This window comes from Pleurodeles waltl, chromosome 3_1 (assembly GCF_031143425.1).
Source record: "Pleurodeles waltl isolate 20211129_DDA chromosome 3_1, aPleWal1.hap1.20221129, whole genome shotgun sequence".
Taxonomy (NCBI): domain Eukaryota; kingdom Metazoa; phylum Chordata; class Amphibia; order Caudata; family Salamandridae; genus Pleurodeles; species Pleurodeles waltl.
Genome location: NC_090440.1, coordinates 660,638,917 through 660,927,274, shown reverse-complemented (window position 1 = coordinate 660,927,274; position 288,358 = coordinate 660,638,917). Strand labels below are relative to the sequence as shown.

General features: G+C 44.9%; 1 protein-coding gene across 2 annotated transcripts; it reads left to right on the top strand.

The window, feature by feature from the left end:
• The first annotated feature begins 47,353 nt into the window (after nt 1–47,353).
• TH (tyrosine hydroxylase) lies at nt 47,354–273,245 on the top strand. Of its 2 annotated transcripts, XM_069223184.1 has the most exons (13): nt 47,356–47,515; nt 143,132–143,347; nt 174,420–174,603; nt 176,839–176,927; nt 177,011–177,078; nt 178,759–178,809; nt 180,617–180,762; nt 204,105–204,240; nt 221,679–221,748; nt 240,136–240,192; nt 241,269–241,364; nt 259,292–259,425; nt 272,494–273,245. In XM_069223184.1, the coding sequence occupies exons 1-13, from the start codon at nt 47,426–47,428 to the stop codon at nt 272,651–272,653; spliced, it is 1,497 nt and encodes a 498-aa protein (XP_069079285.1). In that variant the 5' UTR covers nt 47,356–47,425; the 3' UTR covers nt 272,654–273,245. The 2 variants fall into 2 exon arrangements, with proteins under 2 accessions (XP_069079286.1, XP_069079285.1); XM_069223185.1 differs by lacking the exon at nt 241,269–241,364 and having other exon boundaries at nt 47,354–47,515; nt 272,494–272,781.
• The last annotated feature ends 15,113 nt before the right edge of the window (nt 273,246–288,358 follow it).

Below are 288,358 nucleotides of genomic sequence, written 5' to 3'. Positions count from 1 at the left end.
TTGGTTAGGTAGGCTCTTAAGGGTGACGTTGACGGTGACAAATGCTGACGAGCTATTTGCTGAACTCTGCTATTAATGATGGTATTCTTTAGGTGTATGGAGGTGCATTTACGCAATGTTTTCTTCAAGTCATGATATGATGTTTTTCCATTAACGAATTAATAATTGAGTTGATTGAGTAAAGATTTTTTAACAGATGATCTATAATTGTAATCAATAGGAAAATAAAAATTGTTTAACTCTTTACTGAGTTGTGGTTATTCATGAGAAGATGTTCATTATTGGTAGTATGTGTTGATATATGTTGTCCTCGATAGTCACTGCATGACTAGGATACTCCATGCAATCCAAAAGGTTCTCCGACCTATGCGCGTCCCCTTGCAAGTTTACTTACGAAGGGCCCGGCGCGCTTGCAGTTTTTGGTAGCAGCTTGATTGTTAGTTTCCTTGGAGAACTAGTTATGTAGTGATTATTGGTTATGGTGGTAGGTTAAGTTAGGGTTAGATGTTCATATTATTATTATTTTTTTGAGGTTTGAATTTTGTTTTTCTGAAATGGCAATTGTAGCAAAGATGATGTCCCCTTGAGCCCAGAAATGACTTTCCCAGATCCTGGATCCCACTAGTAAAGATGGCTATGTTCTCAGCGTTCTTGTGATAATATGAGAGTGGTAAGTTGTGCTTGCACATGCTTGAGCAAATCGCAGGTGAATTGTGATGTACGTGAGGTAAAGTACGGAGTTTGCATACTCCAATTGAGGTTAGTAGGAGTGTGCGTACTTGCAGTATGAGAGTAGGGAAGCTGTCGAACTTCACATGTGTGTGGCGCTTTGTGCTAAAAAATTATCCACGTGGTTGTTGATGATGTAATGACCCTGCGTGGTCTAAGACTCCGGAGTATATTGACAAGTGTAGGAAACACTTGGTTATATGTTGTAGGTTTAGTAGGTTGATTGGGCGTGGTCAACAAGTCAGGTGTTTAAGTTAATTGAGTAACAGGAAATTTTGACTGAGATTTGGTGAGTCCTATGTGCACCAGGACAGACCCATTGATCAGTTGAGAGTGAAATTCGCAGTTGAATTTTGCTTGCAAATGTGGGAGACTGAGAAAGAGGAATAGCTATATGAGCGAAATGGCCATTGGTGAAAATCCGGAAGATCTCTGAAGCGATTATGTCCCTTCCTGTAGTAAACCAACAGGTTTGTTTTAGTTATTGGTATTTGGTTAAAGTACTTGCAATAATTTGCATTAGTTGTGTGAGTTGAAGTTTAGGAGGACAAGCCGCAAGACTTTGTCAGCAGCAGTGTGTGAGTGTGACGTCAGAGTGTGCCACGCTGGAATAGGTTGGTTGGTAAGAGGAGTCGCAAGCGGATTGGCAGCCATCCGTAAGAGGCAATTGGTTGAGTGAGCGGGTGAAGGGAATCTTGGGAGTAAAAGTAATTTCCTTATTGAATCGAAATAAATACAATAGACAAAATAAAGTTTTTCAAGGCGTTTAGAAGTGCTATGAAGGGTGATTCTTACATTAAGGCGTCAGTGGGGGAGCCAACCCCACCAGAAAATTATCCGGCTTATATTGTGATCGAGGAGTGAGGTGTTGCACCATGTCTTTGTTTAAAACAGTGGTGTAATTTTACAAAGAAGTCAAGAGCTTTAGCGTTCCCAGAGCATGGGATATTTAATTTGAGAATTTTGGACGAATTACGAATGCCACTATACGAGACAAAGCCATTACCGAAACCAGCACAATTTGAGGCTTTAGCAGTTTGGGAGCTAGTGACAATAAGAGAAGAAATTTAAGAGGAAAATAAAGAGAGTGGAGAAATCCTTAGCAGAAGCTAGGTGGGATTTGGAACAGAAAAGGTGGAGAAGAGAGACGCTACAGGGAATTAAATTGTTCCCTGCAATCACAAAGGAAGATGAGTCAGAGAAAGAAGATACTGCTAAAGGGAGTGAGAGTGCAGGGACGAAGAAAAAGAAAAAGCCTTATGTAGAGTACGAGGACTAGGATGTTGAGGACCATATTACACAGTTGTTGAGAGTCTGACCTCCACCCTATGGAACTCATCCAGGGGGTTCAAGTACTAGTGCTGCTACAACTGCTCCAGCACAAGCATTGGGACCAGAGGGACCAGTGCAGACAGATAGTGGACAGTTACTAGGGGTAGTACAGAGTACACCTAATGTAGGGACTACTACTGTGGTCCAAGCGCAGATGCATCCACCATCGATAGAGAGAATTTATCCAGATGTGCCAGTCCTTGAGATGATTTTGAACTTAGTGGTGCCATCGGAGCAAGTGTTTCCGAGGCCAATGCTAGTTCAGGCAGAGCCGGCTCCAATGTTATTGCCTCCGGCACAGCCACAGGGTTTGCCGAAGTTTACACCGATAACAGGAACACAGTCAGACGTTACACCTGTAATGAACGAGGTGATGGGGATAACTTTTCCACAAGGTGCGAGGGTCAGGGCAGCTCCAGATGCAATATTGTTACCGATAACTGTTGGTCCAGCGGTACCTTTATTTGCACAAAAGAAAGCGAGTGCAGGAGATCAGAGTGAAATGTCACAGATACTCGTGAGGAGGGGAGTGAGTGTGCAGATGATGTCGTCTGTGGGTCAGACCTTTAATGGATCTAGACCATTAATGGATCTTGTCCACTTGTAACACTTCCAGATACAATAAATGGCCGCAATGCGAGTGAAGGTCTGAAACTTTTGAAACCGCAAATTCCAGGTGCAGCGATGCAACAGATAGCAGTGCCGAATGCAAGTAACATCTCATTAAAGGGATTGTCAGCTCAGCAGTTGAGCGAATGGTTGGACAGTCTAAATACACCTCAAAATACATCCAAGGGTGAAGAGCAGATAAATCGTGTGAGTTTAGCTACAGAAGCAACAGAGCTAGTTGAGGGAACAATGGGAGTGAACAGGTTAGAATCCTACACAGAAGAAGAGCTGAGGTATTTTTGTCCCAGAATTACAAGGGAAGTGAGTAAATACATCAGAAATTGGCAGAGCTCGCAGAAAAGCATGACATTAAGATCGAGAAAACAAAGCATTTGAAACAAAGTTACAGGTTAGATTTTGAGGCAAAGGATTTTGAGCATATGAGATCGGCAGGAATGAAGGCTCACTTAAAAGAATTGTTGCTGAGTGCTCAGATCTGGGGAGCATTGGAAAAGTGGGAAGGTAGATGGGCAAAGAAGAAGGATGAGCGAAAACGAGATTCACAAGAGGGGTCTGAAGATGTTCAGAAGAAAGGGAATCAGTGAAGATGCTTCCGATGAGAGACATTCCAGGAGGGCAGTTTGTTTGTGTCCTAGGGCACAGAAGTGATATATTGTCATTCACAAATAATTACCCAAAACTGAGAGAGAAACCGGTTGAGTGGTATCAGCAGACAGACAGATTTATGAAACTCTCTAATTGTCTGTGGGAAGACTTAAATACATTATTGGAGATAGTGGTTCCAGCTGATTTGTGGGTCGAATGTAAGAGAGCAGTGGATTGTCCGACAAGTGAACCAGAAAGGGATAGAGTAACGGGTGCACCCTCACCTGAGGTGATGAAACATTACTATAAGGTGATTGAGTTCCTGAAGGCAAGAATTTCTCCCAAAAATATTGATTGGCAGAGAATTGACAGAGCAGTTCAGGAGACTAAAGAGTCGATACATACCTACTATGAGAGATTGCTGAAAGCATTTAAAGACTACAGTGGTAAGAAAGCAATTGAGCAAAAAGACATGTTGCATTTTGTGTTCAGGTTTGTCGAAGGGTTGAGAGCAGAAGTAGGACAGTTGATTAAGAGTCATTTGATTTGCTGGCAGGCAAAGCCGATTGATGAGGTGTTGCAGTATGCGATGTACTGTAGTGATGAGATTGAATTGAAGCAGAAAAACCTGCATGAAAAAGCAATGGTGATGTAAATAAAGGCTGCTCAGACAGGAGTGCAAGGAGCTTTGGTACCACTGATGCCGCCACAGCAGAGAACGATTATGTTCCAGCCTCAGACGCGAGGTAGAAGTCGTGGAATGGACATGATATATGGTCCAGATTTGGGTACTGTGGTAGTTCAGAATGACATGCAGGGGATGAAAAAGATGTTACTGTGTCATTTGTGCGGAAACGTGGGACACTGGAAGCGGGAGTGTCCGTTGGTGGCGCAAGATGGTGTTGTTCAGCAAGGTGGTGATGTCAGTACATTTCAAACTGTGAAAATCCTAAGAATCAAAGGATTTATTCCCAATGTTCAGAACCGAGTGCAGAATTTCCAACCAATGCAGCAGGTGCAAGTGCCGCGTGCACAACTAACGCAGTTGCAACCAATACAGCAGCAGGTTCCCAAGGTACCTGGCCTCAAATACAGATACCTCAAGCCCCGATGGAACACCAACAGATGATGCTTACTCAGCAGGCCACAGGTCAGAGACAAGACAGAAGTAATGACACAGTACACCAATTCCCATTTTATAGTGAGGATGAAATAAAAAAAGAATGGATGAGTGACAGTTCGGATGAAGGACAGTGTATGCTTGCAGCGTCCTTTGAAGTAGATCAGAGAGAACCTTTTGTGAAGGGAAAGGTGATGGGATACAAGGTCTCATTTTTGGTGGACACAGGAGCTACACGCTCTACAGTAAGAAGTGTGGAAGTCCCGAATTTACCTCTTTCAGGCAGGACAGTTCAAGTTGTGGGAGTAGAGAACAGACAGTTGACAAATCCAATCACAGATCCAGTGCAGGTTGAGATTGGTAATTACCAGGGACGGCATAGGTTTGTAGTATGTGACTTGAGTCCAGTATCCCTACTGGGAAGAGACTTAGGCCCTCATTACAACATTGGCGGGAAATCCCGCTTATCGCCGTGCAGAAGACGCCAACACACCGCTGCGGCGGTGGAATTCCGCTACAGCTATTACGACCCACAGGCTGGAATCCGCCAAAATCCAGACACCCACACAAGTCCGCGACACCAAAGGTCAGTGATAAACTGGCGATAACAAAACCAACACCGTCACGCTAACAGGAATACGCCCACACTATCATGACCCACGAATCCACGCAGTGGTCTTTCAACCGCGGTATTCCATTGGCGGTACAGACGCCACGCTCAAAATACACACACAAATACAAAACACAACCACATTGGACAATTCAAAATACACACTCCTGATACACATACACACACCACTCCCACACACTCAATACAATACAAAACACAGACCCACATCCCCCACAAACCCCTATGACAAAAATTGAGAAAGAAGCACAGAGAGAGACACCACCATCAACAATACTAGCATCCACAGGTACACAACACCATCACTCACACAACATCCACGCACCTCAGACAACACACAAACACATCCCCTCATACACCACCCCACACATCACCCACACCACACCATGGCACTGCAAAGACACCCCAGGTTCTCTGAGGAGGAGCTCAGGGTCATGGAGGAGGAAATCGTCCGGGTAGAGCCACAGCTATTCGGATCACAGGTGCAGCACACGTCCATAGCTAGGAAGATGGAGCTGTGGTGCAGAATCGTAAACAGGGTCAACGCAGTGGGACAGCCTCCAAAAACACAGGATGACATCAGGAAGAGGTGGAACGACCTACGGGGGAAGGTGCGCTCCGTGGTCTCAAGACACCAGATTGCAGTTCAGAGGACTGGTGGTGGACCCCCACCTCCTCCCCCACAACTAACAACATGGGAGGAACAGGTCTTTGCTATACTGCATCCTGAGGGCCTCACAGGAGTAGCAGGAGGAATGGACTCTGGTAAGTCAAATCTTAACTATTACATCCCCCACCCTATCTGCATGCTATCACATACCCCACCCTCACCCTCACCCTCACCCCCATCACTCCAACACCTCACATATGCCCCACTTTCACAACCCACACATCCTAATACCAAGCCCTGCATGCAACAACAAAGCATGGACACCCATCACCAAAGCATGTCCACTACAGATACCCACACAGATCCCCAAACCAACTATTACACAAGGTCCTCGACAAGAATGCAAGCACTGGAGTACAGGGTCACCCACCCATTGCACACGATGGCACACACAGATGTAACAATCATGCCTTACACCCCTGCAGGACCCCTCCCCAATGTCACCGGACAGGAGGTTCCAGACATGTCCACTCCCCCCACAGAAGAGGCCCATAGTGATGACAGCAGCTCTGTCCAACTGGATCAAGATGACCAGCCCCGGCCTATCTGGGACCTCAGAACAGTTGGTTCCCCTGACACTGGCACATGCCACCACAGAGCCTCCCCCCTCAGGAAACACCAGTGCAGCACCCACCCAGCTGGCCCATACCTCTGTCTCCAGGACACATCAAGCAGCAGTGTGTCCACCACTACAGGGAACACAGGCAAACCCACCAACCCGAGACAATCAGGGACCTGGGGGCAGTGGCAGTGGGCACACGGTTCAGGGGACAGAGGAACAGGAAAACAGGGGAACTGGGAGGACTGCTGTGTGACAGGGGGAGGACAGGCCCAGGGAACCCACTCTCCACGAGGCCCTCTCCAACATCATGGGAGCGCACCATCATTCCCAGGAGACGATGGCAACGGTACTGGCCAACTTTCAGGAGACCCAGCGGCTGCAGGAGGAACAGTATTTTGGGATCAGGGAGGAACTGAAGTCCATCAACACCACCCTAGTCACCATTTTAGGGGTGCTGAAGGACCTTGTGAACACCAGGAGGGACACTGTGGCACAACAAGGGGCCCCTGACACTAGCCTGGAAGATGAACAGCCCACCACCTCCGCCGGCGCTAGTGGACAGGAGACACCGCCACAGAACCACGACACCAGCACCCCACCCCCTGCAGATGGAGAACCACCCCGCAAACGGTCCCTGAGATCCAGGACAAAGACAGAGAGCAATGCCAAGACCCCCGCCAGGAAATGAGACCACCCTGAATGTAATCCTTCTGTCTCACTTCGTCACCCTGTCCATCCATCAACTGCCCTAGCGCCACGTCCTATGCCCCTTTGGACAATGCACCTGTGATAGACTGGACTCTGCCATGGAAAATCCTCCACCATCACCCCTGGCCATTTTACAACCCCCTCCACTAATTTGCACTGAAATAAACACCTTTGAATCACAAAACAATCTGGAGTCAGTCTGTGCTTTCACAAATGTGTATTTGCAATGACTAAGGAAAATAGCAATGTCGATTGTATTGTCAACATACCTATGTCACATAGCTCTAGTCCATGAGGTAATATAGCAGAGGTCACATAGTGGGACCCACATCTGTGAAATGGAAAGGCAAAGTGACAAGTCAGGGTCCATACACTGGGTGAAAGTGACAGACAAATGATAGGTCTAACAATTGTATGAGATGTGTGAGCCAGTGACATCTTCTTACCTGTGTCTCACTGGAAGTATTGCTGGATAACGTTGTTTCTTTTGTCGATCTCCTCTTCTTCTGCCTCCTCTTCTTTACTGTCCACAGGCTCCACAGCTGCCATAAGACCTCCTTCTGGACCATCCTCCTGCAGAAAAGACACCTGTCATCGCAAAGCCAGGTTGTGCAGCATACAGCAGGCCTCGATGATCTGGCACACCTTCTTTGGTGAGTAGAAGAGAGAACCACCTGTCATAAGGAGGCACCGGAACCTGGCCTTCAGGAGGCCGAAGGCCCTTTCGATCACTCTCCTAGTTCGCCCATGTGCCTCATTGTAGCGTTCCTCTGCCCTTGTCCTGGGATTTCTCACTGGGGTCAGTAGCCATGACAGGTTGGGGTAGCCAGAGTCACCTGCAAATGTCAAGGGACAACAGTTAGACACACACTAACCCTTAGGGACAACCCCAGACCCAGACAACTATTCACACGGTATAGGGTTGTTGTCCTCACCTATTAGCCACACACTCTGGAGTTGCACCATCACATAAGGGATGCTGCTATTCCTCAAAATGCAAGCGTCATGCACTGAGCCTGGAAACTTGGCATTCACATGGGAGATGTACTGGTCGGCCAAACACACCATCTGCACATTCATTGAATGGTAGCTCTTCTGGTTCTGTACACCTGTTCACTCCTGCGGGGGATACCAATGCCACATGTGTCCCATCAATGGCACCTATGATGTTGGGGATATGTCCCAGGGCATAGAATTCCCCTTTCACGGTGGGCAAATCCTCCACCTGAGGGAAAACGATGTAGCTGCACATGTGTTTCAGCAGGGCAGACAACACTCTGGACAACACGTTTGAGAGCATAGGCTGGGACATCCCTGATGCAATGGCCACTGTAGTTTGAAAAGACCCACTTGCCAGGAAATGGAGTACTGACAGGACCTGCACTAGAGGGGGGATTCCTGTGGGGTGGCGGATAGCTGACATCAGGTCTGGCTCCAACTGGGCACACAGTTCATGGATTGTTGCATGATCAAGTCTGTAGGTGACTATTACGTGCCTCTCTTCCATTGTCGACAGGTCCACCAGCGGTCTGTACACCGGAGGATGGCGCCATCTCCTCACCTGCCCCAGCGGACGTGCCCTGTGGACGAGAGCAGCGAGTAGAGAGTCAGCCAACGCTGAGGTATTAAAAAAATTATTATTGCACACATTTTTCAATCCGCAATGTGCCTGTCACTGTGTGTATGCAAGGCCTAGATAGTTGTGACGCATTTAAAATTAATGCCATGTGGCCCCCTGAAATGGCGGCTGCCTGACCCGTAAGGTGGGACAAGGGAATATGAGGTAACTGCGCTGGCGTTGTACACCGTCGCAGTAGGCGGTCGAAGACCGCGACGCAATCCTGCATTGGTTAACATTGGACCCTATGGGTCCCAGGAGCCAATGACGATGTAAGCCGGCGGTGACGGTACGCACCGCCGCGGACGTGACTGCCGTTTTCTGTCTGTTCACTCACTTGATACCTGACCTTCAACAGGAGAGGACCTACACTGCAAGTGCTGCTGTGACCTCAGTCTGGAAGCGACTATGGCTCATGTGTCTTGGGAAAGGGCCCCTGCCTTTGTAGTGTAGCCATTTTTATGTAGCCTTTGTGCGTTTGCTTCAGGCGTTAGGCCTTTGTGCACTTTGCCCTGGATGCATTTTATTCCTTTGCTCGCAGCATCGGGCCTCTGTGCACTTTGCTCTAGATGCATTTTATTCAGCTTTGTACTGTTATTTTTTCAATAGCCAGTTCTATGGTCTTGTTTTATTTTTTATATCACACTGTTTAGCCTACTTCAGCACTGGAGTTCTCAATCTCGCTCACTCTGTGCTTCAGTCAAGGATACGGTCTGGTACATTGCCGATAGACGTGGTAGGAGTTTAGTCTTTGGGATGTAGACAATACACATTCTCGCGTAGGGACGTTTTGTTACCACATCGACATGTTAGTTATAAAAACACTTCCTTGTCCTAATACACGTAGAGGGAGATTCCGACCAGGGAACCACAACTAGACACTGACTGCCCTGTTGCAGATGCTGATCCAGATCACAGGCCTTTGCTCAGGTATGAGGGTTGATGTCTTCCCAGGGAATCTGAAAGGCAAGCTTAGAGCTTAACATGCTGTGCTCGAAATAGAACTTAATTAGAGGGAACGTAATCCATTAACACTATGATAGCGTTATTTCTATGTTTCACTCAGATCGTGACTATTTCAATCCTACTGTGTTGTATGGTTCTGGTTATTGCGGCTCACGCCTTATTATCTAAAATGCAGTTGTTTTATTAAATCAATCTATAAAACTTAAACTGCCTTTGTCATTTGTATATGAGATCATACCATAAATGAGAGAGCTGGCTGGGATCTGAGCGACCACGACTTCCCTGAGAAGTTCTAAAGATGTCATGTGCTCGGCTGCCCAATCATCCCTTCCTCTTGGGAGAGATGAGGCACTGTTAGTTAGCCAGAGCAAAACCGGATTGAAGGTGACAGGGGTCCTTCTTAGTGGGTCAGACTTAGTCCCCCACACCAGGAACGACTCTGCTACCTAGAAATCCAGTAGTCTCATTTAGGATAATGAGAGCCAACGCAACACCTTCACTTGGGAGGAGTTAGAGAAGTTAGTGGATGGGGTCCTCCCCCAGTACACGCTACTCTACGGTCCTCCAGACAAACAGGTGAGTACACTGTGAGAACGCTGTATGGGCAATGCCTGTTTGGAGTGGTGTGGATGCAAGATACAGGGGGAGGACTGAGGCCCGAATGAGGGATGGTGAGTGTATGTGCGTCAGGGCAAGCGTGGGAACGTGGGTCAATGACTGTGACGGTCCGGACGGTTAAAGATTTTCCTTTTCCCCTGTACTATTCCTCTAGGTCAGCGCCCACCAGAAGAAGGATATTTGGTGTGCCATCGCCAAGGACGTCCGGACCCTAGGGGTCCACCACAGACGGAGCACCCACTGCTGTAAAAGATGGGAGGACATTCGCCGCTGGAGCAAGAAGACGGCGGAGGCCCAGCTGGGGATGGCCTCCCAACGTGGGAGGGGTGCCCTTCGCACCATGACCCCCCTGATGTTCCGGATCCTGGCGGTGGCCTATCCGGAGTTGGATGGGCGCTTGAGGGCATCACAGCAGCTACAAGGGGGTGTGTACAGTCACATCCATATGACTCTGCGTGCATTATGAGGTGTCTGGGTGGGGGAGGTGGTCTGTAGGTTCCCCTAGGCCAGGGCGAGTTTTGTAGGCAAGGTCCCTTCGTGAGGCAGGCTATGTGGCACTCCAACCCCACCAGTGGTAAGAGCCAACTACACCTAGTCAGGCTCCTGTGTATGCAGCAATCGGGCATAGGCCTTGTACCCCATTACCCTGTGATTAATTAGGGAACTCTAAGTGCATGCTCTAAGGGCTGCTCTAAGGGCTGCTGTGTCTGTAGTGTCCGCCAACGGTAGTGGTATTGCATGCACTGAGCATGTCTTTCTTCTTTCTTTCCCCCCGTTTTTGTGGTCTCCCTGTTCTTGTGTGCATTAGCATCATCAGGGGGAGGAGCAGTGGCACCGTAGCAGGAGGGAGCTGCATCCCACATGGCCCTGGAGGGCGAGACAACAGAGTCTGAAGCCACCAGTGGGACGGAGGGCGAGGGGAGCTCCACGGCAGGGACAGGAGGTGAAATCAGTGACAGCGACTCTTCATCTGATGGGAGCTCCCTTGCGGTGGCGGGCCCCTCTGTGCCCCCGCATCAACAGGTACAGCTGCCACCCCCTACCAGCACCGCCCTCCCAGCAGCCCCTCAGCGTGTGTCCCGTGCCCGCTCACCCAGGAGGGTGGGCATCTCCTTCGCCCCAGGCACCTCAGGCCCTGCCCCAGTCAGCCCTGCTGCCCTCAGTGAGGAGGCTATTGACCTCCTGAGATCCCTCACTGTTGGGCAATCTACTATTCTGAATGCCATACAGGGTGTAGAGAGGCAGTTGCAACAAGCAAATGCATACCTGGAGGGCATTCATTCTGGGCAGGCAGCCCAACAGAGAGCATTTCAGGCTCTGGCCTCAGCACTGATGGCAGCCATTGTCCCTGTGTCCAGCCTCCCCCCTCCAACTTCCTCCACCCAGACCCAATCCCCTGTACCTCAGCCTATCCCAAGCACACCATCAGACCAGCATGCACACACCTCAACACACAAGGGTGGCTCTAGCAATCATTAGCACCACACATCCCACAGGCACTCACACAAGCATCATACCCATGCACACATACCAACATCCACTGCCTCCACTGTGTCCCCCTCCTCCACGTCTCCCTCCTCCCTCCCTGTCTTGTCTCCACTCACACCTGCATGCACTACATCTTCAGCCACTACCTCCATCCCCAGCATGCCCATCACCACACACCGCTCACGTGCACTCACCACCCCCACTACCATTCACACATCCCCTGTGTCCTCTACCAGTGTGTCTGTGAGCCCTCCTCCCAAACTACACAAACGCAGCCACACACCCACCCAACAGCCATCCACCTCACAACAGCCTCCAGCCCATGCACCTTCACCAAAAATGCACCAAACGTACACCTCCTACAACCACTACCTCTTCCTCCACTCCCAAACCCCCTCCATCTACCCGTCCCAGTGTGTCTAAAAATCTTTTCCTGTGTAATATTGACCTCTTCCCTACATCTCCCCCCCGTCTGTCCCCTATGGCCCGCCTTTCCAGGTCCCAATCCAGCGCCTCAGCCACCACATCACCGGGTACAGTGGTGCCAGCAACTGTGGGCTTTTGGAGTGCGCCAAGCAACAGGGCTGCCAGTGTTCCACGGAGCGAGGGCAAGGACATTCCACCACCTCCAAAAGCTAAAATGTTGCCCACATCCCGGAGGGAGAAGGCGAAAACACCTGCCACCAAGGGCTCAGGACAAGACCACCACCAGCACCGCCAACTGCACCGCCACCTGCACCGCCACCAGTACCTCAGTCACTGAGGACACCACCAGCACTGCAGTCACCGAGCCCGCCACCAGCACCGTAGTCACTGAGCCCGCCACCAGCACCGCAGTCACTGAACCCACGCCAGCACCGCCGCCACAAAGACCGCCGCCAGAACCGCCGCCACAGAGCCTGCCGCCAGCACCGCTGCCACAGAGCCCGCCGCCAGCGCCGATGCCACAGAGCCCGCTGCCAGCACCGATGCCACAGAGCCCGCCGCCAGCAACGATGCCACAGAGACCGCCGCAAGCACCAATGCCACTGACACCGCCGCCAGCACCGCCAGAGGCCCCGTGACATCCTGAGCCAGTGGCACCACCGCAGACATGGCTGCCATCCCCAGTGGTCAGTTGTACGAGGCTGGTGGTCAGTTCCAGGAGCCTGGGCAGCTTACATGTTGCACCACCGTCAGTGGAGTATCACATCCACTACCTCAGTCCTTGGCAGGATTAAGCACTCTGGGCACAAAGCCCCCTCCAGAACCAGTGGAGACTGTTATCCACTTGAGAGACTGTGGCTTTGCACTCCCCGGGATACAGCAGTGCGCAACCCACCCACTTGAGAGACTTGAGAGACTGTGGCTTTGCACTCCCCAGGATAGAGCAGTGGGCAACCCACCCACTTGAGAGACTTGAGAGATTGTGGTTTTGCACTCCCCAGGATAGAGCAGTGGGTAACCCACCCACTTGAGAGACTTGAGAGACTGTGGCTTTGCACTCCCCAGGATAGAGCAGTGGGTAACCCACCCACTTGAGAGACTTGAGAGACTGTGGCTTTGCACTCCCCAGGATACAGCAGTGGGCATGGTGCCCCCTTGTAGAGCTGGTGTTGTGCACTCATCCGGCTGAGGTGCCCCCCTTTCCCTTCCCCCTGAGGTGCCTGTTTCATTTCGATCTGATGCCCCTGCAGTGTTCTCTCCATTTGGATTCTGGTATCGAGTGTGGGCCTCGCCCATGCATTTTGGGCCCAGTGGTCCACGGACTATGAATGGTGCACTATCCGGACTTGTGTAGTTGGTGTACATAATTGTTTATACTGTATTTCAAGTTTTGACTAATGGCTTTTTATTTATTACAATCGTTCAACTCATTTCCTTTTGACTTGCATTCTTCCAGGGAGGTTCGGGGGATGTAAATGTAATGTTGCTGCATTGTATTTGTGTGTATGTTGTTGTGGGTGAGGGTGGGGGTGGGGGTGCTGTGTGTTGCGTGTGTGTGTCACTCTCTTTTCCCTCCCCCCTCCCCTGTATTGTAGGTGCAGTACTCACCGGGGTCATCGCCACCGTCGTTCGTTCTCCTGGTAGAGGAGCAGGAAAACCATCGCAGGGAGTATTTGGAGTTCTGGCTCCATGGCGTCCTGGTTCCTCGTGGAATGTGTAGAGGTGAGTGTTTTCCCTTCCAAGTCCTGTTTCTGCCGTGTGTTTATTTGCGTTGGTTCCGCCCTGGAAAAGTTGGCGGATTGGCCTCTCATAATAGTGTGGGTGGTACATTGTCTTCTGCCTGTCTGTTGGCGGTGACCGCCGCAGTGTTTGTTTGTACTGCCATGGCTGTCGGAGTGTTAAAGTGGCTGTCTATGTTGGCAGTTTCCGCCATGGTCGTGATTCAATTTATTTTACCGCCGGCCTGTTGGTGGTTTTACCTCGGCTTTAACACCAACCGCCAGGGTTGTAATGAGGGCCTTACTGTGTAAGACAAAATGTTCCATTAATTGTTCTGACACTGGAACAGAAGTACAAACTAATATGGATGATGAAGAAGAACAGGTGGCTGAGACATGATCAACAATGCTAGTGAGGAATACCCATTGATTGAGTTTTTCCCAATGTTGACTTTGAGTGAATTGCATGCGGATTTACAGGGAACAGTGAAGGAAGATGTCTGGGACCTGACAGGTAAAGAAGTGGGTTTGATCAAAGGAGTAGAACCAATTAAGATCTCTTTGAAGCCAAATGCAGTATTTCCACAACTTCCACAGTATAACATGGCACAGGATGTTCTGATGAAGGTGGCGCAAATAATTGGAGATTTTCTAAAACAAGGGGCTTTGAAGAAAGTGTTGAGCAGTCCATGTAATTCACTGATAATGGGTTTAAAGAAGCCATGTGAGAAAGTGCGCATTGTGCAGTACCTGCGAAAAGTGAACTATCTGGTGGTCACGTGTTTGTCCAGTGGTGCCAAATCCAGCAGTGATACTGTTTCAGATTCCTTGCGATGCAGAGTGGTTCACAGTGGTTGACTTGTCACAAGCTTTCTTTTCTGTGCCTCTTCATGAGGATAGTCAGTTTCTTTTTAGTTTCAAATTCCTAGACAGAGTCTACAGCTGGTGCAGGCTTCCACAAGGGTATATGGAGTCACCAGCGCTGTTTAATCAGATCTTGAAAAAGAATCTGGAGTTGTTGGAATTACCATAACAATCAACTCTAGTGCAATACATTGATGATTTGCTGATTGCATCCAGGACAAGGGACAAGTGTAAGTACGACTTGATTGCCCTGTTGAATCATTTGGGAAATGTTGGACATAAGGTGTCACCTGTAAAGCTGCAGTATTGTCAGAAATCAGTGAAATACCTGGGACATCAGATCGAGAAAGGATCAAGTAGAATCTCCAGAGAGAGATTTACCATGATATTGCAGAGAAGTCCTCCGACTTCACAGAGGGATGTCAGAATGTTTCTGGGAATGGTAGGATATTGTAGACAAAAAGTTAAAAATTTTGCTGAAATTGCAAAACCCCTACAGCAGTGAACTCAAAGGAAGTTACAGATCCCATTACCCTAGATGAAGATCAGATGAAAGTGTTCACTGAATTGAGAGAGAGTTTGTGCAGAGCTCTAGTGTTAGAAATGCCTGATTACACAAAGCCATTCACATTGTTGTTTATTCATAAACGTGATGCTTGTTCTTTGTCTGTTTTGACATAGGTTCATGGAGGTGCTTATCGCCCATAGCATATTTTCAGCTACCTTAGACCCAGTTGCAGCAGCTTTACCAGGTTGTCTGTGTGCAGTAGCCGCAGTTGGTCAAAGTCTTTCGCAATGTGAGGGGGTAGTCATGGGATACCCTTTGATTATAATGGTACCACACAATTTTACTGAAAAGGACAAAGACGCAATACTTGACTGATGCAAGACTGACAAGGTATGAGACAAGCATATTGGGTGCTGCGAATGTACATTATAAAGATGTACAGTACTGGATACAGCGACATTGCTTCCAAGTGATACTGTTGAAATTGAATGAGAAGAAGAAATTGAGCATGATTGTCTTGAGGTAACTGAGCTGTGTACAAAACCAAGACCAGATATTAGAGACACACGTTTGGAAGAAAATGACCAAATTGTCTTTGTTGATGGTTCATGTCTCAGAGATGGAACAGGGACATTGCGAGCAGGATATGCAGTATGCACATTTACAGGCACATTAGAAGCTTCCTGGCTCCAATGTGTATATTCTGCACAAGTAGCAGAATTGGTAGCTCTTACTATGCCATGTTTCTGCAAGACTAAGAGTCACAATCTATACAGACAGTCAATATGGATTTGGAATTGTTCATGATTTTGGTCAGTTGTGGTCGCAAAGAGGTTTCCTGACTTCTACTGGAACACCAGTGAGAAATGGTGACAAAATAAAAGAGTTGTTGTATGCAATACAGTTACCTGAAGAAATTGCAGTGGTAAAATGCAGTGCACATCAAAAGATGCAGGATTATATCTCATTGAGAAATAGATATGCGGATCAAGTCGCAAGGCTTTGCACATTGAACTGTATATCATTTAAAGACAAGTGGGAATTGATGCCTGAGGAAGAAAATATTTAAACAAGTTTTGCATTAAAAGTGATCGATACTTTGGAAGAGTTGAAAACATTGCGGGAAAATGCAGATAAGGAGGAGAAACGACTTTGAGTAAAACTAAAGGCCTGATGAAATTTGGATTTCTGAGGAGGGTTAGATGGGTTTGCCCAGTAGTTTATTGTCTCAGATGGCCCGCTGATATCATGGGCAAGCACATATTTGAAGGGATGCCATGGTTAGATTGTTCAAAATTGATTGGTTCAATCCTAAATTCAGGCAAGCAGCAGAGGCAGTATGTCATCGATGTGTAATTTGTCAGCAACTAAACGTGGGAAATGGGACAGTGGTGAATTTGAGCCACATTGGAAGAGCAGGAGGTCAATTCAGCAGAATGCAATTGGATTTCATTGAGATGCCTGCATGTGGCGGTCTGAAGTACGTGTTGGTCACTGTGTGTGTCTTTAGTCATTGGTTTGAAGCATACCCCACATGAAGAAATGACAGTCTCACAGCAGCAAAGCTGTTGCTTAGAGAGTTAATACCACGTTTCGGATTTCCGCTCTCTTTAGAATCAGATAGGGGAACTCACTTCAATAACCAGGTGATTAAACACTTGTGTGCAGCACTAAACATTGAGCAGAAGTTTCATTGTAGCTATCGCTGTGAAGCATCAGGACTAGTGGAACAAATGAATGGTACATTGAAATCAAGAATTGCCAAGATGTGTGCCGCTATTAATTTGAAATGGCCAGACGCATTACCTTTGGTGTTGATGTCAATGCGGAACGTACCTGACAGTGTTGTGTAGCCATTTTAATTATAGCTCCATGCACGTTAGTTTAATACACTAGGCTGCTGTGCACCTTGACCTAGATATATTTTATTCAGCTTTGCATTGTTATTTTTACAATAACCAGTTTTACGGTCTTGTTTTAATTTCTTCTATCTAACTGTTTTGTTTAGTTCAGCACTGTGTTCTCAAACAATGCATTCTTGATCACTCTGTGCTTCAGTCAAGGCTACAGTCTGGTACATTGCCGGTAAACGTGGTAGAAGTTTAGTCTCCAACATTTGTAGAAAATACACATCCTTACGTAGGGACATTTTCTTAGAACATCAGCTGTGTTAATTATAAAAACATTTTCTAGTCCCATTACACGTCATGAGGGAGATTCCAGCCAGGGAACCACAACTGTATGCTGAATGCTTCGCTGCAGATGCTGACGCAGATTACAGGCCTTTGCTCAGGTATGAGGGTTGATGTCCTCCCAGGGGAACCTGAAAGGCAGGATGAGAGCTTAACATGCTGTGCTCAAAATATGATTTAGATAGGAAATAGTCTATCGATTCTAGTGGCAATATGATAGCATTATTCTTATGCTTCACTCTCATAGTCACCATTTTAATATTGTTGTGTCGTTCTGGTTCGTGCAGCTCACGCTTTGCTATCCAAAATGCAGTCATTTTATTAAACTAGTCTTTAAAACTTATACTGCTTTTATTGTCATTTATATATGAGACCGAATTGTGAGTGAAAGAACCGGATGTGACCTGAGTGACCACGACTTCCCTGAGAAGTACGATATGTCATGCGCTCGGCTGCCCAATCATCTCTACCTTTTGGGAAAGATGAGGCACTGCTAGTTAGCCGGAGCAAAGCCCGGATTTGGAGCGACAAGTGTCACCCGCCGTGGGTCAGACTCAGTCCCCCACACTGTGGATGATCTTACTGCTCAAAATCCAGTAGTCTCATTAGAATAATGAGAGCCTACGTGATATGGCCCTGCCAACGTTTGGTCAGGCTCTAATTTTCGGGTCCTCCGGAGTATCTCTGTCTCGTTATATATAACGACACCTCAGTGCCATATGCGGAGAGGTCCATGGTACTGAGGATTTCCACCACAGCTGTGTAGGTAATCCTATTACAGCTGGCGGTTGTTCAAGCTTGAACTTTAAAAATAAACCCCATTTTGGCTTGCCTTCTCTGAACTCATAGAATTACTATCATGGCGAATCCCCAAAATGTACAAAGAGCTGTTAACATGAGACAACCTCTCACAGCACACTTATTAGCAAATGGCCCAACGGCCCAGGGAGGTCCAGTCATGTTTGTGGTGGATGCCCATGTAGCTTATAGAACAGAATTTTTTTACTCTTGGGTCACATTTCCAGCAGTTGATGGGAACACAAATACATTTCACACATATACAGTTGCGAACGCGCATGGACAATACAGAGCGTACGCATATTTAGAGATACTTCTATCTTATCAAGAACATAATAATTGGCATGATGGCACCCTACCCCATACAATATTACCAGTTAGGTTAGGTCCACTAAGTAATGACGGTCCTACCTGGGCTTTATTGGCCACTTATATACCACATCCTGCGGTTGGGAATTTAGCAGTAGCTGAGGTTCGTCGCTTATACATTGATTTAATAGCAATATACAGACGATTAGTACAATTCGTGATGCAAACATTAAATACAAACCCAGCACGTGCTGCTCCAGCACACCCACATGCAGTAACATCAGGCATAAATCCTGCGACTGTACATTTGATTATGGGTAAAGTATCCGCCAAACGAGAGGAAACTCCGTTTTGGTTAGCACAAAAAATCAATACGCTGGAGGCAGTATTCCCCATACGGGACTTCAGGATAAACATAGAATATTAACAATGTGCTTGCCCTTTAGGAAAACTGTAATACATGGCATTTACCGCGCTCTATACAACCGCACACGGTACACCAACACTTGCCAACATACCGGAAGTGCTGAAACAAATTCAAGATGAATATGGGGCTGCCCCAGCCCTAAATTTGGGGATACAACTGATGGGCAACTTTGCCACAGCATCCTCAATCATTTTAAATAACTTTAAAGGGGAAGCCATTGCACTTGCAGTGCACATGCGGCTCCATGACGTTCCGCAACAAGATCAAGAATGAGAGCTGCCTAAAATAATAGCGGAAACATATTCAAGTATCGGTCGAGATAGCCTAGTGGCCAGACCACAAAAACCTCAATTCCAGGGTAAATCAAATAAAGATATCTCCAAACAGCAACCTGAGGGTAATAGAAAACGCTGGGATGGAAAGCAACAAACGCCTAAAAAAGAAAGGGGAGAATCTCCACGCACGGAGACCCCACAGAATAGGTATAATCTCAGAAATAGAGATAATATCAAAACGCCTGATAGATATCAATATACTGATACACGCCAATCTCGCTCCTTTCAGGACTCATTGGAAAAGAGAAATGAGAGAGGTGGGCGATCAGAGCGAAGAACAGAGTACATGAAACCGAGACAGGAATCACAACGCTCTTCGGAGGTTTCTGTTAAAAAGGAAGAGAAACCTGTCCAACAAAAACAACAATTTGAAAAGAAAAAGGTGGCAGCAGTCGCAGTTTGACATGCCACACAGGAAGAGGGTCCTCTTGAAGAACAAGAACTGGGCTCTAGCATTGCTAGACAGCGCAGCAGAGGTCACAATAGTTCGCCAGAATCTTCTAGAGCATCTGGAGGTGAAAGCAACTGATGACTTTATACAAGTAGAAACAGCAGACATGCGTGTCTCCAAGCCTGATAGGGTGTACAAAGTAACGCTGCAATTAGGAGGAGACATTGAATGCACAATAAATGCAATCTTTTGGGATCGCATAGTAAAAGTGTATGCTGTCTTGTTGGCCGAACAAGATTGGCCGTCTGACTTTGTCCGTACCTGCCCATATGGAGAAGATGTCATTAAGCCTTCCTTCTCGTCCCTTGTTCCAGAGAAACTCACTAAATCCTATTCCATTGAATGGGCTCTAGCACAAGCACCTACATTATACAGAAATCATGTAAGGTGGGATAAAGACTCCCCCTACCATGTAATTCCCATTAAAATTGAACCTCAGCCACAACCGCAGTATCCTATAAAACATTAAGCAAGAGCACCAGTGAGAGAAATACTCATGCAATTAGAGTACCAGGGTGTAATTGAACCCTGTGTCTTGCCGATGAATAACCCTTTATTTCCTGTAGCTAAACCGGACCACTCATACAGAATAGTCTTAGACTACTGACATTTAAACAGTCATACACGCACATATGCTATACAAAATTCACATAGCACTGCACTAATGAGCAACATAGTGCGTAAAATATATAAAACAAGATTGGACATTTCAAATGTTTTTTTTCTGTCAGAATATAGCACCTGAAAGCAGGGACTTAACAAGCTTTAGCGCATTAGGCTCTCAGAAAATTCTGTCGTTTACCTCAGGGGTATAAGAACAGCCCAGAACTGTTTGCGGCTCGTGTTACTGCCATTTTACACAAGATTGACCCTGAAGCATTGTCCTATGTAGATGATATATATCTCACGGGTGATGAGTTACTTCAAAATTTAAGACGGGTAGCCCGCATTGTTGTAGGGTTTGCCGAATTTGGCTACAAATTTAACTTTAAAAAAACAAAAATTGCCTTCCTTAGCGTCTTTTTTCTAGGATATGAGCTGTCAAGTGAAGGGAAGAGCTTAGCGCCACAATTTTTAGAAAAATGCGCACAGTTACAACCACTGAATACGATTAAAAAACTCCAATCATTATTGGGTTTCTTAAATTTCGGCAGAACCTACATTCCCGATTATGCCACGCGCATAAAACCTTTATATGACTTAATATGTCCAGATTTTTCAAGTACATTCTGGACAACTGAACATACACACATACTTAGAGGATTGCAGACAGACATGCTTGCAGCACAACATTTACACACAAGGGACAACAAAACACATTTGGTCATCAGGGTAATAGCTGGGGCCATCGGTTTCACCTATGTGACAGTTAATGAGGGTGAGACAGTCCCAATAGCATACAAATCACATTTGTATTCAGCAGCTGAACAACGCTTTGCTCCCACAGAGAAAATTCCCATTGCTGTGCAGATGTCTGTTAATAAAGAAAGACCTCTTGCCCAGGGAAAACGCATTATTGTCGTTTCTCCAATCCTAGCCCTAGAGGCTGGTTACAAAGGCTAGCGTTCCGAACGCAAAAGCACTACATCCACGTTGGATACAATGGGCTACGTCTTTAACAGCCACTGATGTAGACTACATTTTTGACCCAAAGTTACAAACTCAGGAATTCCTGCAATATGAAGTAGAATATCCAGTTCCAGCAAATACCTTGCCTATTGATCAGTATCATAGAGCCATGTACACCGATGGCTCTGCATAAGATGCAATTGGAACTAAACATCAATATTCTGCTGCTTGTGCAGTCTTAAGTGGCTATATGGAAGGGGATACATTCTGTCCTCTACATACATTTACACAGACCCTAGGGAATTGTACAGCACAATTGGCTAAGCTAAAAGCTCTGCTGATGGCACTAGAACATACGGATCCGGCACAGCCTACGCTGATTGTTTGTGATTCATATTATTGTGTCCAGTCCTTTAATGAATACTTGCAATATTGGCGTCAGAATGGGTTCAGAGACTCCAAAGGCAGCACCATTAAACACAGACTACTGTGGGGGAAGGTAGCAGATTTGAAAGAGACGCTACCGAAGGTCCATGTTGTGCATACACTTGGACACCAGCACGTTGGAACACACGTTGCTAGAAATACATTGGCTGAGGAAGCCGCAAAGTCGGCAGTGGCAGTAGCCACTGTAGCTGCAGTGACTCGCTCGAGTTCCAAACCAGACGCAGACATTTGGGCTGCCATAAAAGCTACGGCTGATGGTATGCCCCATCCTAAAGGAATCCCTAACAAATATCAATACTATATGGGAAGTATGCTGAACGCAGAAGTTAAGATACCAGGCGTACGGGATGTCCCTAACAAAGATATAAGACCACAATTGATCAAAGCAGTGCATGAGGGGGTGGCATTTGCACATGCTGGTGTGGCGGCTACAATTTCAACCTTACAGGCCCGTTATTTATGGCCCAGTCTCTATAAAGAGACTAAGCAGTATGTCCTTTGTTGTGACATCTGTCAACAAATTAAAGTTTCCATGGCCAAGCGCCCGCCGCAGACACCCCTCTTAATTTCTAACAAACCGTTACAGTGTGTGTACTTGGACCACTGCGGTCCACTAACACCTGACAGTGCATACAAATACATATTAGTCGCTGTTGATTCATGCTCCAGATTTGTATGGGTGTGGCCACAACGCTCGGCTGACGCTCGGACTGTTATTAAAGATTTGCGAGTCTTTATCGGTACATATGCAGTTGCGGCGTTCCATTCAGACCAGGGCCCTGCTTTCACCTCCAGGGCATTCAGGGACACCATGGCTTTGTTGGGGGCCCAACTGCAGTACTCATCTCCATTTCATCCCGAGGGAAATAGTGTAGTGGAGCAATTAAACTGTGATTTAAAGCAATCCTTAAAAGCCAGAGTCTTAGGTACGGGTCGTAGTTGGCTTACTCACCTGTATGGAGTCTAGAGAGCACTAAATAACCTGCCTAGAAGGTCCCTGGGGGGGTCGTACTTCATATGAGTGCCTGTTCGGAACTCAAATGTTTGTTCTGGATATTGATGGTCCTGGCGTGGAGGCAGCAGAAACACCTTTTGACTTAAATGAACGTGTCACTGTTTTACAGGAATTACAACAGTTCAGTGATGATAATTCTTCCAAAAGTGCTGCCTCCACAGGAATTAAAGATGTGCCAGTGACATCTACCAGCTTGATTCCCAGAGTTGGGGGTCTTGTACGTGAAAAAGTCGCAGTGAAAAAGGAATTTGGCCCTTCTTATCGAGCACCAGTCCCTGTACTAGGGATACACGGTACCAGAACTGTTATTCTGCTACTGTTGGCAGGTGCCAAAGAAAATCGTTTTGTTTCAGTTGACAATGTCAAATTACACCATGTGGCTGATCCTGCACAGCCGACCAAGAGGAACATCCAGTAGTTCCCGAATCCCTCTCACTACTGGCGAAGAAGTTCTACCACAAGTTGTTTATACCAACACTGATACCTTTCCGAGCTTGGGGAGGGTGGATGATGATCTTGCATTAGTTCCACTAACATCGAAACATTTCGAAACATTTGACCAAGTCAACTTGACTACAAGCCAAACGGATGGTGCTGTCTATAGTGTGCCACCATAGGAAACACCAACTCCACCATTGACAACGGCTACGCCATTTGCACGAACTGCCTCTGGTTATTTTGCCGACTTCAACGACGGTTTATCAGACTCATTCGCCTCTTCGACAGCTGATCTGTCAAGTGCACGTAAGCTAACACACTGGCTTAAAGAAACATACTTCATTTTTCCATGGAACTATGTATGGCTTTCTTTGACTGCTCTAGCCTTTCTACTTTGGATTGGTTTTGTTATTACCTTTTTCTTATTAATATATGGTCATTTTCTTCCCGAAAGATCAGCGGTTGAACAGGTGGAGGAGGTTTTGAAACCACATTTTTCATCAAATAAGGTCAGAAGACACTTCTCTTTTGTGAACATTTCTGCAGTGCCAATTCCTGATGGGATTGTTTGGGACAAAGTAATGTTTGATATATATGGTCCCACGGAAATTATTCAAATACCGTATGCGTTAAAATTATCAATGAGTGATATAGTCATACCAAGCATTGTATCTGATGATTGGGATGTGAAAACAGTTGATTTTATGAAGGCAGAATTGCAATATTATACTGTCTTTGAAAACAAAGATGTTTGCCAATTCAAAGAAAATTATGGTGATATGTTTTGCTATAGTTATTATGGACACCACTTCATACATAGAGCGAGTAGTCCTAAAACGATATTTAATTACACACAATGGGAACATTGTCCAACTCCACCGCAAGGGAGTTCTAAAACTTATACTGAAAAGTTTGCGTATTTTTCTGGGCATAATCAAAAGAATGCTGAGTCATAATATTTTAAAGTAACTCCTACTAAGGATATACATATGTAATTGACCAATACGAAATTTATATATTCAGAATCTTTTGTTTCCCTGTTATCAATAGAAGGTTATGAATATTGGTCCAAATTTATTGATCTGAAAAGTATTTGGGGAACGAAAAATTGGCAGATCAAGGGAAAGGAAACATTGTTTAGAGCAATTCTCATCCCTGTTCAAATGATCTTTTTAAATGAAATAGTGCAACAAACAAGTTGTTTAGGCTTAGCAACAATCAGAGAATTAAACATGCCCAGTGTACCTGCCCCTGCAAAATTTGATAACTGACAAAAGTACACGAATGCAACTAAAGGTGAGCTCAATGAGTGGGTCCAGAATGGCACGTTTAATGCTTCACTGACACGCCCAGGCGGGCGGTTACTGTGGCCCATAGATACCAAAGGGTGTCATCAACATTTTATTAACTCCTAGGGGGGTTTTAGGATGAGTAGGCCAGACCCTCGCTATATATCACCAGAACATGCAGATATAATTACAACATATAGTGTAGGAAAATTGTGCCAACAGTGGCTTGGATCATCCTCACTAAACGCAGTTAAAGCACACCTCAATTTCTTGTCTAACACTACTGACTTACAAGATTTCTTGTCAGGCCCCAGAATACCACATAGGAAGCGTTTCTTATATGCAGTATACAAAGAAATATAGAAACTTTCCCAACAAGATGCTGCAGCCCGGTTAAGGCAAAGAGATCAGGAAAATTTGAAAAAGGCATTAGCTGTTGTAGATAATGGGATCAACACCTTGTCCGACCGAATATACCAATAAACAACATTGTATCTTCTGCTATAGACATTATATGATCTGATATATTTTCTTTATACCATGGGCAGAGTCAGACCAGGTCCATTATGCAGTTGGGATGGATGCTTCAAACATTGAAGGTGGGTCGCGTTCCGTGGCATCACGTCAGTGCCAGGGAAATATTTTTCTCCTTTAATCTAACGTGGCAACAACAACTAATGGCTAAGAAAGAAGCGACTTATATCATGCTTAAGATTGAGAAAATAGAAAGATTGCCTTTCACCGTGGCCGAAATACCTTCGGCAGAGTGGTTAATACAGAGGGTTATTAATCTGCCTATTTCAACATTACAGTTCACCTCCTGTTTAAATCACATTCCAGTAGGCAGATATGAAAAGCTGGGAGATGGGTATATCCATGAGGTGTAGGAGCTTCCCTTCTCGTACAAATGCTTCAATGGCATGAAAAAGGTCTTTCTTAGCGGCAGTGAATGCAAGACTTCTGACAGCCATTCAATGATTTGCAAAAAGCTGCCTTGCACGGGGCGTGTAACGCCTCGGCTGCAAATTTGGCCTGTTATCTTAAGGGAGTTCCAGTCCCCTTGATTAGACCTACGTTCCAGGTGCTTTCAAACTGTAGCTACGTCCTTCTCAATAGTGAAGACTGTTGTGCCATGCGGGCCAGAATAGTTTACGTTATTTCGATCTCTAAGGTCGTTACATGCTGCGGGAACGTATTGTGTCCCCCCACTAAACTGAAGGAGGTAGCCAATATCTGGCCTCGCATTGCTACTTCAAACGTGACAAGTTAAGTAGACTCAAGGCTTTATTATTTTAGAAGCATGTGGCCCTTACATCTGCACGCGAGACCTACGCACTTCATGTGGCAAGGTCATCAGCAGAAATATAGTCCCTGTTAAATACAAACTTTCCAAGACACTTTGGTGAACTCGTGGGATGAATATTTAGCGCTTCCAGCGAGACTGGATTAGCATATTTTTTCAAAGCTGTCGGTTCTGGTTTTGTTCACACCTTCTCCTCCATATTCGGTTTGATACCTTCAGCTATCCACTCAATTTTCGGTAGTATTTTTGGGGGATTTCCGATAACTTTGGCTTTATTAGCCGGTATCCTGCTGTTGCTGTTGTTTATGCGCTATGGCTGTCCCGCCGCAACAAGGACAAATGACGGCGCTCCCATCAGTGTCGTGAATGTATGATGCAGAATTTCGGAGCAACACTCCTAGAACATTTGGAGTGTGACTGGTCTTTGTCATTCAGACCGGTTTTGTATTGTGTGCAGCCCGTGTTCCGGTGCCTTTGGTGCTCTTTTGAACATGCACTAGAAGTTTGTCTTTCACAGCAGCGCCCCCCAGCAATAGGTGCTGATCAGTTGATGCTCTCGTTGAGGGTTCATTACTAGACATGCGCACTGAGGCTGCGTTTGCTACATGAAGCTACTTATGAGCTCCCCTTCCTGGAGGAAGTTGCCATCAACTCATCAATAGGCACTGCACAGGATGCCGCCTTGGTTGATACTGGGGCTATGGAACACACCTGCTTCTTGGTCGTTTTTGGCGTGGACTTTCCGGATTTGTCATCTTCAGAAGTGGAAGATCTCTTGCTTTCCATGACTCGTGCTTGATTCGGAACCATTCTAAATTGAAATTTTTCAATGAATTCGGTTCTAAGCCGCATGCTCATTTTTTCAATTGCCAAGTAGTATACTTGTGTGTCCTTTTCACATGTCAAAATTGAGTAGGGTTTTAGATATATCTTAGGTTGAGATATTTTAGTTTTGGCTTGAACCACTTTCTACTGACAAGGGGAGGGTGTTGTGTAGCCATTTTAATTATAGCTCCATGCACGTCAGTTTAATACACTAGGCCGCTGTGCACCTTGACCTAGATATATTTTATTCAGCTTTGCATTGTTATTTTTTCACAATAACCAGTTTTACGGTCTTGTTTTAATTTCTTCTATCTAACTGTTTTGCATAGTTCAGCACTGTGTTCTCAAACAACGCATTCTTGATCACTCTGTGCTTCAGTCAAGGCTACAGTCTGGTACATTGCTGGTAAACGTGGTAGAAGTTTAGTCTCCAACATTTGTAGAATCCTTACGTCGGGACATTTTCTTAGACCATCTGCTGTGTTCATTATAAAAACACTTTCTAGTCCCACTACACGTCAAGGGGGAGATTCCAGCCAGGGAACCACAACTGTATGCTGAATGCTTCGTTGCAGATGCTGACGCAGATTACAGGCCTTTGATCAGGTATGAGGGTTGATGTCCTTCCAGTGAAACCTGAAAGGCAGGATTAGAGCTTAACATGCCGTGCTCAAAATATGATTTAGATAGGAAATAGTCCATTGATTCTAGTGGCAGTATGATAGCATTACTCTTATGCTTCAATCTCATAGTCACCATTTTAATATTGTTGTTTTGTGTTGTTCTGGTTAATGCAGCTCACGCTTTGCTATCCAAAATGCAGTCATTTTATTAAACCAGTCTTTAAAACGTATACTGCTTTTATTATCATTTATATATGAGACCGAATTGTGAGTGAGAGAACCGGATGTGACATGAGTGACCACGACTTCCCTGAGAAGTACGATATGTCATGCACTCGGCTGCCCAATCATCTCTACCTTTAAGGAGAGATGAGGCACTGCTAGTTAGCCAGAGCAAAGCCCGGATTTGGAGCGACAAGTGTCACCCGCCGTGGGTCAGACTCAGTCCCCCACACTGTGGACGATCTTACTGCTCAAAATCCAGTAGTCTCATTAGAATAATGAGAGCCTACGCGACAACAGGAAGACAGGGCTGTCACCCCATGAGATCCTCATGGGCAGAGCAATGAGATTGCCAGCAGTTCCAGCCAATGCACTTGTCAATATTACAGATGATATAGTGTTGGACTACTGCAAAGGTCTGGCTGATGTGGTTTGCTCTTTCTCTCAGCAGGTGCAGGCCACTACCCTGCCACCCATCCATGACCCAGGTCACAATCTGAGAGCTGGTGAGCTGGTGAGTGGGTGAGTGGGTCGTCATTAAGAAACATGTTCGCAAGACCTGCTTGGAACCGCGTTGGAAAGGTCCCTACCAGATGGTGCTAACAACTACGACAGCTGTAAAGTGTGCAGGACTGCTGAGTTGGATACATGCAAGTCATACAAGGAGAGGAGTGAGTCCACAAGAGCATTGAAGAAGTGTTGTTGAGAGCACCAACAACAGCGAAACAACAGCGAAACAAGTAGCTACACATGAACCAGAACAAGAGCAAGCTGAGCCTGAGATTGAATCTGAGCTTGTGGAAGATGGGTCTATCCCCCCTGTGAGAGACCACAGTGAGGAATTACAGGTGTGCAAGAGCCCATCTCGCCGGAGAAAGCAGGAGAACCAAGCACAGCAGAGGTTCTCCCAGAAACAGACATTGCTGAAAAGCAAACAAAGCGAGTGCCAGATCAAGAGGGTGAAAAGTTGAGACGGATCAAAGTCAAAGGGCCATATGTATGAAAACATTTTCCCATAGACATAGAATGGGTAAAAACCTTTGATACATCTGGCCCAAAGTGATTTGACTCCTCCTGAACTCATTGCAAGTCCATCAAGAGAAAACACTGTAGAGAAAGAAAAGGAAAAGAGTCCAATCCTGAGGAGAATACTGACAGAAGGAATGAGAAAAAGAGATAATTGGCCTGAATCGCAAATTGGTAAGAAGAAGGAATTGGTCATAAATGAAATAATAGAAGAAGAAGTGGATACTACAAGAAAGGAAGAATTAAGTGAAGGAGAAATAGGTGGTGAACGTAGGTTGAAAAGAAAAAGGATAGCAAGTTGAAGATATGCAGGTCCTGAGTGGGCATATGCAGCTACAAATGAACGGCAACACAAGTTTATGTACTTTTGTTTTGATCCCGAAGTTCTGAGTCAGTACTTTGATGTAACCTGAAGGTGATCAAGAGACTGAGTTGTTGAGCTGATCGAAAGAAAACATAAAAAAAAGAGACTGTTGAAATAAAACCGTAAAAGACATTGATAACCTGATATGATCATTGAAAACGAGATGTGACAAGCTGCTAATCGATTTTGAAAAAGAAAAAAAAGGGTTCCTGGATGTGAAACTGAACTGTGAGAAAAATAAATATTTTTTTCTTCAATTTTGATTTTTCTGTTGCACTTTAACTAAGAGTCGCTTCTACTTTCTGATTCTTTACAGATCATGGCTGAGTTAAATAACCAAGTTAGGAATGCTAGGTATTGTAGGTATTTGAGTGTTGGAGTGGCATTTATGTGTGGAATAATGTTTATAATAATGATTGTGGGAATGTCTATTCATGATATGAAAAAATCAGATAAGAGACTTAGGCCCTCATTACGACCCTGGCGGTATAGAACCGCCAGGGCCGCGGCACGCGGGAGCACCGCCGACAAGCCGGCGGTGCTCCAATGGGCATTCCGACCGCGGCGGTAAAGCCGCGGTCGGAACGGCAACACTGGCGGTCTCCCGCCAGTGTACCGCCGCCCATTGGAATCCTCCAAGGCGAGGGGATTCCGACCCCCCCTACCGCCATCCAGTTCCCGGCGGTTCTCCCGCCGGGAACCGGATGGCGGTAGGGGGGGTCGCGGGGCCCCTGGGGGCCCCTGCAGTGCCCATGCCAATGGCATGGGCACTGCAGGGGCCCCCGTAAGAGGGCCCCGCTAGTATTTCACTGTCTGCATAGCAGACAGTGAAATACGCGACGGGTGCCGTAGCACCCGTCGCACCTTCCCACTCCGCCGGCTCGATTACGAACCGGCTTCATGGTGGGAAGGTCGTTTTCCCCTGGGCTGGCGGGCGGCCTTTCGGCGGCCGCCCGTCAGCCCAGGGGAAAAGTCAAAATACCCGCCGCGGTCTTGCGACCGCGGTACGGTATTTTGACGGCGGGACTTTGGCGGGCGGCCTCCGCCGCCCGCCAAGGTCCGAATGAGGGCCTTAGGGCCAGATGTAGGTAGTTAAAAATTAGCGACTCGCAAATTGCGATTATTTGCGACTCGCAATTTCCGACTCGCTAACTGCAATGCAGGTAGAAAGTGCGAGGACAATTTGCGACTCGCACACGGAGTCACACCGCAGATAGTGAGTCCGCTGTTTGCGAGGTCGCTTTTTGCGATCGCGCAAAAAACGGACTCGCTATTTGCGAGTGGGTGTTGCAAATAGCGACTGGGCTGAAAATTGAATGCAGGTGCTGCAGAACACTCTGGAAAACACTTCAGAACACTCTGGAAAACACTTCCTGGCACATGATGATGACATCACAGCCAGGAAGTTTACAAATACACCTGGGAGAAGGGAGGACCACACCCATTTCAACTTCAGCACAGCAAACAAACAGAGCTCCTGCAACCATGGCTGAAAATCCAAGGAAGAGGAAACTTAAGTTTGCTGAAAAGGAGTTGGAGGTGCTGACTGATGAGTGCTGTCAGCACCATGACGAGCTGTTTGGCAGGTCAGCCCTCACCGTGCCAGAGACAGAGAAGAGAAGACTCTGGCAGGAGATCCAGGAAAAAGTCAACTCCCTGGGGGTCAGCCACCGGAGTGTGGAAGAATTGAAGAAAAGGTGGTATGACCTTCGCTCCCGGACCAAGGAGAGGGTGGCAGAGCGGCTCCGGGAGATGAGAGGCACAGGAGGGGGACCATCGACGGTGCCACCACCCACACCCCTGGAGGAAAGGGTAGAAGAGACCCTAGAGCCTGAAGCTGTAAGCGGGATGGGAGATCTGGACACCTGTGAGCCAGGACCATCAACCGGTGAGTACCATGTGACATGCATGTACCCTCATCAATGCCATACCCCCACCCACCTTGTACACAGGAGCATGCACCACCAAGATAGCTCCATTTCAGAGTAGCAAACACCAGACTGATGCATTATGGGCAATGTAGACAAGTAGACAGTTCATAGGCAATAGTTTATTAGGAAGTTGATAACAGATAGTAGACACTGACAGTGTGTTCCCTATGTCCCACAGGTCTCCCACAAGACACCCCCACCAGCCCAAGCAGCCAGGGGCCACTGGTCAGCCAGCACACACAGGAGAGAACAGGACCAGCCACCACTGCTACCTGCACCACCGACACCATGTCCCCTCAGGAAACACCTGTTGCAGTAGTGGTGTGTGAGCCTGCACCAGGTACGAGCCAGAGTGCCATGGGAGACAACACAGGGCTTCCACCGCTTCGCAGGCGACGTGAAACATCAACAGCAGAGCTGCAGGCAGAGTCAGGGCATGCCTCCACATCACCAACCGAAGCCGCACTCCTACGGGGTCAGTGCCTGCAAAACCAAGAATTAAGGAGGATTATTGGGGCATTGTGGCGCTTTGAACGCAATCATGCCAACAGTATGCAGCAGGTACAATCGGAGTTGCAGGTGATGAATACCAACACAGGTGACATTGCACTCTCTATGTGCCAACTAGTGGCAGGACTGCTAACGCAGACTGACAGTGCACGGCGCAGGGACCGCCTGCTGCTGCAATGCCTGGACAGGATGTCCTCCTCTATAGTAAGGCTGGCTGTGAACACAACAGGGCTGTCTAGGCACACAGTCAGCCTCCAGGTGGACATGGGCCACTTTGCTGGTGACGTGGCACGGGGACTGGGCCGTCTCAGCCATGCAATAGACCTCATGGAGGCACAGCAGGTGGCCAGGGGCACAGGCGACACGCCACAGGACAGTGAGGAGGGCTCCACTGTCAGCAGTGTCTCTGCCGGTGACACCAGGGTGCTTTGAGTGGAAGCACAAGGCAGAGCACTGCTGACCCCCCTAGTACCAGCCAGGCTGGCCGAACCCGCCGTAGGGTGTGAGCTCCACACTGTCCTTGGGGTTGGGGAACATGACGTCATGTGTCTCATGCCAGGTGGACTATTGAAGCCCCTGAACTGTTCCTATTGTACATAGTTTTGTTATTTGCACTTATTAAATCACTTGTTCTTTCCACTTAACACATGGACTCTTTGTTTGTTACATTGGTGAGTATGGTAAAAGTTGGCACGTACCTTCCAAAGTATTGGTTTGCAATGTGTTCCCGTCTCAGTCTGCCTTGATTTGCGATGCTCCTATCCCCATGATGGTGATGTGGTTGCTCTTGCTCTTCATCCTCCGAATCAGGGTCTTCAGGGGTGAGAGGTAGCCCACGTCTGGTGGCAATGTTGTGCAGTATAGGGCATGCAACAACTATTTTAAAAGCTGTTATTGGGGTATACAGGAGGGCACCTCCACTTCGGTGGGGGCATCTGAACCTTGCTTTCAGCAGTCCAAAGGTACCTTCAATTATGTTCCTGGTCCTCTTATGTGCACTGTTGTATCGCCTCTCTGTCTCATTGCTGGGTGTTAAGTACGGAGTTAGTATCCATGGACGTAGTGCATATGCACTGTCACCTGTTTGGCACAAAAAAGTACAATGTTAGCTGGGCATGGATGGTTTGCACATTGACCTGTGTGCATGTCTTCAAGGTGTATTCAGCTCTACCTAGGAGGTATCTGTCTCCAAACTCCCCACGTTCCAGGTGTTGGTGTATCCCACTGTACCTAAAAATGGAGGAGTCATGAGTACTGCCTGGAAATTTGGCAACCATGTCAGTGATTACATAATGGGCGTCACATACCACCTGTATGTTGAGTGAGTGGGTACACTTCCTATTGTGGAACAGATATTCCAGGTTTGCAGGAGGGCATATTTGTATATGTGTCCCATCTACACACCCTATGACATGGGGGAAGTTGGCAATCCTGTAAAATTCCAACTTGGTGCTGTTGATTTCTGCCTCATTCCTGGGTAGGTATATGTATCGGGACATGTGTGTGAGTAAGGCGTCTAGGAATGCCCTAAAGAACCGTGATAGTGCACTATGGGATACCCCACCTGCCACAGCAATGACCCCCTGATAGCTACCAGAGGCCAAGAGGTGCAGTGAGCATAGCACTTGCACATGCGTAGGGATGGCACAGCCGCGCACAGTCTGGCGTTCTAGCTGTGGTTTGACTAATTCTATTAAATCTAGTATAGCTGCGCTGCTAAGTCTATATTTATCACATATTTCCTCCTCAGTTTGCTGGAAGAGTGTCTGCCTTGTTCTGTATATCTTCTCCTGTCTCTGGCTCCTCCTCCTCCTCTGCTGGGCGGCGTGGGCTCTCCTCCTCACTGCTATCAGGTATATCTCCGCCATCTTGAGTAACCCAGATGCCTTCTGGGTCCCCTTTTATACTTTGGTAATGGTTACCACCTGCTCTGAGTTAGTGGTAAATTGGAAGTGCAAAATGGGCTTTTTGCGACTAGTCGCAATTTGCGAGTTGCTATTGCATATGGTTTGCGACTCGCAAATTGCGACTTGCTATTTGCGGGTCGCAAAATGGGGTCGCAACTTTTGCGAGTCGGTAACGGCTTGCGTCGCATTTTGCGAGTCAGAAATGGGATTATTGCATCCCATTTCCGATTTTGCGGGGTCGCAAATTGCGAATCGGGCCATTTGCGACTCGCTAACGTTTGCTACATCTGGCCCTTACTCACTAACTTAACTAATTCAAGTAAGGATTTGAAAGAATTGAAGGAACCAGGGGTCTGGGAAAGTGTTGGAAAAGGATTAGCTTCAGTGGGTAATTGGTTTAGTCAGATTTGGAATGGAGTATTATTAAAAATGGTACAGGGGATATTAATTGTGATTGCTTGTATATTAGGATTATGGGGCATATGCAAATTATGGCAAAGAATAAAACTAAGGGGATCTAAAAATAATCAGAGGAGGGAAGAACAACCTAGGGGAAGACTCTATAGGGAAAATTTAAGAAGAAGACAAAATACAATAGAAACTGAACTATAAAAGTGCTGGTAAAGAAGGTATGATGACATATTTAGTCATCAGAGAAGGGACTGTTGATGCAGATATGCAAATTAGAAAATTATAAATGATGTTTATGTGCTTGAATAATGAAAAATTTGTAGAGAAATTAATCATAGAGAAAATAGAGTGCACGTTTGAAAATGTGCCCTCGGGCATGACAGCCAAGTGTACGAGATTGTACTAATATAACTGAAACTGTATGAAATAATGAAAATATATGAGAAAATGTAGTAATATATCATACCGAAATGTATAACCTATGTTTTACTTCAATTTGTAGTGTTAACTTAGCTGAATTTTGAGGCCTAGTTTTCCAGGGCCTCGCACACAGAGAGCAGAAATAATAACTGCGTTTGCAAGAAGTTGGATGTATGACCCGTCCTTGATCCATCCGATGTTAAAGTTGCTTAGCTAGAATTTTCTTCAATGTACCGGCGGACAGGAGATGATGAAGACAATTTGATACAATTATGTGTAGAGTAGGCTAAATGTACTTTCCCAGGACGTGAACAATGGAGGCACTGACTAGCCAGGACCCCAGTGCTCATACGTTTGTGGCCTATATGTGTTCCCTGTGTGGTGCCTACCTGTATCATTGAGGCTCTGCTAACCAGAACCTCAGTGTTTATGCTCTCTCTGCTTTTAAAATTATCACTGCAGGCTAGTGACTAATTTTACCAATTCTCATTGGCACACTGGAACACCCTTATAATTCCCTTATATACTGTACGTAGGAACTGGGGTTCCAGGAGATCCCAATGGGCTGCAGCATTTCTTTTGCCACCCATAGGGAGCTCAGACAATTCTTACACAGGACTGCTTCTGCAGCCTGAGTGAAATAACGTCCACGTTATTTCACAGTCATTTTACACTGCACTTAAGTAACTTATAAGTCACCTATATGTCTAACCCTCACTTGGTGAAGGCTAGGTGCAAAGTTACTTAGTGTGTGGGCACCCTGGCACTAGCCAAGGTACCCCCACATTGTTCAGGGCAAATTCCCTGGACTTTGTGAGTGTGGGTACACCATTACACACGTGCACTACATATAGGTCAATACCTATATGTAGCGTCACCATGGTAACTCCGAACATGGCCATGTAACATGTCTAGTATCATGAAATTGTCACCCCAATACCATTCTGGTATTGGGGGGACAATTCCATGCATCCTCGGGTCTCCAGCACAGAGCCTGGGTACTGCCAAACTAAATTTCCGGGGTCTCCACTGCAGCTACTGCTGCTGCCAACCCCTCAGACAGGTTTCTGCCCCCCCTGGGGCCTGGGCAGACTGGTCCCAGGAAGGCACAACAAAAGATTTCCTCTGAGAAAGGGTGTTACACCCTCTCCCCTTGGAAATAGGGGTGAAGGGCCTGGGAGGGGTAGCCTCTCCTGGCCTCTGGAAATGCTTTGAAGGGCACAGATGGTGCCCTATCTGCATAAGCCAGTCTACACCGGTTCAGGGATCCCCCAGTCCTGCTCTGGCGCGAAACTGGACAAAGGAAAGGAGAGTGACCACTCCCCTGACCAGCACCGGGACCAGGGGAGGTGCCCAGAGCTCCTCCAGTGTGTCCCAGACCTCTGCCATCTTGGATGCAGAGGTGTGAGGGCACAATGGACAGCTCTGAGTGGCCAGTGCCAGCAGGTGACATCAGAGACCCCTCCTGATAGGTTCTTACCTTTCTCTGTAGCTAATCCTCCTCTATGGGCTATTTAGGGTCTCTCCTGTGGGTATCTCACCAGATAACGAATGCAAGAGCTCACCAGAGTTCCTCTAAACTTCCCTCTTTGACTTCTGCCAAGGATCGTCCGTTGACTGCTCCAGGACGCCTGCATAACCGCAACAAAGTAGCAAGAAGACTACCAGCAACATTGTAGCACCTCATCCTGCTGGCTTTCTTGACTGTTTCCTGGTGGTACATGCTCTGAGGGCTGTGTGCCTTCACCCTGCACTGGAATCCAAGAAGAAATCTCCCGTGGGTAGACGGAATCTTCCCCTTGCCAACGCAGGCACCAAACTTCTGCATCACCAGTCCTCTGGGTCCCCTCTCATCCTGACGAGCGTGGTCCCTGGAACACAGGAGCTGGGTCCAAGAGTCTTCGACAGTCCAGTGGCACTTCTGTCCAAATTTGGTGGAGGTAAGTCCTTGCCTCCCCACGCCGGACAGTAAATCTGTGTAGTGCATGAACTGCCTGTTCAGGTACTTCTGCGGGTGCTGCCTGCTTCTGCATGGGCTCTCTGTGTTGCTGAGCGTCCCCTCTGTCTCCTCCTCCAAGGAGTGACCTCTTGGTCCTTCCTGGGCCCCGGCAGCACCCAAAATCCTCAGCCATGACTCTTGCAGCTAGCAAGGCTTGTTTGTGGCCTTTTTGCGGGGAAACAACTCTGCATCTTCCATCACACCGTGGGACATCTTCTGACCAGAGGAGAAGTTCCTGGCAACTTCTGTTGTTGCAGAATCTTTGGCTTCTTCCACCCAGAAGCAGCCCTTTTGCACCTTCATCTGGGGTTTAGTGGGCTCCTGCCCCCCCGGACACTTACGTGACTCTTGGACTTGGTCCCCTTCCTTTACAGGTCTTCAGGTCCAGGAATCCATCTCAAGTGTTGTGCAGTCAGTTGTTGTCCTTGCAGAATCCCCTATCTCGACTTTACTGTCTTTCTGGGGTAGTAGGGAAACCTTACTCCTACTTTTCAGGGTCTTGAGGTGGGTATCTTGGACACCCTTAGTGTTTTCTTACACTCCCAGCGACCCTCTACACACTACACTAGGCCTGGGGTCCATTCGTGGTTCGCATTCCACTTTGGAGTATATGGTTTGTGTTGCCCCTAGGCCTATTTCTCCCTATTGCATTCTATTGTGATTATACATTGTTTGCACTACTTTTCTAACTATTACTTACCTGATTTTGGTTTGTGTGCATATATTTTGCGTGTATATTACTTACTTCCTAGGGGAGTATATCCTCTGAGTTACTTTTGGCATATTGTCACTAAAATAAAGTACCTTTATTTTTGGTAACTCTGAGTATTGTGTTTTCTTATGATATAGTGCTATATGATATAAGTGGTATAGTAGGAACTTTGCATGTCTTCTAGTTCAGCCTAAGCTGCTCTGCTATAGCTACCTCTATTAGCCTAAGCTGCTAGAACACCTCTACTCTACTAATAAGGGGTAACTGGACCTGGCATGAGGTGTAAGTACCATAAGGTACCCACTATAAGCCAGGCCAGCCTCCTACAGTCCCCTTGTAAGTTTACTTACTAAGGACCAGGCGCGCTTGCAGGTACATCGATAAACAGTGCTGGGAGAGGCTAGGGTGCCCTCAATGGTGGAGTGTAGGATGGGTGGTTAACCCAAGTGTCATTTTAGTAGGAGAACTTTGAAGTCTTTTTGAAGGTGTTGTGACATATTATCAGACGCAGGCTCGAAAGCAAGAGGTTCTAAATTCTTGTGCACTTCAGGAGAAGGATTGCAACATATAAAGATCCCTCTTGAAGGTGGGGGGGTTCAAAGAGAAGACACTGAATGCTTCTGAACTCCCAATTAGCACCTGAAATTTTTAGTTTCTTGGTTAGGTATCAGGGTGAAAAGGAGTGAAATCTTTTCTGCCTGATGCAGGCAGTTTTAAATTGGACTCTCACCTCTTTGGGAAGCCACTGAAGGGAGAGTAGAAGAGAGGTGATGTGATAACATTTCTTGTGTCCTGCTATGAAGCGAGCTGCCACAAGTAAGACTACAGTGAGAGGTCCAAAGTTAATTTTAGGGATGTCTGATAGGAGAGCTATTCTGTAGTTGAATCTGGAGAAGACAAGCACATGGACAATTGATTTTAGTTCCTGTTCTGGGATGATGTACTGAATCACCAAAGCATCCTTAGCTGGAATTGAGCACTTGTGGCTATGGATGATATAAGGCTCACGAGGTCGAGGTGTCTGTCAAGGGTGAATCCCAGAGATCTGGCATTCTAAATGATGAAAAGATGACCTTCCAGGTCAGGAAGAAGTGACATCCAGTCTTGAATCGATTGGTTGGGTTTCTCTGGAGAGATAAGTAAGAATTCTGTTTTTATTGGCTTGTCGTTAAGGTGGTTGTTGGTCATCTAACTTTGAATTCTTTCAGAGTGTTAGATAATAGGGTGAAGTTGACCGAGGAATGAGAATTTCAGGTATGTTTGAGTGTCATCAGCATACAGATGGAAAAGTATTCCAGAGCTCCTGAGGATTGTACTTTGGGGTTCCATATAGAGGTTGAAGAAGGGTGGAGAAAGAATAACCCTTGTGGGACCCCTTGCTGTAGGCTAACTGTCTTTGAAATTATGTCTTGAGTATTACTTCTTGAGAGAAGTTCGTAAGGTATGAAGTAAACCCGTCTAGGACTACACCTTCAAGACCCATTCGCTGTTTAATGAAGGCTGATGATTGACTGTGTTGAATGCAGAGAAAGGTTCAGGAGCACAAGAAGACAGGAGTTACCACAGTTCAGGATACGGAGGGCATTGTCCACGACCTGTAGAATTACAGATTCAGTGCTGTGGCCATGACTGAATCCAGATTGAAGATCAAGGAGATTGTTTGCCTGGAAGACAATTAGGCGGCTAAGCAGATGTTAAAACACCTTGCCTAGAAGTGGCAGGGTGGAAACTGGACGGTAGTTGCTAATGTCATTGGGATCTATGATTGCATTTTTAGGATAGGAATAATTTGCCCCATTTTTCGATGATTTGGGAATGTGCCTTGCTCAAGGGAGGAGTTGATAAGGTAGACCATATGGGGAGTAACTGTTTGTCTAGGGGTTTGATGAGGGAGCTTGTAATGGCATCACAAATGTTGTTTGAAGGTTTAACTTCGGATAACATTAGTAGTAGATGCCACTCTGGCACTGTGCAAAAAGAGGACTAGGACTGCAGTGTCCTGCAGGGTAAATTCTCCTCGAATACAAGGTTAAGGTTGACAGGAAGGGAGATGTTTGGGTCTTTGATGTTTTTGTGGAAGGACTCCACAAAGCTGTTGCAGAGGGCCTTTGATTGCATAGGTGGGGGATGTAGGAGGGTTTTTTGGCTTGTTCACTTACTTCAAATAGTTGCTTCTGTCTGTTCCCCAAGAGAGATCTAATATGTGCATCCTTGGCTTTAAAGATGTGATTTTTATAGTTTTTCCTTTCAGAATGCAGCTTTATTAGGTTGAATGGCATGGGAGCTAGTCTCCATTCTTTTTTCAGCTTTCTGATACACATCCTTTCTTCATATAAGGCTTTAGAGAACCAAAGGCGAGGAGGCTTGGGTCTGCTGTGTTTGCTCAAGGCTGGTGCCAATTCTTCGATCAGGGAATTTCATGCAAGAGCTGAATTTCTCTGTGGACTTGTTTATGTCGAGTTGAGGAACTATTGATGTGAGGTTCACGATGGCTAGCTTAGCCATGGCTTAAGTGTTGATGTTGCTGGTGTCTCTGAACCAGTTTTTGTCTTTCTTTGGTTGACTAAGAGTCACTTGACCAAGAGCCAAGTTGACTTCATGATTGTGAAAGACACTGTGAAGGTAATCTGTAGATGGTCAGACCAAACTACTGGGATGGGGTAACTGGCCACTAGGAGTGGAGATCTGGAGATGATCAGGTTCAGGATGGCGCTCTTAGAGGGTGTGGGTTTAGGGCAATGTTGGTGGAGGTCACTGTCAACGAGAAATGTGACAAATGTGTCCAGAAAAGTATTTCCTTCCGAGCCCCAGTGAAGAAAATGTTGTCAGAGGTGATTAATTGGTTTGTGAAGTATTTTTGCATTCTTAAATGAAGGTGTTGGTTTGTCTGGGAGGGTGATACATTGCATTTGTCCTGAGTTTATTGGCGGTATGAGAGGAGATTTCCAGTGATAAACATTTGAAGGATTGAAAGTGGGATATGGGGGGTACCCTGCAGTTGAGAGAGTTTCTATAAATGATAACAAGGTGCCCACCATGTTTGTTTTCCCAGTCACATCTGAAAACGGAGTAAAGGGGGAGTAGAAGGAGGGACAGTACGTTGTTTTAAGCCAAATTTCGGTGAGGACCGTGATGTCGATGTGGTGGCCCCAGATTGCGTCTGAAATCTCAAGGCAGCGTATGACTGTGGATCTGCAATTGTGTAGCATGCAGATGTGAATCGGGGGCATTTCTGTTTGGGTTGATTGGGATGCAGAGTGGGAATTTAGATCAGGTTGAGGGCTGGCATGCTTTTTTGGCTGAACGACTGATAGGAGACAAATGGAATGTGGTTTGTGATGATGGTGGGAATAAGTAGGCCAGTTTGTGATTGGCAGGTGAACTAAGCAACTGTGGAATGGTGTTTTTGAGCTATCTGCAAGGTTGTAAATATCATTGGCATCAAGTGGAGAGCATTTTAGTTTTGGGTCAGAGGGAGCAATTGTCTCTGGGATACTCTTAGACAATGGGCTAAAGTTCTGCACAGGGTGTTGTGTGAGGCAATTGTGCAATGTGAATGAGTTTCTGAAGTGGGAGATCACATGAGTAAGGTTGTTAATTTTCCTCGAGAGGAGTGAGGTGGCGGACAGGTGATCCATGCAGGGGGTCCAAGGCTGAGTAGGGAAAGTTAGAGGATTGTGCTGTTCTTTTGTGACATGCTTCAGGGTGTGTTTTTGATTTTGGGAAGACATGTTGGTGCGGTGATGTGAGCAGAGCAGGAAGGATTAGGAGATACTTTTTCAGAAGGTGGGAGCTTAAATAATAGGAGGGGCTGTGGGGTGGCAAGTTCAAGGGCTGGGAGGTTGTCAGAGAGCGAGTGATGGAAGGGGTGTGTTAGGAGGCAGGAGAAAGGGGGTAGGTGATAGAGTTGAGGGAAGGGTTTTGTCAACATGTGAAGAATAGGTAGGTGGACAGTGATAAGGTGAGGGGTTTAAAAGTGGGGGGTCATTGTCTGGGAAAGGTGAATGTGTTTGGTAAGGGAAAGTGTGCAACAGGAAGGTTGGAGGCAGAAAGAAGGCAGTGGGGAGTATAGGAGGTGTTGTAACAAGTTAAGGGTATGATAAGGGGTGGAATAGATCGGGATGAGAAGCCTTGGATGTTGGGTGTAGTTGAAGGGGGTGAAGACGGGTGTGAAGGGAACATTCCAGTTGGGGATAAGAAGCCTTGGCTGTTGGGGGGTGCAAAGGGGGAGATGCGTGTGGGGGGAAAAATCCAGATGGGGAGAGATGTTGGATGAAAGAGGTGGGTCTATGAATGGGAATGATATTGTCAAGCAAGGACAAGATCTTGTTGTTTGCTGTTTTGATTGGAACATGGTTTTCCCGTTATTGAAGATGAATACTGTGAAAGAACGGCAGTCAAAGGCGGCGGAGAGGTCCAGCAGTATGAGTGCAACGGTCTCGCCCTTATCGACTCTGGTTCTGATGTCAGTGCATGTGATGAGGGCGGTTTCCGAGCTGTAGTTCTTGCGGAAGCCAGATTGGGAGGGGTCGAGTGTGTGGTTTTCCTCGAGGAAGTGGGATAGCCGGGAGTTCACTGGTTTCTCCATCACCTTGGCGGGGAAAGGGAGGAGAGATATGGGGCGGTAGTTGGAGAGGTCGTCTGGGTCAGCTTTGGGATTTTTTAGGAGAGCGGTGACTTCCACGTGCTTCCAGGGGTCTGGGAAGGTGGCGTTTTTTAATGAGCTGTTGATTATGGCTCAAAGTTTGTGGGCGATGGTTGGGCTGGCTTTGTTGTATATCCGATGGGGTCAGGGGTCGGAGGGAGAGCCAGAGTGCATGGAGTTCATTGTTTTTTCCATTTCTTAATCAGTGGTGGGGGCCCAGGTGGTGAGTAGGCTGGGGAGGGTGTGGTGGGTCTGTGTTGGGCTGGTAGGGGCTGTGTGTGGTGGGTGTGTGTGGTATGAAGCTGTTGTGTATGTCCTGGATTTTGCGGTGGAAGTGGTTTGAGAGAGAGTTGCAGAGGGTTTGTGTGTGCGTGGGGTCTAGGTTGCTGGCTTTGGGTTTGGAGAGCTCTTTGATGATGGTAAAGAGTTCTTTGCTGTTTTGGGAATTGTTGTCAATGCCTTCCTTGTAGTGTGCTCTTTTGGTGGCGCGTATGAGTTGGTGGTGGTTGCGCGTGAAGGTTTTGAGGGCGGAGAAGTTTGTGATGGAGGGTTCTTGTCGCCAGGTTTTCTCCACTTTGCGGCATTTGCGTTTGGACTCTTGGAGTTCAGCAGTGAACCATGGGGCATTCTTGATGTTGCAGGTGGTAATGTTTTTTTCTGAGGGGGACGAGAGAGTCTGCGCAGGTAATGATCCATTTGTTGATGTTATGGGCGGCAGTGTTGGGGTCGTTGGTGTTGGGGGGGTTCTGTGCCAGTTGGGAGTTCAGGTGTTCTGTGGGGATTTTGTCCCACATGCGGTAGGGGGTGGTGGGTTGGTAGTGGTGTGTGGGGGGTTTGGTGTAGGAGAAGTGGACGCAGTAGTGGTCTGTCCAGTGGAGTTCGGTGGTGTGGGTGTAGGTTATGTGTTGGCTCGAGGTGAAAATTGCATCAAGTGTATGTCCAGCCGAGTGGGTGGGCGCTGTGACCAGTTGTTTGAGTCCGAGGCTGGTGAGGTTGTCTAGGAGGGAGGAGGAGTTGTGGTTGTGGGGGTTCTCTAGGTGAAATTTGAAATCGCCAAGGAGGATGTAGTCTGTGGAGATGAGGGTGTGAGGGCTGATGGTGTCAGCGATGGTGTCACAGAAGGGGGGGGCGTGGTCCATGGGGTCTGTATACGAGTGTGCCTCTGAGGGTGGTGTTGTTGTTGATGTGGATTAGGAAGTGCATGTGTTCTGTGTTGTTGAGGGTGTCGAGGGTGTTGGTGGTGTTAACGCGTCCCTTTATGACTAATTTACTCACTCTGGGACCCGTTTTAGGCCAATGAATCTTTTGACCCTGATTGAAGACACCTTAGGGCGAGATAACTAATCAGCATGTCAATCAATATGTCAATAACGTCATCAATATTTACCATAATAAGACAATTCAGATTAGTTAAAGACATTAATAAAACTCAGAAACCACCAGGACCTTGCAGTCATGAATAACCACACCAGTTTAGTACTATTATATGAAGTTTATTCCCTATTGATTACAATTCTACTAGTAAGTTTATTAGTCTCAAAACCAAGAAACACATTAGCTTAGTCACAATATGGCAACTCTGATAAGATTTCATCAAGGCAAGAATCACGAATATTAGAATATAGCACGACGTCAACATAGGTTATCCTTAGCAGAGAATCATTATCACGTTATTCAACAAAGCACAAATTCAGTCATTTGTCTATTTGCGTCGGTTTAGTGAACCCCTCATCTATCCTCGAATTAGCATTGGCATGTTGGGCTTCATGCAAAACAATTTAGCAACACCAATTTAGAAAAAGCATCTAACTAGGGTCTCTGTCAAAAGAAGCAGTTGGTACCTAGAAAGGAAAAGCAAACAGACAATTACAGTTTCATTGTCATATAGTTACCCTCCGTATTGGGTCAGTATACAGGTTCGGTCTTCGTCTTCAGGACATCAGTTGATTCGCCATCAGCCAGGAATTCAGCAAGTCGGGTAAAGGGGCACTTCCCTCATAAGGAGGTAAAGTGTAAACGGGCAATATAAGGGCAAGGATGGTTTGAAGAACCAAACAGTAAAGTCTCTATGCAGAGTAACAAAGTGCATGGGTCATAGCAAAATTCGCAACAGCATCTCCCCCTCCTCTATCTCCTAGTCTCCTAATCTGATTTACTTCCTTGTGCCAAGGGTTTTTATCCCTTTTCTGTTGTACAATCCCCTCAGTTGTAATTGGTTGGGGCCAGCACCCCACTATCTCCCTCCAATAGGGTTTCAATGACTTCATTAAAGTTGTCACCCCATTACAGTTCTCACGTAGTGTATTGGTCCTTATGATTGACGTCTTCAGCGGGTAGAATATCCGGTATGATTTCATACTCTCGTGGTCCTTTTTGCATCTTCAGTCGGTGGTTCCATTGTCTGTACCGGTTCAGGCGACCTTGTACCTGCGAGTAGTCTACACTGTTCCATTCAGCAAGAATGTTTCACTAAGCAAGTCAAATTTCATGAGAACGGATCTACTACAGTTACATTCATCTTCTAGCTTTGGAAAAAATACGAGTTCATGTCCTTCAGCAAGTCAGCACACTGTACGTTAGAAAAACACATTTAATATGAAACCAGGCAGCTAGGCCTCGACTTATGCTAACTAAGGCCTAATGATTTATTAGCAGAACTTTAACATATAGGCCCTCATTCTGACCTTGGCGGGCGGCGGAGGCCGCCCGCCAAAGTCCCGCCGTCAGGTTACCGTTCCGCGGTCGAAAGACCGCGGCGGTAATTCTGACTTTCCCGCTGGGCTGGCGGGCGGTCGCCTTCAGGCCGCCCGCCAGCCCAGCGGGAAAGAGGCTTCCACGATGAAGCCGGCTCGGAATCGAGCCGGCGGAGTGGAAGCTGTGCGACGGGTGCAGTTGCACCCGTCGCGTATTTCACTGTCTGCGCAGCAGACAGTGAAATACATTTAGGGGCCCTCTTACGGGGGCCCCTGCAATGCCCATGCCAGTGGCATGGGCACTGCAGGGGCCCCCAGGGGCCCCGCGACCCCCCCTACCGCCATCCGGTTCCCGGCGGTCGGACCGCCGGGATCTGGATGGCGGTAGGGGGGGTCGGAATCCCCTCGGCGGCGCAGCAAGCTGCGCCGCCTTGGAGGATTCAATGGGGCGGCGGTACACTGGCGGGAGACCGCCAGTGGTGCCGGTCCGACCGCGGCTTTACCGCCGCGGTCGGAATCCCCATTGGAGCACCGCCGGCCTGTCGGCGGTGCTCCTGCGGTCCTCCGCCCTGGCGGTCTTTGACCGCCAGGGTCAGAATGACCGCCATACTCTTTTATTGTAATGCAAAATCATACTTCAACATAACATTTCATCATTATTAATAAGTTTCATTAGTCATTGTATATATTGATGGCCATTCCCCGTGGGCACATTTCAAGCGTACGTTTAGCAAAAATATATTAATACATTTTCTAGGCGGCATTATTTTACATTAGTTCATAAACATTACATGTTGATTTCTAAGTGGATAAGCTACACTCTCTCAGTGGTGACCTTGATGGTGTCTTTGTGCAGGATGGCGATGCCACCTCCTGGTTTGTTAAGGCGGTCTTTTCGTTGGAGTTTGTAGCCCTCAGGGGTGGCCGTATCTATGTCGAGCTCAGATGAGAGTTTTGTCCAGGTTTCCATGAGGAAGACAATGTCAAGTGAATGTGATGTGATGAGGTCCCAGAGTTCTATGGCATGTTTGTGTAGGAAGCGGGTGTTTAGTAGCAGGCAGTTGAGGCGGTTGCGGCGGTGTGGTTGTTGTGTGACGTTGGTGAGGGTGCTTGTGGTGTTGGCGTGGGGTGTGTTCAGGTTGTGTTTTTCTTTGGTGGGTGCGGGGGGCTGTGCGGGAGGTTGTTACGTGGAGGTTGTTGTACTTGGTGTTGGGGGCGCTGGGGTCGGTGTGGGGCGTGTGGGTGTCGGGGTGTGAGAGGTTGAGCAGGAGAATAGGCAGGTGCGGCAGGTGAAGGGGCCCTGTGTGTGTGTGGTTAATATTTTTCTTTGAGTATTTAGAGACATTTGAAGGGTGTGTGATCATAAAAGCATTGATGCCCGATTTGAAAAGGGATCCAAAGGTGATGAGGTGACGTAGTTTTGTCGCCATGGTTAGGAGGAGTATGTCGTGGTTGGGACACAGAAAGGAAAGATTCAGGACCCATACTTGTGGAATGGACTCCAGCTGCGTTGCCCAAGTAAGACTGACCCACAGCCAAGTAAAATGTGTTTGCACAGTACCCTGCATAATTCTGCCACTCCTCATTTATCATCATTCTCAGTCTCTCTCAATCACTCTCTTCCTCTTTCTTGCTTTCATTCCTCACTTCGTCCTTTCTTATTTTATGCCTTTCTTTCTATCTCTCATTCTTTGTTGCTGCATCTCTCCTTATCTTTCTATTCTATTTCTGCTCTCTCACTTTCAGATTCTCTCACCCCTTTGCTTTCTTTAATTGTCATCATATTTTTATATTTCTTTACCTTTATTTTTTATAATCATATTTTCGCTTGTTTAATACATTACAATGTAATACAATAATGCTATACTCGCATTATTTTTCTATTGCTTTTGTTCATATTTTCATCTCATTTCATTTGTATCTCGTTCCTACATTTTCTGATGTGTTTCTTTATTTTCTTTCTTACTTAATTATTTATTGTCTCTTTTAATTTCTGCCTCTACATTTTTCTTACTTTCTTTTTTGCTCTTTCTTTAATCCATTTTGTTCTCCTTTCTGCTTCACTCTCTTTCACTATTGCAGTTTCTTATTTTTCTTTCATTGCTTAATCCCGTCGTTTACATTCTCTTTCTGTCACATATTCTTTCTTTGTTCCTTTTTTCTTTGATTCCCTCATTCTTACATATTTTTCATTGTGAACCTCAGTTGCATGCCTTTCTTGCATTTTTGATTACTCCTACTTTCTTCAATGTCTTTCTTTGCCTCTTTCTTATTATTTGCGCTGTGCTTCTTTTCACATTCTGTATTCATGTATTTCTTTATTTTCCTCTCTTTTGCTTTCTCTGTACATCTCTCTTTCGTTCTGTCTTTCATTCATTCTCTCTGAGCTCCTTTTATTCCCTCTATAGCGTTGATTATTTCTCTCATGTCGCTTCACACGTTCTCTAGCTCGCATCTAATTTGTCTTTTTTCCTTTAAATACCTTTCTCAGATTTTGGTTCGTAAGTATTTCTTATTTCGTTCTTCCGTTTATCCACTCCTTTCTTTCTTTGTTTCATTCTTTTGTTGGTTGGGGTCTTTCTTTCTTTCTTTCTTTCTTTCTTTCTTTCTTTCTTTCTTTCTTTCTGTCTCTCGCTCTTTGTTGGTTGGTTTCTTAAAACAGTGATATTTGATTGCCATTCCTTTATGTCTCCTCTGCTTTCTTCGTGCTCTGTTCTCTATAGCTTTTTGCGTTCTTTCCTACACTCCTTTTTCTTCTCTCGTTCTTTCTACTCCTTTCACAGTTTTTCTTCCCTTATGTTTATATCTTTCAAGTCATTTACATCTGTTTCTTTCTAGTTTTCGTGTTTCCTTCCGTCGCCTTTTAACCTTCTGCTGCCTTGTGTCCTGCAGTTTTCGCCTTAGGACTGTCCATGTTTATGCTTTCTGTCAACCTCTCTCTACTGGCCTCTTCGCCTCGACCGTGCAGTACTGGTTCACTTTTTCAGGCAATAATTCCCTCTTTCCTTCTAGGTATTGTCATCCTCCTAGCGTCTACCCCCTCCCTCCACCATCAATGTCAGAAGCCAGGAATTTAACACCCTTAGTGCAAATGGCAGAAACAAGCCTGCTAGTGATACAGCAACAGATAACCAGACCGCCTGTTGCAGGTGGTCTCTGAAAGGCTTTTTGGGAGGATGAGAAGTGGCAAGGGGCGGTTTGCTGAGGTGGGGTGTCGGCAATGATTGCAGCAATTAGATTTAATCGGACAGAAGTGCATTATTCCCCTCCCCTCGGGCTGCAGGGAGGGCTGGTGGAGGGGCTGAAAGTGGCTTTGACGTCAGGCAGGTTCTATAAAAGGCCAGCAGCCGAGGCTCCCTGGCAGCACAGGCTGTGCACACAGAGAGTGCCCACGATGGCCACCCCGAACCAAACGGGGTCCACCCCCAAGAGCTTCCGCAGGGCTGTGTCAGAGCTGGACTCCAGGCAGGCAGAAGCCATGATGGTAAGGTCTGCGCCCGGGGAGGAACACTTTCTCCAACTGGCAAAGAATAACCTATTTTTTTAATATAGTGCTTAGCGCCTTAGATGTGGGACTCCGTAACACTTTAAAAAGCCAGCTCATATTATTGACTTCAAAATGAAGGCGTAGAACAAAATAATCTCGTGCTGTATTCAAATCTTTGCGGCTGGGCACTAACCCACTGAGCTATATTACAAGCGCTCTAGCATGCAGTGTGAGGCAGTATAGGCACAACAAGCGTCTTAATTCTCTGTTTGCTATTGTTTTGATACAGTGAGCCAGCCCCGGGGTAGCTAGCATTTTCACGGACACTATTAGGCGAAAATCTGCTTGGAATGTAATTTATGCTCGAAATAGGGAGAGGGGAGGTGTGTGCCGAGAGAGCATGTTTAATGAAAGAAAAGACTCCTCTTGGGAGGAACAGGATGATGCTGAGGATGGAAGTTCGTGGGGCACGCCTAAGGTATGGAGAGACATGGGAATCTTCTTTGGAGGGATATAATTTATGGAATACATCACGCCAGTGCCTTGCACAGCATCGGCAGGCTTGCGGCACGTGCGTGGAGTACGTTGGCTCTCAGCATGCAGTATACACCTGTTCACACGACACAGGCTTCGCTGGCCAGGGCGTGGGGTTTACAAAGTATGTATACAGGTCGACAAGTCAGCTTGTCTTAAGGGGAACACAGATGCCTTTTATTCAATCATTATACGTGAGATTAGAGCTAACCGGGCGTTAATCAGTCACAGCATTTCTATTAAAATTGCTTTACCACTGAACACCTTTTTATGTTAACATTTTAGAAAATCTGAACGTCTTTGGCTCCTTTGAAAATTTCTATGTTCCTGTTTTTCTTCAGTTTTCATCTCTCACTGTTATCCGTACAGTTCTTTGGGGTTCTTTCCCCGCCTCTTCTTGTAAATGAATGGGCAGATTCACCATTCATCAGACACTTATCTTGCTTCTTCTAGCGCCAAGAAACGGCTATATAAATGATAGGGTTTACTCATAGGCCTCAATTACTGAATCTTGTTCAGGAGGAGGGGCACGACGGGCAGTGGAGACAGGTCCAGGACTCCAGTGAGGATGCTGGGGGATGTTCTCATAGGAGAAGGGTGTAACATAAGGCACCACTCCCACAAAGGGGGGGGGGGGGGTCTTGGCACTGTGGGGAAGTGGGTTTATAATAGAATGTTCTTGAAACAATACTTCCAGAAGGGGGCAGGTCTGGGCTTTGGGGAGTTGTTTTATCAGATAAATGCTACTGTAACACGAGTTCCTTCTCCGGGCTTGCAGTCCCTGTGAACACCCACCTCTGTGCCCATCTTGGATGGACTCAGGCTTCAGCAAACGGGTAGCATTCAGTACACAGGCAGAAGGGTTGACCAAATCCACAAAATCATCTGCTTCTGCTCAACCACCACAGTTCCTCCCTGAAAAGTTCTGTTGCGGCTTCCTTTCCCTTTACAATGTCGTAAACCTGATCTCCTGAGCCTTTCCTATTGCTGGAACACATACTTCAGTGACCCATCCTTAAATTTTGCCACATCCACAATGGTTATTTTTTTGCCTCATTCTTTATTACAACACTGATTGAACCAATTGTTCTCCTGTTATGTTCTGTGTAATTACTTGTTCTATATAGTGTTTCCTGGCACAGTTTTTTTCTATTCCTAGGCACTTCCAGACATTGCACATAACAGGTATTCTTGTAACCCTATTGTCAAACGGTGATTAATTTACCAGTTTCACAAATAAAAATTGGACTTACTGGGATTTGAACGTGTAACTTACAGATCACACCAGATGTCATTAGTGAGCAGTAACTTGCTAAACCATCTTTCCGGTTTAGCTCCAACATACTACTCAAATATCAACATAGCTCAAAGACACCAAGAATCTCCTGCATGATCTTCAAAACCTTTGGACATTGATGTCATCCAAGTGAACTCTCTAACATGGAGAGAACCTCCCACCTCAACATGACAACACTTCCAAGCCTATAAAATACAGCAGTTTACCTTATTCACAGATCTACATGCCCGGGCATTACTAAACATTCAAGACCTGTCCACACCTCCGTGGCACTATAAAAAGATATGTATGACTGCAGAAGAGAAACCCACAGACTGGAACACCATTGGCAAAGAAACCCTAATTGTAAAAAGTATATTCATCACAAAGGTCAGTATTTAAAGTACCATGATTTTTAAAGCTTTTCATCAAGGCATCAAATTCCCATCCCCCTTCCTACCCTGAGTTGAAAAATCAACTCTATTAACAAATGCCATACGTACAAAATGGGTGGAATCGGGCAATACCTCATCCTCAAATGCACCCACATCATAACTTGTTTTACACAACATCTCCACACCAAAAAGGAAACACTGGCAAACCGTAGAATTCTCTCTCAGGTGTCATTTACAAAGGCAACTTCCTACTCAATAGTATAATAAATTCACGTCTATGAAAAAGCAATAACAAATTTACCTTCATAGTCAAAATCCCTCACTCTGTATAAACTTCACCTCACCAAATTTAGGAATTATATCTCCGTGATATATTTCTCATTCATCTACAAAATAATAGAGCAGCTGTTCCTATTCAAGTACAAGCCTGCATACATCAACATATCCTGCTTCAGGCTTACTAATGTGGCTTTAGATCACCGAGTATCAGCAAACCCATAAAGTGGATGATGCTGAACCGAGGATGCAGGATCCTGCTAGAATTCCCAGAGATGTTCAACACAGCCAACCACAATGCTGCTCTCATTAACATCATTCACACTGCCAAGTCTTTGACTGGTTACTGACCGGCCGCTCCAACCGATTCCAGTTTGTCAAATAATATCCTCATAATCACCCCTCTACCTCAGCCAAAGAGTAGCACAAAACCCCCAACTTCTTCAACCTCTTTATTGACCCTAGGATTCCTGCTTGGCCACATATGTGCCTAAAATCCATCAAATGACACTGATGACACTCAGTGCTGCCTCAAAATGTAACCAATAGAACACGCCTTTCTGGCGTATGAGCTGGATGTCAGTATTGTTCCTCAAACTTAACCTGAAGAAACATAATTTATGTTCCTTTCTAAAAACAAACAAAATACCAAAGCTGAAGAGCATATCACTAGTCACTTTCTTATCCTCCCTGCCTGATCAAAAAATTACTAGAGTTCCACCTCCACTCTCAATATCCCGTGATTCTGGGCACATCACTTAATCTCCTCTTCCTCAAAAAAACAAATCTAGATTTTTCCTTGTGTAATGCAACTGGTGCTCTTGCTTCGGTGTGAGTTTCTATACAAAACTGCTAACAACCTTCCTGCTAACCTCGGCTTAGCATCCACCTTCCTGTGCTCAGGAAAGTTCTAACAACTCTCTTTCACCGACATCTTCTCACCTAATTCAGTGCTCATAAAAAAATATGAAATGCCCAATTGTCTGTAACCATATTTGTGTTGCCTCTGTACAAGAGTGCTCATTAATCTATTTCAACCTGTCCCAAACGATTTTATGTAATGCAACCCAATTCTCTGTGCTGTACAGAGCTCCACATCTTCACCTAAACTCCCCCCTACTCAACAGATACCTAAAATAAGTAAACAGACTAGGAAGGGAACACACAAGTGCGATGCAAGGCGATGCTTGTCTTTCTTCACATCAGGAATTCATTTACAGAGGGGCACTCAGGGGTGAAAGACAGATGCTATTAAGGGATTAATGTTCTTATATCAGGAATTGCTTCTACAAGGTGGGGCTTCTGGAGCTCGGAAGTGATGCTGTTACCAGAAGAAAGCTCGAATCAGATTACTTGGCAGAAATGTAGTGTAAGGGCAGGGAATTTGTCAGAACTTGTTTATGCTGAGACATGGTTCACAGCAGCACAATGTAAGAATCTTAGGCGCTTGGAGTTTTCTCCTGCGTCCATCTCAGCATAGCTGACAGCGTGACATTTGATTAATGCAAGAAAAATATTACAAATGCAGGCTTCTGGCTGTTCCAAATGTCCCTTTCTAATAATTACATTTTCATCAAGCTTCAAGCGCCTGTGAGATGGTAATGTGTTGCTGCTTTTGTCGCAGGATAGAGAAGCTGTTCCCATTATCTTCATGTTTCTGCACACTGCTTCTTCAACAACCAATGGCAGTTAGTATGAGAACTTCGGAGAGGGCTTATTTACACACGCAATGCTGATGTTTATATGTGTACGTATGCATGAATACGTATACTAGCGAACAAGTACATCAGGGGCCTATGGTGGAGACATAAAAGCTGCAAACCCCTACAATTGGCCAGTTAAGGGTCTCACCACCACCTCCACCCCAACTCACCCCAAGCGCAAGCTTTGTTCCTTTAGAGCTTGACCATTGGCGTGGTATTGCTTTACTGGTAATGACAATAATGGTAATTGGGTAAAGCTCTCCAGCTGTATTTGCAGGTGCAGAGATCAAAAAATTAATATTGGAATATCCGTACCCAAAACCTTTCCCTCTAAACCTTGCCTTCTCTAGCATTTAAAACAAGGAAATGAAGGTGCCAGATGTACGACCATTCCTCTTGCGGCTCGCAAATAGTGAGTTTTTTTGACTCGCCATTTGTGAGTCACAAAAGGAAATGTACTTATGTGTCACAGTCACATTTAGTGATTCACAATGGGGCCACAATTGACCTGCCTCATCAATATTCATGATGCAAGCCGCAATTTGCAACCCTTTGGGAATGGGCAATAAGAGAGGGAGGGTGGCCTGCTGGGACAGCAGACCACCATGTCTGTGTTTGCTTTTAAATAAAGCAACTTTTCTTTTTAAATGCAGTCCGATTTCCTTAAAAGAAAATTTGATGCGTTTCGAAAACAAAAATGAAACATGTCTGTTTGATTTTTTAAGGGTAGGCAGTGGTCCTTGGGACCACTCCCTGCTCTTAAAAAAACATTTTTGCCACCATTCACAAAGGGGAAGGGGGTCTCTGGGGAACCCATCCTGTTTGCGACTGACTTACCACCTACTTGAACTAGGGTGTAAACTGCAATTGTTTTGTGACTGCGTTCCGGTTGCAAAAAATCGTACATCCCCCTGCGTCTCTCCATTAGGAAAGGGTGCCCTTGGCATGCTCCTTCCTATTAGCGTCTAGCAAAATTGGTTTGTTCATGCCGGTGACCATTTTAGTGGTCCCCAACAGTCCAAATCTCCCTATGTGACCATTAGAAACAGTTGTACATCTGGCCCAAGGTGCATAATTTGTTGCATATCTGGGCAATAAAACGAGTCACAAGTTCTTAATGGTTCAACAATGCTTTTCCCACGGTGTAAAACTATAATTACAGTGGCACAAGCATTGCCCTTGTGAAATATAACAGAGGAAGTGCCCCTGTAGTTAAGATTGGCACAGCATTCCATAACAAAAATATGGTGTTAGTATCCTTATTAACTGAGCCCTACCTTGACCAATTTTCACCAATCTTTGGAAAACTTAGTTATAATTGCAGGCTATAAATTTATAAGGAGTTCACAAAGTGAGTTTTCTTTTTAACATTATATTTTGTCAGTAAAAATAAGAAAATATATTTTACAGACATGTCATATTAGGTGCCAATGTAAACTTGGTGTATTCACATTGCGCCATTTTGGGCAAGGATGGGTCTGACAAAGGCCGTTTTTGGACACGGTGAAAGAAAAAATGGGGGAGGGAGGGCAAAAGATGTTCACCTCTGCATGTCAAGTGATGGGGCATAATATACCCTGGACATTGGGTAAAGCAGGGCAACAAATGCAATCCCCACTGATAGCCATGGTGTAGTACTAACATAGACCCCCCACAATCACCTTTGGGTGTGGCCGGGGACCCAATTGCACAGACACCCCTGGCCAAGGCAAGGGGCAAACAAACACTTCCTCCTCTGCTAGCGCTTGGTGTGGGGGGCACCATTAGAAGAGCTCTAATGTCTCAGTGCATTACTAAGCATTATTGACGTCACATTTTAGTGACCATTAACAATGCCTCATTCTGTGCAGTTGAGAGTATGTAGTAGCGCTCTGCCATGCAAACCTCAAGGGGTGGAATTTATGTCTCTCTGCTTCATTCAACCTGGGCACAAATCCATGCGCCTCCATATTTACTCAGTTAGTTAATACTCATATTAAAGGTCCATTAATAAATATTATCTCCTTGGCCCATTAATGCTCAGTAATGCATATGGACTATAAGACTCATTCCTGTCTGAGGACATTTATCCTCTTTAATGCAGGGGTGCAGCCGTGCTACTCGCTTGTGTTTTCATTGAAAAAATTAAGGATACGGGGATGTTATTGGGTGTCCATATTTGCTGCAATATTAACCTGTAAAGACCTGAATTTCAAGAGTTATATTATTATTTTAACTTCATTCATCTCTCAGAATAAATATTTTCAGGGTCACACATTGCACACATACAAAACCAGATAACATAATAATGCCACTGTCTTTCTGGCAATCATCCTTGCGACAAGGCGTTCCACAAAGCTCAGTACTGCACCCAATCCTTTCTAAGAGTAAACCTATATCCTGAACCTATCCAACAAGAACCTGCCCTTCTGTGCAGATGATACACACCTATAACCGAAAATCCCCTCTCCAAAAGACTTAGTAAATCTATCAGTAACCTTGAATAAGATCCATGCTTGGACTGCAAACTTCACCAAAAACTCAACCCCACAAAAACTGAATTTGTCTTCATCTCACCCCGACTACAACATCCCAATAACGAGTGATGTAAAGATGTCTCAATAACGAGTGACGTAAAGATGTCTCACATGTGGGCACTTCTCTTAACACTGTGGACTTACTGAAATTGCTAGTATTCTACCTGGACAAACACCTGAACGTGCAAGCATAGCTTTTCAGATACCTCCCAGATCAAGACTTTCAGCAAATCACACAGGCGCTTGTTCTCTCGATGCCTGATTACCCTAGTTAACTTAGGTAGAAATTAAGAAACCTTGTTGGCATCCATCAAAGCGTCACTGCATGCTGCAGCCAGACTGGAAATATGACCACATTTCCCCCATACTACTCTGAGTGAACTGGCTTCCTGCCTAAGCAAGATCCTGTTTCAAACTGGCATGTATTACACACAGGACAGTGCATAAGAGCACTCCAGCAACCTTGCCAGGAAACTACACACCTCTGAAGGTCAAAGACAGCTAGGAATGTGGAAAGCATCCTTCTTAGAATTCTGAAGATGAAGAAGGCTAATACAGCCAAGCAATCTTTCTCGGGAATGCCCCGGACTATAGAACTACATTCCCTCAGAGATATGTACAATTACTCCCTTTGAGTTAAACAAAAAAAAAACTAAAAACGCTCATGATGAGTGCCACCTAAGACTACGAAGAATCCAATCACCCCATCTGTGTAAGTTGTCTGCCACTGATCTACGCAATCTCTAAGGCTCTGCTAACCCATCCCCACTCTCTGCCCCTTGAGACTTCTATATATTTGCAGGCAGGTCACCTGCATGTGTTTAAAGGCGAAACTGGATGCTAACCTATAACCTTATTTTGAATGTAATTATGTGTATGTGAACTTTTATTCAAACTTTTGTTGTTCACTTAAAATATGATGCCCAGATGTGTACGACAATCTTCATTTTTGTTGACTCTAACACGCGTTTTAACTCCTCTTGCACAACTTCTTCCATGTGTAAAGTGCTCTGATGCCCTAGGGTCTTATTCGTGCTCCAGAAACCTTAAGAACAATAAAATAAATACACTAATTCATTAATCAGTATACATAAATTGAAAGGCACTTTTACGTGGGAATTTACTTGGACACAATACCAAAAGTACAATCATCAAATAGGTCTTCATGAGCCAAACAACAACCTACAAATAACTTTCATGCAAAACTAATATATATCAACAAACTGAAACATTAGCACAAATACAGTTTCAAATCAGGCCTCACTCCATCAGCTCCGTGAGAGAGTTACACAAGGTCTTTCGCTCATCATCATACTCCGAGGCAGATTTACTCATTTTTCACACAACGCAGGGCAGCAAGCAAAGTTGCTGCAGTGCGTATAGGGAGACAGCAGAAAGGCATCATTTCAACTAAGATATGGCGCATTTCTGCTCTCTCCTAGCTCAGGCGCACCACCAGCCCTCATTTTGTGGAGGCCTGCACTTATTATTCTTCTTCATACTTTGATCCAGAGCAAGAGAGACAAAGGCACATAAGGGGGCAAGAAGGAGGATGAGAAAGGTGGATAAAAGTGAGAAAGGAAGGATGAAAAAGAACCTGTGAGAGCGGGATAAAAAGACATGGAGCTTCTGGTGCGGGCATAAAGAGGCATCAGGTGCAAAGAAGACTATGCAGCCTTGATATTCGGCACACCGACATTCAATAGCAAACTTTGGGCCTTGGCACTTATTCTTCAACAATTTAAGCGCTGTCCACACCCCTCCCGAAATCTACTCAGATCATGTCCAGAGAGGTAATTTAGAATAGCATCTGGCAGAAAGCACCTGACTCCCATCCACCAAACTTCTGGCTTCCGCGCACCTTTTAGAGGTCTGCAATGTGGCAGGTTTCTCCCAGCAAATATCTCTCTCTATCACTCACTCACCCTCTCCCTTTCTTTCCTTTCTCTGTTTTATGCTTCCTTTCTCTCCCACCACCTTAGTTCTCTCTCGCCTTCCTCCTTCTCCCCCTCTTGCTCTCTTTCGCCTCTCTTCCCCTCTCTAGCTGTCTTCGCCTCACCCACTCAAAGTCTCAGTCTGATCTGCTCTGTAAAATTATCTCATCACTATCAAATACTTTGTGACATTGTAGGGGATCCCATAATTGGGAAATTGTTTTAATGAATAGGCTCCCCAAACATGCTTTGTCTGCTGAAATCATGCTTTGTTTTACCAGGCCCTCTTTCCTGAGTACATATTAGCTCTGCACAAAATCACGAATTCCAGACACAATCTGAAGCCCTCCAATGTACAAAAACAAAGGAATATGTTTACTTCTGGGGCAGTAAATGTCTCTGGGCCAGGTGGCAGAAGCAGATCTGTCAAAAGCTGCCTGTCACAAGACACTTTAAATGTCACATAAATCTATGCGGAAGCTCAGAGTGTAAAATGCTACTTATTACTAAAGGTGTTTTCCTCTGCAGAGTCATAGTAACATGCTATTTGTGACGCTGTAATCAGTGATTCCTAAGATTAGGAGGCTGTTCCTTGGCAATAATATGACATTTGAACAACTGACCTCTGCTCTATAATAATACAATAATATTGTACGTTTACATTTATTAGTACAATTACATACTTTATTGGGAACCATTGATTTTCACTGGGATAGCACACACACAACTGATTGATTATCACATAAACGCACAAACATATATTTTAATATATATGTGTGTGTGTGTACATCAGAGCAGCTCAAGCAAAGTATGCAAAATATGCTGTGGCTAGGCACCAATTGAACCATCACAACAGCTGCTGGAAAATATTAACACACTACGGTGTCAACATGGTAACTGCAAATTACAGAGGTGGAGACAGAACAAAGAAACTGAAGCAATTGGAATCACAAAATATTATTAAACTTAAAACAGTCAACAAGGTTGAACAATGATGAGGAATTACATGTACATCTTTAAATTTGGTTAACTATCTGAAATCAACACACAAACTGATTGAAGAATCTACTTATCCAACATGGTAATGAACTAATGAGGATTACAGATCACTGGTGTGTATCCATGATCATTATATTATCAAATCATAATCTCTATAATTATTGGTTTCTGCTCATCAAAACGATGTAAAACATTGACGTTTAAGGAGTGGCCACTGAGGCCTTGATTGTTCATCCAAACTGAAGTCTAAACATAAGGGGACTGCAATGCTAATCTCTTTGTCTCTGAAACTGTTTACAAAGAAACATTAGCTTGTGATTCAATGTTAGTAGCTAATAGTCTATGTAGCTTGACAGTGTTTTAAAACAAAGTGTATATTGCATCAAAATAAATCAAAAACTTCTTGAACTACATTACACTTAATGCTGCATTAGAGGCAACATGGAAGCAAGCAGCTGGCCCCATTTAATGTTTTTAATTTAGCTCTGGGGAGCTGGTGGTCCATGGGTTCAAATAGTCCCAGGAAGGGGCTTCATAATTTAAAGAACGCCCTGAGGAGGTGGTGGTCCTAAGAGACCAATGGAGGGGGGTCCACCCAGCCCACCTCCAATATTTTCATAAAGCCAGAGGAAGAGGTGGTCCCTACGGCTCAAAAGAGCCATTAGAGTGGGGCCCTGGGTACCCCCCTCATTTTATAATTGTCGCTAATGCCCCTGGGATTTGGCTCACCTGGGGGGCTATATTGAACAAGCACAGGAGGCTGTGCTTGTATTTTTAAAAATATTTTCATTGGTTTTGCAGATCTACTGCAAACTTCGTCAAAATATTTTTTAGAAATGCTTTTTTGCCCTGTTGAGTTCCCTTGTGGACCCAGCACCTGGGCTAAGGGGTCAGAGTATTCCTACCCTGGCCCTTTTTCATTTAGTCTTGGAGCCCATGCATAGTGCGGGGTTGGCTGCTTAATGGGGTCATGGCCGAAGGGCTTGGCCTGTGGTCAACCCCCGACACTCATGGCAGAAGGCCATGCCTTGCGCAGGTTTGGGTGCTGATAGCAGATAAGTCACTGTGGCCAACCCCACTGTGCTCAGTCAAAGGCAATGTGTGCATGGATTTGGGTCATTATAGGTGGTGGTTGGCTGCAGGGTCTGGCTACAGGCCAGGCCCTTCAGCCAATCCCTGCCATGCTTGGTGCAGGGTTGGGTGCTTATAGGTGGTAGACTACAGGGGCTGGCTGCAGGCCAGGAGGCCAACCCTCTGCCTGGCAGGCACGGCCAAAGGTTGTACGTGGTTTGGCATTGGGTGCTTATAGGGGTAGGCTGCAGGGCTTGGCCACCGGCCAGGCCCGGCGTCCAACCCCGCCACACAGGGCTGAAGTTATGGCACAAGTTATAGGCTGAAACGCGTTGGTGTGGATGCCATAATTCTATTTATGTATCAAACTATATTTTGCAGTGCCATGGAGTCCGGACTCTTCTTCATGTTAAGAAGGTTGCGGTTGGATACATAAGGGTTACCGGAACCCATACCGGACTGCCCAACCATATTATGACTTGCTGTGGAATATATATATATATATATATATATATATATATATATATATATATATATATATATATATATACATACATATACATATGTATGTATATATATATACATATATATATATATATATATATATATATATATATATATATACATACATATATCTATATATATTTATACACACACACACGCACTAGTAAACATACATGGGCCCATTTCATACTACAGTGCAAAGGTTATATTTGAGTTTATTACATCGCTACAGAACAACTGACCTGAGAAAAACAGTTTGTAATGCCTCACATATTACGTGTATCAATTACTTTACTTTTCACAGGGAAACCAGTCCCCTGATGTTATCATGTAATAATCCCACACAAAACCCCTTGCACCCTCGTACCATTTAAATACTTTTAGGTACAACAAGTATACCTGAAAAAACATACAATGGCTTAAAACATATAAGAAATGGGAAATATTTCACAGTTCCCCATCAGATATGGGCTTAATCATCGCAAAGACAGCTCCCAAACCACTCTGCAAAGCTTTACCATTGTCAAAGCTACTACGATTATGCTGCAATATTATCAAAATTATGTTAAGGTTTGATAAATTGAGCAGCAAAAAAGATAATTACACTGCACCTAATTCCACAGTATTATGTTCATCTATTTGAGCTGGAAACATTTTTGTGAAATCTGCAAAGTATACAATTTCTATTGCAAATTATGTGGTAAATGTTGTAAGAGGAAACTGTGGTAAAGGCAGTAGCCAAAAAAATCACATACATCAACTGGCTGTTACCTTGTCCATTGATGTTTACATTTACTCAGGAAAGGCAAACCTAAGGCAAACCCTTTTAATTCCAATCAGTGCCCATTGTCAGTTGCACTTTGAGAAAAACTGCTTTTTCAAACTAACTCAAAATAAATAAGTAATATAAAAATACATAATGGGTAACATGTGTAATGAAAAGCAGATGTGTTCTGGAGTATCTACTTATACAAATTTGCAGAATTGTATGATCAAGTGTCTGCCTTGAACTCTGAGTATTGTAGGCTGCTGTAGTCCATAGTTCCTCCACAGTTCCTCTCCCATCACATAACCCTTTTGTTACAACCAAAGTCTAAGCAGTGGAAGTGGGGTTCTCACTGCTCAGTTGCTGCACCACAATCCACTCACATGTCAGCAGGCTGATGGCAGGGCTGTCAGGAGCGAATACAGCTGGACCATTTTGTCCAAACTTCACCTTTAAGAGGAGTATCACAATGTTGCTACATGCAGCCTTTCTCCACACAACAAGCAGAAAAGAACCTTTGCCATGATTAGGCAGCTCTACTAAGCCAATAATTTGTCATCAATGAAGCGATAGAAGCCCACCTCTGTTTTTATTGCTTTTTTTCTCTTCATTATCTTAGTTCCATCCACTAAACCATTGGGCCATATTCATTCTAGAGTCTTATGGCACTCACAAGCCTACAGAGTAAATTGGAAGAGTTGCATTAAGAGACTATTACAGACACAAATCAATAACATAACACAAAGAAGAGGAGACTGTATCTATACTCGAAGCTCCAGCTGTTTCTTCCCTACCATAAGTGTATGTACCCTATTCCCAAGCCCACAAACGCATTCTCAAACATGTATCTTGATGTCCCTCACCACGATACTCATGCACTAACCCAGTAGGCACCTCTGTCTACAAAATCTTCACCCAAAATAACTCTATAGGGCATGATAGAGTGCCAGACATAAAATAGAGATTAAGAGAGAAAGCAGAGAGGAAGTAGAGACAAATTTAGCATTGGTAAGACTGGCTTCATGGATATAGAGCCTGATTTAGATCTTGGCAGACGGGTTACTCTGTCACAAACATGACGGTTACTCTGTCCGTCATATTCCAGGTTCCATAGGATATAATGGAATTGTAATACAGCAGACGGGACATCCATCACATTTGTGACAGAGTAACCCCGTCCGCCAATATAGAAATCAGTCCTCTTTTTATGAAGAGGCATTGGGCCAGATGTTGTACCAATTGTTTGAAACATGGAGAAAATTGATCCCTCTAAATATTGACAAAATAACGCCAGGAAACAGCAATAAAGACAACACCCTCCACATATTTGGGAAACATTGAATAAAAGTGAAGCAGCATTAATGTGGGTGTATTATGTAGAGTTTCAAACTTTAGAGAGATTAAATGTGAGATAACATGTTAATATAGTTAACACAGAGAAAAAAAACATATGCGTTAAACTGTTCTGCTGAGAACCACAAGGGGCACAATGTGTATATTGGTGGTAGTTTACCATTTATTCATGCAAATCAGTGTATAATACATTAGGAAATTCGTCTTATGATTTTGAATTCATCAATTCTTTAATGGTGCTTTGAATGCCACAAAACTAAAAAAAAAAACATTTGACCGGGATTTAAAAAATTTCCTGGCTCTCAAATAAGTCACATTTTCTAGCCCTGCTTTAGACTTGGCCTGTGTATTCATTCTCTACCTGGACCAAGAAGAAACATAGAGGTTGATGTTTACAAAGACCACAAGCCCACTGCTTCGTGTGAGGTTGTAGACCTTACTGAGGTCCTCACTGCAAGTGGTCCAAAGCACCTTTGCAGTGTTCTAAGAAGTGATAACCACTTCATGACATTCCAGCTTGTCCTTTATCCCCATGGCCTGAAATATTCAGCTGCGCAACTTTCAGACCTTGTAATTCCGGACCCAGGGACACAAACTAGACCCATGTATGGTGCTGAGCGGACTTTCACTTGCTGCACACCTGGACCCTACCATCTCTGTTCTCGTGAAAGTGGGAAAGCTGCAAATGCACCCACATTTCTCCACTCATCTGTTCTGACCTCTCCCTATGCTCTGCTATCCACACCAAGTGCCTCAAAAAAATCCTGCGCACCCATTCACCATCTGCTCCAAGTAGGTTGTAAATTGATGCAGATTTGGTCATGGTTATTAGACCCTGAATGTGAAGAAGACACAGAAGTTGACATGGTATTCACAGGAGGAAAAAACTCGTAATCCCTCAATTTAGGTGCTGGGTACTGGCCAAATCACCCCTGTTATTGCAGTCCGTTAATCTGGGGAAAGTGAAACGCGGCCCTCAGCCTTCATCTCTGTTTTAGCTACTGGTGCAATGGAGCTGCCTGCAAAAAATAATGTGATGAAGAGCAAACTATGGTTCTTTAGCCAGAGGGGCAGGCTGGGGTAGTTTACTGACTTTGGGATGAAATGAAATATAGATTTATATAGCACAGCTCATCACCCGCGAGGGTCTCAAGGCGCTGTACATGGGCACGGGGAGATTAAGGGATTTGTCCAGAATCACAGGACGTTGCACCAATACCGAGAATCTAACCCGGATCTCCAGCTCCCGAGGCGGTCGCTCTGACTCTACATGGTCCAGGGGAGAGAATCAGGGCTACAATCCCTTCACTAAGTAGCCAACATCTATAAAATGTTGTATTCAGCAGAACACAAACATAAAAGCATACACATATCAGACTTTAAAACTGTAGAAGTGCACTAAGCAAATGTTGATATAGTACACATTTCACAATAAAAAAGGACCTGCCTAGGTGCATGGTCAAACGCAAGGCGGAGTAAGGTGCAGCCCTGCGCTGCTCTGGAATGCCATCCTGGAATCACCTGGAATCCTGGATGATAGAGGGACAATTAGGCATGCTCCACGCCTAGTCAGTGGAAGGCAGGAGGGGAGAGAGTGACGCAGACCCAAGGAGGACCGAGTAGCTGCAGCAGTAGAAAGGACAGTGGCACAGTCTCTCATCTGCAGATCTGAACAAGATGGTGGCGGTCTCAGGGGCGATAACCTGAGGGTCCTCAATTAAGGGAAGGCTCGTCTGCGATGCTGAACCACTTTGCTATTGGTGAATGAGGCCCACAGATATGACTAGTGGATGTGCTCTACCTTGCGATGGTGGGAGCTGGAGGCACAGTGGGTCTGGAGACCCCCATGAAATGTCATGGCTGCACTGAAGGAGAGCCATGCATAATGATACGCTCTCCTTGACTCTATGGGCCAGATGTATCATGCATTTTTAAGATTGCAAGTGGCACAATCGGGCCATTTGTGATAGCAAAAATGCATTTTGGTATGTATGCATTCCAACTTACGATTCAGTAACTTGTTACCGAATCGCAAATTGGAATTGCGATTACATACCGATTCGGTATTATGAAGGGGTGTGTCTAGGGCATCCCTTCCTAATATCGAATTGCAGCAGTGTGTACAAATGTTTTGTGACCGAAATGCGGTCGCAAAACATTTGCATTTTACCACCTAGTTCAAGTAGGTGGTAATCCATTTACAAATGGGAAGGAGTCCCCAAAGGACCTTCCCTTTTCTGAATGCACGTGAAAACATTTTTTACGAGTCGGCAGTGGTCCCAAGGACCTTAAAAAATAGAAACAAAACTTTTCTTTTTTCTTTTTTAAACGCATCCCGTTTTCCTTTAAGGAAAATGGGCTGCATAAAAAAATTTAAAAAGCTTTATTTAAAAGCTATCACAGACATGGTGGCCTGCTGAGCCCCGCAGGCCACTGTCCCAGTGATTATAGACATTCACAATGGGTCGCAAATATTAATGAGGTAGGTCGATTTGCGAGCCATTGGTAATCGCTAAATGAAACTCCTGGAGTTTCATACATTCAAATAGCGATTACGTAATTGTGACTCCCAGATCATCTCAATTATGTAATCGCTATTTGGAAAAATTATACATCTGGCCCTGAGTGAGCTACAAATATAGCAAGAAGAAGAGCATTCCCACTCAGAAGCAGTTGGGCCCCGGCTGACCCCGTAGAGGGAAGACTGATAGCCTTGTGTGGGAAGAGGCGACATGACCCCGGGTCATTAACACGGACATCACTCTGGGCCTCCTGCAGACTTGAACATTGTGATAAAAATGAAAGGTTCCGATTATCGGCAAGCGTTGCCTACACCCCACCATGGGGGCACACAGCTAACATATGGGACATGAGATGTGGTGTCAATAGCTCTGGATGTAAGCCTTTGGGGGGCTGTTCCCGTTTTATTCCCGTTTTAACCCCCTAATGGAGAACTAGCTCTGGTACACTGTGTGGCACCTTGGGTTTGGGGGCCCTTTGGGACAAACTTCACCAATGGATAGCCTAACAGCACATTCTTGTTTGATGTGAAACGTCTGGGTACAGCTGCTGAGTGTCCTGTGGTGTGACTATTCCCCACAATGGTGGGTTGAATTGCGGTCTTCCTCCCTGCCTACTGGTGGTGGTCGAGCCCCGTGTGGCTTCTGAAAGTGATCTGATCTTTTGGCATTAGAGATTTGCTTGACTGTGGCTATACTTCACAGCTGCACTGTTTTCTGCAAAGGTGGTAAGATCCAAAGGAGGGAAGAGGCAGTCTGTGGAGAAACACATGGACTCAAGGATGGACGAGGGATCAGAAACTGAAGGGCATGGTAAAATCCATAGAGACTACTGTGAGGGGCATACTGAAAATTTAGGGCCAGATGTAGGAAACTCCCAAATTGCGACTTGCAATTTGCGAGTCCCTGCGACTCGCAAATTGCAAGTCGCAATTTGGGATGCAGAAAGGTGTCTCAGACACCTTCTGCGAGTCGCTATGGGGTCGCAAAGACCCACCTCATTAATAATAATGAGGTGGGTCGCAATTTAGCGACCCCATAGCGACTCAGGGCACTCACGGGGATGGAGGCCTGCTGGGAACAGCAGACCTCCATGTCCGTGACTGCTTTTAAATAAAGCAGTTTTTTTTTCCAAAGTACAACCCGTTTTCCTTAAAGGAAAACGAGCTGTACTTTGAAAAATAAACCGAAACCTTTTGTTTCGGTATTTTTCAGGGCAGGTAGTGGTCCATCACTATTTTTGCGATTCCTTAAAAGTGCACAGTAAGGGCCAGATGTAGGTAAGTTACAAATTGCGACTTGCAATTTGCGAGTCATAGCGACTCGCAAATTGCAACTCGCAATCCGAGATGCAGAAAGGTGTCTCAGACACCTTCTGCGACTCGCTATGGGGTCGCAAAGACCCACCTCATGAATATTCATGAGGTGGGCCGCAGTTTGAGACCCCATAGCGAGTCTAGGCACTCACAGGGATGGTGGCCTGCTGGAGACCGCAGACCACCATGTCCGTGACTGCTTTTTTAATAAAGCAGGTTTTTTTTTTCTCTTTGCAGCCCGTTTTCCTTAAAGGAAAACGAGCTGCAAAAAGAAAAAATTCCGAAACCATTTGGTTTCGTTTTTTTCAGAGCAGGCAGTGGTCCATAGGACCACTGCCTGCTCTGAAAAAATATTTTTGTGGGCATTCACGAAGGGATCCCATAGGGACCCCTTCCCTTTTGCGAATGAGTTACCATCCACTTCAAGTGGATGGTAACTGCGAGTTGGTTTGCGACCGCTTTTGCGGTCACAAAGCAACTCTACATCGCGATGCGGTCGCAAATAGGAAGGGAACACCCCTTCCTATTTGCGAGTCGGAATCACATTTTGCGAGTCGGTACCGACTCGCAAAATGTGATTCTGCATCGCGTTCAGCCTTTTGCGCCTCGCAAACGGCATTTTACGCCGTTTGCGAGGCGCAAAAGGCTTCCTACATCTGACCCTAAATGCCTTTCATACATCTTGAAAGGCATTTTTGCATTCGCAAACGGCCGAATTTTGCGATTCGCACCGTTTGTGAATGCAAAATTGCTGGATACATCTGGCCCTAAAAGTAGACAATGCTCCTCAAGTTACATAAGGTAAATTAAGTCTGGTTACTGGTACTCATTAACAAGTCATCTTTGGGATGCTCCCGCTCTGGGTGGCAGGAGTATCCAGTTTATTGTTCATTTTACTGTTTGTTCTGCTCACTGTATCCACTGGCCGTGATCTCAAAACGTCAAAACGAAAGATGATTGCGAGAAACGGAACAAGGCTTGAGAAATGTAAATTATTTTGCTGTGTGTTGAAGTATGTACATAAAAATTAAAACTAATGAAATGCAAATTTATGTAAACTAACAAAAAAAAAGAGCCCTTTCTTTATTCTGCAATTTGCAGCTATGTTACAACTTCCTCGCCATGACGGTAGTAGTGGTCGTGTTCCGTTTTCACCTGGTATTTCTTTCCTACAGGAAACTGTTCAACATGGTAGCTTGTCACAACTAATCAATCAGTTTGTCTACTGTGATTCAATCACAGACCCATATAAACATAATTAAAATATTCATACACAAATCACAATGCAATTTATTAACGCATCAGAAGGACAAGTCTGTTAAACTATCAATAAACATGTCCATTACACGTTATTAAAAAGTAATTAATCATAACAGAAATTAACAAAGTAACATTCAATCTAAAATCAAAACCAAGAGCAACTGGTATTTAAATAAACAGATACAAAAAGATAACTATCACAGTAGTCAGCGTTCTTCCTTACTTTAACTGTTGCAATTAGTCCATTGGCTCTTAGCACTCCTCGGGTTGAAGGGCGGGTGGGTAGTGTCAGAAAGAAGTTGAACAGAAATGCTGTCTTGAAGGTGATATCTCTGTATGATGATATCCCTAGGCTGTGGAATAGTGCAGTTCCTAATGTGACAGCAGAACACCGGTGTCCTCAACTGAGGGGAAACGTAATAAAACCATACAGTTTAATATTTTGCAAACTGTGAAGAATCGATTGGATTGTGACAGACCTCTTTAGCCTTATTTTTTTTAAACGTCACTAGTGTAGATAATTTCTTTACAACTAACATCATGTTGAATCATATCCGTAGTAAAGTTCGCTGGGATCACCTTAATGGTGATACATGGCATGCGTAGGTAATTTGTTTCCTGCTGGCCAGGTGTAGTAAGGTGTTGTTAACAATGTTGTGTCACCTGTAAGTAGAAGTGGGAGTGTCATTAGTGGTTTGAGTCTCATATAGAGGTGCAGTAGTGTGCATGTGTGTGTATGCTCATTCTTGTAGAGAATCTACACCATTGGCGGCCGCCGCAAAGGTCAAGTGGGGGCAGAGGGGACAACGGGGGAAACAATGGAAAAAAATAAAACAAATAAAACGTACCTTTTCCGCCATTCCCGCCAACTCCTGCTGCCTCGTTCGTCACTCCTCTTCTTCTAGTGGCCCAGCATTTTCTGAAACCTAAATGCGCATGTGTGTTTGGCTGGTCTGAGACGGCCGGCCAAACACACATGTAAACTTAGGCGTACTCTCTCCTCCCCGCCCCACCTCCCATGACCCAGCCCCACCCCTCCCGACCCTGCTCACTGAGCCAGCAGATGAAAATAAAACAATAGTCAACTATTGTTTTATTTTTCTTCTCCTGGCTCTTTGCCATGGGGAGTGACACTCCTCCGCCATTGCCATTGCACCCCTGATCTACACCATGCCACAGATCAAGGAATTGTGGAGTGTACAGTGAAGTGAATTTTACCATTGCATACTAAGATATTGAGGCTGCTGTATTGCTTTTAGTGGAAGTATGCAAAGAGAGGCCTGTGGGATGTCATGACAGCTGTGTGGGTACTATGGATGGTGCCTGTGGTAACCCACTGATGATGTAGAAAGGCCTCTCTACTTGTCATAATTGCTTTCGTGGTCATTGGCACATTATCTTGCGGTCCTGGAGAAGCCAATGGTTACTCAGCAGTTATTGCAGGTGATCCATGCCTCTGATAATACTGTACTCCAAGTAGAAAACTATGGGCCACATGTACAAAGAATTTAAGAGTTCTAAAACCCTTGGATCCAGTAAGTCAGAGGATTTGTGAAGGCTAAACCCCTTTTTCAAATAAGCTAAGCCCATTTAATGACTTGGAAAAGATTTTCCGAATCATTAAATGGGTTTAGAAAACCACACTGAATTGGTATTTGAAAGGGGTGTGTTAAGGGCCTTGGGCATTTATGGTATGTATTAATGTTTTGTGACCGAAATCAAATTGCGAAACATTAATATTTTACCAGCACAGCAAAAGATGTGGTAACCTATTCACAAGCAGGAAGGGGTCCCTATAGGACCATTTCCCCTTTGTGAATGTTTACAACAACATTTTTTGTAGTAGGAAGGGCTCCTTTTTTGATCAATCAATTTTATTGTTTTCTTGGCAACAAACAAGCAGTACAGTCTGTCTTATGTGCAACATAGCATCAACCAGTGCACAGTCCATCTGCAACTCCCAGTGTAATAGCTCATCACCTCACACTCCCCACACTATAAAATGACCACCACCTGCCCCAAATGTTGGAGTGAGGCAGTGGTCCATGTTTAAGAGTAGGCAGTGGTCATATTCTAAGAGACAGCAGAGTCTGTAAACTTAGGTACGGTATGATTCAAAACATAATAGCTAATATGATCAATATTTAGTCAGTGCTATAACTTCTGAGAAGAATATGTATTTAATTTTGTTGAATTGTACAGTGCTGGCTTGAGACAAGAATCTATCTTGTTATAAACAAGTAAGTACACAAAACAGTTAAACTGATCTTCATGCAAAAACATCAGAAGGCTCGAGAAAGTGCTAGGGCCAAGATATGACCACAAACGGTTTATGCGTTTAATTTGACACAAGTCTATATTATCTGATGGGCTGTGCTTTGGCTGGCTCTAGCAACTTTGAGAGTTGTTGGGCTACATGTATGTTTGGACAGTAGGAGGGCAGAGGTGACAGACTAAAAGTGACAATATAGATAGTGTAATGTGGTATGTCTGGCTCTTCGTCTTTGAAGGTCTCTTGGTCTGGGATGAAGGCAGTTTACTGATTTTTCAACAAAATTCTGTCCCAAATGCCTAGCACAAAACTCGTCTACTACCACAAATGCAGTTGGGTTGCAACCATAGTTCTGGTGACAACTGAGCAAAAGTCCCAAAGCTCATCTTCTGTATATCTGATTACTAGGCACAACCAGGGTCACGGCCTTTCACAGTTGAAACCCTAGTTGTAGATACTTATTGGGTTCTCAAAGATGTTTAAACTTTTTAAGACTTCTTGCTGGAGACAACTTGATGGCCATCCCTCCCTACATACCCTGAGGACAGATGCGCTCTGTCAACAATTTCTGATATTGGAGGAACCCACAGTTGTATGATACTCAGTGGGCCTAAAGGTTTCAACAGTTCCTGCTGCAAATTGGACTTTAGAGGGAGGAGCCATCTGTGATTGTAAAGGGGTTTATGCTGTGAGAGTTAGAACAATAATTCCTCACATTGGGGCATGAAGGTGCATGAACACCTGTGCCCCCCACCCCCTCAGGATCGGATGGAACAAGTTCAAGCCTCTAAGAATGTACTGGGGATATACTCATCCAGTTACTGTTGTGCCTGCAGCTCCTCAACCCAGATGATGTAGGTCCATTATCTGTATTTCTATTCCCTGGGGCATCCTACATGCAGATTCTCCAGATGGTGGAGTTGAACCTTGTGCATGTATTCTTTTAATCAAGGAAGCTCTTCTTCTGTCGGTGGTGCCCGTCTCCTCTCCTACATGCAGAAAACCCCTAATGCTCTAGAACTGCGACCACTCTGTAGGAACAGCGGCAACCAGCAGAGGTTCTGTTCCTGGCTAGATACTTGCTATGCACTCAAGAAGAGAGTACACTGGAAGTTGTAAAGATGTCCATGATATTGTCTTTTAAGGCCACCTTCCTCTAGTGGCCAAAGCAGGAAGCTGCTTTATTCATGATTATAACCACATGAGTGAATGTTCGTGGTAAATAATGCAAACATTAAATAGGAAATCCAGCAAATGCTGGAGCTAAAGTCATCTGATGTCCACCCTTAAAATGTTGGCTCAAAGTGTTAATTAAAAGAGCAAGGTAGAATCTATTTGGAATGTCCCTGGTTTAGATTGCAACAAGATGGGGATGAGTATAGCTCCCACAGACAGTGGAAATGTATTACCTGCACTCCCGTGACTGAAGGGAGGAGACTCAGACACTGGAGTAAAGGGGATGGAAACAGGGCTACCTTTAGAAAGTCCACAAAGGTTTTGTTAGCACGGGACTGCTGATTAGTTTTTCCTTAGCGCTGCTGTTTGATGAGGGTTGGAGGAAGGGATGAGAATGCACTTTCTGTTGTTCAAGGCAAGGAAGTCCATAGGTAAGGGCTGTCCTTTTTTCAGTCTCTAATTACAGCTTCAAGGAGTTAGTCAAACTCAACACAGTCTGACTTTTGTATTTTAGTGTTTTAAATTGGTCCACTATATCGGTTTTCAGATCGCATTTAAATCCAAGAGAGAGAGGGAAGGAGAGAGAAGGAGAAGTAGAAGTGAGAGAGGTAGCGAACATAAACAAGCATTGTCAAAGCAAATAGGTCTTGCCTATGTAAGCTATTGGCTTTGCCTATCTCTTTTAGCCATGTTTTAGAGCAGTGAAGCTGCTGTGCGGTATGGCTAAAACCTCGAAAAAAGTTCTTTGACGCAGCCAGCACAAGGTGAATCAGAGCGCTTCTTTACTCTTATGGGGATGGGAGTGGGCAACACATAAACATTAGGGAGGGCAGTCGGTAACAGGCACCAAAGACAACGGGGTGGGTCAGAGGTAGTGTGCAATGGATGATAAAAAACGTGGTATGACGCATCCAGTGCTGGCTGCGTCATAGTACTTTTTTTCTTACGGCAAGTGGGTGGTAATACACAATGAGAGGGTGAGGGGCAGGAGGGAAAAAACAACACAGACAAGGGTAGGGGTGGGAGGGGAAGAAGCAACATGGACACAGGAGAGGGAGGGGAAGAAGTAACATGGACAAGGGGGCAGTGGGGGGAAGAAGCAACATAGAAAACTCGAGGGAGAGGAGTGGGAGTTAAGAAGCAACACAAACAGGGGTTGGGAGCTGGGAGAAGCAACATGAACAAGGACAAAAGGGGAAGAAGAAATAAAAATAGTACCTCAATCACAGTGCGGCAATTGAAGGACATTTATCAAGAGGAAGCAATCAGTAAATGGTCCATGCTCCACGTGAAATAACAGAAAGTCAAGTCATCATGCACTGACCAATAAGGAGGCAGCAAAGAAGAGCGACAACAAAGCCAACAAATGGTAAGCAATAGATAGGTTCCAAACCCCTTGCTTCATTATCTCTCACAAGCGACAGTGCATGCGTGTTGTCTTAGGCAAGACCTAAAAACAGTGGGTAAGACAAGTGAAGGGGACAGGTCAGAATTATAATGGGCAGGCCAGAGGAGGGTGAAAAGGGAAACTTTGGAGACTTTCTCTCGATTTATCAAGAAGAGTGGAAATAAGCTTGCGTCGAATGAGAGAACAGAACAGGGAAGGCTTGGTGGGTACTTGAGAAGGGGACAAAGCAAAGCCAGGGACTGTGGGGGTAGGGAAAATGGGAACAAATAAAGACTAAAGGAAGATTAGAGTGATGTCCATAACCCTGGAGAGAAAAGACAACGGGGAAAGGAGTCAACTGGAAGCAAGCTGGAGAGCACAATGAAGGAGGCACAGCTATCCCTTTCTGCTGCCTCTATCTTCATAATCAAAACATTCACACGGGAGTGGCCCTGCCACTAGGGCAGAGGAGCTTCACCCCCCGCAAAAGCTGTGAAGGTGAAAAATAAAACAGTAATAAAATTAATGTATTACCATTTTATTTTCCCCTTTCGCTCATCAGCATAGACTTACAGAAGAGGCACTTATAACATAAATAAAAGGAATTTTTTAGTGCCAGTATTATGCATGTTAATTAAATTGCTTACTTTTAACAAACTGCTAACTACCCATGCTTTGGAAAACATAACAAGGCATCTCCCACTTTTTTCAATCGACCCTCTATAAAATCCAGAACAATTTCCCCAAATCTGCTGGGACAGCTAGTGAAAAACCAGGGCTGTCCTGGCAAATCCAGAATGCCTGGTCACCCTAAGCTGACTGGCAGCAGGTGACTGATGCTCACACCACCTGTTTACACTGCACGTGTCATGTTGGCCGGCTGTCTTGCGACGGCCAGCCTGACATGCACAGAGTAAACCTCTCCACACAGCTGTCTAAGACAGTTAGGTGGTGAGGAGGCACAGGCCCCCAGTGCCTGCAGGAGCATTGGGGCAGATCTCTCCAGCTAATCCTGGTACTGTTCTCATGCTGTTGAACATTATTAGCAGCATGAGAGCAGGGTCTAGATTGGTGTGGAGAATTCAATTGCTGTAGTCAGAGCTCTGAAAGACTCAAGCATGAGGACCAAAGGAGGCGACCCAGCCGAGGTAAGTACATTTTTATTTTCCCACTAAAAAGAATGTATGTGACCCTACAAAAGCTGTGGTATGAATAAAGCCACTGATCTGAGTGGTTAACTTTGAATAATCAACTATACGCGTGTGCCAAGGACACACAAAGGCACCAACTTAAGGGAAAAAAGCAGAATGGGATGCATGTGCAATAATCCTATCAGAACGAGTATTGCAGCATGATAGAGATGCAAAGATGTACAGTTTACGATTATACTTCGCTCAGCCTCTGTTATAGTTATCGCCAGCGAAATAAATAATTCAAGAAACATCAGTCAGGCTAAACGTGTTCTGCATGAAGCTTATGATGGGCGTTGCTGCTGTTCACTTCTCTTCAGAGTACTGAAACAGCCTCAGGTTCATAAAATTGGTGCTTATAGTTGCAGACGATGAATGTTAGGACTAATCCCTTAGTTATGTTTAGGGTGTTCATTTTGATTAGAATTGTCCTTTAGCAGCAGGGCTGTCATTTTGCCAGCAGGTGGCAATGAAGAGTTTTGTTTCACTTATTAGCAGATAAAGCCTGTGAGCGCAGCACCCCGCACTCAGAGAGAAATATTATTCTTATTGGAGTGGCATCAAGAGAGCAAACCTTGGACACTTCGAGTCGGGGCGGACAATGCAGCCCTACTGACAGCTGACCCGCAGGGGCGGGGCGGGGAGATGTCGCCTGACCCACTTTAGAGGGGGAGATGGGCTTTGATTGATGACAGGGTGTTTTCGTGTCCTTTGGTCGGTCAGCTGTCTTCCGGTTCCAAAATAGACACTCTCTACATTTATCAAACCGCTCCTTGCTGTATATGCAGCTAGATGAAAGTCAGACGGGGGCTAGAGCACTTCTATTTATGTAAATACTAAGGTATCTCGGTGGGATAAAGGGCCTGCTGCAGTGCTGGTGTCAGCTTCGAATTCCAGCTTTCAGTTGCCTTACTTTTTCGGACAGTCTGCCTTTCAGCTTGGATAGGACAATATCTCCACGCAGGTAGAAGGGTCACTGGTAGGCACCCCTCTAATCTTACAGATCTATGCCTGACCTGTCTCCGACGCCTGAATAAAAGTTGTTATTCGACTTCCCAAGCACACAGAAGTGACTCCATAACTGCTAAAATCTCAACATTAGACCCTCTTTTACACTGCACACAGATCTTTGCAGTCCGTTCACACAACCCCAACGTATCTCACACAATACCCAGAGCTGAGACCTCTCAAGCTCGCCTCGCCTACAACCGCACACCTGTGAGCCACTCCGCACCGTCGGCTACCAGTGCACGTCCTCTCTTCTACGAGATGTGGCAGCAGCTGCCTTCTTCATTCGATTAAAAAATCTGTGCTTGTTGAGTAAAACCACTGTCCCCCAAGGGGGGAACTGTTATTTGCTGGTGATCTGTTTGCCTGAGCATGTCAGTCCACTCTGTAAATAAATGCCACTTTAACCCGCGGCCTGACATTTAAAGAGCCCAGCTGCAGTTCATGAAGATAAACGGGGCCGCACAGGGAAGAGTGCAAAAGCCATACCCGCGGCAGGCACGTCTTTATTTGTATTTTTATTTTTTTATTTAGCATATTTTATTTACCAACTCTACACAATGCAAATACTGCATTCTCAAGTGCAGTAGTTGTGCAGCTTAGGTTGTCGGCAGAGAAGATACTGTATGAAGAAGGATAGCCACTGCTGACCATTTTAGAGCATAAAAGACACAATACTACCATGTAAAATGATACTGGTCCCCCATCATGTCGTACAGCCTCATACACCAACAAAAAACATACAGTCACCTTCCACTTACACCCTGGGCCGTCGTACTCCTTTTATGCGGGATGGAGCAGTGCTTAATTTGTAAAATAAAAAGCTCCAGGGCTCTTCTCAGGAGGCCACTACAGCTTGAATCACCTAGTAATGCCAGAGCCAGCGCCGCCAATAACAGTATCAACACAACTACCAACCATCATTAATAATTTTCAATGTATATTGAATTTTTAAACACTGATGATGTGCTCATCTTAAAATTTGACAGAGAGCACCACCACGTGGTGGACTGTCATTACGGCTGTGTTAAGAATTAAGTTCAGGTGCAGATCACTGGAAACCACAAGCTCAAATTAAGCACTGGCATGGACAGACGTGCATACATTATTGACAACTAAAATCAAAAGCAGAGAAAGAACAGGGATGTCCCGTCTTGTAATATTCCGAGAATCAAAGCTTGCTGCACCAGCAATGACAAAAAAGAGTACACCCGAAGAAAAACTTAGTTGCTCGGTTGTGCTTGGAATGAGAGTTTGGGGGACTTTCTTTCGTAGCAGAAATCGCAGTTAGACAACTCCCACTAACTCGTTGTGAGGCAAAATGCATCAAGACAGCAGGTCCAATTCACTGATATATTTTGACTGTAAACATTTGTCTCTGGCAGGGAATGGATTCCCTGTCAAATATCCAAAAAAGGTAACTTGGTAGGTGTAAATCCGTTTACTACCATGTAGTTTTACACTACGACCGTGAAACACCGCATACTCTGGAGGACATGCGTAGCATACAAAGCAATATATTGAAAAACTCCCAGTTACACATACCTGAAAAAAAAAGAAACTCCATAATGAAATTCGAAAACTGGTAAAGCTAAAAAACTGTGGAACTGTCATTCTTCGGAACAGCAGGCAGGAGCTGGAATCATATTGCTGTAGAACTGAGGAAGGCCTCTTCATACCTCACGTTTGAGAGATGAATGAAAAAAACTCCTATCTCAGTACTAGTCAAGATGTGTTTGTCACCCGAACCCCGCCCAGACAGTTCCGTACAGCCCATACTCACAGCTGCACTCATATTACTATAAGAGTAGGAGATCTAGTACACAATTGGTAAACATGTCCTTATCTCTCTCAACCCATTATGCCGTTGTTTTATTTATATACATAGATGCTTAATGCTGCTTCTGTCTACATGACCTTTTACACACACTTCCTGTTCCTGTGATATACAGTGTCTGTAACCCTGTCTTCCTAGTGTACTTCACAACGTACCCTTGTTGTTTCCTCTATTTTACAATGACAAGCCCTGGTGTCACAGATGTGGTCCACGCTCCAAAAAGCCTCAAATAAATACATAAAGAAAAAAGAAAAACCTGCACAACAGGTGGGAAGTGGGTGTATCAAAGCACATTTGGTCTCAAGTTTGCAAACCCCCAGAAACACCATCAAACTTTGTGGCGGTGTCAGGGAGGAGGTGGATACATTTCCTTAATGTAGATTTACGCATTGGGGAAATAGCAACTTATAAACAAAAATATCACATGGAATTGCTAGTGAAACATCTGAAAACCTTTGACTGGTTCAGTTTTACGGGAGTGCTATTGCCAGTGTTTGTGAATTTAAAACGCTGCTTTTACTGGTGCATATTCATACGGTACATGCGGGTATACAGCGCCCATCCACTATTTTCACAGGGTGGACGCCATCCACCCTGCAAGAAGTGGGCCCTACTGGAATATGCTGAACTTGTCCAAGTGTCATTTTCAGGCACCGGGACACAATCAACAGTGCCTGCACTTTGTCTGCTTTTGTTTTCCAGCAGCAACTGTGCAGGCGGCGAGGGGGTTTCATGTTTCAGACTCCAACTGAGTCCATAAGAAAGACTGCATGTAAGGGGCCATCAGGCCTCCTTTTGTTCCACTTATTGTTTTGGGAACTAGCTGAGCCTCACACCTAGATGCAAATGCACGGGAAGGGAAACAAAGGCACGCAGCTTGTTGCTATCACTTCACAAATACTTAAAAGAGGCATGTTTTTTTATGTTGTTCAATCCCTGTCTGTAAGAGATTTGCATGCACAGTAAGAATGTCAGATTTGTTGGTCTGTTCCAGTATTTGCACAAATACAAATTTAAATACCACTATTTTGTGTTATTTCTCCTACAGCGCTACTCATCCTACTGCAAGGTGTGAAAGCGTTTTACATCACACATGTACATTATACATTGGCAGTAAATCCTATAAATGTGTAAACATATCTACAAAATGTGTTATATAAGACAGTGAGGGCTACACAATGTAGGAGTTACACCCTCTTAATAGCTTGATATATTAGAAAGATTACCATTTATGAACTGTGAGTAACAAAAGGATCTCTGTGTTAAAATCAATAACTCACTTACCTAGCGACATATAATAAAAATCTGTCATTTTCACTTAGATGATGTGCTTTGAAGCAGGCACCTTAACCCTCTATGTTACTTTGATTCAAAACTGGGACTAGAGCAAAAACAGGTTTCTACAGCAAATACATTATCACCCCCCAATTTTTGTTACCATTATCATTATTCCCTGAGATGTACTGGGCACACGAAGATCTTTGCAGCGGGTGCCTTAACCCCATAAAATATTTTAAAATGCAGACTTTGCAACCAATTAAGCAGAACAGATTTGCTGTCACATTTCTCCTTGTTGCCATTTTTTTTGTGGCAGGGTTTAAAAAAATAAATGTATAAATTGAGGGATAGATTTTGTGTCGGGTTGCACCACTTTTTAGCACAACCCTGACTCAAATCTTATTTCTTATATTTTGTAATACACTCACATTTTCTCATGATAGATCTGCTGAACATGTTTGAGGAAAAGTCTTAATATTTGATATAATTTCATGTGATGTTACTTCTTCTGAGGTCATGGGTTGTGATGCCACTTCCTGATGTAGGCCCTACATTTAAAAGAAAGGTTTCTCCGCCACTCAATGCTGAAAGCCTCTTCCAAATAAAACACATCCACATTCTAAATAAGAAGTCATAATGCATGCAATCACTCATCCCCCCGTTTTAAGTAGCACATCTGAAATTCCCAGGAGACCACGTAGGAGGTCAACTATTCAACTTGCAACAAGTTTAACCCAATGTTCAGATGTTGTGATGGACTGCACCAGATACAATAAAACTCAGTCATCCACAAAAGATGAAAGCCCAGTCAGAGACATGGGGGGCAGGTTCTGTTGGGCCAAGGGGCTTGAGTTCCAGCCATAACATGTCTTAGGGCTCCTGCCACTGCCATATATACAAAAAAACATTGGATTTACACTTTGCTTTTTGTGGCCTGACCTGCTGGCAAAACTCAGTGAGGAACAAAATAACTCCAAACACAGATCTACTTGTTTTCTCAGAGAAACATAGCTCTGCCCTTCAATGTGAAGTGACCTTTCGGTGCGTTTTTAGTCCATTATAGTTCATAAATAGATCATTCATCATCCAGTTTGAATGATTCGTGCAACACTTTGTCATGAAATTTACCAGATTTGCTTTTCAGACTCCTCTGCTTTCTATAAAGTTACATACATTGGTTATGAACAAGCTACCTTCAAAGAAGGCTGGGAGAACCCATTATGTAGATAGATGAGGCAAGGAAGCTCTTAGCCTAATTATTAACAAAAACGCACATTAAGACCTCGATGTAAAAAGTAAATGCTCACTTGACAAGGTAGCACTTATTATGTAAAATAAAATTATACTCCTGTTGAGTGAACATTTGTTCCCAAAAGACATTACTACGCTGCAAAACAGCACATCCTGATAGCAAGCACTACCCTTAAATAATATAAAACTATACTTTTTTAGGGAAATATTGTTAATCTGCCATTTTGGAATTACACATGTTGAAATATTTTCATTACGAAGACAAAAAAAAATGGCAATTAAAAAATAAGTTATTCAGCCTTTGTAGTTATCTTTCTGTGACTTTCCTAAGCAGTGCATTGAATGGCGAAGGCCATGATTAGTGTTAGTGATCCTTTTGATGGGTAAGAGTAGCGTTATGGGACTGACTTGCGATACAGCAGAACTGAAAGACCAAGGTTTGAATCCCAGCTCATTGAAATGTGTGATCCTGGTCAAGACCCCAATTACAAGTTGCACAGTACTGGAGGAGTGAAAAGTCCAAACCAGTGATTACCGGTAGTGTACTGTAATACCCCACCAGAACTGGGCCGTTAAGAGTTAGACCTCTCAGAATGGAGAATAACTGTGTGGGTGTGGTATTACCCTACAGAATCCCACATTGTATATACCCTGTTATACGGGATTTTACGTTCCCTTTTCTGCCTTTTTAAAAGCAGGTGGTGAATGGAATCAGGGCCTCTCTGTGGAGGGAAGGGGTTTGGGAGGATTGGGGAGGGAAGCTAGCCTCGCATGGGGTTCATCGCGTGCCCTCCCCTTTCTGTGGCAAACACTCAGGCAGTGCGGGGCAGGGGCCAGGCTGCTGTTGCAGCTAAAACCTTAAATGATTTTCCAGAACCTTAAATGATTCTGGCCAGAATTTCCAACCAGGAAAATCAGATCCGGTGTTCCGGGTTTTGGGAATAAACAGGTGCAGAAACACAGGGACACAGGTACAGTCCTGATCAAGGGCAGTGGAGACTCGTAATGAGGACCTTAATGTTCACCTGTCTCAGGATGCTTTCCAATGTGGGCTTTTCAAAGAATGCAATTGCTATTTTGTTATTTTTTGGCTAAAAAAGAAATGCTGGAGAGAGGGTGAGATGGAAAAGCAGGAGAGATAAACGAAAGCAGTGAGAGAGGAGTAGAACAGAAGAGGAGGGGAGAGAGCAGTGGGTGGTACAAGGGAGAGGAACGAGGGTTTGATGAAGCAAGCAGTGGAATGATTCAGTAACCTTGAGGATGAGAGAATCGAGTAGATGGTATTTTGAAAGCAGAGACAGAAGAGCAGGAAACAGCTGGAGTGCGAGATGTGGGAGCAAGGGAAAGTGAGGATGCTGATGCTTGAAAAGGGAAAGAAGTAAGGATATTAAAGGGAATGGGAGTCAAATCCTCAAACATGGGTGTATAAAAAGGGAGAGTGAAAGATAGCAGCAACAAACAGCAACAATGAAAAGGGATTAAACCAAAACAAAAGCCACAGGGGAGCTGAAGAGGAAGCCACAGCAACGGCTGTATGAGGAATCATGAGAGAGAGGGGAGGAGAGATGAAAGTGACCCACGATTGCTGTCTAAGAAAACAAGCATTTGCAATGCAATAGGTCTTACATTTGTGTGATGTAGAGCTATTGGCGTTGTAAATGACAATGTCTTTTACCTATGTGTTTTGGTTTGCAGTGTAGTGGATGTATGCCAGGTGCCACAGCAACCCTCCCAGGCCTGTCCCTGCAGGAGAGAGGACACAACAAGGCCTCCATCTTGGGATTGTTTTTGCCTCATTCCTACAGACTGGCTGTGATATTATACACAGGAGTCCAGAAGGTGATGGGGAAGCACTCTGCACCTGTGACAGTGACTGTGGAGGTTATTTGAGGTGGGACCTCTTCAAACAGGAAGCAGTGTTATTTGAGTGCTGTTTTAGACACTGCTTCCTGACATGGTATCTGCAAGGTCACAGTAGCTGTGAGGGGACTGCCAAAGCCATGACATCAGTGCATTCTGAGAGGAGGAAGTGATGGGGTTTGCTCCACGTTTGTGCCCTATGACACGCTGCTCTCTCACTTTGGCACCTTTGTGTTGGCTTTTTTGCGCTACAGGGTTAGGAAAATGGCTGCCTCTACTAACTGAACTCTATTTGAAGAGGCCCAACTTACATCCAAAGGCTAGATGTTTTTAAATATCAAGCTCGAGGTCGTGAATTGGCTGGGTCTGAAGTCAGGATTCAGTTTCCACCATTTTGGAGACAACACCTTTTGTCATTTTCTTGCCTAGAACTAATCTATGCGCTTAGTTGGTGACCCTCCGAAGGTTAAGAGCACGTGCTATCCCACCCACTGCAGAGGTCTTTACAGAACAAGAGTGCCACAGATTACAATCCTGACATAGCTTTTTCAACTTTTCATCTCTGCAAGGTTGATGCAAATGAATTATAGCGATTTTGTTAAGAATGGAACTTGCTTTGCAGAGCTATGAAACGGCAGAACCGGTATTACCAATCGCTATATAAAAAAAGAGTTATTCTCAGACTGCCCCAACACTCACTAGACAAAGAACCCTAAGAACCTTATGGGAGAGGATGTGGCCTGAGAACCAGAGCTACTGACTTTGGAGCTGGTGAACACTGTTCCAGTCTCGGAGCCGGCTCAACATCCTGTGATTCTGGTCAAATCCCTTTATCTCCCCTTGCTACCAAAAATGAATGTGTCCTTGTGTAATGTAACTGGTGCTCCTGTAAAGAACTGTAATACCATTGTATCGAGTTCGTGCTAACTGAACCCTATTTGAAGAGACCCAATTTACATTCAATGGACAGATGCTTTCTGCTATCAAGCTTGAGGCTGTGAAGTGATTGGGTCTGGAGTCACAACTCCTTTTCCACCATTTTGGAGACAATACCTTTCGCCATCTTCTTGCCTAGAACTAGCCTATGTGCTTAGCTGGTGAGCTTCTGGAGGTTATCAAGAACAGGTGCTATCGCCTAGTGTTAAGCTCTACTCAAGTCTGTTGGTTAATGCACCCACTGCAGAGGTCTTGACAGAATGAGAATGTCACAGATTACAATCCTGACATAGCTTTGTCCCCTCTTCATCTCTGCCAAGGCCAATGCAAATGAATTATAGCGATTTTGTTAAGAATGGCACCTGCTTTGCAGCGCTATGAAATGGCAGGACTTGTATTACCAAGTGCCATATTAAAAAAAGAGTTATTCCCAGACTGCCCCAACATGCCCCAGACAAAGAACTAGGGGAGAGAATGTGGCCTAAGGGCCAGAGCTGTCGACTGTGGAGCTGAGGAACTGTGGCACCGGCTCAACATCCTAGGATTCTGGGAAAATCACTTAATCTTCCCTTGCTACCAAAAATGAATGTGTTCTTGTGTACTGTAACAGCTGCGTTTACTGCCTGTAAAGAAATGCATCACTTTCAATGCACTTTGCTTCACCGTAAGGACTTTCATAAATTGGGCCCTGTCTATACTAGAAAAAAAATAATTCAGCATCAGCCTTTATAACTCCTTTGCTCTGTTGCAAAGCAAAGCGCTATATAAACACAATTACAAGTACAGTCTAGTCACAGCATAAAACTAAGCTTTCGAGACAAGATGGAAGGTATTTCCCTTATCTTTCAGCCAAATTTTGGAACTCCTGTCCTCTGAAGGTTAGAGAAAACCATAACCGCAGCCTTTTCAGGAAAAAAAAACATAAAATGTGGCCTTTTCTATGTCAATAATCTTTCTTTGCCTTTTTCCCTCTTTGATCGGAAGCTGCATTAAGTGGTAGGATGCCTTCCGGGTAATTGCTGTGCTGTTGAAGTTCTATTTTATTCATTAATTGGGTGGGGCTGATGTGTGTTGGGATGTTGTGTGAGGTCAGGGCACAAGTCGTAAAAAAAAGACGTGGTGGACTAACCAAGTTAGGCAGTATACAAGTGACATCACAGTGTGATACACACGTGGAATTACAGGAAGTAGCATCGCAACCCATGAACTCACAGGAAGTGACATCACAAGATGTGACATCAGGTCTTAAGGCCTCACACATGTTTAGCAGATCTATCATGAGTACATTTGAGTGTATTACAATATTTAAAAAATTAGATTTGTGTCAGAGTTGTGACAAAAAGTGATGCAACCCAAAGTAAAATAGGAGCCTCAAATTATACATTTGTATTTTAAAACCCTGCCACAAAGAAATTGGCAAGGAGAGGAAACCTAGCGGTAAATCTGTTCTGCTTAGTTGGTTGTAAAGTCCGCGTTTTAAAATATGTTATGGGATTAAGGCAGCTGCTGCAGGGTTCGTTGTGCCAACTACATTTCAGGGAATAATAATAATGGTAAAACAACTCTAAAGATTAACATATTTACTGGAGAGATCTGTGTTTTGTCTGGTCCCAGATTTGAATCAAAGTAGCATAGAGGGGCAATATGTCTCCTGCAAAGAACATTATGTAACACACAGATGACATATTGTTATTTTATGTAAGTGGGTTACTGCCAACACAAAGATCCTTTTGTTACTTGCAGTTCATAAATTTTTATCTTTCTACTGCAGCACAGTTAGCTATGCAGGACATGTGGCTCCTACACCTTGTAACCTTGTAACCCTCTTATATAATACATCCTACACACTGATTTGCACACATAAGATTTATTGTCAATGTATAAATGTGTATGTGTGATGTAAAGTGCTCAGACACCCTGCATTGGGATGAGTAACGCTACAGCGCTATAAAACAATTAAACAAATATTGCTATTTAAATTGTTGTTTGGGGTAAAACTGTGACAAACCCACACGTCTGACATTCTCACAGTGCAGGAATACCTTTTAAATACAGGGACTGAACAAATTCAAACGCTGATGTGAACCTTTGTTTCCCCTCCATTGCATTTCGGAGGGGGGCTCCTGATGGCTCCTTGCCAGGATGCTTAGAGGCCTGATGGCCTTTAACTTTGGCCTTTGTTATGGGCACAGATGTAATCTGATAACCGCCCGGACAAACCACAGTAAAAGATATGTGCATATTTACCCGAGGACTAAGAGACTGAGAGATTTCTTTTTTCAGTCAGTTAATGTCGAGAAGGCTGATAATGAGAACTGGATGCTACTTTTGATTCGGTAAAAAAGTATATGGTAAGGGTTATTTCACGTATTTTAGATTTTTACACAAATATTTATTTGGATCCCAAGAAGATCAGCTTTATTTAAGCACAATATTCCCTCTCAAAGATTATTCTACCAGGGTCATTACACTCACAAAAATATAGTATTCATAAAGAGCAATGAGAGGCATGGGGACAGTTATATAAGCAACATTCATGGGCACGGAAGGACGAGGACAAACAGAGCGGAGGCTAGGCTTTCTAGGAGGCGAAAACTGAAATATGTGTGAGTGATTTATACCTAAAATCTGCATCACCGCTCCTGAGCCGGTAGGGAGAAATGCTTTTAGCGTGCAGGAAGTCAAGCATCATATTTTATTTCTAGATTTAGTTATTGTTTTATTTATCTATTTATGTATTTATTCACTAATTATTGGTGTTTTATAAAGTGAGCTGGACCCTCAGGGCATACGTTATACACCAGTTTAACAGAACAGACAAAGCTTCGCATGCATAGGTAAGATTGGTACTTCCATAAAATCTTATTTTCATATGTGCGCTAACAGTTCAGTTTGTCTGGACATTATACAGGGGTAAAGAGTTCTGGGTGGACATCTGTACCACCACAGTCCGGAGGTCTATCTTGTGGGGAAGTTCTCAAGGTACGAGCCAGGGGTCCTCTGAGGCAGCTGCTGCTGAGGTTGCTCATGGGACGGGGTGGTCTGTTGAGAGGTGAGGTAGGAGTGACTGAAGACCAGGGGTCAAATGAATGTGCACAGTAGGTGGTGTGGGGAAGGGAGCTGAGGCAGTACTTTGTGGCAACCAGTGATTAACCTGGCCATCAGGCCTCAACGCATGTAAATGTCCACAGTGAAGCCTACTCTTCTGGTGCCTGGAAGAGGGGAGGGCCTGTGAGGAGTAATTTGTATCTTGAGTTGGCAGAAGAGTTGGTGTCAAGGTTGAGCGTGTTAGTAGAGAGAAGCATGTTTTATTAACAATGCTTGGATTCACTTCTAATTGCATCCTTGGCACAGAAATACAGCAAGGCACACATTACAACAGTGAACTGTACTCTGCCCTCGGTCTAAACTAAGGGCCATATTTACAAGGAGCTTGCCCCGCCACTGAGGCACTTTTTTGATGCAGCGGCGGCTCAATCATTGCTCCACAGTGCCTCATATTTCCAAACTGATGCATTAAGCCCAATGCCTCAGTTTGTAAAGGCCTGCATCACATTATACTTGTGCCAGTTATAATGTATGCAAGATAGGCATTTCAACGTTAAAAGCCACGCATAACTGACACATTGAGATTTACAACTTTTCACTCCCTCACTCTATGACTTGACTGTGCCAAATTCCTTACACCCCCTCAAACCAGGCGTAAGGATAGACACAGGGCTTTTAACATGGGACTCGGCTCTGTGTTCTGACACATAACAGGACTTGCATCAGTTTTATGATGCAACTCCAGCAATGCGTCACTTTCGTGCCAACCAATGCATCAGATTTCTAATGCATCCATGTAAACGTGCGGCATGGAGTTCTGTGTTGTAAATAAGGCGCATCCATGGAGTCATTAGGGCATTAATGGCAGGTGCAAGAAATCTGATACATCAATGCTGATGCGTCAGGTGTTTGTAAATATGCCCCTGAGTTTGATAAATTCTGATACTTCCAGAAGGGCTGTGCCTGTGTCTTGGTCTAAAACCTGAATGGAAGGAATGGAGGAGGCCATGATGTCCAAGTAATTTGACAATTGTTTGTTAATCAGCTTTTCTAGCATCGTCAAAACAGCAGGAAAAAGAGATAAAGGCCTACAGTTTGACAAAATTGTGGGAGGTGAGAAAGGTTTTTCAATAGAGAGAACACGTGAGTATGCCTCCATACATTAGGCATGTATGATTTAATCATGATCCATGATTAAATAACGCATTTAAAATAGGATTTATGGCCTGTACAGCCATCACCAAGAATCAGGGCATGCAAGGGTCGGAAGGGCAATCAGACTTGCAGGTAAGAATAGTTTGTTTTGACTTCTCCAAAGTAATGTTTTGAAACTGGGATGAGGTACTTCCAGAGGCAGAGCTAGACTGTAATGGAGGCTCTCAGTACTTAGGACCACTGACACAGTCAATGAACTCTTGGTGATTTTTTTCAAAATGTTCTAGAAACGAAACTCTCATAATTCTAGTGATGGAAAAATATCTGCTTTGGAGGTCTGTGGGGAAAGAAAAGACTTAGGTCCTCACTACAAGTCTGACGGTCCTTGGACCACCAGACTCGCAGTGGCAGTCTTACCGCCGCCGGGCCGGTGGTAAAGACTGTCATAATACCCCTTCAGCTGAAGCCAAACCGCTGAAATGCCGCCCCTACCGCCACTAAAATGCTAGTGGTAATGCACCCGGCAACAGGAATCTACATTCCTGTCACCGGCAGACACCCTCCACACACCTACATTCATGCACCCCCACTCATCCACGCATTTGCTTGCATACACCACCACACCTTTGCACCCAAAGATGCACTCAGATACACCATTCACTTGCACACACACACTCAGACACACCCATTCACTTGCACACACGCACTCAGACACATACACTTGCATGCAAGTACTCAAACAGCTCAAACATGCACTCGCATGCGCACACTCAAACAGACACATGCACTTGCATGCACGCACTCAAACTGACACCCCCTCTGCATTCACACAAACATACATGCACTCATACACATACAACACACCCCTTCCCTCCTCGGCATACACACACCCACACACCCACAAACGCACACACAGACACCCCTTCCCCCGCATTCATACACACTCAGACACCACACACATTCACACAACCCCCCCACCCCTCCATCCCTCACCCCTTTTGAATGATCAACTTACCTGCTTCAGCGAGGTGGCCGTTCAGCACCGTACTGCCTTGCAGGAAAAAGCTGCACTGTATTATGAATTATAATACGGCATGGCTGTGCCGGCGGTGGAAACCGCCTCTATTACAACGTCGGCCAGGCTGACGGTGTCGGATTTCTGCCTGAAATTGGGCAGAAATCAGCACAATGTTGTAATATGGTGGTCTTCGGACGCCCGCAGCTTCTGCGGTCTTGCGAAAAGACCGCCAAAGTCAGAATGAGCAATTTAATGATTTCAAAACATTTGAGAAGGGAATTATTAGTTTTTTAATTTTTAAATTCATTTGTGACATGCCTTTAAAGATGCTTTATATACCTTTTTATCAAGAGGGGCATAGTCCCTTCTCTATCTTCTTTCAAGACTTTTGCATTTCTGTGTTTCTTTTGAAAGCACCAGTGAGACGAAGGGGGCCGAGCAGGATTGCCCCTGGCGATAGTGCAGTTTTCAGAACAACCAGCTAGTCGATGGCAGAAATGAGCTACTGATTCCTAGATAAATGCCTTCGGCCATAGAGACCTCAACGAGGGAGCGGTAGATTCCAATATCTGAGTGAGTTCTTGCTCCTTAATCTTGTTCCAGGGTCGGAGCGATTTGGCCTGTGCCTTTGAACTTACAGGTCTTCTAACTAACAAAAGTGAACGGAACAAAAGAATGATCCGGCTGTTCAAGTGGTCACGGTAACCTGACTACTAAATACTGCAGATTAGGAAATAAAGCTAAAAGTGTGTTCCTCCATGTGACTGGATAAGGTAATTAATTGTGATGAATTTATGGCTGACAGTGTGTCTAATAAACAACACAAAAGGATGATGGACGGAGTACTGAAACTTTTCACCACTCCCCCGTCACAGATCTGCGTTTAATTCATCGTTCTTTTGCTCACCATGCCACCCCAGTTTCCACCCAGCCATATGCAAATCAGTACGTTTCAATTACCAACAAGGTATGACAATGGAAGCAAGAAGTGAAACCTGTACGTGCCAACGCTTTCAGATCAACATGACACTTACTATCATTCCCAAGCTCTCTCAATTCTGAGAAGATTAAGACATCCCAGACGACAGCTGTAGGGCCAAAGCAGCAGCATGGCTGGTGCTGGATGTGGGCAAGGCATGGATGTGCACTGATGGCCTTCCTGTATATAGATATTGTATATAGGTATGAGGCGTTTATGTACCTCCTCCTATACATATATATGGATATATATATATATATATATACACACACACACAAATATATATATATATATATATATATATATATATATATGCATATATATATATATGTATATATATATATGTATGTATATATATATATGTATGTATATATACACACACAAACTCCTCACTGGCCCCTCCTTGCCCGCAACACAGTGGCACACCGTCAACTCCTCCATAAATCCAAATAGAGCAGCATTATGGGTTGCCATAGTTTTTATTTGTTTCAAGGTGCTGCAAAATTAAAACATGTACTCGGCCGACACATTTTGGCAATATGCCTTCAACTGGGCCTGATAGGTATTGGTGACAGACTTCTCTATATCACATAGCCCCTATTCAATTTCCAGTGACCCAACCACCAGACAGCTACATCTAAAGGTCCTTTAATTCAAAGTGGCCTATCTTGTCCTCCATTTTTTCTCATTTATATTGTTGGAAAATGGGTTATTGGTAGGGCAGGTAGGTACCTACACCTAGCAACAAGCCACAAACCTCCACATAAGTACAGTTAGGTCTCAATAAATTAATCCCAGCTCTACCCTTGGTAGCTTGGCATCGAGCGTCAAGGCTTAACTTAGGAGACAAAGTGTAAAGCATTCAAATATCACAAAACAGTAATTAAATAAAACACAGGAAACAGTTTAAAAATCCAAAACCAATTTATAAAAATAGCTTATATTTTTATCTTTAAAATGACACCAAAACGATTAAAATCGTTTCAGGGGAACCGGAGATATGAATTTTTAAAGTATTATTATTTTCTAGCGCTTAGAAACAAAAAGCGCCAATCGGGTCATCTGGTTGCACCAGGACCGGGGCAAAGTCAAACTTTCAGGCCGACCGCGATGGAGCCCTGCTCGGCTACAAGTCTCGGGAGGCCTCGGTTAAAAAGTTACCTTCTGACTTAGTCTTTATTTTGAAGTTTTTCTTCACCGGGACGAACCTGCCAGTTGAATCCGACCTCCTGGAGCCCTTGTCCGGATACGCGAAGTCGGTTTCCTCGGTGGTGATTTTTACCTTCGGACTTAGTCGTTTTTTCGAGATGAAAATCCTTCGACCGGGGTAAACCTGGATCTTGATCCGACGTCCGTGGAGCCCTTCTCGGATACGATGGCTGGAAGGTCCCGGTCAACTTTTTACGTTCGGACTTAGTCTCTTTTTTGGATGTTTTTCTTTACCGGGACGAACCACGAAGTCAGGCCGGGTCGCGGTTGAGGCAAGCCGGCTAGAATTACTGCGTCGGGTCGGTCACTTTATGGAGCTTTTTTTCAAAAATTCTCCAATCTTTTCCAAACTTCTGGGGCTTCACCCAGATGTTCTTTTAAGGTTCTTTTGGGGTCCACAGCTCACCCCAAGGGTCCAGAAGTTCTGTGATGGTCCTTGGGGGGTGCGGACTTCAACTCCCAGAATGCACCTGGCGCAAACTCCTTTTTGGCCACTGGACAGTGGTCAGCTGGTCGCTTTCTTCAGGAGTTGGTGCAGGGGACTCTGGTTTAGCAATTTTTCACCTGTAGCAAACAGGGAGTCCCTCCTTGAACCAGTGGAAGCCAGGCAAAGTCCTTCTTGTGGTGAAGCCCAAGTGTGCAGCTGGTGCAGTCTTTCTGAGTGCAGGGTCCAGGTGCAGGCCAGGGGTCTAGCAGGGCAGTCCTTCTTCTTCTTTAGTTCCTTTCTTGTTGAATTCTGGAGGGGATCTGAGGTGTGGGTGCAGGTCTGCCAGTTTTATCCTTGCTCCTGGGTGAAAAGCAGGGGGGCCCTGGTTCTCCAATCAGGGACAGGGTCGTCCCCCTGTGATGACCACTTCCTGGGAAGTGTGGCAAAAATCCATCCCAGAAGGCAACAGTCTCTAAAAATCCAACATGGATGAATCTGATTTTTGGAGGTTACATCTGGCTGAGCCCACCCACTGGTGTGGCTAAAAATCATAAACACACCCCTCTCCTGCCCTCTCCTAATCTAATCAAGGGGGCACCTAGCTGTCTGGGGTTGCAGGATGTGGGGGTGTTGCTGGGTGCTGCAAATGTCCTTCTCTGCCTTTGAAGACCAGTTTGGCAGCCCTCCCCCTTCCTGCCTCACCATCTGCTGAGGGGAGATTCTCTCCCCCAAGCACATTCCTTTGTGTGAAGCCAGGCCACTTCACACCTCATTAAAGTAGCCTGGCAGAAGCTGCTGCAGGCTGGCCAATCAGAGCACAGCAGCAAAAACAATGCAGAGCTGAAATTGGCAACTTTTTAGGTAAAGTCTAAACTTTTTACCTGAACTGGTTATATTAAATCCAACAACTGGAAGTTGTGGGATTTATTATAACAATCAATTTGATACCAAATTCTTGGTATGTAACATTTAAGGAGACTTTAAAATTTAAAATAAAGTCTGCCCATTCTAGCCTATGAAGGCCATTTACTTCAATGAGGGAAAAACGAATTTGGCTGTTTTTACCTCACCAGGGCTTATAAATCTATTTTTATAAAGTCCCTGCTTATAGTTACATGGCACCCAGCCCTAGGGGCACATAGGGCACACCTTAGGGGTGACTTATATGTAAAAATAAGGTAGTTTAAGACTTTGGAAGTACCTTTAATTCCAAAGTCGAATTTGCATATAACTTTAATTTAAAAGCAGCCAGCAAGGCAGGCTTGCTTTTAAAATGACACTGGGCACCTCAGCAATGCACCTAGGTGTGCACCACCTATGCTGTGGTCCCTAAACCTACATGCCCTACCATATACTAGGGACTTATAGGTAGGTTAACTTAGCCAATTATAATTAGCCTAATTTGCATATCCATTTTACACAGAGCACAGGCCCTGGGACTGGTTAGCAGTACCCAGGGCACCATCAGAGTCAGGAAAACACCAGCATAAAGTGGAAAATGGGGGCAAAAAGTTATGGGGCCTCTGCAATCAGCCCCAGTTTCTCACACAACCCCCCCCCAGCCCACACGCCCAGGAGACTCAGCCCAACCTTGGGAGAGTCTTCCTGGCTTGTTAGGCGAGGAAGACAGTGAAGAAAACTGGCTGTCCCTTTGCAGGGCCTACTCTGCCTTATATCCTCCTGTCAGGGTCACTCCCTCTGGGTAGTGAAGCCATCCCAACAGTAAAAGGACCCAACTCAAACTGAAACTTCCCTCTAGGGGGTCTTCCTCCTCTCTCTCTGCCAACTTGGGTAGTGAGGTGCCCACCTCCCCTACTCCAAACTTTGCTAGGGCAACACCTAGCTTACCCAAAGAGGTCACCCAACACTTGAGCAACCCCACCATGACCAACAGGGTCAGGGGGCCTACTTTGCTATTGGCCTTGGGGTCTGCCTCCCAGGCCAAGTACAGTGCTGCCTGGAAGGCTAGCACCCAGCAGAGGCTACTGACAGCTGTCAGTACCCAGAACCACACCCTAAGCTCTCCACTGACAGGTGGCTGAGCTGCTTTAGGGGCATCTTTGGGGTCCTGGCACCCCTCTTGCTGTCTAGAGTGGGGGGCTACCACCTCCTGTGGCAGACACCCTCCTTCCACTCTCCCTTCTGTCAGTGCAGGGGCAACACCTTGCATCTGGACAGCTGCCTGACTACTCAGGACTTCCTTAGGGTCAGGTGAGGCCTCACCAGTGCCAACTCGGGGCTCCCCCCCTACTGGGGCAGAAGGCCTTTGGCTCCCTGGAACTCTCTTTAAGAGTGGCCTACCCTTCCTTTTCTTCTTTCCTTTTCTTGGGGACCCCTGTCTCCTAACTGTAGGGACTGACTCCCCAGGACTTTGGGTTGGGGGGGCGCCCTGGGCGACCACCCCATCTGTGACCAGACTCACCTCTGGGAGGTCATTGCCCAGGATACAATCTAGGGGAAGGTCAGCACTGACTACCACCCTAATCCAGTCAAGGATACCCTCCCTCTCTAGGGGCACTATGGCTACAGGTTTGGAGGTGACCTCCCCTGTGGCTATCCTGACTTTCTTTGTCTTTCCTGGGACATATATGTCTGGGGTCACTAACGGGTCACTCACTATAGTGTGACTGGCACAGGTGTCTCTCAGGCCAGTGGTAGGGATCCCATTCACTTGAATGTGGTGGAAGTGCCTACTCCCACCCTCAGGGATCACCAGCTTACCATCTGGTCCTGTCTCCCAGCACAATGCTAGGAGGACTTCATCATCTGAGGAATCCTCCTCTATGGCTACACTGGACAGCCCAGTGCTAACCACCTTCTTTGGACAGGCTGCATCTCCTCTGAAGTGACCTGTCTGCTGACAGTCAAAGCAAGCCCTACTGTCCAAGAGCTTTTTTAACCCTGGGTCTCCCTGTCTCTGATTGTCAGAGTGGGAGTGGGATTTACTCTCCTCCTTCTTAGGGTTCTGGGGTACAGAGGGAGTCTCTGTGGTGGGCTTACCACCTCCCTCCTTAGGTTTTTGGGGACCTATCCCCCCCTTCTTGGAGTCTCCCCCCTGGGACTTGACAACCACCCTGGTTCTCAACCACTCATCAGCTGCCTCCCCTAGCTCTCTAGGGTGGGTCAGCTTAGAGTCCACTAGATGCTGGCGTAACCTTTCTTGGATACAATTGGTCAAGATGTGCTCTCTCATGATCAGATTGTATAATCCCTCATAAGTATTTACTTTGTTGCCAATAATCCAGCCCTCTAGTGCCTTTAGTGAGGTGTCTACAAAGTCAACCCAAGACTGGGTACTGACCTTCTGGGTGTCCCTGAACTTCATTCTATATCGCTCTGGGGTCAGACCAAACTTCTTGGCTAAGCACCTCTTCATACTAGGGTATGAATCTGCCTCCTCCCCCCTTAAGGTCAGAAGCCTATCCCTCCCTGAGTTGGGGACCAACTCCCACAAAAGGGAACCCCAGTATTGGGGCCTAACCCTTCTCATTTGGAGTGCCCTCTCAAAGGCCCCTAGCCACTTATCTATGTCATCCCCCTCTACATAAGCAGGAACTACCCCCTTGGGTAATCTGGGGCAAACTCCCCCACCCATGGACACCTCAGCTTCTTTATCGCTGCTTCCATCTCTTTTTTCTTTGTATGCCCACTTTTTCTTTTCTAGGGCCAGCTTCTCTGCTTCCAAAGCTATGTATGCTAGCTGGGCCTCCAGCTCTCTTTCTCTGATGGATGGGTTCTCTCCTCCTGAAAGGACCCCCTTCCCACCACTAGCTTTGGATCTGCCCCTAGTGACTGTGTTTATTGAGGACCGTTCTTCCTCTTCCTCACTTAGGTTCGGATGCCTTCCCTCCCCTGAGTGGTTAGAGTTAGCATCTTCCCCTTTTTCTTCCTCCTCTGGAGCTTCCTCTGTCTCTACCTCTTGGGCCTCAGCCCATGCTGTCAGGGATTTAATCAGGATTTCCTTCCTGAGATTAGTGGTTGCAGGCAACCCTCTTTCAATACACAACCCCCTAAGCTGGACTACTGTCAGTGTAGGTAGGCTAGCCAGATCAAGCTCCATGGTTCCCTAGTTTTGTGTCAACAAAAACTTTTTGCAAAAATTGGAAACAAGAATTTAGAAAAATTACAAAAATTCAATAATTGAAATTAATCCAAATTAAAAATTAAAAACAATTTTTGCACTAGGACAATTTAAAGGATTTTTAATTTGTTTTACCTAAAACTGTAACGTGATATTGAACACAAGTACAGGATCCCGTCGCTGCTTCCAATTATGTTGGAAAATGGGTTATTGGTAGGGCAGGTAGGTACCTACACCTAGCAACAAGCCACAAACCTCCACATAAGTACAGTTAGGTCTCAATAAATTAATCCCAGCTCTACCCTTGGTAGCTTGGCATCGAGCGTCAAGGCTTAACTTAGGAGACAAAGTGTAAAGCATTCAAATATCACAAAACAGTAATTAAATAAAACACAGGAAACAGTTTAAAAATCCAAAACCAATTTATAAAAATAGCTTATATTTTTATCTTTAAAATGACACAAAAACGATTAAAATCGGTTCAGGGGAACCGGAGATATGAATTTTTAAAGTATTATTATTTTCTAGCGCTTAGAAACAAAAAGCGCCAATCGGGTTATCTGGTTGCACCAGGACCGGGGCAAAGTCAAACTTTCAGGCCGACCGCGATGGAGCCCTGCTCGGCTACAAGTCGCGGGAGGCCTCGGTTAAAAAGTTACCTTCTGACTTAGTCTTTATTTTGAAGTTTTTCTTCACCGGGACGAACCTGCCAGTTGAATCCGACCTCCTGGAGCCCTTGTCCGGATACGCGAAGTCGGTTTCCTCGGTGGTGATTTTTACCTTCGGACTTAGTCGTTTTTTCGAGATGAAAATCCTTCGACCGGGGTAAACCTGGATCTTGATCCGACGTCCGTGGAGCCCTTCTCGGATACGATGGCTGGAAGGTCCCGGTCAACTTTTTACGTTCGGACTTAGTCTCTTTTTTGGATGTTTTTCTTTACCGGGACGAACCACGAAGTCAGGCCGGGTCGCGGTTGAGGCAAGCCGGCTAGAATTTCCGCGTCGGGTCGGTCACTTTATGGAGCTTTTTTTCAAAAATTCTCCAATCTTTTCCAAACTTCTGGGGCTTCACTCAGATGTTCTTTTAAGGTTCTTTTGGGGTCCACAGCTCACCCCAAGGGTCCAGAAGTTCTGTGATGGTCCTTGGGGGGTGCGGACTTCAACTCCCAGAATGCACCTGGCGCAAACTCCTTTTTGGCCACTGGACAGTGGTCAGCTGGTCGCTTTCTTCAGGAGTTGGTGCAGGGGACTCTGGTTTAGCAATTTTTCACCTGTAGCAAACAGGGAGTCCCTCCTTGAACCAGTGGAAGCCAGGCAAAGTCCTTCTTGTGGTGAAGCCCAAGTGTGCAGCTGGTGCAGTCTTTCTGAGTGCAGGGTCCAGGTGCAGGCCAGGGGTCCAGCAGGGCAGTCCTTCTTCTTCTTTAGTTCCTTTCTTGTTGAATTCTGGAGGGGATCTGAGGTGTGGGTGCAGGTCTGCCAGTTTTATCCTTGCTCCTGGGTGAAAAGCAGGGGGGCCCTGGTTCTCCAATCAGGGACAGGGTCGTCCCCCTGTGATGACCACTTCCTGGGAAGTGTGGCAAAAATCCATCCCAGAAGGCAACAGTCTCTAAAAATCCAACATGGATGAATCTGATTTTTGGAGGATACATCTGGCTGAGCCCACCCACTGGTGTGGCTAAAAATCATAAACACACCCCTCTCCTGCCCTCTCCTAATCTAATCAAGGGGGCACCTAGCTGTCTGGGGTTGCAGGATGTGGGGGTGTTGCTGGGTGCTGCAAATGTCCTTCTCTGCCTTTGAAGACCAGTTTGGCAGCCCTCCCCCTTCCTGCCTCACCATCTGCTGAGGGGAGATTCTCTCCCCCAAGCACATTCCTTTGTGTGAAGCCAGGCCACTTCACACCTCATTAAAGTAGCCTGGCAGAAGCTGCTGCAGGCTGGCCAATCAGAGCACAGCAGCAAAAACAATGCAGAGCTGAAATTGGCAACTTTTTAGGTAAAGTCTAAACTTTTTACCTGAACTGGTTATATTAAATCCAACAACTGGAAGTTGTGGGATTTATTATAACAATCAATTTGATACCAAATTCTTGGTATGTAACATTTAAGGAGACTTTAAAATTTAAAATAAAGTCTGCCCATTCTAGCCTATGAAGGCCATTTACTTCAATGAGGGAAAACGAATTTGGCTGTTTTTACCTCACCAGGGCTTATAAATCTATTTTTATAAAGTCCCTGCTTATAGTTACATGGCACCCAGCCCTAGGGGCACATAGGGCACACCTTAGGGGTGACTTATATGTAAAAATAAGGTAGTTTAAGACTTTGGAAGTACCTTTAATTCCAAAGTCGAATTTGCATATAACTTTAATTTAAAAGCAGCCAGCAAGGCAGGCTTGCTTTTAAAATGACACTGGGCACCTCAGCAATGCACCTAGGTGTGCACCACCTATGCTGTGGTCCCTAAACCTACATGCCCTACCATATACTAGGGACTTATAGGTAGGTTAACTTAGCCAATTATAATTAGCCTAATTTGCATATCCATTTTACACAGAGCACAGGCCCTGGAACTGGTTAGCAGTACCCAGGGCACCATCAGAGTCAGGAAAACACCAGCTTAAAGTGGAAAATGGGGGCAAAAAGTTATGGGGCCTCTGCAATCAACCCCAGTTTCTCACATATATATTCCATTATCATAGTTGTTGTAGGTAAAGTAAAGAATTCATATGAAGAGGCTTTGTTTTACAAAAAAACATGTTTGTGTACATCTACACTACGACAAAATAATCAAAGCAATTTATATGAATATCTACTAAACATACTATCACAGTTAATGCAACAATATCATAAGAATATGCAAAAGATGTGCAAAAACTTGCTAAGTGAAAATGTACAAAACTAGCATTAAAGGGCAAAGCCGGAAATGACATAGAAAGTGCATATCAATATAGACAAATTCATACAATACCAATACCAAATCTCAACTAACTTTATCATCATGGTTAATCCTAGAGCACCCTAACTATATAGAAAAGGTGCTAGAATATAGTGCTCACACACATTTTCACATGTGCAAGAAACAAAGGCAAATAAACGCCGCAATCATCGTAAATTGCACAACATCAAGAAAGGTACAATGCATCATAATAGCCGCCATAATGCCATTTCAAAAGTCCAAAGGCTGCTTATTAATACAAAAAAGTCAAAAGTACATACAAAAATATAGCAATACAGAAATAACAATTTTACAGAGTTCTAGACTTCAAATATCATGGAGACAAATTACTAGAGCTGACATAGGAGAATCAAAATAAAGTTGGCTTTAATGAGCAAAATGATGCACCGGTGCACCTGAGCGCACGTTTGAAAGGTCACCACTTGCACATGCCATGGGGGCAAAAGAAGTTAAACTAGACATAATGCTGATGAAGCGCCTGTGAGCAGAAAGTGGACTGCCTGCATGCTTACCATAAATATACCCAATAATAGAGCATAACCCAATATAGAGATATTCACAAACATAGTATCACACCAGTCTATTCACAAGGACTCCAAACGCACTGGATCCATGCATAGATGTCTCATGTGAGGGAGGTGTGTGGCATGGGAAAAATGCAAGTATGCTACCAACGTACTTGCTTGAAATCGCACCCAAGTTGGCAAATAATATTACAAGTAAAAGTTAAAAATTAATATGTCTTCCCTGATTGCTCAAAATCACACTCATGTGGGCAGTTGATGATTCAAATCAAGACAAGTCTTCCTCTATAGTAACACCGTGACTGTGGACTATGCTCAAAATCAGTGAAGTGATGTAACCTGTGTGAAAAATAAATACAAAAAGTGAATTAAAACCGGGTAAAAAAAGCTGCATCACTCCTGAAAGCAAAGAGTTAGGAAAAGCAAACAATCAAAGCTATTGCTTGATCAACCACAATGTACCTCTATTTTCTCATCACAGTTTAGGCCAAATGGTGTCCGAATGTCAAAGTCAAGAACGAAGCGTGACTCAAATTTATGGGGTGCATTTACCCTGTCACCCCCTCTAGTGTTTGGTGGCACTGTCTCCAGGACTAAGAATTGCAATAAATTCTTATTGTAGAAGTGCTTTTCACCAAAATGCTTGCCCGTTGAGTACTGTTGATTGGTATGCCTTATAGGCCTGATGTGTTCAAGTACCCTGATTCTTAGCTTTGTGTATTATGCTGCCTATGTACATCAAGTTACAGGGACAAAGAAGACAATATACACAATAGTCAGTATTGCATGTGAAAACAATTCTAACGACAAATTCCCTAGAATTTGCAGTTTCAGCAAAAAAAGAATATCTGTTGAATGTGCCATCAGTTAGTTAAATATGCCAATGTTTATTTAAGATTTTTCTCACATTATGTGCTGGGTTGGAAAATGTAGTGATGAACCTGACCTTGTTATCATCCTCTAAGGGTGATTTGGAAACATGCAGTAATAGATTCTGACTGGAAACCAACTATATTATTTTCTGGGCCTGTGGAGTTACTTTTCTGGTGTAGCCTTTCTCTTTGAATCTATTTGCCATCACTGTACTTTCTGCTTGAAAGGCATGTGGAGGCTCTGTGGCCAACACCTGCCACACACAGTTGAAGGTCGTGCGCTATTGTGGTTGGATTAACATATGGTAATTATATATAACTTTATGTTAAAAACCCATGGAAATTCACTGAAACAACCAAAGGTTACAGGAATGTTTCGGTTAGGTTCACGTTTTTCATACACAAACCATAGAAATTCAGCAGTTATAGTTACACTTATAGTTATACTTATCTAAAGTTAACTTTAGGACACAAGTATAAGTAGAGTCAATGAAACAGACAGAGTTCTTTCTTTTTTTTTTTGTCCAACAATATTTTATTGAAACATCTTGATTCGTTACAATCAAAACAAGGTCCCTGGCGTGGGCATAATGTGTGCAAGGGGAGCGTTCCTCCGTTAGGAGGCTCAGAAAAATGGCGCAGTGGAATCTTGGAGATCCCATTGCGCCATTTTTCTCATCACTTTTAACACCTGCTCAGTGTAGGCGTTAAACTGAGGCACACCATTGTTTATAATAGGCCTCTATGTACTTTGCAGGATTAGGGCCAAACTTTTTGGAGCTAATCCTGCAAAGTACCACAATAGCGTCAGAAACGATGACGTTATTGATCCTAACGTGCGCCATGGTGCTCCGTATCATTAGTACGGTGCACACATGGTGGTGTTAGGGATAGCAATGGGATGCAAGGAAAGTGACGCTTCATGTATTGAAGTGTCACTTTTCTTAAATCTGGGCCTTTGCTTTTAAATGAGGAAAAAGAACCTTCCCATTCACCCTTCCCTCCATTCTCTGCCCCCCATCCTTTGTCCTTCCTCACACAATAAGTCTACTTATTCACAAGGTGTAGATGCACTATTCCACACCTCACTTCTAAGTCAGTATAGTGCTTTTCAAGATTCATTTTCTAAACTTGTCAGACCTAATAGTTGGAATCCCAAGTCACCAGGGACAGCAATCAGAACTACCTTAGAAACTACACAGGCTGTCATATGTCCTACCATATGAGGCGAAAAAGAGAAGACAGCCACTATCCTTCAATTTCCCCGCTCTTTGACTTGATCTCATCTAAGACTTTCTCATATCAGAAAAATATCTTGGTATCTTGTTATCTCACTTCACCTCCTTTCCTCCTCAAGACCAATGAGGCACCCACAGGAAGGAATGGCAAATGTTTCTTGTTTACTGTTCAGCTTTCAAGCCAGTGGGACTAACACCGGGAGCATTGGGCCTGCTTGGGCAGAAAAATAATTCATGTACAGGAGCTGTAGCACAAATAGAGAATATTATGAACATACTAAACTAGATGTCCCTCTAAAATCACCAGATGGAATTATGTCTTCGTAAGAGCTAGAACTATGACAGGCTCACAACAGTTCCTTCACTATAATGCAATTGTAACTTCTTACAATTTTGTGTGCTTCCGAAAAGCTACTGTTGAGCCGCCTAAACCCATAAGTGTTGATGAAATGTTGAGAATGCTAAAAAATCCAAAATCTACTGCAATATCAAGGGTTGTAAGGGTATTTGGTGCATGTAAGAAGCCAATGGGTTTCAGTACCACCACATTTTGTGCACCACAGAAAACGTTTCGAAAACATGGTCTGTAGCTGTGTGCAATGATTTTGACAAAGCATGCAATCTGGCCACAGTGTGGTAATTCTCACATGTGTAAAGGTATTTTGTGATCTATTGCTTTATTTCTAACAACATTTTCTAAATGTCCTCCATTTTTTTTACAGTTTTATTCTATTTTATTGTATTGCAAAATAAAGAGAACAAGTGAAGACACATGGCAGAATGTGCTAGAACCCCCCACCTTCTCCCTCCCCACATACACACACCATCCCCAAGGTATATCTCCTTACAAGAATAGGTTAATAAATGTGAGGTACCAGCACAGTGAACATTCAGTTATTCTTCCTGGAGCCCCCCCCCTGTTCTTTTGGGTACCCTGCAGGTCAGTGTCCTCCCCTCTATTCATGGGCCCCTCCACCAGATTTATGAGTTCGTTAGGAGCATTCTTATGCCGGCTACTCTGCCACCCATCCACCCCATATCGTCTCATATTTCTTTTTCTTGCCTCTCCCTTGGTGTATTTCTTTTTCCAGCATCCGGAATCTGTTCATATCCTCCCTCCATTCGTTGTATCCTGGAGGTGTTGTGGATACCCATTTTCTAGCGATATGTCTTTTAGCCACCATATGGCCAAAATTAATCAGTAGTTTATGTTGGAGAAAAAGTTCCGTGTTGTAGTAGGATTTGAGACTTTGCCTTTTTCCCATTGGTTTCTATGCTCGAGGTGTGGTGATTATGCTGCTGCCAGTGGGTCACGTGGGGCCATGACATTTGTGCTACTACCAACCACTCCGTATTGCTTCTCGACACACCATGTCTTTGAAGCTGGCCACCTGTGGCCCACACAAAGAGAGCACTCTGTTGTCACACAGAATCCACACCAGCTCAACCTCTTGACTCTGTGAAGTGTTATTTCCAATTGACTGTGTTAATAAATCTCCATTTACGCCAGGCGGTGAGTAACAGCTCTGGTTCTAAATAGCCCTTTGCAGCAGTGCTTACGTGATGGGTAGGACCGGTGTCTGAAGATTGCACCGGCGGGCCGCATATTTCCGTCACAGCTGTGCGCACAATCACCGGGTGGTGTCTATAATTATGCAAATAGGCTCCACGTGACGCTAAGGGTGCAGAGAGCCATCTCTCCGCGAGGAGCTTCGTCTTAGGGCTCCGACGGCGAGAAACCGTCATGGGAGGCCAGGGTGGAATTAAAAGGAGTCATACGTCGCACTTTCTGGTGAAGAATTCTACCACCGATAACTAAAGACTGTTTCTGAATCTGTGTTGTTCTCCGTGGCACGCAGAGGGTGTTCTTGAACGTGGCACTTCCAGCTCTAATGTTTGCCCATTTATGTGTCGGGAAACGATTAGTTAGAGTGCTGGGATTAATTAGGTCAGGAAAAAGAGAGACAGACTTAATTTATAGATTGTCACATAGAAATACATCACTAAATAGAAGGCGTACAACGAGACCTGGGCTGGATTGGAAGATGCTGTGTTGGTGGGTTCCCACTCTGCTCAGTTCACCCACCATTGGAGTTTCTGCAGCTTTGTTGTTTTCCCTCTTCCCTCTTTGTTATCCTATTTTTGTAGTGTTGTGGCCTGAAAAAATCCATTACCCCTTCCCTGCAAGTGATCCCCTCAGGTGCCAGGCCTTTCTGTGGCTATTTGGGGCAGTTCGCACTTAGGCCCTCATAACTTTTTGTCCACATAAGCTACCCACACCAAATTTGTGTTCTTTTTTTCCAACATCCTAGGGATTCTAGAGGTTCCCAGACATTCTGGGTTCCCCGAAGGAGACCAAGAAATTAGCCAAAACACGGCGAAAATTCAGTTTAAAAAAAAAATAAAAAATGGGAAAAAAGGGCTGCAGAAGAAGGCTTGTGGTTTTTTCACTGAAAACAGAGGGTTTGCGGTGCTAAAATCACCATCTTCCCACAACACAATTTTCGCATTTTACTGGGACATACCTAATTTTTACACTTTTTTGTGCTTTCAGCCTCCTTCCAGTTAGTGACAGAAATGGAAGTTAAACCAATGCTGGATCCCAGACAGCTAAACATTTCTGAAAGGTAAACAAAATTCTGAATTCAGCAATGGGTCATTTGTGTAGATCCTAGAAGGGTTTCCTACAGAAAATAACAGCTGAAATAAAAAAACATTGAAATTGAGGTGAAAGAAACAGCCATTTTTCTCCATGTTTTACTCTGTAACTTTTTCCTGCAATGTCAGATTTTTTAAAGCAATATACCGTTACGTCTGCTGGACTCTTCTGGATGCGGAGATATATAGGGCTTGTAGGTTCATCAAGATCCCTAGGTACCCAGAGCCAATAAATGATCTGCACCTTGCAATGGGTTTTCATTCTATACTGGGTATACAGCAATTCATTTAATGAAATATAAAGAGTGAAAAATAGGTAACAAGAAAACCTTTGTATTTCCAAAATGAGCATAAGATAAGGTGTAGAGAAGCAGTGGTTATTTGAACATCTCTGAATTCCGGGGAGCTCATACTAGCATGTGAATTACAGGGCATTTCTCAAATAGACGTCTTTTTTACACACTGTCTTACATTTGGAAGGAAACAATGTAGCAAAAGATAAAGGGCAATAACACTTGTTTTGCTATTCTGTGTTCACCCAAGTCTCCCGATAAAAATGGTACCTCACTTGCATGGGTAGGCCTAATGCTCACAACAGGAAACACAACATGGACACATTACATTTTTACATTGAAATCTGACGTGTTTTTTGCAAAGTGCATAGCTGTAGATTTTGGCCTCTAGCTCAGCCCTAACCTAGGGAAACCTACCAAACCTGTTTATTTTTGAAAACTAGACACCTAGGGGGATTCCAAAATGGGGTGACTTGAGGCGGCTCTCACCAGGTTCTGTTGCCCAGAACCCTTTGCAAACCTCTAAATTTGGCCAAAAAACACGTTTTCCTCACATTTTGGTGGCAGAAAGTTCTGGAATCTGAGAGGAGCCACACATTTCCTTCCATGTAGTGTTCCCCCAAGTCTCCCGATAAAAATGGTACCTCACTTGTGTGGGTAGGCCTAGCGCCCGCAACAGGAATTGCCCCAAAACACAACATGGACACAAGACATTTTCCCAAAGAAAACAGAGCTGTTTTTTGGAAAGTGCCTAGCTGTGCAAATTGGCCTCTAGCTCAGCCGGCACATAAGGAAGCCTTCCAAACCTGTGCATTGTTTAAAACTAGACACCTAGGGGAATCCAAGATGGGGTGACATGTGGGGCTCTGACCAGGTTCTGTTACCCAGAATCCTTTGCAAACCTTAAAATTTGGCCAAAAAAACAAAACACTTTTTCCTCACATTTCGGTGACAGAAAGTTCTTGAATCTGAGAGGAACCACAAATTTCCTTCCACCCAGCATTCCCCCAAGTCTCCCAATAAAATTGGTACCTCACTTGTGTGGGTAGGCCTAGCGCCTGCAACAGAAAATGCCCCAAAACACAAGGTGGACACATCACATTGTCCCAACGAAAACAGACCTGTTTTTTGCAAAGTGCCTAGCTGTGGATTTTGGCCACTAGCTCAGCCGGCACCTAGGGAAATCTACCAAACATATGCATTTTTGAAAACTAGCCACCTGGGGAAATCCAAGATGGGGTGACTTGTGGGGCTCTCACTAGGTTCTGTTACCAAGAATACTTTACAAACCTCAAAATGTGGCCAAAAAAACACTTTTTCCTCACATTACGGTGACAAAAAGTTCTGGATTCTGAGAGGAGTGACAAATTTCCTTCCACCCAGCATTCCCCCAAGTCTCCCAATAAAAATGGTACCTCACTAGTGTGGATAGGCCTTGCACCCGCAACAGAAAATGCCCCAAAACACTATGTGGACACATCAAAATGATCAAAAATGATCAAATACTAAACTACCCGTTTTTTGCAGGGGGACATGCGTTTTTGGTCCTGGGCTCAGCAGCCATGTAGGGAAACCTACCAAACCCCAACATTTCTGAAAACTAGACACCCGAGGTAATCTAGGGAGGTGTGACTTGCGTGGATCCCCCAATGTTTTCTTACCCAGAATCCTCAGCAAACCTCAAATTTAGCTAAAAAATCTAAATCACATATTTCCCACATTTATGTGTGGGATCACTGCACCGGAACAAATTTCCTACCACCCAACGTTCCCCTCTGTCTCCCGGTAAAAATGATACCTCACTTGTGTAGGTGGGCCAAGTGCCTGTGACAGGGAAGAGCCAAAAACATGTTGAAATTGAGGGGGAATCAAAGCGGGTCCAAAAGGGCAGTTTGAAAAAACAAAATATTTAGGCAGACAAGTGCAGCAGAATTTTTATTGGTATAGAAGAGACAATGCTGGGTGGTAGGAATTTTGTGGATTCCTGCAGATTCTGGAAGGTTCCATCACAAAAATGTGGAAAAAATGTGTGATTTCCAGCAAAGTTGGAGGTTTGGAGGGCATAGTGGGTAATAAAATGGTGCAGGGTGCATGTGAAGCACACCACCCTGGAATCACTCAGATGTTTAATTTTCAGATGTGTCTAGGTCTTGTGGATTTTTCTATATGGCAGCATCCCAAAGTCCAAAAGTGCAGCACTCACCATTCCAAGTGGGACGATTTTGAGAGTTAGCCAAGCTATCATGGCCCACATGTAAAACCAAAACCCCAAATAATCAAATGTTCTCTTGCTTGCCGTGGGATAAGATGTTTTAGTGTGCGGGGGAGAGCTGACCTTCAGCTGGGGTGGGGGCATAACCAGGCCCATACTGGTTTGTAGCCACCACCCCACTATTTTTTTTTTTTAATTTCCTGGCTCCTAGTATGCTTTCTGTCCCCTCCTGGGGAGTGGATCTGGGGTAATTGCCCCATCTGCCCACCAGTGGGCAAAACAACTTTGGCCCCATTTATTTGGGGCTCTTATATTGGAAAAAAGAATCTTCCCTGGTCTGTGGTGGGCTTTCTGCCCCCCCTTGGGGGCAGATGGGCCTTTGAAAAATATGCTGATCTGCCCCCAGGGAGGGCAGATATGGCCAACAGTAATGTGCCCCCCAGGGGGAGTAACCCTTGCCCAAGGGGCTGCCCCACAAACAAAACACACACATACACACACACCAATCCCTGGTGCCTAAGTGGTTTCTGCCCCCCCCCCCGGGGGGAAGATCGGCCTAATAGAAGTAGGCTGATCTGCCTCAAAGGGGAGCAGAAATGGCCTAAAATAAATGTGCCCCCCTAAGGGAGCGTCTCTTGCCTAAGCGGTTGCTCCCCTTGTGGGAAATTGGCACAAAAAAAATCTCTGTCGCCTAGTGGTTTCTGCCCCTCTTGGGGCCAGATCGGCCTAATAAAAATAGGCCGATCTGCCCCCAAGAGGAGGCAGAAATGGCCTTAAATAAATTTGCCCCCCAGGGGAACGACCCTTGCCTAAGGGGTCAATCCCCTTGCATGAAATTGACACAAAAAAAAAAAATCCCTGGCATCTAGTGGTTTCTGACCTCCTTGGGTCAGACTGGCATAACAAAAATAGGCCGATCTGCCCCCAAGGGGGGCAGAAATGTTCTTAAGACAATTTGACCCCCAGGGGAGCGACCCTTGCCTAAGGGATCGCTCCCCACATATAAAAAAATAAAATAAACAAAAACAAATCCCTGGTATCCAGGGTTTTCTGCACCCCATGGGGGTAGATCAGCCTAATTACAGTAGGCCGATCAGCCCCCAAGGGGGGTAGAAATGGTCTACAACAAATTTGCCCCTCCCCAGGGGAGCGACCCTTTGCTAAGGGGTCGTTCCTCTCACGTGAAACTGACAAAAAATCCCTGGTGTCTAGTGGTTTTCCCCCTTCCGGGGGGCAGATCGGCCTAATTATAATAGGCCAAAAAGGTCTAAAAATATTTGCCCCCCCTGGGGAGCGGCCTTTGCCCAGTGGGCCGCTCCCCTTATGTACAAACATAAATTAAAAACAAAATTCCCTGGAGTCTAGTGGTTTCTGCCCACCTTGGGGGCAGATTAGCCTAATAAAAATAGGCCGATCTGCCCCCAGGGAGGGGAGAAATGGGCTAAAAGTAAATTTGCCCCCAAGGGATCGACCCTTGGCTAAGGGGTCGCTCCCCACATACATAAAAAAAAAAAAAATGTATCCCTGGTGTCTACCGGTGTCTGCCCCCACGGGGGGCAGATCGGCCTAATTATAATACGCTGATCTGCCCCCAATGGGTCAGAAATGGCCTAAACATAAATTGCCCCTCAGGGAGTGGCCCTTACCCAAGGGGCCGCTTCCCTTAACTACATCAAAAAAATAAAATTCCCTGGTGTCTAGTGGGCATTTCTGCTGCCGGATCGCATCGTGATCGGGCAGCAGAAATGCTGAGAAAGACATCAAAGGAAAGGAAAGGTCTTTTCTTTCCTTTGATGCCTTTATCAGCCCCTCCAGTGATCGGAGGAGAAATGCAAAAGCATTTGTCCTCCGTTCGGCGCTGGAAGCTGAGCCTCCAGCATGGAGGGGCAGGTCTCTGATGAGGTCAGCGCGCGATCATGCGCTGACGTCATCAGACGCCATGGGGGGCCAGGGGGAGGAAGGGGAAGCAATTCCCCTTCCATCCCTGCCCAGGGCAGGCGGGTGCTTCCCCCGTAGACCCGTAGTTAGACGTAACGGTTATGTCCTGGGTACCCGAGCGGTGCTGCCCAGGACATAACCGTTACATCCAGGGCACCCGAGGGGTACATGGTGCTGCCGCCTACCACGCCCCAACACGAAAAGTGTCCTGCGACTGCCTGGGATTTCTTAACGGCCTTTGTGGATAATTAGATAAGATTGTTTATCGTTTGAGGTCAGTAATGTGTGTGCGCCCCAATTAACAAATGCTTAAGTATTCTTTCTCTCCCCAAAGATTTCATCTTTCTATGATGAACTGTTCCATCCATAACTTGTTATAAATTGCTTTGCATATGGAGCCCAATAAAAGTGGAGCCTCAGCTATATTTTGTCTTTTTCTCTCTCAAATCTCTTCCACCTTTTTCCCTGAGGTGGTCATGGTAGTACGGTGGTGAGCATGTATCTATGTGTTCAATTACCTGCTCTCACAGGGAGGAGAGTGGTGGGGGAATATTGTCAGAATTTTCTGGAATTTGTCTCCTTGGAAAATCCTAACACTAGGGACCTACAAGAGTTTTCCAACTTCACCATCCAACATGAAACTCAGTGACTTGTTTAAGATTATTTGACCGATATTCAGCTCTAACTGATGTCTTAACTATTGTAGCCCATTATGCCCCAGACGAACGATGCATTTCCCCATTAAACATTCTAAAACAAGAGCCTTACTGTGAACTCAATTCATGAAAAAATGTCCCCATCCACAAAATAGTCACTAATATGACTTGCCCCATAATACTCATCTTTCTCTTATTCCTGTCCTCCTTTCGCCATTGTCAGTCAACCAAATAATATTCAGTTAACAGGTTGTTCGCTAAAACACGTCAATTTGAACTAGACTTGTTTGTTGGTATTAGGAAGCACAGGCCAGGTAATACCTTTCTAACACATGCTTTTTTAACATTCCTAGCAATTACTATGCATGGGTGTTAAAGATTGCAAATTGCTGTCTACATGACAAAAATAAGTTTCAAGAATTTCTGCAAAGCAATAACCTTCAACACACCTGCATGCCCTGCCACCAGAGAAAGCTGTTTGAATAAGTATTGACATACCCACTGCTTCTTGGTCTTATTATGCCAAGCTATTAGCTTTGTCAATGCATTTTCACCTCATCTTCACCTAATGTTCAAATGGCTGTCAGTGCTTCACACCACAATCAAATAAATGCATTATGACACAAGCTCACATACATGGATGCATATCTGACAATCTTGGAATAGGTTTTCTCTTAATGAAAAGCCATACCAAGATGGCCACCACTTCACACACATGCATCATGATACATGTGTGTGTGCACATGTCGTGATGTAAAGGGACACATGAAGGCTTTCTAGGATAATTACTGATTCTTATGCATGGGTGCACGTGTTGGACTCACCTGTGGCCATTTTGGTATTTTCAATTTACCATTCCAGCATGGCTGATGACCATTTTAGAACACTAAATGAAAAGTAAAAAAAGAAAGTGTTTGAGGGGCATGACTTGGATGAGGAGGAAGATGGTGGCATAGCTCGCTGGCTCTGGATGAAGTGATGTATTTCTGCACTATAGCGGCATAAAAGTTTGGATTTCTGGATGTCGAGTAACTGATTTCAGTGCTGAGAAACAATGGGGAGAGTCCAAGAGAGTAGCAGCAACAAATCCAAACAGCTTTATTGAGTGCACACTGGCCTGACTTGTATTGTATCCACTCTGGATCGTATTCTGCCCTCTAAGTCCAGCCACCAGAGTAGCCATCATCAAGGACACAACAGAACAGCTTGATGATCCATACCACCATGTGTTCCCCAGAGAAGAAATTCTAACATCACAGCTTCATTTCTGTGACAGAGCCTTACCCAAGATGGAGCTGCCACGCACGAACGAACACACAACTACATGAGACCTCAATAAAGAACCTTACCTCCGCAGGTTATGATGCCAACAGTGAGTCTAACAGTGCATAGCAGTGCCTAACGGTGCATCATTTTATCTGTGTTTTTGGAAAGGTTGTTTTGGAGTCGCAGCTAATGACCTCAAGCTCTGGGAAGGGGAGAGGGGCAGCAAATCGTTCAGCGCATCATCGATAAATGCACCAATTGCTAATTATTCAAGCAACCACATACTCTGTCCAAACTATTGTTTTACTGGATGTAGGTGCGAGTGGGTGGGTGCAGCCAGCACACTAATCAGCCATCTACATTCACATTCTGGCACAGGTTGCCAGAGGAGGGGGGACTTGTTGAGCAGCTTGGGATCTTCATACCACCAGCTTTCACAATTTGCCTCTTTGTTTCTGATCAGTAGTACCATAATCGCAGTAGCTATATCATGCTAAAAACACTGAACATAATGACTGACAAAGAGACCAAGTCAAACTCCAAATGACCAAAAGCTGCCCCTCCCAATCCTGACTCACTCATCAAAGCCAAAACGGATATCAACACAACCATGCCAGTGATCCTATAAAAACTTTCGGAAGTTTGTGATTTAGCCAAATCTAACAAAAACAACAAGGACTTGATGCAGGATGAAATATCCACAATTAGAACTGACATGCAAGAGATTAACAGCAGAATCACTGAAGCTGAGGACAGAATTAGCACCCTTGAGAACACCTAAACTGCTGTTAAAAGAGACAACACATCCTTAAAATTCACATCAGTATCTCCACAAAGACAAATGTCTGAATTAGAGGACCGCAACAGAAGAGGAAACCTTCAAATGTTTGGTTTACCTGAGAGGTCAGAGGACTCTGCTGGCTCCTACTCTAGCTTCCTGGAATCGTCGCTTCCTAAGGTTACTGGCATCTAATTTGGAAACGATATGGAGATGGAGAGGGTGCATCTGGTACCTGCTTTTGAGACTCCTCAAACAGAGCAGACCAAGACCCATAGTCTGCAAACCACTACAATACCAACATGTGGAAAAGATTGTATAATACATAAGGGAAAATAGACACATTGTCTGGAATGGCTACAAAATCTACATTTCTCAGGTCTTTTTGAGACCAACAGTAGAAACTAACAATTTTTTTTATCCTTTGTGTCAGAGATTGCATAACCAAAACATCCTGTTCTCCTTTTATGACCGAGGTTCAACGTGGAAGGATCAACACATATCTTCATGGACCACAGAGACATAGTGTAATTTCTAAATGAAAAATATGAAGCTGAAATGGACATCTCTGTGCAGAAACTGAACTCCAGTTGTTTGGCATAGATATGCAGTGGATTTGGTATAGCAGGAATATGCCCAAAAAGGCCTTCTTTTTATACCATGGTATAAGTCCAAGTTCTGGGTTTAGCGCCAAGGGTATGGTTCCTTCGAACACCTCTCTACTACTTATCCCAAAGTTTCTCACTCCATATTAGCTCACTACCATTCTGACTCCTTAACTGCAAGAATCTCCTACCTTGCAGTGTAACATCACATACACACAGATGTCACACACAGACCTGCCCTATTTTGGTAGGGCCCCCTCTACATTACATCTGATAGGAACCCTGCTAAAACAAGGTGTCTGGTTGTAGCTGATGTCTCAGTCTTCCTAGTAGGGCATTGTCCCTCTGATAACCTAATGCAGCACATCACATTAGATGTCACCCGCTCCTGACTAAAAGCAAACCACAGTCCCTCACTCAGTCAACTACACACCCAAGACTACATTTCAACCAGCGGATTATAATGTGTGCTGTCCTCCACTGCTGAATACTGAGACTGTATTACACTAAACGCTCACTGAACGAATCAAGAGTTATGCTACACTTGACGAAAGCCATAACTTTCTTCTATTGCCTCGCTTGTGCGCTACAGTTTGGGGTTAGGGAAGGGCTTTGGGACCTATTTTAGATTTCTCTAGGGTTTTCTCTCTTATGAGTATTTATATTTTGTTCTTCTTATCACTCTGTTTTCGCAATATTACTAATTTCTTGTTTGTTACTTGGAGCTTCTCCCGCCATAAGCAACACCAGTGACCCTCGCTGCCATCTTACTGATTCATCTAAACCTGTTAACAAGACGGCCCTATCTGCATTCAGCAACCCACTAAGAGAAACCCTGGTTTGGACTAGATCACTATTGCGACATTATCAATGCTATCACCATATTATGACAGGTATTCTCACAGCCCTTAAAGTCATCTCTTTGCTCACAAGGGGGTAGAACCACTCTGTGAAGAGAAAGAAAATCTTAGACTACTCTTGTAAACTGCATGCGGATATCATCCACCTACAGAAATGCAAACTCAACCAAAATATGACCCTTTCCCTTTGACACCAAATTATTTCTGATGTTGCAGGTTTCCCAGCTATAGGCAAAAAATGGAGTAATAACTTAAATTTCACACACATTCAAAATTAGTGTGTCCTCAACCCAACTCAGATGCCAATAGGCAATGGATTAGATCCAAATTATCTGAAAATGGTTTGGAATTTTATGTCACACCTGCAAACTTACCTTCCACCACGAAACTACCACGACCACCAGCCCACGCGCCATCAACCACCTCAAATGCATCCTGGTCAACGCTCAATCCGTCCACAAGCACGCCGTTGAACTCTGGGACCTCCTGGACTCCACAGCACCAGACGTCGCCTTCATCACGGAGACCTGGATGAACGCCGCTTCGGCCCCCGACATCACCATAGCCATCCCCGAAGGCTACAAGATTTCCAGGAAAGACCGCACCAACCAAGTAGGAGGAGGAATCGCCATCATCTTCAAAGACTCCATCAGCGTCACCACCTCCACCGAAGACACCCCCCTCGCCGCCAAGCACCTGCACTTCCAGATCCGCACTGACCCCAGGACCACCCTCAGAGGATCCCTCATCTACCGCCCCCCCGGACCGCGCGCCCTCTTCAGCGACTCCATCACCGACTTCATCTCCCCGCACGCCCTCGCCTCGGTGACCTCAACTTCCATCTAGAACAGAACAACGACCCCAACACCACCGCCCTGCTCAACAACCTCGCCAACCTCGGCCTCAAGCAACTGGTGAACACCCCCACCCACATCGCCGGACACACGCTTGACCCCATCGTCTCCGCCAGCAAACACGTCTCCTTCAGCCACGCCTCCGCTCTACACTGGACCGACCACAGTTGTGTCCACTTCACCTTCCGACGCGAGACCCGCCACCCCCGCACTCAACCCATCCCTCGTCGACAGTGGAACAAAATCCCGGAAGAACAGCTTTTCTCCACGCTCATCGACAACCAACCTACCTTCACCTCCGACCCCAACGACGCAGCCCTCAGCCTCACGAACTGGATCACCAACTGCGCAGACATCCTCGCTCCCCTCAGACGCCTTCCAAGACAGGCCATCACCAAAAAACCTCTCTGGTTCTCTGACACCCTTAAGAAATCAAAGAAAACCTGTCGCGCCCTCGAGAAAGCCTGGCGTAAGGACCACACCGCTGACAACATGACCGCCCTCAAGAACGCTACCCGCGAACACCACCACCTGATCCGAGCAGCCAAAAGGAATTTCTTCACAGACAGACTGGACAAAAACAGCCACAACAGCAGAGAACTCTTCAGCATCGTAAAAGAGTTCTCCAACCCCAACGCCAACGCCATCACGCCCTCACAAGACCTGTGCAACTCCCTCGCCGCCTTCTTCCATCGTAAGATTACCGACCTACACGACAGCTTCGGACACCAGACCCAGCCGACCAACACTGAACCCACACCCCCAGCCATCACCCTCAACGCCTGAACCCACATCAACACCGAAGAAAGCAAAACCACCCTGAACTCAATCCACTCCGGTGCCCCCTCGGACCCCTGCCCACACTTCATCTTCAATAAAGCCGACGACATCATCGCCCCGCACCTCCAGACCATCATCAACTCCTCGTTTTCGTCTGCTACCTTCCCCGAAAGCTGGAAACACGCTGAAGTCAACGCCCTACTGAAGAAACCTACGGCTGACCCAAGCGACCTGAAGAACTTCCGCCCCATCTCGCTCCTCCCCTTCCCTGCCAAAGTCATAGAGAAGACCGTCAACAAGCAGCTTACCAACTTCCTTGAAGACAACAACCTTCTCGACCCCTCACAATCTGGATTTCGAGCCAACCACAGCACTGAAACCGCCCTCATCTCAGTCACAGACGACATCAGAACCCTGATGGACAACGGTGAAACAGTCGCCCTCATCCTCCTCGACCTCTCGGCTGCCTTGGCCCCCGTCTGTCACCGCACCGTAATAACCCGCCTCCGCTCCACCGGGATCCAAGGCCAGGCTCTGGACTGGATCGCCTCCTTTCTCTCCAACCGCTCTCAAAGAGTCTACCTCCCACCTTTTCGCTCAGACCCCACCGAGATCATCTGCGGCGTCCCTCAAGGCTCCTCGCTCAGCCAGACACTCTTCAATGTCTACATGAGCCCCCTCGCCGACATCGTACGCAAGCACAGCATCATCATCACCTCTTACGCCGACGACACTCAACTTATACTCTCCCTCACCAAGGACCCCACCAGCGCAAAGACCAACCTGCAAGATGGTATGAAGGACGTCGCAGATTGGATGAGACTCAGCCGTCTGAAACTGAACTCAGACAAAATGGAAGTCCTCATCCTTGGCAACACCCCGACCGCCTGGGACGACTCCTGGTGGCCCACGGCCCTTGGCACCGCACCTACCCCCTCAGACCACGCTCGCAACCTCGGCTTCATCTTGGACCCTCTCCTCACCATGACCAAACAAGCCGTGTCCTCCTCCTGCTTCCTCACCCTCCGCATGCTCCGTAAGATCTTCCGCTGGATCCCCGCCGACACCAGAAAGACCGTGACCCACGCCCTCGTCACTAGCCGCCTGGACTACGGCAACACCCTTTATGCTGGGACCACCGCAAAACTCCAGAAACGTCTGCAACGAATTCAAAACGCCTCCGCCCGCCTCATCCTCGACATACCCCGCAACAGCCACATCTCCGCCCACCTGAGACACCTGCACTGGCTTCCCGTCAGCAAAAGGATCACCTTCCGACTTCTCACCCACGCACACAAAGCCCTCCACAACAAGGGACCAGAATACCTCAACCACCGCCTCAGCTTCTACGCCCCCACCCGTCTTCTCCGCTCCACCAGCCTCGCTCTCGCCGCCGTCCCCCGCATCCGCCGCTCCACAGCGGGTGGGAGGTCCTTCTCCTACCTGGCGGCCATGACTTGGAACACCCTCCTAACCATCCTCAGGACCACCCAGTACCACTCCATATTCCGGAGACTCCTCAAGACCTGGCTCTTCGAGCAGCAGTAACCCCTTTCCCCTAGCGCCTTGAGACCCACACGGGTGAGTAGCACGCTTTATAAATGTTAATGATTTGATTTGATTTAATTTGATATGTGGCTAATAGATATGCCCCTAATAGTGATGAACAGGTCTTCTGGACTAACCTGACACAAAACCCTCTAACGGTTCCCAACAGGCAGACACTGAAAATCTTGGTGGGGCCAGTGGCATGGGCACTGCAGGGGCCCCCAGGGGCCCCGCAACACCCGTTACCGCCAGCCAGGTTCTGGCGGTCAAAACCGCCAGAGCCAGGCTGGCGGTAAGGGGGTCGGAATCCCCATGGCGGCGTTGCCTGCAGCGCCGCCATGGAGGATTCCCCAGGGCAGCGGGAAACCGGCGGGACACCGCCGGTTTTCCGTTTCTGACCGCGGCTGTACCGCCGCGGTCAGAATGCCCATGGGAGCACCGCCAGCCTGTTGGCGGTGCTCCCGCGGTCGTTGGCCCTGGCGGTCCATGACCGCCAGGGTCAGAATGACCCCCTTAATGTGGTAGATTGGATCTACTTCAGGGCAGTTGTGCAGAAGTTTAATCTCAGTGTGTTGTTCATTAGAATGGTGATGGCTTTATTATCACATTCCAGTGCTAGAGTACAAGCATGAGGTATTATTTCAAATGCTTTTCCACTTAAACAAGGGACAAACAAGGTTGCCCACTGTGTACCTCCCTATTCCTATTAATTTTGGAGCTCCTGTTATTCAATATTAGGATCAACGAGAACATCACAGATATCAGTTTAAAAAATCTGACGATTAAGGTGGCATCATATGCTGATGATACCCTGATTGTCACTGAAGAGGCGAGTCAATCCATCCGAGGGTTATGGAGACCATTGCAGCATTTTCAAAAGTACTGGGATATACTTTTAACAAAGACAAGTCAGAAGTAATTCTATAAAACAACCTAGGATCTAAGTAGTTATTGGGTAATACATGGCTCTCCTAGCAACCACTTCACAATAAATACCTAGGCCTGCAGTTCTCCAAAAATGTTATTGATAGTTTTAAGCATAACAAGGTTCACACTCTCAAAAAAGGCACGGATCTATTGAAGGGATGGTCTCACATATTTCTAACAGGGTGGTGAAGAGTTGAAACAGTGAAAATTATGATAACTACATAATTACTATGTTACCTCTAACACTATCTGACAAGTTCTTAAATAAACAAGACTGCCTAATTAATACATTTATCTGGGAAAACAAAACAGTCAGAGTCTTTTTAAAGAAACTAAGACTCCCTAAGGATCTAGGTGGTGTTAACCTAGCTAACTTGAAAATATACCAGATGGCCTTCCTATTTAAACAGGGAATTCATTAGCAATCCACAGAGAGAAATGCTTTCAAAATCAGCTCATCAAATTAGACTCTCTCTGGGATAACCCCAAAGTCAAGCTGGGCGGCTGATCAATTCATTGGCCTGACTGGGCTAATTGAGACCTTTTTACCGTTAACAATTAGGGATGGATTAAATACCTCAAACCTATGCCAGCCTTCAATATACATTTGCTTTGCACAATATCGACTTCTACAAGTTGCTGAAGCTAAAAGCATTTATACATAAACTCATATTTGCTGACAAAAACCTCTCCCTCTCACTTTTTGCCAAAATCCTCACTAGATCAATTTGAGGATACCCATCAATATTGTACCAAAAGGGGGAGGTAGGAAAGCTAGCAACACATATGCAGATGGTGGTCTGGACGTGGCATGAACCACGATCTGCTGCCAGAGGTCGGGATCTTGAAGGGATTCTACAAATCAAATAAAATTAATCAGGATTTATAAAGCACGGCTAATCACCTGATAGGGTATCCAAGGGCTTGCAGGTCCCAGAGGCTTATTCCAACAGACAAGTATTGAGGGCCATTCGGAATCCCGGAAGTGAGGTGATGGTCCGGAGGTGTATGTGGAGGCTGTTCCAAGTTTTTTGCTGCAATTTGAGAGAAGGAGTGTCCTCCACTTCTGCTTCGGTAGATGTGGGAATGATGGGCAAGTGAAAGGGAGGCAGAGCGCAGTCCCCTTGACGGTTGGTGGAAGTTCAAGTGGTGGTTACTGTAAGCGGGTCCTTTGTTGTGTAGAGACTTGTGTGCGTGCGTCAGCCGCTTAAACTGGCATCTCTTCTGTAAAGGGAGCCAGTGGAGTTGCCTGAGTTGGGGTGTGACGTGGGTTTGACAAGCAAGCAAGGGTGTTGCTGTAGTCCAGTCGGCTGGTGATGAGGGCTTGTGTGATCGTGCTTCTAGGCATTGACTATCTTGGAGACATCTGGAAAGGTCAGGCTATGATTACATTTGAGGACTTGCGGGCAGAATATAAAATGCAGAATATGAAAGGTTTTGGTACCTATAGTTGGGGCACGTGCTGCGGCGACATGTCTTGGAAGGGGAGCAGCTATCAGAGTACATGTCGTCAGGGGACCGGCTACTGCTGGATCCTATGACAGACAAAGCCACCTCCCTAACCTATAGGAAGGTAATGAACAACTCTCTGGACCCTTGGAAAACCCTGAGGGTGGCATGGGAGGCAGACCTGGAACTACTAGAATACAATGATTAGGTGGAAGCAATGCAGCGTCCTAGAGAAATAGCTACTACGGCCTACTTCCGTCTGATACAGCTGAGCATACTACACAGATCATATACTCTAGAACACTTGCGTACCAGCATGGGAGATGCACAACAGACTTGTGTGCTAGGGAAGGCAGCGCAGTGGGTTCCCTTTTCCACATATTATGGGCCTGTCTCAAAATCCAACAATACTGGAGGGGGTAGTAGTGGTCATGGCTAGAGCCACAGGCTGGGTGAGTCATTGGAGGCACAGTGGCATATCTTATGTGTGACAGGGGAGGAGGTATGGCCCAAATTCCAAAAGATATGGCGGCTGGAGTGGCAAAAAGAAATATAGCGAGAGCCTGGGGAGCAGATTGTCCTTTAAGGGTGGTGGACTGGGAAGAGAACCTGGATTGATGTCAATGAGCTGAGAAGGTGATTTATCAGAGTCAGGGATGCTTGAGAAAATGGGAAAAAGTATAGAGCCAATGGGAGGCATACAGAGGACATGGAAGGGGGGACATGACGGGACCAAAGTTAGGTTAAAGAAAGGGGCTGGGAGTGTATTCTGAATTGGACTACGCTATGATTGTTGTAAAATGTAATGCCATTGATGACTATTTAGAATTAATGGGCATAGAGAAAGTAATGGGCTTCTCTTCTTGTATTGTCAGTCGAAATATTATATGTTTGATACTGTCAATGTATGCTGAACAACTTTCCAATAAAAAGATTTAAAAAAAGAAATCCTTGCCAGATCAGGACATATCCAGAATCTACAAGTGTACAAATGCTTACTACCGAAATACTTTAAATTATTGAAAGAGGCTTACAAAAAATGGATTAGGGACGACTTGGTAGCTCAGATATGGTGAGTTGGACAAAGATCTTGAAATCTGTTTTCATACACAAAAGCACCCAGATGCTGGCACAAACCAAATACATGTTAATACATATGACCTTCTGGACGTGTCACAATTGCATAAACTGAATCTTAGGCAAACTCTCACCAGTTGTAATCATAATATTGGTGACTTCCCAACTTAGGTTCAGCCATCTCATATTTACTCATGGGTCACCTTGACATTTGCATACCCCACAAAAAAGATAGACAACTATTAGACCTTCTGCTTACTCATGCTTGTAAACTAGTTCTTACTAACTTGAAAGATTCTACCAGTCTCAGGTTTGCCACCTGGAAAAATTGGATCTCTTTAATTAATGGTGCAGATAACATATCTCAACAGGCCTCTCCCTGGAAAACCAGATCAGTACCAATATGGCCATGGGTAATTTCATGGCTAGTACAAAACCACCTTGAAATTATGACGCTAAGCCTGAGCCAGAGAGAGAGAATAAGATGTGTTTACATATACTGATGCCCCTAACTAAGCTTACCCTCCCAGAAAATCCCTGAGCACGTAGCCTTGTTGCGAATTCACTTATGGCGTCTCACGATTTATCTAATGTAATTTTGCTCCAAAACCTTATGATTTTTCTTTACGTTACTTTGATTCTCCTGGGTGTACTTTACTGACGGAATATGTGAATGTGTCTTACGACTACACTCACGTTACTGTGCTTAGTGTACATCCTACGTCTTCCCTATGTTTTTTTGCAAAACTCAATAAAGTCATTTGATTTACAAAGAAAAGAAAGTGTGCAGAACCCAACAAAAAGAAGCAAGCAGTCTAGTAGCACTTTGCACAATGCAGATCTATGTAAAATAAATCAATAAATAACTATATTGAAAACGGAGAGCAGGCAGAGGAGCACTGGGAGAGGGGGTGGGAGTGTGAGGATAGTACGTACAGAGAACATGGGGCTCTGAGTGCAGGGATGTTAGGACGAACTAGCAGAGAATAGACACCCAAGGAGTACTGAAAGGCACAAGAATAGGGACAAAAACATTCAAATCAGGAACTGAGACAGACAACAAAGCCATGCAGACATATGCAGGGGGCTCACCCACTCTACACTCTAAGAATAGGATATGTATTGAGAATAATAGGTTTGCAACAGAGAGCCAAAGCTGTCTGTGACTGAGACCTAAAAGTGCAATCAACAAAGAAAGAAAACAAATCAAGCAGAGGCGTCATGCAATGAATGGAAGCACATAAATAACTTTTGTCATGCGCTTACTGGTTGGAAAAAGCATGGCCTCTACTAGTGTTTATTTCTTTTGCAGCATGCTTATGATTTTAGAATCGTATTCAGTGTAGGCCTCTTTATTTTCGTTTTGAACATTGCTAAACCAGCCCTTCAATGTTTATTACTCACTAATTTGTTTTAAAATCGACATTGATCCAATATTTAAAGCTGAGAAGACCTTGGCAAATCTCTTACCCGGAGATTCCTCAGGTTTTGCAAATCGTTTCAAGCTGCTCGCAGAGTTCATGCACAAACCTGGCAGCACGAATCTCTTCTGGATAGTTGTCCAAGATAAAGAATTAGCGAGCACAACGTGAAATAAGTTCGGTGTTTTGCTTGTAGTTGTAGTCCTGCTTTGTGGGATTCTTTGTGTCCCGCTGAAATGTCATATTTAATTGTCCACTTTCTTTTCCCTTCTTAAACGGTTTATTCTTAACGGCCGTTCTTCCACAGGTTTTTTCCTCCTTTTTTGACTATATATTTCCTGTCATGGGATCAGTTAATCGTGTGCTTATTAGCCTGACAGTTCAGGACAGGTCCATTATGTTACAGCCAAAATACATATATTTCGCTGGCGTAAAGATTGTTCATTTTTAGGGCTCCATGTGCCCCCCCCCCATTTTTTGTCAAGGTGGTTTTGTTCTGGCTGAACTGGGCTTTAGCTAAAAGACTGCAAGATAGAACAGATTCCCCTTCTCTTCTGCCTTCACAGTCTGAAAGGTTGAAGCACTCCTGTTGGTGGGACGCTAAACTCTCCATCCGTGTGACCGGGTGTCCATAACAATAAGTTAGGCAAGGTGAAGGATGAGCTAAGTAGGGTGTTTCTTAGCACGTAGGAAGGGTGAGTCTTTAAATCATTCTCAAAGGCATATCGAAGACGAATAGTATTTTACCCTCAACGAATTTGTGTGCCATCCTTTGTATCAGCCAGGAGGTGGAAGAGGCTATCTCAGTGGTGACTGTGGTGCTATGGTCAGTGAGCTGGCAAGAGCACACCTTTTGCATGCACTGAACCACTGGGTTACTAGGAATTACCCCTGCATGCTGAGCTGAGATGTTCCTGACAACGTATAGCAGTACACAGATCACTTGGATGAGGGCTGTCGTCCCCCAAACTAAGTTGGCGAAAAGGTACCTGCAGAAAAACATCTCTAGTAGGAGTGAGAAAGTGAACATTACTCATTGATAAGAGCACAAAATGAAGAGGATTTCTACAATTTCTGTGCTAAAGCGTTTTCGTTCACTAATTAAAGATGTGATAGTGAAGACTAAGGGCCTGATTACAACTTTGGAGGAGGTGTTAATCCGTCCCAAAAGTGACGATAAAGTGACGGATATACCACCAGCCGTATTACGAGTTCCATAGGATATAATGGACTAGTAATACATCTGGTGGTATATCCGTCACTTTACCGTCACTTTTGGGACGGATTAACACCTCCTCCAAAGTTGTAATCAGGCCCTATGTCTCTCACAAAGGGCCCACACTTGGATTTCTAAAGAAGTGTGCTGACACCTATGTTGATTTATATCCTGACACCAGATGCACTCAAATAAAAGTACCAGTCTCCCCCTCTGTAAATTGATCCAGTCAATTTTGCCTGAGTGCATGCACTGTAGCTTGCAAGACATTTTGGGGGTTATTACAACTTTGGAGGAGGTGTTAATCCGTCCCAAAGGTGACGGTAAAGTGACGGATATACCACCAGCCGTATTACAAGTCCATTATATCCTATGAAACTCGTAATACGGCTGGTGGTATATCCGTCACTTTTGGGACGGATTAACACCTCCTCCAAAGTTGTAATAATCCCCTTTGTTTCCTTACAGAGGGATTAGAGGCCCCCACTGTTCACCATTGGTTGTCTTAATTGTTCATTGTTAGTCTCATTGACTTTCTTTTCAGTACTTCGCACATGTTGCATTCACTTACACTTCTTGTGTTTGTCCCTCTCCTGGAGCATGGCCCAAGTACTTGTGTCCTTCCACTGCTCACTTATCAAGTGATACTTTTTTTTCCATCTAAGCACTTGACTTGAGTGCATATCTTTTTCAGCAGGCACCTTCATGTACTCGTGGACCATGTTGCTTTGGGACCTCATCCCATCGTACTCCATGATGCTTTTCCTTCAGTGTTACTTGCCTACATCTCCTGCTGTTCTTGTTTTTGCTCTCCCCATCCTGCAGTTCCTGTTGTTGCTCTCACTTCTTCTACCTCCCATTTTCCATATTGTTGCTGGCTCCTGATAACACGTCTAGCCCTTATAAATTTCCCTGTGCCTGGACACGTTGGAGGTCGGTGAACCTTTTAGCCGAGTTGGGCTCTCCTCATCCTAGAATAGTCGGATCGCTTAAACCAATAATCAATAATTATTGTAATCGATACCCTACACTCTATTACTAGATCAAAATAACACATTAGGAATCAATAACAGTTGGTATTTCGACGCACCACGACCTTTCAGTCATGAATAACCACACCAGTTTATTAAAAGTTAGTGAATTTATTTCCCTATATTAACAAAGCTAGCACAATGTATATAAGTCTCAAAACCAAATGATATATGTATACGAACATTACTAGCTGTCCATTGCGGCGGAAGAAATGCAATCTACGCAAAATCTGAATTACAATGCACTCAGTTAAAGCAATACAAATCACTAATATAAGCAACTGAATTTGACTAATTTCATACATCGGTCAGCATAACAAGATTTCTATTTAGCGCGGTGCATCAGATGAATACCTCGACTAGCCTCTAATTAGCATTGGCATGTGGGGCTTCATAAAAAAAGAATTTAGTCAACACAAATTTGGAAAACTTCTAGCTTGGGCCCTATCAAAATTAGCAGTTGGTACCTAAAAGGAAAAACACAATGCATAATACAATTATCCTTTCATAATTACCAAATACAATCAGCATACAAGGAAAGTCTTCGTCCTTCAGGTACTGGTTCGATCAGCATGGGGCAGATTTCAAAAGGGCAGAGTTAAGGGCAAGTTTCCTTGCAGCAGCAAGGAGAATAGGGCAAAGTTACTGCATGGGCAAGACGGGGCAAATTAAAATTAAAGTCTCTAGGGTGAGAATTCTTAAAGTCTCTCTCTCTGGAATAGAGAAAAGGGCATCAAGATGTCGTCTAAGATTGCGTCTGGCATTTGGCTTCAAAGATGGCATCAAGGAAAATGGCTGACTTCCCTTTGTCCGGTGGGTTTAAGTAAGAAACATTCCAAATTCTTCAGGTTCTTCCATTGGAGGGTTCATAGGGTGGCTTCAATTTGACCAATGAATAGTGTCTTTCTCCTAGTACTCATTTATGCATACATTGTCCTTGGAGCCTTGGAACACAAGTTGCAACAAAGTTTGCCAAATATTTCGGTATTTGTACTTTTATTGTCCGCACCTGCAGAGACTGACCTTGCATCAAAAGGGATGCAACCAGCCTAGCACGAAACCTTGAGATAAGTGTATTAGTCATTTCTACTGGAAAAATACAACCTTTAAAATAAAATACTGTATCTTGTTAATGCAAGTGAAAACCACGAAGTTAAATTTGAGACCAGGCGATTAAGCCAAAGCCTCTGCTACATTTAGGCTAAGCAAAAAACAATTTCAACAAGAAAATCATAGAATACATTTGTAATTATGACGGATTACTACATTTGTCAATTCTTCATGATTAATTAATCCCGTTTATAATAATGGTGAACTACTTCAAGGGCACAATTTCCCTCGTTTATTATTTTCTTTACTAAAATCACACTACATTATACGATTTTGGTTACATGATATACGAATATATGTTGGCCCTTCTTTTCTGCGTCATCAATCCCTCCTCTGATGACTAATTATGTCATCACATCAAATCTTCCCACAAATTTTATTCCATTAAAATTCTGTTTTAGTAATTTGGCATTTCAGTCAATTCCCTCTTTCTTTTGGTTCCTTTAGATTTTTCTCTGTATAATTCTACCATTTTGTTTTGTTCTTTCTCTTCTCTTCTCCTTTTGTTTCTTGTTTTCAATATTTTAATAGCTTTCCATATTCCCCAAATACCTAATAGACAAATTAACACTATTAATATTCCTTTTACTATTTTCAGTAATAATCCATTCCAAATGTTGCTGAGCCAATTTCCCACGGAAGCAAATCCTTTTCCAACCTTCTCCCATACTCCTGGTTCTTTCAATTCTTTCAAATCTGTACTTTCGTTAGTTAAATTTATAAGCAATTTTCTAATTTGCCCACTGTTGTCCGGAATATAAGTACAACAGTGACGTGTACCAAGCATTTTGCAAACGCCGCCATCCTTTGCTAAAAGAATGTCCAAGGCAAGCCAATTTTGAAGAGTCATAGCTCTTTCTGCAGCAAGTTCAGCATCCATCAGGATTATAGCTCCTGAGAATTTTGTCAGCATGTTATCCACAATAGTAGACAACTTTCGTATTTTAATTGAATTCAATATGACTCCCACTGAAGGAATCATTGCTCCAAATATATCTCCTACCACACCAGAAGCTGTCTCCCTTTTCTGAACATGATGTGATTCAGACAGCTTTGGAAATTTCTTGAAGTCGTCCAGTTGATAAACCTTTGGGAACACTATTCCCAAATAACATCTCCCATACCATCCTCTAGGAAGACGATAATAGGCGTTAAGTCCACAAATATAATATAACCCTGGAATAACTGGGTCTTGTCCATTCAGCATGAACGTCCATTTAGGTTGAAACAAAAACGTATGTTTACATTCACTCGTTCCCACAAAAACTGTGTCATAATATGATTTATGTCTATGTACACAGAATCTCCCTACGTGTAATGTATCTAAAGCTATTTTCCCTTGTGTCTTTATCGCGGCAAAAGCATAATTATCTACAGATGTCCTCTTGTGTAATTCCCTTTCTAATTTGTCCTTCCCCTACTTCCTCCTATCGTCAGTGTGATCTAAAAAACTTTTCTCCATCGGTGAAAGCAAGCATGTAAGGTTTTCTCTGTGGGCGTGAGCTGTGTGGAAAGGTGACAATGGCTCAAAGAAACCCCTCATTAATTTTATATAATAATCTCTTGCTCCCTTACTCAAATACTCTATTATGGGGATATTTGCAAATGTAACATCCTGATTGGAATAAAAGTAGTGAATATACTCCTGGCCATAAAATCTGGTCATTATCAAACTACATGTATTTCCATACGTAAGAGGCATGCTATGATATGTCACCCCTTCTACTACTGAGGTAGGTATTTGTGTGCATACATAACAATCTTTTGCATCCATTGTCTCAACATACTCACTCAACAAGCGATAGAAAACATTGGATGAAAGTTCCTTCTTATCATGCAAATGTCTTTCGTCTTGTTCGAGTTTCTTCAAAGGAGTTAGTTCAGTAATAGGTTTAGAAGTAGAAGCATCATTCGTCTCTCTCTCATTCTTTCCATGCATTCCAAGAACTATCGCTACAATGATTAGTACACATGCAGTTATTAGACCTATACACATGTATTTACAACACTTCATTTTATGTCCCTGGGTAGTGTAGCCTGTCATGATCTATATAGAATCAGAAAGTTGAAGACACTTTATCAAATCAGATTTGCAGATGTATATAAAGATGAACGAGTTCAATGTTCACACCGTTCTTTTTAGCAGCTTAGGGCCAGATGTTGCAAAAAACCAAATTGCGACTTGCAATTTGCGAGTCCCTGCGACTCGCAAATTGCAAGTCGCAATTTGGTATGCAGAAAGGTGTCTCAGACACCTTCTGCAACTCGCAATGGGGTCGCAAAGACCCACCTCATTAATATTAATGAGGTGGGTCGCAGTTTGCGACCCCATTGCGAGTATGGGCACTCACTGGGATGGTGGCCTGCTGGAGACAGCAGACCACCATGTCCGTGACTGCTTGTTAATAAAGCAGGTTTTTTTTCAAAGTGCAACCCGTTTTCCTTAAAGGGAAACGAGCTGCACTGTGAAAAATAAACCAAAACCTTTAGTTTGGGATTTTTTCAGGGCAGGTACTGGTCCATTGGACCACTGCCTGCTCTGAAAAAATATATTTTTTTCCAGTCACAAAGGGGAAGGGGTCCCCTGGGGACCCCTTCCCGTTTGCGACTGGGTTACCATCCACTTCAAGTGGATGGTAACTGCGATTCCATTTGCATTGCGAGTCGCAAATAGGAAGGGAACACCCCTTCCTATTTGCGAGTCGGAAATGCATTTTGCGAGTCGCAAACGGCGTTTTTTGCTGTTTGCGAGGCGCAAACCCTTTGCTACATCTGGCCCTTACTCTCTTATCGGTTTAGCAGCTTTGTCTCAAAATCGGTTTCAAAGTCAATCAAGTTAGCACAATGTCTTAGCCGGTTCAAAAGTCAATCAGGTTGTTAATGTCTTATTCTGTAATGTTCATGGCAGTTCACTTCTCAAGTGCCAAAGTGAAGTTCTGCTTCTTCGTTCTCAAGACAGAGAGATAGGAATTCATCTGACCAATCGTTAGTGGCTATGTATGCCCATTCCGGACCAGAAATATCTTCTGCTCGGTATTCTTTTCCTTTTCAATTTTGCCTCTCCTTTTGATTCTCTCTCGCTGGTACTTTCTTCCTTGGCCGGGTCTTTCTCTTCACTTGGTGTTGTTATTGCGACAGACACTTCTTTTCTTTTCTCTTTCAACTTTGGCCCTTCACTTTCATTCAATATTTCTCTAGTCCTTAATTTCACTGGCGATATGCTTTGTCTCCGTTTCGCACTGTTTTCACCTGACGGACCTGCAACCGGTTCTGGAAGAGGTTGAACGATTTCACCCTGTCCTGCCTCCTTTTCTTTCCCTAGGAGGTCGATCAAGTTTTCTTTTTCTTTTCCTGTATCGTCTGCTTCTGGGAAAGCCCTCCTCTGATCAGGCTCTCCTGCTTCTTCACCTGTCGCAGGCTTTTCGTCACCTTCAGGATCTTTGTCACTTTCTGATGTTTCTCCTCCGACCTCCTCAAATGGGTCAGTTGTTTCCTCCTCAGAAAATATCTCCCCTTCCTCTATTTCTGCTTGTTTGCCTCCTGGTTCTCTTTGACCTGTCTCGGTGCCTGGTACTCTCTCGTCAGTCACTGGTGATTTCAGCGCTTCAACTTCCTCTTCTGTGGGGCACGTCACCCTTTTCGTGTGACTGGCGTGAATCCAGTTGGGAACTCCCGCACACTCCACAGCGGTGGTTGTTATCAGATTCACTTGGAAAGGTCCTTTCCAACGGGGTTCCAAACATGACTTCCTCCACCTGGTGAGAAAAAGAGCGTACCACATCAGCTAGACCTTTGCAGTAGTCCAACACCATGTCATTTGTAATATTCAAAAGAGCATTTGCAGGAACTGCGGGAAGCCTCATGGCTCTGCCCATGAGGATCTCATGCGGGGACAGTCCAGTCTTTCTATCAGGGGTGTTTCTCATTGACATTAACACCAACGGCAATGCGTCAGGCCATTTCAAATTTGTTGATGCGCATATTTTCGCCATCCTCGATTTCAATGTGCCATTCATTTGCTCCACTAGTCCTGATGCTTCAGGGCGGTAGCTACAATGCAGTTTCTGCTCAATGTTCAGCGCTGCACACAGTAATTTTATTACTTCGTTATTGAAGTGACTTCCCCTATCTGATTCTAAGGAGATCGGGAATCCGAAACGTGGTATTAGTTCTCTCAAGAGTAGTTTTGCAACTGTGAGACTGTCATTTCTGCGTGTAGGGTATGCTTCAATCCAGTGACTAAAAATACACACAATCACCAACACATACTTCAAGCCTCCGTGCACAGGCATCTCAATAAAATCCATTTGCATCCTGCTGAACGGCCCACCTGCTCTTCCAATGTGGCTCAAATTTACTACTGTTCCCTTCCCTGCGTTCATTTGTTGGCAAATGACGCAACGATGGCAAACTGCTTCAGTAACTTGACGGAATTTGGGATTAAACTAATCAATTTTGAATAGCCTAACCATGGCATCCCTTCCAAGATGGGCTTGTCCATGGTACAATCTGGCCAACTGCGTCAAAAGACTGTTTGGTAGAACCAATCTCCCTTCACTTGAAACCCACAAATCATCTGGTTTCTTTACGCATTGTAATTTGCTCCATGAGAGTTTCTCATCTTCAATAACATCGTTCTGTAGGGATTTCAATTCATCGATTGTATCTACAACCTTTAGAGCAAAAGCTTCACTTGGTTCAAGTTCTGGCTCATTTATCAAGTTCCATTCGTCTCTGAGCAATATACAGTTCAATGCGCAAAACCTTGCGACTTGATCTGCATACCCATTTCCCAAAGAAACATAGGGGGTCATTCAGACCCCGGCGGGCGGCGGGAGCAGGCCGCCTGGCGGGAACCGCCGAATGACCGCACCGCGGTCAAAAGACCGCGGCGGGCATTCTGTGTTTCCCACTGGGCTGGCGGGCGACCGCCAGAAGGCCGCCCGCCAGCCCAGCGGGAAACCCCTTCCCACGAGGACGCCGGCTCCGAATGGAGCCGGCGTAGTGGGAAGGGTGCGACGGGTGCAGTTGCACCCGTCGCGAATTTCAGTGTCTGCAATGCAGACACTGAAATACTATGTGGGGCCCGCTTACGGGGGCCCCTGCAGTGCCCATGCCGTTGGCATGGGCACTGCAGGGGCCCACAGGGGCCCCACGACACCCCTCACCGCCATCCTGTTCCTGGCGGTCGGAACCGCCAGGAACAGGATGGCGGTGAGTGGGTCGGAATCCCCCATGGCGGCGCAGCAAGCTGTGCCGCCATGGGGGATTCCTCAGGGCATCGGAAAACCGGCGGGACACCGCCGGTTTTCCTGTTCTGACCGCGGCCAAACCGCCGCGGTCAGAATGCCCTGCAGGGCACCGCCAGCCTGTTGGCGGTGCTCCCGCCAACCCCGGCGGTCCTTGACCGCCGGGGTCGGAATGACCCCCATAGTCTTGTGATTTTGAGTGTGCACTGCATTTTACCACTGCTACTTCTCCTGGTAACTGGATGGCATGTAACAATTCTCTTATTCTTTCACCATTTTTCACTGGTGACCCTGAAGAGGTCATGAAGCCTCTTTGTGACCACAACTGCCTAAAGTCATGTACTATTCCAAATCCGTACTGACTGTCAGTGTAAATGGTGACTTTGATTAATGCGGAAAGTTGGCAAGCTCTAGTAAGTGCTACCAGTTCTGCTACTTGTGCAGAGTAAACTCCTTGAAGCCAAGATGCTTCCAGAACACCTGTTATTGTACATACAGCATATCCTGCTTTCAATATTCCTAGTGCAACTCTTAAACATGAACCATCAACAAAAATAACTTGATCGTTTTCTTCTAATCGGGTGTCTTTGATATCAGGTCTTGGTTTTGTACAAAATTCAGTCACCTGAAGACAGTCGTGTTCGATGTCTTCAGCGTTCTCAATTTCGACATTTTCACTGGGAAACAAGGTTGCTGGATTCAACGTAGTGCACCTTTCCAGCTGCACATTAGGTGAACCCAAAATTATTGTCTCGTACCTTGTAAGCCTAGCACCGGTCACGTGCTGTGTTCAGGAACGTGTCAAAAGTATCTCGACTGAGTGAGGGACCATGACTGTTAAAGGATGTCCCATCACTATTCCTTCGCTTTGATTTAGGCTGATACCAACTGATGCTACGGCACGCAAGCACCCTGGCAGTGCTGCTGCGACCGGATCCAAAGTAGCTGAAAAATATGCTACTGGTCTGTTTACGCCACCATGGGCTTGAGTCAAGACAGATAAGGAACATGCATCACGTTCATGACAAAACAATGTAAAAGGCTTTGTGTAATCAGGCATACCTAAAGCTGGAGCCCTGCACATGCATTCCTTTAATTCAATGAAAGCATCCATCTCATCTCTTTTCAGCACTATTTCATCCAGTGCATCTTTCTGGGTCAGTTTCAGTAAAGGTTTTGCTAGAGTTGAGAAATTGGGAATCCATTGGCGACAATAGCTCACCATTCCCAAAAACTTTCTCACCTCTCTTCTCGTCTTCGGTGGACTCATTTGAAGTACACTTGTTATTCTCTCTTTCATAATTCTTCTCGACCCTTTCTCTATTTGGTGACCCAAATATTTCACTTTCTTCTGGCAGAACTGTAATTTTGAAGGGGACACTTTGGGGGTCAATCTGACCCTGGCGGTCTAAGACCGCCAGGGCCACGAATGACGGAAGCACCGCCAACAGGCTGGCGGTGCTTCCTAGCCCATTCTGCCACGGTCAGAAAACCCGGGCCGGCGGTTTCCCGACGATTTTGCCCCGTCTGGGCTAATCCGCCATGGCAGCGCTGCAAGCAGCGCTGCCATTGGGATTCTGACCCCCTTCCCGCCAGCCTGTTTCTGGCGGTTGTCACCGCCAGGAAGAGGCTGGTGGGAACGGGTGTATTGGGGCCCCTGGGGGCCCCTGCACTGCCCATGCCAATGGCATGGGCAGTGCAGGGGCCCCCTAACAGGGCCCCGGCCGACTTTTCACTGTCTGCCTAGCAGACAGTGGAAAGCGCGACGGGTGCAACTGCACCCGTCGCACGGCCGCAACACCGCCGGCTCCATTCGGAGCCGGCTTCTGTGTTGCAGCCCTCCTTCCCGCTGGGCCGGCGGGCGCTAACATAGTTAGCGCCCGCCGGCCCAGCGGGAAGGTCAGAATGCCGGCAGCGGTCTTCTCGCCGCGGAGCGGCCAAATGGCGGTTCCCGCCTGGCGGGCGGCAACAGCCGCCCGCCAGAGTCGGAATGACCACCTTTGTGTCCGTTCCTTCCCAAATGGTTCAATAGGGCAATGGTGTCAGCTGTACAGTCACTTTCTGTCACGGACGCGATCATCAAGTCGTCAATATACTGTACCAAGGTTGATTCAAATGGTAATTCCAATGATTCCAAATCTTTCTTTAGAATCTGATTGAAAATTGATGGTGACTCCGAAAACCCTTGAGGAATTCGACACCAACTGTAGACTCTGTTCAAAAATTTGAAACAAAAGAGAAATTGGCAGTCCTCATGAAGAGACACAGAAAAGAATGCTTGTGACAAGTCGATGACTGAGAATACCATATGGCACAAGACTCAGCATCACAGGGAACTTGAAACATTATTACAGCTGGATTTGGTACTACGGGACAACATTTGACTATTATGTCATTTATTTTCCTCAAATCCTAAACAATCCAGACCTTTCCACTCGGTTTTATTAGTCCCATGATTGGTGAATTACATGGACTACTTAGCGCTTCTTTCAGTGCTCCCTGTTTCACGAACTCGTCAATGAGTTGGGCGACTTTCATGAAGGAGTCTTGTGTCATATGGTATTGTGGGGTCTGGGGAAAATTTACATTGGGTTTTACTGTCACTTTCACTGGCTCTACTCCTTTGACCAATCCTACTTCTTTTCCTGTCATATCCCACACTTCCTTTCCAACTGTTTCCAGTAACTCAGCAGGAATATCTGCTTCAGTGAGCAGTGGATAAAGAGTAATCAGGGGATACTCTTCATCGACAATTTCCACTTTGTCTCCTCTTAAACTGTCCTCTTCTTCCTCATCACTGTTTGTCTGAATTTTAATTCCATCATTTGAACACATAATCGAACATCCCAATTTACACAGTAAGTCTCTCCCTAATAGTGATATCGGGCTTGAGTCACACACCACAAATTTATGTCACCCTTGATAGTTACCAATTCTGACTTGCACTGGATCTGTGATTGGGTTTGTCAGGTACCTATTTGCTACTCCCACTACTTGAACAGTTCTCCCAGAAAGTGGCAAATTTGGTACTTCAATGCTTCTAACTGTAGAACGTGTAGCTCTGGTGTCAACCAAGAACGAAACACGGTGACCCATAACTCTTCCTTCCACATACGGACCCCTTTGATCAACTTCCAAGGATGCTGCAAGCATACAATTTCCCTCCTCATCTGAACTTTCACTCTCCCACGCATCGTTTATTCCATTCTCACTGTGTAACGGGAATTGGTGTACTGTGTCATTTTGGTTCATCCCTTGACCTGCGACCTGTTGAGGAAGCATTACTTGTTGCTGATTCATTGGTGCTAAGGGTATTTGCATTTGCTGATTAGGTACCATAGGAAACTGCTGTTGCATTGGCTGCAACTGTGCCATTTGTGCATGGGGCATTTGCACCTGCTGCGGTTGTATGGGTTGTAAACCCTGCATCTGATTTATATTATTTTGAAAATTTGGATTTGGACCTCTCGATTTCGGTCCTCTTATATTCTGAAATGCATTGACATCATTGTTTTGCTGACCTACACCTTCCTGCACCATCATTGGGCACTCCCGTTTCCAATGCCCGACGATTCCGCACGTGTGACATGGCATCACCTTCTTCATTGCCTGTATACCATTCGGAATCATAACAGTATTTATATCAGGACCATTATTCACAAAACCTCCTCGCCCTCTGCCTCTCATCTGTGGCTGAAACATAGCATTTCCCTGTTGTTGCTGCTGTGGCAACTGTTGTTGAAAACCTTGCAAACTTTGCAAACCTGTCTGAGCTGCTCTAAGCTGCATTACCATCACCTTTTCTTTCAACCTTTTCTGCTTTGTCTCAGTCTCATCACTGCAGTATTTTGCGTAGTTCAACACTTCGTCGATCGATTTTGACTGCCAACAAATCAAATGTATTTTAATCATCTGACTGATCCCGGGTCTCAACCCTGCCACAAATCTGAACACAAAATGGTGCATGTCCTTTGCCTCAATCGTTTCCGTGCCACTGTAATTTTTAAACGCTTTCAACAATCTCTCATAGTACGCATGTATTGACTCTTTAACTTCTTGTGCCGTTCTGTCAATCCTCTGCCAATCCACATTTTTCGACGCAACCTTTGTTTTCAAGTGCTCAATCACCTTATGGTATAAACTCATTACTGTAGGTGATGGTGCACCTGTGTCCCTATCTCTTTCTGGTTCACTTGTCGGCCAACCCACAGCCCTCTTACAATCTTCCCAAAAATCTGCCGGAACCACAATTTTCGAATAAGGTGTTCAGGTCTTCCCAAAGGCATTTTGCGAGTTTCACAAATCTATCTGTTTGTTGATACCATTCAATCGGTTTCTCTCTTAATTTAGGGAAATCGTCCATAAAGGATTGAATATCGCACCTGTGCCACAGTACATGTACAAGTTTTCCCCCTGCTGTTTCTCTCATTGGCAACATGGTTATCAGGTCGTCATTCTGTTGTGCTTTTTCATTCCGATCTGGGGTACTTTCTTTCTTTTTGTCCTTTTTCTTAACCCATCTACTTTCCCACTTGTCTAAACATCTCCAGACCTGGGCGCTCTGCAGTATCTCCTTAAGGTGTGTTTTCATCCCTGCAGATCTCATGTGTTCAAAATATTCTGTCTCAAAGTCTAGCCTGTAACTTCTGCTCAAGTGTTTAGTCTTACCTATATCGATCTCGTTTCTGTCTGCAATTTCTTGTAACTTCTTATGTATGTTGCTCACTTCTCTTGTAATCCTAGGGCACATGTATCTCAGCTCTTCTTCTGTGTATGATTCTAACCTGTTCAGACCCATCGTTCCCTCTACTAGTTCATCTGCTTCCATGCCCAGTCTTATTTTATTCAGGTATTCTTCTCCCTTCCCGCTGGATGTACTCTGTGGGGAGTTCAAACTGTTGAACCCTTGTGTTAGCTGTTGTGCGTTCAGTCCCATCAATGTAGCACTTACATCAACTGCACCTGATGGTTGCGGCAACGTTTCAGTTTTTGAAGTTAGCGGTACTATTAGTGGTGGATTCGACCTTACCACAGTTGACGGAGAACAAATTGGAATTGGGCTAAATTCTGACAAAGACCCAGATCCATTTGGCAGTGTTACTACCGGAGTCGTTTCTGGAGTGTTTTCTATGCATCTCCTCCCTGTCTCATTTTGTGTCACTACCCCTTGATCGCATACGTTTGGGTTTGCCTGTATATACAATGGTACTGGTGGACCTACAGTGATAGGCAGAGATATTGCATCTGGATTCTGTCTGTTCCCTGAATTCTGTGGCGTTATGGTTCATCATTGCTGGCATACCTAACTGGCTCTCTGTTACTTGGGTGTACCTCGGCACTTCTTGTACCTGCTTTTGAGGCATCAAAATTTGTGTTGATTCAGATGGAATCAATGTCGGTCTTTGATAGTTCTGTCCTCCCTGCGCCATTAAATCAGAAGTCATTCCCAGATTATGCTCATCACAGCAGCGCCTTTGAACCTGTGGCTGATAATTATCGACAGGATTCAATTTAGGCACGTCAGGATATATCCTCTGAATTTGTGCTATTTGTGGTGCAAAGGGCTTATCGGAACTGCTCTGCCCCTGTGATATTCTCAAATTCGGTGTCACATTACCTTGTATTGGTTCTGGAGGGGCAGTACTAATGCTTGAGCCTTTTTCGCTTTCCACATATGGTGGCGGGCGATCATTTAGCAATTGTATAATGAACTCCTCATCGTCTGACTCGTCTGATCTTTTCGAATTTCTGTTGTTTTCTCTATCTCTGGACTGACTCCTGTTTGTTTTATATGTAGCTTTCCTTCCTTCCGTCTCTGCTTCATCAGTAATTGCTGGGAACAATTTAATTCCCTGCAATACGTCTGATCTCCAAACCTTTTGTGTGCTATCCCATCTAGCATCCGCTAGTGTCTTTTCTACTTTTCTTATTCTCGTCTCAAATTTCTTTTGTTGTTGGTTTCTAGCTATTAGCTCCCAAATTGCTAATGCCTCAAACTGTGCTGGTCTTGGAGGTACTTTCATGTCGTATAGCGTGAATCTTAGATTCTCCCAAACTCTTAGATTAAACGACCCATGGATAGGGAACGCTACACTTCCGTGTTTTTCTGTTAATTTGCACCATTGCTTTAGCCAAAGACATGGTGCAACACCCTTTTCTTCAATCACGATGTAAGCTAGTGTACCCTCAGGCGGTGTTTCTTCTCCCACATTTACTTTAATATATACATCTCCCCTCAAGGCACTCTTGAATGCTTTGAAAAATTTCATCTTTCCGTCTTTTATTTTTCTAGAATATGTAATCAATAAGTGACTTTAAATCCTGTAATACTCTTCGCTTGCCTTTCCCCACCAATTGCGCTTCACGGACTGCGTCCAATCCGTGCGCGACCCTTCTCACCAACCAACCTATCCCAGCGCGGCTCCTAGTGATGTCACACTTACACACTGCAGCTGACAAAGTCACGCGGCTTGTCCTCTTTCATTCAGCTTTACTCAAAACTAATTTCCGCAATATATCGCGAGCACTAACCAAAAAGAAGAAAACAAATCTGTTGGTTTACTACAGGAAGGGTAATACAATTGCTTCAGAAACCTTAGGGATTTTTCACTAGCCTCAGCAGTTATTCCATCTTTCTCGGTTTCCCGCACTCGCAAGCAAAATTTGACCCGCAAACTTTACTCTCAACTGATCAATGAACTATTCTAGTGCACCTTAGAATTCGTCAAATCTCAAAGTCGAAAATTTTCTTTCATTCTTCAATATTCATACTGACTCGTTGACCACGCCCGATCAACCTATTAAACCGAACAGATTACAACATCAATCAAGTGTCTCATACACTTTTCAACATACTCCTGAGTCTCTTGACCTTGCAGGGCCCGTCTCAACATAAACAACCATGTGGACAATTTTTCTGCACAAAGCGCTACACACATGTGAAGTTCGACGACTTCCCTACTCTCACACTTTGGAGTAACACTCCTCTAAAATCTCTTAACTGGAGTTCGTAACCCCCTAAAATCCTCACAAACTTCTCAATTAATCTGTGGCAATAAGCTGTGCAAGCGCAAAACCCTAACTTCACTCATACTATCACTAGGAACGCCGAAACATTCTCACACCACCATTTCCTCCATTCGCAAGCTCCGAGATTCCGGGAAAGTCATTGGGGATGTAGGGCATCATCATCTCTCCAACTTGTTTCATCACAAAAAATTCTAACTTGACTCCGTCTATTGTTCGGATGGGGTCCCAAAGGGTGTAACCATCAATCTCTGCTACCATCTACTGATAACGCGTCCAGCCCTTATAAATTTCCCTGTGCCTGGACACGTTGGAGGTAGGTGAACCTTTTAGCCGAGTTGGGCTCTCCTCATCTTAGAATAGTCGGATCGCTTAAACCAATAATCAATAATTATTGTAATCGATACCCTATACTCTATTACTAGATCAAAATAACACATTAGGAATCAATAACAGTTGGTATTTCGACGCACCACGACCTTTCAGTCATGAATAACCACACCAGTTTATTAAAAGTTAGTGAATTTATTTCCCTATATTAACAAAGCTAGCACAATGTATATAAGTCTCAAAACCAAATGATATATGTATACGAACATTACTAGCTGTCCATAGCGGCGGAAGAAACGCAATCTACGCAAAATCTGAATTATAATGCACTCAGTTATAGCAATACAAATCACTAATATAAGCAACTGAATTTGACTAATTTCATACATCGGTCAGCATAACAAGATTTCTATTTAGCGCGGTGCATCAGATGAATACCTCGACTAGCCTCTAATTAGCATTGGCATGTGGGGCTTCATGCAAAACGAATTTAGTCAACACAAAATTTGGAAAACTTCTAGCTTGGGCCCTATCAAAATTAGCAGTTGGTACCTAAAAGGAAAAACACAATGCATAATACAATTATCCTTTCATAATTACCAAATACAATCAGCATACAAGGAAAGTCTTCGTCCTTCAGGTACCGGTTCGATCAGCATGGGGCAGATTTCAAAGGGGCAGAGTTAAGGGCAAGTTTCCTTGCAGCAGCAAGGAGAATAGGGCAAAGTTACTGCATGGGCAAGATGGGGCAAATTAAAATTAAAGTCTCTAGGGTGAGAATTCTTAAAGTCTCTCTCTCTGGAATAGAGAAAAGGGCATCAAGATGTCGTCTAAAATGGCGTCTGGCAGTTGGCTTCAAAGATGGCATCAAGGAAAATGGCTGACTTCCCTTTGTCCGGTGGGTTTAAGTAAGAAACATTCCAAATTCTTCAGGTTCTTCCATCGGAGGGTTCATAGGGTGGCTTCAATTTGACCAATGAATAGTGTCTTTCTCCTAGTACTCATTTATGCATACATTGTCCTTGGAGCCTTGGAACACAAGTTGCAACAAAGTTTGCCAAATATTTCGTTATCTGTACTTTTATTGTCCGCACCTGCAGAGACTGACCTTGCATCAAAGGGGATGCAACCAGCCTAGCACGAAACCTTGAGATAAGTGCATTAGTCATTTCTACTGGAAAAATACAACCTTTAAAATAAAATACTGTATCTTGTTAATGCAAGTGAAAACCACGCAGTTAAATTTGAGACCAGGCGACTAGGCCAAAGCCTCTGCTAAATTTAGGCTAAGCATAAAACAATTTCAACAAGAAAATCATAGAATACATTTGTAATTATGACGGATTACTACATTTGTCAATTCTTCATGATTAATTAAGCCTGTTTATAATAATGGCGAACTACTTCGAGGGCACAATTTCCATCGTTCATTATTTTCTTTACTAAAATCACACGACATTATACGATTTTGGTTACATGATATACGAATATATGTTGGCCCTACTTTTCTGCGTCATCACTCCCACACGTTGTCTGTGTTGTTATTTGAGCACTCCTGCTGTCCATGCTCTTAATTTATCTTCCACCTCCTCCCACCGTTCTTTGTGTTGTTGTTACTGTCCCTCTTCCCCACAAACCCCCATCCTCCCTTGTTGTCTCTCACCCCACCTGGAATAAACAAAAAAGCTCTAAACTGCAGCCTGTGATGGCCGGTCATAGTGCTTTTTTCCATAACACCCTCTATCCTTGTTGCCCTAATATGCCATCCCTCCGTGATGCCACCTGCACCTCCCATATTAGAAAAATGTGTTATGATGCAGATTTAGCTGCCTGTGTCATAACCCTTTTGATTTTTTATTTTACTTTTAGCTCTGTTGCACAGAAGTCGTGCTGCTGTACAACATGGCTAAACATTGACAAAGCCAGTAGCTCTCAATTCGTAGGCGAGACCTATTGGCTTTGCCAGTGCTTGTTTTGTTTATAATTCTTGCTCATAGTCCCACTAGCTGATGCTTTTCTATCTTCACAGAAGCACTTGATCATCTCAATTTGCAGTTTCTCTGTGGAAAGTCTGTATAATGGGGAGCAGATGATTGCCAGAGATGATGTGGCATTTCGGTATAATAAATTCTAGTGTACAATCAGCTTACAGTCATTTTTGTAGAGCTTCCCAAGTACCATGCAGAATGTTATAGCTCCACCATTTTTCGTATCACTCATTAACCCAAACCTTAAATGGAAGAAACTGTTTAGGCGTTATGCTCGAGTTTGTGGTACCAACTAGAGCTCAGAAAGAAAACATGCACTGTTATTACACTATTTAGGCATAGAAGGTCACGTAGTGCTGGAAAACGTGCCTGAATTGTCCAGAGAAGACACAAGGAATTTGAATGAGTATGAAATGATCATTAAAAACTAGATCTGCATTATCTTCCAAGGGTCAGTACGATTTTAAGAGGATACCAGTTTGGGTCAAGGTAAAGAGGAGTCAGTGGAAGATTTTGTGTCCGGTCTGCACCAATTGGCATCCAGAGAATTAGAGACCAATTTGTTTTCAAATGCAATAGTGAAAAATACGAGAAGAACTTTGGATGAAGGATGAACTGCTTCCAGTTGAAGAGACTCTAATGGCTCAACTAGTAGAATATATGCAGAAGTGTGCAGAGAAGTTAAGTGTTGTGAAGCATATGAAAATGTTTGTGAAAAGTGAGGACATGAGTGATGTGTGTGGTAAAAACTAAGGATGAGCTGATGAAAAAGAGTGATAAAGATTGTTGGAAAGTGGATTATTGGTAAGGGTAGGAAAGTACCTTCACCTAGCAATAGGCCACTGACCCCTACTTAGGTCCAGTTAGGTCTCAATAAATGAAACCCAGCTCAACCCTTGGTAGCTTGGCAACGAGTGACAAGGCTTAACTTAGGAGACAAGTGTATAAAGCATTTCAAAATCACAAAACAGTAAATAAGTAAAACATAAAACACAATAAAAATCCAACACCAATTTATAAAAAATAGATTATATTGTTTTTGTCCAAATGACACCAAAATGATTAAAATTGGATAAGGGGAACCGGCAATATGAATTTTTAAAGAATTAGGGCCTGATTACAACTGTGGAGGAGGGTGTTAATCCGTCCCAAATGTGATGGATATACCACCCGCCGTATTACGAGTCCATTATATCCTATGGAACTCGTAATACGGTGGGCAGGATATCCGTCACATTTGGGACGGATTAACACCCTCCTCCAAAGGTGTAATCAGGCCCTTAATGTTTTGTAGCGCATAGAAGCAACTAGCACTCAAAGGGTTAAAAAAGGTCACACTGGAAAGGGACAAAGTCCAGAGTTCAGGCCACCCATGAGGTAACACTGTCACACTTACTTTCCGAAGTGTTTCTTGATTCAGGAAAGTGGTCCACAGCACCTGCCAAGGGTTCAGAGGCTCTGGGTTGCCTCTTTGGGTCTGGGACTACAACTCCCACAATGCACCTCTTCAACTTATGGAGTTGCTCCAAACGTCTCAAAACTTCTGGCTCTTCTTCCAGGGGTCCTTTTTGGGTCCTTGAAGTGTCCACAACTTGATCCAAGGTTTCAGAAGCTCTGAGTTGCTCCTTGGGAGGTAGGACTACAATTCCCAGAATGCACCTGGTCAGAATCTACAAATGACCACTGGACGCTGGTCAGCTGGGCTCTGCTTGCAGGACTTGATGCAGGGGACTCTGGGCAGCTCCTTAGTACCTGTAGCAAACAGGGAGTGGCTTCTTGAAGCAGTAGAAGACAGGTAAAGTCCTTTTAGTGGTGAAGCCCAAGTGTGCAGCTGGTGCAGTCCTTCAGAGTGCAGTGTCCAGGTGCACGTCAGGGGTCTAGCAGGGCAGTCCTTCTTCTTCTTTGTCTTGACCTTTGTAGGGATCAGAGGTGTGGGTGCAGCTATGCCATTTTGTCCTTGCATCTGGGTGGAAAGCACGGGGGTCCTGGTTGTCCAATCACATTCAGGCTCCTTCCCCCTTTGATGACCACTTGCTGGGACGTGTGGCAAAAATCTATTCCAGGGAGCAACATTCTTCAAAAATCCAACATGATTGAAAGTGATTTTTGGAGGTTAGATCTGGTTAAGCCCACCCACTGGTGTGTCTAAAAATCCTAAACACAACCCTCTCCTGCCCTCTCCTAATCTAATCAAGAGGCCCCCCTAATTGGGGTTTCAGGAAGTGGGAGAGGACCTGAGCTGCTCCAAATGTCCTTCCCTCCCTTTGAAGACCAGTTTGGCTGCTCTCCCCACATCATGTGTCACCCTCTGCTGTGGCAGATCTCCTTCCCCAGGTACATCCTTTGTGTTTAGCCCAGGCCACTTCACACCTCATCAAGGCAGCCTGGCCAGGCTGTCAGAGGCTGGCCAATCAGAGAAGGGCACTACAGAGCTGAAGTTGGCAACTTTCAGGTAGAGTTTTAAAACAATTTAAATTCAACAACTGCAAGTTGTGGGATTTATTATAACAAGTCATTTGATACCAAACTCAAGGTATCTGGCACGTATGGGTACTTTGTTAATTAAAATAAAGTCTCCCCATTTTAGTCTATGGAGGTCATTCAATACAGAGAGGGAAACAAAATGTTGCTATTTTACCTCACCAGGGCTTATAAAACAATTTTTATAAGGTTCCTGCTTATAGTTACATGGCACCCAACCCTAGGGGCACATAGGGCACACCTTAGGGGTGACTTATATGTAAAAATAAGGTAGTTTAAGACTTTGGAAGTACTTTTAATTCCAAAGTTGAATTTGCATATAACTTTAGTTTAAAAGTAGCCAGCAAGGCAGGCCTGTCTTTAAAATGACACTGGGCACCTCAGCAGCGCAACTATGGGCACACTACTTATGCTGGTGTCCCTAAACCTACATGCCCTACCATATACTAGGGACTTGTAGGTAGATTGATACTGACAATTATAACTAGCCTAATTTGCATATCCACTTTATACAGAGCACTGGTCCTGGGACTGGTAAGCAGTAACCACGGCACAGCCAAGAGTTAGTAACCACCAGTATCTGCCCAATATGTTTGGGGGTAACCAGGGAAAAAAGAGGACTTTCCTAAAAAAATGTTAAAGAGACATGTTATAGATGTTGAATGGAGGAACATAGAGCCAATAACAAGATTTGTCCGGCTTTGCCCCTGACTTGCCATATGTTGCAAAAGAGGTCATTTTAGTAAATGTTGCAAAAATGAAGGAAATACATTTTTGCAGAGTAAGACTGCAGAAATATGTCAGGAAGTCATACTACAAGTGAGTGGTGTATCCAAAACATATCTAGTAGAAGCGGTAAAGGCAGAGGTACCGATGAAGTTTGACTCTTGTTCTCAAATTACAACCACTTCATGTTTGATAAGTGTTTCCCTGAATATAAACAGTTAATGGAAGTGGATATTAAAGTAAGTGACTATGGGAGATTGCCAATTTTGATGCTGGGGTAGTTTGAGGCATGTTTAGAGTTAAAAGGCAAGTTTGCAGTTGGACAAGTATATGTGACACACGTTGGAGATGATCTTTTGGGTTGGTTTCATCAGGGCAGTTTAGGGGTCAGTTTGAATCTCAACAAAAATCCACAAGTTCAAGGTAAGGAAGTATTGTTATCTGATAACAAGTTGCTAAATTCCAAAGTCTCTTTGAAAACAAGTTAGACAAGCTCAAAAGATACAAGCATAAAATAAGGCTGAAGAAAAATGCCATTACCATGATTGCTAAGGTGAGACGATTTCCCTTTAACATACAGGAGGTAGTGACAAAGGAATTGGAGAAATGGTGCACTTTTATAGTCATCAAACCACTTGAAGCCATGGAATGGTTGCCTCCTATAGTTGTGGCTCTCAAAGGGAATGGGGGGGGTACTCATCTTTGTGGTGATTTACGGACACTCAACAAGGAAGTTATAGTTGACAAGTTTCCTTTGCCAAACACTGAAGAGATCATTTTGACTTCCTCAAACCATTTCCTTATCTATAGGTAAAACGAAACCTGCATTTGAAAGATTTTGTCATGCAAGAATTGTTAGGCATATAATATTTGCAATGTTAGAAATGGCCCTTTCTGCAGGGTTATTCCCAAGCTTTTTTTACTTTCTCCTTCTATTTTTCAGGCCCTCTTTTTGTTGGATTTAGGACTCTGGCACTTCACCACTGCTAATCAGTGCTAAAGTGTATTTGCTCTCTTCCCTCTAAAACTTGGTATGATTGGCTTACACCTGTTTGGCATATTTAATTTACCTGATGTCCCTTGTAAAGTGGTATACCGTATAACAAGGTCCCCATAAAAATAAATGCTACTAGTGGGCCTGCAGTGTTGATTGGCCACCCACTGAAGTAGCCTTTCAAACTTGTCTCAGGCCTGTTACTGCAGTGCCTGAATGTGCAGTTAACTGCCACAATGAGCTGACAATTCAAAGTTCTTGCCAGGGCCTAAACTCCCCTTTTTACTACACCTAAGGTCGGCCCTAGATAGCCCTATAGACAGGGTGCTGTGTGTATAAATGGTAGGACATGTACTGATATGTTTTACATGTTGTGACAAACAGTCTATTTCATTTTTCACTACTGTGAGCGCTGCTTCTCTCACAGCTTAGCATTGGGAATTCCCTTATACATTTTAAGTGGCCATTTCTGCTCTGGAAGGAGTAGCATGGGCATGCTTGGTATGTTTGGAATGGTAGTGAGAAATCCTGCTAGCAGGTGTAATTGGATTTTACATTACTATTTTAGAAATGCCACTTTTAGAATGTGGGCATTTTGCTGTGCTTGTAACTCTAGCGTTTTTTTACAGCCTGACTTCAATCCACTTCTAGAGCAGAGTGACAGCTACACTTGGTGCATACATTCCAGACAGCCACAATACAGCAGGGGCTGGGTGTGACAGAAGAAGAGGCATCTGCTTCCATCTACATACTAAAAGTCATCCTAGGCTCAGGAGAGAGAGGGACATTCACACCTTACAAGTTGAAAGGTTGTGCCTTGCCCTCACACAATAGGCTGATTATTCCCGACGGATGTCTGAAGCCAGGGCTGGGTTGAAAGGGTTTGTGTTACACTTGAAAGGGTTCCTTTGAAGTCCCTCTTTTTTCTCAAAGACATTTTTGAGTATAAATACAGGGGCTCTAACCCCATGATTTTAGAGCACTTTTGGAATTAGGACTGAACCTCTGTCAGAAGGATTGCTGAGCTGCACATTGTTGTCCTGCCACCTGCCATCTGCTGAGTGGCATAAAGGACTCACTGGATTGATTTTCTGCTTGTGGCCCTGCTGCCAGCTGCCCCCTGACTCTGACTTCATTGGCACTACTAGGTCTACAAAGAGGAACTGCCACCCATTTAGCTGAGCTGGCCTGCCTGCCCCTGTTGTGCCCCCCCCGAGTGCCACCCAAGGAGCTCAGCATAGTGAGCGCTTCATTTTTCACCTTTATCTTTTTCTTTTATACCAGTGCAATGTGAGTGCTTTCACTGGCTTTCCCCCAGCATGAAGTGGTAGTGAGTGCTCCCCTTGGTGTCTCCCCTGACGAGGGAGTTGTGACGGGCAACCTGCCTGGAACCAACACTGCAAGGAAGCCACCTTTGTCCTGCTGGGCGCCGCATCACCGCCAGGAGGAAACCCCCCTTGCATGGACCCTCCATCTTGAAGACATACACTGAGAGTAAGATGCCACACTGAAAGGACATGTTTGTGGCTTCCCCCAGCAGCAGCCTGCCTCTTATCCATGCTGAGGAATACCTGCAGTGCCACCCCGGTATGGCACAATGTGGCTCCATGACCCTGATAGGTAGGAGGACGTCACCTCAGGAGTCCAGCTGGTGTTCCACTGCTTGCTGGCAGAGTGGGTCCCCAGGGATGCGGGGACCGTTCTAACCAAAGACGACCCTTTACCTTTTTCTTTTCTGCTATGAGAGAGTGGAAGGTTGGGCCCTGAGGACATGTCTGAGCCTTTTTGCCCCCCCCTTGTGGATAAGCTGCAACTTGCACGAGGCACTTACCGCAGACCGGAACTAGTGGATGCTTCTTAATTGAGTGATCCCAGGTTTTTCTGTATTTCAGGAAGGATGATTCCAGCACAGCATGTCATGTAGGACAGCACGCAGGGAGTTCCTACAGCCTATCAATTTATGCTTGGAGGACCATTTGTTCAATAGGGCTCACTGGTTCCACCATAGCGCATCCCGTAGGACTGCAGGGATCCTGCACTCCATGATTGCGTAATACGATTGGTCAGTCACCCGATCCCATGCAACGACTATTCCAGTCATGGTGTTTTGCAACTTGCGAGCCTACCTACTTATAAAGCAATCTCTGATGTTTGTCGTTTTGGCCTTTACCTCATACAGAATGATGGCTACTGCATAATTCCTGCAATATTGATTGCTTTATATGATTAACAATGTTACGGCATTGTAGATATGCTTTTCTCTAAACGCATGGGACTTACATACAGTACGGTATGATATAATGTTTTTACCTTGCATTGTCTATGATCATGAGTACTATCTAAGTTATGTCATAATGTGCAGCATTTGGACTTTTGGCATTATCAGGATAGCAAGTGCTACATTTCAGCAGCTGCATATTATGCACAGTATCTATGATTTATGATGTTTTGCTCCATGATCTATATTTACAATGTAAGACCTTTTATTTTTTATAATCCTGTGTGAAGTCTCTTTTGTGGTGTATTTACTGTGTCACTGATGTGAGTGTGTTGCACAAACCCTTTACACATGATCTCTGGGATTAAGCCTGACTGCTCTGTGCCAAGCTACCTGTGGCTGAGCACAGGTTATCTTTGGTGTGTAAATTACTTCCTCTGACTAGAGTGATGGGTTCTGCCTGGCTTAGGTTCATACCCTAACCAACCAGAAACCCCATTTCTGACATGCATTTTAGACTGTAACCATGTTCTTATTGATTTTTGTTATTTACCTATTCATATGTGTTGTTATCTTCATGTGTAACCTACTTTCAGTTTATATTTGATGTTTGTTTTTAAGTATGATGTTATTATTGTTATGGGTGAACAAAATGTGTAGAGAGGAGAAGTGTGTCATTTAAGGTGACTTTGTAGTCATGTTTACTTCTGTGGAATATAGGGGATGGAATGAGATGGGACATGGGTGAAAGAGACATGAGACAGTTGACAGTGGCTGAGGTGCCTCGATAAAGAGTACCTTACCTGAAACCTTCATCATTGAAGTGAGACTGTAGGAGACACCACACCCACTGAACTCTAAAGAGTAGTATACCCTTGGTTTCCGACCCGGAGAGCCCACCCTCCTTCAGATCACAAGGGGAAAGGGGAATTTTAATAGTGGTGGTAGGAACCATCCATGTGTGGTGAGTTACTACCTTACGATTTCTACTGCTCATTTCAGCACAGACAGGATATGCATGGAGTGCTGAGGTCGCAACATTCTAGCAATAAACACTGCATAAGTGGGGCTGGCCACCACATTCTATGTTTAGAAGAAGAGTGCCACATGCACTCCCTCACGCTGCCACATTGCTGCAGTCCTCTGACACATGACAGGCTGGCAGTATCCCCACAATAAAGAGTATAAATGGGGTGGCCTTAATTGTGACTGTGCACCTTTTGTCGACATACTGTATTCACTTGAGTGGATGCGGTGGAACCCAGCGAGCTCAACACAGACCACCTTCCTCTGCCACTTCTAACCTTTGTTTGTGAAAGGTAAAATTGCCTATGTGTTGCTCTTTTACCACGAATGCCACCAGAAGGGGGCCAGTTTGTGCAATCCAGATCTGTCTGTGAGCTAGAAAAATGAGCCTACCACGGAAGTAACACAATTTTTCACACAGTATGGATGCTGGTGGGTTTAATGCACAAAGGTGTTACCTACTTTATGAATAATTAGCGTTCATTCAGAGGGCAGCGCACACTGGGGTGTGACCTCAAAGTGGCCATCCAGTCCTTCGAAAAGGCCAAATCTTCTTCTCTCAGTCCTGCATCTCTAAACGCATTCTACAATGTTTCTTTGATTGATGATGTCTGTTTGGGTTTTAAGGTACATGGTCAAATCATTAACTGGATGGCCCCTTTTTGTGAGTCCTGGAGTGTTTGATATGGAGGAATGACAGAGCCGGGAAGTGAGTGCTCAGTGCTGCAGTGATACCTCATCTCACTATCTTGTCCGTTGTTTCCTTCCAGTCTCCGAGGTTCAGGGGCCGGAAGCAGAGCCTCATAGAGGATGCCCGGAAAGAACGTGAGGCTGCTGCAGCTGCGGCAGCAGCCATGGCAGAATCTGGGGACCCTTTGGAGACACTTGTGTTTGAAGAGAAGAACGGAAAGGCCATTGTTAACCTGCTCTTCACCCTTAGCGGGGGAAAAACCTCATCCTTATCGCGCACGCTTAAAGTGTTTGAGGTAAGTGTTTTGTTGCTGTTTTCCTGACCAATTAGAGTCCCATGAGAAGTGTAGGCTTCCAAATACCCCAGTCTAAAGCGTCCTGTAATCTGTGGACCTAGGGCCATATTTTTTCTCTCCAATTGTATTTATGCAAGTATCACATTGTACATACATTTGCACCATATGTAGAGCCTTAAACTCAAACCCAACACCGTATTGTGCCCCAAACATTATAACATTGCACTAAGCAATTTAATCATTTTCAGGCTTGTTCGGAGTATTATCTATGAACTATATGGTCAGGTAATGCAATTATACTTATGCAAATTTTTGAAGTTTCTACATAAAACAGTGGCAAATTTTAGTTCTGGGCTATCTAGCTCACGTCAATACATTGCATAGCATATTCAATTTCTTACAACTAAATTGCAATACTGTAATATATTTTACTAGATTTAAACGGGGAGAAAGAACCGCTGCCGCGCAATACCAGACCAGTCCACACCATCTAGGTGACAGTCCCTAAATAGGTAGCCAACCCCAGGCTGTGACCACATAAACTGAGTGAACAGTGGCAGGAGGAGACCCAGATTATGCAATGAAGTCTACAGGGGAGGCAGGAGGGTGCATTATCACCCAGACACACACAACTATTTATCACACGCTACCACTCCACCGCCCAATAGGGTATGACAGTGCCCTCATCCCGCTATTTAGTGATCATCCGTTGAGGGGTCTCCGTGCTCTCTCATAGACTCCCGGTGCAGACTTTCAAGCATGCCATGCCAGAATTCAAGGTTGCGTTCTGCATGCTCATCCTTTCTCGCCTTACGAAGGTGACCCTCCTGTGCAGTGGCCCACTCAAGGAGGTCATTCAGCCATGTTTCCTGTACCAGAGGGACTGGACTCGCCCATCGAATCGCAATGCGCCTCTTAGCTAAAACAAGCCCCAGCTGCATGAACTTAAATGCCATTTTGCACCCTTTTTTAGGGAGTGGGAGGAGGCCCAGTAAACAATGTTTCATCATTACCTGTAGTTTCATAGCTGTTACCCCTGTTAGCGTTGGCATTATTTGGTGCCAAAATGGTATAATAGAATTGCATGTCCATGTTACATGCTTGAAATTGGCAGGGGACATGCTACACTGAGCACAGCCATCAGAGCGCAACGGGAACAGCCTATGCAGGAGTTGCAGTGTCAGGTATACTCTATGCAGATAGTAAAAATGTGTTAGTTTAAACTTGGCATTGCTAGTCCCCTCATGCACTAATGCATAGGCCCTATTCCACTCCCCGTCCGTAAGCAGAGATCCCAGGTCTGCCTCCCACTTATCCCTTATCCTAGTGATATTGATCTGTCTATCTCTATTGAGGGCCTAATAGCTGCCAGAAAGAAGTCCACAATCACATCCTGGGTCTATAATAGCCGTCGCAAGGTGAGATTCAGTCCGTTCTGCAGGTAAAGAGGTCTAGATCTCCCGAGCTCTCTGCAGGAGATTGGCGTATTGTAGAAATTGGCCCTGGTCTATGCCAAGGAGCTTCTCAGCTTCTTCTCGCGTGACAAATGTGCCATTTTTATATAAATCCCATGCATTGTTAGATCCACCTGCTCGCCATCTAGAAAAATCCAGTAACTCGAAGGCCCTAACAAAAGGGCGAATCCACCAGAGCGGGAGAAGGCGCGCATATGGTGCTCTCTGCAATACACATGTGACAGCTCTCTCCCACATCTTCGCCACCTGTAACACCAAAAAGGGGCTATCCCACGGTAGTCCAGCTCCACTCATGAGCAGGCCTGGCAACCTGGATGTATATATAGAACCTGCTAGTAACTCTTTTTCCCAATTGGGGGTGTCATTACACCACATGGCTGCATACTGTAATAAACTCGCCATATAATATAAAAGGAGGTCCGCCAGCCCCAGTCAGCTAAGTCTAACTTCAAAACCTCTAGGCGGACTCTGCATCTTCTGCCTGCCCAAATTCAAGATCACAGTAGTTTATCAATCTGCTGAAACAGCGAAGAAGGCAATTCACAGAAGGAATTTTGCATGACATATAGACACTGTGGGAGCAATACCATTTTACTGAGTGCTATTCTACCCATTACCGATAATGGTAGGGTAATCCAGAACTGAACAGAGGCACGGAGACCATCCTTTATTCTTCCCATCTTCAATTTGCTTTGAAGCTGAGGGGAGTGGGATATTCGCATGTCCAAGTACTGAAAAGACTTGGGGCCAGATGTAGGAAGCCTTTTGCGCCTCTCAAACGGCGAAAAACGCAGTTTGTGAGGCGCAAAAGGCCTTACGCTATGCAGAGTCACATTTTGCGAGTCGGTACCGACTCGCAAAATGTGATTCCGACTCGCAAATAGGAAGGGGTGTTCCCTTCCTATTTGCGACCGCATCGCGATGTTGAGTTGCTTTGTGACCGCGAAAGCGGTCGCAAACCAACTCGCAGTTACCATCCACTTGAGGTGGATGGTAACTCATTTGCAAAAGGGAAGGGGTCTCCATGGGACCCCTTCCCCTTTGTGAATGCCACAAAAAAGTATTTTTCAGAGCAGGCAGTGGTCCTATGGACCACTGCCTACTCTGAAAAAACCGAAACTAAATGGTTTCAGTATTTTTTCTTTTTGCAGCTCGTTTTCCTTTAAGGAAAACGGGCTGCAAAAAGAAAAAAAAAACTGCTTTATTTAAAAGCAGTCACAGACATGGTGGTCTGCTGTCTCCAGCATGCCACCATCCCTGTGAGTGCCTAGACTCGCTATGGGGTCGCAAACTGCGACCCACCTCATTAATATTCATGAGGTGGGTCTTCGACCCCATAGCGAGTCGCAGAAGGTGTCTGAGACACCTTTCTGCATTTCATTTTGCGAGTTGCAAATTGCAAGTCGCTAGTACTCACAATTTGCAACTCACAAAATGAAACCTACCTACATCTGGCCCTTGGTCTCCCATGTCAATCCCACCTGTGGCAATGCCAATGCCTCAACTGTTGCCAGCCTCGATATGGGGAACAGTACTTTCTTTCGGCAACTGAACGCCACCATGGTCGCGCCATATTTCCAATACGTCGCACCAATCAATCAATCAATCAATCATTGGATTTATAAAGCGCACTACGTACCCGTGAGGGTTTCAGGGCGCTGGGGGGGGGGGGAAGCTGTTGTTACTGGTCGAAGAGACAGGTCTTGAGGAGTCTTCTTAAGGGGAGTAGGTCTTGAGTCTGTCGCAGGTTGGTGGGGAGGGTGTTCCAGGTTTTGGCGGCGAGGTATGAGAAGGATCTTCCGCCGGCGGTCTTTCTTCGGATGCGGGGGACGACGGCGAGGGAGAGGTTAGTGGAGCGGAGCTGACGGGTGGGGGTGTAGAAGCTGAGTCTGTTGTTTAGGTAGCCTGGTCCGGTGTCGTGGAGCACTTTGTGAGCATGGGTAAGAAGCTTGAAAGTGATCCTTTTGTCCACGGGAGCCAGTGAAGGTTTCTCAGGTGGTGGGAGATGTGGCTGTGGCGTTGACGTTGAGGATCAGCTGGGCGGAGGCGTTTTGGATGCGTTGGAGGCGTAGTAGGTCTTTTGCTGGGATGCCTGTGTAGAGTGCGTTGCCGTAGTCCAGCCTGCTGCTAACGAGGGCCTGTGTCACTGTTCTTGTTTCTGTCAGGATCCACTTGTAGATTCTGCGGAGCATGCGAAGTGTGTTGTAGCAGGAGGAGGAAACTGCGTTGACCTGTTTAGACAAGGAGAGGGAGGAGTCGAGGATGAAGCCCAGGTTGCGAGCGTGGTCGGACGGTGTCGGTGGGGTTCCTAGTGCGGTGGGCCACCAGGAGTCGTCCCAGGCGGAGGGGGTGGCTCAGAGGATGAGGCGCATGAGGCACCATGGCGCATGTTAGGAGCAACAGCGTAATTTTTTATGCTATTGTAATGCTATACTGGATTAGCGTTAAAAAAATTATGCTAATTCAGTATAGTGTTAAGAGGACCATTGAAATCAATGGGAGTCTCATTTTAACACCTGCTTTCAGCAGGCCTTAAAAATGACAGTAGAAATTGCGCAATGGAATCTTGCAGATTCCATTGCGCCGTCTTTAGCAACCCTCTAACAAGGGAAGGCCCCCTTTGCATACATCATGCATATATTATACATGATGTGGCGCAAAGGGGTTACACGGGGCGCAAACCCAGTTTCGCCACCTTGTAAATATAGCGGTATGGTAGTAGCCCGTTAGCGTCACATTTGCAGCAAACATTTTGCCGCTAGGAGGCGCAAGGGCCTTGTAAATCTGGCCTCTAGTATGCTACGCTTAGCCTCCATTAACGCCCTGTCCATCCAATGAGGACACGCACTTCCCTATGAACCAAGCACCATCATTGGGTGAAATACGAATTAGCACCAGTTGCATTGTCGCTCAATATACACATCCACACAGGAAATGCATATTGGTACACATTACAGTGGCCTCAACACATGTCACATAGGATAGGGGAACTTTTCATGTTGAGACACCCATTTACTCTAATTCATGGTTTCTGAAGCCCTTCCCCTGTTCCCGGGGCATAAAGAACATTCTAGTGGGATAGACAGTGTACGATCTATGGATCTGTGGTTGGTAAAAGGAATCCTCTCTCTCCCTCTCCCGCCTCATAGAAATAACTGCAAGATCTTGGACAAGCACCCACACATGCAGGGGCATAGCCTGGTCAGAAGAATTGGAGGGGTGTGAGCTTCAGATTTCCCAACAATCACACTGGCATATAATGCTAAAATACATTATACGCCACGCAGGGAGCACCGATTAGTAGGAGTATTTAATGAGAGAAAACACAATATTTCGTAAAATAACCAACATTTTTGAGGACTTTCAAAACAGGACCATGTCTGTGTGTATGCAAAAATCTCAGGTAAAATCTGACAGACACCTCACCATACCAGACTCAAAGCACCTGTACCCAACTATTCATCAGGAAATACATTTATTATGGGAGTGTAACACCCCAACCCCCACCTCCCCCCGAAGCTACACCCCTGCACAGATGAACTGCTGCGATGCTGTTCAGTACCCGATCCTACCCTTGAGAGTAAGGCATTAAAGTCGCAACCCAGTACACTGGTCCACTCAGAGCTCTTCCTCAAAGTCTGAAACACATTTTGTGAAAGACCCTAAGCCAATCCATCCTGAGTGGCCTGGCCATCCCAAACAGACTCACACAAGTAGCTTATGGTGGACCTAGTGCCCACCTCTCGCATTGTTGGGCTACTCACTGTGCCTTATTCCCAGCGTATGGAGAACGTGTTCCAAGCTGATCCACCCAGGAGAGGACCTCTCAGAGGCTTTCTCCTCTAATGACACTTACAGTCTCACTCATTATTCCTGAAAGTTGAAACCAATTTGCGAGCCAAGGGTCTGGCTTCGCTTCAACAACCATATCTTTAGCTGAACAATGAACATAACTGGCAGGTAAATCCTTCAATTCAAAAACTGGATTTCAAAGGTTGTATCACCGCATTGAGTGACATTTAGTTGAAGTGATAGTTGCTAAGCATGAACTTAGAGATATTCATGCCTTTCCTCCCATTGCACTTACTTCCATGCCATTAGCGAACCTAGAGGCAAGTCTGTTTTTATGTGTCCCCTACACACTACTAAGGTTGTAATTATAGAAAGGGCAACATTAAAATTCATTAAAATGTGTAGAAGAGAGGTTTTAGTATACTATAGCCACATCCTGATCTATTTTAAGTAATCTTAAATGTGATAATAAAGGGAAAGGGCGCACTGTGAAATAAGCTAAGTAACTTTGTTTCATGGTGTCATAATGTCACGTAGGCTCTCATTATCCTAATGAGACTACTGGATTTTTGGGTGGCAGGATCGTTCACAGTGTGGGGGACTAAGTCTGACCCACGGTCTGACCCACGGCGAAGGACCCTTGTCACCGCAAATCTGGGTTGAGCTCCGGCTAACTAGCAGTGCCTCATCCCTCCCAAAGGGAAGAGACAATTGGGCAGCCGAGCGCATGACATCTTAGGGCTTCCCAGGGAAGTCGTGGTCACTCAGATCCCAACCAGTTCTCTCATACACAGTGTGGTCTCATATATAAATGACAAAGGCAGTTTGAGTTTTAAAGATTGGTTTAATAAAACGACTGCATTTTAGATAACAAGGTGTGAGCCGCAATAACCAGAACCATACAACACCGTAGAATAGTAGAATAGTAACGAGGAGAGTGAAACATAAGAATAACGCTATCATAGTGCTACTAGATTACGTTCTCTCTTATAAGTTCTATTTTGAACACAGCATGTTAAGCTCTAAGCCTGCCTTTCAGGTTCCCCCGGGAGGACATCAACCCTCATACCTGATCAAAGACCTTTGATCAGGATCAGCATCTGCAACAGGGCAGTCATCTCCCTCTTACGTGTACCATGACTAGGAAGTGTTTTTATAACTAACACGCCGGTGTTCTAAGAAACGTCCCTACGTAAGAATGTGTACTTTCTACGAACCCTAAAGACTAAACTTCTACCACGTCTATCAGCAATGTACCAGACTGTATCCTTGACAGAAGCACAGAGCGAGCAAGAATGTATTGTTTGAGAACTCCAGTGCTGAGGTAAACTAAACAGTGTGATAGAAGAAAATAAAACAAGACCGTGAAACTGGTTATTGTAAAATAACAGTGCGAGGCTGAATAAAATGCATCTAGGGCAAAGTGCACAGAGGCCTAATACTTTAAGCAAACGCGCAGAAAGCTACATAAAAAAAGGCTACACTACAATATTACCTGGCCACGCTGGACCCAATCCGATCCCGAGGATGAATGCAAACCTTTTACTCCTTTAGTGCTCATGTGGAACAAACAAGCAGAGACAAATGCGTTGGAGGGAATAGGGCAGAGCTTGAACAATAAAACTCCTGGGCTACCTGTGTGTCTGAAATTCACACACACATCTTTCTCTTCCCATCCAAAGTGCTCCTCGAAGTTGCCCGCATGTTGCAACCCTTCTGCCTCCAACCCTGGCCTGCTGTTCCCAACTCATCACAGAGTGGGGTGGGTTGAGGGAGGCTGGCTGACCTACCCCACTCTGTGACAAACCCTCGCTGACTAACGCTCTGTTTTGGAAATCACGGGCTGCAGTATGAAGCGCCCAAGCCTAGTCAGTCAGAGAGGGTGATGCACATTACACGGGAGGAGTGGCCCTACGCTCGGTCAGGCCACAGAAGCAGGGGCGGAAATCACACAAGCCCTGAAAACTCTGCAACATGGCACATGCGCAGTAAGTGCCTGTCAGGGCTGTGACTGCCTGACCCTCACGCAGTGCAAGGGTCAGAAGCTTTTTGAAGGACCAACAATTACAGCAGCAGGTAGGCTGCATTTAATAAGTAAAAAAATAATTAACAAGGGAACAGCTACAGGGACGGAGCCCCAACGCCTTACAAAGAAACTGCCTCTGCATTCTATTGACCGTGGAGTGGGAAACAGAGGATTGGTTCATGGCTGACTCAGATAAGAACAGTGTAATGTTGGAATATAGAATTATTTATAACGTAAAAATGCCCTTATGCCTTTCTAATGTATCATGTAAATACGGATTCAGTGCCGGAGAGTGCCTGCCCTCAATCACTAAGGACAAAGTGACTGTGGAAATCTAAGCAGCACTGTAAAAGAAGTGTATCAAATGAGCCACATCCATTCAGCATAACAGTGCTAAGGGTGTGGCATGTAGCCGGTAGGGAGTTTTGGAACACACTGTCACAAATATATTACTAAGGAATGGTGCAGTAGCACACATTTATTTACAGACGGTACATTTTCTGTTGAAACACTAAATTTGCACAGACATACGGGTTTATTGATCAAATTATGCAGCACACAAACAATAATGTGGGTTGGAAAGCGAGTTTCAACAATGTTTATCTTTTGAGCATCACCAAACAAAAGGGGTTATTACAACTTTGGAGGAGGTGTTAATCCATCCCAAAAGTGACGGTAAAGTGAAGGATATACCACCAGCCGTATTACGAGTCCATTATATCCTATGGAACTCGTAATACGGCTGGTGGTATATCCGTCACATTTTGGACGGATTAACACATCCTCCAAAGTTGTAATAACCCCCTAAGTGTTTTAATTTGTTTTGATCATATTAAAGTCTTTGTTTTCAGCATACTTTAGAACTACAAAAAAGTGTGTTTACAGTTTCATAACTGCTGGTTTTGAATAACATGAGCAGTTCATTTACAAGTATTTAAATGTTGTGGTGTGTTAGAAAAAAAAACTGACATCCTACAGCCTTTCCTTTCACACTCCTTAAGCCCCACTAAGATTGTCACATAGTTGAATTTACAAAATCCATTAACTTTGCAGTCAGAGAAAGAAAAATAAATGCCAGTCTCACTGTTAAAAGAATAATAAGCAATTTGACTGAAGACATAACTGTTATATCATATGTGATGTAAGTGTTACTTTCCTTTAAAGAATGTAATGCAGGAATGTTAGTGTTAGAACTTGGGACGAGGTTCCAGGTTGAATTCCTACACCAAGTCAGTTGAAATGGCTGGCTGGTGAGGGAGGACTGCATGGAGCTATCTCTTAACTAATAAAACAGTATTTCACTTAACGAGTTGTATCAGCATCTTCGATAAGCTACAACATTTGGGAGACAGCTTGCGCTCCAAGAACTGAGGCATGCATGTTCAATGCAAGTTTAAGAGTCTGGAACATTTAATATTGATACGATGGAATGTTTCACATCAGACCATTGGCACAAGTAAGGATACCATACATTTATTTTTCTTCATCAGCGGTTATCTGAGAAATGAGTCAAACGCATCTTGTTTGAAACAGCGCGTGCTGTCCAACGAGTCTTTCTCTTGTGTCATGTTAAACGCGCAACCATGACAATGCGTGATACAGCTTAATCTATCATGCGGCATTGAGCGCTATGGCAACACGCGCTATTATTCTATTATTAGATTTTTCATAGTTACCTTAAAGTGGTTTGGGGGTCATTCTGACCCCGGCCGGCGGCGGTAGCCGCCGGCCTGGCTGGGCCCGCCAGAATACCGCTGCGCGGTCAATAGACCGCCGCGGGTATTCTGGGTTTCCCGCTGGGCTGGCGGGCGACCGCCAGAATGCCGCCCGCCAGCCCAGCGGGAAACACCCTTCCATGAGGATGCCGGCTTCGAATGGAGCAGGCGGAGTGGAAGGGGTGCGATGGGTGCAGTTGCACCCGTCGCGATTTTCAGTGTCTGCATGGCAGACACTGAAAATCTTTGTGGGGCCCTGTTACAGGGGCCCCTGCAGTGCCCATGCCTTTGGCATGGGCACTGCAGGGGCCCCCAGGGGCCCCACGACACCCCATACCGCCATTCTCTTCCTGGCGGCCAAAACCACCAGGAACAGGATGGCGGTATGGGGGTCGGAATCCGCGCCGCCATGGAGGATTCCCCAGGGCAGCGGAAAACCGGCGGTACACCGCCGGTTTTCCGTTTCTGACCGCGGCTGTACCGCCGCGGTCAGAATGCCCAAGGGAGCACCGCCAGCCTGTTGGCGGTGCTCCCGCGGTCATTGGCCCTGGCGGATTTTACCGCCAGGGTCAGAATGACCCCCTTTGTGTGGAATCCGACTCGTTCTCCTACTTGAGCAGTCTGTGCCCGAGCAATCAACAGAGGAAACGGACTACCTAAGCAATCAAGAGAGGAAAAGGACTACAGTTCAGTTTATAGAAACTGTGAAAGAACTATACAAATATAATTAATTCACTCTAATTTACTGCACATTTACAAGGATAAATACAATTTGCTCTGCATATTTACAAGCATAAATATAATTTGTTCTTCCAAATTTTAACATTATTTAAATAAATAAACAACATGAATAATTCAACTATAATTTCACCACCTGTGTTTTTACAAGATGTTGGTCCTCCAGACATTGAGTGGGAAGAGTGGATTGACCTGTTTGAAAATGATCTCAAAGCACTAGATGGTCAAAGCTTCAGACCTACACGGAAAAGAGTGATTTTAATGAATGTATTTGGCAAAGACGGACAACATGTGTTCAAATATTTACCAGTTATTAATAATGAGGATGGAACTCAAATTGAAGATGTGTTTTTGGAAGCAAAAGTGAGATTTAAAAAAAAGTAGTACACTAGTGTAGTAATGTACAGATACAAGTTTTCCACACACCCACAAAAGATGGAAGAGTCTATTGATGATTTTGTTTCCAAATTGAGGCAACCATCCACTAAATGTCAGTTTGGTGGTCTGACTGAAGAACTGATAAGGGACCAACTTATTGTCCAATGCAAGAGCAAAAAAATACAGGAAATGTTATGGGTAACAAAGAACCCATCACTTAAAGAAGCCATAGAAATTTCTAAGATGGTGGAGCAATCAGAATTTTACATGAAAGAAATGGGGAGAAAAGAAGTATGTAATAGTGATGTCACTTTTGTAAAAAAAAAAGAAAGAGCCTTCTGAATGTGCACCTTTCACTAATCACAGTAAATCAATGTGCAATTACAAGTCCAATGCTAAAGCATGTTTCAGATGTGGCAGTAGTTCTCACAATGCGGGTTTCAAGGGTTGCATTGCCTTAGGAAAAGAAAGCAGGAAATGTGGATGCAAAGGACATTTTGCGAGAGTACGCAGAGCTTAATTTCAATCGAAGGTGGCAATAGTACGGGATCAACAGATTGTTGGAAGTCTTGAGGGTTACGAAGAAGACAGAATTTTGTGTATGGAAGACTCACAAACGAATACTGGAAGAGTGGTCAGACCTAAGGGAAATTTTGTAATCAAAGACAAAGTTGTGCAACTCATGGTGGATTCAGGATCCTTGTATACTATATCACTCAAGAGTATGTTGAAGCGTGAATAGTCTGAGGTTAACCTATTGCCCAAGGACATAAATCAAGGCGGTTACGAAGGGGAACAGATCGACATTATTGGATAAATAGTGGCAAAAATAGAATTTCAGGACATGTTTGTGAAAGGCAAAGTGTATGTAGCGGAATCCGGACCTCCAATCTTAGGTTGGCAGCACCAGTATGACCTTCGCATTGTTATCAACCCTGGAACTCCTAACCAAATCATGGTGGTGGAGGAAATGTCCATTGAAGACATCATTGAAGGTGCAATAAATGTTTTTGCCGTAGAACATTGGAGAGATGAAAGGTTATGTGCACAAAATCGTATTGAACATGCTGTGCCTGTGCAACATGCATTGAGGAAGATACCAGTAGAGGGTAGAGGGGAAGTGAAAAAAATGATTGATGATATGATCTCCAAAGGGATTATTGAGCTAATGCAAAACTCCGAGTGGGTTTCTCCAGTTGTTATCATGAAAAAGTCAAATGGAAATTTGAGATTTTGTGTGGACTTGCGCAGTGTGAATCACAATATAATAACCAACACCTTTGGGTTACCAAACATCAATGAGATGGTGTTATTACTTAAGTGGGGGGCATTTTTTCCATAAACTGGATCCTAGAAGCCCATATCACCAGATCATATTACACCATGAATCAAAGAAACTCAAAGCCTTCATAACTTCGGAAGGTATATTCCAGTTTAATAGAATGCCTTTTAGGTGTTTCAGAGGATGCTAGCTAACATTTTCAAAAATGTGAACAATGTTATGTTTTTCAAGATGATATCCTAGTGTTCGGAGAAATTGTTGAAAGTCATAATGTTGCATTGAAACAGATATTAGACAAGCTAATCGTGGCAAGGTTAACTCTCAGAAAACAAAAATGTAAGTTTTTGGTTGAGGAGATTGAGTACCTAGGTTATACTCTCTCTAAGGAGGGTGTAAAACCAAAGAAAGAGCTGTTAAAAGCCATCAAAGATGCTCCTTCACCAAATAACAAGGATCACTAGAGGTCATTTATGGGTCTTATAGAATATTACTCAAAATTCATCATAAATTTTGCAGACGAAACAGAAAGTTTGAGAAAATTGCTAAAATAGAAAAATGGTTTTGTCTGGGGTGGGGAACAGGTGTTGTGTTTCAATACTATCAAGGAGGGATGGTATAATGCCAAAGTTTTAGTTCCATTTGATGTGAAGTTCAGGACTATCATTACAGTGGATGCATATGCTGTAGGTCTAGGAGCGGTTTTGGCACAATATCATAAAGGAAGGGAGAGGATGGTTGCGTTTGCAGCAAGGTCTCTCACCCCTAGTGAACGGAATTACTCGGTTATCGAGAGAGAGGCTTTGGCTGCTGCCTGGGCATTGGAATATTTTCGTACATGTATTTGGAGTATGACCATCGTGTTACATACAGATCACAAGCCATTGGTTATGGTTTTCGCACCTGGTGGTGTAGGAAAGGGGCCTGCAAGGTTAGCTAGGTTAGTTTCACATTCAGAAGAATATACGTATGTCTTAGAATATATTCCAGGGTGGTGCAATATTCAAGCAGATTGTTTGTCTTGTATGCCGGTTGAATGGTCAAAAATGGATAGAGCAAATTTGGAAAGATCGGAGAGAGAGGATGCAGTTGCGAGTATTGAAGATATTTATGAACATGTGCGAGGTGCAATTTCCAGAGTAATGATGAAGGAAGATGTTACTTTAATGGAAGTGACAATTTTAGTGATGTGTGGTGGAAAAAGGGACAGTTCTGTGAGTGCGCCAGCACACCCTTATTTAAAAGTGCTGGAGGAATTATCGATTGTTGGGAATTAAGTATTGATGAGAGGAGATACATTTATTCCCCCCACATGTTTGCACTTAACTTTGTTCAAGTTGACGCATGAATGGAATTTGGGATAAACGTTAACAAAAAGGAGGTTGAGGGAGGATTTGTAGTGGCCAGGCATGGATGGTGATGTAGAAGAATGGGTTGAGAGATGTAGCATGTGTAAAAACAGTGAGAAAAGATTAAAGGTTGGGAATCAAATGAGTTGTGGTGTCATTGAAGACCCTCGTAAGGTACGGCATGGTGTGTGTTTAGACTTTATTGGTCCACTAGCGCATTTGGGTGCGGAACTAAGGTTTGCCCTAGTTTTGATGGATGGTCATTCTACATGGCTTGTAGTGAGGTTCCTTAGGGAAATTACCACTGGATCTACACTAAAAGTCTTGGAAGAAATTTTCAAGGAAGAGGGTTATCCTACTAGAATTATAATGGATAATGGGGTGCAGTTAGTATCTGCAGAGATTATTTATTTTTTTGAAAAAACAGGCATCAAGCATTCTCGGACCAGTCTATACAACCCACAATCCAATGGTATGGTTGAAAGGGCCAATCGTTTAGTAAAGGAGGCAATTCAGATGGCTGAGACAAATGGTAAGAATATTAAATCTACAGTGTTGCATCTTGTTTGGGCGTACCTTACAACTAGGAATGGTGTTACGGGGAAGGTTCCTTTTGAATTAATTTTCCCAGCATGGATGAGGAATTTGTTAGATATTGGCTTGGATTTGTACAAGGAAATTCAAGACAGTGGTAGTGGTGGAACTACCATGGTTAGTAGCACGAATACGTTTAGCAAAATTTAGAAAGGAGACATTTTTAAGATTAAGGCAAATAAATAGTCAGAGAATTGAAGGAAATTTCGAGGCTCATTTAGAGTAAAGGAGGTGCATCAGTGTTTCATTGTATTGGAAAATGGTCAGAAGCGGAACTTGAGAACAGTGGCATGGTATGGTGGTGAAAATTCGGTAGATGTTAAAGAAGAGAATGGGTGCAGCAGCTACATGTTAATGGATGACAAGTCGTTTCTTCATAAAAATGCTGGTAGAGAAAATCCAAATATGTGTGGAAAGGAGAGCGTGACTGAGGGAGAAAGGAGTGTAGTTGTGGAACTGAAAAGGATCCAAAGGAACCACAAGATTCTGGAGTATTTGAGAGATTTTGTTACGTAATCAAATGTGTAAATATATATTAGTAAATGCTTGTATCTATTAACTTCACTCTGTTTTATTATTGTTTTAATTGTATTGTATTGTGTTTTCTTATTTGTTTTTTTTATTTTTGTTTCAATGGAGGAAGATGTGTTATCTCGTACGTGGTATAAGTGTTACTTTCCTTTAAAGAATGTAATGCAGGAAAGTTAGTGTTAGAACCTGGGACGAGGTTCCGGGTGAAATTCCTACAGCGAGTCAGTTGAAATGGCTGGCTGGTGAGGGAAGACTGCGTGGAGCTGTCTCTTAACTAATAAACTCGTATTTCACTTAACGAGTTGTATTGGTATTTTCGATAAGCTACAACAATAACCTGATATTTGACCTTTGTCTTTAAACTCCCAGCTAATGTAACTAGATAAAAAGCAACATTTCAAGACATTTGTATTTCTCATTCACCTCCTGACCTCCGTGCTTGAGGCAAATTTGTTCCTGGCAGACTGTCATAACTCAGTTTTTGCCGTTGGTTCTTTCTGACAACTGCCATTACTCCATGTTTGCCTCTAGGCTGTTTCTGGCTCTCAGGGTGCCATTTCTCTGTGCTTGCATTTGTTTTGTGTGTGGCAGAGTGCCATAACTCCATGCTTGTGTTTATATTGTTTGTGTTAGACTGCCATCACACCATGATTACCTTTAGGTTGATTCCGGTAGAGTCCCGTTACACCATGATTAGCTTTAGGTTGTTGCTGGCAGAGTAACATAATTAAATAATTGCCTTTACATTATTTGTGACAGAGTGTCATGACACCATGCTGAACACTGGGACTTTATTTGAGCACTGCAAAGAATGTCTCCAGCACCATGCTGACCAAATGGTCAGAGCTGGCAGGGAGAAAATATGTTCTACCAACCTAAAGAAAGGAATTGGACCTGTGCTGACTCTGTCTAAAGAATGTCAAAACACCCTACTGGGGCATCGTTTGCTATTGGAGAAGAGAGAAGATTCCTTTCTCTCTGATTTGCTGGCCATGTTAGGAGCAATCAGCTGACAGAGTGGTGCCCCTACTGCCATGACAAGCATTGGATCAGTCAGTGTTGCCCTTGCTATCCATGAAGTAGATGTCAATGCCTCACACTTTGGATCTCACAAGTACTAGAGTACTGGGTGTGTGTGAGAAGCCCTCAGTGGGTATTGCCTGCTCCAAGCATCTTCCATTCCTTATGGCCTTTCATCACATGCTGGTTTAAAGAAGTATGGTTGGCTTATCCTGTTACAAGTGTCTTCTGATTCTTGATGACTGTGTATCTTGCTACAGTTAGAGGAACTCTGTATATGATGTGCCTTACTTTGAATTTTGTATTAATCCTCTTGTCTAATGGGAAACCAAATTGTCACAAAAAAAGCCAGGACACACTGTACACACAGAAACATGACTAAATATTGTCACATAACATGGATGCAGAAACAGAGGTGTTCAACTAAGGGCGAGAGGGCCAGATCTATAGCATATTTTTAGGATAAATATTGACTAAGTAAATAATCTCCATTTAAATTGATTGTATGCAATTATTTTATGCAGATACCATTAAAATCTGGTATACATGTAGCTCTCCAGGACATTGTTGGAAACTGACAGTACCCACTGATTTAGAAGGACTGCCCTGGCACAGACCTATGAGACAGATAGGATTTTTGTTTTAAAAAAAACAGGGTTTCGAAGGTTTTGCACTCTGTTTCTTTTCAGAAAGCTTTCAGCATCCTAAGGAAGAAGGGAGGTGATGGAGGCAGTGGTGTGGCATACGTGCTATGGAACCTAATACAAGCAAGTAAATGAGCCTCGTACCCTTGTTTGCTCGGTGGACTGCTTCGCATAGGGTCCCTAATTGAAATCATTTGCATTGCTTATTCACAGAAACAAAAAAAATAGTACTCATTTTCCCGACTTTCACAAAAAAACACAGAGAACCACTGAAAAATTATATACCATTAAATACCATTAAATAACTCCTCCCCTCAGTGCTGTGATCAAGTCTACAGGTGAGCCAATATCTCCCTAGGCACCTATTAGCCCCTTTTTAAAACATGCCGTACAGCAAGTGACGTTTTGTCTACAGTGCAATGCAAAAGAGAGAGGGTCGATGGAAATGTAAACATGTTTGCTCACCCAGCTGTCTAAAAAATCATGAAATGTGTTAAGCACATTGAAAAATGTCGGGACGCCAGGACAGACCCAGAAAAACCCGGACTGTTCAGGGAAATCTGGGATGTCTAAGCAACCTGATTGTTTGTCAAGACTTAAACAAAGAGATGCTTTAGATGGCATTTGCCACCTTACACACACACACGCATGTTGTTTCTTATTTAGCTATTTCCCTTGTTTAAGACAGAAATGCCCAGTAAAACAAAATACAAACACTTGGGGTAGTGCATAGAATTCTCACGTGCGTATAATGCAAAAAAGCCAGCAAGCATTCAAAATAAGCAGGGCGAGTTATTTTTCAATGGACCAAAGCTTTGCCCCTGATCAATTGGAGCATGCAATGCTAGAATCCATGCATTTTGATGATACGTTTATATACTTTTTCTCTCTCAATGCAAGGGAGTGGAAGCCAGAACATGCGATAAAGAAAAATCTGCAGGTAGGCAGTAATAGCAGTTGCATGGGTCTTCTTGTGAAAAGAATCTGGGAAGTCCTTGGCGAAACTGATACAGACATATCCAGCTTACCCACATCTACATCTTTCTAAAATCTTCACTTTGATGTGCTAATTTCAGGGTGTGGCTACACTTTACTGGAATGCTTCAGCAAACCATGCAAAGGTCCGAGCCTGATCAGTGTAGACTTTTACAGAATCATGCAAAGGCCAATGCAAAATAGCAGTGAGCCGGAGGCTCCGCTTCACCAGGCAGCAGCTTGTGAAGCACCAGGCAGTGAAGCAAACAGAAGGGGCGGGGAGCTGTCCAAAATGCTGAATCTACGCAGAGGCCGACCGTGGGGAGAGAGTGGCTGGAGTAACGATGCGGGGAAGACACAAGAGGTGCAGGGAGTGGCACACAACGTGATACAAGCAGCAGCTGACTATGAGGATCAAGCAACTGCAGAGAGGAGAAGGCCCAGAAGCGGGAGGAGGGCAATCGACAGACAGCACACAGACAACGCAGCCCCAAAGGAGCAGGAGGAAAGTCAGCAATGGAACCCACAGGTTTGCAGGAAAGTGACACAATGCAAGCTCTCATTCAGCAGGCAAAGGTGGAAGTGGAGCAGCATGACAAGAACTGGTTCATCAGACAGGACCTGCCACCAAGATAACCCATCAGCAGCAGGGACAAGCTGTGAAGCACAACAGGTTCCATAAAAGGATGACACAGCAGTTAAGAAGGCCAGAAAGCAGTAGCGCTTGGCCGAGGCACCCAGCACAGGAAACTGGGACACAGGGAAAAGAATATGGGTGAGGTACCAGATGTTTGTAGCCACCATGGAAATATCTGGCCAGGGCTACCACAATGGCATGGAGCATTGCATCTTCCACAGGGTGGACACACTGCAGGGAGCCAGAATGCTGGAGGGTGCATCATGAGGGGTAAGCAGTGGCATAGTACTGGCTTATAACAGCAACTGGATAGGAACAAGCAACCCAGGGTATGGGACAGAGGGGCCAGCAAGGCACTCAGTGAGTCAACTACCCCATCTGGTGCAGGTACAGCAGCATGGAGAAAAGGCATGTTACAGAATACATATCCCACTGCACAAGGGGGCCACAATAACTCCAGTGGGTTACAGGCCCAGTCATGCAACTGAGGCCAGGATCAAGTAGTGCAGGGCACGGTTCCCTGGAGGTCATACATGTTAGATGAGAGCACAGTCTGTTATATGGTTCCTATGAATTAAGTAGGACTTTGTATAAGATCTGCATAGACGTCAGGATAAAGGGATTCAGTCTGTCTATACCATCAGGAAATGTTGACACAATTCCTAACTAGCTCACAGTGCCACACCTGAACCCGAAGCTTACCAGGGTACCAGATGGTATTTGCAACCTCTAACATGACCACTCAGATTCTCAAGAAAATCATAGAAAGAGATCTACCCTTTCACTATCACTCAGCGTACCTAAAATGAGACACAAGAATGATACAAAAATTTATTTTCAAACATTTATTGCAACAATCATATTCTTGTATAAGAAGCATGAGATGCCATTATTAGGCAACTGAAACAAAGCCTGGTAACCAGCATTATGAAAATGGTGAAAAAGATAAACAGTTCATCTATGATAATGTTACTGTGTTGGTACACTTCTATCTGTCACTAACTACACTATCAAGAGCATAGTGGGAGTACCCTCTGCCAGATCAATTAGGATAGCCTTATCCCTCATACATGGGTAAGATGTACCGGGAAGCCAGGAAACCAATCTAGTGTAGTGCTGGCTATCGTCCCTTGCAGGATGGAGGTCAGAGTCAGCAGGGCTGCATCTCGGTCACAGTGCACAGCCTTTCAGGATAATCCCAACAGAAGTGCTCCTCTGCAGAATGTAGGACAGAGGCAGTTTTTATAATAAAAGCACCATTCATACAGCCAGTGTCAGAGGTGCAGAGATGATACGATTATACGTCTGCAAGTAAGGAGCTGCCTCCAATGGACAATCATAATATGAGGGCATTGTGGTCTGTGTGCCTTGGATGGAATGTACAGACTACATGGCAGCAACGCTTACAATGAATAGGCTGAATGTACAGTGTTTTCTCAGTACATTGTCACATGAGTGAAAAACTGAGTAAGAAGTCATCATCAGAAAGAAAGGCTGAGTTAAAATATGCAATCTAAAATGGAGGCTCTACACGGGTCCTGTTGTGCTTTACCACCACTCCCCTTGGCCGTGGAAGACTTTAGTCAAACTAGGATAAAGTCATAAAAGCTGGCCTAAAATATGAATATTAAAGACTACTTACATAAAATGTAAATGCACTTAAATGATAAAAGCAAACGAAAGCTATATTAAAATATGCCAATTAGAAAAGCCAATTAAATTAATAAAGACATTTTTTTGAAAAACAGTGGGCTGAGTCAAATGTCTGGCACACCTCACCATTTAGCACGACATAGCCGTCCCAGGCCTGCTCATCACATTCATGAGCAGGTGCCAAAATGCATGCATGTTGAAATCCACACAGTGGCTAACATGCAGGTAGCATAGGAAGGCCTGCGTAAGTGGTATGGCTGTGCTCCACCATATTCACCACATCAGGCGCCTATACACTTCCCTCTGTTATTATGCACCCATGGCGTGAATACATTAGCCAGATGGTCTACTTGGGAGGTTAAGTCAGTGGGTTATCTGTTGCCGGATGGTATATTTCTGCCCACCTCTGCAGTGACAGACTGGGAGGGGACCTCAGTTCCAGACACATTTCTTTATTTACAGAGTCAAACACCATGCAAAGAGCACTACCCCACCTTCCCACGGACTGCCCGTGAATGCCAGGCATTGACAGCCATGCTGATGGCAGGGCCTTGCAAGCATATGCTCACTAGATTATATGTAACAGCAAAGGCTATGGCCCCATTAGTAACACTGGTTGCAAGGGAAGCATTGAAGCTGGATGTAGGAGAAACTGTGACCTCTAAGGAATGGACCTTTTGTTGCACGCAGACTAAGGGCCCTGGACCCCAATGACCACTCCAGCTCATACATTTCAAATTCCTCCACTACATGTACTGCACTCAACTTAAACTGTATGCATGAGGGCTATGGACAGATTCCAGATGAGCCCACTGTGGTGCAGCTGAGGCAGACTTTATCCATGGTGCTTGGCTGCACCCATCTATAGCCAACTACTGGGCCCAGATATTGCAGGCACTCTCCGCAATGATTGGCAAGACAGTTTCACCTTCACCCAAACTGGCCCTAATGGGATGCACCATCAATGCATCACAGAAGGTACGCCAACATGTTTCTATTGCACTACTGACGGCAAAGAGATGGTTGGCCTGCCATTGGGGGAAAAAGAAACACTTTCCCTATTGTCAGGAACAACAATTGTCAGAAACAGTAAAAGAGCTGAGAGGTCTGCTGAAAAACATCAGGCCTAATTGGACACTTAGGGGCTTATTTATACTCTTTTTGCACCGGATTTACATCATTTGTTTTACACAAATCCGGCACAAACTTAACTCTATATTATATTTGGCACTAGACATGTTGAGCATCAGAATATTGGAGTTAAAGTCATTTTTTGCCTATGGAAAACTACCTTGCGTCAATGAGATGCAAAATTACTCTAAGGCCTTAAATCCTTATTTATCCTCCCGTGGAAAAATCACGCACGGGGGGGAGAAGGGGTCAAAAAATGGTGCAAAGCTTGCATTTTTTAACGCCTGGGTCAGGGCAGGAGTTAGGGGACCTGTGGGCCTATTTTCATGGTGGAACTCCATGGAATAAGCCCAAAGGTGCCCTCCCCAGGTGCCAGGGACACCCCCACCCACACCAGATGGATGGCAGAGGATGGGGGACCCCATCCCAGGTAAGTATAGATAAGTAGAGGTAAGTATTTTTTAAATGGGCCCCCTACATGGCACTGGGTCCCCTGTGCTGACCATTGGGGTGGTGAGCATGACTCCTGTCTTTTCTAAGACAGGAGTCATTTGGTATGGATGGTTTTGCATCAGAAAATGACACTAGGCAGGTTAGAGTCTTTTTTTTTTTCTCTAACCTGCCTAACGTCATTTTTTGGTGCAAAACCCCCTTCTTCCATACCGCCAGCCCCACCCGACTAACGTCATTCTTTTTTTACACTAGCCTACCCTTTGCACCGGCTTGCACCATTCTATAAATATGGTGCCCAGCTGCTGCACAGAAATGGTACAAGCCGGTGCTAAACTTTTTGGTGCAAAACTGCATTAGTGCAGTTTTGCACCAAAAAGTATAAATCAGGGCCAAATTATCTCTTGTTTCCTCCTTTGGGAGGAGCACATTTTGGTTGGCTGAGGGAATACCCTAACCAGCAGAACCCACCACTCCCGTTAAGGGTGGGTGATTACACTCGCTTTATAACCTGTGCTCATCCTTGGGTAGCTTAGCACAGAGCAGCCAGGCTTATCACAGAGGCAATGTGTAAAGCAAAGACACAGCACTTCACTGCCACAACCACAATGCGCAGCACAAAAAAGGCTTCACCCGCAGTGTATTTATAAAAAGATTGTATTAAAAACACACATTGTCAACACAGTATGATTATAATGTAACTCTGGGCCTATGCCCCAGTTATCAATTGAAGTCACAATATGAATTCCAGCTCTGTTAAACACCAACTACTGTATGTACAAACGAGGAGAATGGTACATTTCCCCCCTGTACCCACATAAGGTGCCAAATGTGGTCAGCAGAAGACCCACCCTAGAATTCCTCACAATCAGTGTAACACACAAATTCAGGGTGCACCCCGGTCCCTACCACTAACAGCAAAATGTACATACAAGGTTTACAACACTTTCGCGTAGCACCACGGCCAAAGCTGCATTAGTATGTAATGTCAACAGCGGCAGCTGCCGCAGATCACCATGGGAGGGGTGGGGGGAAGGGGGAGTAGATGGACATGGAGGAGAGAAACAAATGAAATAAATTAAACTCACTTTACGGACGTCGCAGCCTCATTTGCCGCTCCTCTTCCATCGATGTCGTGTCCCAGCATTCACTGGGACCCCAGGACAGGCTCCCCAGCAATCCTGGCGCTGCTTTCACCTAAAGCTAGCATGAAAGCAGCACCAGGATTGGTGTGAGTGCCTCAGACTGCCGCTCAGACAAAGCCCTGAGGTCTGTGCAGTTTCTCCAGCCCATCTGGAGAAACCTAAATATGCATGTGTGATTGGCCGGCCTGAGATGACCGGCCAAACACACATGCGCACTTAGGTGCACTCTCTCCTCCTTCCTGTCCCCTCTCCCACCTCTCGTGGCCCAGCCCCACCACCACCCCCTCTCTTCACACGCTGGCTGAGCCATCAGTAGAAAAATAAAACAATAGTCAACTATCATTTTATTTTTCTGCTGTTGGTTCAGCCTGGGGGTGCGAAGCTCCTTCGCCATTGCAAAGATGCCGCTCCTGAATGCCAACTTTAAGAAGTGCCCAGGACAGGATAAACGTGACCAGCAGCACCACTATAGTGCCTTCGCATTCACCTGCACTCACTCCCGCACATTCACTTTGCCACGGGTATCAGTTGGCGAGTGCATACACTCACTCCGACACACTCGCTCCTGGCACCCTAATGTGGCACCCTCTCTGAGGATAGCGTATGCCACTGTGTTTGCAACCACCGTGGGTCCCAAACCACCCTTCACCCACCAACTAGCTTTGGCTATCCCACCCCTCCATGAACCAAAGATTGCATCAACCTATTCCCTGGTTACGGCTTCTCGCGTTATGTCACAAGTCTCAGGGTTCCAGGGCCAAGGTGGGGGAAATTAAAGACAGCAGCTGGTAAACAATTAATGAGTAGGCGTTTAGGCTCCCCACAGGAAGTTCACTCAGAGGTCTGCAGAACACAGGTGGAGGGTCACTGGGGCCGCCGTTAGACACAAGGCACCCAGCTCAGCCAGACAGTTCAATGTTACCAAATAGTTACCAATTTCAGCACTTCTAGAACGGAGAGGTGCCTGTTGACATGAGTTGCCCTCAACACTTCCAGTTTGCACACAAGTTACCAGGCCCGCACCTTCTGTGCAAGGAGATGTCACGTCTGGGGCATGAAGACTCAAGTGACCCCAGATGGGTACGATCCCACATGAAAAGTGCTTAGTGCTGTACCTCCACAAAAAGGAGACACAGCATCAGGGGTCCACTGGTCTGAGTTGCCCTGACCGTACTTGGTTGCACACTGTCTAATACACAATGACTTTTAGTCGCACCAGACTCCCTGGTCACACACTTCAAAGCAGGTTAAGCCTTGTCATACAAGGTCAAGTACAGCACAACTAAGGTTGCACCCCCACTCCTGAGGGTTGCAACCAGTGAATAGGGCACAGCACACAATGAACACATAGTTGAGGCTCACATGAGAGAAACATACTCGACAATAGCAGGCCCCATAGGCTCCCGCAACTGGTGATCCTGTTCACATCAAAAAGCCGTTTCGCCGTGCAGTGGTCCCCACAATGAAGGGACACTTACGTGAAGTGCGGGCAGTCATTAGCAAGCTCCATACCAGGCAATTCTGGTCTCCAGACACAATACTTAGGCCACACTAACGGCGCTGCTGCCAGGTGAAGTCCAGCATACGATGTAGATGGAGCAGAAGACACCGCTATCTAGATATTACCAGTCATCAATGTAAGTCTCTCTCAGGAGGTCTTTCATATCCCTGAGACCTCCTCAGAGAACAGAGGGCAAGCCAACCTGCCCTGGGAGAGTTACCTTTCAGGATGCTACACAGCAGCAGGTAATCAGCCACAGGCCAGTCTCTAAGCAGGAAGGGGAGCGCGGATCGTCTCTTCAGACAGTTATCCTCCTGGAAACAACAGATTTCTCTGGCAGTGTGCCCACGTGTTCCAGCAGCACCAGTCCTGCATCGCTGTAAAGGTTACTCTGCCTTGCAGATGTTAAGTACCCCTAGTTATACTAGATGGTTACTTTGAAGTTGGGGGTTGTTCAAAGGGTTCTCGTTTGAACCACAGATGTCTCCCATAAATTTCCTCTCTCCACCCTGAGGCTCTGGAATGCAGATCTTTATCTTTAGTGGGGCCATGCTCTGGCTCCGAGAGGCCAAGTGTCAAAAACCTCTCCTCCAATCTATCTATCCAGGCCCCAAATGGCAGGGATGTGTCATTCTGGATGCCCACGTTTTATAGTAGTCATCAGGGGAGTGCACATATGTGCTCTACCCCTGTGACCCATCGAGTGAAGCCTAATATATAAGACACCAGAACCACTTCAGAACCGAGAAATACCAATTTTCCAAAAGTGGCATTTCTAGGGCATCGATGACAAAACCACCTTTACCATCAGAAGTGGTTTGTCATCCTGAGTCCAGTGATATTAAAAATCATAAGGCTCCTCCCCTGCAATCCACTATTGGAGCCAGACTTAATAAGACTCTTTCTCCTATGTTACCTTATGAGTAGAGCAGCACTCATAGGTAGTGCGAACACACATGGGTGTTTCTCACCCCCCAGACACATATGCCCCGGTGCGCACCCTTATCTGCCGGGGCATGTGGGACACTTTGGATAAAACCACCACAAATGTGCACGTGCGCCACTACTGCCTGCTCTATCAGGCTCAGCTCTTATATTAGGGTACCCATACGCAAATGGGCACACACTGGCAAGTGATGCGAGCTCCCGTACCTACATAGGAAAACCACCAGGGTGCAAGTTGCACACAGAGGTGAGTGATACTAGTTGTCACTCACACATGGTAAACCCATGTGCAAGTATGCACACACTGGCAAGTTGTGCCAGTCTCATTTAAGCGTATGATGTCCTGGTGCAAGTAGGCACCTCGAGGCCAGCTCCCCACATATATGAACTCACATATGCACACGGGCACGGAGAGGCCCCCTGGGCTTGGCTCACTATATGATCTGGCGCCCCTTGACAAGGGTGACCCTATTGGCCAGCTGTGCCAGACGCAACATACATGAAATCCTCCACTGTGTGAGCGTGCACCCACTGGTCTTGTATGACAGGCTCAGTACCTCTGAAGGCTCCATTGCCTCTGTGCACACCCTGGGCCCTACTATGGCCGGGCCCATACACGTTGGTCAGCGCCACCTCCCCTCCGGAGGAGGACATGGTTGCGCACTTCTCCTCTGTCCATCCATGGGGACAGTGCCCCTGGCCCCTAGTCACTTAGTAGATGTCCGGCCCACCCTTATGGACGCAGCCGCCCTCCCCTTTAGGAAGGGGACATCCATATGGGGGTGCCTGCTCAGACAGGGCACACCTTAGTATACTCACCCTGCCCTCTGCCTACCACCAGCCCCACTGTCGGGGCACCCTCCAGGGAAGGTGTAAGTCAGCTTAGAGCTGGTCCCACCACACCCGCATCGGGAGTGCCACTCTGAACGCCGGGGCACTAGCACCGCTGCAGGCCTCTTCTATAGGCCAAGGACAAGATTAACAGGGTTTTCTGGGGTGGCGCACCTAGTGTAAGTCCCTCTAGTAGCTAGGGCTGTAACCACCCTATAGTATGTGGTATACTTATTTCACAGGGCCCTCCTGTGTACGGCACTTCAACCGTGTCCACAGCTGCCCCTCCCTAGTATAGGTAGGAGAGGCGCACCCACTTTCCCACTGGCCGATAGTAGGGAGGTGCCTAGAGTCCTAATGTCACGCACAGAGAACCAGCAAGGACTGGGAGAAAAAAAAAGTTTCAGGAAGGTTCCCTCAGAAGAGCCATGTCCAGCACCTCCCAAGAGCAGACCTAGATGCATATGGGACCTCCTGCACAAATATCTTTATATGCATGGCACCCCTGAACCTGTCAGTCACCTCAATCAACAGTAGGGGCAGGGTCTTATTTGCACACTACTACTACACCTCCGACTGGGAAGGAGACCACCACTCTGCGCTGGACTGGCATCACTGTGGAGGGTATTGCTGAGGGCATGCTTGTTGTGTCTGGCGCTGTTTCATGGGGGTGGGTGGTCCACTCGGGTGTAGGCCGATCAGACTGAAAGTGTCACTGCCTAGCCAGCCTGATAAACTATGTCCTGTCTAGACTACATTCTATACCATAATGCAATGCATCGACGTGGGGAAGGCTTAAAGCATTTAATGTTACCTATGCTTCTTTACCTGTTGAAATCACTAAATAAAACTCATTTAAAAAAACTAGACAGCATCGGGAGACCCTACAGCCAGTGTGTGGAACAAGAAGTCGGAGGGCAGGGGCTGTCCGTTCTTCTGCCCTCGGGGTGTGACGCGGAGTCAGACAGCACTAAGGCTCGTTCGCGCGGAGGGAAGCTTCGGGTGTCCGCCGGGCGGGAGTGGTCTGGCTAATCCTATCACCACTGACACATTAATAGTAAGACATTGATTAGAGTGGCGCTCAGCAGTAAAAGCTGGAGGGTCTGCTGAAAAACATGAGGCCTAATCAAATTGCTCGTGGCATGGTCTGCTATCGCTCTCACTTATTCCAGCGAATGAGATGTTCTGTTCTCTGCTTTGTTTATTTCTGTTATCTTTACTTCTCTCTCTGACAGTTAGAGGTCTCTGCTGAGTGACCTCTCCCAGCTATGCTCCCCTTCTCCCATCACGCAACGCCACAATCTCTACGTAAGCACGCTAGCTTGCACCACCTCCTTCTGCTCCAGCAGCTCTGCCCACGTTCACTGCCCTTCTCAATCCAACTTGAGCCCCGAGCAGCATCCTGCAGTAACCCAGCACGAGAGCGCCAGAGCTCTGCCAATGCCCCCACCTGATATTTCACTATTTAGTTATTATTTCTGAAATGCAATTAATGCGAGGCACGTCATTGTCGACGACAGGCGTGAGTAGGTCAACATATAATAACCCGGGTAGATGAAAATTAAAAATAGGTACATACATGCAGTGAACATCTTATCATATAACCTAGGCGGAAGGAATGGTGTGGTGTTAACAGATGACAAGGAGATTGAGGCGTTATTTTGCAACACAGCGGACTCTTTAAGAGATTGTTACTAAGCCTACTGTTCTGACTGGGTGAGGGCGTGATCTAGATGGGAGAACGCTCCATGTAGTGTTAAGTGTGATAACTTGTAGGAACTATATCATGCCCACTCTGGAAGGCAAAGTAGGAGAACGGTTTTTGAAGCATTGGTGGAATGGCGTTCTAAATTTGTGGTGCAGCCACTGAAAAGGATTGGTTGATGGTTTTTTGTTTCTTGAATTTCCAACTTTCTAGAGGGAGCATTTTGTTGTTCCTGGGTTTTCAGTTTTTTGCTAGATTTGAAGTCGCCTTGAAATCTAACATGCGGTGCACTCACTGGTCTGATAATGTATATTCTGAAAACTGGAAGTTCAAGGTGCTCAGAACTTGAGAAAGGTGATAAATCATTTTCGGATTAGATACAAGGCTCTCCCAAAGACCTCTGTCTGTGCAGTTCTACCATGCACTACAACCACCCCTCTACACTCATTTTGGACCCACACATACTTCTGCTGATGCAGGTTTTCCTGCAGTGCCCACTACTATTATAGCAATATAACTGTCGGTGATCTGAGAGAATATGGATGATGAGATTTGTGCAGACAGTGTATACAAAGCATCGGAATGACAATTTCATGGTGCTTGCGCAGTCTGCAGGGGTCAGCGGCCCAGTGCATTCAATATATTGTTGATGTGCTAATGGAAATGTGGGAGCCAGGTCCTAGTTGGGACTCTGTGTGTTCGCTGAATATCCACTTGATTAGAGGGATGGAGGCCTAATGGAACAGCAGTTCTATTTTACTGCAGTTGTTCATTGGCATTATTATGAAAGCAGGTCCTACAGGACGCTCACAAAATAGCAGTATATTCACTCAGTGTATTTGATTGGACACAATTGTTTTTTTTTTAACAACGTTTCTCACGCCTTTCTCAGTAGATGATTACCATGCATGGCATATGCGTTTTGGGGTTTACAATTTAGCAGCACTGTGTATCAGTAGGGTCAGCACAGTTCCAGGTATTTTACTGATTTGGCATTAAAAACATTACAGCTCCCCACCCCCCCCGCCAACCACAGTGACCACAAATATGTCAGGGATGAGCACTATCATTCAGTGCCAGCCCGTGGCTAGCCACCGTATGCAAGCCTATGGATAGCCTCAGTATGACAAGACTGCTCATCAAATGCCTGACATGGTCTGCATTATGCCTGGGACCTTGGCTGCCATTTTTCCTGGGCTTCGCATTTTGCATAAACATTCTGTCTGTCTGTCTCTCTCCCCCCCCCCTCTCTCTTTGTAGCTCACAGTCATAAAAAGACACATACAAGATGAGGGCTTTAAAGAGTTCTCTAAAGGGTGGTGGCTTAAAAAGCACTATTAAAGGATCTTTAGATCCTTTCTCTCTCTGTGTGTTTCTCTCTCTCTCTCTCCTTCATTCCCTCCCCCTCTCTTTCTCTCTCTCGCTCTCTGTATCTCACAGCCATAAAAAAAGATGTATACAAGCTCTGGGCTACAAATAGGTTAAACAAGTATTTGCAATACAATGGGTCTTGCGTTTGCTCGACTTAGAACAATTAGCTTTGCAAATTCCTAACCGGACTTTTCTTGCCACATAAATTGAAAATGAAAAGTAATACAGTTGTACTTAAGGGAGCCAATTTAAAGCGCCATGCCATGACCTTTGAAAGAGCACACAAAAGGAAACAGAAGTTTGCTCGTAGTCATACGTATCAGCAGTTATGTAATTACCCATGTAACAGGGTCGATGTCATGCAAAGCGCTCGACTTCTGCCCAGTGAGATCGCGCAAAGTAGAAAATAAAAGTAAAAAGTAGTCCAGAAGCCACGTGGAAAACATGGAGCCTCGTATGTTTTTCAGTAGTTGGCCAGTGCGCTCTCGGAGGGCTAAACACCGGAAAAGGCATGACGTATACATGTCTTTCACAAATTAAATCAAGCGATCTTTAAAAGGAAATCCCATGTACCAACAAAACTGATGGGCGTGCCATGGGCGTGGTTAAAAGCCCACAGAGAGATTACAGCAGGCTAGAGCGTTATGGCATGGTTTATGCAAACAGTGAAAGATACTTCGTAGAGCTTCCTTTTACAGACAACATAACAAATATAAGCAGGCACCAAAATGTGGTGCTGAGCACTTCACCTATCACTTATCTTCAGCATCCACACTCTACATATATGTTGTCAGAACATACATCCTCTCTGTTGCTTTAACACTCCTAGACTTTATATTGGGCAATATGAACATTTTGGAAAACAGGCATATTCTACCTTTCCCCCCACTTCTAGATTGAATCTTTTTTCTTAGAGGGGCTGTAAGTTATTTCTGAATGGTAGTGTGAAATTGACCAGGTCCCATTCCAAAGGTTAACTGGGTTGTTCATCTAAAGAAATATGTTGATTTAATTTGTTTTCATTGTAATGCATTAGATCTTTAATTCCCTCTTTCTGCACCTTGCTTTTGTTACTTCACACATGAAAATGCACTGATCGTTGTCTGACGAAATGTCACCGCCAAAAATATTGGTGACAAATATATCCCCCAAAAATATTGAGGACACAAATATCAATATCAATATTATTTACTTTACCTGTGTAAAGTCAAAAATGCTGACAACAAACATGTAGATATGCCAACATGACATAAAATAAGTAGCCTTATCACATTTTATTTTTTGTACACAATATTTAAAGTAGAACTTACAAACTTAACATATATATGTATATATTTTTAAAACATTGTAAAAAATGAACACATTTAAAATATACATTTATTACTGAAGCATACATAATTAAAACATATTATTAATTATAATTACAAAATACAAATTACAATAACAGTATTAAAATAAAAAAAACAAGTTATTAGCCATATTACTGGCAAATATATCATAAACATAATTTACATGAACTAACTTTTAAAATTAAACAAAACAAATTTGTTAACGCACTTGTGAAAAATCAGATAAAAATCAGATAAAAACATTATACCTGGATGGGTCATATTCACCACTCTCACTCCAACCTGACCCACAGTAGGGAAAATGTTGGACTGTGCAGAGGTTAGATTTACTATTCCTACTCCAATGGAAGACAAATACAGGAGATCCAGAAACAGCCAAAAAATGGGGAGGGTGGTACATTTGTCTGAACTGCGCCGTTACATTAGTCCTTACTCTGAACTGTGCGGTGACGTAAGTCCTTAGTCTGAAGTAAGCAGTGACCTTAGTGCTTAGTCTGAACTGTGCAGTGATAGTAGTCCTTCGTTTGAACTGTGCAGTGATGCTAGTCTGAAGTGTACAGTGACCTTAGTCCTTAGTCTGAAGTAAGCAGTGACATTTGTCGTTAGTCTGAACTGCGCAGTGACATTAGTCGTTAGTCTGAACTGCGCAGTTACATTAGTCCTTACAACTTGATAGTACGAGGCCGGGGCTCAAGCAACTGAGTCAGTGGTGGTGGAGTCACTTAGACACAGGCGAGTCCTGTAAGAACCCCACTTTTTAAACTTGGAGGCACACCGCATATGCAGACAGGAGGAAGAAGGAGCTAGCATATAGGAGGACACTGCCCCAGTCTTAGAATCCAGGTGATGTCGTTTTTAAGAGACGAGATGTACATGCCAAGAGCCCAGGAGCAGTGTGTCGCATGTTTGGACCCTCCAAGGCGCTAGAAGGAACTGGGGGACGATGAAAAGATGGGTGCTGGGTCGGAGCATGCGCTTTTGTTCCCCAGTCGTTTTTGGGCTCACTGAAGACCCCACCCGTCCGTTGGACGATACCATAGATGTACAGAGGAAGCGGGGCCTTCATGATGAAATATGCCCTAATTACAAGTAGTGAGAACTATTGTTTTCCATGCATCTTTGTGACATTCTCAGATGCAACATTTCCATGAACGGCAGAAAATCCAACCTCTTGGAATAAATATGTTCATGAATGATACGGACGCAGCTTCTGAATCTGAGAGGAGCACCATCCATTGTCTCAACTTATCACCTCAGATCTTCTGCTCAGGTAGAAGGCCCAGAAGACGTGGTCGTTGATTCATAGAGATAGTGCTTTCATTCTGAAATTAGTAGTGTATATCCTCAAATCATAATGTTGTCCAGCGGTTAAGCTGCATTCATCCCCTGGTCTTGCTCATCCTAAACATCATCGTCTTTCTCCCTTCATCATGGAGGATTTCCAACACAGTATTAAACATGAGATCATAACATAACAGGTAAGTACTTTCCTCACACCGCCACAATACATCTCCCAGTCCCGGGTTGCAATCTTGTTAATGGTATGTTGGTGAGTAAATCACTTGTATGACTGCACCCTTGGCCAGATGGTTGGTGGAACACTGATGGAAGCAATGCTGACAATCCTGACATCAACGTATACATTTGAGAGTTCAACTGTGGTTATTTTTAGGTAGGTCATCCTAAAAGGTAACAATCCGGTTTTGAATGCTTGGGCGCCCTCCAGAGGGCTTGCTGGGGTTTTAGACAGAATGAATCTACTGTTTTAGGCTGCCTGCTATAATACTCCAAGATGACCAAAGGTTTACTTCTGCTTTGCAATTTATTTCCTTCAACAGACCTTTGAAGCAAAAATTCAGCATCTGGAGACTCGATCGTGTAGGAAAGCCCCCAGCGCATCGGTGGGGGCAGCAGAACTTGAATACTTTGTGCGCTGTGAGATTCACAGCTCGGATCTCGCTACAATGGTGAGCTCAGTGAAGAGAGTGTGTGAGGATCTTAGAAGCACCAAAGAGGACAAAGGTAGGAGCACTGGGCTGAAAACTTGTTTTTCCCCTCTCTAGATCCCTTTGCCTTATACTCGGTTCTGTAGCCTCTTCCATGTCTCTTTGATCCTTGTTCTGTCCTTCCTCATTCAGCAGTTTATTGTAAATCCTCCTTCCATGTCCCTGCCCAATACGTTATCGGTTTCTTCCTCCGACACCTTCACATGGTTAGCCAAATACCTGTTCTGATCCCCATTATCATCATCCTCATCGTTACAATCAATGGCACTTTAAATATGAGGAAGTAATACATTCACAGGGTGATGCATTCAAGGCAGGGTTTTCTTCGTTGCACATTTTTCATTCTTAATCCACCCGCAGTGCTCACCGGTGCATTACCCCCCAGTAAGAGGTCCGTGCACATGCAGTGTAGCAGCTGCAGCGGGGCTGGGCTTCTTGATGGGCCTCTCCTGTCTGCAGCTCGACAGACAAAGGCTCGTAATTAACATGAAAAAGTGAGTGGGTAAGTGAGTGAAAGGAAGCCTGGATGTGTGAGTGAAAGGAAAGGTGGATGGTGAGTGAAAGGGTGGATGGGGAGATGGCTGTATGAATGAGTGAAAGGGTGGATGTAAGGATGGATGAGTGAAAGAATGCACATATGGATGGATGCCTGAAAGGGTGGATGGATAAGTGAAAGTATGGACGGATTGGGTGAAAGGGTGGATGGATGGATGGGCAGATGGATCAATGAATGGATGAGTGAGGGGGAGGATGGATGAAGTGAAAGGGTGAATGGATGAGCAAGCGGAAGATGAATAGAGGGATGGATGAGTGAAATTATAAGCAGATGGATGAATAGGTTTGATGGATAGGTTTGGAGACAGATGGATAGGTTTGGACAGGAGCACTGTGAACCCCTCGCTTTAGCAGCTACAGTGGGGGTGGAGTTCTTGAGGGGCCCTGTCTGTTTGCAGCACGGCAGACAAAGGCTATAATTAATGTGAAAGGATTTGTGGATGGGTGAGTGAGTGAAAGGATGGATGGATGGATGAATGGATGTGTGAGTGAAAGGGGTGGATGGATGGGTGAGTGAAAGAGTGGATGGATAGTTTGATGATAAATGAGTGAAAAAATGGGTGTCAATATGGATGTGTGAAAGAATGGGTAGATAAGTGAAAGGTATGGCAGAAGGATTGATGAGTGAAAGGGATTCCAGACGGATTGATGGGTAAAAGGATGAGTTGATGGATGAGCGAGTGAAATGATTGATGGATGAGTGAAATGGAGAATGGATGGCTGAGTGAAAGGGTTGAGTGGATAGACAGGTGAGAGTATGGATGGATTGATGGATAAGTGAAAGGGTGGATGGAGAGATGGAATAATGAAAAGGGTGGATGGATGGATGGATGATTAGGCTTGGTGGCTAGGTTTGGAGATGGGTGGGATGTCGTTTACCATTCTGTTGAATGGTGAAAATCCCAAATGATGGTTAAAGAATGAATGAATGACAGAATGTAAGGTGAAATGGTGGATATCAGTTGTTTGGCTGGAAGGATGAAAGGATGACTGGATAGATTAGATGGAAGAAACATGAGAGCTCTTCTGGGGAGGATCGCAATGACTTGCTTCGCTTGGTTGGTGCCTTAAGAGCTTTGATTCAAAGGGGGGTATTTTAATTTTCTGGCTAATCCCATGAGTGTAAGCACATTAAAGCAAGATAATAAACAAAACGCAGACTAGTTAAGGCTCCTTTGCCTTCGATACAGTCTTATTTTTGTTTGCATTTCGAGTAAAGAGGGTGATAGCTATAAAACAGTCCCTCATCCAGTTCTGTATAAGCACTTGACTGGAAGTGGGAGCTCATACACAAAAAAGCCACATGATATGAAAATGTATATGTCACCTTTCTGCCATATGTATGCACCCATAGCACTATTTTTATACAGGTTTCTTGAAAAGGGAAGTGGAAGGGGAAGTATGAGTGCATGCATGTGTCGGCATGTATGTGGGTGCATGTGGGCTTTAGTGTGTGTATGTGTGTTTGGGGGGTCTAGCGCCAATCTTGTCAGAATTAGTCTTCTGTGGACTCAAGAGATACCAGTAAGGATAAGGGAGGGGGTGCGTTAGCAGCAGCTTTTATTGAGGATATACTAATTCCAGCTAGAGAAGCAAATGGTACACACAGGTTCACAGACCTCTCAGTGCTGTCTCTCCTCCACCCCCATCATGGACACTTCTGCACTCTTACATTCTGAACTTTCTTTTTCTTCAGTTCACTGGTTCCCCAAGCGAATTGCAGAGTTGGACAAGTGCCACCACTTGGTCACCAAGTACGACCCAGACATGGATTTGGACCACCCAGTGAGTGTTTCTAGCTCCTGAATTGTTCTTGTCCATCAGGCTTGCCTGCTGAACGCCCTTCTTTCTTTCTCTGTTTTTTGCAGGGCTTCTCCGACCAGGAGTACAGGAAAAGGAGGAAAACGATCACAGACATTGCCTTCAACTACAGGCAGTAAGAGTTGACAAATAAAGGCTTAATAAGGCATCGTTTGTCCATTTAGAAGCAAGAGGAGCCTGTTCCATTACCTCCAGGGCGGCATTGCCAGCTCAGAAGTCAGCTCTTGGCTACTCTGTGTGCGGCAGAAATAAATAATACGCAACATGCGACCACTCCTCTCATCAAAAAGATCCACCTTAGACCAACTTACACCAACATACAAGGGCATAATGTTTTGCCAAAAGTCACTGTTTAGTTTTACTCAAAATCTAGAAAAGTGGGTTGGTTTCATGCATTTTGAGTACAAGCGTCATAGTTGTGGAATGCACTCCAGGCCAACAATAAATAAACTGACAACCGTAGGACCAGACTTCGGAAGAAAGCCCGCATACCTCTTTCCAGCCAGAACTACTGATTAGGCTTGGGAAAACTAAGGTAGGGGGGTTTATCTGCCAGCGCCAAGAGGCCAACCATTGGTGAATGGTTGCACTATATCAAACAGGACTATCAGCAAACAATAAAAAATGGACACTGAGAGAATATTGAAAATATGGACTCTGTCTGAAAGGTGTTATTCTCAGACTCTATCCATGGAGAGAATCTCTGAAAATAGCCTCAGTTGTTTGATTTTGTGTATTTCCACCTAGTTTGACAGGTCACGCCTCCATGAAACCCCCTCAGACCACCCCTGAGACCTGATTACTCAAATGGGAAATTCAGTCACACTGGCACCATTTAGGTGTATAAATGTTGTTCTGTTGATCAATGGTGTGATTTTGCACTTATTAGTAGGCTGTTTATATTCCTAAACATGACTACTGTGCCGAAGGACTTTTGGGAATTAAGCCCTCAGTTTTTACAACTCCTCATCACTTTCGCTCGATTACCCTTGATAGATGGATAGGGCTGAAATCCTCTAGTGATCTCATTGAAAGTAGTAAGCACTTGATTAATAATTTTATTTTTAAAGTTTATTTTGTATTGAAAGTAACAAGGTGGTAGCATTTGTAAAGTTTCGACAAATGATGGATTAACACAAATGAATGTATAACTGTCGTTATAAACCCTCCGTCAACCAACATACTGTGACAACATATTTACCCAATTATCCCTTCTAGAATCCGCCTTCCCCAACACTTGATTAATCATTTATACAGCCATAGGACTTAATATTGCAAACTGGCCTGACCCTTATACCTTGGCTGTCCACATGGGCTTTCTGCTACAGAATTGATGCTTCATCGCATTGTAAAAAACAAGCATCCTCAATGCATCTGAAGGGTGGTTTTATTTCTTTAAATAACAGCTGCCCAACGTAATTAGATTCACCTTCAGCCAATACTGGCTTTCATAAAACACATTCCGAGACTTACACATCTAAATGGAAAAAGAGGAACTAGGAGCCCAATCTATAAAGTAGTATTGGACAAAAAGCCAGGAACTGCTGAAGGTGATCCACATAGCATGGAGGCAGATGTCAGAAAAGAACTGGGCCTCCATCACTCTCGAATGAAGAATGAGGAACAGAGGGATAGATACCGCTGACCTGATGGTCTCAGATCACCCTCATTGTCCAGTCAGCGACATTAATCATTCTGGGTTAAATCTCTAGATTTTGCCATAGGCTAATCAGCTTCTGCACATATCTAACTTATCACCAGTCCTCTAATATGCCCCCTCTTCTTTTTCTGGCAGTGGGGAGCCCATCCCTCGCGTGGAGTACACAGCTGAGGAAATCGGTACTTGGTGAGTGTGATGTGGGTCCTTTTATTGAGGTTCTTTTATTTCTGTTTTTGGAGGCTAAACCCCAACCCCCTGTCTTTTTATGTAAACCTTCCTTACCTCCCTTTATTTCTATTCACCCCTACCCCCTAAAATCACTTTTACCCCCTTTTACCTCTACTCACCCCTTAGCCCTAAAATCACCCTTACCCCCTCTGCCTGTACCCACCTCTTAACCTTTAAATCACCGTGACATCCCTTTAACTCTACATGCACCTTTACCATTTTTCTACATAACATTAAGATAATGGTATAAAAAAAAAATACATATACTTGCCTCTGGAGTAAAATACCGCCTGGTAAAGGATGCATGGTTAAGGTAATAACCCAGTAAATATACCTACCTGGGTGGTACTCACCTGTGCGGTAAAGACTGCTGGGAAAAGGGCACATGGAGTAATGGCTACAGAGTAAAGGCCACATACCTAAATAACAGGTAGAACCCAGCCGTAGTGCGAACAATCCACACACAAAGAACATCTTTAGCACAACAAGAGGGCAATAATTCCCCGTCACAAAGAACAGGCACAGGAAACAAGAGGGCGGTGCTTCCACCAGGCACAGCACATGCCTGGACAGCTCCCCTTGCGTGCAAAGATGGTAGCAGACGGGCAGCAGCACATGCTCCCTTTACATATAACATATCAAGGTTTCTTGAGAAAGGGATTGTTTTGAGGTTTGCTGGCGTCTATAACTGTAACCGTATAGACCCCAGAGGAGCTGCAGGTCACCACCACCTCGTCCAGTTACCTCATCACAGACATTTATTATGACAAGAATCTGCAGGTAGAGACAGACAACCTTGCTTGGGCCTACAGGTTTTAGCCATGACACTAAATTTAGCCCTTCCTCCCTGGATTGCACTGTCCACTCTTTATGTGTTGTAGTAGGTGACGCGGTGGACCTAGACGGAATCCTTCCACTTGCAGGATATACTTGGAAGTATATGTTACTCAGACGGCCTGAGTCGTTGGCCTCAGATATAGTACGTGAAGACACATTGTAGCAGGAGTGTACGCAGGTACTCTAACACCCAAGCACTATAATGTAAGGACTTTGACACTAGAGACCAGTAGAGAATGTAATGAGGATTACTGGGGCAGCTTTGTGGGTGCTGTCTCAGCTACAAGTTCTGGAATACACACTTACAGTTCTGCCTGTGCACTCGAATCCTGACCTGCAGCACCTATGTTTTCACATCAGGGATCCAAGCACAGCTCAGGGAATCAATTACCTGACATCCCAATAAAAAAACTGTGGTACTGGTCAACAACTACCACTCGAGCCAACTTATTTGTACATTGGGGTATGGGGTTGGGTTTGTTGTAAAGGTGATAGTGCAGTTTTGACCCTGGAAGCATGCACAGCTCTAATGACAAAGCGCAGAAGCAATTAAAAATGGTCTGCGCTCCAACTGGGTTGTTAAATGAAGATAGATTTAAGAACTCATTGTCAAGACTGTTGCTTTAAGGGGATCATCCTCCCTTCTTACGGACCACTTTCTGCACTATTCTTGTTTATTCTTAACGCTAACTGTACAATGTGTATATCAGTGAAGCACTGTGACGGGGTACACCTCAGTGTATGTTCACTAACCCCACTCCACCTCCTCTCCTCCTCTTCCCTGCCACTCTCCACTTCTTTGAAATGTTTCTTGATCTGCCCAATAGTGTGTGGCCTTCACTTTAAACTGTCCCCTCTTGAGATACAAGCAACAATGGATCATCTGCATGTTTTTGTGACCTTGAATTTGTCTTTCTGGTGGACTCAGGAAAGAAGTTTACACGATGCTGAAGAGCTTGTACCCGACACATGCCTGCAGAGAGCACACCGAGGCGCTGACCCTGCTGGAGAGGCACTGTGGGTACAGTGAGCACAATATACCCCAACTGGAGGATGTGTCGCGCTTCCTTAAAGGTAGGAATAATAGTGCTGAGGTGCTACGACATAAGTCCTGCCACCCAGGCAAGTAGGTTAAATCCAAGTTACCTCGTGATTGATAAAGTAACTTCTATAGGAATCGTTTTTGAGTGTTTTAGTTATTCATAAACATGAACTTTTTTGTATTAATTTGGGAAGACTATCCCAGCAGTGCACCCCTCAGTCCGAGAATATGGAGTCTCCTTTATTTGACTGCATGCTAAAGACTGTAATAGCAGCTAAAATAGGCGTGCATGTAATTTAGGCACAGACACTCTGTGACCTCCACTTCAAATTAATTACTATAGTTCCTAGTACACAAAGAACTAATCATGAAATCAAACTAACAGAAGATCCTTCACAGAGTTATAGCAGATCACACTAAAGTAGCCGCAGTTGCACACTGAGGGTCATATTTATAAGGGAGTTGTGTCACTCTTGTACCACGCAACATGGTGCATGAGTGATGCAACTCTAAAATGTGATTTATCAAGCCATGCAATGCAACCTTGCTTAGCCATGAGTGGCTTGGTAAATCCAGAGCACTGCAACGTAGCACAAATCGCTGTGTTGCTTTACCCTTCCCCAGGGAGGCATTCTATGGATGTTCCCAAACAACAACCATGGATTTTGACGCAATCCCAGATTTGCCAAAAATGGTAGACCTGGGAAAACGCCAACACTGCTACACCTCCCAAGGTGAGGAGTAATGAGAATTATGATTATTTCTTCTTGTTTTTTGCTCTTTCTAAACAAAAACAATCCTCCTTACAATGCCGGCAGGTGCCTGTGTTGGTGCTAGGCAGCCAAAACAGTGCCAGAGCAGGGAAAACGCAAACATGTGCTGTGTTCTTTTATACATGCATGCCTGCTCTTTCCCTGTCACACAGCTCAGCGTAGCAAGGTGACTCACTGCGCTGCGTGAATTTCTCATAAATATGCCCCTGAGGATGACCACTACATTAACAGACATTGGCAAAGCCAATGGGTCTTGCCTATGCAAGAGCTATTGACTTTGCCAATGTGTTTTAGCCGTGTTGTTCACGGGCGTGGCTGCTGTTCAGCACAGCTAAAAGTTAGTGGCATAGAGGAGAGTGGCATGGAGTGTCGTAGAGTGGAATGTCAAATGTGGAGTAGAGTGTTGTGGAGTGGCACAGAATTTCGTGTATTGGAGTTGCACAGTGTGGAGTCACATAGGTTGGCATACACTGGAGTGCCGTAGATTAGAGTGGAATGGTGTAGAGTGCATTGGTGTAGAATTTTGCAGAGTATAGTGACATAGAGTGCAGTGGCATTGAGTGCAGCGGCATTGAATTCAGCAGCATGCACTGCAGCGTCGCTGAATGCAGTGGCATAGATTAGAGTGGTGCAGAGTAGAGTGCAGTGGTGCATGGTGCAGTGGTGCAGAGTGCAGTGGTGCAGAGTAGAGTGGTGCAGAGTGGAGTGGCGCAGAGTTGAGTGGCACCGAGTAAAGTGGCACAGAGTAGAGTGGAGTGATGTAGAGTGCAGTGGCATAGAGTGCAGTGATGTAGAGTGCAGTGGCATAGAGTAGAATGGTGCAGAGTGGAGTTGCATAGGGTTGAGTGATGCAGAGGGCAGTGGCATAGAGTAGAGTCGAGTGGCGTCGAGTGCAGTTGCGTGTAGTACAGAGTAGAGTGAAGTAGCATTGCATCGAGTGGTGCAGAGTAGAATAGCATAGAGTGATAAAGACTAGAGTATAGTGCCATAGTGTGCAGTGGCATAGAGTGCAGTGATGTAGAGTACAGTGGCATAGAGTGGTGCAGAGTGGAGTGGCATAGGGTTGAGTGATGCAGAGAGCAGTGGCATAGAGTAGAGTCGAGTGGCGTAGAGTGCAGTTGCATGGAGCACAGAGTAGAGTGAAGTAGCATTGCATAGAGTGGTGCAGAGTAGAGTAGCATAGAGTGGTACAGAGTAGAGTAGAGTGGCATAGAGTGTAGTGGTGCACAGTGGAGTAGTGCCGAGTAGAGTGGCATAGAGTTCAGTAGCAGGGAGTGCAGTGTTGCTGAGTAGAGTGTCATAGTGCAGTGGTGTAGAGTGGAGTAGAGTGGTGTAGAGAGCAGTGGCATGGAGTTCAGTGATGCAGAATAGAGTGCAGTGGAATAGAGTGCAGTTGTGTGCAGTGCATTGGTGTAGAGTGCAGTAGTGAAGAGTAGACTGGGGTAGAGTGCAGTGGCATAGTGTGGAATGGTGCAGAGTGGAGTAGAGCGGCTTAGAGTGCACTGGCGTAGAGTAGATTGTTTCAGAGTAGAGTGAAGTGGTGTAGAGTGGTATGGTGCAGGGTAGAGTGCAGTTGCATAAAGTGGCATAGGGTGTAATGGAGTAGAGCCGTGGTACTCAGAACATGGCCTGTGGGCTTCCAGCAGCCTGGCAAACCTCACTTGGCGGACCACAGACCTTGCAGTCGATGTACTGGTGTTACACAGAAGAGGGTTTGTAAACCAAAAGAGGGCTGCCGGAGCAATGCGCAATAGCAGCTTCAATGCACATGCTCGGGTGGCCCTCTTATGCATTTACTAAGAGCCTCTGTGATCTCACACATGGCAGAGTGGTAAGCAAAGGCCCTTTAAACGTAAGCTGTTGAGCGTTCACAGCTGACTTTTAGGGGGACTTTCGGAAATCTTCCTGCTGCCTATATTGCCAACGGCTTCTCTGCTCGCAGCCTGCTTTTTTTATGCTGTCTGCAGCCTGCTGTCACCCACACTCTCCAATGCTTTTGAGGACTGCAGCAGGGGGCCTTCCTGGATCGAGCCAGCCTGCTTCCCTCCTCACAAACCAGCTTGGTGCTCCATTCAAGGTAGGATTGCTGAGTGCGTTCTCCTGGCTTTTCCTCCCTTTTCCACTGCTTTCTCTTTCGTTCCCCCTCATTTTCTGAGTGATTTCTCTTTGCTTTTCAGATCATCAGAAAGCAGTTAGCAACTCCAGCACTTTATAACTTCTTGATTGAGTTGTTCTTGTCAGGTCGCTTTTGTACCATTTCTTTATTTCCGGTATGCTTATGTGTGACATTTCAATGCTAGATGTGTAACATTTTGAGTGACACTTTATTTAGAGCAGAAAATAGCAGTAATGCCCATTTATTGAAAAAAAGCTTTAGAAATTTTCCCTTTTTGGCAATTTCATGATCTGGAGTCAACTGCATCAAGGTGCTGATATTTTTTCCTACTTTAGTAAATCCACCCGTCCGACCCGCAGGCCCATCGGTGTGACCCTCGGCCACAAACCAGACTGTACTTTAGGCCCCTGAGAAAAAGTTTGTGAGTACCAAGGGCATACAGTAAAGTGGTGTAGAGTGCAGTGACACGGAGTGCAATGGTGCAGAGTAGATTAAAGTGGTGCACACTGGATTGGTGGAGAGTGCAGGGGCATAGAGTTGAGGGTTACAGAGTAAAGTGCATTGTCGTAAAGTGTATTGGCATAGAGTGCAGTTGCATATGTTGCAGTGTTGCAGAGTGGCATAGTGTACAGTGGCGTAGAGTGAAGTTGTACAGAGTAGATTGGTGTGGCCTAGACTGGAGTGGTGTAGAGTGCGGTGGCGAAGAGTGCAGTGGTGTAGAGTAGAGTGGTACAGGGTAGCGTAAAGAGGTGTAGCCATTAAGTGGCATAGAGTGCAGTGACATAGGGTGGAGTGATGCAGAGTGCAGTTGCCTGGAGTGGTGGAAAGTGGAGTGGTGCAGAGTAGAGTACAGTGGTGTGGGGTGGTGCAGAGTAGCGTGGAGTGGCATATAGTGGAGTATTCATGGTGTAGTAGCACACTGCCATTACAGACAACACATTTCCCACATTTTCAATTGAAATGCCCATTACATTTGCACAGACAAAAGGTTTTCCTAATAAAACTATACAGTGCATAAACAGAAATGTATTGAAATTTAATCACTTAGTTTAATGATCTGTTTTAATCAGAATTAAGTATTTGTCTCCAACACACTCCAGAAATAACAAAAAAATTGCGTCATTTGTGCGTTCCTAATTCTGATATATTCTGAAATACTTACACAGTTCATTTAAACATTGCTGTGCACTAGAAAAAGATTATTTCCTACCCCCTGTATCCAGCAAGATTGTCACATAAATCCTCTCACTTTGATGTCAGAGAAAGAAAAGTAAATAAAAGCCCTGTGGAAGACAGTGCCTGATATTTGACCTCTGTGTTTGAAAGTATAGCAAACATGATTAACAAGGTTAACAAAAAGCGAGTTTGTGGAAGGCTACAGAAAAACTGTTTAGGCAACTGGGGAGACAAACTGAACCTGGAGAGCCTAAAGCAAATAAAGTCAGCAAATGGAAAGCCGGAAAGTGTGAGTTACAATCCACAATGCCAATGGTAATCAACAAGCAGATGCATTCCTAGGTCAACTTTCTGAAAGTCCTGAGATGTCTTTAGAAAACCAGATAGCTACACTGGTGCATATTTATACTTTGCTTGCACTATTTTAGCATCAATAATTTTGACGCTACAATGGTGCTGAGCCAACTCCATATTTATATTTTGATGCTAGATCCGTCTAGTGTCAAATATTGGAGTTAGCGCCATGTTGTGAATACGGCAAACTACCTTGTGCTAATTAAATGCAAGGTAGGCGTACCCATCCACAACATCATGTTAAACCTCTACCATCTTATATATAACCCAGCGCAGAAACAATGCACATGGAGTAGGTGGACCCAAATAAAGGTACTAAGCCTGCTTGGCACCATTATTTAATGCCTGGGTCAGACCAGGCATTAGGGTGTCTGTGGACCCATTTTCATGACCACCACCATGGACTGGGACCACATATGCCCACCCCAACTCCCAGGAACACCCACACCACAGGGACACCACAGGTCAGGGGACCCCATCCTGAGTAAGGATTGGTAAGTATATATTATTTTATTTTTGGGTGTGCCATTGGGGTCTGGGGCCTCTGACATGGTGCCCCCTGCCTGGCACTGGGTCTTATGGCCATACCTTAGTTAATTGAAGACCTATTGCATGATCTGGTTTGTGAATGATTTGGGCTATCATAGCACTTATTTAAACGCCAAGAAACACTCGGAAAAGTGATTTTGTGATCCGAGCTGCACTTATCATCAAAACATTAATATTAATGGAATAACTCAAGGACCCAAGTAGCCGCTGTAGAAAGTCTTGAGAGGGTATCTTCTTTTTATACCAGCAACAAAAACCATGAAAGATTGGTGTTTTTAAAAATGAAAACATATTATGAAGAGCCTTCCTTTCACCCATCCTAACAAAACAAATGTATTGGCAGCCTGATGTGGTGGAACTGCCATAGGTGACTTAAGTTGTAACTGCAGATCTGCAGGGGTCAGAACAGAATTATAAGGATCATGACTTCCTGCACATTCTGACTATATCACTCACCATGCAGATAACCCCTTTTCAACAACATTTCAAAAAATATTTTTCACTCAGTGATTTCTCTGTATGTCTGTAGCACATCTTCAGAATATTTTATTTTCTATTGCTGGAAAATATCTTGGTGAGGACTGGAATTCTCAAAGTTTGGAGATATTTTCTAGGATCTTTTGATGTTTTTCTGCGGGGAACATCTCCTACCACGGATTTACTCAATTTAAAATACACTTCAAATATTTATTCCACGGAATAGACGAATAACATCTTTACTATACTGGACAGGGAAGATGAACGTCCTCCACTTTGCTTCCTTATAAAAAACATGGTAGTTTTACTGTCTGCCTGGGAAGAGCATGAAGCCCAGCAAGAGTGAAATAGAGAGTAAGCCAGACTAAGAAGGCCGGAGGGTAAGCACACCCGTCCAGGAGAAAGGACAGAAACAACTCTCACCTCGGCAGAGAAAAACATTTTAGACAAATCTTTTTCACAGTTTTTTGTGAAAACCCATCGGTGAGGACCGTTAAAGGAAACACAACCACAAGATATTTCCAATGCCTGAGTTGACAGATAATCCAGCCCTCTCACCTTGAGGTGGCAATGGCATAACAGAAAATTGATCATGAAAGGCTTTAAATATTGTTATTTGGAAGTCAGCGTGATGATAATTAGGATTAAACCATGGCTGCAATGGGTATGAACGATCCCAGCAAAAAAAAGTCGTCAGTGAGTGGATGGATTATTTGTCTTTGCTTGGAAGACGTTAATGTGTGTCCAGAAACTAGGGACTGATGTACTATCCCCAGCTACAAACCAGGGATGTGCATTCTGCACACTGACTGACTTACAGAGGAGTGATTTTCGATGTGACCTATGTAATGATCAGTTGCACTGAAATTACCCATTTGTAGGTGGTCTCAAAACAGCCTGCTTAATGAATATTAAGCTGGTTGTGCTATGTGACTTTCTGTTAACGGGTGCGAAAGCAATGATGATGGCCTGCAAGGAACAGCAGACCACCATCCCTGCATTTGCTTTCCCAAAAGGGATGCATTTAAAAAACAGTGTTTGTTAAAGAGACAGGTGCAGCTTTTTTATTTATTTTTTAATAAACAGTGGTCCCCTGTTCGCACAACATCGGTGATGGCATGTGGTGGTTCTCTGAAGGACTATCTGCTAACTCCCCCCACCAGTAACGTCATAATACGATTCCCCGTGACCTGCGAATCAGTTAGGAGACAACTTGAGAGATGGTAACCTTAAAACGGTTTGCAAATAAAGTTAAAACCATTGACACTTTCCTTTGGGAGTTATTTTGTGTGTAGAAAAGTGATAGAGGGAATTCATTGGAGAGAATGGTAACTTGTTTTAATACAGCAAGTTAACTGGTCGGAGAATTCACTTGACAATGGCAAGGTGTGCAAACATTCCAAAGAAAAGGAACTGAATAAAATGTTGCCTATGGAAGACAGCTGTCTTTCTTTCTTGCTGGCACGTGAAAATGACCTTCGTAAAAAAATAAATGTTTCTGCTTAGGAGTTTGGTGAGTACCTGGAAGGTTACAGGTTAGAATCGTGACATGGTGACCTCATCTATGAGAAAGTCACGCGGCGCAGCACAGCAAGTCACCTTGCTGCATTACGCGACAAGGAAAGGGAAGGAATATGCCTTATCTAAGGCAATATGGCACATTCCTGTCCTTTCCCATGCGCTGGCTCACAATGGGCTGTCTAGCGCCAACACACACACCCTTGCACCATACTGCAAGGGTGCCTGTGTTGCATGCAGGATTGTTTTTGTGCAAGAAGGGGCACCTTCCTGCACAAAAACAATCCTGGGTGGCATATTCCTCTTTGTGTGCTGCAGAACGTTAAGCCTCTTTAAGCCCTCCCTGGGAAAGTGTAAGATTTTAGCACATCCCCAGGTTTACAAGTTCTTCTAAATCTGGGGATGTGACAAAATCCATGAGAGTCACACAGGAATATCCATGCAACGTCGATGGAACGCCTTCCCAGGGCAGAGCAAGGCAACGCAGCGATTTGTGCTGCGTTGCATCACTCCAGATTTTTGGAGCCACTCAGAGCCATGCAAAATGGCACTGCATGGTTTCAAAAATCCATCTTAAGGTATGCTTCCATCTTGCACCATGTTGTGTGGTGCAAGTGCGATGCAAACGGACTAATAAATAGGCCAGTTTGTCGTTAATTCACTAAGGGATGGTAGAGTTTCCTTTCAATCGGATAACTGTAGCACCTGCTCTAGCACAGAGAGACAATACAGTCTCCACAGGATATATTCTGTATGATTTTTCACTATCATGAAAGATACACCATGGTGGACTTCAGACCATACACAGGAGGTTTCCTGCCTGGATGTGTAAATAAACTCAGTAGTTAACAAATATACTACCTTGAACTTTTAGTGGTACATTTTCATGACTTCTCAATTAAAAGAAATGCTTTAATCTTTTTTGGGATCAACAAAAGACGTTTGATTTGGCTGGGAGGACATTCTGAATGGGCGTTCATCACCACCTTATTCTCCTCCTCAAAAAGGGCATAAACGTTGTGGTCAAGGGTATTAATAGCTCCAGAACTCTAATTATAGCCACTTTACTTATATTTCTGATTTCACTGGTAAAATGAAGTTGTGGTGCTGTAAAACTAAGTTTCTATTGTTGAGCCATATTTGATAGCGTTCATAAAAGTGTAGCTGAGCGGTAAACTCCCACTACATATGTGTGACCCTAGGAGTCCCAGTGGAAAGGTAACAGCTACTGTGCTCAGACTATGTCAATCAGAGATTACCACTGGTGTCCTTGGGCTTAACCTTCCTATTGAGCCCAAAACTTAGCTCCAAGTACTCCCCTCTAACACTTGACCCTCAGGGTACTGACGTCAAGGTATCTAAGGCTTAATCAACAAAGAGTGGGGTTAGAGACTCAGAACTCAAATAAACAAATAGATGGCAATTACTCAATGTCAAGTGAGGCTCAGTCTTTAAAAGACGTGAACTATTTTACTTAAGTCACACACAATGTAATACTATGCTGTAAATGTACTCCACATTATTAATTACCATCAGTGGTTATTAGAAAGGCAGCCTAGGTTATTCCTGTTGGACAATCTCTTATGAAACGCATTGTTGAACAGTTCACAATTTGTCTCTCTAATTCTCTTTGGCAGGGGTGCATGATTCTTCCACCTTGCCATTAGGTAGTGTTCAAGAAGCACCGTGAGGTCCAGCCCTTAGACTAGTTTGTCTGAACACTCACCAAAACACTGCATACATTGCTCTACATGTCACTCAAGTCATTGTTTCCACACTACTTTCCAGGTGTATTACGGTTAATGTAGTTCTTTCTGTCACTAAGCCTTGCCTAGATCACATTCAGGAGGTGGAACTCTGTTTAGCGTCATGGTTCCTGGTTCCTATGGATGCCCTGAACCATACATACATGCTTTGTGGACTTTTTTACTCTACCAGTTCCAATTCATACTCTGCCCCTGGATTCTTATGTCTTCTGGCTCACCTAGTCTTTCCTTCTTCAAGTCCCAGTGCAGCCTCCCTACCATTGCTGAAGTCCTTACATACGGGCAATTGGGAGGGAAAAAAAACCCTGGAGCATGTCCCGCTATGCTGACGATATAACATCTACAATTGATGCTCCTGGAGGTGTGTCTCAAAAGAATCATGTATCGTAAGGCCATATTTTTTAAAGGATGAAAGCCCTCACTCACCTATGGGTGGCATGCTTCATCATAACAGTCCTCCTCACACTGATACCCAGTGAGGTTATCAGTAGGGGCTACTACCATCCTAAAAGGGAGCTCTTGAGGTGCTGGCATGGTTGAGGACCTTCTGTGAGAAATGGTGTGAGTGGGGTCTGGGAAGGGTCAGAGGGGAAATTCAATGATTTGCTAACACTGCCTCATGCCCTCAGTGGAGAAGTTGTAAAATAATCAGGGATTAGTTTGATCCGATGGTATAAGATCTGTCAGAAACTTGAGCAGTACTTGTGAAGCAGTCTACAGGGGCAGGCGTGAAGGGATGTCTTGTATTGTCATTTCAGTTGTGGCACAATAGATGCTTCAGCCCCCTACTGACATTTAACAGGCCCTGCACCATGTACTAGAAATGTATAGGTAAGTTAAACACATGCTTAGAAGGATCTCTTGTATGAAGACCATAGATTGCTACTTTTTCTGGACTTGGCTCTAAAAAAAAAAAAAATCATCTCGGCTCTAAAAAATTAGAGTTATTGATTTTTCCCAATGTTTTTATACAATTGCATGCATGAGCATGCGCGAAGTCGCATATGCACATATGCAATGGCATTTTTAGAATGGATTTAGAATAGTATTTAGAATAGATGTTCCTTTAATAGCTGAAACGTGACACTTGGCAGTCACAATCTTTCCCACTTTTACTATTCCCCAAACCTTTCCAGTGGGAATACTGCCACTCCTGCTGTTCCCTAGACAAACAAATGTTACTTTACTACCTCTAGTATAGCAATCTATGAATCAAAACATCTTTTGGTGACTATGTGTGTCTCGGACCCTTGGGTTGGTAAAGCAAAAATAGATATGGCAGACGAGCAGGGCAGAGTCAGGGCCAGTGGCATGTCAGGATGGTGTTACAGGGCAAGAGTTGCCTGGAAGGCCAGCCCAGCAAGGCAGGGGCAGAGCCACTTACATAGCAGGTCAAAGCAAGTTCCCTTGCAGACCACCAAAGACACTTAAGATGGTGGCACATATCCGAGCATGACAACGGAAAGGATGTTTATCGCACAGACGAACATGAATTGACCGACAAGGTTTAATATATAACTAAAAAGTAGAGGACTGTAGGTGGCAGAAGCAACAGAACACATCACAAATCGTCATCACGAAACAAACATTCAAACATGCGCCCATGCATGAGCATCCAATGTGAATTGGTATTCCCCACCCCCACTGATTTAGGATACTACCAGTTCCTCTCCGTATTTCTTGGGTTGCTGTATACAAACTGGTTCTGCCCTAGCTCGATTGGCCGTCCATGTGTCTGACTCTGTCCCAACCTGGCATTCCTGACAAAACCCAAGAAATACTGAGAGGAACTGGTAGTACCTCACGTCATTGGAGGTGGGGAATACCGATTCACGCTGGATATATAGAGCATTGTCCGTCAATTCATGTTCGTCTGTACGATAAACATCCTTATTGTTGTCATACTCGGATATGTGCCACTGTTTTAAGTGTCTTTGGTGTTCTGGTGCCACCATGTGGTAATTCAGTTTTTTACAATTGGAACAAATCCACATGTACGACAGGGACGACACGTATCTACGTTAGAGACAGCTGAATTCCCAAAAATGAAGCACAGGAGGTCCCAGCTCTCCCCCAGGGTATGCGAACCCTCCCTTAAGTGCACACACCACGCCGTCATCTAGCCAGCCAAGTGGGCTCGCTGTTCCACCCTCCCGGTGGCATCTGTAGCCAGGGGCATCACGAACCCCCGCTTTAGCATCTACAGGGGGATGGAGTTCTTGATGGGCCTCTTCCGCCTACAACTCGACAGATAAAGGCTCATAAATAACGCGAAAGAGTGGATGGGCGCGTGAGAGAAAGTATGGATGGAAGGGTGTGTGAGTGAAAGGATGGGTGAGTGAATGGGTAGAATGGGTAGATGGATGGATGAGTAAAAGTGTGAATGAATGAAAAGTATGGATACATGGGTGATTCCAAGTATTGATGGACGGATGGAGTAACAGAGTGGATGGTTTGAGAAAGTGATAGGGTGGATAGATGGATGAGCGAAAGGATGGATGGATGCAGGGGCACCATGAACCCCTTTCTTTAGTAGCAATAGTGGGGATGGAGTTCTTCATGGGCCTCTTCTTTCTGCAACTCAGCAGATAAAGTCTCATAAATAACGTGAAAGAGTGAGTGGGTGTGTGGTGAGTGAAAGTATGGATGTATGGAGGGGGATGTGAGTGAAAGGATGGACAAACTATTTGATTTTTTTTTCCATCCGTACAGATAGATATCTTACACAGAGTTTGTAAGACACTATTTGGAAAATAAAGTAATTCAGCTAAGTGCAGTCTTACTCAGGCTTCGTCTCAATCAACTATCCATGAAACTCTGACTTTTAAGGGTGTTTTGTTTTAAGAGATATCTTGAGTTCCGAGCAAGCCAACTTGGTCGATAGTTAGGCCTCCTGCATAGTACCTACTGCTACTATCACCGAACAGGGAACACAAAGAAGCCCTGGCAAAATTTGTCAGATCATCCCCTGTAGGGTGCACAGTGAGCGAGCCTGACCACTACAATGGGGCTTGAGGGTTTCTGCCCCCTCGAGAAAATTTGGCAGAAATGGCAAAAACAGTGCATTCTACCACACATTTTTTATTGCATATTTAACTGTATTAGTTTTTAAAGCATAGTAAATAATGAATCATACATGTGTAAATCAGTCCATAGAAAAGGTTATAAAAGACTACAAGGTGTAGGATTCACATGCCCTCCATACTGATAGGTATTTTTGACAGTGTTTGGTTTGTCGAAGAGAAACCCAGGATTCAGAATGTAACACAATGGTTAGGGTTGATTTTACTAATAACAAAACAATTCTACCCAAACCAACCCTTTCTAGCAAGAGTAGGATGATCAAAGGCTAGGAAAAACATAACTTTCTAACCTGTATCATGCAGTTTGCATGCAGCACTATGATGGCAGTTCATACTTCATTGAGCTGGAATATGATTGTAACTTATGAACTGCACACTAACAAAAAGTGTTCTGTGACAAAAGCAGTATCCTACTGAGCTATGCACATAAAATGCTGTTCTGTGATCTGCATAGTACACTTTCTTTGAAGTATACATGTTAACCCTCTGCACTACCACAGATGAATCAAAACTGCCACTAGACAAACTTCCGATCTCTCTCCGGCAGGTACATGAACAATCAGTTATCTTGGATGTACAAGGAACTCTGCAGTGCTGTCAAAACTGCTGCACTGCTAGAAAACCGGCCCCTCAGTAACAAAAGTAGCCCCCCACCCTTCGATCCTCCCAGAAAACGCCAAAAGCCTGGTATGGCCAGTCTGGCCTGGGCAGCCACCATGGAAGTCAGCCAGGAGCAAAGTGATGGAGGGCAGAATTTCACTGTTTTGGAGTCTTCAATAGAATACAAGGCATGGCTCCAAAACTGAGCCGGAACTTACATCTTGTCCTGACCCTGCAGCAGCCAGTCAGTGGTAATATGACAATGACAACTTTTTAAACCAGGCAGTGGCTGATGGTTATGGAGACAAAACATGTCTCCCTACCTTCAAATTCAAGAGCGTGTGCAATGGAGATGATATGTCCAGTACTTAATTTGTACAACAAGTGCTGGTGGTGCCTAAAGCTCTGCTCATGCGTCATGGCTGGCCCAGTTTACTGTCAGTGCGCTGATTACCAAGGCTGCACAGTCTTCAATCCACCTCATGCCTCTCTAATCCACTTCCAGACACTTCCTGGCCCTTTACCTAGTTCTTTCAGGCCCCTGCTTTCTACTTTTTAGACTTTTTTTCCTTCTTTTCCTTCCTCACTCTTTCCCCTCTTCGTGTTTTCCTTCTCTTTCTATCAGGAAATGTTGGATGAGGAAAAATAAGTGCTGTTTTAAAATAAATGAGTGCTGGTTTCCCCCTCTGGCAGCCACCAGCTCAAATTAAGGACTGGTTATGTCTTAGAATGGTGGTGAGTCGATGAGTGCACTGCACTAGTAGATGAGGTCTGAAATCTGTCACCACATCCAGCAAAGATTTGACATGAGGGTGGACAAGTGATACCACGGTCATGACGAGAATTACATCAGCCGTCACAAATGTCACCCAGCCAGTGACTCAGGGACAAGTATCCATTATGTCTGCACTCTAAGGGCATGAGTGCCTTCAATGAACAAATGGATATCTTGAGATTTGGCGAGGGTTGTGGGGATGCAGTGTACCTTTGTAATTAAATGATGGTGCATAATTACATTTAATGTTTTTCTTGTAGTGATGACTTAGACTGCTGCACTGTGGCTAATGGAAACAGCACTTTTGTTTCAGACTTTCAAACGACTAAGGGGCAGGTAGGAGTCCTCGGTTCCTTCACGTATCCATGCCCAGAGCGGGTGTAGTCCAGCAATGACGCTATTTGAATATGAATGTGACAGGTGACGTTTAGTGCAAATATAAGATCATGCAGTGCTTCAAGTTGGATGAAAACGGTGATGTGGGATCTAAAAGAGGTGTGGCCTAGAAGAAGAAATACCTGCCAGAAGCGTGGCCTATCTAATTAAGGACTTTGTCTAATAAAAACGAAAAAAATAATTGCTTAGCAGATTCATAGATTGTTACAGGACACAGAATAAACAATTCAGCAGACAACATGATATTTATTTAAATGTTTCTATTGCACTATTATCCTAGTTCATCAGTGATGAAACACCGGTCAAAATACATGTAAAAGTGAGGCTTCTTGCTTTCGCAACCATTGAAGGACGAAGGGCATACAGAGGATAACTTGATTATTCAGTTGGGATGTAATTGCATCTTAGGGCCGGGACAGCACTGGGCCGGTGCCCACTATGTTGCTTTGTCTGAGTGCCAAAAAGGGGTCTTCCTGTGATCCTGAGGTGCACCCTTGGTAGTTGACAGGATGGCAGGTACAATTTTTTTTTACCAGAGCCGGCGATCAATAGCAATAAAGAACCCCAGCAGACTGCCGGTTCATTGTCTGTTTTTTGCAGCTGCCAGGCTCACCCAGTACTTTAAGAAGTGGGAGAATTTTTCCTGGGCCCTGTTGCCCGGAGCATCCCCACGCAGGGTTCTATGGTGAGGCTGTTGACACAGCACAACTCAGGTAATCCATGCTATTGAACAGGCTGTTCCCACCCTGACAAGCCACACTCACAGCTGATTGGTTGCAGGCAGGGGGTGCACCAGTAGGGCAGTGGTAAAAAGGTGGTGACTGCCAGGTCCCATCATTAGGTCAAGCGTAAACGTTCAACCTGGTGTATGCTTAAGTATACTTACACTGTGGGTTAAAGTGACTTAATTTGTTGGTTGCAGTGTCCTTTAAAAATACTTGCTCGCTAGTGGTCATTTCTGTTTTTTTCTCCCTCCTTTTTCTGTTTCAGAGCAGTGACCAACTACCGTATTGTTCCACTTTGGTTTCTTTATCTGTTGCTTTCAAGGACTATTTTTTTTACATTTCTTTGGTGGTCCTGTTTCACTGTGGGTGTTTTAGACTGGTAGCTGCCTGTGTTCTATTGCAGCATTCCGTTCCTCCCACCCCATCTCATGTCGCTGACATTTGTTTTGGCTTTATTCCAGTGCTGTCCCCATTTGCCCAGCTAAACAAACTCCTGGTCATTTAGCTCACTGCTCAATAAAGCCACAACATGCCCTCAAATCGCATCGCAGACAGTGTCTGTCTCCAGGGCCCCTCCATGCCAGCACTCATGACATTGCACACAGGACCATAAATCTTCTCAGGCTTCTCTCCTAACTCCATTAGAGCTTTGTTGAAATGTGAGGCAAAAATGCTTGCAAGACATTTCATTCTGTTAATACAAACACTTTCCTTGGCCCGAAGGGTGAAATTCCCTTTCTGTTCACATTCAGTAAATATTACAGTTTGTTTGCTTTGCCAGCATTGTTTTTATTGACTTCTACACTCCTTAAGAAAGCATGTGTGTTCATGCCATCTCCCACCCTCCCCTCTATGGATTATTTGTTGTCCTGTTCCCCTTCCGCCTTTCTCTTGCTGTGTACCTTTGTTGCTTGTTTCTTTTCTACTCTTCACGCTTGTGGTATGTTGTTTCTTCCTCTGGCATCCGGCTGTTTCTATGCAGCGTGCACCCTAGCACCCACTGCGCATGGGAGCGTGTAAGGACTTACAACGTGGCACAGTTAAACATGTGTATTTAGGGTAACTCTAGAGGGTAGACCCCTGTAGACACATCCTCCTTTCCCACTCCACGTGTTCTACCGCCCTCCTCAGCTGCACCCCCACTTTCTCCTTCACGGCCGGGCTTCTAAGCACGTTGTGCAAAGAACTGATAATCATGTGTCCATCTGGAAAACAATGCAGCATGCCTAGCTCTTCCATTACTCGCTGAAGGATTGCAAATGGCTCTAAGATGTCTGAAAGCTGAAATGCTGGTGCTGTGCAAAGAACTGATAAGCATACATGAACATGCGTACAGCTAAAAAACAATGCACTATTGGCAAATATGTCTTCTGGAAAATGAAGTGTCATAAAGGCATAATACAGGCGATATGCAAATCCCAAAAGGCCATCCATGCTGCAATGTAAAGCAAAAAAAAAAAATTACATATGTGTTTCTTGTATGTAACTGATAGGATGAGCCCTGCTCTTATACCGGTCCCTCTCCAGAGTCCCTAAGTGTTGTAAAGGAGCTACGTTATGCAAAAAAGAATACAAAATGAACAAACCCGTCTCTTTTCCTTAAAGGACAGTGTGAGCCCGGCTCTCTCTAAAGTGCATAGATGCTACATGGCGCTCCACAAAATACCAATGAATACATTCAAAATAAATAAATGTGCCTCTAGTTTGCAAACCATACAGGCAGTATACCTAGCTTTTCATCAATCGCTGCAGGTTATCTTAGCGCACTGAGGCGCCTAGAGGGCAACGTGTTGGTCCTACACAAAATGCAAATAACTAATAACAGTCAGTAGATTAATAATATAATAATGTATATCCTGCTGGCAAACAAGTGAGTATGCTCTGATCTTCTGCTATGGAACGTCTAAGCACTCCGAATTGTCTAAAAGGGAAAATGTTGGCCTAAACCAAACAGCAACAAATAGTTGAACAATATTCATTACGATGTCTGCTTTGTGATCCACCTCTTTCACTTGACACTCGTCTCTCACACATTGATTTCTAAAACCTTTCATTAGTTGCCTGTAATGGTGTCTATAAAGCGCTGCATTTCGCTGAAGGCAGCTTGAGGGCTCCTGGACACCTGAACAAAGTACATAAAAAAATTATTTGAAAGCATCGTAGAAAAAACGTACAAACGGAAAAGTTAAAACCATCAAACTGAGCAAAAGCACACAGTACAGACAATTCAAAGTGTAGGCGTCGGGAATATAATTTTTTGCACATTATTTGTTATATCGTACTGTACGTGCTCTAAGTTTTTAGGCAGTTTGTTGCTAAAAGACGCTTTTTACAGGTGTCGAATTTCACAATAATTTAGCCCAAAGACTTGGAAATAGCAGCGCCGCAAAACGGTTCGTTTCCATGCGCATCCAAACTCAACAGAGCTACAACATTTTCACAACAAAGCGCTTTATGTTGGTGTGCTTCTGTGTACAGGAACTTGGTCACCGGTAGACAGATAGATTTCCCTGTGATTTACACACCTCTGATATGGTGAAGCTGGGATTAAAACTCAGTCTGCCTGGTTCCAAAGCCGCCACACTCTTATAAACCGACCCACTGCCGAGTGGTCTCTTGAAGAGGAGAGCAGCCTTCCATTGAAGCGCCCCCTGGGAGGTAGCTGGAGTGTGGGAGAGGTTGTCCTGCTAGCAGGCACACTAAGCCCTTACACACAGCTAATAGCAAACACCCCCCTGGGTACTCACCGGCATGTTGGGGCACCTCTTGTGGAATGCCCTCACTGTCCTCCGGGGCCCACAAAGGACTGCATGCAAAGCACAGAGGACTAACCCAGCCTCTGGGTGCTATATACCATGTGCACCAAGAAATACAGCTCTCTTGGTGCTTTGGAGCACACGTTTAACGTTAATATGCTTTACATGAGCACTGGCTAAATTTGAAGCCCCTTTTCTAAATTCTTCTCAAGTTTAGCAGTTGACAAATATACATTCACCTTTTAAATAGGAAAAACACAAGTGAAACCCTCATCATGGCTGTCCAGCACAGCAGAAGAGCCGATTCTACAATATTCACTGCATTCAGGAAACTTGCCCCATGATGTTTTGCGGGGCTTTCCTTTTATAACACATTTTTGCCCATAACTCAGCCTGTGGTGGTCCTAGGACAATTGAACCACCAACAAAATGTTCACCACAATGTGCTCTTTCTGTCCAGCTCATCTTCTCGGTCCCCACACTAGGTTGGGGGCGGGGGTAAATCATGACCCCTCCCACCTTATAATGTCTTTGTAAGATCTCTCATGGCTGGAAGTTTTGCTTTATCGCTGGAAGAAGTATGTGCTCTAAGAGTCTTTTTGTAATAACATTCTAACAGGCCTGCTAGGCCTGAAAATGTGTAATGCACTATGCACTTTAGGGGCTGAATATATGGCTACACTGCAGTGCTCTTTGCCATTTACTTTTTGTGTCATTATGCCCTCTAAGAGCTGGCTTTCTAGTTACATGACCATGTTTATTCCTAATGCTATTTTTATTTTGATGCTCTCTTGGGGATGTTCCAGCCATTACAGTCTAATGCCAAGAGTATGAAGAAATGCACAAACAGTTTATTTCTGATAAAGGTTTAATGTGCTGCATTACTAAAAACTTATAAGGTCCCAAAGGTGAGACCTACTGTCTATGCCAATGCTTGTTTTTCTTGACTCGTGGAAGAGCTATTTAACTGAGGCTGATGATAACAGCTCTTGGCTTACCCTGAACCTCCTACCCTGCTGCAAGTGTCAATGACTTCCACTTTATTTATAGCTTAGGTACAAACTAATACATTAAAAAGTGTATTTTAGCACATTACATAATATCAATGAAAATAGTGTCCTTTAGAATTAGTGAATCACATCTTTCTGCCCTGATGACTTCACTAATGACTCAAGATGCAAGTAATTTCCTCCTGTATAAGCCTTTATTGTTAGAGATGTAGTACCATTATGATCTATTAAACGATATACAAGATAGATTTTTATACATTGTGCACCCTGATATGAATTATTTCGAGATATTCTCAGTTGTGATGATCATGAAAAAAGAGGCACAGTGAAGAACATTAATTGCCTAGGGTCATGAAGTTTGCTGAGAAGCTAGCAATAAAACAGAGGGACTTATTTACCAGCCCTGTGCGCTGCTAGTGTGTCACTTTTTGTGACACACTGGCGGCGCATGGTGGGTCACGTTTTGTGATGCACCGGCAACTCATTGTGTAGGCCCATATCAACAAGGCTACACAAACCCATTTTGCATGGCTTTTCATGGCCTTGTAGATATGATGTAACGCAACGCAGCACAAGTCGCTGCATTGCTTTACACTGCATCAGGAAGGCCTTCCATGGGCAATGCGTTGGTTTTTCCCACGCAAAACCCGTGGGTTTTGGCGCATTCCAAGATTTACAAGCCACTGTTAACCTGGTAGTGTGTCAGAATCTTACACCTCCCCAGTGGAGCACAAAGAAGCGAAATAGCTTTATTTCTTCCTGTTTTTATCTCTTTCTATGTGTGCTGCACCCTGCAGCACATATAGAGAGAGAAAAAAGCCTCCATTGATTATTTTTGTGTAGGAAGGTGCCCCTTCATTCACAGAAACAATACTGTCTGCAACACAGGCATCCTTGCACCATGGTGCAAGGGAGCTTGCATCAGGGCTAGGCAGCCCACTGAGTGCCAGCGCATGGGGAGAGGACAGAAATATGCAGTATCTTGTAGATACAGCACTTTTCTGCCCTTTCGCATGTGGCGCAGGGCAGTGCAGCAAGGTCACTTGCTGCACTGCCCTGCACCTTGGGGCTTGTAAATAAGCCCCCAGGTTCCCAGAGAACATAGTGTGCATTTCAGAAACTGGATGGGTATCTTATTCTTTACATCTGCTGGCCTGATGTCAATTTTATTAATGACACAAGGCAAGACATAAATCAGTTGTCTTAGGTCACCTGCACAAGGCCGTCATTGTTATTATCAATCCAGCTGACATCATCAAAGAGCATAAGAAATTTGCCTTTAAGCCCCTCACCTAGCCCTGTGGGAGGGTGAATTTTCCCCATACCATACCCAGGAGGAGAGGGGGTCATTTGACACACTCTTCACTGACCAGCAGCACTGAGTGGGTCATGAAGGAATGGATAACCAGACAGCCCTACACTCGGTTCTCAATTAAGAATAGGGTGCAGGAGCTGGTGCAAGCTAACATCTGCCAAAGCACCCTGTTCTTAGAGGGAAATGAGCAGGAGAGTGGGTCTATGCAAGGTCAATCGCTCAACTGCTCTTGTGTTTTCATACTTTTTAAGTACTCCTCGCTTCAACTTCGCAAAGGTGAGGGAACAGGGGCAGTTATTCCCTCTGGCCCTTATGCAATGTAGGGGGGGCGGCACATAATACCCCTGCCTTTGGGCAAGACAGAGGAAAATTTTATGAACAACACATCAACCTTGAGAAGGCGTGGAGCAAACAATTTCTAAGGACCGCTGGGGGCTTATATTAATACATCTGCTAACACTTTTGTAAAAAACAAATCTACCCTGATGTTCAAAAACATCTTGAGAGATTTTTTTAAAACATTGAGCCCACGGTTGAGGATGTTACAGAATCATCCATGCGATCCCTAGGATCGGATGAGACAAAAAGCATGTGGGGGGATAGGATGAGGAGAGTAATCTAAGTCCAAGAGCAGGAGGGCATTAGTTCCCTGCAGGAGTCAGTGGCACGCAGAGTGGCTGCATGGGACTGAAGCATATAGAGGGGAGGATGGGGCAAACAGAGGGCCGGCAGAGGTGGCGCACACGGCAGAAGGGGGAGGGCAGGTTGCCACAATACAGGGGCAAGTGAGATGGGGCTGCAACTGAGATGGGGAACTGAGAAGGGATATAGGGAAGCAGGGCCACAAGTAGTAGAACCACAAGAGCGGAACACACAGAAGGGCTACTTTAGACACACACAGGCTGCAAGAAATGGTGGAACACATTGACTACAGGGGTCTGGGCAGGCAGGTGAGCTGTAACGGGACTGCAGCATACAAAGTGGAGGCAGAGGCACATAAAGGGACTGCAGGATGGGTTGGGAATACAGAAAGGTACTGGACCATGGTGGAGGGGCACAGAGAGGGTATGTGGTGTGGAGGATTGCCAGAGGAGCTGGGGCACAAAGAGGGCAATAGGGAGAGGGCAGTTTGGAACCAAGAGTCTGCAGTACAAACAGGGTCACACATAGGGGCTGCACTGGCCTGGGTACAATGAAAGGATACATGAAAAGTTATGGACACATACAGGGACTCTAGGGGGCAGGAAGGAGTGACCTCCCAAGGCTCGACTGGCCATACCAGGCATCTGGCTTTTCCCCGGGAGGCTAGAAGGAGGTGGGGGGAGAGCTTTTGTTGCTGAGGCGGATTTGTAGCAGTGCAGCACCTTGTATGTCCAACAGTTTTCAGTCAACAATAAAAGTGCCAAGATGACTCACATGAATAATACACCTGCTAGACAGAGATTGGAGTTTTGTCTAGAGTCACTTTTGAGTCATCTAAGATACTGTAGAGAGTTAACATGCCTACTGCAAAGAATGTGTACTATGCAGATCATAGACAAGTATTTTATGTGTATGGCTCAGTGGGATGCTGCTTTTGTCACATAGATCCTTTTGTTACTGTGCAGTTCATAGGTTACAATCATATTCTAGCACCGTGAGCTAAGAACTGCATTAAAGAGTTGCTTGTACACAGCACGCTGCAGGTTAGATAGTTATGTTTTTTTTCCCCAGTCTTTGACTATCCCAATTTTGCTAAAAAGGGTTTGTTTGGTAGAAATATATTGTTATTTGTAAAGGCAACCCTAACCACTGTATTATGTTTTGAATTCAGTGTTTATGCTTCCCCATACCAGGCACTCTTAAAAAAAGGCCTACCAGCATGGATGACATTTGAATACTACAGCTTGTAGTCCCCTTTGTCATGTGTAAACATTTTCTATACACTGATTTACACTTGTATGATTCATTGCCTCTATATGTGTGTGTGTGATGTAAAGTGCTCCAACACCCTACGCTAGGGGTGCTATAAAACAAATGAAATACATGTGAGAGATGGTCTATGGAGAAATGAGAGGCCCGGTTAAAGAGTGATGGTGAGGGAATCATTGAAGCTTGCTGTATCCTGGTGCACTGTAAGGTGATTATTTACTATGCTTTAAAAACAAATACAATTTAATATATAATGAAAAATGTGCTGTAGGATGCACCTTATATTTGAAGACTTCTCCCAAATTGTCTTCAAGCCCTACTGTACTGGTCAGGCTCACCCGCTATGCACCCCATGGGGGCTGGTCTGGCTAAATTTACCGTGGCTGCTCTGGGTTCCCTACCTCCTCTGTGATCCCTAACTTTGTGCAGGCCATTGAAGTAAGGGTCAGGCGGCCCCTACTTCTATGATGCTTTTTAGCCCTCTGCCCCCAAACGCCCTGGGGAATACTGGGAGGAAAACACTTCAAGAATCCAGGTTTGGACATGCACTCGGGGGTCCTATTGTTCTCACAAGCCCAATATAGCGTTTGCAAATATTTTAAAAAATATACTTTGTCATACACACTGGAACTCACATTTGCTTTAAATCTCCAAAACACCAAAGGAGATTTTTTTAAAAAAGACATAAAAAGGGCACAGTGACTGAAAGTCTGCCATGATATAAAAATCATGGTGATCATCTCTTCAGCAGTATTGCTGTTATGCGTGCTGAAAAAAATCCTATGGGAAATAGATCAATAATAACAAGTGAAAGCTAATTTTTGAACCCTCCTCATAATCTTTCTGAAACAGTTATCACGATGCCCTTGGCAATAAAAGATACAGAGCTCTGAAGTACCCCAATGGCAGCATGGAGTGCCTTATGGATAAATGCATAAGTAGAGATATATATAATTTGTATTTTCTTAGAATGAATGAACAATAATTTGAATTGATTTAGGGTTATTCCTAAATTGGACGAAGTCATGTTCAGAATATTAGTCTTAAATTTTAAAATACAGTGTCAGAAGCGGTATAGATGTCAGATGAAAGCACAATTTCAGAACTGTTTTTTGTTAAAGGGAGAATGAGACAGAAAATCCTGAAAAAGGAATAGGAAAGAACAAAAGCCTAGAAAGAGTAAACTAAAAGTAAAACCTATATTTAAAAGCATGAGTGGGGCAGTTTCCAATTTAGCAAAATAATCTTATTCTTTAATTTTGTTCAACTTATTTTAAGAGCTACTTCTCATTCTTACAGCACACATTCTACAATTTGAGCGTCATCAGTGGCGTACTGTAATGTAAATACAAAGTACTATTTTTTTTAAACATTTGCCAGGTTGTTTAAATTCTAATAAATAAGGACACTAACAGTATACCTTTTGACTGACTATTATACCATTTAATATTGAAACCCCCTCTTTCAATTTGAATGTATCACTGTAATTGACGAAATCTGTAGCAGAACATTTTTGTGTTAATCAGAAAACTTTAAAATAGTAAAAAAGTTACATTAATTACTAACACAGGTCACCGAGAAATCACAGGAGCCACACAAGGTCTTCCTAAAGCACTACAAGCCTGACTTTCTTCGCCCCTACTATTTTCAAACCGAACCTATATACAACCCTGTCAAGAAGTGTCAGTCCTAGTCTGCACTCCCTTTAAATTCCTACTCTGCCTGTGTACCTTATTCATGGTGTGAAACCCCAGACCCTTCCAGGCAAACAATGGGAGGGACACACAGCTCGGTACATGAAACAGGCCTTGCTGTTCCAGTACCCTGCCTAGGTACCTGGCTCCTGGTCTGCACGGTCTCCCATTATTCCAGCCCTGAGGCCGATACAGGGCCTCATCAATGAACCTCTATCTGGACCTGCAGAAAAGTGCCAGTAAGCTTCACAGATTATTCCAAGAGTCTTCTCCTATCTTTTTCCAAATATACTTGAATTTTCTGTGTCAGAACTGCCTGTTTTGGCATACTTGTGGAATATGTTCGCTGTCTCAGACAACTTTTTATTTTCTCCTGCCAGAGAGGACTGGGTTCCAGCTCCGACCAGTGGCAGGCCTGCTCTCTGCACGTGACTTTCTGTCAAGCCTGGCTTTTCGCGTGTTCCAGTGCACACAGTACATCCGTCATGCCTCCTCCCCAATGCATTCACCTGAACCGTGAGTAGCGTAATATGACGTCTCATAAGTGTACGCATTCACCGCTTGCCTTTTCCGACTAAGACCATTTCATAAGATGGAGTGAGTGACTTGCTGCAGCACGCTATTTACCGTGCTCGGTGATCAAGGTATACAATCCGATTAATAAAAAAAAACTTTAAGTTGTTTCCTTTATTTCGAATTCTAGCTGGGTCTGCTCCTTTGCAATGGCGTAGGAGCGTCACCCCTCTGACTAAGAGTCAGGAGCTGTGAAATAAAATTATATTTAACTATCGTTTTATTTTACAGCTTCTGGCTCAGCAAGCAGCATGTGCATGGAGGGGTGAGGCTGGGCCACCGGAGGGGGGAGAGAGGAGGGCAGGAGGATAGAGTGCACCTAGGTGCTCATGTTTGCTTGGCTGATGGTCTTAGGCTGGCCAAACACACAAGCACACATAGATTTCTCCAGCCTGGCTGTGTTGAACAGCTGGGCTGGAGAAACTGCACAGACACCTGGGTTGTGTCTGAGCAACAGTCCAAGCTGTTCAGAAGAATCCTGACACTGCTTTCATACTAGGTTTAGCATGAAAGCAGTGCCAATATTGCTGGGGAGCCTGTGCTGGTGTCCCATTGAATGCTGGGATACCAGAAGAGAAGAGGAGTGTGATTCAGCCGGCGGCATCTGTGAAGGTAAGTCTTTTTTTTTTTTAAATGTATTCCCACCCTGGCCCCATCCCCTCTGCCCATACCTCCCCTTGAGACATGCGGTGGCCGCTGCTGTGTCTAAGGCCCTCACTTAGATCTTGGCGGAGCGGTTACTTAGGTGACCGATATCCCGTCCGCCGTATTACAAGCTCCATAGCCTATAATGGAATTGTAATATGGTGGATAGGATATCCGTCACGTCTGTGACAGAGTAAACCTATCGACAAGATCTAAATCAGGCCCTAAATGTGCCCATGCGCTATTGTGAGGGAGTTCTGTAATTGTCCAAGAGTGCTATATACTCTGCATAGTGCTGAAAGAAAGTTTATAATGAAGGCTATCTCTGAGTCAATCACTTTTTCTAATGTGGCCTTTGATATGAAACTATTTCAGCCCTGCCCGGAGTCTTCGCAGGGTAATGTACCTAATGTGAGGGTTTAGGTACACCATGTGCCCCCACAGACCACAGGGCATTGGCTGTCGCGATGGGCTGCGTTAACAGGACATGGAATATGGCCACACACTGAAGCCAGTGGCTCTGAGTGTAGAGTGGGCCTTGAGCCAAACACCACCAACCAGAAATTGGGTTTTGAATTATGTTATAAGGGTAACGTAGACCATAGTTGAAGCTCATCATACTTTTCTGAAAGATACAGCTTTTTTGTGCACCTCAAAGAAGGATATTGATTGCTTCTTTTTCCAATAACAGAGCTTAGCGAGCATAAGTATTACTGTGTTTGACAATATAAAATGCAGCCTTTGCGTAGCAAAAGAAAAAAAATCCAATCAAAATGGAAGTTTAAAAAAAAAAAACAGACCGAGATCCTGAAAAGAATGTCTGCTGCATCTGAAAAAGATGTGGCACTGTTGTAACAGACTAATCTGGTTACATTTGTAGCGAACCAACATTTTATCATAAAAGGAGAATATGTCTTGTTCAGAGTGAGACAGGAGTTGTTACTCTTGAAACATGTGGTAGGCTTTTGGTACACTGGGTCAAAGAGACAGGTATAATAGGACATTTATGATATTAAAGACAAAGAAGGACCATGGTAAATGATCACCAAGGTAGTAACAACCGGTTCTCTGAATTTTATCAGAGGTTTTATTCTAAGATGATAGCTTTTTTGATAGAATTAATCACCTTTAAATCAGCTAAAAGGGGCTACAGGTGAGATAGGGTTAAGAGACTTGCGCTGGAAGAGATCAATAGACAATAGACAAGGAGTCTGTTTTATGACAGAATTCCAAGTCATAATGATTTTCTTTCTGAATTCTATTATCAGGTTGCCTGTAGTAACAATTAGTTTTATGGATTTTTTCATGAGGGTATTCAGAGCAAACTCTTTAATAATCATATGAAGGAAGTGACTTTACTCCACTTGAAATACTAAACAAGCATTGGCAAAGCCGATAGCTCTTGCCTAAGCTTTGCCAATATGTTTTAGCCATGTTGTACACCGGCGTGGCTGCTGTTTAGCATGGCTAAAAGTTAGTGGAGTAAAGGAGAGTGGCGTGGAGTGTCGTAAAGTGGAGTGAAGTGGAGTGTCATGGAGCGGTATGACATGAAGTGCTGTAGAGTGTTGTGGAGTGCCGTGGTGGGAGTAGAGTGTCATAGAGTGGAAGGGTGTAGACTTGAGTGGCGTAGCGTGGAGTGTCAGAGTGGAGTAGAGTGGACTGGCATAGAGTGTCATGGAGTGGTTTAGAGCAAAATGGAGCGGCGTAGAGTGTGTTGTGTAGAGTGGAGTAGAGTGTTGTAGATTAGAGTGGCAAAGAGCGGAGTAGATTGCCATAAAATGGAGTGGTATAGAGTGGATTAGTGTAGGAGAGTGGAATGGTATCAAGTGGATTGCAGTGCTGTAGAGTTGAGTGGCACAGATTATAGTGGAGTGGCATAGATTGTCACAGAAGTGAGTGGCATGGAGTGGAGTATTGGAGTGGAGAAGAGTGGAGCAGAGTGTTATAGAGTGGAGTAAAGTGACATGGAATAGCATAGAGGGAGTTGCATAGAACATTGTAGAGAAGAGTAGTGTTGTAGAGTGACTTAGAGTGGAGTAGAGTGTTGTAGAGTGGAGTGGCATAGAGTGGATTAGAGCGTCAGAGTGGAGTAGAGTTTAATGAAGTACAGCGTCATAGAGTGGAGAATCATAGGTGTAGTGTAGTAGAGTGAAGTAGAGTGGCCTAGAGTGAAGTGGTGTAAAGTACAGTGGTATTGAAGAGTTTGGCATAGAGTGTATTTTGTTTTGAGTAAATTGGTGTAGAGTGCATTGCCATAGAATGTAGTGGCAAAGAGTAGAGTGGTGTAGAATGCAGTGGTATAGAGTAGAGTGGCGGAGAGTAGATTGCAGTGGCATAAAGTAGATTGATTCCAAGTAGAGTGAAGTGGTGTAGAGTGGAGGGTATGCAGGGTAGAGTGGAATGGTGCAGGATAGAGTGCGGAGGTGTAGAGTAGAATGGCATACAGTACACTGGCATAAAGTAGAGTGATGTAGTGTGCAGAGGCATGGAATGGAGTGGTGCAGGATAGATTGGAGTGGTGGAGTGATGCAGAGCCTAGTGGCATAGAGTACATTGGCGCAGAGTGCAGTAAAATGGTGTAGAGTTGAGTGGTGCAGAGTACAGTGCAGTGGCACAGAGTACAGTGTTGTGGAGTGGTGCAGAGTAGAGTGTTGCAGAGTAGAGAGGTGCAAAGTGCAGTGGTATAGAGTACAGTGGTGCAGAGTAAAACAGAATGGAGTAGAACTGCAGTGTTGTAGAGTACAATGGTGTAGAGTGGCATAGTGTGCAGTGGCATAGAGTGCAGTAATTCAGGCTAGAGTAGCCTTGAACTTAGTGGCAGAGAGTGCAGCCTTACAGAGTAGTGTGTTGTAGAGGTAAGTGGCACAGAGTAGAATCTCGCAGAGTAGAGAGGCACAGAGAACAATGGTGTAGATTACAGTGGTGCAGTGTAGAATAGAGTGGTGTAGGGTGCAGTGACGTACAACATAATGGTGTTGCATGCAACAGCGTAGAGTGCAATGGCATAGAGTAGAGTGTTGCAGAGTACTGTATAGTGCTGTAGAGTGCAGTGATGCAGAGTAGTTGGCTTAGAGTACAGTTGTGTAGAGTTCATTGGTTTTGAGTAAAGCACTATTGAGTGTATTGGCGTAGAGTTCTGTGGTTTAGAGTGAAGTGGCTTAGAGTGTTGTGACATAGAGTAGAGTGGTGCAGGGTAGAGTGGAGTGGTGCGGGTATAGTGCAGTGGCATAGAGTAGAGGCGTGCAGTGCACTAGCATAGAGTGCAGGGGCACAGAGTGTAATGTTGCAGAGTAGAGTGGCATAGAGTGAAGTAGCATGGAGTGGAGTGGTGCAGAGTAGAGTGGAGTGGCCTAGACTGGAGTGGTGTTGAGTGCAGTGGTGAAGAGTGTAGTGGTGTTTTGAACCGCATAGAGTTGAGTAGTGCAGAGCAGACTAGAGAGGAATTGAGAGAAGTGCATAGAGTGCACTGTCAGAGTGCAGTGGTACACATTAAATTGGAGAGGCGTAGGGTGTAGTGGCTTAGATTGTGGTGGTGTAGAGTCCATTGTTATAGAGTGCAGTAGAGTGGTGTGAGAGTGGTGCAGAGTAGAGTGCAGAGGTGTAGAGAGCCATAAAACACATTGGTGTAGAGTATAGTGGTGTAGAGTGGTGCAGAGTAAGGTGGTGTAGAGAGCAGTGGCATAAAACACATAGATTTTTGTAAAGTGGTGTAGAATGCATTGACGTTGAGTGTAGTGGCGTAAAGTGCATAGAATAGAGTGGTGTGGAGTGCAGTGGCATAGAGTAGATTGTTTCAAAGTAGAGTGTAAAGGCATAGGGTGCAGTGGCATAGAATGCAGTGTTGTTGAGTGCAGGGTAGACTAGAGTGGCTTAGAGTCAATTGGCATAGAGTGCAATGGCGTATAGTGGAGCAATTCATGGTGGAGTGGCATATAGTGTAGTGGTGTACAGTGCATTGGCATTTAGTGCAGTAGAGTGGCATAGAGTAGAATAGCGCAGAGTAGAGTGCAGTGGCATAGAGTGGAGTGGTGCAGAGCAGAGTGGAGTGGTGCAGGGTAGAGTTCAGTGGCATAGAATGGAGTGGCATAGAGTGTAGTGGTGTAAAGTGCATTGGCATTGAGTGGTGTAGACTAGAGTGATGCAGAGTAGAGTACAGTGGTGTAGAGTGAAGTGGTGCAGAATAGATCGGCATAGAGTGCAGTGGCATAGAGCACATTGGTTTGAGTAAAGTGGTGTATAGTGTATTGGCACAGGTTGTTGCGATGCAGAGTAGAGAGCAGGGGTGCAGAGTGGAGTGCAGTTGCACAGAGTGGAGTGACAATGAATGGAGTGGAACCAAGTGCAGTGGTGTAGAGTAGATTGTTTCAGAGTAGAGTGGAGGGGTGCATGGTAGAAAACAGTGCTGTAGAGTAAAGTGGCGCAGAGTGGAGAGTAGATTACAGTGGTGTTTTGTGGATTGGTATACAGTCCACCAGCAGAGAGTGGAGTGGTACAGAGTAGAGTGCACTGACATAGCGTGCAGTAGTATAGAGTAGAGTGACATAGAGTTGAGTAGTGCAGAGTGGAGTGGTGAAGAGTGCAGTTGTGAAGAGTGCAACGGTGCATAATAGAGTACTGTGGGGTAGAGTGCATTGGCATGGGGTATAATGGTGTAGAGTGAAGTGGTATAGTGTGGAGTGGTGCAGAGTAGAGTGCAGTGTGCAGTGTGGAGTGGCTGGATTGGCATAGTGTGGGGTGGTGCAGAGTAGAGTGGAGTGAGTAAAGGGAAATATGCCCAGTGTGGTAGAGCACTGCCATTACAGACAACACATCTTCAATTGAAATGATCATTACATTTGCAAAGACATATAGTTTTACGGATAAATGTATACTGCGCACAGTAATGTGTGGAAATGTCTTCACCTAGTGTATTGATTTCTTTTGATCATATTAAAATCTTTGTTTCCACCACACTTCAGATTTACCAAAATGTGGGTTTGATGTGTGCTTTACTAATTCTATATATATTCTGAAATATCTGCACAAATCATTTACAGACATTTACATTTTGTTATGTGCTAGAAGACCAAGTTATTTACCTTCAGTAACAAATGATCTGGTAGCGACACATTCTAGTAGCAGATTCCTTACCTTAGAATTTTCCACAGGCGTCAGTCTGGATCCTTAGATTTTTCTTTGTGCAGTACCCTTGTGCGCCGTTAGGTGGCGTAGGTTGACTCCCGGTCCATCATTGGCGTCGTGGTCACAGGATATGATGTCGCAGGTCGTATATTGGCAGCCCCCCATGCACTGACGTCAGTTTCTTTTCACAACTTTTTATGCCAGAAGTTCAGAGCCATGAAGAATACTGACTGTGGTGTGCCTGAACTAAGGTCCTGTTCCAAGAAATCAGTGCGCAGAGCAGGGAGGATGGCTAGGTCGATAAGGAATCTGCAGTAGAATATGTCTCTACAAGATATTTCATTACCAAAGGTAATTTACTTGTTCATCTGATAGAGACTTCTATTGAGACTTCTAGTTCCAGATTGCTTACCTTAGAATAGATAACCAAGCAATACCATCTTCTGAGGCGGGTCCACGAACCAAGATCATACAAGTAAGTCCTGTAGGAAAAAGTACCCTTCCCTTCGGACCTGACTGTCCAGACACTAGTGTTTAGCAAATGTGTGCAAGGACGCCCACGTTCCTGCCTGGTAGATGTCCAGGACTGGAACTCCGCATGCTAATGTAGTGGTTTCAGCTGTGGTTCTGGTAGAATGAGCACGCAAGGCCTTAGGGGTTGCTTCTTAGCCAAAAGGTAGCACATTTTGATGCGGAGAACTACCCATCTAGATACAGTTCTCTTCTGGACTGCCCAACCTTTCTTGGCACCCACATAACCCACAAAGAGTTGGTCATCACCCTAGAACTCTTTTGTGCGATCAAGATAGAATGGGTTCATATGGTGGAGTCTCTCCTCTTCCTTAGAAGGATATGAGGGAATGTAACAAGTAGGCAAGGTGAATGATTGGCCTACATGAATGGACGTGACCACTTTAGGCAGAAAATAAGCGCTAGTACAAAGCACCACCTTGTCAGGGTGGATGGAGATGAAAGGCAGCTTTGAAGGAAAAACCTGCCACTCACTCACTCTGCGGCAGAGGTGATAGCTACAAAGGAAGACTGTTTTCAAAGTAAGCACGCAAAGCTTTGAAGTGGCTCAAAGGGAGCGCCCATTAGATAGGTAAGAACTACATTCAAATCCCATTGGGGCATTATGAATGGGGAAGGAGGAAAGAGATGAATAAGGCCCTGAAGAAATCATGTAACAATGGGAGATTTAAACAGGGATGGTTGGTCAGGCAATCGGATGAAAGCCGAGATGGCAGACAAATAACACTTTATGGTGTCCAGAGCAGAGTCCTGGTAGGCCAAAGAAAGAACAAATAAAAGAACTTCAGAAAGAGGGTCAGAGAGGGGATCAACAGACTTGTACACCATGCCACAAATTTGCTACAAAGACATTCGTATACTGTTTTGGTGGAGGGATGCCAAGATAACATTACAGACTTTGGGCAGAAGGTCAAAAGCTGTCAACTGCCGCTGCTCAATCACTAGGCAGATACTGGACAGGTTTGGGTGGAGAACCGTCCCCTGATGCTGCAACAGAAGATCCTCCCGAAGTGGCAGTCTGAGCGGAGGATCAATGGCCATGTTCAAAAGCTCGAGATTACATAATCTAATGACCAGTCTGGTGCCACAAGAATGATTTGGGCCCAGTTGTGCTTGATCTTCTTCAGAACTCTGGGCAGAAGTGGTATTTGCAGAAAGGTGTAAAGGAGGCCTGAGATCCACTCGAGACGAAAACTATGTTGCTGAGTGAGTGCTGCCTTGGAAACTCCAAGGCGCAAAACAGCTGACATTGTGCATTCTCTGCAAAGGCAAACAGATCTCACCAAGGCTTTCCTCAGTGCTGAAAGAGACCTTGCGCCAGCTCTGGATGGAGAGGGCATTGATGGCTGAGTTTGTCCTCTCTGACATTCAGAGAGCCCGCCAGATGTTGAACCACCAGCGATATGGCCTGATGTTTCAGCCATGCCAAGAGGCAGAGAGCCTCCTGACAAAGGGTCCACGGCCCCACCCGACATGTTTGTTGCAGTACTACATGACAGTGGTGTTGTCAATGAACACCTGCATCACTTTCCCTTTGAGAGAGGGAAGGAATCTTTTCAATGCTATTCTGATTGCCCAGAGCTCCAAGTAGTTGATATAGAGCTCGGATTCCGACGGAGACCAGATGCCTCTAATCTCCACGTCTCCCAAGTGGCCGTCTCATCCCAGGAGTGATGCATCTGTCACTGCACTCACATCTGGTTAGGAACTGGAGAGGAATCTGCTGTTGACCCACTGCAGATCTTGCACAGTTCCTTCTGAGATCTGGACCTTGTTGGAGAGATTCCCCTGATGGTGCACCCACTGGAACTTCTGGTCCCACTGCAGAGCCCGCATTTACCATCTGGCATGAGTCACCAGCAGGATGCAGGATGCCATGAGGCCTCAGAATCATTATCACCGAAATCCAGGACAGAGGCTGAAAGATTGGTATGAATAGCCTCAATATCCTGGACCCGCCACTCTGGAGGATGGGCCTGAAACTGCACTGTGTCCAGAACAGGTCCAATGAAATGGAGCTTCTGAGAGGGAGTCAGGTGTGACTTCGGAATGTTTATAGTGAACCCCAGTGAATGCAGGAAGTCTGCCGTATTCTGAAGGTGGGAGATGACAGCCTAGTCTGAGCCTGCCTTCAACAGCCAGTCGTCAAGGTAGGGGAAGACTGAAACCCCTAACCTGCTTATATGAGCTGCGACCACCGCCATCACTTTTGTGAACACCCGAGGTACGCTGGTAAAATCAAAGGGGAGCACAGCAAATTGAAAATGCTTGTGACCTACCATGAACCCCAAGCAATGTCTGTGGACAGGCAGGACAGGAATTTGGAAATAAGCATCCTGGAAGTCTTACACTACTATCCAGTCTCCTGGCTCCAGGGTAGATAGGACCTGAGCCAGAGTGAGCGTTTTGAACTTCTCCTTCCTGAGAAAGAAATTTAGGGGCCTTAGGTCAAGGATAGGGCCGAGGCCCTTGTTCGTTTTGGGCACCAGAAAGTAGTGGGAACAACAAAAACAATCTTCTTCTGCCACAGGACCCTCTCTATGGCTTCCTTGGCCAAGAGAGCCATGATTTCCTCGTGGAGAAGTACCAGGTGATACTCTGTCATCCGATCGTATGATGGTGGCATGGCCGGGGGGTAGCTTTGAAGGGGAGGGAGTAGCCCCTTCAGACTATTTACAAAACCCACCTATCTGACATGATGGTACACCAACGGGGCAAGTGATGGCAAATCCTGCCGCCGACTGGTCCCTGGTGGGGAAATGCCAGATTTGGAAGGTTGGGTACTGCAGCTAAAAGGAGGGAGGCAGTGGACTGACTAGACTGCTGACTCCCTGATCCACCCAGATGCTGGATCCCATATAGCCGGCCACGCAGAGGCTGGGCAGCATGTGCAGCACGGTAGCTGGTGGAGAATGGACTTCGTTGGTTACCCCGTATGTAGCCACGAAAGGGGAAAAAAGCAGACTGAGGGGGGTTAATAGCAGAAGCGAGACCAACGGACAGGGCCGTAGCCAGGTGCTCCTTAAAACGTTTGAGCGCTGAGTCTGCTTTGTCCCCGAAGAGACAGATGCCATCAAAGGGCATATCCAACAGAGCAGAATGGACATCCCCTGAAAAGCCAGATGTCCATAACCAAATGTGGCACCTCAGAGCCACCGTTGAAGCAATCGATCTGCCCAGAGAATCGGTCGCACCCAGCCCACATCTGATTTTGAACTTCGCTGCGTCTCTCCCATCAGCAACAGCCTGGGAGAGAATGGCCCAGGCCTACTCCAGGACCTGTGGCAGCACTTTCATGACTGTGTTCCATAAAGTATGGATGTAACGGCCCAAAAGGCATGTTGTGTTCATCGACCACAATGGCAGGCTAGAGGAAGAAAATAACTTGTTCCCAAGGTGGTCCAGCCTCTTTGATTCCCTATCTGAAGGAGCAGAAGGGAACGTGCCATAGAACACTGAGGCTTGGATCGTTAAGCTCAAACCTATGGTGATGGGCTAATGTCCTATTAACAGGAACCTCTGTACTGGGTTTAGACCAGGTCCGCAGCAGGACATCCATGAGGGCTTCATTAAAAGGCAAAAAGGGTCCTGATGGAAGCCCCAGGCTGAAGCACCTCAGTCAGGAGATTGTTCCTGACAGCCACTGAAGGCAGCTCGAGGTCCAAGACCTCTGCGCTCTCTCCACTACCATGGAGTAGAACACCCCCTGCTCTGTGTAACTACGGTAGGAGGAGTAAGCATACCAGCATCAGGGGAGGTATCCAGATTTCTGGCTCCACCCATTTCCTGAGACCAGTCCATAGGGTCTTCAAGATGGAATTCTAAAGGGTCCAGTGACCCCCCATCTTCTCACTGAATTAGTCCCCATAAGAATAAGGGTCAGGATCCGATCCAGGGACCAAAGTCCCTACCGAAGTAAGAATCGATCTCCCTACTTACCTTCCCAGCGAAGGTGATTGAAAAAATCGTCAACACGCAACTAACCAGCCACCTCGAAGACAACAACATCCTGGCTCCCTCCCAGTCCGGCTTTAGATGAAAGCACAGCACTGAGACTGCCCTTCTCTCCGCATAGACGACATCAGACGTCAAATGGACAACGGCAAAACATCAGCCCTCATCCTCCTGGACCTATCTGCCGCCTTCAACACAGTCTGCCACCGCACCCTGAAACACACGCCTCCACGAAACCGGAATCCAAGGAAAAGCCCTCGACTGGATCACCTCATTCCTCTCCGGCAGAACCCAGAGAGTCTGCCTCCCCCCTTTCCGCTCCGAGGCCACCAACATCATCTGCGGCGTACCCCAAGGCTCATCCCTCAGCCCGACGCTATTCAACATCTACATGGTCCCCCTCACACAAGTGGCCCAACAACACAACCTCAACATTCTCACCTACGCCGATGACACCCAGCTTATCCTCTCGCTCACCAAAGACCCGCGCACAGCTAAAACCAAACCTCCACGAGGGAATGAAATCCATCGCCGAATGGATGAAAAGCACCCGTCTGAAACTCAATTTGGACAAGATGGAGTTCCTCATCCTAGGACCCACACCCTCCGCCTGGGACGACTCCTGGTGACCCACTGCACTAGGAACCCCACCGACACTAACCAACCACGCACGCAACCTGGGCTTCGTCCTCGACTCCTCCCTCACCATTTCTAAACAGGTCAACACAGTCTCCTCCTCCTGCTACAACACACTCTGCATGCTCCGTAGGATCTTCAAGTGGATCCTGACAGAAACAAGAAGAATGGTGACACAGGCCCTCGTCAGCAGCAGGCTAGACTACGGCAACACACTCTACACAGGCATCTCAGCAAAAGACCTACTACGCCTCCAACGCATCCAAAACGCCTCCGCCCGGCTTATCCTCGATGTATCCCGCCGCAGCCACATCTCCCACCACCTGAGAAACCTACACTGGCTCCCCGTGGACAAGAGGATCACTTTCAAGATTCTTACCCACGCTCCCAAAGCACTCCACGACACCGGACCAGCCTACTTGAACAATAGATTCAGCTTCTACATCCCCACCCGTCAGCTCCACTCAGCAAACCTCGCCCTCGCCGTCGTCCCCCGCATCCAACTAAAGACCTCCGGCGGCAGATCCTTCTCATACCTCGCCGCCAAAACCTGGAACACGCTCCCTACCAACCTGCGACAGACCCAAGACCTACTCACTTTCAGAAGACTCCTCAAGACCTGGCTCTTCGATCAGTAACAACAGCAGCACCCCCCCCCCCAGCGCCTTGAAACCCTCACGGGTACGTAGAGCGCTTTATAAATTCAATGATTGATTGATTGATTGAGAATCGGCATCAAGCGACACCGCTCCACCTCTGTGTTGGAGTTGCAGATGAGTATAGAATAAATGCTGCTCGCAGGCCAAGGTGACGTCAGGAGTGTCGACTCTGGAACAGTAATCAGGGAAGGTCGCAAAGGTACAATCAACACCAGTCTGGATCCGGAAAAGGACCATTGAGTGCCTCTCAGAGCCAAGGCCAAAGCCGCCAGTGCAGAACCCAAAGGGGCCCTTTCCAACCGTGCAGGGCCCGAAGGCTCTCCAACAGGGCCAGACTGCCCGAAGATGAGGCCCATGGCCTCATATAATTCCTTAAATTGAGCAGGTTTGGCTCTGGCTCCCAGAAACTGTGGGAGGCATGGAGCCAACCCAGAAACACCCTCCAAAGACGGAGGCCTAGAGCGCGGACATTCCTTTTCCCGAGTAGTGTCGTCCGGCCGATGGGGTGAAGTAAAAGAATGCTTGTGCTTCTTCAACTTCTTCTTGTGCTTAAATGAATGACCTGACGATTCTGAGTTGGACGAACAGGAGTTATGGTGGTTCTGCAAGCGGTCTTGGGAACTTCCTCTCGACTGAGGCAGGGAGTAATGCAAAGCTGGACACCAGGCCATGAGCAGCTTTAGGGATCACTCCCTCAAAGCCTTCGAGTTAATGGCCCGGCAGCCGGAGCATGACTTTGGTTCATGGTCGTGCTCCAAGCACCATAGACAAACCAGGTGCAGATCCGACACTGACATCATGCGGTGACAGGAGTCTCAGGACTTGAAGCTCGTATTACAAGATGACATCTTGATGCACCAGAAAGCAAAAGACTTCCCCAAAAGTCAAAAGGACAGTCAAAAAGAAACTTTAAGGGGAGCTCTCTTCAGATCTGCAAGTAGGCTGGTATGGAAAGAAAAGAACTGACGTCAGCGCACCGGGGTGACGCCTATGTACAACATGCGACCTCATATCCAGTGACCAGAACGCTAACGATGAATACAGAGCTGACCGACGCCACCTAACAGCGCGCAAATGTGCTGCTTGAAAAATATCCCCAGATTCAGATTGACGCCTAGGAAAAATTCTAAGGTAAGGAATCTGCAACTAGTAGTCTCTTTCAGATAAAAAATCACATTGGTACAGGCTTCCTCAAGCACAGTAGCCAAAATGATTGGCACATAAATCCTCTCCCTTTGATGTCAGAGAAAGAAAAGTAAACACCAAGCTCTCTGGAAGACAAAAGAATGACATTTGACCTCTGTTTTTGAATGCACAGCAAATGTGACAAGATAAGAAAAAGATTTAAAGGCCTGTTTACAGAAATCCAGAACAAGTAGACAAACACAATAAATAGGGCTTGGGCAACGTAAGGGACCAACTAAAGCTGGACACCCTGAAGCAAACAGAGCCAGCAAATAGAAAGCAACCTAAAGTGAGTTACAAACTACAAAGTGAGTGGTAAACAATGGGTGGGATGCATTCCCAGGGAAGTTTTCTGAGTGTCCCCAAGATGTCTCTTGCAAACCTCAAATCTGTGGGGCTTTTGGAAGACTTTTGGTACTAAAAGAGCAAAGAAGGCTTATTAAGGGGAGTCACAGCCTTAATAACACAAGAGTGTTGTGCAGTTTAATTCTGTATGTGAATAACAAATCTACTCCTAGTGTAAATAGGACTAGACTCGGTTTCCTAGAAAACAGGGAAGAGACGTTATGTGTACATAATTACATCAGCTTTTTAGTCTACCCAAGAAACCAGTTTATGTTTTATTGAGCAACATCCCCTTTATGAGGGAAGTATGGTGATGGAAATGGTGACGAAAATGCAGATAAAAATACTGTTCTCTGCTAGCAACACAATGTTACCAGTTGCAATATATTAATATCTGCAATTCTGGATTTGGTCACAAAATCTGTTACTATTTCATGCTATTACGTTAACTAGTGTAAGCATACGAAAGTGCTGATCTCAAAGGGAAAACTCAGATGATTAGGATTTGGCTTGCAATAAGGATGACCTTGCTTCATTGGAAATTCAGTGCTCTGGGATTGTTTTGCAATTGTTCTCCCGTGATATGCACCCCTTCCCTGTGAAGGATAAGCATTTGCTTGAATATGAATCTCATAAGGATTAATACTTCACCCGGAATGTATCTTTCCTGCATATTATGACTATGCTGATGTTTTTAGTCAAATAGTTTATGCAAGAAGCTTTTGTTTGAAACGAAGGAGATATACTTCTCTCCTTATAAGCTATTGCTTCCAATAGTTTTTGAGCTCCCAGATTTGAAGTCATAGCAGTCTAATCTTATTTCGGGGAGTGGAGTGTTTTGTATGTGAATGAAAATTTGCATAGTTCCCAATTCATGGCCTTCACCAGGGCTTAATTTGAGCCGGTGGTTTCTTATGTGGGACACCAGCACTTATTTTTGAGGGCCGGCACTAAGGGCCAGATTACGACCTTGACGGAGGGGATTACTTTGTCCCAAAAGTGACGGATATCCCGTCTGCCGTTTGACAAGTTCCATAGGATATAATGGAACTTGTAATATGGCAGGCGGGATATCCGTCACGTTTGGGATGGAGTAATCCCCTCTGCCAAGGTTGTGATGAGGCACTTACTTTTCTGAATCAGGCATTTACTGTTAGCAAAAGGCACTTCTGGGAAAGACGGAGGAAGAGAAAGACGGAAAAGTGTCACAGTGGGAAAAAGCAGAAAGCTGCAAGAGTGAGCTGAAGGGACAGGTAGTGGCTGTAAATGGATTAAAGAGGCCCGCGATGGCTATAGGATCACGCTGCCTCAGCATTTAGTGCTCACACATTTAAATGCCGCAGCCACATGTTTCAAAGGAGAGTTTTGGGCACAGGCATGTTTATATTTACACTGGCCTTCACCTTCGCACAGTTTCCCACAACTTTCCCTAAACTGAAGCACAATTTTCCCCAGCCGTTGAAATCACACGTGTAAGGAAATCTTTGGTGAATAACAAAATAACTTTCATTTTCATTCTCTAAACTCTTGTCCTTAAAATATGTAGACAAAAGCTTGAATATCAATGATTCGTATGCAAATGTATACCGTGCGAATCTTTTCCTTTCACATGGTTTGATTCTCCTTAGGGTAGAATGCGCCAAATTGCACTCACATAAAGCATGTGACTATAATAAGTATGCCGTATTAAAAACATTGGGAAAACACTGTGCACTCTCCTACATCTTCCATTATTTAGGATTTGCCTAAAGAGAGCTCTTAGCTATTTGTATTTGTTTGCAAAGGACTTCCTATGGACCACACCAAACACTAACAGTGGGCATAAGTGCAGCCCATAATTTATCATTGATTGGCTTTCTTGGCAATCTCATTTGTTTGCTTCTTGTTTAATAACTTTCGCTCCTTTCCTTGTGTTTTTCACTGCCCTGGAGCACAGTTTCTTTACAATCTTTTTGATTGGATGGTTTGTGTCCTACCACAGCTTACATCAGGGAACTACTTTTTTTCTTTGATCATTCTCTCAAAGGGCATGCGTTTTTCTTGCTTTCTTCCCAGTGTCCTACTTCCCTCCTCACATCCCCGCACCAGCCTTCTCTGTATTTCTCCCTAATCTTCTCCTAGCTTCTTTGTAAAAGCACAGTAGCAAGTATACTTATGATGCAGTTTGACTAAAGAACAAACTTATTCTGGCTGTTTTGTTTTATCCCCAACAGCTGCATTTCACTTGCTGCATGATTGCCAAGGAAATAGCACCAAAGGCAGCATTTGTGGAGCTAAAGGAGGGATGGGCTGCTAAATTCACCTCAGCTGGAAATGTCCCTTTCCTCGGAAACCCATACATCTTTACCCCATTCTTCTGCAGATTACCATTTCTTACAGTTCTGAGTTCTCTGGAAAGTAAATTAAGCCATAGAAGTAGCTTTCATTTAATTTCTTACACTTCCTTTTGCACGGACTCAGACAGCTGTTATGCTCTTTTAGTAACTGCAACTTTTAAACTCTCTTCAGTTTCCTGTGTAAAAAGTATTTGAAAAATAAACCATACTGCTTATTAAAAATACTGAATTCAGTGTTCAGCTTTGACGTACCTTATGATTTGTGCTCGCTGTTCCTCCTGCAACTTGATTCTATTCTTTTACTTTTTGTTTTAAACAATGTTTTAGAAACCAGCATTGGCCAAGCCAGTAGCGTGTTATTCACACAATAAAGGCAAGACATATTGGCTTTGCAATGATTGTTAGTTTTCTAGTGCTGGAAGCCCTCATGTGTCAACTGCGCTTTACAGCTTCATAAATAAATAATAAAAGTCCTGACTTTACCTTGAAAACACAATTTTACAGCGTTTTGGGGATAAACATGGAACTATCTATGATAAAAACTCACTGATATCCCCTAGTTGTAATGTCTTTCAGATGAGAAGTTTTGCCAAACCAGCCCGCTGAGGGTTCATTGGGAACTGGCTAAAAAGTACCTTTTTGGTTATAATTCTAATTGAGTTGCTCTTGTGAAATATGAAACCATCCGATAACGTTTCTCATCTGGAATGCTATGCATACTAAGCAAAGCAAGTTTATTGTTCATGTTTGTTTAGAAGCACTCTATGTTGTGTGCTAACCCGTTAATCTGTATAGACAATATTGTTCTATAGTGGATGGCATCATCTGGCAAAAGCATCTTTCCTGGTTAAAATATGGAAGAAATTAGACAATCCTAACTTTTAGCACATCAAGTACTAAACGTGGCCTGCCGAAGTCCGATCTCTGGAAATGTCTGTTTCAGAAATAGGTTAAAGAAAATCCCTAAAACTTATCTAACTTGATCACCTCTTAAAAGATGAATATGTGATTTTCAGCCAAGGCATATCTCTAACTTGCAGCTATCTGACAACTATTGGTACTATCTGCAGTGTTTGGGTGATTGATATAAAGAAAGTGAGATAACAATCATCCCATTCTCTACATGGAGAGTGATCATTTCAAGCATTTCTTAGACTTTGATGTGCCAAGGAGCTTACCTAGCAGAAGATATGCATGAGTATGTATTGTTCATCCTTGAATGACCTCCCTGAAATAGGGCATTGTTGGAACGGTAAGCACGCGGAGGTCAGGTATAAACATATGTTATGAGGCTGTAATTGTAATGAATTTGTGGCGGAGAAGGACTTCAAGGTTAAAGCTTCACTGGCACTGCTCATTAAGTTCTTCCTGGATAATTCATTAAGGGAGTATCAAATACCTCAGATCTAGAAGATGGCTTCTGTTGAGTAAAAGATAATTTTGAGGCAATGAAAATTAGGTTAGCAGTAGTAGGTTAAGTTTCTCTTAGTCAAAGTGTTTCAGTTAGCAGCTCTTAAACAAAACTGCACTGAGTTATGAGTTAGGGAGACAGACTTCAGGATAATCTGCTGTAGACACATTGACATCCATGAATGATAAGGCGGGTGACCGCAGATGAGCTGTTTCCTAATCATAACTTACTAGGCTCATGATTGATATATATATACTGTATTATTCGTTGTGCTGGGTTACCGATGGTCTTCGCTGCGTTCCTACGTTTATTAAACAGGCAAGCTTTAATTTCTTCAGGTGACTAATTCGAAAAGATTTTGCCTGTAGTATGTTCATCAAACATAAAATAATATATTTGAAATTAAAAAAAGAAGCGGTTTAAGTTTAAAGGCATTAAGGTTACAAATCTTCTGTTATTCAAAATATTGTCAGTAAAGGTAACAAATTGAACTATAGTTTGCAGCTTCCACAAACCTCCTACCCTATACTGACCTGTTTCCATTCTTTTCAAATTAAGAGACTGCTGCCATGAGCTTCTTGGACATGTGCCGATGCTGGCTGACCCCACCTTCGCTCAATTCTCGCAGGTAAATGCGTCAGTGGATTGCCTACATTGCCCGAAGTGGAAAAAAAACTGGTATTGTGTGCACTAAAATGATTACAGATTCATTATTAATGGAAGTGTTGCCTTTCGTGCTGAACTAATTGTCACAAATCAATGTTGTTTAAGAAGAACTAGTAAGGAAATTTAATACAACATTTGAACACGGGCCATGAATCTTGTACATGTGTGACAATAGTATGCTACATTGAGTGATGTACTGGGACCCAATAAGCCCATGGGACCTGCTGCATGCGCATATATTAATAATTCAGGGGCCCTTACCAGCTATTTCTGAAGCCAAGTGGTAAACTAGCATTTCAGATTCCTTTTTGGCCTCGATTACAAACAGTTGCCCGTTGTCTAAAACCTATTGTGTACGATATCATTACTGGGAGTGGGCTTTGGGTCAGCCCATTGTTACTCATTGGTTGGGTTTCTTCCCATTCTCATTTGCTTGCTCCTTATTCAGCTCATGTCTTTTCTTCCTCTTCTTGTGTCTGTCCTTCCCCTGGAGCATAGTGTCTTCTGCACCCTTTTCACTGGATGCATTGTATCCTTCCTCAGCTGACACTGAGTAATTTCTTTTTTGTGTTTTTTTCAGCACTCCTTGGGAGTGCCTCTGTTTGCTTGCTCCCTTCCTTGGGTGCTGCTTTACATCTAATCTACCACACTGTCCAAGTTTCTCCTTCTCCACCTTTGCTCGTCCATTGCTTCCCCTGCCTCTCCCAGTCTCAATCAGCTTTTTTTTCAACTTACCTGCAGCTCCTCTAATGCTCCCACATCCTTTCCTCCTCACTGTTGCCGACCGCTGCTCAGAGGCATTGAGTTGCTCTCCCATCCTCCACTTCTTTGTTGCTCTACTACTACACCAAGTCCTGTTTTACTTCTGAGGACCTGGCAACTGCAGTTTGCTACTGGTCCACTCCTTTCTCTAAAAAATGATTTTGTTTAAAGTAGAAAACAATTTCCACTGCGTCGACAGGACACATGCGTGCTGTGCGTGCTGCCAATTGCATGTATACATCATCGTGATTGGGCTAGCATTAATGTAACAAGTACTGGCAAAGCCAATAGGTCTGGCCTACACAAGAGCTATTGGCATTGCCAATGTCTTTTAGCAATGTTGTGCACCAGCATGGAAGCTGTTCCGCATGGCTAAAAGTTTGTGGTAAGTGGAGAGCGGTGTGGAGTGGCGTACAGTGGAGTTAGATAGAGCGTTGTAGAGCAGCGTAGAGTGGACTGTCATAGAGTGGAGTGTTGCAGCGTTGTATAATGTGGTAGCATAGATTAGAGTGGTGCAAAGACTAGAGTGGCCTCAATTACAGTGGTGTAGAGTATAGTGGTGTAGAGCACAGTTGTGTAGAGTGGAGTGGTGCAGAGAAGGGTAGACTAGCATAGAGTGCAGTGGCATAGAGTACAGTGGCATAGAGTTCAGTGGCATAGAGTGCAGTGGTGCAGAGTACAGCTGAATGGCATAGAGTGCAGTGGCTTAGAGTAGCGCAGAGTTAAGTGACATAGAGTGCAGTGGCATAGAGCAGAGTGGTACAGAATAGAGTAGAGTGGCACAGAGTGTAGTGGCATAGAGTAGAGTGGAATAGAGTAGAGTAGAGTGCAGTGTCGTAGAGTGCAATGATGTAGAATAGAGTAGAGTAGAGTGCATTGGCATGGAGTGCTGTAGAGTGGTGTACAGTACAGTGGTTTAGCGGAGAGTGCAGTGGTGTAAAGTTGAGTGGCATAGAGTGCAGTGGTGCAGAGTAGAATGACATAGAGTTCAGTAGCAGAAAGTGCAGTGTTGCAGAGTAGAGTGGCACAGAGCACTGTGGTGTACAATAGAATTATTTAGAGTGCATAGGCATAGAGTAGAGTGGTGCAGAGTAGAGTAGATTGGTTTTGAGAGCAGTGGTGGAGAGTACGGTGGTGCAGTTTAAAATAGAGTGTCGTAAAGTGTAGTGATATAGAGTACAATGATGTAGAGTGGCGTAGAGTAGGGTAACAGAGTACAGTGGTGTGGAGTAGAGTATTATAGAGTGAGTGGCATGGAGTAGAGTGTTTCAGAGTAGAGTATAATTGCATAGAGTGCAGTGGTGCAGAGTAGATTGGTGCAGAATGCATTGCTTTTGAGTAGAGTGCATTCGTTTTGAGTAGAGTGGTGAAGAGTGCATTTGAATAGAGAGCACTGGTTTACAATAAAGTGGTGTAGAATGTAGAGGAATGGAGTGAAGTTGCACGGAGTAGATTGCAGTGGCATAGAGTGGAATGGAGTGGCATAGAGTGGAGTGGTGCAAAGTGGAGGAGAATGCTATACAGTGCAGTGGTGCAGAGTAGATTAGAGTGGCAAAGAGTGGATTGGCGTAGAGTGGATTAGAGTAGTGTTGAGTGGTATAGAGGAGAGTGCCTTGGTGTAGAGTGGACTGGCTTAGAATGCAGTGGCATACAGTGCAGCGACATAGAGTGCAGTGTTGCAGAACAGAGTGGCATAGAGCGGTGTAGCACAGAGTGATGCAAAGTACAGTGCAGTAGCTTGGAGTGGTGCAGTGTAGATTGCAGTGGTGCAGAGTGCAGTGGCATAGAGTGGAGTGGCACAGAGTGGAATGGTGCAGACTGTAGTAGAGTGGTGTAGAGTGCAGTGGCACAGAGAGCAGTGACATAGAGTAGATTGCTTCAGAGTTCAGTGAAGTGGCACAGTGTGGAGTGTTGCAGAATAGAGTGCAATGGCATAGATTAGAGAGGTGTAGAGTGTAATGGCGAAGAGTAGAGTACAGAGTGTAGAGTGTTGTTGTGCAGAGCAGATTAGAGTGGCGTAGAGTAGATTGGAATAGAGTACAGTGGCATATAGTGGTGTGGTACAAATTAGAGTGAATTAGCACAGAGTGTAGTGGTGCAGAGAAGAGTGGAGTAGTCTACACTGGAGTGGTGTGGAATGAAGTGGCAAGTGCAGTGGTGCATAGAAGAGTGCAGTGATGCAGAGTGGAGGGGCATAGAGTGAAATGGTGCTTAGTAGAGTGGAGTGGCATTGAGTGGTGCAGAGTAGAGTGGAATGGTGTAAAGTGGAGTGTGCATGGTGTGGTAGCGCACTGCCTTCAAAGACACACATTTTCAATTGAAATGACCATTACATTTACAGAGACATACAGTTTTACTGATTAAAGTATACAGTGTACAAATGATAATGTGTGGAAAAGTCATCACCTGGTGTATTGATTTGTTTCAATAGTATTAAAATATGTTTCAATCACACTTCAGAAACACAAAACAAATGTGCTTCATTTGTGCCTTCCTAATTCTGATATTCTGAAATATCTGCACAGTTCATTTACAGATATTTGAATTTTGTTGTGTACTAGAAAGAGGTCTTTCTTTCACAGCAAGATTGTCACATAAATCCTCTCGCTTTGAAGTCAGAGAAAGAAAAGTAAACACCAAGCTCCCTCATAAGACAGAGCCTTATATTTGACTTCTGTCTTTGAATGCACTGCAAATGTGACAAGATAAGAGCATTATTTGAAGGCCTGTTTACAGAAATCCAGCACTGGTGGAAAATGCAGTTAATAGGGTTTGGGCAACGAAAGGGACAAACTCAAGCTGGACACCCTAAAACAAATAAAGCCAGCAAATATAAAGCAAACAAATGTAATTTGCAAACCACTTCGCAAAAGGCAGAGAACATTCCCAGGGAAGCTTTCCAAATGTCTCCAAGATGTCTTTAGCAAACCAGACAACTGCTCTGTCCGATAGGCTTCGACCTAAAAAAATAGTCCAATGCAGCATCATGACCATTTGTGCGCACGTGTGCTGCAGCATGCATATTTGTCATCACTTCGTTTTCGTTTGTCATCATTTTTGTTTTGTTTTGCAGATGGTGTTCAGCATCGACAACAAGAACTTTTTATCATTTTGTCAATGCTATCCAGCATTGGCAACAAGCATTACCAAAGTCAAAAGATGAGCTGCCTCCTTTCAAAGGCAAAACATGTCCTATTGTCTTCTCATTGGTACATAATGTTCAAGAAGATCCTTGCCTCCCTGGATCCCGACAGAGTCTGATAAAATCAGACCAAAGCAGTTTCTAACTAAAAGAAGAAAAGAGTGTGCTTTTTCGGTTTCCACAAGTTGTTTTTTACATACATAAGGAAGCAAAAGTAGCCCAAAGAGCTCCCACGCCAAAGTAAAACAGCACATTCTGCAGTGCTTGTGCGGTTGTCGATCCTGGTGCCCTTAAAGCAGCCTAACACAACACGTTCAGTGCCATGATGCATATGCAGCCGGTTTTCACAAAGACCTTTATCTCTTGTTCTCTTTCTGTTTATACAGCAGCGATCTAGACGCATGAAAAACATCCTAACAGTCGGCCAGACCTGCTGATGTGTCGGTGTTAAATCTATCAGAACAGATGTGTGTCGATAGCTTGTATAGACACAAGCGGTGGCTGTAAAATCTGGCAGCTTGTTAGCAAATGATTTACTATCCGTCCAGATAGAGGAAATAGCACTCCAGGGTCTGGTTGATTGCAATCAAACCAACTTTACTACAGTGCTAACATATGATATCTAGACCGACCTATACCATTTCAATAAGCGCCAGGTCTTCCTCCTCTTCTTGCAACATGAGATTTCGACTCTCCTCCAAAGAAAGTGACGGAGGTCATTCCTCAAGCTGTCCCTCCAACCTGGAGCGTTTTGCTCCCATGTGTAGTCCTGTAAAAATAAGGAGATCATACTTGCCTGCCGATCTCAAAGATATACCAGGACATAAGCAACATTTCCAGGGTTCAAGACACTGGCATGTTGAAAAGACTGCCAACTCTGACAAGTCTCTCCGCCAGTGCTGTGTACAGGTCAGCTCAGGTTGAAGAACTGCAAACGCAGCAACTGCTTTAGATTGGCTGTAGCCCATCCAAAACGAATCCACAATACCAGTCACAATTATGGAATGTGTCCTATATAGGTGGGCAAGCCATTATGAGTTCGGGAAAGAAGCCTAGCTCTGAAGTATACAAAAAGTGATAAATGGAAATATACTTTAGTATGTTGGTCTAAGTGAGACCTTTAAAGGGTGTGGGTTTTGTGCACACTGTGTGACTGGAACCAAGCTATATCCGGTTAATGAACCATAAGCAGAATTGAAACCGGCCATAGATTGCTTGTGTTCCGGTTCAGGGATGACCTGGCTTGGTAGCTTGGGCGGGACAGTTTCCACTAGAGCACGTTCGTGACTGATTTGCATATAGCTGGGACCAAAACCGAGGTGGCAAGATGTGCAAAATAACAATGGACTGGGATGCAGCTGAGTAATTACCAGAGGCTGAGATTAATCAAAGCATTTCAGCAATCACTTTTTGTATACTTAGAAGCCTGGCTCTGGCTTAGCTCGAGGTCCTCTTTGAACCTTGAGTCCAAAAGGAGAAGCACTTTCCCAGAAGGAAATGTGGCTAGTGGCTAATAGCTGGCAACCATGCATATGGTAAATCAAATGCTCATGCAGCTTCAGCACAGCATTCTGTGAATCCCAGCAAGTCTCCCTGTGCTGAACAAAAAGTGTAACATAGTCTATGGCCCTCAGTCGCACTCCCGCTGCGGTCATTTGGAGATCCCCGCTGGGCCGGTGGGCGGAAACCTGGTTTCCGCCCACCAGCCCAGCGGGGATCACAGCCGCAACACAGGAGCCGGCTCCAAATGGAGCCGGCGGTGTTGCGGCTGTGCGACGGGTGCAGTTGCACCCGTCGCGCTTTTCACTGTCTGCATAGCAGACAGTGAAAAGCTGCACAGGGCTGTGTCAGGGGGCAGGGGCCCCCAGGGGCCCCGCAACTCCCCGTACCCCCAACCTTTGGAAAAGGCTGGCGGTAGGGGGACTCGTAATCCCCTGGGCAGCGCTGCAAGCAGCGCTGTCCTGGCGGATTAAAACCGCCAGGACTGAAGTGGCGGTAAACCGCCGGTCCCGGCGGTGCGACCGTGGCGCTTTCGCCGTGGTCGTAATACCATGGGAAGCACCGCCAGCCTGTTGGCGGTGCTTCCGTCGAAACAGCCCTGGCGGTCTTTGACTGCCAGGGTTGTAATGACCCCTATGTCTGTTATGAAGTGCTTTTATGTACTTGGGCAAGATTTACTCTAGGTAAAACTACCAAAAATTTAATGTGGATTTTGCCTGTTACCATGCTCTGATCTCATCCTAGAATTAAGGAGAAGGCATTAACATCTAGGGCCGCCCGCTGTGGCAGTCATGACTGCCGCTGCTCTGGTGGTCCGACCACCACATAAAGACCCTGGCAGTCAGACCGCCATTGTTCTGCCAGCACAGCCAGGATCGGTGATCCCGATGGCCTGGCGGTAGTGGAGATCGCAATCCACCAGGGCAGCACTGCATGCAGCGCTGCCCTGCGGATTACAACCTTGTTCTCCGCCAGCCTTTTCAACGCCATGAAAATGCTGGCAGATGACAGGTGCGGGGGCAGTGGCATGAACTTGGCATGGGCAGTGTGGGGGTCCCCCTGCCCAGCACTGTCACAATGTTCACTGTCTGCTGTGCTCGATTATGAGCCAGAGACAATGCTATAGCCAGTTTCCCACTAGGCCGGTGGTTGGAAACTGAGATTTCCGCTTGCCGGCCTACCGCAAAACTCTTATAGGTCCGGCGTGGTGGTTGCCACTATGGCGGTGGACATCCTGTCAAGAGTATGGTGGATGGGCTTTCCCGTCTTCCAAACTCATAATGAGTTCCCTAATGTTAGAAATAGATATCCATCAAGTAGCTCAGTTGCACAGTTTGAAATTGGAAAATCTGGGATCAGTCCCAGCGTCCCTGTCTAACTAAATTTTGTAATGGGAGGCAAATACATTATTCCACAAGCCTCTTTTTTGTTTATTATAATATATGAAAGCACCACAAAAGGACACCACACCAGTTTTTTAAAAATAACCAATATTTATCTAAATAAAACAAGACCAAATACGATAAAAATTCAACATACAGTAATAAAGATATGAATTCTGCAAGATTTACTCAAAACTACAGTTCCTTGAAGTCGATAGCTCCACGTGGGGCTATCACTGTATCATGATCAACAAAAGCCAACAGTTCAGGCCGGCCGTGGTGTCGCGGGCCAGCTACTGTGTTGGGAAGACACGCAAACAGTACCTTTGGAATTGCAGGGAGTTGTGATCCTCGCTGTGAGCTGTGGAGAGCGGCGTCGCTGGCGTTGCGGTCTCGATTCCGGAGTCGGTGCAGGGATTGTCGGGCCCTTGAAGTCACACGCTTTGCAGATCGAACTCTGGGCTGATGAGGTCAGGAGCGCTGGCGTGGATGGCATTGGGGCTGTGGTGCGAAGTGGGACGATGCGACGTACAGTGACCACAGCTCAAGGTGCAGGCAGTGGCTCGGTGATGGCATTCAGCAGCGTCGGTGAGACCAGGGCTGCGGTGTGAAGCGGGCGGTTCAACTGGTGGTGTCACCAGGTCACGGTGCAGGCAGCGTCATCATCGTTGCTGAAGCGCTGCCGCCGGTAGGCCTAAGCCAGCGGTGCAGGACGGGATGGTGCTTCGTGACCCTCACGAGCGGTGTCCACAGGCCACGGTGCAGGCAGGGGTGCCTGTTGATGACACTGGAGTCGAGAGTGCTGGATGGTGCTGGCGCTGGTGGACCGGGGCTGCGGTGCGGGATGAGACGGTACTTCGTGCTCCTCACGAGCGCTGTCCACAGGCCATGGTGCAGGCAGCCGCGCCAGTGTCAGCAGGAGTGGCATCATCGGGATGCCCAGGCTGTGGTGTGAGCAAGGCGATGCCTGAGTGTGGGGCCGACAGGTCGCTGTGCAAGCAGCGTCTCGTTGAAGTTGTCCAATGACAGCGTCGGTGGGACCAAGGTCACGGTGCGGAGCTGGGCAGTGTGGCTCCGTATGGCGTTGGCAGGTCACAGTGCAGGCCAGCGACGTCATTGGTGATTTCACTGTGATTTCTACTTCTGAAAAGCATACAACACACAATTCCCAGTGCTGAAGGTCAAGGAAACTGAAGTCTTTGATGTCCCTGAGACTTCCAACAGGAGGCAAGCTCTACTCCAAGCCCTTGGAGAACTTTCTCAAGCAGGACACACAGCAAAGTTCACCCTTTGCACTCTTTTCAGGCAGAAGCAGGAACTGTTAGCCAGTCTAGCAAAGCAACGCAGGAAAAGGACAATAATCCTCCTCCAGCTCTTTAGCTCTTCTCCTGGGCAGAGATTCCTCTTGATTCCAGAAAGATTCTAAAAGTCTGGGGTTTTGGGTCCACTACTTATAACCAGTTCTGCTGTTGACAAGATCCTGACTTGCCCAGGCCTGGACACAGATACACTCCAGGGGGTTGGAGACTGCATTGTGTGAGGGCAGGCACAGCCCTTTGAGGTGTTTGTGACCACTCCTCCTCCCACGCCAGCCCAGATGGACCATCAGGATATGCAGGCTACACCCCAGCTCTCTTTGTGTCACTGTCTAGAGGGAATTCACAACAGCTCAACTGTCAGTCTGAACCAGACGTGGAATACACAAACAGGCAGGGGCACAGAATGGTTTAAGCAAGAAAATGCCTACTTTCTAAAAGTGGCATTTTCAAACACACAATCTAAAACCAACTTCACTAAAAGATGTATTTTTAAATTGTGAGCTCATAGACCCTAAACTCCATATTTCTATCTGCTCCAAAAGGCAATCTGCACTTTAATAACATTTAAATGCAGCCCCCATGTTAACCTATGAGAGAGATAGGCCTTGCACAGTGAAAACCGAATTTGGCAGTCTTTCACTGTTAGGACATATACTGCACCCTGCCCACGGGGCTACCTAGGGCCTACCTTAGGGGTGCCTTACATGTATAAAAAGGGAAGGTTTAGGCCTGGAAAGTGAGTACACTGACCAAGTCGAATTGGCAGATTAAAATTGCACACACAGACAATGCAGTGGCAGGTCTGAGCCATGTTTACAGGGCTAATAATGTGGGTGGCACAACCAGTTCTCTGCGTCCACTAGTAGCATTTGATGTACACTTCACTAGGGTCTTACTAGTAAATCAAATATGCCAATTGTGGATAAACCAGTTACCAAAACAATTTACCTAGGGAGCATTTGAACTTTAGAACTGATTAGTAGTGATAACGTGTGCAGAGACGATAAACCAGCAAAAACAGACCTGAAAAAATAGGAGGTAGAAGGCAAAAGGTTTGGAGGAAACCCTGCAAAAAGGGCCATTTCCAACAAATATGACTAAATGTACATTTATATTTGACTCATTCCTAAATAAACAGCGTTTATAATTTAAGAAAGAAGATATCTATAAGAGAGTATTTATTATAACTCAATAGCTCAGCTCTCGTTTGACTCTCCCTGTTAATTTGTTGGCTCAGTCACCTATAGAGTCCCATCACTATTGCTTTTGAAACACTCCAAGTAACTGTCCCAGAGTAGGGTCTCATCGCCATGGGACTGCTACCTTGGGTGCAGCTAAGCTCCCCAGGTACTTGTTGGTTTGTCACTAACTGACCAATCTTTGGGATATGAGCTACTGCTTGAGCCCAGGATTTCGGTTCACCTTCGCCTGCAAGGGATGAGTTCGGACCTGGGGAGAAAACACTGGTGCGTTCCTCCTTGAAAGCCAGGTATCGGATCTCACGCAGAGGAAGATTCCAGTTGTTGCGAAAAGAGAAGAAGAAGGTAGGATGCCAGGAGTGAGGATAAATAGTCCAAACTCATTTTAAGAAAACCATGAGGCACTCCTGCTTTCAACATGCCACGAGGACCCGCTGCCTTCTGTGAGGGGAGATTGTGTCAATACCAGAATGTTAATGATCTTCTCTAGCCAGACTAGAACAAATAATGCCATTGCAAAGATTAGTTTTGTGTTATCTCTACATTTTTTCTGTGGAGAGACCTTTCTGTGCCTTATCCCCCACTGAGGAAGTGACTGCGGAGGGAGGAGGTCAGTAAGCCTCTTTGGTGAACATCCACTTTTATTGCAAGCAGCCTGGGGCACTCTTCTTCTCTTGTGGCCCTTACACTAGTCACAGAGGACCACCCATGTCCTACACTCTGAACCCACTCAAGAAGCCCACCGTGAAAGTTGCAACACAGACATTGACCCATGGATACTTCACAACTGAGCAACAGTATTGGTGACCTACTGTCAGCTGATGACAACTGTTGTTTGAATGATGGACACTTAGGTTCGTGAAAAACATGAGTGTGGAAGTTTAATCAGACCTTAGCCTCCAAATTGGCACAGGCACTAAGATCTCATGCCCCTATGGTGGGTCACATCCATCTCCATCTGACATGATGACTGCAAAGGCTCAACAAATTCTGCATCTGAAGCCATGGGAAGTGCACATCTTTCCTAAAAACAAGTAAGACAAAACAGAATGCTGTGCACCACACTGCAATATACTTCAACTCCAGCTCATCAGACAACATAGAGTTACTTGTTAGGTAAATAAATGTGTAGTTCACTGCTCTTTAGATTGGACACACATAAGACTGAACTGCTTGCTTGCGTGAATCCACAATCTTGGTGGACCCGGTCTTACTTGAGGTTGCTACATTCTACTACTCTTTCAAATCATTTTTGTAAGTAAACATTATATTCTTATTAGAAGAAATAATACTGGTTAAAAAATTAAATGATTGTGGTTAATTCATTTGTGACCTGCTTCATTATCAAGGACTAAGGGCCTCATTACGAGGCTGGAGGTCTTAAGACTACAGCCCCGCGGAGGCGGTCAGGACGGCCGCTGCTATGGCAGTCTGACTGCCACATTAAGACCCTGGTGGTCAGACCGCCAGGGTTCTGCCGTCTCTGGGTCCCGATGGGTTGATGGCGGGCAGAGATCATAATCCCCCAAGGCAGTGCTGCATGCAGCACTGCCCTACGCATTACCCTTGCACTGCCAATGCCTCATCATGGGCAATGCAATGCAGGGGTCCCTCTGCCCAACAGCTTCGCAACGTTCACTGTCTGCTGTGCAGACAGTGAACATTGTGAGGGTGCTGGTGCACCCTGCAGACGACAGCATTGCCGCTGGCTTGATTATGAGTCAGAAACAATGCAGCTGCCTGTTTCCCGCTACCTAATTGGTCCAGCGGGGTGGTCACCAAGAAGGCGGGGCCATCCTGTTGGGAGTTTGACAAACGGGGTTTTATGGCCGCCATCTCGTAATCAGGCCCTCATCCTCGGCTGCACAATCTCCCTACTACCTAATTGTCAATGGGTGTTTGGGCAAAATATTTAGGTTTAAACATTGCACACTAGACGGACTGACGGCCACATTACTACCCTGGCAGTGAGACCACCAGGGGACCACTGTCACCGCTGGAAACAAGGTTTCCAGTGGGCTGACGGTGGGCAGACTTGTGGTCAGCCAAGGCGGTCCTGAACATCTTGCCGCCATGCTGATCACAACTCCTATTTCCACCCGCCTTTCCTCGGTTGGGACCTGACATGGAAAGGCTGATGAAAACACAGTGCCCCCACCGGTCAGACTGGTGAGAACATCGCAATATGACTGGGATGGGAGCAGCCTGTAGTTGTACAAATATTGTTCATTAATTATTTTGATTTGTTTTAGTTAATACATTAATTTGAGGTGGTAATTTGGTTAGTATAATTGTTATTCAATTTTTAAAATGAAGTTTGTAATGTGAAGTGTTGTTACAAATGTATTTCTACATTTATTCTACTTATGGTAAGTAATAATTTAGTAGTTGGTTGCTGGGTTTGTAGGGGAATAAAAAGGGAGGTTAATTAAACTACAATTGATTTAAATGTTATGGTAATTATTTTTATTTGGAAATTGATTAATGAATTGATGAGTAATTAGATTAATTGTAACATTATAATGTTTATTTTGTTTAACTATGTTAATGTATATTTTAATTGTATTATTGTTAATAGTATGCTATATTTTATTAGTGGGTTGTTGGGTATGTAGGGTAATAGGGTGGGAAGTTAATTCAATTATAATTAATGTACATTTAATGGTAAATATTGTTTATGGTAAATGAATTACCTAATTGAATATTAACTATTTTAATTGTTACTTTATTTTTGTAATTTATTTTGCTGATTTTTATTGTATATTTTAATTTTATTATTACTAATAGCACATAATTTTTTAGTTCTGGTTTGATGGGTGTGTGCGGGAAAAGGGTGGGAAGTTAATAACATTAAAACATATTTGAAATTAGTATTCAGCTGTTAAAAGAATATCTAATTGATTTTATTAATTTAGATTATTTTTTTATTTTGGTTACTTTTTGAAGTGTTTCATTTTATATGTATATTTTAATTTTAATTCATTTATTTAGTATATTTGTCAAATGTATTTTTAAGGGGTGTAGAGTGAGAACATGTTAAAGTTGTGAAATTAGGTGTAAGAATTGTTTTATATGTCTGATTGATTAGTTGATAATTGGTTTTGTTTAACTGTTTTGTTGTCTTTGCAGTTTTTGAATTTTTTTAACTAGTTCATTTGTAAGTGATTTTGAACGTTTTTTGTTTTTTAATATTGAAATTAAATACTTTTCTAATTCTGTTTAAATATTGCAATTTTTTTGAAGTTAGATAGGTCAGTGTGATTGTAAGTAATTCTGTTTTTGTTACAGTTTTATTTCTATTTTAAATGTAATATGTTCCTAATTAATATAGTATTCTATGTACTGTAATTGATTGTGTCATACTATGCATTACAATAATTTCAATAAATTATGTTAACTTTTATTTCTGTAATTCTTTCAGAGTCCAACACTTTCTCTACTGTTATTTGGTCTTACTATTCTAACGCCCAACACTTGCCCATCAAAATTCTAACCCTTTCCCTGCTGTTGTTTAGACTAGAGTGGGAACAGTAATTATAATCTGAGAATAGTTAATCTAAACCTTCTGAAGTCCAACTTTTTACCCACTTATGCTTATAGTGGGTTTTTAATATTTATTATATTGTTGTTTATTGCTATTTAAAAAAAATATGTTGTGCTTAGAAAGGCTTACTTTTTTACTGTATTTATTTAGATAACTAATGTATTATATGTATATAGTGTTAACTTTTCATTAATTAGTATTTTTGAAAAATGTAATAGTTTTTAAACTATTCTTAATATGTTACATACATTGTTTACATTTCTAAATTTAGTGTACAGTGTAAATAATACAATTAATTTAATTTAGGTATGAATATTTTGTTGATATGATAGTATTTATGTTGAAGTGTTAATGTATTTTACTGTTAATATTTGTTTATGGTATTTTTAAAATATGTAGATATTAAATATGCTTTACATATATATATATATATAATTTAGAAAGATATACTTAAAATTATTAAATGAAGAATACATTGTTTTTAATACACTCATTTAAAGTTGATATTAAAAAAAAACAATATTTTTACCTGACCGATATTCTTATGAATAATATTTTTGACACAATATTTTTGTCATTTACATTATAAGTATAGGACCCTGACATTTTTGCTGAAGATATTTTAACATGATATTTCTGTCACTCAATATTTATAATGACTATGGTGGTCATTACGACCCTGGCGGTCGGAGACCGCCAGGGGTAATGTAGCGTCCGTACCGCCAACAGGCTGGCGGTACGGAGGCCCTCATTACGACCGCGGCGGTAGCGCCGGGGTCGCACCGCCGCGGCCGGCGGTTTCCCGCCACTTTAGCCCCGGCAGTGATAATCCGCCAGGGCAGCGCTGCACGCAGCGCTGCCCTGGGGATTATGACATCCCTACCGCCAGCCTGTTTCTGGCGGTTTGCACCGCCAGGAAGAGGCTGGCGGTAAGGGGTGTCCTGGGGCCCCTGGGCACCCCTGCACTGCCCATGCCACTGGCATGGGCAGTGCAGGGGCCCCCTAACAGGTCCCCGGACAGCTTTTCACTGTCTGCATAGCAGACAGTGAAAAGCGCGACGGGTGCAACTGCACCCGTCGCACGGCCGCAACACCGCCGGCTCCATTAGGAGCCGGCTCCTATGTTGTGGCCTCATCCCCGCTGGGCCGGAGGGAATGTCATAATGGGGGCCGCACGCCGGTTACCGCCAAGGTCGTAATGATCCCCAATATTCTTTCAGTGGTCCTTGTCAAAGATCAAACACCACTCCCTAATTGTTACAGAGAATCGTGGCATTTCGTTATGCACAAGTCCTCTTGACAACCAGACATAACAGGAAATACACTTCACTAGGCTCAGCCAATACTTCTCAGAAAATAGAGCTTCCTTACATTCATGAAGTTACTTATCCTTTGCCTCAGGTCTGCTGGATAAACAGTCTTCCTTTTGACTCTAAGGAAGTGTCCGTATTACCTGTAACTATGATGAGGTGCAACAGTATCTTACTCCTGTATCTCCAAATCATGCTAGATATAACAACACACAATATTGCAGTGGAGGTACAAGGCTTCCACAGCCACTTTTACTGCATACTGATTATTTGAGGTTTCAGAGAAGTATTGGTGATGTCTGAATGACCTGAAAATGCTAGACAGTTCAATCCACAGACCATATGATCTGTCCACTGCCCCTTCCTAAACATAAAAAATAACACCATAGAATATCAGTGCATGAAGAACAGAGACTGTCAGAAAAAGGGCACTTTAGACACCATGGGGGTCATTATGATGTTGGTGCGGAACCGCCAAAGCCCTGGGGGCGATGCTGCCTTCATGCCGGTGCAGTTCCCCAATGGCGTATTACAATGCTCCCACTGGGTTGACCGGCAGAAACATTGCTTTTACGGGAGCTGAGGCCAATACCGTAGCACATCAGCACCCTGAGTTTAGCGCCACTGTGGCTGACCATGAGCCCGACCGCTGTCAGTACTTTGGGAACCTTGTTCCTAGTGGTGACGGCGGTCCTCGGACTATCCGCTGCAAGGGTTGTAATATGGCAGTCGGACCGCCTGGAGTGCGGCGATCCAACCACCACCGTGAGTCTGGCGGTCATTGGCCCTAGTGGAGGAACTTTCCCAAAATGGCACTGCAGTGACATTGCAGTCAAATAGCCCAGTATAAATAATCACAGAAAGCTGAGACAGAAGTTAAAGAAGCTTAAAGCAATAATGTTATTGAATGAAATCCTGATTATTTGTAGCAGATTAGGCGAGGATCAAGGACACAATTTGCCGTTTCAAATGGCAACAGTCAATCAATAAATGAACAAGTGAGTAGCCATGTCCCAAAGAGTAATTCCTTAAGCTAATGAGCCCAATTAGTATTTAATTACTTCTACACATTGAATGACATGTCCCTATATCATGACTACCACTTCACTTGTGTGGATTAGCTCATTGATTCATTGAGTAAAGCTCATTTTCTGACTCTGTACATTTTCACAGAAAAGTTTCAGTACATTTCTTTAATTAAGCCTGCACAAGTTGATTACAGCATTCACTATTGCACCTGCATTGCATATCCCGACATGAGGCCACTTCATTTGAGCTCTGCCAACATTTCAGTGCTACGTGAAACGTGGAAAAGTTACAGATGCACATTGGTTCACTTTGTTGTGCATTGCTTCTAAAGGAAGATGTATTTGATGCAACTGGAAGCAATGATGAATATAAAAAAGGAGGATGCAACTGCTAATTGTGGCAAGCATTCCATAAAATTATCTAAAATCAAGTTGTAGTCATGTGATACAGCATTGATCAAAACCCCAGACAGATAAATAGTAACAGTGCAACAAAATACAATACCAGTGTCCGTAAACTAGGAAACAAGAAATAAATCTTTTGTCACACTAGGGGGCATATTTATAGCCCCTAGCGCCACCTGGTGCACCCTTAGCTACATTTTTTTATGCTAAGGCAGCGTTAAGGAGGCCTTTCTCCCACACCACATTTACAAAGTGGTGCAATGCTTGCAAACCCTTGTGCCAGATTATGCCTGTGCTAGGCATAATGTATGCAAGGAGGGGCGTTCCGATGCTGGGATGCACGAAAAAATGGCGCAGTGCAATTTTACATTTCACTGCTCCATTTTTTCTGTCATTTTTAATGCCTGCTCAAGGCAGGCGTTAACATGATGCACCCATTTTAATCAGTGGACCTCCCTGTGCTTTTCTGCACTAGTGTCAACATTTTTGTCTCTCGTGCAGCAAAGAGCAACAATAGCATCAAAATATTTTACGCTGTTGTCCTAACAACTGCCATGGTGCACCATATTGTCTATACCTCGCAACCATGGAGTCGTTCGGTAGGGCAGGGGTGATGCAAGAAAAGTCTAAATATGCCCTTAGGTCTCAGAATCAAAACAACACCATCAAAAAAAGGAACTTTCTGGAATGCTGTTACAAAGACATCTGCACACGACATATGTTCAGTTGTTTATTTCAGGAAAGATAAAATTACAAAATATCATGGGCACTACCAGGAGACATACTTTATACCTGATATTTTCAATAGATCTCCCAACCAACCATCACAACATTATAGATGACTTCATACATCTAGGATTCCACATTCCATATTTCACCACAAGAATTCAACCTACCACACGTTCCCCCATAAACAAAGCAAGTACACTAAACAACTCAAGAAACCTACCAAAACATAACATTTTCCATTGTGTGGATTACATTTTTTCACTGCTACACAAGCACAAGGTTACACAGAAGTAGGCAGAAGCATTAGGCCACTTCACATGAATGTGCTTCTCTGTCATGACTTATGGCCTAGTCTTTCCCCCAGTTCAATGTGGCCCCTTCACACGTACATGCTGATGTCAAAGTGTAATGCAACTGAAGCCGGAGTCTTGAGAGCACCTCTTCACTTTTCACGTATTCGCAAAGGGAATTTATAATAGAGGAGAATACATCCTGAACAAACAACCTCACATGGAATGACTCACTGTTCCTTCAAGACGTGCAAAGGACTGCTCAGTTCTTCTTTGAGGTGCCACTTCATTAACATCTCTGGGACCGATTACAGTTCTAACTCCTATTTGCTTCTAGGAGTATCCACACGTCCCCAGTGTTACAAAGATGTTTCTAAACTTGCTCTTCCCAACTGATCTCACAAGCTTTCACCCACATATTCTAGATGACTTCACACATCAAAGATTCAACATTACATGTCCACCCACAAGCATCCAAGCTGCCTCAAATGCCTAGTTGATTGCTAGTGAAGCATGACTAAATTGTTTATGTACATTGGATGCTAACTGAATAAAGTCAGCTCAGCAGGGCCTGTTCCAAGGGATGTTATGCTTGGACTGATGTGTCCTTCCATTCCCTGCTTTCCGTGTCTCCCTACATATCTTGCTTATTGAAAGCCACCAATACAGCTGATGCATTAGGCTTTTTTTTTTACCATGTCAATCTTGCCCTCACTAGTTTCCCAAGTAACCCATTTCACCTTTCACTCACTCTCTGCTAATTCTCCTACGTGTATGAAACCATAAACAAGAGTGCCTTTGAGTGACATAAAGGCATCTGCGTCCACCCTTTTGATCAACACCAACATCACCCATTGGGAGAAATAATCCAGAATAACAATTATGTACCTCACTGTTCCATCTCCATTATGTATCAGACCAATTATGTCTACATCTAAGGTTTCCTAAGGCATGTTTGGACAACAACAGGGTTTTATTAGGTAACTTGAGAACTATCTGCTCTGTTGTACTCAGTAGGTTCCCTGTGGCACTTGACAATGTCTGCATTCATATCTGTCCACCAGTACATACATTTTATCTTCTGCTTGATCTTGATACTTTCTAAATGTACTTCATGACATCGAAATTGCATTTTTACCTTCTTCCTCAACAATTCCGGAGGTAACAGTCAAGAAACCACCTTCTTGAGTCAAATCTTTCTTCACATTCTAGTTCACCTTCATGTTTCCCACCAGGTTTCTTTTATCAGACCACCCCTCACTTAACAATGTCAACACATCTTGAAGATGGGTATCCTTACTGTACGCTCCCTTTCGATCATCCTTAGTGCTCGGATGCTCCATGTAGTAGCCACGTGCTTTAGAAATCTTTCATTCATTCATTCATTTTTATGAATTGCTCCCACATCGAATACAGCAATAACCATATAACAATACTTGTCAAGACTCAAGAAAGGAGACTACCCTGTTTAAAAAAAACAAAAACAGCTGTATTTTAGCTTTATACTACCTGAAACTCCCCACGCCCAATGTAAGTTAATTGGGGAAATACATTTTCCCCAATTTGCATTTCAAATTGTTCCTCTTATCTTTTCCCAAATATTGGCATGTATTATACAGAAAACATGAGATGATGAAATATTACACTGAATTTATTTGTGTATTTACGAATTGGGAGCAATGTTCTCACTGTAGAAGGAAACTCATTGTGCCTACTGATGTATTTTGCTCTCTTGCCAGGATATTGGGCTTGCTTCTATGGGAGTATCGGAAGAGGAGATCGAAAAGCTCTCAACTGTAAGTAGAGTTCATCACTGCTTAATCAAGATTACATGAAAGATGTCAGATTGAAGTAAATTATCAATTAGAATACAATAAGAAATCATGTCCATCGACATGTGTACACCTTTATGGCAATGGCAGTTCTGCCAATAGCTATTAAAAACTCTAGAAGCTTCTAGTTCTTAGCAGTGCCTTCGCCTAGAGTTGATCTGGCCATTCAATTTTTAGCCAGGAGCAATGCAAGCCACTTCATTTAATTTCTGTTCTACAAGATATGTGTTAGTGACAGCCTCTGGTCATGTCATAGGTGACATCTTTAAAATGTATCTAGATCTTCTTGTAAACAACCTTTGATCAATTATTAGATGAGGTCATTATAACAATATATAGGTATATAATTGATAGAGGATTTGTAGAGCGCATGTTTGCCATGGCATAGGGTGCCAGGCTCAGATAAGCAAGGGTGCCATCAAATAAAAGTGTTATGGAAGTAGAAAAGAGATGAGTTTTGAGAAATTTTCAGGAGAATGAATGTTTTTTTTAAGCACCACATCTAAAAAGGGAGAATAATACATTCTTTTTTCTAGTGACTATGGGGGTCATTGTGACTTTGCGGACAGAAAAGCCTGTTCGCGGAAATTCCAACGGGGAGGTTGCCGCCAGTGCAGCTGCCTCCCCGCCGGCCCCATTACAAGTTTCCCAGTGAGTCAGAGTTTCTGCCTGTTGGCCAGTGGGAAACGCCCTACAGCATTAGCCGGCAGCAATGCTGTATTGTGTAGGGTGCAAAAGCACCCGTAGCAAAGTTCACTGTCTTGCGACTGCCCATGCCATTTGAATGCACCCCGTCTCCGCCATACTTCACATGGCAGGGTTACCGCCATGGAATCGCTGGCGGAGAAGGGGGTCATAATCCCCAGGGGGGAACTTCTTGCAGCGCTGTCCTGGCGGATTAGGACCACCAGCACCGCCAGACCCTCTTGTAGAGGAAAACTGGTGGTCTGACTGGCGGTGGTAATGTGGCGGTCAGATTCCCTTTACAGAGCAGTGCAGAGAATGAAACCTTGAACTAACCACATCTTGTTGATCTCCAGCTTTACTGGTTCACCGTGGAGTTTGGACTATGCAAGCAGGACGGCGTGCTCAAGGCCTATGGTGCTGGACTCCTCTCCTCCTATGGGGAGTTAATAGTGAGTAGACTGTCCTCTTGGTATAATACAGTTTCGGTTTACAGTCTTCCTGTGCGAAAAGAGAGCCAGAGAGACACACCTAACATAAAGCATGTCTCCAGGGATGTCACCTAGAGCTTTATCAACACACATGAATGTGCTTTACACAGGTGTATGTGGGTGAAGTTCAACAAATTCCAGAGTTGTTCCAGGTCTCAGCCTCAGTCATGTCTCCAGGTCCCTTTTCTTTCCCCCCATCTTGGAAATGTTCCTAATACTGGAAGGAGAGACCAGAGGATTCCAGATGGCAACGAAAATCAGCTTTGGACAAAGACACAAGTTTTGTCTTCAGTATAGTGAGTAAGTGTTTTCAAGTATCACTGACAATAGCACAACAAGTGCATCATGGGCCAAAGCATTGCAAGTTTGCCATAAATACACAAAAGGTACCCTGCGAAATCTCACTCTCATACTTACATAGATATGTTGAGAGAGACACACACACACATACAACAGAAATGTTACAGGCATCAATGATTCATCGTCCCTCAAAACAAATCTAGCACCGAATCAGCAGCATTGCAAGCTTCTGAGACAAAAGTAGAACAGGTTCGAGAGAAGCAGAAGCATGGTAAGCTTGCCTCACATGTCGAACAGGTACAGTACGGGAAGCAGCTACGCATCTGTTTTTAGTAAGTGCAGTAGGTTTAATGAGCATACATCAAGCCGCCATGATAAAGCCATTCTGTACCCTGTACCCTGACATGTGTTTGCATGAGTGCCGGGTGGGGTGATTTCTTTACCCCAGTGCAAAGCAGTTGCATGTTGTGGGAACCGACGCTCATTTATGGGGACTGGGCATGTTTTTCATCATCATACTTTGACTCCGAGCAAGAAAGAGAAATGCCGAAAAGAGAGAAAGAAAAAGGAAGGAAAAGGTAGGACACGGGAGAAAAAGAAATTGCAAAAGTGAAATAAAGAGACAGAAGTGCAGGATGCTTGAAGAAAGAGGCGTTAGATGGAGTCAAGACTAAGCAACCTTGGTTTTCGACAATTCAGACAGTAGGTAGCAACATTGAAACATTTTAGGCCACTGCTATTTTTTTCTAGCAAATTAAGCACTGCTTCACTTGGTTTCACCAAAACGTGCATCGTGGAAGAGGAGGAGTTCATGTTTTAGAGGCATAATAATTTCTAGAATTAAGGTAACAATAATTGACAAAGAGATTTAGCGAGGGCATAAAGGATTGTATTCAGTTTATATCAAATCCTAAGGTCTTCCTAAAGCCCTATTTGTGGATAGCCCTGCCAGCACCTGAAGAATAACCAGCAAAAATTGCAAGGCTAAGTAATTCCTCTTCCAATGTATTGCATTGTGTAGCATGTTGCTACCACACATATGGATCAGAGAGCTGTGTAATCTTTAACTGACACAAGCCAGGCCTTTGTGCCTGGATGGGAGAGTGTGTCTTTACAGTATAATGTGACATATGTAAGAAGTATTGGGAACTGTGTGTGAGAGTTAGAGGAGTGGTCCAAGCTTTTTGCTATAGACTTGTCACTGCTTGTAGGCATGTTTGTGAAGTAGAAGAGTTTTGGATTGCTATGATAGTTCCTTAATGAAAGATCACACATTAAGTAGCCCTTGGGTTACAGTTTTCCAATACTTGCCCTTACTCCACCTCAGGTAGGAGATTTATGAAGTACTCTAATTTTCTTGGAGCCTTTTCTTTACATCTTCATTAAGAGTCACCATGCCCAAAATGTGCTAATTAGTGCATCTGCTAAAATCTAAAATCCCAGGGATTAAAATTTAGCAGTTGCAATATTTAGCCATATTCTGAATTTAACCTTGCATAGTGGAGCATACATTTTGGTTCTAATATACGAATTAGGGTACTTAGGCCCAAATTTATGCTTGTTTAGCGCAGCATTTGCACTGCTTTTTGACGCAAAAGTGGCTCAAACGTACAAAATACAATTGTATTTTGTACGTTTGCCCCGTTTATGCATAAAAAAGCAGCGCAAATACAGCGCTAAAAAACTATAAATATGGGCCTTACTTTGCCAAGATTTTTATGGCCCAGTGTGTTTTGGGCACTTTTCCCTTAGTAAATATCAGTAGGTTTGACTTGCAGAAATGTTACTGGGGAACATTGACCCAGGGAAAATTGCATGGGTGAGGTGTTTTCTGCAAAACTTTGAATTATAGTAGATGCTGTAACAAGAGATATGACACTAACCAGAATTTAATGGGCCACTCATAGCTGCTGGTTTGCTGCTGGTGTTGTGGTTAGATTCGTACAGATTTAACATTCTGGCTAATTTGTAAGTTACCTTACACAGGCTGAAAGGGAGTTTCAGAGCTTGGCGCCCTTTGCTGGAGCAGACTAATTAAGTCGTTCTTTATCTTGGGTTGGTCAAGTAAAAGTCCTGGTCTTAATCTGGGGTTCCTTCTAGGATGGTATGTTCAAAGACTGTATTGCCGAAAATCTGAACCTGCGCCATAAATTGGTTTGTGTGCAAGGCAGAGGGCTTTGAAGAAGATACTTGTGGCAATGGGTAGCAAGTGAAGATGTGGTAAAAGTCTGGCAGTGGGGTTCTGGATGTGATGTGGGCTGAGTAGGAGGAAAGCTGGAGCCCCAACGCACAGACCAGCTGGGAGTGTACAAGCAAGTGACAGGTTGGACTCTTTTGAGAAAACCTCAGGAAAGGGGAGCTATGTCACAGGATCCTCATTATTTACAACATTAATATGGCTACCTGAGAGATTAAATAGAGTTCAGGCCCAATGATAAATCCAAGATTTTTGACATTGCTGGCAATGTTGGGGGCACCAAGTTCCAGAAGCCAGACTGTGCAAGGATGAAAGGTGATCTGTTTTCCACAGGTGAGGATGTGTTTTGATGTGTTGACTTTTAAATAGATAGGTCATCATTTTGCCTTCTGCAGCCAGTCATGGCCCCCGGATGCAATCATTTAGGTGTGTTATTTATTCAGTTTCAGAATGATCTGGGTGTCATTTGCATAGTTGTAGGAGGAGAGGTTGAAAGTCTTCATGATATCTGAGAAAGATCTCACGGATGCATTGAGAAAGAAAGGTGCCAAACTGGAGCTTTGGGGGATACCTGCTTAAGTGTTGAAATGTGATGATTGGGAAGATAGGAAGTTGATTACTTGATGTCTTTATGCAAGGTATGAAGAGCTCCGGTCCTGTACATACTCTTGTATTCACGTTCATTCAGTCTGTACAATAAGATCGTGAGGTGGCCTGTGTCAAAGGCCATAGAGATACAGTGGCGGCTGGTGAACTTAGAAAGTGGTAGGACATAATCGCCTTCATCGATTTAGCATGAGTGCAGTTAATTATGTTTGGTAAGTATGTTCTCTTTTCTGTACATAAATCAACATAAAAAAGCTGTCTCTGGGCCACACCTGAAAACCATTCTAACCAGTTTCCGATGAAAGAACTAGACCACTTGCGGTTATCCCAATCATGTGAATCTCTCGAAGACTCTCTTTATTGAAAGCAGTCATATAATGTACAGAAAAAACACTTCCTGTCTGGTTCTGTACAAAAGCCATCTGTCATTGAGGACGTTCTTCCACCCGAGTCCTTCTCGATGATGTTACTGTAGTGCTGAGGTATGCTACAATTATTGTTTAAAACCCAGTACTCAGTGAGATTTTACAGCATTAAACAGTTCATTTGACAAAATAACAATATCTATGATAAACCCATATTTTTCTAAAAGCTGGTGTTACAGAAAAAGGGCAGTCTGGAACAATTCAAAAACCTGGAAACTGTGATCCACTTCATTTCGTGCACTTGTGTACACTGCCAATAGAGGAAGTAATAATACTGCATAACACTTACCATTAGGTGAATAAACAACAGCTTATTCTTCCAAGCTGAATAAAAAATTGTACACCAGCTGAGGACTTGTTACAATACGCAAGGACACGTTCATTTTTGGGGCACAAGGAGACTACTTGATCTGCCCAGAATCACAGGATGTTGGGCCAATGCAGAGTCTAGAACCCCCATCCCCGGTTCAAGTTGGCAGCCCTGGCAATTACCACATCCTCTACCAAGAGCTTGTTAAGATTGAAACTGAAGTTACTTTGGAAGTTGTGGGGAGGTACAGCAATAGGGAATGCATTAGTCTCAAATATTTAACATATTAACCTTTGTAGGAAAGTACCATCTTGCCTGGCATGTTACCCCCATTTTTCACTGTATATATGTTGTTTTAGTTGTATGTGTCACTGGGACCCTGGTAACCCAGGGCCCCAGTGCTCATAAGTGTGCCTGAATGTGTTACCTGTGTAGTGACTAACTGTCTCACTGAGGCTCTGCTAATCAGAACCTCAGTGGTTATGCTCTCTCATTTCTTTCCAAATTGTCACTGACAGGCTAGTGACCATTTTTACCAATTTACATTGGCGTACTGGAACACCCTTATAATTCCCTAGTATATGGTACTGAGGTACCCAGGGTATTGGGGTTCCAGGAGATCCCTATGGGCTGCAGCATTTCTTTTGCCACCCATAGGGAGCTCTGACAATTCTTACACAGGCCTGCCACTGCAGCCTGAGTGAAATAACGTCCACGTTATTTCACAGCCATTTTACACTGCACTTAAGTAACTTATAAGTCACCTATATGTCTAACCTTTACCTGGTAAAGGTTAGGTGCAAAGTTACTTAGTGTGAGGGCACCCTGGCACTAGCCAAGGTGCCCCCACATTGTTCAGAGCCAATTCACTGAACTTTGTGAGTGCGGCGACACCATTACACACGTGCACTACATATAGGTCACTACCTATATGTAGCTTCACCATGGCAACTCCGAATATGGCCATGTAACATGTCTATGATCATGGAATTGCCCCCTCTATGCCATCCTGGCATTGTTGGTACAATTCCATGATCCCAGTGGTCTGTAGCACAGACCCTGGTACTGCCAGACTGCCCTTCCTGGGGTTTCACTGCAGCTGCTGCTGCTGCCAACCCCTCAGACAGGCAGCTGCCCTCCTGGGGTCCAGCCAGGCCTGGCCCAGGATGGCAGAACAAAGAACTTCCTCTGAGAGAGGGTGTGACACCCTCTCCCTTTGGAAAATGGTGTGAAGGCAGGGGAGGAGTAGCCTCCCCCAGCCTCTGGAAATGCTTTGTTGGGCACAGATGTGCCCAATTCTGCATAAGCCAGTCTACACCGGTTCAGGGACCCCTTAGCCCCTGCTCTGGCGCGAAACTGGACCAAGGAAAGGGGAGTGACCACTCCCCTGACCTGCACCTCCCCTGGGAGGTGTCCAGAGCTCCTCCAGTGTGCTCCAGACCTCTGCCATCTTGGAAACAGAGGTGCTGCTGGCACACTGGACTGCTCTGAGTGGCCAGTGCCACCAGGTGACGTCAGAGACTCCTGCTGATAGGCTCCTTCAGGTGTTAGTAGCCTTTCCTCTCTCCTAGGTAGCCAAACCCTCTTTTCTGGCTATTTAGGGTCTCTGTCTCTGGGGAAACTTTAGATAACGAATGCATGAGCTCAGCCAAGTTCCTCTGCATCTCCTTCTTCACCTTCTGATAAGGAAACGACCGCTGACCGCGCTGGAAGCCTGCAAACCTGCAACATAGTAGCAAAGACGACTACTGCAACTCTGTAACGCTGATCCTGCCACCTTCTCAACTGTTTTCCTGCTTGTGCATGCTGTGGGGGTAGCCTGCCTCCTCTCTGCACCAGAAGCTCCGAAGAAATCTCCCGTGGGTCGACGGAATCTTCCCCCTGCAACCGCAGGCACCAAAAAGCTGCATTACCGGTCCCTTGGGTCTCCTCTCAGCACAACGAGCGAGGTCCCTCGAATCCAGCGACTCTGTCCAAGTGACCCCCACAGTCCAGTGACTCTTCAGCCCAAGTTTGGTGGAGGTAAGTCCTTGCCTCACCTCGCTGGGCTGCATTGCTGGGAACCGCGACTTTGCAGCTACTCCGGCCCCTGTGCACTTCCGGCGGAAATCCTTTGTGCACAGCCAAGCCTGGGTCCACGGCACTCTAACCTGCATTGCACGACTTTCTAAGTTGGTCTCCGGCGACGTGGGACTCCTTTGTGCAACTTCGGCGAGCACCGTTTCACGCATCCTTGTAGTGCCTGTTTCTGGCACTTCTCCGGGTGCTACCTGCTTCAATGAGGGCTCTTTGTCTTGCTCGACGTCCCCTCTCTCTTCAGGTCCAATTTGCGACCTCCTGATCCCTCCTGGGCCCCAGCAGCGTCCAAAAACGCCAAACGCTTGTTTTGCGTGTAGCAAGGCTTGTTGGCGTCCTTCCGGCGGGAAAACACTTCTGCACGACTCTCCTAGGCGAGAGGAATCCGTCCACCAAAGGGGAAGTCTCTAGCCCTTTTTGTTCTTGCAAAAACCGCAGCTTCTTCTGTCCAGTCGAAGCTTCTTTGCACCCGCAGCTGGCATTTCCTGGGCATCTGCCCATCTACGACTTGCTTGTGACTTTTGGACTTGGTCCCCCTTGTTCCACAGGTACCCTAGATTGGAAATCCACAGTTGTTGCATTGCTGGTTTGTGTCTTTCCTGCATTATTCCTCTAACACGACTATTTTGTCCTTAGGGGAACTTTAGTGCACTTTGCACTCACTTTTCAGGGTCTTGGGGAGGGTTATTTTTCTAACTCTCACTATTTTCTAATAGTCCCAGCGACCCTCTACAAGGTCACATAGGTTTGGGGTCCATTCGTGGTTCGCATTCCACTTCTGGAGTATATGGTTTGTGTTGCCCCTATCCCTATGTTTCCCCATTGCATCCTATTGTAACTATACATTGTTTGCACTGTTTTCTAAGACTATACTGCATATTTTTGCTATTGTGTATATATATCTTGTGTATATTTCCTATCCTCTCACTGAGGGTACACTCTAAGATACTTTGGCATATTGTCATAAAAATAAAGTACCTTTATTTTTAGTATAACTGTGTATTGTGTTTTCTTATGATATTGTGCATATGACACTAAGTGGTACTGTAGTAGCTTCACACGTCTCCTAGTTCAGCCTAAGCTGCTCTGCTAAGCTACCATTATCTATCAGCCTAAGCTGCTAGACACCCTATACATTAATAAGGGATAACTGGGCCTGGTGCAAGGTGCAAGTACCCCTTGGTACTCACTACAAGCCAGTCCAGCCTCCTACAACCTTTACATAAAATGAAACCATGCCACTTGAACACAGCATAGCATAAATACTTTGCAAAACATTTAGCTAAGCTGCATTTTGTTCGCAAAGCTTGATACCTTCAAAAACCACGACGTGAAAGCTACAGGCTCTTTAAAGGTGAACTCATCTCTCGTTCCCGCTGCATGCTGCTGGTTATTGGCTTTGCTGGAAGAGATAACTTCCAATCAGTGTTTTATATGGAACTATAGAAGTCCAGGAACTCACTATTTAGAGTTCCTGTTTGCTCCTGAGAAGTGCCCGGACTCTCCCATTACTGTCCGCTACTGAGTGCTTGCACTTCTTTAAGGTACTCAGTACTGGACAGTACCTGCGCATTTAAGGCACTGTTTACAACAGTAGGCCTTGAAGCTAGGACGGGAGCACTCACCACATGAGGGAAGGACTCTTCAAGTGTATTGCATGTGTGATGCACTCCTTTAAGCAGGGATAATGCTGACTCGCTCTTCTGACGACATTCCACTCACTGCTGATTGGATGTTAGTTAGTGCTGGGGCGGAGTCAGTGAGTCCATCTGCTTGATGCACTTTGCCCCATCCCCTCACAAACTCCAACCAACAGTGAGCAGAAAGAAAAGAAGGGTGGAGCCTATGATTTTCCTTTAAGCCTGCACCACCCACTAACATGTTGCCTGTACTTAAATAACCATATTGTTGAAACCCATAGCACTGACTTGGCCCAACCCAGGGCCATAAGAAACTCACCCCAGGGCCGATCATACCACTAGCACTGAGAAGAGCACACACTCCTTCTATTACATAAGCACTCTCACTTCTGCTTCAGGAGCAACTGAAAACTGCGCTCAGCACAGCCACAGTTACATGCCCTACAAGGAAAAAACACCCAACTCTCAATCCTTGTACTGAGCTATCAGGGCCGTACTGGGAGCCCAGAGCAGCCCTGGCAAATTTTGTCAGACCAGCCCTCATAGGCTGCACAGTGAGCACGCCTGACCTCTACAAAGGGGTAATGGTGGTTCTCCCACCCCCAAGAAGATTTGGGGAAAAATGCCAAAACGGAGCATTCTACAAAATTGTTCATTATTCAATTGTATTAGTGTATTACGTTTCTAAAGCATAATAATGATTACCTTTCAGTGTACCAGGATACAGCAATCTTTATTGAGATTCTTCAATGATTCCCTCACCCTCTAACAGGACCTCTCATCTCTCCATAGCCCCTTTCTAACATGTATTCAATTTGTCTCATAGCACCTCTCTTTCCAGCGTAGGCTGTTAGAGCACTTTACATCACACAAACATACTGAGACAATGAATCATACACTTGTAAATCAGTGTATAGAAAATGTTGACTAATGGGACTACAAGGTGTACGACTCATGTCATTCATGCTGGTAGGAATATTTTAAGAGTGCTTGATCTGGGAAAGCGTAAACTCAAATTCAGACCATAACACAGTGGCTAGTGTTGAATTTAGTGCTATCAATTTATTTCTGCCCAAACAAACCCTTTTATCAATTGCACAGTAACAAAAGGAGCTCTGTGACAAAAGCAGTATTCGACTGAGCTATGCACATAAAATACTGTTCTTTGATCTCCACAATATAGGTTCTTTGCAGGAGGAATATTAACCCTTTGCACTGTATTAGACAAGTCAAAACTGCAGCTAGACCCTGATGTTCCTCAGGTAGGTACATTAGCCACCAGATTTATCTCGGCAATTTTATTGTTGCCTGAAAGCAGTTGGATAAACAAGGAACTCTGCAGTGCTTTTTAAAATGCTGCACTGCTACAAAAGTGGCCCATCTCCCTTCCAGCCGCCCAGGGAGACGCCCAGACCAGCCAGCACGGCCTTGTGAGCTGCTCGTGTATTCCATTCTTCTAATCAATTCTCTTCCTCTCCTCCTCTGAGTCACAGTGTACTGCCCCTTTCGCCCACATGCACCAGCAGCCCCTGCAGAGAGGTCAAGTAGGAATGCTGAAAAGTAGCTTAATGCATACCAAGATGGTGATTAGGGATGGTTCTAGTTCATATGTGCTCATAGCTGATGCTACTGCAATTAGGAAACTGGAGTGTCACATCACAGGTTTTAATATCACTGTATGGAATGGAATCAAAAGGCACATGCTCTAAACGTTCACTGCCTAAGAAACCATACAGCTAAGCTACGCAATAGAGAGCTAGTCTGGAGAATAAGCCCACCCTGCAGAGTCAGATGATTTTGTAGAGATATAGTAACGGGGGCAGAGGGGTGACCTCGCAAGATCTAATATATCTACCAACCAGAATGAAGTGATTCTTAAGAATACTGAAAACTCCATAATTTGTGTATTAGTTTGAGTATAAGAGTTTATCTTATTTTTTTATTTAATTTAATGACCCAGACATCATCCCCAACCATACACAAAGTACTATGAACTGAGTAAAATTGACAAGTATGCACGAAGAAAAGGAACTCACATGCAGTTGTTAAAACACCACTGAAGGACTTCCCTCTAATGTTTAAGTGCTGTGGTTCTCTAAGGATTGCGGCTCACTCTCATTGTTCCACATCCATCACAGGTGGCACTCTGTAGGTTTCATCCTGAATTCAGATAACTAATCTACGTGGACAATAGAAACTATCAGCAAACATTTCACATCGGTGGAAAAGCAAGATAATGAAAGATTGGAGATATCTAAATTTGTCACCATAACCTCTTAAAGAAACAAACCCTTGCAACACAGCTCCTCTGAACAGAAGGCAGTATGTGGATATTATTGATGGCTTGGGTTAATTGACAAGATCTACTTTGAGAAATACCAATGATAATTGAAAAATAAGAAATCCCATCATTCTGAGGAGAAGACCCCATTCACTAACTTGTCATCAAGGCAAGGGGAGATGTTCCATCATTTGTAATGAAGTAGTCAGTTAACATTGTTATAATCTGGGTAAAGACTGTAAGCACCAAACTGAGGTACAAGCAGAGGAATTGTATTTGCCATGAATCACAAATATTTGCTTTGTAAATGTCATAAGGGAATTTAAACATCTGCAACTTTTTGCTCTATGTCCAACCAGCTGCGATTGAGAGCACTGAAAAAGTCTGGGAAAATGTTGATCCGTTGGGGAGAGCTGTGTTAAAGAGGTGGCAATCCAGGATTGTTTGTACTCACCCTGTCCTCTTGTCAAGTCAAAAGAAAAAAATTGCTATACCTTGAACAATCTTTGTTTCACTGGCTCTATAGGGCCTTGTTCCAGAAATTTCTGAAATGCGGTCAACAATTTTGACAATACTTTATGGTTAAATATAAGATAGAAGGAAAGGTAAAAGAGGTAATACTGAATTTTGGCACATTAGACCATCTGGACATCATCAACTTTTTTCAAGAATTCGACTTTGAAGTTGCACCTCCTCCAACTAACTCTTCCGTGCAGATTTATGAAGATGTGACACAGTGCAATGCAGCAAGACAACTTGTTGCGCTGCATCAAATAGCGAAGGTAGGAATGCACCATATTTACTTAGATTTGGTGCATTCCTATTCTCTCCCTGCACTGACACATACAGTGTAGCCTAGCGTCAACACAGGAACCCTTGCATCATGGGTCAAGGGTGCCTGCGTTAGAGGCAGGATTGTTTTTATGTTTTTGTGCAGGGAGGGGCACAATAAAGATATTTTTACTGTTGCACCTCCCCTGAGATGGCATACTTTTCTGATGTATTCTCAGGTTTACTATTGGTTAAAAACATGGTATAATAAAATCCATGGCCAACCCCTCACATGCAGCCAACCCCACGCTGCACACCGCCTTCAGCCGTGCATGGTGGAGGGTTGGCCGCAGGGTCTGGCCAACACCCCAAAGGCAGTCAACCTGGGTGGGGGGCACACAGCCCCCCCTCCCCGGGCCATGTTTGACCCCATGGACCGCATCCCCCGGAGCCCAACACTTAACTTATGGTGGAGAAGGGCAAGCAGGTGGATTTCAGCCTCAGGGACCCCATCTCCTAGGGCCCAGTCATATTTTAAAAGGGGGCATACAGCCTCACTCCTTCGGCCAATATTAGTCCCAAGGCCCCCATCTCTGATGCCTGCTCAGTAAATGGTGGGTTCCCTGGAGCCCATCCAGGGCACCCACTTCATGTTTAAAGAGGGGCATACTGCCCCCATCCCTGGGCCAAATTTGGTTCCCGGAACCCCATCCCCTGTGGCCTGACACCTTTTTTTTATTTTTTAAGGGAGGAGGTATGTGGCCCCACTCCCTCTGCCACATTTCGCCATGCGGCCCCCCATCCCCCATGGCCCCCTGCAGACCCAGCTGGCTACCCACCTCCAGTCGGAGCCGGTATAGCTCCCACTCACAGGGAGTTGCAAAAAATGCAGGTCCCTTTGGGCAAGAGCATCCCCCCTACTCTTTTTCTCTGTCCCTTTTCTCCAATCTTGACAACATTTTCAAAACTAGTTTACCACTTACTTTAGCTGCTGTCTGGAGAGTTTCGAAGTGCTTCATTAAGCGGGGGCAGAGAACAGGAGGAGAGTATCCCAAATTGTGTTTTCCCCATGCAGTTTCTCATAGGGATTTTAGACATGACTACAGTCCAAACCGCTGAATGGAATTACACAAAATTTGGCAGAAACTTGATCTTTGTTCAGAAAGTTATTTTGCAATTTGGTGTATATCTGTACAGTAGTTTTGGCGTTATTAAAGAAAAAATATTTTGATATATCTAGATACGCGGAGGGTCCATGGGTCCAACAGCTCTCAAACTGAGATCTGATTGGCTGCCACCACTTCATCCAAGGAAGTGGTGGCATCTATCTTGGGACACAGACCCAAGAAAAAAACGCAAAAAAATAATAATAACGGGGCAGGTTAGGAATAGCCTGACTCCATAGACCTGGTAGTGGGGCCCCACAGGGACCCTGCCTAGGGCCAAAAATGTTTTTATTTTTATTTTGCTGCAAATCGGCAGGGGATCCTCAGATCCTCTGCAAAATTCATTAAAAAAACAAGCGTGGTGTCTCAACCTTGTTTTTTTTTTATGACCGCCCGGGTGGATCAGGTCCTGTTGAGGGGAATTCATATATTATGTGAGGGGGGGGTGGCCCCCACCTTGTCAGGCTGATTTAGGCCCCAGGGAGCACATCTCCCGGGGCCTGGCTGATTATTAGAGTGGGAAGGAACCCATCCCCGCACCAACTTTGGCCCCAGTGACCCAATATCCCTGGGCCCGACCGTACACATAAATGGGAGGGGAGCACGCAGCCCCCCTCCTGGCCAATTTTTGCACCAGTGCGAGAAAGGAAATCTGTGTTTGCTCTCGCTTGGCGGGACCAATTTCAAAGCTCCCGCCAAATGAGAGCAAACATGAAGTCTGCTTCCAGCAGGCAAGAGCATGAAAAATGCTCCCACCTGCTAGGTGCAGACTTTAGATCTGTTTTGCTACCTGCAGTGATACGGGCAGGGAAACAGATCTGATTACTGCTCCTGCATGTAGGGAGCTGCATTTTGAGCTGGTCCACATAGACGGGAGCAGTGCCGGCTACCACTTGATGTGGGGCCTTTGTGCTCCCCCTGCTGCCCTCAATTAGGACATGGTGAGTGCCCTGGGTGGGCACCAGGGTACCCACCCTTTGTTGTCCAGGACCCAAGATCAGCCCGGGGATAAGGGGCACGTGGTCCCCTTCTCCGTTGGTCATTGACCAGGCCCAGGGGATGGGGTCCCTGGAGCTGAGATCAGCCCGGGAATTCCTTTGTAATTGGCTGGGGCCAGGGAATGGGGCCCACCAAGGCCAAACTCAGCCCAGAGAGGGGGAATTCTGTGGCCCCCTCCCTGGGATTACCCTCCTCCATTAGTAATTGGCCAGGCCTGGGGTATGGGGTCCATCGGCGCACCCCCAATAAATGTAATGATGGCGCAGAGCATGGGATTCCTGGGGCCAAGTATGGCCCAGGGAAGGGGGCCACATATCCCGTCTCCTAAAAAAATTCACTGGGCCTCCGGGGATAGGGTCCCTGAGGCCAAATCAGCCCAGGAAGGGAGACACATGCCCACAAAATGTGCCGGGCCCTGGGGGATGGGGTCCCTGTGGATGAAATCAGCCTGGGAAGCCAGCTGCGTGCCCCCTCCACCATAAATATAATGATTAGCCCTGGGGGAAGTGTCCCTGGAGCCAAAGGTGGCCCAGGGAGAGGGACCCATGCACCCCTGTCCCAAACAAATGCACTGGGACATGGGGGGGCCTGGGGTCCCTGGGGCTAAAAGCAGCCGAAGAAGGGGTCCGCATGTTGGCCCCATGCAGGCTGTTGGCTCCAAGGCCTGGCCTGTGGCAAAGCCAACACTGCGCATGGCCAAAGGCCTGTGCGCAACATGTGGTTGGCTGAGTCCAAGGGGTTTGCCACAGGCCAGGCCATGTGGCCCACCCTGCCATGCAGAGCCTTTGGCCTTGCATGTGGGCAGTTGTATTAACGTATAGTAATTAAATATTACTTTAAGTTAAAAAAAAAAACACTAGAAATTCACTGAAAAAAACAAAGGTTACAGGGATGTTATAATTGGGAAACAGTAGAAAAAAATACCTTAGAAATTCACTAACAAAACAGAGGTTACAGGGAAGTTATAGTTTGGCTCAGAATTTACATACACAAAACCATAGATATTCAGCAGTTACAGTTATACTTATCTGAAGAAACTATAACTTGTGGCCTAAGGTAACTATAACTCGGCCCTTCACCATGGACTGCTAATTACCCCATATATTACATCAATGATGACATCTTCTATAACTTCATTCATAATATCACTGCAACATTTGCAATAAATATATTGATGAGGACACTGTGCATGGTGGTGGTGCGAGTTATAGTTACCCTAGGTCACAGGTTCTAGTTTCTTGAGATAAGTATAACTATAACTGCTGAATTTCTGTGGTTTTGTGTGTGTAATATCTGAACCTAGCTAAAACGTCCCTATACATTTTTTTTAGACAATATATATTTTTTTTAAATAAACCAGTTTCATTTACCTGTGGTATGCTTATATTTATGTAAAGATATGCATGGTAAAGGCATATGCATGATGCATACTAAAATCTTGAATGGTAAAGGCATATGCGTTATAATGGATGCGTGGTAAAGGTATTGTGTGTTAGCGACTGCGTTGTAAAGGTTGTTTCCCATAGAATATACAGTAGATGTATGGATTTCTCAAAGTTCTAAGTGTGAGCTAGTGTGCGAGAATAACAGTGTTCCCCTGGGAACGTCTTGGCAGCTAGCATTGCAAATGTGCTGTATGGCTACAATGTGTTACCTGTGAGGGTCTGCACAAATATTGTAGGGGCATTATCCCATACTGTTTGCGCTTCTACAACCTATTCCCGTAGGCATAAGTAATAACTGCATAAAAATGCCTAGAATACTCCTATTTTATGGTGTGTAAATGCAAGGATTTTTCATATGGAAACGGTTATCCCTGTCAAATTAAAAAGGGAAAAATAAACGTACAATTGCACACTTACCCTAACTATATATGTGGATTGTCAATTATGTCAATAGATAAATGCCAGGACTGGCGTACACCAGGGAAAGCTACAAGAATCATAGATACATGCCTGTGCAGTATCGTTTGTCACATGTTTAGGTCTAGCCTAATAGTGCAGCCGTCATTGCACCTTATGTGATTAACAGAAAAAATAACTTTCAGAAGTACTATTGAGAGAGAGGCTTAGGTCCAATCATATGATGGTTACCTTCAGTTAAGCATTTGATTGGCCATGCGTTGTTTGATTGTAATGCAGAGAACTTGTATTGTGCTCTTTACCTTGAGGGAAAGCTTATGCTCAATACAGTACGGTTGAGTTGTAATAATGGCAGGTCAATGATCAAGGCTACTTACATGATCTGTGTATTATGAAATGTTACAAAATATAAAGACCGAAGGCCTGACATATTTATAGTGAAAAGCATACATTAAAGTCAACAATCATTTAAGGGTGGCCTGTTATTGCTCTCTATCAAAACCTGCAGACAAATATTTTGTTACAAGAAATCTCACAGAGTGTCATAGAAGGCAAAGGTTTTGGAGTTGTTTAACCCCTCTGGCAAACTTTTAGGAAAGAAGAGTAACACAATAAAAATCCTTGGTGGGCTCTCTTAAGAGAGATAGTAGCTTACTTTGCCATCTGTCATTATGTATATATTTGTAAATTTCATGACTGTATGTCTGATTTATTTACCTTTTAGGAAAGCTTACACTCAATACAGTTGTCCTGAGTTTTTTATGGTGCCAAGTAAATGATAAAGTCTATAGCCCTGATTGGTTCTCTGGGATACATTATGTCTAATGCCGTGGATCTGATCTGTTTATTATGAAAAGTTATGACAGGTGCAGTATGTCTGACTTATTTATTGTGAAAGGCATGTTATAGTTCATAAGCCTTAAATAGTGGGCTGTTATCACACTGAGTTACAAACGATAGACAGATATTTTGTTGCATAAAATCTCACAAATTATGGTATCATAACAAGCAACGGTTTTAGTGTTGTTGATCACCTCTGACAAACCTGGAGGTAGATGATTTTCACTAAGATAATCCCTGTTATCGGGCAGTGGGCCAGCCCAAGTGAGCCACTAGTTCTCTTGGTCTCTGAGTGCCGGCATTTGGCTCATCAAATGTACTCCTATCTGACTGAAAATGAGTGAGCTTCAGTGCCAGTGCTGCGGGGCAAATCCTTTCATTTACCATTTTCTCCTTGTATTCCCTTTTTATTGCTTTCTTTCTCCTCTTTTTCCATTGGTTTTTAGAGTACACTACAGTTCACCAGATAGTATTAAGAGGCAATTTCCTGACCACTCATATATTAGCAGTATACAGCAACACACGCTGTCACCACCTCTAAACCTGGCGTCTTTCATGGAATAGTATTGCCCATAGTGGATCATAGTTTTACTATTCCAAGATGGTCAACCTGTTGCTTTTAAACATGGTGGCCATGCTGGAGTTTTAAAACAACAATGCACTATGTACACTACTGTTGAAAGACAGCCATCCGTAGGCATGTCAAACTTTATTTTGGCATATGCCCACTATGTATGTTGTTAAGCTTGTGGGTGTATTTTTCTTTGTGGTTGTGTAAGTGGGTGAATGCAATAATGAATCACTGGGTGGATGAATGAATTTGTGAGTGCACAGATTATTGAGAGAGCACATGCATGATGACTTGCTAAGTGCTTCAAGAGGAGAGCGAATGTGGCATTTTAGTCAGAGCTGCCAACTTTGGACCTGGGGACCCAGGGTCAAGTCCCGTCATTGACTCAACATTCTGGGTGAATCACTTAAAATCCTCATGCTTAGAAAATGAATCTGACCTTGTGTAACGTAACTGGTACTCATGAAAAGAGCTCCAAAGCCCTTGGATCAAGTTCCCTCTGCGGAAACCTGCAGAAAAAAATCAATAACTGAAGAGGTACTTTCATTTATAAATCAGAGCTACTGTATTGTTGTGAATGATCATTCTGAATCTGCCTTACTATCTGCGCCTATCAGTAAAGATGAGAGCTAAAAGGCATACTGCAGTGGTTTCAGATGAAAGGAGCTCAGATTTGTAGGACTGTGGAACCTAAAAAGCAGACAGACAGACAAAAGTCTTTTGGAATCTGACACACTCTTACCTAAAGACAGTTTTGGAGTTTTGTCGGTCCGGGAGCTCAGTTTTAACTCTTGGGCTGTGGACCTTGGCCGTGTTGGAACCTATGGAAGAGACGTCATGGTTCCCATGAGGCAGTGAGAGTCACTTGTACCACAGGAGGCCATGTATAAAAGCTGCGACTATTCCAAATGATCACTTTTGGCAGGTCTTCAATATTCAAGAAAGCAATTAAAGTTGAATTAAATGAGGCTCATATTAATTATTCAGCTTGCTCAAAGGTTTTATATCAAATCTGACTGTCTCTTTACTAGTGGGCATAAGGAAGGATTTAATGGCTAGTGGAGGTTGGTGATGGTGAGCGGGGTGCTGAGCATCAAAGGTGGAGGCTGCAGCGGGCTAGGAGAGACACATTACCTTGGTTGGTTTGGGAACCACTTAAAAACTTTGACTGCTTTGCTGCCCGTGCATAACTTTAATCAATGTGTGACAGAGTACTATCCAGTGCTGGCAGAGATCTCCTCACCAACGCAGTGATCTCTTACCAAACCTCAGTAAGAGACACTGGAGTTATGACATTTCTGTGGCCACAACATCTTCCCCATAATTAGGGATTCTGTGTGTTTCCCATATAATCCACCATCTGCTACATAATGTGCAGGATTTCAACAAATAATACTCCTTTCTAGTTCAAAAGGATCAACGGTTACTATAATGTGCCACATTTTGCCCTGCACTGGCAATTTGTAAAGGTTAAATTGTCACATTTCAGCTAGTAATTGCTTTATCCAGGTGTTAAGGTGACCTAGGTGAAACATTTGCCCAGACAAAAAGTAAATACTGCCACAGAATGTTCTATATTATGCCCTGTAATTACATTTTTCTATTTCATAATGTAGTCAATTTTACTGTGTAATTAGGTCTTCCATTGACCCACAAATGCAGTTCCCTGCCTTTAATCACGTGATGTCACGGACTAGAGGTGCCATAGAGCAGGATGGTCTGATGATGTGCTAGGTTAACTGTGTAACAATGGCCTCTTTACCCATAGTTATGTTGGAATGTACGTATCTAATATGTCCCCATGCAATCATACAGTCATACATTTCTCTGTTTCTACCCACCAGCACTGTCTATCTGATGAGCCAGAGGTCCGAGAGTTTGATCCTGATTCCGTAGCAGTGCAGCCATACCAAGACCAGAACTATCAGCCTGTCTACTTTGTTTCCGAAAGCTTTGGGAGTGCCAAAGAAAAGCTCAGGTAAAGGCCATATTAAAAAAAGCACCTTGGTGCAATGATATATATTTTAAAAAAAGGAAAGCCATAGTTTGGGAGAGCAGTAAGAGAAAGGGAGTTGTGAAGGGGTAGAAGGCGTGGGGATTGGGAAGCAGGAAAATCAACTGGGCATGTTGAAACATACATCTATGAATAAGAGTAAGCCATACTGTTATATTGTGAATCAATTAGTATAGGGGAAGCTACCTTTGTTATGCCATGTTGTCACATGGATTGGCAATTGTCCTCCCCAAAAGGGAAGAATATAGAAATCATATATTGTGGTGCAATTGTTTGGCATCAATTCAATATAGGTCGAATTCCAGGCTCTGAATCACTCAGATCAACACCCCCTTTTTAGGTTGCAGATAATATACCTTCATGACACAAAGGTGTCATGAAGGTTCAGTGCTTCTTTGGCAGAGGATCAGACTTAGGGCCTGATTACAACTTTGGCGGTCCTAAAAGCAGACAGGCAAAGCCGTAGGGAGGACGCCACTGTCATACCTGTGGCATCCCCCCAAGCAGACTACAATGTTTCCACCAGGCTGACTGGTGGGAACATTGTATTATGGATTCCTGCTGGGCTCACCAGCGGGAACAGTGCTACGATATTGGTCTTGGCTCCTTTAAGGGAGCCAGAGCCAATATTGTAGCACACAGACTTTACAGATAGAGCGCATTCTGATGTTGCCGGGCAGGGAGGCCAGCTGACCTCCAGGGTCTTAATGCAGTGGTGAGACCGCCTGGAGTACGGCGGTCCGACAGTCACTGTGAGTCTGGCGGCCCTTGGACTGCCAGAATCGGAATCGGGTTCTTAGTAGCTTCTAACTCAAGTTAGCCTCACATATTTGCCCCAACTATTAACACCAAATTTTTTCTCATATATTTTAAGATTTGTGTAGCATGGCACAGGTATCATTAACACAGAACAACACAGAAGACTCTATAATGAGAATAATGGGCTCACATCAGCAGGAGTTATAAACAAAAAGCATTATATTTACAAGTACTATTACAAAGGTAGCAGTAGTATTGAACAAGCATTTTCAATGCAATGGGTCTCGCGTTTGCTCGAGTTAGAGCTATTAGCATTTTAAAATCCTAACTGGACTTTTCTTGCCACATGAATTGAAAATGAAAAGTAAACAGTTGACAGAAGTGAGCCGATTCAAAGTGCCACCGCCGTCATGAGCGTGTGAGTTATTGGCTCCCTCCAGGAATGTCTAGAAAGGATTACGGCTGAGATGAAAGGCAAATCAAAACCGGAGGAGGGGCCGTCACACGCTGTAACAGAAGGAAGCGTGACGTAATGTGATGGCCAACAGAAATGTTCACTTAGTTAAATCGCTTGGGGAGGGAACTCAGCACACAAAGGAGGGACATTTCACAAAATGCACCAATAAAAATTAAGCATTTAAGACAACCACAACAAAGAATGAATAGCAAGAGTGGGTGTGGTTGGAGAGATTACAACAGGCTAGAGCGCTTGCACGCTTGACTCTAAATACTGCACATTCCAAATTGCTGTGGCTAATAACTTCAAAGGTGCAACATAGAAGCCTCAATTGGTGCTACAACAGATTGCACCTTTGCTACCAGAAGATGTGTTGCAGGTGATGTCAAAAACGCAACTAGCTTGCAATTAAGATGTTTGTTTGACAGCACAATGCAAATGCCGAAAGGTACGAAGACAAAGCAGTCTAATTTAAATTGACAATCTGTGCGATCTATTTTATTGTTAACAACTCCAAACGATTGGTAGATGACAGTAATGATCCTGCTGTATTAGGCAGTTATTGTACATGGGAATGACAGTAAATGATATCAGGTCTCAGGTCCCTTTTTCCTCTGTTTTCAGTCTGGTCCTCATCAAATACATATGGAACATTTTCAAGGCTGTGAAATAAATGTCATTGGTAAGATGACTAATCAAAAGTGGTGAACGAAGCTACTGGAGGTAGAAAAGTCCCTAAAATATGTTTTAATTAAGTGGCATGATCTTAAAGAAGAAACATAGGCACATCAATGTCCATGTACATACTGTGAATATTAGTAATAGAGGATGAAATATAAAAACACAAGTCAACAAGCGCGCTTAGACAGCTGCTGTTATTAGAAAACCATAAGAATGCCGTTATACACCATATTGTTGAATGCGAAAACTTGTGTAGTCGAGAAAAAGGCAGAGGTTGTCCATACACATGGCAAGCTATTGACGAAAGTAATGTATTTAGAGAGCCCATAATGGCAGAACGGTGCTAGTGCCCATGAGTATGTAAACAATACTTGCTGTTGTAATGACAAATATCCAAAAAAGTGAAGTATGGGTATCGTTCTATCATAAACAGAGTTGTTGAATAAGACTAGCCCGTGGAACTCCTCGGTGTCAGTTTAATACTCTCAAACCTTTAGAGCTGAAGGAGTATTGGGAAATGACAAACTCCCGTTTGTGTAGGAAGATGCTCAGCCTTACATTGATTATTGTAGGCAGTAATGATTTGCTATTTCAAACCCAACTCATTAAGTAAAATAGTTGGACAAAAAGAATAAAAATTAAGTAAAGTATGTCTCTGAGTAAATATGGCCCAACACAGGCCCTCATTACAACCCTGGCGGTCTTGGACCACCAGGGTTGTTGTGGCGGATTTCACCACCAGCAAGCTGGCGGTGAAATCCACAGTATTACGACCGCGGCGAAAGCGCCGCCGTCGAATCCGCCAGGGCAGCACTGCTAGCAGCGCTGCCCAGGGGATTACGAGTCCCCCTACCGCCAGCCTTTTCCTGGCGGTTTGAACCACCAGGAAAGGCTGGTGGTACGGGGAGTCGCGGGGCCCCTGGGGGCCCGCAACTGCCCATGCCACTGGCATGGACAGTGCAGGGGCCCCCTGGCATGGCCCCATGCAGCTTTTCACTGTCTGCTATGCAGACAGTGAATAGCGCGACGGGTGCTATTGCACCCTTCGCATGGCAGCAACACCGCCGGCTCCATTTGGAGCCGGCTCCTGTGTTGCGGCCGATATCCCCGCTGGGCCGGTGGGCGGAAACCAGATTTCCACCCGCCGGCCCATCGGGGATCTCCTGCTGGCCGCGGCGGGAGTGCGGCTGCATTGGCGGCCGCATAGGCGGTCCTATCTTAATGAGGGCCACAATGTCTAACATTGTAACAAACTATCAAGGGCGGCAAATGAAGACATAAATAAGGTCCTTGACACCAACCTAATAAGAAATAGTGAGCGGAAACCAATCATTAAAACAATACAATATCATGATGACATGTCACCGTAAGGTGATGGTGAATAATTAATTGCCAAAGCGAAGAACAACCTGACATTAACATGTCATTAACGGGCAATGGTGTTTCTCCGGTAACAGAAGTATATGTAACTGACAGTGGTCAGGATCTAACTGTCAGAAATAGCAATCCAGCAATAAACGGATAACAAAAAGTAAAAAATACTGGTGTGTAAAATGGGTGGTCCGAACTTACTGTTCGGCAGCTTTAACCCCTTCGCTGCCAGGCCTTTTCCCCCTCCTGTGCCGAGCCTTTTTTTGGCTATTTGGGGCAGTTCGCGCTTATGCCCTCATAACTTTTTGTTCACATAAGCTACCCACGCCAAATTTGCGTCTGTTTTTTCCAACATCCTAGGGATTCTAGAGGTACCCAGACTTTGTGGGTTCCCCAGAAGGAGGCCAAGAAAGTAGCCAAAATACAGTGAAAATTTCGTTTTTTTCAGAAAAATGGGAAAAAGGGGCTGCAGAAGAAGGCTTGTGGTTTTTTCCCTGAAAATGGCATCAACAAAGGGTTTGCGGTGCTAAAATCACCAGCTTCCCAGCTTTCAGGAACATGCAGAGTTGAATCAGAAAACCCAATTTTTCAACACAATTTTGGCATTTGACTGGGACATACCCCATTTTTACGATTTTTTGTGCTTTCAGCCTCCTTCCCGTCAGTGACAGAAATGGGTATGAAACCAATGCTGGATCCCAGAAACCACAACATTTCTGAAAAGTAGACAAAATTCTGAATTCAGCAAGGGGTAATTTGTGTAGATCCTACAAGGGTTTCCTACAGAAAATAACAACTGAAAAAGAAAAATATTGAAATTGAGGTGAAAAAAACATACATTTTTCTCTACGTTTTACTCTATAACTTTTTCCTGCAATGTCAGATTTTCGAAAGCAATATACCGTTACGTCTGCTGGACTCCTCTGGTTGCTGGGATATATAGGGCTTGTAGGTTCATTAAGAACCCTAGGTACCCAGAGCCAATAAATGAGCTGCACCCTGCAGTGCGTTTTCATTCTATACCGGGTATACAGCAATTCATTTGCTGAAATATAAAGAGTGAAAAATAGCTATCAAGAAAACCTTTGTATTTCCAAAAAGGGCACAAGATAAGGTGTTGAGGAGCAGTGGTTATTTGCACATCTCTGAATTCCGGGGTGACCATACTAGCATGTGAATTACAGGGCATTTCTCAAATAGATGTCTTTTTTACACACTCTCTTATATTTGCAAGGAATAAATGTAGAGAAAGACAAGGGGCAATAACACTTGTTTTGCTAATTTAAGTTCCCTCAAGTCTCCCGATAAAAATGATACCTCACTTGTGTGGGTAGGCCTAGCGCCCCCGCGACAGGAAATGCCCCAAAACGCAACGTGGACACATCACATTTTTAAAAAGAAAACAGAGGTGTTTTTTGCAAAGTGCCTACCTGTAGATTTTGGCCTGTAGCTCAGCCGGCACCTAGGGAAACCTACCAAACCTGTGCATTTTTTAAAACTAGAGACCTAGGGGAATCCAAGATGGGGTGACTTGTGGGGCTCTGACCAGGTTCTGTTATCCAGAATCCTTTGCAAACCTCAAACTTTGGCTAAAAAAACACATTTTCCTCAAATTTTGGTGACAGAAAGTTCTGGAATCAGAGAGGAGCCACAAATTTCCTTCCACCCAGCGTTCCCCCAAGTCTCCCGATAAAAATGATACCTCACTTGTGTGGGTAGACCTAGCGCCCGCGACAGGAAATGCCCCAAAACGCAACGTGGACACATCACATTTTTTAAAAGAAAACAGAGGTGTTTTTTGCAAAGTGCCTACCTGTAGATTTTGGCCTGTAGCTCAGCCGGCACCTAGGGAAACCTACCAAACCTGTGCATTTTTTAAAACTAGAGACCTAGGGGAATCCAAGATGGGGTGACTTGTGGGGCTCTGACCAGGTTCTGTTATCCAGAATCCTTTGCAAACCTCAAACTTTGGCTAAAAAAACACATTTTCCTCAAATTTTGGTGACAGAAAGTTCTGGAATCAGAGAGGAGCCACAAATTTCCTTCCACCCAGCGTTCCCCCAAGTCTCCCGATAAAAATGATACCTCACTTGTGTGGGTAGACCTAGCGCCCGCGACAGGAAATGCCCCAAAACGCAACGTGGACACATCACATTTTTTTAAAGAAAACAGAGGTGTTTTTTGCAAAGTGCCTACCTGTAGATTTTGGCCTCTAGCTCAGCCGGCACCAAGGGAAACCTACCAAACCTGTGCATTTTTGAAAACTAGAGACCTAGGGGAATCCAAGATGGGGTGACTTGTGGGGCTCTGACCAGGTTCTGTTACCCAGAACCCTTTGCAAACCTCAAAATTTGGCTAAAAAAACACATTTTCCTCACATTTTGGTGACAGAAAGTTCTGGAGTCAGGGAGGAGCCACAAATTTCCTTCCACCCAGCGTTCCCCCAAGTCTCCCGATAAAAATGATACCTCACTTGTGTGGGTAGGCCTAGCGCCCGGGACAGGAAATGGCCCAAAACACAACGTGGACACATCACATTTTTTCATAGAAAACAATGCCTACTTGTGGATTTTGGCCTCTAGCTCAGCCGGCACCTGGGGAAACCTAGCAAACCAGCGCATTTTTGAAAACTAGAAACCCAGGGGAATCCAAGATGGGGTGACTTGTGGGGCTCTGACCAGGTTCTGTTACCCAGAATCATTGCAAACCTCCAAATTTGGCAAAAAAAACACGTTTTCCTCACATTTCAGTGACAGAAAGTTCTGGAATCTGAGAGGAGCCACAAATTTCCTTCCACCCAGCGTTCCCCCAAGTCTCCCGATAAAAATGATACCTCACTTGTGTGGGTAGGCCTAGCGCCCGCGACAGGAAATGGCCCAAAACACAACGTGGACACATCACATTTTTTCATAGAAAACAGTGCCTACCTGTGGATTTTGGCCTCTAGCTCAGCCAGAAATGGCCTAAAATAAATTTGTACCCCACTCCCCCAACACCCCCCCACCCCCCCCGGAGCGACCCTGGCCTACGGGGTCGCTCCCCCTGCGTGACATTGGCGCCAAAAAAAAAATCCCCGGTGCCTAGTGGTTTCTGCCCCCTTGGGGGCAGATTGACCTAAAATTGGCCAATCTGCCCCCAAGGGGGCCAGAAATGGTTTAAATACAATTTGCCCCCCAGGGGAGCAACCCTTGCCTAATGGGTCGCTCCCCATCTCTAAAAACACAAACAAACAAAAAAAAAACACAAAAAAACAATTTGCCCTGGCGCCTAGAGGTTTCTGCCCACCCTGGGGGCAGATCGGCCTAATACCAATAGGCCGATCTGCCCCCAGGGGGGGCAGAAATGGCCTAAAATAAATTTGCACCCCTCCAACCCCCCCCCGGGGAGCGACCCTTGCCTACAAGGTCGCTCCCCTTGCGTGACGACGCAAAAAAAAAATCCCTGGTGCCTAGTGGTTTCTGCCCCCCTTGGGGGCAGATTGACCTAAAATCGGCCGATCGGCCGATCTGCCCCCAAAGCGGGCAGAAATGGCCTAAATACAATTTGCCCCTCCAGGGGAGCGACCCTTGCCTAAGGGGTCGCTCCCCATCTCTAAAAAAAAAAACATACAAAAAAAAAAAAAAGAATAATAATTGCCCTGGCGCCTAGAGGTTTCTGCCCCCCCGGGGGCAGATCGGCCTAATAACAATAGGCCGATCTGCCCCCGGGGGGCCAGAAATGGCCTAAAATAAATTTGCCCCCCCATGTCCCCCTGGGGAGTGACCCTTGCCTACAAGGTCGCTCCCCTTGCGTGACAGCTCAAAAAAAAGATCCCTGGTGCCTAGTGGTTTCTGCCCCCCTTGGGGGCAGATTGACCTAAAATCGGCCGATCTGCCCCCAAAGCGGGCAGAAATGGCCTAAATACAATTTGCCCCTTCAGGGGAGCGACCCTTGCCTAAGGGGACGCTCCCCATCTGTAAAACAACAACAACAAAAAAAATCCCTGGTGCCTAGTGGTTTCTGCCCCCCATGGGGGCAGATCGGCCTAATTTAAATAGGCTGATCTGCCCCCATGGGGGGGCAGAAATGGCCTAAAATAAATTTGCCCTCCAGGGGAACGACCCTTGCCTAAGGGGTCGCTCCCCTTACGTGAAAAACAAACAAACAAAAAAAACTCCCTGGTGTCTAGTGATTTCTGCCCCCCTTGGGGGCAGATTGGCCTCATAAAAATAGGCCAATCTGCCCCCAAGGGGGGGAGAAATGGCCTAAATATAATTTGCCCCCTAGGGGAGCGACCCTTGCCTAAGGGGTCGCTCCCCACCTCAACAAAAAAAACAATAAAACATTTTTTTTTTATCCCTGGTGCCTAGAGGTTTCTGCCCCCAGGGGGGGCAGAAAAGGCCGGAAAAAAAATGCCCCCCCTGGGAGCAAACCTTGCCCAAGGGGTCGCTCCCTTTTGTCAGTTACATAAATAAAAAAGACATCCCTGGTGTCTAGTGGGCGTTTTGACAGCCGGATTGCTTTACAATACGGCTGCCAAAACGCAGAGAGAGACTTCAAAGGGAAGGAAATACATTTCCTTCCCTTTGAAGCCTCTCTGCCTCCTCCCCGTGATCGGAAGAGAAATGCTTTGCATTTCTCTTCCGATCCTCGCTGGAAGCTGAGCTTCCAGCGCGAAGGAGGAGGCATTGTCTCGTGCTGACGTCACAGGGGGGGTGGGGGGGTCGGGTGGAAGGGCTTCCCCTTCCATCCCTGACTTGGGGGGGTGAGGGGGAACCCCACAGAGGGAGTGCTAGCGCTCCCTCTGGGCTAGGTGCCCAGGACGTAATGGTTACGTCCTCTGCACAGCAGCACCGTGCCGCAGGACGTAACCATTACGTCCTCGGCACAGAACCGGTTAACTATGTTCTCACGCGGGGGCAGTGAATGCCAAAACCGCACGTACATCTAGCATTTATAAAGAATATACCATTAACATAGAGAACGGACAATTAAAACAGTCTGGGTTGGGTATTCAAAATATCTATCAGCTGAGTTTCCAATATATCTTGTAGTGTTCACATCTGATCTAATTGGCAGTTTCAAAGGAGAAAGTTAGAACAAGGAGAGATGTATTAGTGGTTTTAAAAAAAGAAAAGAAAAGGAAAGTCAAGGAATGTAAATAAAGGAGCCTGGACAACAGTGTTACTAAAAGACATAAGAGAAGTAATAGGGAAAACCCAGTGGGATAGTGTAAATGTACTTCATTCGTAGTGATACATGCCAGTCTGATAATGACTGTGGCAGTCAACATAATTGATGTTATTGGCAATATCTATGATGTCTGGCTGTTCCATGATGGCTGTGACAATCACTACAAGTCATGAAATTACCAAAGGTTGTACATAATACACAAGATCTCTGCTGATACATTCCATTCTATATACACGTTCAGAGAATCAGTGCTAATTTAGGCAAAATATGCATTAATATTTTGAGAATGAAAATATATAAGAATCTGTCCAAAAAGAGTAAAAGGGACACCTAAGTTTAATATACCACATCAATAATATGTGATTCTGAAAGCACTATCCACTTGAGACATGCAGCTGTAGTGCACTCAATTATTTTTAAATGTTTGTATTTTTCCCAGCAGGGTATCTGGTGCACCCTTTGCGAATCTACAATACATGACAGGAGAAAAATATTCCTTATCTAATGACATCATTCAATTTTAGGTTGAGGAATCCTCTATCGATTTGCAAATCTAGGAAGGATCTGTGAATTACCAGTCCAGGGAGCTGTATTTTTAAACATTTGAAACCCACCTCCCAAAACAAGTTGTAACATTAATTTCTCGAATAACTACTATTTCAGATTTACGCCAAACCAAACAAAGACATCCACTTTCAGTCCTGCGAGTGAAAGCACTGGACTTGGCTTTTTACATCCTGCTTTCCAAGGTTCCCCAAGGGCTTGAACTGAGCTTGCCTCCTGTTGACAAGTCCCAAGGCCATCAAAGACTTCACCTGCTGGCACCTGGGCTCTCTTGCTGAAAGCCCAGACTTGCCAACTGGTGCAAATAAATTTTCTGGTCCCTTGGAAATGAGCTCTGGTGAAAAGAAGAAGTCTAGAGTGACTTTGGAACTGGTGCCGCTCTCCAACTCCACACTGCTGCCTTCACTGGCGTCTTGGTCCCCTCTGAGTGCAGTGCCCTGATGCTGCCGCAGCGCCTCTGAAGTCCTGCCACAACGTGAGTCCTGAGTGCCTTGTCACCAACGTCTGTGACACCTGACTCATGCCCCAGCACCTGTGGCCCCTTGGTGTGATTGTGACACTGCAAAGTCGATGCAGTGCATATTGAGCTGCTGGATTCATTGACCCACCTTGTCGTAAGGGCAGCATCACCTCCCCAGCAACCCTAAGGACCCAATACCTCATCTCCCCTGCCTAGCAGTAAGGAACCAACTCTTCACCTCCCCATAGCAGTAAGGAACCAAGACTGCACTAGTTCTAGCTATGCCTCCCTGGCTCCGCTCAGCATCTTTGTTTCCTCATCATTTTCCAAGGTACTGTACCCGAGGTCTGTGCAGCTCCATGATCAGCCCACACTTCTGTGCGACTGGCGTCAGGATGTTGGAAGCGACTCCGTCAAGACACTGTGATAGCCCAGTTGGAGCTATTGTGTTTCTAAGCACTATACTAAGATTTCATCTTTGAAAATTCATATCTTTACTTGTAAGTAAGTAAATATCTGTTTATAAGTCAATTAAGCCATAAACATCAATTACAACAAACATACAATAGAATCAATCCGAGGATGAAAATGTCAGGCATCTAGAGCAGCATAAAGTTACATAACAAATAGGGTACTTAAAATAAGAAAGTGATACGATTAAAAAATAAGTAGGTCAATACCAATATTTCATATTTTTGCAAATAGTGCCTATGGTGCAAGGAATAAAGCATTTTTAATGGTGCAAATAGTGCAAATTGGACAATTGTAGTCTGTAAAAACAGTGCCCAGTGAGTAAGATTGAGGTGCTATATAACTCAGCCTGATGGGATAGGGACCCACAAAACTCCATAGGCCCAAGCAGCCTGACTTCAAACTTTCCATAAACTGTCACAGGCTAATATTTATCATTATATTCCTTCAATCTGTCAGATGGCTCAGGAAGAGTGATAATAAGGTGCTAACATGTGCTCAGCCTGATGGGGTAAGAGCCTGTAAAGCGTCTGGGACCCTAGCAGCCCATCAAGCGCAAATGCTTATAACATATCTTAACAGGGCACCCAGTTGCCATTCGCTTTCCCCCCCTTAATGGCATATGACAGCCTTGGTGAATATTTTTTAGGAACTGTGTCAATCTAATGTTCAACATTATGTTCCTTGGATCCAATGACTCCACCAAAGCTATTAAAGTTGTGTTAAATTCTTTTTTCAGCAGGCCTCTTCGCTGAGTGGCCAGGGCAGATACATATGATGTGTTGTAACGTTTCATCTATCTGCTGACATAGACAGCATTTCTGATTCATATTTGGGTCCTCGTGCCTCCATTTTGGGCAGAAGTCCAATGTGGGTATGTCCCCCAATCTTAATGCCAAGAATCTCTGTTTTATCCAGGGATCTTCGTAATTGCCTGAGGAGCCTGCATATGGTTGATCCTTTTTGACGGATGGATTGTGGCATTACTACATTCTTACATCGCCTGAGCCTGATTCCTTGGTCCCTCTGTTACCCCTATTAAGTGGGTACTTATTGGTTAATTTGCTTGCAAATGCTTCCCATATTAAAACCCGGTTAGAGTCCTCTTCGACCATACCCTCAAGGTGGGTCACTGCTTCCTCTGACAGAGCTTTAACCGAGCTTGCAGTCCATTCCAAGCTCTTACAATTCTCAGTTGCAGCCTCACCATGAAGGACCTTACAGAAGTAGTGTGTACGGGTGAATGCACCTCCCGTGACTCATTCCCGATACAACTAAATTTGCAGCTGCAACTTTCCCTTTCAGGTTGCGTCCAGACAATCAGGTTCTTGCTTTGGCACATGGATCCCCGGATCAACACGTGGTGGCTCCACAGAGGATCCACATTCCTAGAGATCTATATTTTTTGCCCTTTAATATCTCTAAAACTACTGAACAGATTTACATCAAATCACAAAATGCACGCTTTCTAGACCAACAGTTAGCTTTCTGCCAAATTTGGTGTAATTTCATCCAGCATTTTGGGTTGTAGGGGAAAACACATGGGGAAAACTGTAAAAGTTTTGAAAAATTCTTGAGGATTTGTCACTAGGTCCTAACTATAACTACATACTGGTGACTGCTGGTAGGTAATATACATGTATACATATTCTTTCAAACCTCTTATTCATTCTGAATTAATTTCTGTAGTTCACAGGCTGATGTTATTTTCACGAAATTTAGCTTCCCTAAACAAAAAAAGTTAAATGAATGGTTAATTTAGGATTTCTTCTTTTGTTGCTGGTTAATAAAAGGTTTCCAAATGACAGTGCTGCTTACAGAGCACAGCACAACTGAGAAGCTCACCCACCCATCAGGCCCATCCTTGAAGGAAGCATCTACCAATGAATCTTCCCCAGTGTGTGAAAACAACTGTTGTAAACACACAAATCTGTTAGCAAAAAGTTAAATACATTGTCTCATGCTGCACTTTATTTTCACATTTTTTATCTTGTATGACATGAGCTCTGTCAGTCCTTACTTGTGGTCCTCAGACACTCTTCGGGATGTCTGAAGACCGATATGTCCTCTAATCATTGTTTTCTGTCAATAAACATACGCATTTTGCTCTAAATAACTGCATATAGGTGATAATCCTGCAAAGCCCATTGAGGTGCATTATGAATAAGGCTGTGCCTCATTTTAATGCCTGCTCTGAGCAGGCGTTAAAAGTGCTGAAAGAAATGCCATGCTCCATTTTTTGGCCCCCCTAATGGGGGAATGCACATGATCTAGTGCAAAGGGTTACAAAGTGGTGCATGCAACACTTTAAAAAATCGGTTGCAGCGTTTTTGGCCATCTAATGCCACATTAGCGTAAAAAACATGCCGCTAATGTGTCGTTAGATGGCGCAAGGAGCTCTTAAATCTCCCGCTTAGAGTTTAAAACGTTAAATTGTTACTGAACATTTCACCTAACTATAACGTTACTTTGAACTTTGTTTTTTTCTGGGAAAATATTTATAGTCACCATATGAAAGTTTTGCAGGATGACATTTTTGCACACAATATTCTGATATACAAGAAGGCCTGGGAATTTTTTTTTAACTATGCTGGCATAATTTTCAAAAATTTCAGGAATTTGGCGTTAGGCTGGTTATGCAAAATTACACCATTGCAGCTTGTTATTTAGTTATGCTGTGTTTCCCCGGAAAGGGGGAGCGCGAACAATGCAAATAACTGGAACGCGAGTAACTCTCATTTGTAGAATTATGTTTTCATCACTATTTTTTAGTCCGAAGTGCTTCCTCTTCTCCATAGACCCGAGACACATTTCTAGCTAAACTAAAGCGTAAAAAGTCAAATTTGCCTTCTCGTAATTTTTGTGTAATATTTCTGAAAATCATGTAATTATGCAAAAGGAAGTTATAGAAATTTAGCACACCCTTACATATAATAACAAGTGAGAATGGTGATGGATGTTGCATCCTAGGAAACTGTCAGACGAAAGAAAGAGGGTCAGTGGTGGTGGGGCTGGGAAACGTCTTGTTTAAGAGTACATGGGATGATTGTTACATCCGTCCTCACATTTCCTTTCCTGCTTTTCTGTCCTTCTGCAGGAGCTATGCAGCCCGCATTAAGCGTCCCTATGGGGTGAAGTATGACCCTTACACCGTCAGCATCGAGGTCCTGGATAACCCGAACAAGATACGCCAATCTTTGGACGGGGTGAAGGAAGAGCTTCAGGCCCTCACTGATGCCCTGAACATAATCAGTTAGCTTACAAGGAGTGAGACCAGAACACAGACCACTTCATCATTCCCCGCAAACTGTCCAGTTCAGTGAAGTGCCAGTGACAAAAACACTGCAGCAGTTCTACCCCAGTGTGGAAATATAATGTTGGTGTATTGGCCCTAGTCACATTTTGATACTATTCTGGATCACCTATTGTTTCTGTGACATCATTTTGTCTATCATGAATGTATATATTTTTAGGAGACTAAAAATTGTAAGCCCTTCTGTTCTGGGAGCCCAGCAATTGATGCAAAGTTTCCCTTCTGAGTTCCTCCTCTGTATGTGTTGATATTTGCACTGTACCAGGTCTATGTGTGATCAGCACAGCTTCTGCTGTGTAAATTACCCAGATCGTTTGAGAAACTCCACACAAGCTCTGTCAGCAATGGAAAAAGTTAGGGCGACTAGCTGAGCTGGGGAATTCTACAGACTTAAAATGCCACGTTCTTCTCAGGAACGCAAATTAATTTTGGAACGACAGGGTGAAAATATTTGAGCTCACTGATTTCGAGATTATTAAATGTTTGTGTGGTAGTACCACAGCTTCAATGTCAACCATAAAATGCACACAATCATGTCTAGAGTCGTCTTTTCTGCAAGCGCAACCAATTGTGCTCCTTTTCTTAATTTCTACACAGATGCGATCCATAATAATTAACATATCTACAATACAGGACAACGATAATGTTTAAAAAGCCCTGAATTAACCACAGGTGGGTTTTCGGAGCATCCACTCCAAGAGCTCTATAACTACATGTAATGCAGCACAAGGCATAAAGGTATCAACCCTATCACTTATATATCATATGGTCCAGTACACCTAAGTACAGAGGTGAGAGCGAGCACCCTGACAAGCATAGATCTAGCCAACATTTGGGTTCAGGTATTGGAGAGTCCGCTTTCAGGCGCAGTATTTTCATGATTTTAATGCAGCCAAAGAATGTGTAATTTAGGCCACTGTCTTCTTCATCCTGGTCAGTGAACTGCTCTGCCACTGCATAGCTCCATGGCAAGTGAAGCCCTTCTGTTCACTGAACTCTGACCTCTGTCAGTAGTTTGAGGCCGTCCTCCACCCGCAGGCTTCTGCCTGCGCCTCATCCCTGGTGTCTAGTGGGAGAGCTCTGCTCTTCTGCTCGGCTTCCCTCTGCCTCTTTTCTCTTTTCTCCTAGTGTTTATTCTTTTGTGTGCTGTTCTTTTGTGCCTCTTGCTTTCTGTGCTTTTTCTCTCTCTTCCTCGTTTTTTCCCCTCACTCCACTCTTTCTCACCCCTCTCTCGCTCTCCCCATTCTCTCTCTCCACACCGCTGCTGCCTCTGCAGCCCCAGCCCCTCCTCTCTCTTGTTCGCTTTTCCTGCCGCTGTTCCCCCTGCGGCCCACCCCCTTCCTCTCTCTCGTTTGCTTTTCCCGCCGCTGCTGCCCCCGTGGCCCCGCCCCCTTTTTTTCCACACCTTTTCCTGCCTCCCAGCTATCATCTCCTCCCCCCTCCCTATTTAATGGCGGCTGCTGTGCGGCTGCGCCAAAGGCATGCCTAAGGCAGGCCCGTCTGCGCCTGTCTTTGACCTGAATGAGACCAGTGCCAGGACCGCCAGTCCTGCCAACCTCCGCCTCTACACATCAGCAGCACTCATCGCACTCAACCCAGGACGCAACAACAACTGCAAGCAAGCATCACCAGCTAACACCCACGGTCCTGTCAGCTGCCTCCGCTGCCGCCAAACTTACACCACCACCCAGACCTTGGACAGAGCACACCCACCAACCCACCTGCAATAACACTCTGACCCCGAAAACTCTGAAGTGCATTCTCCTCAACGTCTGCTCCCTCCACAAACATGCTACTGAAATCTGGGACCTCCTTGATAGCACCACCCTGGACATCGCGTTCCTAACCGAGACCTGGACTAACACCACCTCAGGCCCGGACATCACCATCGTTATCCCCCAGGGATACAAGATCACCTAGAAAGACCACCCCAGCCGCCCTGGGTGGGGGAATCGTCATTGTCCACAGGTCCAACCTCTGCCTGAACACACACTCCGAAGACTCAGAAGAATCCACAAGCCTGAAGGAACACCTCCACTTCAGGCTACACACCAACCTGACATCCACCATCAGGGGACACTCATCTACCGCCCTTCCGGACCACGTACACCCTTTGCCGACTCTATCACGGACTGCATCTCTGCACAAGCAATCACAGCCACCAACTACACCCTACTGGGAGACCTCAACTTCCACATCGAAAATCTACAAGTCCACAACACCGCATCCCTCCTAGACAACGTCCGCAACATAGGACTCCGACAGATCGTGACAGGGCTAATACACTAAGCAGGACACACCCTCGATCCCATCTTCACCACAGGGACCTCCGCTACTTTCAATCACACCACGGAACTCCATTGGACAGACCACCGATGCATCCATTTCACCTTCAACACTCTCACCATCATCAGACCCCAACACCAACTGTCACATAGAAACTGGACAAGAATACCGATGACCAGCTCACCACCGCAATCACCACCCCCACCATCACGCACAATGACAAACCAAACACCGCAGCACGTACCTTCCCCAAATGGACCACCGACTGCGCCAACACCATAGCCCAGTGGTCTCCAAACTTTGTTATGGCGCTCCCCCAGTTGAAAAATAAAAATCATTGGGCACTAACATACTTCTGCTTAAAACAAAGCCCTGTTATCTGTATAATGCTTCTTTTGGCCAGAGCCTGCCCCCCCCCACCTAGGATCATTTGAGGCCCCCATAGGGGGGACCGCCCCTGAGTTTGAAGAGCTCTGCCATAGCTCCCCTCAAAAAAAACAACAGCACCCATGCAAGGAAAGCCAGCTGGTTCACCCCGAACTCCGAGAATCTAGACACACTTGTCACTGCCTCGAAAAAATCTGGAGAAACACCAAATCTACAGAAGCCCATAGCAACTTCAGAGCTGCCACCACCACCCACCACCAACTCATCAGAAACACCAGAAAGAAAGCTATACAAGACAGAATCTCCTCACACGCGCACAACAGCAAGGAACTCTTCAGCATCATCAATGAGTTCGCCCAACGCAACAGTGAAACAACGGACATCCAACCCTCACAGGACCTCTGTGACAGATTCAACACCTACTTCCACCACAAAATCAAGACCATCTACGACAGTTTCAACAAGGACAACCTAAGCACAGAACCCCTTCTACCAAAACCAAACACCAACAAGCCAACAGTCACCACCTGGACCCCCCTCACCACCGAAGATACACTGAGAACAATGAGATCCATGTAGCCCAGGGCCCCCACGGACCCATGCCCACACCACATTTTCAACAGAGCTGCAGGCACTGAAAAAAGCAGTCAACAGCCAACTCGCCACATTTATAGAAGACCACAACATCCTTGACATCTCCCAATCCGGATTCAGGAAAAACCAGAACACTGAAACAGCCCTCCTGGACATCCACTCCCTGCTGGACAAGGGAGGAACGGCGGCACTCATCCTACTAGATTTCTCTGCGGTCTTCGACACAGTCTCCCATCACACCCTGATAAGAAGACTCCATGAAACCGGCATCAGAGAAAAGGCCCTCGACTGGATCCAATCCTTCCTCTCTGGCATGACTCAACGAGTGAGACTCGCCCCCTTCCTCGCAGACACCACACCCACCACCTGCGGAGTACCCAAGGGATCGTCCCTCAGCCCCACGTTGTTTAACGTCTACATGTCCTCGCTAGCCACTCTCGTCAGAAGCTACAGAATCAACATCATCTCCTACACTGATGACACCCAACTCATCCTCTCCCTCTCCAACAAACCCGACAAAGCCAGACACAACTTCCACAAAGGCATGGAAGCAGTTGTCAACTGCATGAGATACAGCTGCCTTCAACTCAATGTAAACAAGACAGAAGTACTCATCATGGGCCCTCAACCCAAAGCATGGAACGACTCCTTGTGGCCACCTGCCCTTGGAAACCCGCCTAACCCCACCAGCCAAGCCCGCAACCTCGGAATCATCCTGGACTTCAACCCCAACATGAACCAGCAAATCAACTCAGTCACCTCCACCTGCTTCTGCACCCCCCCGCCTCCTGCGCAAGTCCTTCAAGTGGATCCCCCTCGAACATAGAAAGACCGTCACACACGCCCTGATCACTAGCAGACTGGACTACGGCACGCACTCTACGCCGGAATCAAAACTCACTAGCAAACAACAAAACATCCAGAACGCTGCTGCCAGACTAGTCCTCAACCTACCTCGACACTGCCACATCTCGCAACACCTGTGTACACTGCACTAGCTTCCCATAGAAAAAAGAATCACCTTCAAGACCCTCACCCATGCACACAGCACCCTCCACAGTACCAGACTAGCCTACCTCAACCAGTGACTCAACCTCCACGTACACCAAAGGGCCCTATGCTCAGCCCAGCTCTCTCTCTCGCAGAAGTACCCCGCATCAGGAAAACCAGTAGAGGAGAACGCTCCTTTTCCTACCTCGCAGCCACCGCCTGGAATGCCCTTCCTCTCCACATCTGACAAACCACCTCCCTCCCTCCTCAGCTTCACGAAGGACCTGAAGACATGGCTTTTTTAATAACCACCTCACCGGTATACGCTACTCTTTTCTCCCCTACCCCCCAGCGCCTTGAGACCTTAACAGGTGAGTAGTTGCGCTTTACAAGCACTGATTGATTGATTGATCGATTGATCCTTGTTTCTAGGCCTAGTCCTTGTGGTCTCATCTTGGAAGTAGCCAGGTGTCCACAGTCTTTGTGAATGCCTGGTGGTTGTCGGGTTCTTATCATTGCTGGAAGTAAGTTGCAGAGTTTATCCTCTTAAGGAAGCAGGAGGTTTCATACATGCACTTATTCATGTTAGCAAGGATCAACAGATGACTGTGTGGATTGAAATTTCATGTGTGTGTGAACATCTTTTGAAAGAAAGCTACACCTTTAAAGTTTATAGACTTAGACGTTGTGCAGGTGACCTTGAAATTGATCATTTAAGAATGGGAAACCAGTGTACAGTTTAGTGGCCCATGAGAGGCAGTTACAAAGATGTGCATGTAGCAATTGTCAGACTACACCATTTAGAATTCTTTGTAGCTGGCAGAGTAAGGACAGTGGGAACCCATGATAACATCCATATACCTACTCCAGATATGATATGAGAAGGTGGATTATCACAAGGAGCTTCTTCAGGAATCCAAGATGAGAGAAGACATTTTCTAGGCCTTCTCATGCTGGGAAAGGTACTTCTCCTGACTTTGTTTAGTTGAGGAGCTATGGAAAGACTGGAATCCATTTTCTTTCCAAGATTCTCATTTTTGTTGATGTTGTTGGTGGTACTCTAAAACACTGTGGCCATACTGTCATAGGATGGAAGTGTTTCTAGTCTTCACATGAAGATCTCTGTGGCTGCATTGAGTTTAAGGGGATTAGCATTGATTGGATAATGGCTTGGAGTCTTTGGTCTAGTTTTTTAGCTATCAACACCGCTTGGATTCTCCAGTTTCAAGATGGGCTGTGTATAATCTGCATACTTGTAACACATCAAGTTGAAAGTCTTGATGATTTCTATTAGTGGGCTAAGGAAGATGATGAGAAAGGGTGGACCAATGACTGATCCTCGAGGCACACTGTGAGACCCCATTCAGTGGGACATGAGGCAACGGGGGTACTGGGCATCAGTCATGAGGCCTGGGGTTGTTTGCTTCTGATGTCCCCCTGCGCTGATGCAAAATTTGCTGTTGCCCACAAACGTAACCACCCTTGCATCATAGTGCAAGGATGGCTGCGTTGAGGGGGAGATTGGTATTGTGTAGAAAGGGACACCTTACTCCACAAAAAGAATCTTCAATGGTGATTTGCTCCTCCTATGTGTGCTGCAAAATGTAGCACACATAGAAAGAGCAAAAAATGAAGAGACATTAAAGCATTTCTCCTCATTGTGCCACTCTAACGCCACCCCTGGGGTGGCATTAGATTTTGGCACTGCATCAGGTTTACAAACACTCGTAAATCTGGGGCAGCATCAAAATGCAATGGGTATTGCTGTGGCACGCCCACAGCAACACCCATTGCATGCCCCTATCATGCAAAGTGTTGCATGTGAGGGAACATATTTACAAGGCGGCATTAAGCCACAAAAAGTGGCTTAACACCACCTTGTAAATACAGTGCAGTGCATAGCACCACCAGAGCGTCACTAAAGTGACGCTCCGGTGGCACTAGGGGATCTTAAATATGCCCCTGAATATATACACTTAAAAAGTGATACTCCACAAAACAGGTAACAGGTACAAATGAGACACCAGCATTTGGGCTCCTGCACCTTAAATTCTGCTTCACCTTAACCCCTCGCCTAGCTATTCTCTTTTAGTTATTCTAGGGAGGTCTCTCCTTGGGGTTTACAGTTTCTCTTGGACTCAGGTTTACATTAACCAATAGCTCAATAAGTAGCACTCAGTAAATTTAAAAAGTGCTCTTTAAGCATGGTTTCACCACAGGACTCAAGAGTCCTGTTCTAGCAGCCGATGGGGACCCACAGCATACATCTATCTTCACCCTCGCTTCTGGGAGAGGATCCATCAGGCAGAGATATGGTCCATGAGCCGAGGAGGGCTGCAGCAGAACAACAGCTGGGCCCATCATCCAATGTCTTCACTGACAGGTGCTGATTTTTTGGTGGAGGTCTCCAGCGGATGGTGGCCTGCTTCTGGGTCTCAGGTGAGGTGCAGCAGATGGGCCACGAAACATATGAGGTCACATTTGTATTGGGGCCACCAAGACAAGATTTGTGTTTGCAGGGGCAGAGTTCACTTCAGGTGCACTCCTTGGTTGTGGGGGCACAATCTGTCTCAGGCACAGTTCATAACAGTGGAAGCACAGTCTATCTCAGGCATAGAATCTTAGTGGTGGCATATTCTGCCTTGCACACAATTCTTGCCCAGAGCTGTTAGCACGTAGAGGTCGCACCCATGTACTCAGGGCACACTGATTGCTCTGTACAATCTGTCTTCTTCTAGCGGACACTCACACACTACTGGGGTCAAGCTGCTTCTGGCACTTCTTTGGCAGTCGCTCCTCTCCTGCAAGGTTGGCAGACTCCTTCCCTCAGCAGGTAGGTTGGCTTCTTGGTGTTTCAGGTCAGAGGAACAGCTGCTTCCAGCAAGCAAGACTTCAGGTGATGTCCCCTGACCTCTGGGAAGCTGGATATCAGGCACTTCCTTCATTTGTCAGACAACACTTGGAATTGGGACAACAAATGGGTCAGTGGCTCTCACTTTCATAGAGTCAAAGCAGACAAGTACCCTTTTCAGGCAGAACTCCAGACAACATGTAGACAGATGCTCCTCACAGTAGGCTAGTCTCCAGCCTGGAGCACCCACAACAGACGCACAAAAGAGATGTAAGCTTTCTGCACCTGGTGATCAATAGCCACAATAAACAGTGATCAGGGAAGAGACAAAAGGCTGTCTCATCTAAAGGTGGGGGGTTCCTTTCACCTTAACAACAGAGACGCCAGTCCCACCCTTTGCCTCCCTCTTCAAAATAGCAATGCAACATGAAAGCTAATCAGCAGCCTTTCTCAGCAAAAGGCCTAATTGAATTCACAAAGAATCGTTATCTCTGGTCTCCTGATTTCATTGTCTAGGTCTCCTCGATTCAGCACCAGGAATGTCGGAAAAACATTTCCACTAACTGAGAAAACAACCTTATGTCTGTGTCATGTGCACAGGAACAGGCCAGAGACCTCCAAATTAGAAGCCACAGATCTCCATTAATTGTGCCTACTCATACACACAATGAATGTAGCACACAGACCACATACACAAACATGCACAACGTACACTTGATATATTAACGCTGGGATCTGTGATAGTGCATAGAAGCAGAACTTTACACGAGTGGGCCAGTAGTCCTTTACTTTAGTGACATTGATAAAAAGATCTGGTTACACTTATGAATTCACAAAGCATGGAACGCTGCCGCCACCCTTCTACATACTCAACCAATGACACGGACTGCCACTAAAATGAGGGCACTCGGTGCATTCCTCCAGGTCAAGGGAGCGGTCGTAGGCCCCATTTATCTTAAGCGACAGGCCTAGGCTTCTGCATACACACTATATTAGTGTGAGGCAGGGGTCAAAATAAGAAAAGCAACCAGATACTTTTTTATTATCTGTTTATCTGGTTTTCAACAGAACAAATACAATTTAAACAAACTTGAACAGACATCATGTCACAATGCGCAGTGCACAGTAACCATTCGCTTAAACAGTTTTACCATACTTTCAGTACTCACATCATCAACTGAAGCATGTTAGGGTCAACAGACAGTTGGCTACAGGAGTTCAGATGACCTTATTCTAACTAACAGCCAACAATCCCTCTGCCGTTCAACCCAGCCAGCGGTGCCCTGTATCTTACCCCTCTGCGGTGTCAACAGGCCTCAAGGCAGCTTCATCACTCCTCTGCATCCCTACCCCCCTTAACAGATAAGGCTAAAATGGACCCCAGATATCACGAAGACGGCTGCAGCCTGTGATAAATTAGCCAAGAGTGTCAGATTGTACATTGCAATATGTCATATCCCTGACCCAATATTTGAGTGTTGGCAGGGATCCCTTCCCCCACCGCATTGCTACCCTTAATTTTGCTAGCAGAAGTCCTATGGCAGTCAGTCGGCATACAATTGCTGGTACATTTCTATCGTAGCCTAGGAGTGCCATCTGGAGGGCAGGTGCTAAAGGTTCGCCTATGATGGTGCTTAACTCCTTGAATACTATTTGCAAAAAGCTTTGGGGTATATTTATACTCTGTTTGCATCGAATTAGTGTCATTAGAGGCCATAGAGTCATTTTTTGCACTGGAACGCCTACCTTGCATCTCATTAAGGCAAGGTAGGTTTCCACTTCCAAAAAATTACCTTAACTCCATAAATTTGGCGCTAGACGGGTCTAGCACCAAAGTATAAATATGGAGTTTGTTTTGTGCTGAATTAGAGTAAAAAAAACAAATGACGCTAATTCAGTGCAAACAGAGTATAAATATGACCCTTAGCGTCAAAAAATTATGCTAATCTGGTCAGAATCATTTATTTTGACTCAAACCTGCCTAACGTCATTTTTATTTAAGCTAGCCTACCCTTAGCACCGGCTTGCACCATTCCATAAATATGGTGCCCAGCTGGTGCTAAAAAATGGTGCAAACCGGTGCAAAACGTTTTGGTGCAAAACTGCATTAGTGCAGTTTTGCACCAAAAAGTATAAATAATGCCCTTTGTATGCCCCGACAGCCTCAGGCCAAGTGCAGGAAGTCTGTCCCCTCCTCTGTGCATCTGAGGCATGCCACATTTTCCCTGAGTCCAAAACGAGCTTGGGTGTAAAACACCCGGTTGATATATTTAAAATGGATCAGCCTGTGCCTGCTATTGAGAGAAATCACCCTGGATACTGAGCAGCAATACATCCACTTCTTATCGTCTATAAGAACCCCGAGATCATTCTGCCATGCAAGACGAGCACGTGACCCTCTCAGTTTACATGCCTCCTGTGTATACACGTAATGTTGTGATATGAGATGAAGGGGTGGCAGGAGGCTCTAGTAACTCATCACCCAGAAGAGTGCGCATACCTGCTTGTACCACCCTGTGGTACTAGAACCGCATTAGTGGAGTAATACACTGAGCACGCTCTTGTATTTTCTCCCATCCACACATGCGTTCATCTACGAACAGGTCCCCCAACACATGAATTCCGAGGTCTCACAGCACCACTATGACGTCCGGCTCTCGTGGCAGTAAGAGCACACCAGGCCAAGGGCACCACTGGGGAGTATAGCTGTGCTGCTCCAAAAGTCTGTTCCAGGCACACATTGTCGCATTTAGGGAATCCAGTGCCCCATACCTTCAGACCACTTGTCCAAAGAGGAGTCTCGACAGCCTGAACGGTGCCGCCATCCCCCCCTCCAACCTTACATGCGGTAGATCCACTGGGCCGTGAACCCAATAATGCACAAACTGAGATTGTGCCACCAAGTACTATAGCCCAAGGTCAGGGGCATTGAAGGAGAGTCATAGTCTGCCATCCAATTCTAGGCTGTCCGTCCGCCCACGCCAAGCGACACTTGAGAATCCGTAGTCTGTCAAATACTGCCCGAGTGAGAATTAGCAGAATGTTCTGAAATAGAAATAAGAAGCAGGGCAGCGTTACCATCTTCATGATAGCCACTTGCCCTGCGAGCTTCATGGCGTCGGTGAGGCATTGTATCACTTTCCCATTATTGTCCCGGATCACTGTTTCTGGGTTTGTGTGAATTAGTATTCCTAAATAGCAGACAGAGTCGTCGGCCCACTGTAGTGGGCATTCCATTCGTATTGGTTTAGTAGTAGGGGTGAGAGGGAAAAACATCAATTTATCCCAATTAATCCGAAGCCCAGCATGGCTCCTGAGTAGCACCACCTCCCGGAAGACTGGAGCCAAATGATGTTCCAGAATCCTTAACATAAAGCAGTGTATCATCCGCATAAGCTGACACTATAAGCGTGTAAAAGGGAAAGCGTAGACCACGGTGTGAATGGTATTCACACAATGCGCAGGCTAGGGGCTCGGCAACCAAGGCATACAGGAGGGTGGAGAGGGGGCAGCCCTGTCTGGTCCCCCTTTCTATGGGGATAAGAGAGGTCACCAGACCATTAAAGCAAAGGCGCACCACGAGCTATGTGTAAAGTACAGTGATTAATTGAAGGAATGTGCCTCCAACTCTGTCTCGCCGCAGGACTGCCTTCAGAAAAGCCCACTCCTTAGAGTCGAAGGCCTTTTCCATATCGATGAAGACCGCGATCGCCTGAATCTCTGGGTCCACATGCTGTATCGCACCGAAGAGAGTTCGGAGATTGAAGGACAAACTCCCCCCAGGTACAAAGCCTGTTTGCTCCATACCAACCAGCCCAGGCACCAAAGAGGCAACCAATTTGCCAGTCATTTTTTTTTTACGCAAATCTGGCTCAAACTTAACTCCATATTTATATTTTGATGCTAGACATGTCTAGCGCCAAAATATTGGAGTTAACGTAATTTTTGCCTGCGGAAAACTACCTTGCGTCAATGAGATGCATCGTAGGCGTTCCCGGGCAAAAAATGCCTCAAAGGCCCTAGCGCCTTATTTATCCTCCTGTGCAAAAATCACACACGGGAGGAGGAAGGCCTTAAATAATGGCGCTAAGCCTACTTAACGCCATTATTTAACGCCTGGGTATGGGCAAGCGTTAGGGGACCTGTAAGCAGATTTCCATGGTCAGAGACCATGGAAATTGCTCACAGGTGCCCTTCCCTGCCCCCAGGGACACTCCCACCCACCCCTACCCACACCAGGAGGTCACCTACGGATGAGGGACCCATCTGAAGGTAAGTCCGGGTGATTATATATATTTTTTTGGTCCAATGCCGCTCGGGCCCTGACTTGGGGCCCCCTGCATGTCACTGACCCCAATGGCCATGCCCAGGGGACATTTGTCCCATGGACATGGCGATTGCGGTGGTGGGCATGGCTCCTGTCTTTACTAAGACAGGAGCCATGTCCATGGGGCTTGTGCACCAGAAAATGGTGCTACACTGCCTAGAGGCAATTTGTTTGCCTCTAAACAGTGTAGCGCCATAATTTGGCACACCAGCCCCAGTTCCCTCTACGCATCCCAGGCCCTGTTAGTTTCCTTTCCAAGGACGCTAACAGGGCCTTAGAGCCAGTTAGCGCCATTCCATAAAGATGGCGCCCGACCAGCGTCTAGGAATGGCGCTAGTCGGCGCTATACTTTTTGGCACAAACTTGCGTTAGAGTAGGTTTGCGCCAAAAAAGTATAAATATGGGCCTTAGTGTCCACATTCATCAGAGACAGTGATCTATGCGATGAACACTGGTCTGCAGGCTTACCCGTCTTCAGCAGGACAACCAATATCGCCTCGCGCATGGTATGCAGCATACAACTGTCAGCTGCAATCTCCTCGAACAAGATGGTGAATAAGTATATCCTGATAGGCTTTGTACCTGCAACTTTATGTCATTTTCTAGTTTGGAACGTAGTTTGGCCGCAAGAGTAGCTCCTGGCTGCTCCCTCTCTCCATGGACACGTCCACTGCATATTTCCCCATATGTGTCACTTCCTCCTGAGCTTTCCCCTGGAATTCTACAAGCTTACTTTGGAGGGAGCTTAAAACCCTTCCTACCTCCAATCTGGACTCCAAGTCTGCTTTGCCAGCTTCCAGTTGCCAAGTCGGGTACGCAACGACCACAGCACTCTGGCATGCTTTGCCATTGCCACACCCCATATATATAGTTTAAAAGCTTCCCAGACCATGGCGAATTTCACCACTGTGCCTACATTTAGTGTGAAGAATTCTTCTATGTCATAGCACAGCTCAGCTGAAAAGGCCTCATATAGAAGTGAATTCGGAGGGAACAATCCAATCCCAGGATGATAGGGGAGTGATCGGAGTACATACGGGGTAGAACCTCACAATCCCTAATGGGCCAGGCCAGCCCCCTAGACAGCAACCAGAAGTCTATACGATTGTGCGTGTCATATACAGTAGAATAGTGAGTGTAGCCAGGAATCTCTGGCTACCTGTGGGGCCAAACATCTGTCATTCCCTCGCGATGTATGAGTTCAGTAATAGTATGAGCAGCCGCAGAGGGTAGCCTTGGGGCCTTTTGATCTATCCCACTCAGGATTAAGGACACAGTTGAGATCCCCTTCATATTTGAGGTAAGTTACCCCAGTGTCTAAGTTTAGCATTTAGTGTAAAAAACTTGGATCATCATAGTTAGGACCATATATGCCCACCAGCAGTACTGCATGACCACCAATGAAGTATTCAGCAACGACATAGCATCTATCTGCATCAACACACAGCTACTGTAAACAGAGCCCCACTCCTTTCCTGGCCCAAATGAGTACCCCCTTTGCATGCGAGGTGAATACTGTTGTGCAAATCTGCCTCTGCATTCTATGCTGCAACCATTCTTGCAGTTCGGAAGTAAAATGGGTCTCTTGGAGTATGGCCATGTCTACCATATGCCTATGTAAATAGGCCATCACTTCTCAAAGCTTCCAATTATCATCAAGTCCCCTAATATTCCATGTGAGCAGTTTTATCGTCCTAGTTGCTCCCAGCCCACTTATGTTTACCGATACAAGGCTCACTCGCGGTTCATGTGATGTGTGCTATATATCAAATAGTGTACAGTTTGCTCTAGACAAATATTTCCGTTGGACATGCTGCTGAAATCCTAGAACCCAAACAGCCTCCCACACCACGCTACCCTCAACTTGCGCAGATTGTAAAACACCCTGTAGGAAGCTGGCTCTGTATATACTATTTCAAAGTAAGAAATAGTGTGCACAGAGTCCAAGGGTTACCCTTAGAGGTAAGATAGTGGCAAAAGTATATAATTTTTTGTGGTAGAGTGGTCGAGCAGTAGACTTATCACAGGGTAGTGTTAAGCATTTGTTGTACACACACAGGCAATAAATGAGGAACACACACTCAAAGACTTACTCCAGGCCAATAGGTTTTTATATTATAAAATACATTTTCTTAGTTTATTTTAAGAACCACAGGTTCAAGATTTACAGTTAATACTTTAAATGTAAGGTACTTCACTTAGATACTTTAGGAACATTGAATGAAAACAATATAATGTACAGTCTTTGTAAAAATGGCAATAAGCTATTTTCAAAGTGGATAATGCAAAAATCAACAGTTCCTGGGGGAGGTACGTAAAGGTTAGTTTTGGAGGTAAGTAAAACACTTACAAGTCTCAAGTTTGGGGCATAGGCAGCTCACCGTTGGGGGTTCAAGGCAACCCCAAAGTTATCATACCAGCAGCTCAGGGCCGGTCAGGTGCAGAGGTCAAAGAGGTGCCCAAAACACATAGGCGCCTATGGGGAACAGGAGTGCTCCGGTTCCAGTCTGCCAGCAGGTAAGTACTTGCGGCCTCGGGGGGAAGACCAAGGGGCTTTTGTAGAGCACTGGGGGGGACACAAGAAGGCACACAAAGTACACCCTCAGCGGCACAGGGACGGTCGGGTGCAGTGAGCAAAGCAGGCATCGGGTTTTAGATTGAAAACAATGGAGGGACCCGGGGGTCACTCTAGTGTTGCAGGCAGGCACAGGGGGAGCTTCTCGGGACAGCCACTACCTGGGCTAGGCAGAGGATTGCCTTGGGGTCACTCCTGCACTGAGGTTCGGTTCCTTCAGGTCCTGGGGGCTGTGGGTGCAGTGTTGGTTCCAGGCGTCGGGTCACTTGTTACAGGCAGTCGCGGTCAGGGGGAGCCTCTGGATTCTCTCTGCAGGCGTCGCTGTGGGGGATCAGGGGGGCCTTCTCTGGTTACTCACGGGCTCGCAGTCACCGGGGAGTCCTCCCTGAGGTGTTGGTTTTCATCAGGTCGAGCCGGGGGTGTTGGGTGCAGAGTGTGAAGTCTCACGCTTCCGGCGGGAAACGTGAAGTCTTTGGAAGTTGCTTCTTTGTTGCAAAGAAGTTGCAGGTTTTGAACAGGGCCGCTGTTCATGGGAGTTTCTTGGTTCTTCAGTCCAGGGCAGTCCTATGAGGCTTCAGAGGTCGCTGGTCCCTGTCGGATGCGTCACTGGTTGCAGGGTTTCGAAGTTGGAGACAGGCCGGTATTGCTGGGGTCAAAGCAGTTGTCGTCTTCCTCCTTCTCTGCAGGCTTGTAGGTCAGCAGTCCTTCTTGTTTCTTCAGGTTGCAGGAATCTGATTTCCCAGGTTCTGGGGTGCCCCTAAATACTGAATTTAGGGGTGTGTTTAGGTCTGGGAGGGCAGTAGCCAATGGCTACTGTCCTTGAGGGTGGCAACACCCTCTTTGTGCCTCCTCCATGAGGGGACGGGGCACTTCCCTATTCCTATTGGGGGAATCCTCCAAAATCAAGATGGAGGATTTCTAAAGGCAGGGGTCACCTCAGCTCAGGACACCTTAGGGGCTGTCCTGACTGGTGGGTGACTCCTCCTTGTTTTTCTCATTATCTCCCCTGGACTTGCCGCCAAAAGTGGGGGCTGTGTCCAGGGGGGCGGGCATCTCCACTAGCTGGAGTGCCCTGGGGCATTGTAACACAAAGCTTGAGCCTTTGAGGCTCACTGCTAGGTGTTACAGTTCCTGCAGGGGGAGGTGTTAAGCATCTCCACCTAGTGCAGGCTTTGTTTCTGGCCTCAGAGAGCACAACGGCTCTCCCCCCAGGGGGTCAGGAACTTGTCTCTCAGCAGCAGGCTGGCACAGACCAGTCAGTCCTGCACTGAAAGATTGGGTAAAATACAGGGGGCATCTCTAAGATGCTCTCTGTGTGCATTTTTTAATAAATCCAACGCAGGCATCAGTGTGGGTTTATTATTCTGAGAAGTTTGATACCAAACTTCCCAGTATTCAGTGTGGCCATTATGGAGCTGTGGAGTTCGTTTTTGACAAACTCCCAGACCATACACTCAATATGGCCACACTGTACTTACAATGTCTAAGAATAGACTTAGACACTGTAGGGGCATATTGCTCATGCAGCTATGCCCTGACTGGTGGTATAGTGCACCCTGCCTTAGGGCTGTAAGGCCTGCTAGAGGGGTGACTTTCCTATGCCACAGGCATTGTTTTGTGTGCATGGCATCCTGAGGGG

Excerpts from the sequence above, each read along its gene's own strand:
- TH (XM_069223184.1), top strand. The coding sequence starts at position 47,426 with ATGGCCACCCCGAACCAAACGGGGTCCACCCCCAAGAGCTTCCGCAGG. Across the intron at positions 204,241-221,678 it reads CCAATGCATTCACCTGAACC|AGACTGCTGCCATGAGCTTC; the intron begins GTGAGTAGCGTA and ends TTTCAAATTAAG. Across the intron at positions 221,749-240,135 it reads CCTTCGCTCAATTCTCGCAG|GATATTGGGCTTGCTTCTAT; the intron begins GTAAATGCGTCA and ends CTCTCTTGCCAG.